Below are 247,346 nucleotides of genomic sequence, written 5' to 3'. Positions count from 1 at the left end.
CAGGAAGATGTTCCATGAGCTCAGGAAGGACCCAATACATACCCTGATGCTGTATATAAGCTTGATGGTACCTATAAAAGTTTGGGAAATTTACCCCACCCGCCACAATTGTTTTTTGTAAAGATACTAAAGCAATTCTCGTAGTTTTACCTAGCCAAATAAATTTGGTAAGAATGCTATTCAACTTCTTGTAATAGAACCCCTGAAAATAAACTGGCAACATACCCATTTGGTAACAAACCACAGGCAAAATCATCATCTTAACCGTTTGAACTCTCCCCCACCAAAATAGATGTAAAGGGTTCCATTTCTCACACATTTCTGTGACCTTTAGCAATAAGGATTTTTCATTTACTTTCATCGTCTCTTCCAATGTTTTTTGAATCCAAATACCTAAATATTTTATACCCTCTTCCTTCCAACGAAAAGAGAATGTGTCAAATAATCCTTTTGGACAGTGTATGTTTAGTGGAAGAACCTCCGATTTACTCCAATTTATTTTATATCCAGAAAATTTTCCAAATCGATCAATCAGATCCAGTAAATGCGGAATGTTAGATTCAGGATTCATAAGAACATAAGCAGTGCCTCTGCTGTGTCAGACCAGATGTTCATCGTGCCCAGCAGTCCGCTCACGCGGTGGCCCATCAGATCCAGGACCTGTTTAGTAATCCTCTGTCTATACCGTTCTATCCCCTTTTCATTCAGGAATCATCCAATCCCTTCGTGAACCCCAATACCGTACTCTGTCCTATCACACCCTCTGGAAGCGCGTTCCAGGTGTCCACCACCCTTTGGGTGAAGAAGAACATCCTAGCATTGGTTCTGAATCTGTCCCCTATTAATTTTTCTGAAAGCCCTTTCGTTCTTTTAGTTTTCGAAAGTTTGAAGAATCTGTCCCTCTCCACTTTCTCTATGCTCTTCATGATCTTGTAAGTCTCTATCATGTCCCCTCTAAGCCTCCGCTTTTCCAGGGAAAAGAGCCCCAGTTTCTCTAATCTTTCAGCATATGAAAGGTTTTCCATACCTTTTATCAATCTCGTTGCTCTTTTCTGAACCCTCTCGAGTAACGCCATATCCTTCTTAAGGTACGGCAACCAATATTGGACGCAGTACTCCAGATGCGGGCGCACCATTGCCCGATACAACGGCAGGATATCTTCTTTTGTTCTGGTTGTAATACCTTTCTTGATAATACCTAGCATTCTATTCACCTCCTTAGAGGCCGCTGCGCACTGTGCCGACGGCTTCATTGTCTTGTCCACTATTACCCCCAAGTCCTTTTCTAGGGTACTTTCACCCATTACCAGCCCTTCCATCGTTTAGCTGCACTTCGGGTTCCTGTTTCCTACATGCAAGACTTTACATTTCTCTACATTAAACTTCATCTGCCATCTCATCACCCACTCATCTAGTTTGTTCAGGTCCCTTTGTAAATCTTCACAATCCTCTCTTGTCCCAACTCCACTAAATAGTTTGGTGTCAGTTGCGAATTTTATTACTTCGCACTTCGTCCCTGCTTCTAGATTGTTTATAAATACATTGAACAGCAGCGGTCCGAGTTTTACCCCTGCGGAACACCACTCGTGACCCTCTTCCAGTCCGAGTAGTGGCCCTTCACTCCTAACCTTTGCTTTCTACCATCTATGTACATCTCCTTCCACACCATGGCTCTTCAGTTTCCGTAGTAGGTGTTCATGGGATATCTTGTCAAAGGCTTTTTGGAAATCTAAGTATACGATGTCTATGGGGTCCCCTTTGTCCATTTGTTTGTTAATTCCTTCGAAAAAGTGCAATAAGTTCGTTAGGCATGATCTTCCCTCAAATGAAGCAAAATATCATCTGCATAAACAGAAATCTTATAATCCCGACCTGCATAAGGAATACCCTGTATCTCCTCTGCCTGTTAAATAGCCATTAGCAAGGGTTCCAGAACAACATCAAATAGAAAAGGAGATAATGGACACCCTTGTCTAACTCCCCTCTCCAGACAAAAACATTCTGAAAAAGTATTATTTATATATAATCTGGCAGAAGGGGAACCATACAAGGTTTGAATCATTTGTATAAGTCTGGAACCAATACCAAACCAATCCATTGCTTGATACATCTTAAGTCATCTACTGTTCCATCTCCTGATTACTTTTTGTTTTTCTTTTGTTTTTTTTCTTTTGTCTTATATAATTTTTGTTGTTGATTTCTAATTTTTGCTTTTGTCTTTGATATTAGTTTCCTTTTCTGAGTTTCTTTCCCTTTATTCTATACTTATTTTTTCAAATTATTTACTGTTTAATGATTTGACCGTTGGATCCAGCTCGGCAGTTGAAGGGCCCTGCACTCGTAGTTCGATAGACTTTATGGTGGCAGCTGGGAGAAACCGGACAGAGACCTGTCCTGGTTGAGGTAGTGGAAGACCTGGTCTAAATCCTCTGCTCCGGTGTGCAGATGACTGCATGCTGCAATTTGCCCCTATTTAGGAGCGAAAAAGGAGGAGGCGGATCCAGGGCGGGCGGCCAGAAGCTACGATCGAGCAGGGCTCCTGAAGCGAGGGCAGCGCAAATGCCGCACTACTGTCGACAGCCTACAGTTGAAGGAGCTGAAGGGAACTTTCCGCAAGAGGAACTAGCGGTGAGCCTGGATATGATAAGGTCTGGATTGCAGGTTTGGCTTCAGGACTGGGGAGCCAAGTGGAGGAAACGGGAGAGGACTGGGGTGCAGAGTGGTGCTCCGGGTGTGTCATTACTTCCTCCACTGGGACTATGTTTGGCCATTCCTCTGAGCCCACCTCCTTTTCTGATCACTTTATGGAGGTCGGTGCCTATGTCGGCAGTGACCAAGCCTCTTGTCATCCCGGCTTTTGGCCCTGCTGTCTTAGGCCTACAAATACACCGAGAGTCACCTGCCAAGCTTCCAGCGGCATCAATACACAGACATTCAGATCCGGGCGGCTTTCCCGCAGAGGAGAAAATCCTGCAACCACCGTGAACCTCATCTGGGGCAACTTCCTTGGAGCGGCTGGGACACGGGCAGTGTGTCTGGGAAGGAATAAATGGATAGGAGACCATCGCAGGGGAGAAGACATAGAAATCTTGGTACTGTCAGCCCTTTTTTTTGGAAACGTTATCCCTCCTCCTAAACTTACTTGCTCCACTTCATCAATGATGCAGAAACCATGGATTGAAGACAAAGTTTTATTTTTATTTTTCTTTCCAGCTTATGATCTATCTTTAATCTTATCTATTGTTTTGCCTTTTGTCTTTGTTTTGTTCTATTTCTATCATTTAAATTTCTCCAGAATTCTACTGTTCAATGGTTCTCCCTTCTACATCTATTCCTTTCTCTCCTCTCCTCTACCTTCCAAAGTATCTAGATCAATGCTGTCTTGTTAAAATGTTTATTTATTTTATTTTTCCTCTATCTCTACCCTCCAGGTACTTTAGTTAGATTGTGAGCCTTCGGGACAGTAAGGGAATTTTTCAAGTACCTTTCTTATTTTAATCATAATGTATATTTTCTGTAAACCGCTTAGAACCTAACGGATGTAGCGGTATATAAGAAATAAATTACATTACATTACATACATAAAGGTCCATTCCACACAAAAGCCTTCTCTGCATCCAAGGACACAGAGAACGCTGGATCATCCATGGCTTTCGTCAAATTTAACATATGTAAAGCCAGTCTGGTGTTATTTGAAGAATGTGTTTGAGCAACAAACCCCGTTTAGTGCATACCGATGATATAAGGGAGAGCCTTGGCCAAGCGTAAAGCCAGTAATTTAGCCAGAAGTTTTCCATCAACATTAATCAAGGAAATGGGCTTATAATTTGAAACCAACAGGGGATCTTTATTTGGCTTTGGTAAAACTATAGTTAAAAATTCTGCCATAGTACCTGTAATACAACCTTTAGATAGTTGTGCCTGATATAAATTTAATAGATGAGGTAATAGGGTAATTTGGAATGATTTATAGAACTCTACAGTGACACCATCACCACCTGGAGCGGATCCTAAGACTCAAGGAATGTTAGTGCAGAGCTAAGAAATCCTGCAATACTGGAAATGATTCCAAAGATAGGAATGCTTGTCCCAGAAAGTATGTGCACACTGGCATTATTGGTCAGCCACCAGCATAGAACTGAGAGAAATGGAGGGCTGTCCAAAATGGAACTGAAAAGGATTTGGGAGACAATAAAATCAAATGCTTCTATATTGCTTCACGCTTTTTTGAATTCCATCACCGTTTTCCTCTCCACCACTTCCCTCGGGAAGACATTCCAGGCATCTACTACCCTCTCCATGAATTTCCTAATATTGCTCCTAAGTCTTCCTCCCCATAACCTTAAATTATGCCCTCTAGTTTTACCATTTTTTCTTCTCTGGAAAAGATTTGGTTCTATATTAATGCCTTTCAAGTATTTAAACATCTGTATCATATCACCCCTGTCCCTCCTCTCCTCCAGAGTATACATATTTAGGTCTCGACGCATACAACATCTATTAACCATGTATTCTCCTTGGAAATGCCCAGGCCAACTCTTGTAAACCGCCTAGAACTGAAAGATATTGGTGGGATAGAAGACACCAATGTAAAGTAATGTAATGTCTTCCAGTCTCTTCTCATATTTATTTTGGTTCAAACCTCTTACCATTTTTGTTGCCTTCCTCTGGACTGCTTCATGTCATTTTATATCCTTCGCCAGATAAGGTCTCCAAAACTGAACACAATAGTCCAAGTGCAGTCTCACCAATGACCTATACAGGAGCATCAACACGTCCCTTCTTCTGCTGGTTACTCCTCTTTCTATACAGCCTAACATGATTTTGACAACAGCCACCACCTTATCACACTGTTTAGATGCCTTTAGATCCTCACACACAATCACCCCAAAGTCCCTCTCTCCACTGGTAACATCCCTTTCCTCAGAGAGATCTCCATTGATCAGTACCTTCTGTCACCTTCCACTCAACCAGTTCTTGCCCAGCCAGTCACTATGGGACCCATCCTGAAGGCACTCAGTTTATTTATTAGGCACTCAGTTTATTTATTAGACAGCTTTTTCGCCAGTCCCCTGCGCCGAGGAGAGGAGCGTGGGAGCCCTGCTCCGCCCCCCTCCCGATCCAGCAGGAGACACCAGCCTTTAAAAACAGCCGCACCAGCAGCGTGTGGCCTTTTTCGCCGGTCCCCCGCACCAAGGAGAGGAGCGTGGGAGCCCTGCTCCGCCCCCTCCCGATCCAGCAGGAGACACCAGCCTTTAAAAACAGCCGCACCAACGGCGTGCAGCCGTTCGGCATGCCGACAAAGGCGCGTGCGCCTTAGCTCACGCCTTTGCGGAAGCGCCTGTGTGGAAGCACCGCCTCTTCATTCGTCGCCCTACACCGCAGATCTAGACCCAGCTGACCAATCAGATAAGTATCCCTATATCTCACAAATAATCTATGTGATCTTCCAACCCACAAGCAAGACATTGCCAGACAACTACTGTACAGCCGGACAAGCAATGCACAGCCTGACAAGGCCCACATAACCTGACTAGTATTGTATAGCCAGTCAATTACTGTATAACCAGAACCTGTATAACCTGTACAACCTGAACTTGTCTAACAGCACGTCAAGTCTTGCATAGCTAGACAGACCTGTTAGCCAGACAGACCTACGTGGCTATCAAGCCAGGTATTTCCAGACAAGCAGTGGGTTTTTTTCCTGTCACCCTCCCACTCCCTAATCTCACCCGCCTCCCCCTATATCCCCCTCACCCCCTGACCTCCTCCTCTTATTCAAGACAACCCCCTTTAGAGATCAGAGCCATGGCTCTACCAATCTCCCATCAATGCGCACTGTTGCTCCTACTATACCTCATCTGCATCAGAACTTGTACAGCCAACCCTCAATATCCAACACTACACCTCACACCGTGAGGCTAAGCCCAAGTTCCCTCCATTCCCACCATACAAACCATACGACCACCCAAAGCTAGGTCCACTTCCAACCACTCTTCCCTCCCCCCACACTCCCTCCAAGCCCCGCACTATAAAACAGCGGTCGCTAAAAAAACTAGCCTACTCCCACTACCTTCCAAACGAAGTCACCACCCATCAGAACCTACGAGGCTACTACCTCAACATAAGATCGATGAGGAACAAATCCATCTTGATCAAGGATTGGCTGAACGAAATTAACCCGGACCTTCTGCTACTCACTGAAACTTGGCTACTATCAGACAGCGACATCATTATCAAAGATTGTCTCCCCCCAGGCTTCAAGATTATAACTCTTGCTAGAACCTGGGGAAGGGGAGGAGGATTAGCAATAATCTACGGAGACCACCTAAATTGCGCTGTTCTTAACTCTGAATCTTCGCCCAACTTAGAGATATTATCAGTATCGCTAACCTCAAAAACCCTAACAGCCTCCCTAACAACTATTCTGTTCTATGTCCCACCAAAAAAATGGAACCTAGCCAAGGAGGACTTCACGGAATTCTTGATAACCAACTCTCTAGCAAGCCCATACAACTTACTATGTGGTGATATCAACATTCACCTAGAGCAAACAGACCAACCAGAAATATCAGACTTTTGGTCACTCATCGCTCAATTAGACTACTTCACACCACCCCCAACCAAAACCCATCAAAAAGGTCATCAGTTAGACCTGGTGACTTTCTCCTCTAAAGAACCAATCAACCCCAAACTCTACTGGAAAGAAGATAACTGGTCAGACTCCCTATGGTCTGACCACAGATTATGTTACTTCACTATAGACTGCCAGCAAAGAGCCAACATAAATAATAAAACAAGAACCAATAAAACCCACACTTCCAGAGGTAAGATCGACCCAATAGAATTCTGGTCCCACTATGAGAATATCATTACTCAGAATACAGAAACAGACCAATTCATGTCCTCATGGACTAAAGACAGCACAAACATTCTAAACAAAATTGCCCCCTTAAAAATCCGCAGAAAGAGAAGCACAAATCTAGAGGGATGGTATGACTCCGAGCTGCTACTGCTAAAGAGAGACCTAAGAAAATCAGAAAGAGTATGGTCTAAAGCTGGTACTCAAGAGCACAGGGCTGAGTGGAAATCAAAAGTAAAATACTACAAAAACCTCACCAAGGAAAAACGAAAAAATTTCTACGCCCAAAAAATAGGAAACGTCACAAACAACAGTAGAAACCTTTTCAACCTGGTCAACGACCTCTACAATCTTGAGACACTCACGAACACCCGGGAGGATTCCACCCTAACAGCCAGCACCCTAGCAGACTTCTTCAATTTCAAAATACAAAAATTAAGATCATCTATAACGCCCCCGGCCAATCCCCATGGGTACTTCCCCATCCTCAATGACACAAACACATCCAACTGTGTTCTAGGATCCAGAACCGACCTAAGTTGGAATCATTTCACACCCATAGACTGGCAATCCTTCAACAAATACTACAACAAATACAATAACTCCTACTTCAGACTAGATACTTGCCCTCCTAATGTCATGAAAACTGCTCCAGCCCACTTCAAAGCCAACATGCTGTCATGGGTCAACGCTCTACTATCCGCCGGAAACTTCCCAGCAGAACAAGGCCACATCTTGATAACCCCAATTACAAAAAACTCAAAAGAACCTCCCAACATCCCATCTAATTACAGACCCATCGCCAGCATCCCACTAGTCACCAAAATAACTGAGGGGGCAGTAAATGCTGAACTCACCACATACCTGGACAAATTCGACATCTTACACGACAACCAATCAGGCTTTCGCTCTGGCCACAGCACCGAAACCATCATTGCCTCTCTTCTCGACCACCTGCACTCGCTCTTCAGCCAGAGCTCCAGTGCCCTAATCTTGCAACTTGACCTAAGCAGTGCTTTCGATCTAGTTGACCACACCATTCTCCTAAACTGCCTTGCACACATCGGCATCTCCGGACAGGTTCTCAGCTGGTTCAACGAGTTTCTAAAAAATAGATCTTACAGAGTCATCAAGAACGACTCCTACTCCCATAGCTGGGACAACTCTTGTGGTGTCCCCCAGGGCTCGCCACTGTCCCCCACCCTATTCAATATCTACCTCGTCTCCCTGGGAAACCTCCTGCACAACTTCAAGCTCAAATTCTTCATTTACGCAGACAACATCACAATAATCATCCCTCTAACCAGTTTCACCCTAGAGCTGCTTGATTCTATATCACACTTTCTCAGGCAGATAGAACTCTGGATGCTATCCCATAGACTAAAATTAAACGCTGACAAAACTAAATTCTTCCTGGCCTCCCCCAACGACAAACTCAAAACTACCTCAATCCAAGTGAATGGATCGGACTTTCCCCTAGAACAAACCCTAAAAATACTAGGAGTCACCCTAGACAAACACCTTTCCCTTGAGAAACACACTGATCTTACCGTCAGGAAATGCTTCTCGGTGCTCTGGAAACTCCGCACCATAAAAAAATACTTTGATGACAACTCATTCCGACTGTTAGTACAATCTTCATTTACTTAGGCGCCATGAAGAAAACCACCAGGAGACTAAAACTGATTCAGAACACTGCTGTCCGCCTTATATTTGGCCTAAACAAATGGGAACATATCACCCCTTTCTACCATAAACTGCACTGCCTGCCATTTGAATCCAGAGTACTGTTCAAGTTCGCATGCCTCAGCTTCAAAACGGTGTTTGGTCTATCCCCAAGCTACCTCATCCCCCACTTTAAATTAAATCACAACAATAAGAACTCTCGCAGAATTCATCTATTCGCCTTCCCCTCCCTAAAACTATGCCCTCTCAAACGATTCGTTGACAAAACCTTCTCCTTCCAGGCGGCCAAAATAAATTCATGGCTTGCCCAAATTATACTTGACGCCTCCACTTACCTGGACTTCAGAAAAAAACTCAAAACTCACTTATTCCACAGACAGAATCCCTAACATTCCCTCTTGCGACTTCTACTCCCTTCAATACACTTGAACCCCCACCTTCCCCCCCTAGGTCCCCTCCAAACCTATTAACTTCCCGGTCACTCATGTATATTCCATGTACTATATTCCCAGTATATTCCTTGCATATTCCTTGTATTCTCCTTGTACCATACTCCTTGTATTCTCCTTGTATATTACTTGTATATTCCTACTGATGGTATTTTATATCGACTTCATCTCGTTAAATTCCTGTTAACTTCAACGACATGTACATTCCAAAAAATTGTAAACTCCAACGTTATTTTCATGTGTAATCTTATTAACTAATGTGAACCGCCTAGAACTCTCTGGGTATGGCGGTATACAAAATAAAGTTATTATTATTATTATTATCTGTGTGGAACACTGTCAAAGGCTTTGCTAAAATCTAAATACACCACATCTAGTGCACTCTATTCAATTCTCTGGTCACCCAGTCAAAGAAATTGATCAGATTTGTCTGACAACACCTACCTCTAGTGAATCCATGTTGCCTCCGTTCCTGTAATTCACTGGATTCCGGAAACTTCACCATTCTCTGTTTTAAAACAGTTTCCATTAATTTGTTTACCACAGAAGTCAGACTTACTGGCCTGTAATTTCCTACTTCTTCCTCACTTCCACTTTTGTGGAGAGAGAGCACATCCGCCCTTTTCAAGTCCTCCGGTAGCACTCCTGACAAGAGGAAGTGAAGTAGGGTAATAATTGTTGATGCCATCACCAACGAAAAACAGCACTCTCAACCCTAAGATAAGAAATTTGCTGTAGATAAGCATATATCCAGATATCAAGGAATAAGGCAAATGAAAAGGGGGACCTGTAGACTGATTCAAAAAAGGATTATATATATTTTCTTTTCTTTCTTACTAATGCGAAGGCTAGGGAAAGCAAGGAGCTCTACATGGTGGAAACCATCAGTTGAAGCCTAAATTTGTTAGGGTCACTGTCATTTTTTTTTTTTTTTGCTAGCTGGCTCCAGTGTTTTACATAAGAGAAGCAATGCAGAGTCTGACTAATGTCCAGTGAGCTTAGCATTCTCTCTCTGACAGTGGTCAGTAGGGTTACCAGATTTTCCCGAAGGAAAATCCAGACTAATGGGTATGCCCCCAGGCCTGCCCAGTTCTGCCCCATTCCACTGCAAGATGGCAACTGTGCACACGCGCATGACATCACTGCCTTGTGTCTGCGCATGCCCCTTCCTGACATAATGTTGCCCTGGTAACCCTAGTGGTCAGGACAGGTCACAACTACTCAGCAGATCCTACCTCTCTTTTATTACCCATATCCAGTGCTAGAGGATCCATGAAACATTGTTGAGTCTACAACAAGAAAAGCACTGGCAACAGACCTCCAAGGATGTTTCCAAAACTAATTCTCCAGTACCATACCTGTGACCTGCTGGAAGCATTGTGAAGTGCAAATTAGAAGGTGAAATAAGAATGCTTGGTGGTTGGTTGGGATGTAGCGACATAGTTGAAAAGCAGTTTTAGTGGAGGAATTTCCATGTGAAATCTTAAAGAAGTTAGTGGAACAATGGCGCCATCCCCTGGCCCCTTCTTATACTAATTTTTAAAACCCAATATTTCTCAGCATTGGTTCTCTTTAAAAAGAGGCAGCTCAATCAAGAAAGCTGTGCCTTCTTCTCTTAAAAGAAGAGTGGTGAATTTGATCACCTTATCATGACTACAAAAGGTAGAGTTATCTCATAAGAAAGAGACCAAAAAGTTGCAACAACAATATAGAGTGAGGCAAAAAGGTAACCTCCTAGCATTTTTTGTTCTTTTCTTAGCAACTGTTTGGAATTTCAACATAAAATTTTACAGCTTTATTATTGTTACTATCTATGTATACATGTTGAGTGAAATATTATCATTAAACACTCTGAAGTTATAGACTTTTTAGTGTGACCACCCAGCAATTTAATCGCATTCAAAAATGGTTGCTCTGTAAAGCTACAACTTCAATATCAAAGCTCTAAAAACTAATTAATAGACAAATCTAATTAATATTGTGTAAAGTGCTCAGACCCTTCAACCGAACTGTTTAGTGATAACACCAAACTGTGGCCGCTGTTGGGACCATCATTACCTTTTCAGTCCCACTGCCACCCGCTTGCTACTATAACCAAAAGAAATAAAATCACTTATCTTAGATATTAAACGGGTGGCTTGTTGATTGTACTGTCGGCTGCCACAGGTGAAAAAATAAAGTGCTAGTGCTTAAACGTGTTCAGAATAAAAGCTGCTGTACTCCATGTCTAGAACCCAGGCCCCCCACTGTAAAGCTTCCATAACTTGGAAAAAAATAGCAGGGTACCAGCTTACTGTTAATGACACCACAGTGATGGAGACTTTCGTCTGGGGAGCAAGCATTGCAGCTGATCTGACTGACAAGGCCGTTACAAACTTCTCAAAGCAATTGAAGGCCTGTGTTAAAGCTGGGGGTAGACACTTTGAACATTCACAGTGACTGTGAAATTCTGACACTGTTAATTATATCTTTAGAATGATGTTATTTTACAGCGTTTTAACTCAAACATTTCTAATGTGCAAAAATTGCCTGGTAGTAATGTCAAAATGTCTGTAACATCAACATAATGTAACCCCTCCCTCTTCAAAAACTCCCTATTTTCAGTCTCTTAAGAGGGAAAAGTTAAACATAAAATCTAAAATTACCTTTAAAAAAAATTACAAGAAGTACGAGTTTTTGTTATTTTATTATTACAATTCTAAAAGATATATATCCAAATAACTTTAATATAAAATCCCAAATAAACTTTTCATCATAGAATTTAGTCCTTTCAAAAGATTTTTCTCACAGATTTCAAATGTAAATTTTCTTATAGGACGCCGTTGTTTATTTTACACAGCCGTTGGGTACCAGCGCTTCTTTTTTTCTTCTTGTGAGATTCAGTTTTGATCAACAGCAAACCTACTTCCTAACTTAAAGACATCAAAGGGAGCAAAACCCTAACACCCTGAAAAATATGTTTGTTGCTTTAATTTTCTCTAACTACCCTGTTTCCCCGATGATAAGGCAGGGCCATCAAATAAGACAGCCCCCCCTTTTTAGAAAAAAATGTAAAATAAGGCACCCCCCCCCCGCAAATAAGCCACCCACCGATACCTGCGCTTATCCGAATCGTGGGATGACTCCGTGTGATCCCTCCGTCTACCGTATTTGCCTCCATGGCTGCGTGCCGCGCCTCGTCATGAAGTGAAGAGGAGGAAGTGACAGGACTGCAGCGCGCGCACGTGACTCCGCGCAAGGAAACACAGGCAGCTTCCCTCATCCCTCCCTAACGGAGACTGCAGGAGTTTGTTCACGGCCAGAACATCCAAAAGTGAGACATGCAGACAGGTTTCTTTTGCTGTGAGCAATACCACTTACTGTATATAAAGCCTGTTTAAAATGCATACGGTATATAAACAATGGTTTCACATTGTCAAGTCCCCTCTGATGCTGCACTACAGAATAATCTCTTTACTGTGTTTCCCTGATAGAGAACATTGGGGACATTAAATGGTACAATATATGGTATGATGGATAAAGCTGGCCATACACGGTACGATTTTTCGGCCGACCGATTCTTCAGCCGTCAAATAAGACAGCCCCCCTTTTTAGAAAAAAATGTAAATAAAGCATCCCCCCGAAAATAAGCCCTAGAGCATATTTTGGCCTTCCAAAAAAAATAAGACAGTGTCTTACCATCGGGGAAACAGGGTACCTACAGAAAAGAAAAAAATAATTGAAAGTCCCTAACTTTTCCAATCCTGATGTATTTTAAACTATTCTCAAACCAACCCCAGACCAAACTGTCTTTCAAACTGAACTCTTCCCAACTTTTTTCCTCTCTGGCAGTTTGAGAATCCTGCCCTGCTCTGCTCACTGCTACGTGGTCTCATCAGAGCTGATGCAGACACAACATTCCAGAATTCTCACTTTCAGGCAGGCAAATACAGCATTAAATTACCCAGCTAAAAACAAAACTTTTAGCTTCAAAATATAAAAAAACTTCTATCAGATCTTCTGCCCTATAAACTATAACATATTACAAACTTATTTTTGTAACCCATGGTTACAATAACTTAAGATAATTATGATTAAATAAGTACGTAACACTTCTTGCTGAAATTCAAAGGGTTTGCTGAGAAAATGGCAAAAATTCTAGGGGGTTTACTTTTTTTCACCCTGTTTTGTTTGGTTTTAAATAATTTAAATTCTGCATATCCTACAATTCTATGTGGATTACAAATTATTCAGGTACTCAAGCATTTTTCCCTAACTGTCCTGGTGGGCTCCCACTCTATCTAATGTACCTGGGGCAATGGGGATTAGGAGACTTGCCCAGCGTCACAAGGAGCAGTGCAGGATTTGAACCCACAACCTCAGGGTGCCAAGGCTGTAGCTCTAACCACTGCACCACACACTCCCTGTAGATGTACTGCCCAGAGTGATTTATTGCACCATTCTGATTCCTTCCAAACGAACCAGTTTTTAAGGGGCAACTACTTATTTTCTTTTTGAAGATGAAAAAAAAAAAAAGAAACTGAAGATATTAAACCTTATATTTACAAGTGTGAACTGTTCAGGGTCCGTGTGGGTTTGTTTACTGCATATTATACATAATGCATACTCCAGAAGCAGCAGAACATCTTTTTAGTGGGAGAGACCAAGTAAACCAATCTCGGCCCACCCCAAGCACTCTAGTTGCTGATGCTGTGTTGGGCAAAATACAGTAGTGGTCAGGCTATGGCCCTATAAGCGCACTCCATTCTGCTGCCTATGATATACACAATTAACTGTGTACCTATGTAAAGGCAGCCAGAAGGTAGCTTATTGGCACATATTCTATAAAGTAGGTGCCTGCTTTCTTATATAGCACAGTTACTTACCATAACAGGTATTATCTGGGGACATCAGGCAGATATTCTCACATGTGGGTGACATCATCTATGGAGCCCTGTATGGACAATGCTAAAAGTGTACTGTCACTTTAACTTCTTAAGAAGCTTCGAGATTGCCTCCGCCAGACATTGGCTCGTGGTTCCTCACTTCCGTAAGCAAGCTAAGAAGCCAACCAGGGGAGGTGGGAGGGATGTGAGAATATCTGCTTGCTGTCCCCGGATAACACCTGTTACGGTAAGTAACTGTGCTTTATCCTTGGACAAGAAGGCAGCATATTCTCACATGTGGGACTCCCTAGCTTACTGAATGGGCTGCTGGAAGAGTTGACCATTAGGAAGAACATAAATTCTGTAAAACCACTTAACCGAAACAACCATGTCATCTGGAATAGGATTTTAGACAGTAGTGAGATCCAAGTAACTGCTTCGCAAATATCTTCACTGGGAGTAGAACGCAAAAAAGCCACTGATGCTACAATTGCTCAGACATTGTGTGTTGTGATACATGCCTCGAGCTGCAGCCCAGCCTGAGCATGGCAGAAGGAAATGTAGATCGCTAACCATGCGGAAATAGTTCTCTTGGTTACAGGCAGACCCAAACTGTTAGGATCAAAAGAGATGAACAGTTGAGGTGAAGACCTGTGTGGCTTAGTTCTCTGTATGTAGCAAACCAAGGCACTTTTACAGTCCAATGTATGAAGAGGAGTTTCTCCAGGGTGAGAATGAGGCTTTGGAAGGTAGAGAACGAGAGGGCACTCTCTAAAGTTAAAAGGGGATAGATTCCGTACAAACGTAAGGAAGTTCTTCTTCACCCAGAGAATGGTGGAAAACTGGAATGCTCTTCCGGAGGCTGTTATAGGGGAAAACACCCTCCAGGGATTCAAGACAAAGTTAGACAAGTTCCTGCTGAATCAGAACATATGCAGGTAAGGCTAGACTCAGTTAAGGCACTGGTCTTTGACCTAAAGGCCGCCGCGGGAGCAGACTGTTGGGCACGATGGACCACTGGTCTGACCCAGCAGCGGCAATTCTTATTTCCTTATGGAAAGAACACAGGTAGCACAATAGATTTATTCAGGTGAAACTCCATGACAACTTTCAGAAGGCTGAAGGGAGATATGATTGCAGTTTACAAAATCCTGAGTGGATTAGAATGGGTACAAGTGGATCAATTTTTCACTCCATCAAAAATAACAAGGCCTTGTCAGAATTGTCTCACTGGCCTATAGAGGGTGATAGGCCCAGAACATTAAGACTTCTCTGTTTTGATTTGTTCAACGTGTAAATTTGCCTCATTTTTCTTGAAACTTAAAATTTATTGAAACATATGTACCAATGACACACATAAATGTTTAGACTTCTAGCATATGCCCACATACTGTAGGTGCACCCTCTATAAGCAGGTGAGACAATTCTGCCAAGGCCTTGTTATTTTTGATGGAGTGAAAAATCAATCCACTTGTATCCATTCTACTCCACTCAGGATTTTGTAGACTTCAATCATATCTCCCTTCAGCCTTCTGAAAGTTGTCATGGAATTTCACCTGAATAAATCCATTGTGCTACCTGTGTTCTTTACATAGGTACAAAGAAAACAAAACATCATAATATAATGGCTGAGTCATCTTTAAATCAATGACCTCCATTCAATCAAACAATAACTCTAAATAAGATATTGTCAAATAACATAATCTAGGAATTTTGCTTGAATGCTGCATCAAGAAGAGGGAATTCATATTCCATAATGTTAATTGCTTTTGTATATGTATTCTCTATGTCAAAATCTACATGCTTTCTACATCCAAACCCTGCTATTTACCAATATGTCATACAAACAGACTCATATCTCAAGTCACACCACTCAAACTCCATTTGCACCCTGCAATTCTCTCCCCATTCAAACCAACCCTTCCCCACCCCTCCCAACCTACCCACCCCTTCCCTCAGGAAGATCAGCTAACTATATTTTGAAAAGTCTGCCGCAAAGCCACATATTGTAGTTTCTCTAATGTATACACGTAGCACACAGTCTGAATCTCAAATGTTGCTATATCTGGTATCAAAGTATTCCAAATGTGATAGCAGTCTGGTTCTTCGTGTTCCCAGGATTACAGTATAGCTTTCTTGACCAAGAGAGTCACAATATAAAAGACAGCTCTGTGAGGAGAAGTTTCCAAGTTTATTATAAGATTTGATAAATCGCCTATTCCAGGTTCTAGGCGATTTACATCTATAAATTACAAAATTAGGGTAAACATACAAACTAAAAGAACTTAATATTAAACATGATAAAATATCATAAAAGTACATGACATAAAATCACATGACTAGACATAAGCAACAAGACTGATTAACATGTATGTTCAAAGAGGGGTAAAATTATGGGTAGAAATACAATTCAATATAAAAGAAACATTTAAGGTTAAAAACATTAGGAAAAGGGGAGAAATTGAATATAAAATGTAAAAAAGAAAAAATTCAATTAGTCACTAAAAGCGTGTCCTCTGATCCTCCATAAGTAAGGAAGCATAATCCCACTGAATAGTCCTACACACTACCCTTTCAAGAACTGGCAGCACCTTATGCCATATGATATTATTGGAGCATTCCAAAAAGGTAGGAACCAATGTACCCACGCTCGCAGCAGACTTAACATTTATACATTCATTACCCTTCCATAAGCTCATTCAAGCTCCCCTTGCTCTAGTAATATAGGTTCTATGCAGTATGTGAAAGTGAGTCTCCTGCAAAGGCACAGATTTGACCAGGGCATAAACATTGCTATAAAGTTTCAGAAATTGGGGACGTGTATAGTCATAAAAACATGATGGCAGATAAAGGCCAAATGGCCCATCCAGTCTACCCATCCGCAGTAAGCATTATCTCTTCCTCTCTCAAAGAGATCCCACGTGCCTGTCCCAGGCTTTCCTGAAATTAGACATAGTCTGTGTTCAAGTTTATTTTATTTTGATATACCGCCTATTGTAAAATCTAAGCGGTTTACATAAAAGTTTTACAAAATATAAGTACAAGGGGAGACTAACGCAGAATATTAAAAACGTAGAAAAGACTACACTGGATACAAAAGGGAAGTCGGTAAAAGGTATACATAATACTGAGAAAGAAAAAAAAAAAAAGGGAATGGGAAAGGAACAAACCAAGAGGAAGGGATAAAGTAAAATAAAAGAGAATACTAATGGTCATATCATGACATAGGTTTCAAAAGCATCTTTTAACAAAAAAGTTTTAAGACCTGATTTAAATTTTGAGGCGCAATTTTCTTGTCTAAGGTCAATGGGGAGGGAATTCCACAGTGTGGGTGCTATGACTGAAAAGATAGTTTTACAAGTGGATTGTAAAGAAATATTAGTTTTCAGTAGTTTATATAGGTTGACAAACTATTCATGGTTATTGGGATTTTAAAAATTTGACTATCCAGTGCCCCTAAAGTCCAACTACCCTGTTTCCATGAAAATAAGCCCCAAAAATAATCCCTAGTTAAGATCAACCCCTCCCCCGAATGTCCCCGACATACCCTGACTCCATCCCTGCCCTATTCACTGAAAAAATTGGACTTGTCGATTCAGCAACCCCCACCCCAGGTGAGACTTGACATACCTCCACTCTGAGGCCTCCTAAAGCAGCGGCGGTGGCAGCACTCTGAACGGGCTGCTTTGCGGCCTTCTCCGCCGGGGGCTTCCCTCTGCCGCGTCACTTATGACTGTGTTTGGAGACCTCGAAGGTACAGTATGTCAGTCTCACAGTGGGAAGATCGGTGGGGTTCTACCACACAGGGGATGGGTGGGATAGAAAGATGCTGCAAATGGGGAGGGTGAGTGGGGAGGAAAGATGCTGCATATGGGGGGGGGGAGAGAAGAGAAAAGAAAGAGGAAGAATTGGGGTGGAGGAGAAGAAGGGAGAAATATTGTTGTACATGAAAAAAATAAGACATCCCCCCAAAAATAAGCCCTAATGCATTTTTGAACCCAAAATTAATATAAGACACTGTCTTATTTACGAGGAAACATGGTAGTTCCCCATTGTTGCTGTATAGACTGCCAATAGTATCTAACTTGAAGGTAGCCCAGAAATGAAAGCATGGCAATTTCCACTTGTTCTGACATTGTATAAAATATGGACAGGTACCCTCCCTTGCCTCCAATAGATGAACCAAAGTGCTGCATAACTGCTGAGTCCACCATCAAAATCATGATTTACCTATTCCTGGTGGTAAATCTTCATTCCCTTCTAAATAGAAGAAAGGAGATACCTACAGTCTCTTCATTTGTTTTTTCCTCCATCACTTCCAATGCTAAATGTAGGGGTGCCAGAAACCGTTCATGGAGGAGAGTGTTTATGAGCAACTTGAAAAACTGAAGGTGGACAAAGCGATGGGACCAGACAGGATCCATCCCAGGATACTAAGGGAGCTCAGAGAGGTTCTGGAAAATCCTATTAAAGACTTGTTCAACAAATCTCTGGAGACGGGAGTGATTCCTGGGGATTGGAGGAGAGCGGATGTGGTCCCTATTCATAAAAGTGGTCACAGGGATGAAGCAGGAAACTACAGGCCGGTGAGCCTCACTTCAGTTGTTGGAAAAATAATGGAAGTGCTGCTGAAAGAAAGGATAGTGTACTTCCTTGAATCTAATGGGTTACAGGATCCAAGGCAACATGGTTTTACAAAAGGTAAATCGTTCCAAATGAACCTGATTGAATGTTTTGATTGGGTGACCAGAGAGCTGGATCGAGAACATATGCTAGATGTAATTTACTTAGATTTCAGCAAAGCCTTTGATACAGTTCCTCATAGGAGGCTATTGAACAAACTTGAAGGGCTGAAGTTAGGACCCAAAGTGTGAACTGTGTTAGAAACTGGCTGTCGGAGAGACGCCAGAGGGTGGTGGTTAATGGAAGTCACTCGGAGGAAGGAAAGGTGAGTAGTGGAGTCCCTCAGGGTTCGGTACTGGGGCTGATCCTGTTCAATATGTTTGTGAGTGACATTGCTGAAGGGTTAGAAGGAAAAGTGTGCCTTTTTGCAGATGATACCAAGAGGAATGGTCTAAAATCTGGCAACTAAAATTCAATGAAAAGAAATGCAGAGTAATGCATTTGGAGATTAATAATCGGAAGGAGCCGTATATGCTGGGAAGGGAGATAGTGATAGTGATAGTGTCCGAAGATCTAAAGAAGAAAAAACAGTGTGACAAGGCAGTGGCTGCTGCCAGAAGGATGCTGGGCTGTATAAAGAGAGGCGTAGCCAGTAGAAGGAAGAAGGTGTTGATGCCCTTGTACAGGTCATTGGTAAGGCCCCACTTGGAGTATTGTGTTCAGTTTTGGAGACCGTATCTGGCGAAGGACATAAGAAGACTTGAAGCGATCCAGAGGAGGGCGACGAAAATGATAGGAGGCTTGCGCCAGAAGATGTATGAGGAGAGACTGGAAGCCCTGAATATGTATACCTTAGAGCAGCGGTCTCAAACACGCGGCCCACGGACCACATGTGGCTCTCCAAGTTTTATTTGCGGCCCGCGGTCTGGACTGGATCATTCCCTTCCTTTTGGAGCAGCAGCGGGTCTTGCCGGTTTGTTGCGTTCAAAGCCGCAGGTTAGCGGCTCCTTGCGCTATTCACTCCTGCATCAGAAGCCTCTCTGACATCACAACATCAGAGAGGCTTCAGACATAGGCGCGGATCTCGCAAGGAGCCGCCACCCGCGGCTTTGAATGGAATGAGCCGGCCAGACATGCTGCTGCTCCAGTGGCGTACCAAGAGGGGGGCGGTCCTCACAGCTGGTCACCCTCCACTGTTCTTCCTAGAGTGCGGCTCACGGCTCGTCTAGAGCAGGGGTGCCCAACTGCTTCCCTTCCCTTCTTACCGCTGCCATCAGGGAACAGGCCGGCACCATGCTCTTTGATCTCCCTGCTTCTCTTGCCGCCCGACCTCAATTCTGACGTCAAGAGGACGTTCTGGCTAGCCAATCACTGCCTGGCTGCCCGGAACGTCCTTTCCGACATTAGAATTGACGTCGGGCGGCGAGAGTTGGTCGGCTCTGTGGAGATCTCAGCCTGTTCCCGATGGCGGCAGCAGCATCAGCAGCCTATTCCCCGGCGGCGGTGGCATGGGAGAGGGCAGGAAGGAAGAAAGAAAGAAGGGGGGGGCAGGGAGCCAGAAGGAAAAAAGAAAGAAGGGGGGGGACAGGGAGCCAGAAGGAAAAAAGAAAGAAGGAGGGGGCAAGGAGCCAGAAACAAAGCAAAAAATGGGACAAGGAATCAGAGAAAGACAGACATAGAAAAAGAAAGAAAAAGTTGGGGGAGGGAATGAGGTCTGGAGGAGAGGAAGCATACAGGAGGCTGAAAGAAGAGAAGAAATATTGGATGCACAGTCAGAAGAAGTGCAACCAGAGACTAATGAAATTATCAAACAAAGGTAGGAAAATGATTTTATTTTCAATTTAGTAATAGAAATGTGCCAGTTTTGAGAAAGAAAAGATATTAAACTGTAAATGTGAGTGCTGCAGAAAAAATAGAGTACTTGGAGGGCCGCAGAAAAAATAGTTAATGTTTTATTAAAGAAATGACAATTTTGCATAAGGTAAAACTGTTAAAGGAAAGTTTTATAAACTATAAAGAGTTTAACCTCATGCAAATTTGTCATTTCTTTAATAAGACATTAACTATTTTTTTCTGCAGCCCTCCAAGTACCTACAAATCCACAATGTGGCCCCGCAAAGGGTTTGAGTTTGAGACCACTGCCCTAGAGGAAAGGAGAGACAGGGGAGAGATGATTCAGACGTTCAAATACTTGAAGGGTATTAACGTAGAACAAACTCTTTTCCAGAGAAAGGAAAATGGTAAAACCAGAGGATATAATTTGAGGTTGAGGGGTGGTAGATTCAAAGGCAATGCTAGGAAATTCTACTTTACGGAGAGGGTGGTGAATGCCTGGAATGCGTTCCCGAGAGAGGTGGTGGAGAGTAAAACTGTGACTGAGTTCAAAGAAGTGTGGGATGAACACAGAGGATCTAGAATCAGAAAATAATAGTAAAAATTGAACTAAGGACAGTACTGGGCAGACTTGCACAGTCTCTGTCTGTATATGGCCGTTTGGTGAAGGATGGGCTGGGGAGGGCTTCAATGGCTGAGAGAGTGTAGATGGGCTGGAGTAGGTTTTAACGGAGATTTCGGCAGTTGGAACCCAAGCACAGTACCGGGTAGAGCTTTGGATTCTTGCCCAGAAATAGCTAAGAAGAAAAAATTAAAAAAAAATTTAAATTGAATCAAGTTGGGCAGACTGGATGGACCATTCGGGTCTTCATCTGCCGTCATCTACTATGTTACTATTCAGAGAGGCAAAACTGCTAGATCTCATATGGATTAAATTTATGAATGAGAGTGGTGCACTCTAACCACCCAGGCAGCCCAAAGATGAATATCTACACCTGATCTACAGGCCTCTCATATACCAAGCACATCAGAGCAGCTTCATTGTAAAGGCTGATATCAGGGAGCCCCAGCCCATCCAAGAACTTAGCCAGAAGATTTATTCCTCCATATAAAAGATCCTATAATGGTGCGAAAGATCTGCTCATCCCATCCAGTGATCCATATTAGAATGGCTTGTACGGGGTACAGCAACTTGAGTAGCATAATCATATTAACCAATGCAACTCTGCCACAAAGGGAAAGTGACATATCTTTCCACTGCAAGCATAATTTACTTAACTTTGTCCATGGGATCTAATATATTGCATTAATGCTTATCTGTAGGAGTTAGCACTAAGATAGATGCCCAGGTAGCACATTGGTTTCTGTACTAGAGTATGGGTAAAGCATCCCGTCAAGGTTCACAAAAAGGGATGCAGGTCAGAGGCTGAAAATTATAGATCGGTGAGTCTCACATCAATAGTGAGTAAACTCATGGAAAAGTTGATTAAGAACAGATTGGACATGTTTATGGACGATGAAAGTTTAAGGGATCCCCACCATCATGGCTTTACAAAGGGAAGGTCTTGTCAATCCAACCTGATAAGCTTCTTTGACTGGGTAACAAGAAAACTGGATGGGGGTGAATCCTTGGACATCGTGTATTTGGACTTTAGCAAGGCTTTTGATAGTGTTCCACACTGGAGGTTACTGAACAAGATGAAATCATTAGGACTAGGAGAAACACTGACAGCATGGGTACAAGACTGGTTAAGCGGCAGACTTCAAAGAGTAATGGTAAACGGTATTCCATCAAAAACGTTGACAGTGACCAGTGGAGTGCCACAGGGCTCGGTCTTGGGCCTGATGCTATTTAATATCTCAGAAAGAAAGGAGACGACTACAAATCATACAAAATACCGCTATTAAATTAATTTACAAAGCTAAGAAATACGATCATGTCACCCCCTTACTCATCAAATCTCACTGGCTTCCAATCTCTCACCGAATCACCTTTAAAACTTTATTCCTAGTTTATAAAACTTTAATATCAAACGAACCCCTTTTTATATCAAAAATGATAGTTCCGTATAATCCTCCGCGATCCTTAAGATCATCTTTATCTAACCAACTTTCAGTCCCTTCATTAAGAATTATTGGCACTAGACGTAAAGATATGTTCTCAGTGGTAGCCCCCTCATTATGGAACTCTCTCCCAAATTTTATTAAAAATGAAAAGGATCTTGTCTCTTTTAAAAAATTGTTAAAAACCTACTTGTTTCAAGATGCATTTGACTTATGAAATGATCTTTTTTTAAACTCATATGTTTTTAAGATTCTCTTCTCCTTTTCTTTCTTTTGTTTTTTTTCTTTTTTTTTCCCCCTATTTATACCTATTGTACTCTCCCCTCTATGTAAATTTTAACAAATAATGCAACTGTAACTTTCCCCTTCCTTCCTTCTCAATCATGTTTGTCTCAATTTGTTTTGTCAACTGTCCAAAGTAGTAAAATTGTATGTATTACCACAATCTGCTGGTTTTTAAATTGTACATCGCTTAGAAATTTGTAATAAGCGATACATCAAATGTAAATAAACTTGAAACTTGAAACTTGAAACTTTGTAAGGGATCTGACTAAGGGACTTCGAGGCAAAATTACATTATTTGCCGATGACGCTAAACTATACAACATTGTGGGAAGGGCAACAGAACCTGACAGCGCAACCAGGCCCAGCACTATGGAGCAGGACCTGCTTTTATTGGAACAATGGTCCAGTACTTGGCAATTAAACTTTAATGCCAAAAAATGCAAGATAATGCATTTTGAGAGCGGAAATCCATGCAGAACATACACCTTGAATGAGGAAAACTTAACTAGAACTACTGCAGAAAGAGATCTGGGAGTTCTTATCTGGGAAGATATGAAAGCTACCAATCAAGTGGAGAAAGCATCAGCAAAGGCTAGACAAATGCTGGGTTGCATCAGAAGAAGCTTTGTCAGCCGAAAGCCTGAAGTCATACTACCGTTATACAGAGCCATGGTTAGACCTCACCTGGAGTACTGTGTCCAGTTTTGGAGGCCACATTATCAAAAGGATGTGAAGAGAATGGAGTCAGTCCAGAGAATGGCCACTAGGATGGTCTCAGGACTGAAAGACATCCCTTATGGAGAACTTCTGACCAGACTGCGTTTATATTTTCTCGAAGAGCACAGAGAAAGGGGGGACATGTTAGAAACATTCAAATACATCACAGGTCGCATTAAAGTGGAGGAAGAAATCTTCTTTCTAAAGGATTCCACGGCGACAAGAGGGCATCCGCTGAAACTTAAGGGGGGAAGATTTCATGGTGACACCAGGAAATACTTCTTCACCGAACGGGTTATTGATCGATGGAATGATCTTCCACGCCAGATGGTCGAGGCCAGTAGCGTGCTTGACTTCAAGAGTCAATGGGACAAACAGGTGGGGGCACCACAGAACTATACCCAAAAGATGGATACCTCAGGAAGGAGGGTTCGTATTGATTAAGTGGGCAGACTTGCAGGAGGGAGGGTTCTGGAGTGGGCAGACTTGTTGGGCCGCCGACCCTTTTCTGCCGTCATATTCTATGTTTCTATGTTAAGGTTCTGGCCTTCCCGATGCCAGGGGCAACAGCTCTGATTTATCACAATTAATGCGCAGGCTGAAAAGTTGCCCTAAATCCTGCACAAGGCCACAGTTACACGATGAGGTGCATGATCGAAAAAGGATATAATCTGCAAAACGATTAATTTTGCATTACTGAGTTCCTATCCTAATACCCTGAATGTGTTGACATTGTCTAATTTTCATTGCTAGTGGCTCAGTAGCAAAGACAAATAAAAGTGGAGATAATGAGCACCCTCGTCACATCCCTCTTTCCAAATCAAAGCAAGTGGTAAGCTTTCCATTGATCAGGAGACGTGCCTGGGGTTTAAAATAAAGGCTCCGGATCCAAGAAACAAAATCCCCCTCAATGACAAATATTGCCAAGAAATACTGTCAAAAGCTTTTTCTATGTCTAATCCAAGTATGGCTGATGTTCCTTTTCCCTCTCTGTTCATAGAAGTATACCTCCCAGGAACAAATCCGGCCTGGTCTATATTTATCAGGAGGGGTAAAAATGCATTTAATCTTCTAGCCAGAATAGCTGCTAATAATTTTGCATCCTGATTTAACAGGGTGATCAGGCAATAAGATCCAACCTGAGTGGAATCTTTGCCAGGCTTGGGGATCAAGGTTATATGGACCAGATTATATTTACCTAAACCCTTACTATCTGATATGGTATTGTATGCATTAGAAAGGGGTGTAGAAATCATACCAGCCAAAAGCCGATAATATTTTGTGCCAAATCCATCTGGCCTATGTACTTTGATTAATTTGAGATTCTTGATTTCCCAAACTACCTCATCCCTGGATATTCGTGCTGTCAAGCTGTGCTTCAGACAGTCTGGGCATATTTATATCCTCAAAGTGAAGTTGCTTACCTTTAACATAGGTTCTTCTTTGTAGACAGTAGGGGAATGCAGACACACTTATTGAAGTCCTCAGTGCTCTTTTCTAGCTACAGTAAGCTTTTGGCTTACTGGGCATGTACATGGACTGCTGCCTACTGTAGCCCTTCCCCTTATCATGTCAATTTTGTCTCTAGTTGCAATAAATAAATAAATAATATATATATATATATATGGGATGGAGGGAGGGTAAGTGTAGCTGCAACCCCCTGCTATGTACAGAGAACCCCCGTTACTAGTATGCAACTTTGTTTTCTCCGAAGACAAACAGGGCATATGCAGGCACACTTATTGGTGAGTCCCTAGCTAAATGCTAGATAAGGGTGGTGGTAGAAATTATGGAGCAAACAGGTTGTTTAGGACTGACTGTCCAAACCAAATGTCCTGTGCTGAACTCTAGTCCAAACATGTTTAGTAACAGTGTGCACTGAAGACCAAGTTGCTGCTTTGTAGATATCCTGAATTGGAATGGAAAGCACAGTTACTTACCGTAACAGTTGTTATCCAGGGACAGCAGGCAGATATTCCCACATATGGGTGACGTCATCGACGGAGCCCCGCAGCGGACAGCCTCGAAAGCAAACTTGCTTGAAGATCTCGAACTTTCGAGTGCTGCACCGCGCCTGCGCGCGTGCCTTCCCGCCCGAACTAGGGGGCGCATCTCCTGAGAGGATCCTCAGTTCAGATACCTAGCCAAGAAGCCAACCAGGGGAGGTGGGAGGGTTGTGGGAATATCTGCCTGCTGTCCCTGGATAACAACTGTTACGGTAAGTAACTGTGCTTTATCCCAGGACAAGCAGGCAGCATATTCCCACATATGGGTGACCTCCAAGCTAAGTAAAAAGGGATGGAGGGAAGTTGGCAATTTACGAAAAAAGATTATGCAAAACAGATTGGCCAAAATGGCCATCCCTCCTGGTTAAAGTATCCAGACAATAATGAGAGGTGAAAGTATGAACCGAGGACCAAGTGGCAGCCTTGCAGATTTCCTCAATAGGAGTCGATCGGAGGAAAGCTACAGATGCCGCCATAGCTCTAACTTTATGGCCCGTCACTCGACCTTGTAGAGGAAGACCAGCCTGAGCATAACAAAAAGAAATGCAAGCAGCCATCCAGTTGGAGATGGTACGCTTCGATATAGGACGACCCAACCTGTTTGGATCAAAGGATATGAAAAGTTGAGGAGACGTTCTGTGAATCTGAGTGCGTTGCAGGTAGAAAGCCAAAGCACGTTTACAGTCCAAGGTATGAAGAGCCGCCTCTCCTGGGTGAGAGTGAGGCTTTGGAAAAAATACAGGTAGAACAATAGACTGATTGATGTGAAATTCTGAAACGACTTTAGGCAAGAATTTAGGATGAGTACGGAGAACAACCTTGTCATGGTGAAAAACTGTGAAAGGTGGATCAGCCACTAGCGCTTGTAACTCACTGACACGACGAGCAGAAGTGAGAGCAATCAGGAACACAGCTTTCCAAGTGAGATACTTGAGATGAGCTTTGTCAAGTGGTTCAAAAGGAGATTTCATAAGTTGAGCTAAAACAACATTGAGATCCCAAACCACAGGAGGTGGTTTAAGAGGAGGATGTAGATTGAGAAGTCCTTTCATAAAACGAGAAATCATAGGATGTGCAGAAAGGGATTTGCCCTCCAAAGGCTGATGAAAAGCAGCTATAGCACTAAGATGGACTCGGATAGATGTAGTCTGAAGTCCAGATTGTGATAAATGAAGTAAATAGTCCAGAACTGATGTCAATGAAGCAGATCTGGGTGGTAAATTATGTGTAGAACACCAAGCAGAAAATCTTGTCCACTTTTGACCATAACATTGCCTAGTGGATGGTTTTCTGGAAGCAAGTAAAATATCTTGTACAGACGGAGAGAATTGAGAAAAGTCTGTTACAGAGAAAGGTACCAAGCTGTCAAATGTAGAGACTGTAGATTGGGATGAAGCAAAGATCCTTGATTCTGCGTGAGTAGAGAAGGAAATATTGGTAGAAGTAGGGGCTCCCTGGTGCTGAGTTGAAGTAGAAGGGAGAACCAAGGTTGCCTGGGCCACCGAGGAGCTATCAGAATCATGGTGGCCCGGTCTGATTTCAACTTGACTAGAGTCTTGAGAATCAGAGGAAACGGAGGAAAAGCATAAAGGAACTGATTCCTCCAGTCCAGTAGAAACGCATCCGCTTCGAGATGTTGAGGAGTATAGATGCGGGAGCAAAATTGAGGCAGTTTGAAGTTGAGAGGTGACGCAAACAGATCTATCTGTGGAGTCCCCCAACGAGCAAAAATTTGGCGAAGAGTAGGAGAATTGAGTGTCCATTCATGAGGTTGTAGAAGACGACTCAATTTGTCCGCCAAATAGTTGTGTTGACCCTGAATGTAAACTGCTCTGAGGAAGATGTTGTGGAGAATCGCCCACTGCCACAATTTCAGAGCCTCTTGACAGAGGGAGTGAGATCCCGTCCCTCCCTGTTTGTTTACATAATACATGGCTACTTGATTGTCGGTACGTACTAGAATCACCATGTCGTGAAGAAGATGCTGAAAAGCTTTGAGAGCATAGAATATCGCTCTGAGTTCCAACAGATTTATAGGACACCTCCGGTCTGCTTGGGTCCAGAGCCCTTGAGTGCAAAGACCGTCCACATGGGCTCCCCAGGCATACATTGACGAGTCGGTTGTGAGGACCTTCTGATGAGGAAGAGGGTAAAACATTAAACCTCTTGAAAGATTCAAAGAGAGCATCCACCAACGGAGAGACTTCTTTAATGAAGGAGTGATGGAAATTAGTCGAGTTGGTGGATCCACTGATTGTTGCCATTGAGATGCCAGTGTCCATTGAGGAATGCGAAGATGAAGCCTGGCAAAAGGAACTACATGAACTGTAGAGGCCATGTGACCGAGCAGAACCATCATTTTCCTTGCTGGAACAGTGGAAAGTTGGAAGAATTGTTGAGAAATTTGAAGGAGTGCATCCTGACGTGGTTGTGGAAGGTATGCTCTCAGTTTGATAGTGTCCAGAGTTGCTCCTATGAACTGGAGAGACTGAGAAGGAATCAGTTGAGATTTGGGAAAATTGATGTGAAATCCCAGACTTTGAAGAAAGAGAATAGTCTGTTGGGTCGCTACAATAACCCCTGAAAGAGAGGGAGCCTTGATGAGCCAGTCGTCTAGGTATGGAAATACTTGGAGACCCTGGTTGCGAAGAGCTGCAGCTACAACCACAAGGCATTTTGTGAAAACTCTGGGGGAAGAAGCCAGTCCGAAGGGGAGAACTTTGTACTGAAGATGAAGATTTCCTACTTGGAATCTGAGGTACTTGCGAAAAGCTGGATGAATGGGGATATGAGTATAGGCCTCTTTGAGATCGAGGGAGCACATCCAATCCCCTTGATCCATCAAGGAATATAGAGTTGGCAGAGTGAGCATTCGAAATTTCTCTTTGACTAGAAATTTGTTGAGAGCTCTGAGATCCAAAATCGGTCGCAAATCCCCCGTCTTTTTGGGAACTAGAAAATAACGGGAGTAGAATCCCGAGTTCCTTTGGGAGAGAGGAACTTCCTCCACAGCTCGCAGGAGAAGAAGAGCCCGAGCTTCTTGAAGAAGAAGAGGAAGATGCGACTGATTTGAAAGACACTCTCTTGGATGGCGATCTGGAGGCACCTGAAGGAGTCGAAGAGAGTATCCCTCTCTGATAATGGTAAGTACCCAGAGATCTGATGTTATGAGCTCCCATTGATGATAAAAATTGGACAGGCGACCCCCTATGGGGAGGGGAGAATTTGGAAACAGAGAAATTTGAATGCTCAAGTTGAGATTGTCAAAAAGACTGAGCAGGCTTAGTGTTAGCAGGGGTCTGTGACTTTTGTTGTCGTTGTTGTGGAGGAGGCCGACGAGCAGGAGGTCTAGAAAAAGCAGGAGTTGTTTTCTGTGGATAGCGACGTGGAGTTTGTTTGAAACCTCTAGTTGGTGCAGGTTTAGGTTTTGGACGGATGAGGGAAGCAAAAGAGCGCTCATGTTCTGAAAGACGCTTTGTAGCTGCCTCAATAGAGTCATCGAATAATTCATTTCCTTGACAAGGAAGATTAGCCAATCTATCCTGAAGGTTAGGATCCATGTCCACTATCCGTAACCATGCTAATCTACGCATGGCTACTGCAAATGCCGAGACTCTAGACGAGAGTTCAAAGGCATCATAGGAAGCTTGTAGCATGAATAGTCTCAATTGAGAAAGAGTCTTAAGGATATTCTTAAATTCTGATAGACGATTGGTGGAGACATCCGGGTAAAAGGAAGACAAAATCTTTAAAAAATGATTGAAATAGGATGTAAAAATGTAATTATAATTCAGAACTCTATTTGCCATCATAGAATTCTGGTATAAACGTCGACCAAATTTATCCATGGTACGGCCTTCCCTACCAGGAGGAACTGAAGCATAAATTTTGGAGGGATGTGCTTTCTTCAATGATGACTCTACCACTAGAGATTGATGAGAAAGTTGAGACTTTTCATATCCTTTAGATGGAACCGTTCTGTAACGAGATTCCAATTTAGATGGGATGGCAGTGATAGAATAAGGAGTCTCCATATTGCGAGTGAAGGTCTGCTGGAGAACAGGAGTCATAGGCAATCTGAGTGACTCTTTAGGAGGATGGGGAAGCTCCATATCCGCCAAGTACTCAGGAGTATATTTAGAGTCTGAATGAAGGTCTAGCTTGAGAGCTTGACCCATATCAAAAATAAATTTGGCAAAAGAAACTGATTTTGGGTCAGATGATTCTTCAGGAGAGCCACTGCGAGATTTATGTTGTACTGAGTAGGATGGAGAATTTTCTCTAGAGTATGTGGAAATGTCCGATTCCATACGCACAGTAGGAGAAGAAGCTGTACTGTGAAGTGGAGTAAGAGAATGTTTCCTCTTCAGACTCCTGGATGGAGAAGTACCCGGTGTACGTGGTACAGAATGAGTCGAGGTGTGTGGAGAACTGTCTCGACGAACTGGCTTCGATGGGGTTCTGGATCGAGAAGGGCTTCGAGTGGAGGCTCGATGGTGAGAACCCTGCTTCGCCTTCGAAGAACGAGACAAAGAAGCCTCGGTATCCAACGTCGAAGACTCCCTCCGAAGCTTGGAGGCCACATGTCTGGAATGCTTCGACCGATGCTTCGGAGGAGGTGAGCCCGGAGACGACTCCGATGAAGAAATGTTTTTCGGTGTCCGGGATCGGCTTCGGGAGACTGGAAGCTCCGGTTGAGTAACAGGCTGGTCAGCCCGAGGCAAGGTCGAGGACGGGACCAGTTGAGCCACCAAAGAATTAATCTGAGTGGTGAGGATAGATTTTAACATGTCCTCCAGCATCGGCACCGAGACAGAAGGTTCTGACCTCGTATGTGCAGCAGTACGCTCCGAAGAGGGCGACCTCGAAGGTGAGTATTCCCTTATCTTGGAGGTACGCTTTGAAAGTGGTCGTGCCGAGGACTCTGGTGGCTTCTTGGATACGGCACCTGAAAGGGAACTCGGAGACTTACCCCCCGTAGAAGGCTTCGTGGAAGACGTCGTCTTCGAGGCAACCGAAGTAGAAGAGGTCGAGGCCTTCGAGACCGAAACTCCAGCCGGAGTCTGGGTCGAGGCCTTCGAGACCACAGGTGTCGAGGTCGTCGGAGTCGAGGCCTTCGAGACCGGTGCAGCCGCCACGGTCGAGGCCGGCTCCGAAGATTGCTCCATACCGAAAAGTTGAAAAAATGGAGCACAACGCCGCCGAAAAGCTCGTGGAGTGAGGGTAAAGCAGCGATGACAATCTTCTGGGGAATGAGAGGAACCCAGGCACTGTAAACAACGGCAGTGGGGATCGGTGACCGAAATCACCCGATTACACTGTCGACAACGTTTAAACCCGGTAAGAGGCCGGGACATGGAAAAAATAAAGTCCGTGTCGAACGAAGGAGCCTAGGCCTAGGCCCAAAGCTCGACGGCCGAACTGAAAAGGAAAAAAGAATATACTTTTTTTTTTTTTTTAAACACGAAAAATAAAAGAAGATAAAATGAACACAGCGACCGACTTTAAATTAAAAGAAACAGCCGCGGTGATGAGAAGGCAATGCTGCAGAGAAAGAAAACGTGTCTTCTTGTCTCCGCGGAAATAAACGAACTGAGGATCCTCTCAGGAGATGCGCCCCCTAGTTCGGGCGGGAAGGCACGCGCGCAGGCGCGGTGCAGCACTCGAAAGTTCGAGATCTTCAAGCAAGTTTGCTTTCGAGGCTGTCCGCTGCGGGGCTCCGTCGATGACGTCACCCATATGTGGGAATATGCTGCCTGCTTGTCCTGGGATAATGGAATGGAATCTAGTTATTGAAGATGCTGTCACATGTAATCTGTGTGCTCCTATTCTTCCAGGATATGGCTGATCTGCTGTAGTGTAGTAGAATTAAATGCAACTGGATATCCACATGGAGATGGTCCTTTTAGAGGCTGGATGACTCGGATTGGCTGGGTTGTAGGTGATGAAAAATTTGATTGGTATGACGCAGGCCTACAGTTGCTTTTAGATAAAAAAAATAGTAGTGCTCTCCTGCAGTCTAAGAAATGAAGGTATTGCTCCACTGGTGAGTCATGTGGCAGGGAAAGAAAGGATGGTAGAATTATGTTTTGGTTAAGATGGAAATCTGTAACCACCTTAGGAAGGAATCTTAGGTGCGTGCGCAGGTGGACATGGTTTAGGAAACATAGAAATATGATGGCAGATAAAGGCCAAATGGCCCATCTAGTCTGCCCATCCGCAGTAACCCTTATGTCTTTCTCTCTCTGAGAGATCCCACGTGCCTATCCCAGGCCCTCTTGAATTCAGACACAGTTTCTGTCTCCACCACCTCTTCCAGGAGACTGTTCCATGCATCTACCACCCTTTCTGTAAAAAAGTATTTCCTTAGATTACTCCGGAGCCTATCACCTCTTAACTTCATCCTATGTCCTCTCATTGCAGAGTTTCCTTTCAAATGAAAGAGACTTGACTCATGTGCATTTACATTACGTAGGTATTTAAATATCTCTACCATACCGTATGTCTCCTCTCCTGCCTTTCCTCCAAAGTATACAGACTGAGATCTTTAAGTCTGTCCCCATACGCCTTATGCATGTAAGAGTAGTAGGCTGACATGAAGGCTGTGAGAAAAACTGTCTTCCATGTTAGGTACCTGTGAGAGGCAGTGTACAGTGGTTGAAAACATAGAAATATGTCCAGTATAATGTTGAGATCCCAAGCTGGTGGTGGGTCCCGAATGGAAGAGCGGATATTTGTGAGGCCGTTTACAAATCATGCCACTAGGGGATGTTGTAAGATTGCTTTATTATCCCCTGGGTCATGATAAGCCAGTATCACAGATAAATGATACCGGACTAAATTTGTCTTTAGACCTGAATCAGACAGGTAAAGAAGATAAGTCAGTATCAGTGGAATTGGACATGTGATGGGAACCTGACCTTGGGTAGATGTTCAATGAGAAAAATAAGTCCATTTTGATTGGTAGGATACTGTTTGGGAGAATGGATTATTTTTGAGGATGCTCCATTTAATTTCCATGCTGTGAGGCTGAGGCTGGTTAGGTCATGGTGAAGAATCTGCCCATTACAATGGGAGATGAGGGAAGGATGGGATCCCAGAGGAATGTAACATAGTAGATAATGGCATATAAAGACCCGAATGGTCCATCTAGTCTGCCCAGCTTGATTCAATCTAAAAGTTTGTTGGGGGGGGGGAGGGGTTTCTTCTTCTCCTTAGCCATTTCTGGGCAAGAATCTAAAGCTCTGCCCGGTACTGTTCTTAGGTTCCAACTACTGAAGTCTGTGTCAAAGCTCACTCCAGTCCATCTATATTCTCCCAGCCATTGAAGCCCTCCCCAGTCCATCCTCCCCCAAACGGCCATATACAGACACAGACCGTGCAAGTATGCCCAGTACTGACCTTAGTTCGTCAATATTTACTATTATTTTCTGATTCTAGACCTTCTGTGTTCATCCCATGTTTTTTTTAACTCCGTCATCGTTTTCCTCTCCACCACCTCTCTCAGGAGCGCATTTCAGGCATCCACCACCCTCTCCGTATAGAAGAATTTCCTTACATTGCTCTTGAGTCTCCCACCCCTCAATCTCAAATTATGTCTGTATAAAGAGAGGCGTAGTCAGTAGAAGGAAGAAGATGTTGATGCCCCTGTACAGGTCATTGGTGAGGCCCCACTTGGAGTATTGTGTTCAGTTTTGGAGACCGTATCTGGCGAAAGACGTAAGAAGACTTAAGGCGGTCCAGAGGAGGGCGACGAAAATGATAGGAGGCTTGCGCCAGAAGATGTATGAGGAGAGACTGGAAGCCCTGAATATGTATACCCTAGAGGAAAGGAGAGACAGGGGAGATATGATTCAGACGTTCAAATACTTAAAGGGTATTAACGTAGAACAAAATCTTTTCCAGAGAAAGGAAAATGGTAAAACCAGAGGACATAATTTGAGGTTGAGGGGTGGTAGATTCAGGGGCAATGTTAGGAAATTCTACTTTACGGAGAGGGTGGTGGATGCCTGGAATGCGCTCCCGAGAGAGGTGGTGGAGAGTAAAACTGTGACTGAGTTCAAAGAAGCGTGGGATGAACACAGAAGATTTAGAATCAGAAAATAATATTAAAGATTGAACTAGGCCAGTTACTGGGCAGACTTGTACGGTCTGTGTCTGTGCATGGCCGTTTGGAGGAGGATGGGCTGGAGTAAGTCTTAACATAGATTTCGGCAGTTGGAACCCAAGCACAGTACCGGGTAAAGCTTTGGATTCTCGCCCAGAAATAGCTAAGAAGAAAAAAAAAAAAAAAATTTAAATTGAATCAGGTTGGGCAGACTGGATGGACCATTCGGGTCTTTATCTGTCGTCATCTACTATGTTACTATGTATGTCCTCTGGTTTTACCATTTTCCTTTCTCTGGAAAAGATTTTGTTCTACGTTAATACCTTTCAAGTATTTGAACGTCTGAATCATTTCTCCCCTGTCCCTCCTTTCCTCTAAGGTATACATATTCATGGCTTCCAGTCTCTCCTCATACGTCTTTTGGCGCAAACCTCCTATCATTTTCGTCGCCCTCCTCTAGACCGCTTCAAGCCTTTTTGTGTCATTCGCCACATACGGTCTCTAAAACTGAACACAACACTCCAAGTTTGGCCTCACCAACGACCTGTACAGGGGCATCAACACCTTCATTCTTCTACTGGCTACGCCTCTCTTTATAAAGCCCAGTATCCTTCTGGCAGCAGCCACCACCTTGTCGCACTGTCTTTTCGCTTTAGATCTTCAGACACGATCACCCCAAGGTCCCTCTCCCCATCCGTGCATATCAACCTCTCCCCTCCCAGCATATACGGCTCCTTCCTATTATTAATCTCCAAATGCATTACTCTGCATTTCTTTGCATTGAATTTTAGTTGCCAGATTTTAGACCATTCCTCTAACTTTTGTAGATCCTTTTTCATGTTTTCTACTCCCTCCTTGGTGTTTACTCTGTTACAAATCTTGGTATCAAGGCAAACATTTCCATCTAACCCTTCAGCAATGTCACTCACAAACATATTGAACATTATCGGCCCCAGCACCGAACCCTGAAGGACTCCACTACTCACCTTTCCTTCCTCCGAGCGACTTTCATTAACCACCACCCTCTGGCGTCTGTCCGTCAACCAGTTTCTAATCCATTTCTCCACTTTGGGTCCTAACTTCAGCCCTTCAAGTTTGTTCAAGAGCCTCCTATGAGGAACCGTGTCAAAGGCTTTGCTGAAATCTAAGTAAATTACATCTAGCACATGTCCTCGATCTAGTTCTCTGGTCACCCAATCAAAAAATTCTATCAGGTTTGTTTACCTTTAGTAAAGCCATGAATCGAGAGATTCATCGAGGAGGCCTATAAGAAGGTGGAAGGACAGGACCAGCAGCTGTACAGATGGATGTCGGCAGACGAGACCCAGGATCCACAAGGCAACACCGGGGAAGGACCTAGCGAAGGAACCACACAAGAGGAGGAGACCGTGACTCACCGAGACCCCGAGGGAGAGACACCGCACTACACAGAGGACACGGACCTGAGACAGAGGAGGTTGCTGAGGAAAGGGAAGTCTGCTATTGTGGTGGGAGACTCGATCTTGAGAGAGGTAGATAGTCACATAGCTGGAGGAAGGGAGGACCGGCTAGTGACTTGTCTCCCAGGGGCCAAGATACGAGACGTCACTGATAGGATCGAGAGGATCCTGGATGGAGCAGAGACAGAGGAGACTGCGGTGATAATCCACGTCGGAACGAATGATGTGAGCCGGAGGAACTTCAGCATGGCCACGCTGACTGACCAGTTCAGGGTCCTGGGACGTAAACTGAAGCGGAATACCCGGAGGATAGCATTCTCAGAGATCCTGCCTGTACCGAGAGCAGATGCAAAGAGGCAGGCAGACCTCCAGGCTGTGAATACATGGTTGAGGAGATGGTGCCAGGAGGAGGGCTTCCACTTTGTGAGGAACTGGACGTCGTTCTGGGAAAAGAGTAGGCTCTACCGGCGGGACGGCCTGCACCTGAGCACAGAGGGAACTAGACTACTGGCCACCAATGTGAGGAAGGAGATCGAGAGGGCTTTAAACTGAGGAGAGGGGGAAAGCCGACAGCTGATCTGATGTTGACGCTTCGGACAACAGTATCCAGAACAGATGCTGAACGGGCTGACTGCATAGAGGAAGTAGAGAGACCGATGGATCTTATGATCAGACAGCAAGGGAAACAACAGGTAAAGGGAGCTTGCTGGGAGGAGACTAAGGGGCATGGGGACACAGGGGGACTGGGTGGCACAAGGGCGAAAACGGAGGGCAATATAGGGGTGACACAAGGCGAGGGGGATCGAACAGAGGCCAGGGCCCAAGAGGGGGCAAGAAAACCCGGAGGAAAAGCGGGGAAGTGGGGTGACGGGAATGTGGGGAAACTGAAAGCTACGAGGGTAAAAGCTGAGGGCAAAGCAGAAATACAGGGAACAGGAGAGGCGGCCCAGGTAAATGCAGAGGTGGAGGAAAAACGACAGGACCTGCGATGCTTTTACGCAAATGCAAGAAGCCTCACGGCCAAAATGGGTGAACTAGAGGTCGTGGCCAAGGGGGAAGACCTGGATATAATTGGAATTACAGAAACATGGTGGACAGAGGAGAATCATTGGGATGTAGTGCTGCCGGGGTACAAACTCTACAGAAGGGACAGGACCCACAAGAAGGGGGGAGGCATAGCACTATATATAAAGGACTCTATCTACTCGGTCGGGATGGATATGGCAACGAAGGCAGAGGGGCTGGAATCGCTATGGGTCAAATTGCCAGGAAACAAGGGTGCAGGCATAAAACTGGGGCTGTACTATCGCCCACCTGGTACACCGGAAGGAGTCGGACACGACTTGGAAGCTGAACTGAGACAGGAGTGCAGGACTGGAAGTGTGACAGTGATGGGGGACTTCAACTACCCGGGGATAGACTGGAGTACGGGTCACTCCAACTGCACTAGGGAAACAGGATTTGTAGAAGCTGTGAGGGACTGCTTCATGGAGCAACTGGTCAGGGAACCGACGCGAGGGAGTGCTACTCTTGACCTCATCCTGAACGGATTAGGGGGGCCTGCAAGTGGGGTAGAAGTGGGAGGACCACTAGGCAACAGTGACCACAATGCGATCAGATTCACATTAGAAAGGGGGACACCCACAGTAAGGAGGACCGCAACAACTGCGCTCAACTTCAAGAAAGGGAACTATGTTGCTATGAGGGAAATGGTGGGGAGGAAGCTCAAAAACATCTTTAGGATGGAGACTGTGGAAAGCGCCTGGACCCTATTCAGGGACACCCTGCAGGAAGCACAAAGAAGGTACGTCCCCAGTTTCAGGAAAGGCTGCAAGAACAAGAGGTCAAAGGACCCAGTTTGGATCTCAACAGAAGTAAAGAGGGCAATAAATGACAAAAAAGTATCCTTCCGGAGATGGAAAAAGGACCCAACGGAGGAAAATCACCAGGCACACAGGAATTGCCAAAAGGAATGCCACCGAGAGGTTAGAAAAGCAAAAGGAAAATACGAAGAGGGGCTGGCCAGGGAGGCGAAAAACTTCAAGGCATTCTTCAGTTACATAAAGGGGAAGCGACCAGCGAGAGATGAGGTGGGGCCGTTGGACGATGGGGATAGGAAGGGAGTGATTAAGGAGGATAAAGAGATAGCTGAGAGGTTGAACACGTTCTTCTCGTCGGTTTTCACGAGAGAAGATATATCTAATATACCAGACTCAGAGGAGCTCATGAGTGGGGAACAGGCTGAAAAATTGGAGCACATAGAGGTAAGTAAGGAGGATGTCCTCAAACAGATAGACAGGTTAAAATGCGGCAAATCACCGGGTCCGGACGGGATCCACCCAAGGGTTCTGAAGGAACTAAGACAAGAAATAGCGGGCACAATCCAGTATGTTTGCAACCTATCCTTAAGAACTGGAGAGGTACCAGAGGACTGGAGATTGGCGAATGTCACACCTATCTTCAAAAAGGGATCGAGGGGTGACCCCGGGAACTACAGGCCGGTGAGCCTGACTTCAATTATAGGGAAGATGGTGGAAGCTATGATCAAGGACAGCATTTGCGAGCACATTGAGAGAAATGGCCTACTGAGAAAAAGCCAGCACGGATTCTGTAAGGGAAGGTCGTGCTTAACGAACCTTCTGTACTTCTTTGAGGGAATAAGCAGTCGGGTGGACAATGGGGAACCCGTCGACATCATTTACCTCAATTTCCAAAAGGCTTTCGACAAGGTTCCACATGAAAGGCTGCTTAGGAAGCTATGGAACCACGGGTTGGGAGGAGATATGCACAGATGGATCGAGCACTGGTTGTCGGGTAGACTGCAGAGGGTCGGAGTAAAGGGCCAATTTTCTGACTGGCGGGGAGTCACGAGCGGTGTGCCACAGGGATCGGTGCTGGGGCCGTTACTCTTCAACATATTTATCAATGACCTGGAAAAGGAGGCAAAGTGCGAGGTTATAAAATTTGCAGACGATACCAAACTGTGCGGCAGAGTTAGCTCCAGGGAGGAGTGTGAGGACCTGCAAAGGGACCTAGACAAGCTGGAAGACTGGGCAAACAAATGGCAAATGCGCTTTAACATAAAAAAATGCAAGGTCATGCATATAGGGAAAAAGAACCCGTTGTTCAACTACAAAATGGGAGAGGCATTGTTGGGAGAAAGCAGTCTTGAGAGAGACTTGGGTGTGCTGGTGGATGCATCACTGAAGCCATCTGCACAGTGCGCAGCGGCCTCGAAAAAAGCCAACAGGATGCTAGGCATCATAAAGAGGGGCATAACAACCAGGACGCGGGAAGTCATCATGCCATTGTATCGATCGATGGTGTGTCCTCATCTGGAATACTGCGTTCAATATTGGTCGCCGTACCTCAAGAAAGACATGGCGGTACTTGAGAGAGTCCAAAGGAGAGCAACGAAACTGGTAAGAGGGCTGGAACACTGCCCATACGCCGAGAGGTTGGACAGGCTGGGGCTCTTCTCTCTGGAAAAAAGGAGGCTCAGGGGTGATATGATAGAGACCTTCAAGATCATGAGGGGCATAGAGAGGGTGGATAGGGACAGATTCTTCAGGCTGAAGGGGACAACAGGTACGAGGGGGCATTCGGAGAAACTGAAGGGAGATAGGTTCAAAACAAATGCAAGGAAGTTTTTCTTCACCCAAAGGGTCGTGGACACTTGGAATGTGCTACCGGAGGAAGTGATCGGGCAGAGTACGGTACAGGGATTCAAACAGAGACTGGACAGATTCCTGGGGGATAAAGGGATCGTGGGATACTGAGAAAGTATAGTGGGATACTGGGATACTGAGAAAGTATAGAAACCCAACCAGGTCGTGCATGTGCAAGACCGGAGGGCTAGGACTTCGATGGGAAGATAGGACTCATCAGGAAACCAAGGTGGCATGGGGGCCCCTTCTGGTGATTTAGACAGGTCATGACCTGTTTGGGCCGCCGCGGGAGCGGACTACTGGGCGTGATGGACCTATGGTCTGACCCGGCGGAGGCACTGCTTATGTTCTTATGTTGTCTCGGATCCTGTAACCCAGGGATGCCCACACTTTTTGGGCTTGCGAGCTACTTTTAAAATGACCAAGTCAAAATGATCTACCAACAATACATTTTTTTAAAAAACACAAAGCACACTGAAAGACAGAGAAAATGTTGTGGATAGGATGGAAAAAAGGAAGACAGCACATTAGAGTGGTCCATGACCAAAGCCTGAGAAGTGGAATGTGGAGAATCCAATTTGAGCTCTTTCAGAACATCAGCAATGAGAATGGACAGAACCATGCTTAAAAAGACTGTGTACAGAGAGGTCATCACCCAAATCTAGATTCTCAGGGCTGCTGTGCTAACTAGTGCCGGCAAGAATATCAGCCGGATCCAAAATAGAAGCAGTGCCTGGAAACAGCAGAGGCATAATATCTGAATGGCAACTAGTGTAATCGAGGTCTGCTGCCGCAGAATGAGAAGGTTCCCGAACAGGAAACTCTGCCACCTGAGAAGGTCCTGATATACCTGCCGGCTACGTTGAATAAGCGGGGTCCACAGAACACACTTTCCAGAGAAGCCAGATAAATTCTGGTGAAAAGCACACCCTGCAACCATGGCAGGGGTCTGAGACACACTTGCCCCGCCAAAGAGTTCCCAAACTCGTAACAAAGGCGTTTTGCACCAAACTCCAAAAGGACCTCTGGGCAATATTTTTCCCCAAAGTCATGGACCCAGGTTGGCTCCCCAGCCCTAGAGTATGTGGAGGAAGTGAATTCTGAAGCTCCTGCCCCCTCCCCCTGCGCACTATGGTACGTGATACACGATCGCTGATCCGGTGCCAATATGACACAATTGATGCACACATCCAGCAGATTAGGGGATGGGGAGTCCATCCAAAATGATTTTTAGACAAACTGAGGGATATTGAGGCAGAAATAAAACTTTGAAAAAAAGATCAATAAAAATCCAAGATGGCCGCCACCAGTGATTTCGCACCAAAAACAGCAAAAATAAAACAAATCTGAAAATACAAAATAGTGATTTGGGGTCTGGGGAGGTGAAGGACATGAACCCTACCCTCAGAAACTGTGAAAAACGTTTTTTTAAGTGTTTAGCGAGCCACCTCCAAAGTTACATTACATTGATGTCTTCTATCCCACCAATACCTTTCAGTTCTAGGTGGTTTAAAACAAGAAATTAGCCTGGACATTCCCAGGGAGATTACAAGATTGATAGCTATAGTATTCGTCAGGATCTAGAAAGGGTTAATATGGTTTGGTTAGATCAGTTGACAAATTTCTTGAATAGTATGGTTGTCAGTTCTTTTCTGAATGTTTTGTAGTTGGGCATTGTAGTCAGCAGATTTGAGAGGTGGTGGTCTATTTTTGCTGCTCTGGTAGCTAGTAGACCGTCATATATTTTTTTGCTTTGCATGCCTTTAATTGGGGGGTGGGTAAAGTGTGCATGACTGTCAGTAGTTTTAAAAGCAGGTAAATGGAGGAAAAGAACTGACTTTATGCAGACCTATTTATGTGGTTACCTTGGCTGGTTAAGTGCTGAATATTGGCTTTTAACTGACCAAATGCTGACTTTATCCCCAGAACATCCAGTTTCGAGTTGGGCTCTAACCAGACATTTTCAATGGCACTAACCAGTTAAATATCACAGAATATGATTTGTTATCTCCAAACACGTGATTTAACTGTCCAGGAGCTGTTTCTGGTCAGTTAAATTGCTTTGAATATGGATGCCCCATATATTACTGTAGATCAGGGACATTCAACCTCGGCCCTCGCCAGGTCAGGTTTTCCCAAATGAATATGCATGAGACCTATTTGCATACAATACGAGCAGTGCATGCAAATAGATCTCATGCAAATTCATTGGGGAAATCCTGAAAACCCGACTGGATTGCGACCCTTGATGGCCAATGTTGGACAACCCTCCATGGGTTGTAATATGAAAATTTTGGTCAATTCTGGGGGTTCATTCACAATTGGAAGATGAACCGAAATTTGAATATTATAGGGGGCAGAATTTGGGAGAAATGTTGAAGTATCGTGGATATGTCACTCAATCTCGCCATTATGGACATTGACCCTGTGGTAATTGTATATATCAGTGGTTCCCAAACCTGTCCTGGGGGACCCCCAGCCAGTCAGGTTTTCAAGATATCCCTAATGAATATGCATGAGAGAGATTTGCATATAATGGAAGTGACAGGTATGCAAATCTCTCTTATGCATATTCATTAGGGATATCTTGAAAACCTGACTGGCTGGGGGTCTCCCAGGACAGGTTTAGGAACCACTGGTATACATTGTAAGCATATTCTGACTATAGATTCTATTTCTATGCCTCACAAGCCAGTTAAATTGTATTTTTTATGGGTGAATACTGACTGTAACTCTAGTCAAGTAGTGTATTTTGTGATTTGCCCATGTAAAAAGTATTATATTGGGCATACTAAGATGTCTATCAAGTTGATGATAGCGGACCATTTAAGTAATATAAGTATAGATCAAGTGCAGGCTCACTGGCTTGAGATGGGTCATACGGAGAAAGATTTTAAATATACGGCGTTGTTACATATTGAGACAATGGCAGGAGGTGACTGTTGAAGAAAGGACAAAAAGTTATATATTAGTGGCAAACCTTGATCCATAGGGTATTGAACTCAGAGATTGAGTAGTTTCAGACAGGTTAGTTTAAAAGTATGAGGAATTGAAGAATTGGATATTGAACTTAACTCTGGACAAAGTGGACCAATGGTCTTGCATGCTGGCTATGAAGCCAGTTATTTCATGGAGAAACCATTTTTATTGAGCAATTTAAAACAGCAGAGTGCAATAACAAGGGGGATTCCAAGATATTGCTCTTTCAAAATGAAATGCCAAACATGACATGAACCCTCCCCACTACCCATCACAGGGTCCCCAATACCAGTTTACCATAAATGAAATTAACAAAGAACACTAGAGAATAGAAACTGAAATCATCAATATTCTGCTCCGCGGGGGTCACGTGATGGTGGGAACCTGACCGGACGCCTGAACGCGGAGCTCCGTCCTCCCTACACCATTCGGCTCCCCGATCGCCTGCCGCCGGCGGTAATTTACTGAAATTTTGCAGCTCCTGCGCTTCCGGGTTCGCTCCCGTTGGGCTGAAGAGCGTTCGGCGCGTGACTCACGGTGGCGGCGCGGGGGATGCCGACGAGAGCGCCGAAGGCCCCAAGAAGCAGCGTGGCACTGACACTCAAAATGGCGGGGACCCAAACGGAGGCGACGGAGATGCCGACGGAACGTACCTCGGATGAGGTGTTACAAGTCTCCATGAGGAACTTATCCCAACTACTGGACGACAAGCTGGCTAAGCTGCATGCTTCAATGGACGAAATTAAGGATGTGCTGGCTGGACACGCGACGCAGATCCACCAGGTGGAGGAACGTGTTTCGGCGCAGGAAGACAGAGCAGTGGTCGCGGATAGTAGGATTGCTACCTTGGAGACTCGTGTCTGTCAACTACTCGAGCGAGTGGAGGACCAGGAGAACAGGGCCCGCAGAAAGAACCTCCGTCTGATAGGGCTCCCGGAGTCAGTGAAAGATTCTGACCTTCTCCACGTGGTGGAAAGATGGCTGCCGAAGGAGCTGGGTCTGGCGGAGCAGGCTGGCCCTGTAGTGGTAGAGCGGGTCCATCGTATTGGTCAACGTCGCGATGGAGACGGGCCGGGCCGCCCAAGGCCGGTGCTGGCCAGATTCCATAATTATGCAATCAAAGCGCGCCTGTTGGACCAGTTCAAGAAAACCAGATCTCTGTCCTATGAAGGGGCCAAGATTATGCTATTTCAAGATTTCTCCACCAAAGTTGCGGAGCAGCGCAGGGCCCTTACGCCATATTGCTCGCAGCTGGTCACGAGGGGCATAAGATTTGCGTTTCTTTACCCTGCTAAGGTGAGACTAACTCGTGAGAATCGGACTGTCACTCTGAGCATGGCGGACGATTTGAAAAAGTTCCTCGAGAAGCTGCCGGCACCTTAGGAGTGCTGCTGGGCGCCTGTCATGAGATTACTGGTGGTTCTTCTTCTATCAAGCTGTTATGGTCGGGGAAGCAGGGGGCATTTGATTTGCCTCCACCTGCGTGAACTGCTTGCATGGCACGACTCCAATCTATATAGTCTCTTTGAGTTCGTAGAAGCCATGCTGCCTTGACTTTCACCGAGAGAGGGAGACCTGCACTGCAAGGATTTCTGGCCTCTGGACACTTGGTTTGAGAGTATGATGAGTGCCTGTTTGAGAGTTTTGCCAGTTTGATGTTTATGCAGTTCTTTTTGCACTGTTTTAATGTTTTGCTGTGTTTTACATATACCTGGGCGTTGTAACCCTTTAGAGTTTCTGTGAGGGTCCACACTCTAGCTTTCAGATGGGAGACTGGGTGGTGGATGGGGGGACGAGAGTGTTCGTGTGAGGAGGGAGAGAGTGGGATGGAGGTAAAGCTGAGGTGTTGGATGTGTGTGTGCGGATTGATTGGTTGGAAAATGGTTGAGATGCGAGGGGAAACTGGGGGTAGGGGGGGGAGAAGAATGAAGTCGGGGACGGGGTGGGAGGAGGGTTTTGGGGGGGCGGGGTGGGAGGTGGAATGCACCTGAGATCTCTGATCGGTAAAGTAATGATAATTCAGTGGGTGGCGGGCTGGTTTGGCTGGGAGACCGGCGCTGCTGCCCCACAGGCAGGTTGTCTTTGGGGAGACTTACTTCTCACCGACTGCTCTTGTGAGTTCTGTTAAGATTGCCAGCTTCAATATTGATGGCTTGCACTCCCCGGTGAAGCGCAGTAAATTACTTCAATACTGTAAGAAATTAAAAGTAGACGTTTTAATGCTGCAGGAGACTCACCTCAGCGTATCAGAACATATTAAATTAAAGAGAGACTGGGTAGGAGAAGTCGCTTTTGCTTCCTATAATTCCAGACAGCGAGGTGTTGCTCTCCTCTTCCATAAACAGCATCCCTGCAGTATGCACAAAGTGATACAGGACCCCGAGGGGCGCTATGTGATATGGGCTGGAGTTTTCCTGGGGAAAAAGTATGTGTTTTGTTCTCTTTATGCACCTAATGTATACTCTCATAGATTTTTTTCTGTATTAGTAGCGGCTCTGATGCCTTTTTCTGAATACCAATTGGTCTTAGGTGGGGATTTTAACATTACTGCAGACCCACTTGTTGATTGCAGGCCGCCTAAGCCTCGATTGAAAGGGGGTGACCACAAGGGGGTGAACTTTGTGATGCGACAACTGGGTCTGATTGATGTATGGCGCACACTGCATCCTACTGAATCTGATTTCACTTTTCACTCTCAAGTTCATGATGTTCATAGTCGCTTGGACTATCTGCTGGTGGCTCCTTCTCTGCTGGCGGGTATTCCACGAGTGGTGATTGAAGACGGTGTTTTGTCAGATCACCACTTGGTGTGGCTGGAGCTCATTGATGGGCCGGGGTCACGGGGGTCGACTATTAGTTGGCGTATGAATCCCACGCTCTATGAAGATGCTGAGTTTAAAGATTTCCTGGAACAACAATGGGATTTCTTTATAAACGAAAACCCTGCTTCTGATGTATCTGAAGTGGTGTTTTGGGAGGCAAGCAAGGCGGTCATGCGTGGTAAGATTATTGAGTATACTACCCGCAAACGCAGAGCCCAAGATAAGACACTGTTGGACTTGGTACAACGTTTGGCCGCGCTGCGTGGGAGTTTACATGCTCCGGGTGCCACGTCAGCGCGGTTTCAATATTGTGACCTACGTAGACAAATTAATGATTTACTGGCAGATAGAGCCCTTAGAGATATCAAAATGTATAAATATCGCTTACATCGTTGGGGCAATAAAGCGGGAAAACTGCTTGCTTCTTTGGTAACCTCAAGGGCTCCGAAGCGTATTATTTCAATGATTCGGGCGCCTGATGGTAGTGAGGTAACTGCCCAAGCGGGGATACAGCAGAGTTTTGTTAATTACTATAGGGCTCTCTATGACAAGGGGACTTGTGACACTGCACAGAGGATGACTTTCTTTCAGGACCTAAAGATTCCGTCCTTGGGACATGAGCAGCGAGAGTTGTTAAATGCCCCGGTGCGAGGGTTGGAAATTCAACAAGCTATTCGGGCCCTAAAATTGGCCAAAGCCCCTGGGCCTGACGGGCTGGGTTCTGAATATTATAAGTTGTTGGGAGCACGTGTGGTGGGTCCATTTCAAGCCCTATGTGGGGCTCTTTGTGGAGGCGACCTGCCTCCACATAGACTAACTCACGCTAATATTGTGGTTCTACCGAAACCGGGTCGGGCGGAAGATCAGCTGGGATCCTATAGACCTATTTCCCTGCTCAATCAAGATATCAAGTTGTTTGCTGCTATTATGGCAGCTCGCCTGGGGCGGGTTTTGCCCAGCTTGGTTCATTCGGACCAGGCAGGTTTTGTGCCGGGCCGCTATTCATCTGCTAATGTGCTGAGGGCGCTTTCGGTGCTGCAGAATACTGGACTTGTTGGGCAACACCCGGGACAGAAAAACGCTCTTATAGTTAGCCTAGACGCGGAAAAGGCGTTCGATAAAGTGCTATGGGATTATCTTTTTTGGGTTCTTCCTCAGTTCGGCATACTGGGGAGCTTTCTGACTGGAATTCGATCATTATACGCTCATCCTACGGCCCAGATCCTGATCAACGGGGAGCTTACCTCCTCTTTTGAACTCGAGAGGGGGACGCGCCAGGGCTGTCCCCTCTCCCCGATGCTCTTTGTCTTGGTGCTTGAGCCACTTGCGGCTAAGCTACGTCAGAGTCCCGATGTGCGTGGTATTCGGTTGGGTTCCCAGGAATTTAAAATTAATTTGTTTGCGGATGATATGCTCATCTTTCTGGGAGACGCTGAAGAGGGGGTTCCTCGATTAATAGATCTTATACAGAGATTTGGAGCTTTTTCTGGGTTGCGCATTAACTTTGATAAGTCGGAGGCTCTGGCGATCCACCCCCCATGTGCTCTGTGGCATGATCCTTCCTTTCCCCTGCAATGGTCTAAGGGTACGCTCAAATATCTGGGTATATATCTGCATGCAGATCCGGGGGTGGTATATCGGAAGAACGTACTTGATAAATTAGATGCAGTCCGAGCTTTGTGTAAGCAGTGGATGGAATTTCCCCTCTCATTCCTGGGGCGCATTGCCCTTATTAAAATGGTCCTCTTGCCGAAGCTCCTGTATCCTCTACAAATGGTGCCCCTTTGGATCAAACAGAAAGATGTGCAGGCTTATAGGGGGGTTGTTTCGTCCTTTATATGGTGCTCCCGCCGGGCGAAAATTGGCTATAACAAACTAATTAGGGGGCGCGAGCAAGGTGGAGTGAACTTGCCCGATTTGCGTCTTTATAACGTTGCTGCTTTGCTGAGATGGGTGCATGAATTATGTACGGGTGAGGACAGGTTTGCTCCGGCTGGATTCTGGTACCTTTTGTCAGCTCCGGTGTCAGTTTTTAACCTCTTGTGGCATGGGGCGGGACCCTGCCCTTCTTTGCTTCGACCCTTGCGAATGGCCTGGTGCTGGTGGCGGTCTTCATTGGGGGGAGCGGCGGGACCCTCGCCTTTCACGGAATTGGTGGGCAACCCTAAGTTTCCTGCTGGATCGCTACATGCATTTTTTGCTTCGGTTCGGACGTCTGGGTGCCGTTTTGTGGGGCAGGTCGCTGAAGTTGAGTCGGGATTGGTTCCCTCTTTTCTGGCATGCCGGGACCGTTGGGGTTGGACCGCGGGGTCTCTGTTTGCATACTTGCAGCTGCGTAGCTACTGTTTGGCGCTTCGTTCACCAGAGGGCAGCTTACCCACTTTCACTTCCCTGGATCAACAGTTTATGTCCGCCCCATCTGAATACAACACGCTCTCGGAGTGGTATAAAGTGGGGAGGGAAAGACGGTCCAGTAGGCTTCTTGATGCTATGGCAACGGGTTGGACTCTAGCTTTGGGTGAGCAGGTTACTGCCGATGAATTAGTTCTGTGTTTTCAGGAATGTGCCTCTGCCTCCCCTAATGTGAGTCTCCGGGAAGTACATCTGCAGATTCTGCACCAATCTTATTTAACGAGATGTAAGGGGCGACAGATGGGGTTATGGCTTGATGACTGCTGCCCCCGTTGCCCGGCTCGCCGGGATACCTTGGTACATCACTTTTTGGAATGCTCATATGTAGGACCCTTGTGGATATTTGTGCTTCGGGAGCTGGAGAAAGTTATAGGATTATCTATAGACTGGTCTTATAAGACGTTGCTGTTGGGTGTCACAAGTCCCCTGGTGGAAGCGGGTGTTGGCGAGCCTGGAAGGTGCTTTCTTTTAGTGGCCTTGGGAATCACAAAGAAACTAATTCTTCGCTACTGGATTGGCACCACGCGGCCCACGGTCCAACAGTGGCGGGCCAATATGTCTTTAATGGCTGGTTGGGAGCGACAGCATCGCCGGGGTGTTGCGAGCTGGAATTCTAGGACCTATTTGGATTATTGGAGTTCCTTTTAGTGCTGGTTAGAGATCATGGGTGCTGGGAGTGGGGGGGGGGGGGGTTGGAAGGGGTGGGTTCCACTTAAAATTGGATCTGCATGGGAGCTGATACGTTGTGGATTTGTCTATGTTTATTTCCTTTTTACCTGTACCTTTGACTTTTGTACATGATGTTTTTCTTGGATGGTTGCATTTTGTATTTTCTCGTATGCATTGATCCTTTAATAAACACATTTTCAAAAAAAAAAATATTCTGCTCCGCGCCACCGGAGTCAAAGTATTCCAAAAAGGTTCCCATGTGGATTGAAATCTAAGTCTGAAGCCCGTTATTTTAATGAGGATGAGATGATTACAAATTGTCAATGGGGTTGATATCTTTAGAGATATCAGCGGCAGGATAGAAGTCCATGTTTTAAACTGGCTGTAATATGGAATTAGATTTAGTAAGGATTGATTGTGTTTAGTATTTTGTTTAAGGGTAATCTGATGATGTTGTAAAGTATATATTTTATAATATTTTTTGTTTTTCATAATTCTATAGAGGTCCCCCCCCCACCTGATGAAGCACGAGTTAGTAAAATTCAAGTAGAGGGGAACCTGTGGAGGGAATAGTCACATTTGTTGAGCACTATATATTGGTGTATACCAGACAGCTAAAAAGGAAATGGATACAGCTGCCTGAAACATCTTTTCAGATAAGTGATTATTTATCTTTCATTGAATTGAAATTGATGCAATGGTAGCTTGCTGGGTGGCAACAGGACTGAGTTGCTATGATGGTCCCGGGACAACCTTAAGCTAATTCCATAGCTGTCTAGTTGTGGGTCTGAACACATCACAATATAATATATTTAAGACTGATATTATATGTACTTCAAAACCAATATTTTGGTTGAAAGTATTAATTTAGAAACAATATTAATAAAATATTGGGTTTTATTGTAGTATTTTTCATGCAGTCAGTTAGCATCCATTCAAACCATGGTTGCTAGGTGAACTGATGCAGAATGGAAATTTTTTTTGTTATTCTTCCTACTACCAGTATTTATGAGGAGCTGATGATTAATATTATAGTACTAGCTTGTTCCTTTTTTGAAAAGGTGATGGAAAGCTAAATAACAAAAATAATTACAGGCTGGCAGTCAGTTGCTAGGTAAGTTGTTTGCAGAAATACCATTTTATATTTCCTTCTTATATCCCTCTATTTGAGAGTCCTAAATGCAGCAGATCCAGTTCTTTTTCTCAGTTAAGGATATTAGTCATTGTTCTATAGCTGGCTCTGCACCAGAACTTCGAAAGGCACGATTTTTTGAGGTCTGTTATTTATTTTCTATGGCTGTTCAGGAATTTGGATTAGATTAGCATTTAATTGTTGCACTGAATTGTGCTGTTTTCAATCATTATTGTACCATGCCTATAATTTCAGAGTGAGGCAGGTTATCTAATATTAATCTTTCTGAAAAAAAGTTAAACAAAAATAAAAGCACAATCCACATGGGTCTGCAGTAAAGCACAATCAAAACAAACAAAGAAAAATTGCAGACAAGGGTACAAGATGCAGGCTAGGTTTATTAAATCAAACATATATTGCGGCTAATGGCACCAGCTTTATACAAACCGGGGGACCTTGGTTTGTATAAAGGTGGTGACATTAGCCGTAATATATATTTAATTTGATAAACCTAGCCTGCATCTTGCACCCTTGTCTGCAGTTTTTCTTTGTTTGTTTTGAAAAAGAGTTAAAGCATATCTGTTTTAAAAAGCAATTGTGCCAGAATAACAGCTTTGTTTTTTCTTTCTATGTCCTTTACAAGAAAGAATAGTAGTTAGTATTAACTAGTGCAGTTTTTCAACCTTTTTACACCTATGGACCGGCAGAAATAAAAGAATTATTCTGTGGACCGGCATCAGTCCATGGACCGGCGGTTGAAGAACACTGGGCTAAGTCATAGGCCAGACCCCACCCATCTCTACCCAATCTCTACCCCAGACCCCGCCCTCATAATAGTACTAATTGCACTTTGCACGTCCCGAGCCTCATCTGGAAGCGTTCCCTCTGACGTTGCAACATCAGAGAGAAGGCTTCCGGTTCAGGCGCAGGATACCCGTAGGAGCCACTGCCCGTGGCTTTGTGCACTGAATCAGTTAGGGAGAGAGAACTGGCTTGAAAATAACGCCGCATCGATTGCACCGTGGACTGGCGTTTGAAGAACACTGTTTTGGGCCTGATGCACGTGCTGGCCCTGTGGACCGGCAGGAAATTTCTGTGGACCGGCACTGGTCCATGGACCGGTGGTTGAAGAACACTGAACTAGTGTATCGTTGACACCGTCAAATATCTAAATTGGTTCAGCCTTGATGGACACTGCAATACTGGTATATTTTTATGTTGAAAGTGCTATCCATTCAAGAGCAACCTTTTAGGATTGGCATTACACAAAACAATCCAATGTGCAATATTTTTTTCTACTGGCGAGCACACTGCAATATCTTGAACAAATTTCAGTAAGCTCCTACGATGTTGCACAGTCTCTTCCCCTACCTCCTAAAGTGTAGACTTGGCTACAGAAGCTAATCTGTCAGTTTGGTACCCATGTTAATTCTGATAGCACTGTCTCCAAGAAGGCAGTCCTTCCTACCCGTAGCATTTCTCCCGAGAAATCAGAACACTGGAGTTAGCTTACTTCAAGCACTTTTTGTGCAAAGGTGTGCTTTCCAAAATACATGCTTTCTCTATTGCTATGTTAATGACATCAACAAAACAGGATAGTACAAAATTACATCTTAGCTCGTGAAAAACATCTAGTAGTTACTATACATCATGACGTGTCTCGAGAACCGGAAATTGAGCTGGGAAACCCCGGACGTGGTTTTATTAAAAAAAAAAAAAAAAAAGGTCGTCGTGCGTGCTGACGTTCCGCGCGCGGAAGTGACGTCATCCAGGTCAGCTGTGGTTCTATGTGTTGACATTTTTTTGCGAGGCTGGGAGCTGAAAGCCTCTAAAAGGGAGGTAAAGAGGGTAAAATAAAACAAAACTCCAAGAAAGTAGAAAGGAGGAAAAAGAGGGCGTCCTTTCTTTATCGATCTGAACTGCAGGGTGACCCTTTAAACATTTTGGAAAGACAAGAAAGAAATTGGCAAGCGCTTCCTTGTCACTTCTCTTCCGTGCACTGGAGTCAGCCTTCAACGGACCTGCCTCTAGGCAACACGCGCTCCAGCTCACCCCCCCCCCTCCCCGGCAAAACACTATTTCGAGGCGATCGCCAACTGTACCGTCTCGAGGCGGCGCTCGTGACTCCTTCCCACCTGGCCGGAGAGAATTGGCTGCGGGACTTGCCCCCCCCCCCTCGAGCCGGTGCTTTTGCCTCTTCTCACCCGCCGCCTCCACCAATCACCTGCTAAGGACTGACCTCCTTTGAGACGGCGCGCGCGCCCCCTCCCCTCCCGCCCTTTTTTTCCGACCCGCTCTAAATCTGCCCCCCGGGGCGTCATGACTATCCTCCCGAAAAAGAAAGCTGGGGGGGGAGCGGTGGGGAGCGGGGGAGCGCCCGGCGACCCGGAGGAGGCGGTGGCGGAGCGGCGGGGCGGCGGCGGCGGCGTCGTCGTGGGGAGCTCGGTGGGGAGCCGGCCTCGAGCCTCGCCGCCGCCGCGCTGCTGGGCGTCGCGGGAAGAAGGAGCGGCGGCGGCCGGTGGAGCGGACGGAGGAGTGGGTGGCGGCTGCTGCACGGGGCCTGGCCACAGCAAACGGCGGAGGCAGCAACAGCAAGTCGGCATCGGGCCTGGGGGAGTGAGCGGTGGCAGCCCGCAGCGAGAAGAGGGAGCCGGGTATAACAGCGAGGACGAGTACGAGACCGCCGCCCGCATAGAGTCACTAGACCCGGCCACCGCCGAACAGGTAAAAGGGGCAAGGGACAGGTGATGCAGGTCACTCAGGGGTGTGACCTTTCTTGTGTCATGGAGCCTCTGTTAAGGAATAGAGGATGGACTCTTTCTCTCATTCCCCCCCCCCCCATCCTTGATTGGTCATTTTAAAGGGTCTGTTATTTCCCCTTTGTAAGATTCATTTGGTTAGTATTATATTCTAAGACCTACTGTTCCTCTTTTCTCTCTTTTGTTTCCATTGTAAGGATTAGGAGAGGCTCCAACCCTATTGATAGGTTTTAGAGATTTTATCAATTATTTGGGATACAACATCCCTACCCTAGGTCAGTGTTGGGTGTCTATCAGTGTTAGGGTTAGATCCCCTCCTGAAAGTTTATATTGTAGGTGCAAGCTACAATATAAACACTGTTCCTTTGTCAAGACTGAAGATGTAATTTGGCTTAAAGGATAAAATTAGAAAGATCCCATGATTATGAAGCGTTTCGCTGGTGGCATTTAAATACAAGGATTTTCACAGTTAAAAATATTTTAAGACGTCTTTCCTCTGTTGATATTAATAATCCCCTGAAAACCAGTATTATTATGGTCCCAGAGTTAATATATAAAATTGGTGAGATCCTTCTTCCTTTCTGTTGTTCCTGTAGGCTCTCTGTTGTCTGCTTTTTCATTTGTTTTTTTATTTAGTTATTTTAAAAACTGTATACCTGCCTATCCCTAGGCAGCATAATAAAACATACATAAAATTCCAAAACAAATCTTAACAAAACTTTATAATGACAGTACATTGAGAAAGCCTAGATTAATAAGCTACCATACTGAGACTCAGGAATTGGAAAAAGCCTGCATATGCAAATGTGTTTTAAGAACTTTTTTAAACTGCTGTATTTTTGAGCAAAATCGGATATGACCTAGTAATGAATTCCGTAATCTCAGTCCTGCTACTGAGTACTGTAGGCACAAGGTGATGTTTCAGCCAGGTGAAAAGTGGTCAGTGCTGGTACACAGAAAGCTTCCTCTTGGAAGCAGAATGCAATGAATGTACAGGGGTATATAATTTTATCATATCTTTTAAATATTCTGGACCTCTCTGATGACAAATGTCTGCCATCCTGTGTTTGCCATCCTGTGTTTTGTCATGCAATGCTCGTCATGCTGTGTCACACCCATGTTTGTCATGTTAATTTTAACCATGATTAGTTGTTATGTATGTAAACTTGTAACCTGTTCTGAGCTATCCTGGCAGGACAGGATATAAAACTAAATAAATCAAAACCTTATACATAATGCAGTACAATTTTTCACAGGTAACTAGTGCAAATTCTGCACAAAAGAGGATACATTCTCACATTTTTCTAGTAACATTTTATCTTGTTCTAGTACCATTTTAACCGTTATTTTTAACTCTTTTAAATTACATCTTGCTGTGGTGCATTATAAAAGGTCTTTTTTTAAAGGTGTTCTTGTGAGACTAGATGGACCCTATACTCCCTTTTGTTTTCACAATTTCTTTCCTCTCTCAATTCCACAGACTATGGTTTTCCATAACAATAGTAAATAAATAATGGCTGATAAAAATCAAAATAGTCCGTCTATTCTACCCAGTAGAAATTCATCTAATCTGGGTACAGTCCAGCCTAATATCAGGTTCTCCCCCTCTAGTTCCTTATGTTAGTCCTCTTAACCATCTCCCCATTACTGTCCTATATATATCTCCCATGTATACCCAAAATCTGCCAAAGTGGTGGCTTCCACTATTTCCACTAATAGTTTATTTCAGGCCTTGCTATCTTCACCTTTGCTTCTTTCAAAACTATAGTTAAAATGACACCCATTCTTCCTCCTTTGTTTTATTACCAAGTTTTACACCTACCAAAATTAGTGACACTAGAGTCCCTGGCCTTTCTGTGCACAGGTTGTTGGGTCTGCATTTTGAAAACCTGATGTTCTTGTACTATTTCTATTTAGGATTGCAATCACTATTCTTACAGGATCTCAGAGACAGGAAGAGCTCTGAAATTTCAAAGCATATACTGGTATGTGAAGATAGATCATGAAAGGGGCTTTAGATTTGTTAGGCGTAGGGTTCCTATTCAACCATAGTGGAATTTTGTTGTTGGCATCAACATTTTAAAAAAGAAAGAGAACAATTTTTAAACTAGAGCATTGAGGGAAAAGCAGATGCTCTCTAAGCAATACATGATTAGGAATGTGGAATCTCTGAAGGATACAAACAAACCAGGGAAGTCAAAAAATTCTGATAGAAGTTGCAGTAAAGGCAAAAATAGCTCTCTGGTGATTTAATTGAAGGGCAACCAGAGTTGAAAGCTTCTAAATTTATCTTTCAGATGCTTGGTAGGTTGTAATACAGACATTTCTAAATATGTATGCTGGAGCATACTAGATAAAGAAAACAATGGACTGATAGTCCTTCTGGACCTCAGTGCTGCCTTCGATACCGTTGATCACCCCCCGCCTCCTCACCAAATATTGGAATCGATGATCAAGCACTCCGGTGGTTCTCATCATTCCTGAGCAATAGGACCCAAACTGTCCTACTAAAATCTATTCTTTTGCAACATAAACCGATAAAATATGGAGCACTGCAGGGGGCCCTCCTGTCTCCTCTGCTTTTCAACCTCTATATTAGATTTGTGATAGACATTGTCTTAAAATACCAAATAAAGATCCACTCATTTGCTGACAACATACAACTGAACATACAACTGTACCTACCACTAGTCTCAAACCGAGATACTCAAATCTCCAAACTACATGACTGCCTCTTGGAAATAAAAAAAACTGGATGACCCGAAACAAGCTGCAATAAACTTGGTGAAAACAGTTCCTGTGGATGCGGAGAGGTGACCCCCAAACTCATCCGCCTGTCGATCTCTTAGGAATCGGCCACCCTGACGGCCAAAGACAAAATACGCCGCCTAGGGGTGATCCTTGACAGTGACCTTTCACTCTCTGACCATATCTCCCAAGTAGTTTCTACCTCGTTCTACTACCTCTGGCAACTACAGAAAATCAGACTTCTTCCAACTACTGTATGCCTTCATCCTCTCCTAAACGGGCTCACTGCAAAAAAAACCTCCATCGACTACAATGAATACAAAATACTGCCATATGACTTCCTGAAGAATCTCTGCATATGAGACCCGATCACCCCGGTGTTCCGTGCTGCCTAGTAGTGGCCTACAAAGTCTTCCATGCATTGGCACCAGCCTATATGGCCTCCAAACTCTGCCCTATGCCCTGAACTGACTGCTTCACTTTCAAGAAGAAAAGCGATAATGTGTGCCCTTGGGATGCGCCCTCTGTCTTGAGAATGCCTGAAAAAGATCTTATTTACACTACCTACCGCGTCTCTGGAACAAACTACCTACATAAGATCATTAGGTCTACTGAACTTCTGGAAGGCAATAAAAACTCACCACTTCCCTTTTCCCTCAATGAGAATGCACCAATTCAAATTCCCCAGGCCTTCTGACAAAGGGCCCGACTCTCCACTGACTCGACTCTCAAATGCTGATATGCCTCATCCTATGTCTGACCATGCCATGTTTTGTCTGTCACACTCTGTCATACTGTTAGTCATACTTGTCCTACTATACACCATATTAACCATACTATGTTTGCCATACTATGTTACACAAACTAAATAACCAAACCCAAGTGGTTTTTAACAAAAACTCATACTCATGTGTCTAATAATAACCACTTAATAATATACTCTGTATCACACTGAGGCCTCAGATTCGGAGCATACGCGAAGTCCTATCACGGACTAGACGATCAGCGTATTCCAAGCTCCACACTCCAGTCATAGGCCTCCTAACTGCACTAGTTTATTAACTTCTATTTTATCAAAACGTCTTTTTTCTTATACTTTTTTTCTTTATTTTCTTTACTTATTTTCAAAACAGCACTACTCTTATAATCTAAAAATTTTTTAAGTGCGTCCTAAAATATTTATACTATATATATCTTCAAGTGAAATACAAAGCATCTGAATTTTTAACAGGCAGACAGATCACTTATCTTAATTGAAACTTGAATATTAAAGCCTTAGCCTTCGTCTATCTGGGCCGACGCGGCCAGCGTTTCGTGGAAATCAATTACACTCCACTGCGTCAGGGCCACTAGCCACAGGCATTAAGGCATCTACGATAGAATAAAATATACGTTATTATAATGACAATACGTTATTATACAGCACAACCTAATACTTACAGCGTGCTTTTAGACCTGCCAATTTTCTCAAGCAAAGGTAAAATGGCGACAGCGTTCGTTTTATACAACTGGCAACCTTTTAAGTCACATGATTTCCTTTTACTATGTAGTCACATTTTAAAAAAGACAACACACGGTGTAACTCACAGATAACTAGTACTCGTAACTTAGACAGTAAGAACCTGATCTTTAATAGAAATGTTGCCATTCTATATTTACATTCAGGCCTTCAGGTTCTAAAATGCCTAAACGATTTATCCAGCGTTGTTCGTGCTGGGCTAGATAACGTTTAAAATCGCCCCCTCTGTAACTCTGAGTGACAACCTCAATGATGATTGCTTTTAATGAAAATAATCCATGGTTTTTTTCAATACAGTGACGAGCTAGAGGGGCGCCTATTTTTTGAATTTTAATATTACTCTTATATTCTATTAACCGAATATTAAATTTTCTGGATGTATGCCCTACATACAAAAGATTGCAAGGGCATTGAAGAATATAGACCACCCCTTGTGTTTTACAATTGGACACGTGTCTTAGTTTATAAGTTTTCATATCTTTCGGATTCGTGAATGTGTTAGTATTCAACATTATGGTACACATCTGACAACCTCCGCAACTCATATGACCCAACGAAACTCTTTCTATACTTTCATTTTGAATACTAAGATTCGAAGGGCAAAGAATCTCCTTGAGGTTGCGTTTTCTCCGGTATGCAATTCTTAACTGAAAATCTTGAAACACACCGGAGATTTTTAGGATGTCCCAATATTTTCTAAGAACACGTACAGTATGTTGACAGTTGTTAGTATATGTCAAAACACAAGTCACCATTCGTTCGTCAGTCTGTATAGATTTCTGATTTTTTGGAATTATAAGATGTTCCCGATGGTTAAAAAGTGCTCTTTTATAAGCTCTATTCACTATTTGTGAGGGATACCCACGTTGTAAAAATTTAGTCTTCAATATTTTAGATTGCTGTTTGAAATCTTCAGTGGAAGAGCAAATTCTCCTAATTCGTAAAAACTGGGAGAATGGGAGACTTTTCTTCAGAGTAGGAGGATGAGCACTTGAGAATAGGAGAGCGGAATTACATTCTACAGGTTTAAAATATACTTCAGTATGAAAATCCCCCTCTTTAATTGTAATCAGGACATCTAGAAAAGAGATCACTCTATTGCTATAAGTGTGAGTAAATTTCACTTTAGAATGACATGAGTTAACAAACTCTAAAAAAAGTACCAGATCTTGCTCACCTTCGTTCCAGATTAAAAAAACATCATCTATATACCTGATCCATAATTTAATCTTCTCAAAACATTTTGAGGGATATACCCATAGGCGTTCAAATTTGTCCATAAACAAATTCGCAACAGAGGGGGCCATCGTGATCCCCATAGCTATGCCGGTCGTCTGTTGAAATAGTACGTTCTCAAACATAAAGAAACTCTCTGTGAGAACAGTATCCGCTAGTTGAACTAAAAGTTCAGTAGGCACTTTAGGGCATATTCTTTTATCCAGGGTTTCTTTGATAACATCAATTGCTTCATTATGAGGGATTATAGTATATAGAGAACAGACATCAAGTGTGACCATAATAGATTGCATATCGGGGTTAATCTTCTCTATTTTATTGAGAAACTCGGTAGTGTCTTGGATATAGGCAGTAGTTTGTTTAACAAATGTCTGTAAAAATTTATCAATATATATTGAAGATGCTTCTAAAAGGGCACTGCGATTGGAGACTATAGGCCTGCCTGGAGGAGAAGATAACGATTTATGAATTTTAGGTAATAGATAAAAGACTGGGATTTTAGGATATATCACATTAAGGAATCTAAACTCTTTTTTCGTCAAAAATCCCTTGTCCAAAGCCTGTTTAGTCATTTTGTTGATTTTGAATTGTAACTTCTCTGTAGGGTTCTCGGTCAGTAGTCTATAGTCCTCACTATGCAGTTGTCTATAAGCTTCTTTCAAATATAGCTCTTTACTCTTTAAAACCCTACACGGAAACAGCCCATCATACTTGAACAATCGCCTCATCCAAGCACCCACTACCAGACACAGAAAAACGCACTCCCCATTCATACCCCCCCCAATCAAGGAAGTAAAAAGAACAAAACTACACAACGGCCTCCTAGCCACTCAAGCCGCAAGGCTGGACAACCAGATCTCCAACCTTCTGATGACCACCCCAGACTATAGGACGTTCAGAAAAGAAATAAAAACCACACTTTTCAAGAAATTCCTGAAGCAGCAATAACATCACGACCTCTAAGTAACTCTAAAACTGACATTTGATCTACCCATTACTGCACTAATAATAACAAATGAACCCCACTATGACCACCTATTAACTCTTTTACAAACCACCTCACCCTCAACAACCCGCTAAATGTTTAAATGATCTACAACTTACCTCTCGAGCTAATCATTGTAACTTTATTTCTAAATTAACCTTTTGTAATCCGCCTTGAACCGCAAGGTAATGGCGGAATAGAAATCCCTAATGTAATGTAATGTAATGTACTCAAAAGAACAATCTTGGCACCTTTATCAGCTCTTCTTATCACCAGTTCTTGATCACCTGTTAAAGATTTAATGGCAAGATATTCTCTTTTATTTAAATTATGATACTGTTTAGATCTATCAGAACATCTGTCTTTTTTGTCAATATCTGCCATAACTAATTTATGAAAAGTGTCCAGAATAGGGTCCGTAGGACCTGGAGGAACCCAAGTTGATTTAGGAATTACTATGGATTCATCACTATCTGTTTTCTCAGAATCTAATTTAGAGAAAAATGACTTAATTTTCAAAACCCGAAAAAATTTTTCAATGTCTACTTTAGTCTGAAACATATCCGAAGGAGTCGTAGGCACAAAAGAGAGGCCTTTCGATAGTACTGCCTTTTCATCGTCAGTAAGCACATGATTCGATAAATTCACAATTGCAGAGATTTCTGAATTTCTATCAGCTAGATTGATATTCCGCTCGAGGGGTACCGCTCTCGATGGTTCTCGCTGCTATGTATGTAATATTTTAGGACGCACTTAGAAAATTTTTAGATTATAAGAGTAGTGCTGTTTTGAAAATAAGTAAAGAAAATAAAGAAAAAAAGTATAAGAAAAAAGACATTTTGATAAAATAGAAGTTAATAAACTAGTGCAGTTAGGAGGCCTATGACTGGAGTGTGGAGCTTGGAATACGCTGATCGTCTAGTCCGTGATAGGACTTCGCGTATGCTCCGAATCTGAGGCCTCAGTGTGATACAGAGTATATTATTAAGTGGTTATTATTAGACACATGAGTATGAGTTTTTGCCATACTATGTTAACCATGCTTCGATCTCTCATGCCTTGTGTGCCACACAATCTGTTGTTCCACGTTTTCTGTGCTATGCTTTCATCATGCACGCTTGCCTAACCATTTTTTCTAGTTATGTCATACTATCTTAGCCATGTCTATAATACTGTTTTTTTTACTGTGTTATGTTTTTGCTGAACTGTGCTCGCCATGCTATGTCTCATCATATCATATCATATTATATCATATCTTATATTATATTTTTACCATGCTTTTGGTTTGCCATCTTTGTTAGACAAAATTTGCCATACTATCTTTTACCATATTATGTCTGAAAATGTGGCACTGTAGTTAGAATTGCAGGTTGTAGATTCCAACCCATGACCCTGGGCAGGTCGCCAGATCCCCCACTTTCCCAGGTACATTAGATAGTTTGTGAGCCCACCGGGACAGACAGGGAAAAATGCTTGGGTACCTGAATAAATTCATGTAAACTGTTCTGAGCTTCCTTGGAGGAACTGTATAGAAAATTGAATGAATAAATAGAGTTAGCACTGAATGAAGAGGTAGCTATGCTTGGCATCTTGGAGACCTGGTGAAAGGTGGGTAACCAATGGGACCCTAATACTAGGGCAGGGCTTGACAAATTCTCGGTTCCAGGTTGCCATGGCGCCTAGAAATTGCATCCTGGTGCCTGGGATTACTCCTGAAAGATATTTTTTTTCTTCTACAGCGCTCCCCAAGACTGCTCCTCTCAGCCCTGCATGGTGTTTTAGCTTTGCATATAGTTAACCACATGGTGCAGGGAGTTTGGGAAATCTCACAGGACTTGAAACTTTGAGATTTCTCCAACACACAACTCTAGTATATGCAGAGCCCAATCGCTGTGCAGGGCTGAAAGTAACAGTTTGAGACAGCAACAGGACAGGATTAATTCTTCAAGGGTCCCTAGACATACAAGTACACTGGGCCCCCTGGCCCATGCCCCACTCCTTCCCCCATTTATTTACCTGTCTTCTTATTTATTTTTATGCTTTTTATTAAATGATTATATATATCCTCTTTTTTATTGTAATAAATCTACAGTAAATCAATAAAAAATAGTTTGTTTCAGAATGAGCAATAATGACTTTCCATGTACATAGAACATCTGAGAACAGACAACGCTTTTTAATCCATCAAAGAAAAATCAGCCACGGCTCATTTTCTTTAAAACACATATATTAAAAATGCAATGCGCTTTCTCCTCAATGATGTGGGATTTCTGATTTTCTATGACTGATTTAAGTTGTATTAAGAAATAATATTTCTATATTTTTTGTGTAAATTCCCATATCCTATATACTTGTTTGGATACATTAATAAATTTCAATTAAAAAATATTAAAAAATACAATGCAATAAAACTTAAATATAAGTTTTTATATATATACAAACACACACACTTATATACATACACACACACAGTGCTCTCCCGCAAATTTGCAGTTGGTGGTTCGCAGTCATTTGTGGTATTTTCTGACCACGAATGACCGGGGCAGGAGAGGGCAGCTGGAGTGCCGGCGAGTGAAGGAAATCACTCGCTGTATGCTCCGACCGCCTCTTCCTGTACTAAAGTCGGGCCTTACCAATCAGGAGCTGCGTATCAAAGCAGCTCCTGATTGGTAAGGCCCGACTTTAGTACAGGAAGAGACGGTCGGAGCATACAGCGAATGATTTCCTTCACTTGCTGGCTCTCTAGCTGCCCTCTCCTGAATCCCCTTCCTAAAAACTGTATTTGCGGTTTTTCACAATTCGCGGGGGTTCCTGAAATGGAACCCCCGTGAATTTCAGGGGAGTACTCTATGTGTGTAATAGATATATATATATAATGTAGATAAATAATAAAGCAATAGGACAAATCACTAATGATTATAATTTTAATAAAATGCAAAATGCCAAAGAATTAACAGAGTGCAGGAGAGGTAAAAAGAGAGTATATGTGAAGATGTTAGCATGGATAAGATGACATAGAAGTGCAGTAGTGCATAGTGAACGAGTAGACCATGAAGATGGTGAACAATAAGCACCATAAGTGCCATATTGATTAAACTAGTGAGAAAAATGAAAAAAAAGACAATACCTTGTAGAATAACAGAGTACAGAACTTACTGCTGAAAAAACTCTGCAAGCATATAAGAAGGAAAGAAACTGGTAAATTATGTCAGTATGTAAAAAGACTAAAACTAAAAAGAAATGAATAGAGGGGAGATTAAACTAACCAAATTATAACATCAAAGAGACCCTTAAATAAAAAATGGTAGTGCTATGGGATGATGCAAAATGAAATTGAAACCTTAAAATAACAAAAAAGAAAGGGGGGAGCGTAGATAAATGAAAATGCTATATGTATTCAACCCATAGATATTATTTTTAACTAATAGACCATATGAAAAGCTTCTGGTACACCCCAAAAAAAGAACAGTAAAAACCCCGCATACCGTGTTGCACTGAAAGAGCCGACCGGCAAAAGCTAAAAATAAACACAACTCCACTGAAACAAAGCTGATCGGTTGTAAAGTGAAAATTAAAAGATACTTGTTTAAAACAAAATTACAAAAGCCAATTTAAACCGGAGGAGATTTGTGAAAAATGAAACATATTGGGGTCTTACCTTTGTTTGAAGAACGTCACCATTGTGCAGCAATGTAAAATGAAACTGGCAGGGAAAAATCCTGTGGGGTAGCACTAAAATCAGATCTGGTTTTTAATATGTCGTGTACACAGCGCATGCACCTCTTCCAAGTTTTCAGGCTGCAGTTGTCTCCATGACTTTTTCCACTTTAGAAGATGAGAGGGGGCTTAATCAAGATTGCGAGCTCAGGCGGGAGCAAGAAGCAAGTTTGGAGGGGGGCTGTGTTGCTTATCTTTCCCGGGGGCCCTCATTGCTGTTTGGTAAAAAACCCTGAGCCGTCTGTTTGTTTCTTCAACGGGCCCCCTACCCCTGACAAGTTCGGGCCCTAGGCACGTGCCTACTGGGCCTACCCGTTAATCTGGCCCTACAAATGGCCCCATTCAGACTGCCCATCCACAGCATCTCTTTTGCTTATGCTCAGGCTGTGGTGACTTGAGGATCATGTCACAGCTCACAGTGTCAGAGCTATGGCTGCATCATTAGACCACCTGAGGTCAATCTCCATTGAGATCTGCAAAGCTGCAACATGGTCCTCAGTCTCACATTCACATTTTACTATTGCCTTGAACAGAATACCCAACATGATAGTTGGTTGGCCAAACAGTACTACAAAATCTGGTATCTAGAATTCAATGCCACTCTCCCAGGCCTTTTACTTCAGTTCCAGGCTAAACCTTCACAACCAGTGTGTATATAGTTTCAAGTTGATTGGTTTCTTAGGCCTTGCTGTTGTTCTAGCATTGTTTTTATGTAGAGCCTGTTAGCTAGGGATTCCCAATTGTGAGAATATTATGGCTTGCTTGTCCTCAGAGAAAATGAAGTTACTTACCTGTTACTTGTCCTTGGAGAAAGTGAAGTTACTTAGCTGTTATGCAGTAGTCTGCCCCAGGTTCAGACCATAAGGGTGTGCTCTCAGGGTTGTCATCATGATCCGGAAACTTCACTGCTATGCTGGCATTGGGCCTTCCTCTCTGCTGGGTCCTGCCTTCACAGAAGCAAGAGGAAGGCCTGACGCTGGCAGAGCAGTGAGTTAATTCTGCCTACAATGAGAGAATGTTCTGAACAGGCTTGTGCTTCCCTCTGCTGCATCACTGATGACATCACTGATGATGCAGTAGAGAGAAGCATTGGCGGAGGAAGCTGCAAAAAATCTCATGGTGGGGCTGGGGTGTGGATGGGGGGTCGATTGGGTCCGGAGGTGTTGCACAGGGGAATGGGAGGGATGGAAAACTGCTACACAGGGGAGGGGGAGGAGAGGAAGAATTGTTGGACATGAGTTGGAGAAGAAAAAGGGAGATACCACAAAGAGGTAGAAAGGGGTGAGAGGGAGATTAAGCAAGCTGCTGTGGCTCAATGGTTACAGCTGCTGCCTTGTGTTCACCAGGTAGGGGTTTCAAAACCACATCAAATACATATATGGTCAAATATTCCTGCATAAACCATAAGCTTAACAAAGCCTATTTTTAATTTGATCATGTATTTTTAATGGGTATAACTAATGGGCAGACTGGATGGACTGGATGGTCTTTATCTGCCATTATTTACTATGTTACTATATTATGGTGGAGGGTAGGGATACATGCATGGAGAAAAGAGAAGGAGAAATGTTAAGACAAGATGGAGCGAAACAGATGAACAGAGAGAAATTCTTGCCTTAATGTAGTAGAACAAACAAAAAAGAATGCAAGAGAGATGTCCTTAAAACCGAATGGTATCAATTTATTCTTTAACAAGGTAACGTCCCAACAAGAACCCAAGTTTCGGCATAAAAGAATGCCTTCATCAGAGGACACTAAAACATAACATATAAATACATTTAAAAAAAAGTAATAATACAAATAAAAATGTTTTACTATTTATTTATTTATTTTTTTTTTTCTTTATTTATAATTTTGAATACTTTACAATATCCAACAATTCAAAAAGAAAAAGGAAATCACGTAAAACAATACATAATCGAATCATACATACAAAGCTCCTTTCAAGCCCACATTAATGGGGAGTATATCTTGCTATTTCTAATAAAATAAAGTTCAAGAAATATAAAGGATAATGATTCTTGGTTCATATTTAATGAACCCTGAGTCATTCCTTAAACTGGGATACTGTTATATTAATTCTCCTCATATTTCTCAGTAAGGTGAAACAAGTCTCATTTCTATTTCTTTTCTCTTGCAATTAAGAATTGTTGTAGTTGTATTGGATCCCAAAAAAAATATTCGGGCTTTGAAATCAACTTTCCCAAGTCGCAACTACAGCCCTCTCAGACTTTACAGTCATAGGAGCTGTACTGGACATGGTGCAACTCGGAGTATTCCTTCCTTAACAAAGTCAGGGTACTCTCATTGAATTCTGCCAAAAGGTGTCTTGCCTATCTTCGATTTCAGCACCGCACATGATGGTTCTCCTAGGTCACATGGCCTCTACAGTTCACGTGACTCCTTTTGCCACATTTCACCTCAGGACTCCTCGGTGGACCCTGTCATCTCAGTGGACACAGGCTTTAGACCAGTGGTCTCAAACTCAAACCCTTAGTGGGGCTACATTTTGGATTTGTAGGTACTTGGAGGGCTCCAGAAAAAATAGTTAATGTCTTATTAAAGAAATGACAATTTTGCATGAGGTAAAACTCTTTATAGTTTATAAATCTTTCCTTTAACAGTTAAAGGAAAGATTTATAAACTATAAAGAGTTTTACCTTATGCAAAATTGTCATTAACTATTTTTTCTGCGGCCCTCCAAGTACCCTATTTTTTCTTCAGCCCTCACATTTAATGTTTAATATCTTTCCTTTCTCAAAACTGGTACATTTCAATCACTATAGTGAAAATAAAATCATTTTCCCTACCTTTGTTGGCTGGTGACTTTATTTTTCTGTTCTTTTAACTATGTTTCCAGGGCCTTCTTGTCCTTTGACTGTTTTTCTCTCCGTTTTCACTTTCTGCCTTGCATCCATCTTTGGCATTAACTTAATATTCAATTTTTCTGCTTTCTTTTCAAAATCTACGTTTCCATGTCTTACCTTCCCTTCTATCTCTCTCTTCTTCAGTCCCTATTTCCATGGTCTGACATCTCTTTCTTTCCTTTCTCTCCCTCCCTCCCTCCCTCTTTCCTTTCTTCCTTTCCCCTGGTCTGGCATCTGTCTCCTTTCCTCCCCCAACTTTTTATTTCTTTCACCCTGCCCCTTCTTTCTTTCTCTCTCTCTCCATGCCCCCTTTCTTTCTATATGTCTGTCTTTCTCTCTCTCTCCGTGCCCCTTCCTTTCTTTTTTCTTTCTCCATGCCCACCCTTTCTTTCTGTCTTTTTCCATGCCCCTTTCTGTCTGTGTCCTGTCCAGCCAAGCAGCGATTGGCTGGTCCGGAACTTCCTCCCCGACGTTAGAATTGACATCGGGTGGCGAGAATTGGCCGGCTCCGAGCTGGGGAAGTTAAGCAGGGAGAGCTAAGACCTCGGCACTGGCCTGTTCCCCGATTGCGGTGGCTTGGGGGAGGGAAGGGAAGCAGATTGGGGACCCCTGCTTTAGGCGAGCCGCTTGCCGACATTCCCTCCAGAGAGACTTCTGCAAGTCCAATTACAGCAGTCGCGGTCTGTACGTGATTATCCACTCCACAATCGGAAAACTTGTGAAGTGGAGAGGACAGATCGCGGGCCGCAAAATAGTCCCTGGGGGGCCACATGTTTGAGACCGTTGCTATAGATCCACTCTCTCACCACTTTACAGTGACTCCTTCATTGAGACAGTCTCTCCACTAGAGGATGCTCTCTTCCATTCTCTCCAGAGCTTTACTTTTTCAACCGCCCCCTCATCAGAAGGTCCTCATGACAGATTCTTCAACCTATGTTAGGGGGCTCATCTCAATGGTCTCCGTACTCAAGACCATTGGTCCAGCATGGATCGTCAGTGTCATATCAATCTGTTGGAACTCGGAGCGATCTTCAGTGCTCTCAAAACTTTTCAGCATCTTCTACACGATCAAATAGTCCTCATTCGTACAGACAACCAAGTTGCCATGTACTAAGTCAACAAGCAGGGAGGAACAGGATCTCTCCCTCTTTGCCAGGAAGCTCAGAAGGTTTGGAATTGGGCAATCCTTTACAACACCTTTCTGAAAGTGGTATACATTCAAGGTGAGAAACTGTCTGGCAGACAAATTGAGTTGTCTTCTGCAACCTCACAAATAGACACTCAGTTCCTCACCTCTCCATCACATTTTTTCTCAGTGGGGGACTCCACAGATAGATCTCTTTGCGTCTCCCCACAACAACAAACTGCCTAAATTCTGCTCCAGGATATACTCTCCTCACTGCCTCGAGGCAGATGCTTTTCTTCTGGAATGGAGGAATCAATTTCTCTATGCATTCCTTCCATTTCCTCTCATTCTCAAGACTTTTGTCACACTCAAACGAGACCATGCCACCATGATTTTGATAGATCCTCAGTGGCCCAGACAACCGTTGTACTCCCTTCTACTTCAATTCAGCAGCAGGGAGCCACTTCTTCTACCAGTGTTTCCCTCTGCTTACACAGAGTCAGGGGTCTCTACTTCATCCCAACCTGCATGCTTTACACCTGACAGCTTGATACCTCTCAACCTAATTGCCACTCTACAGTTTTCTCAATCTGTACAGGACATTTTAGAGGCTTCCAGAAAGCCTACCACTAGACAATGTTACAATCAGAAATGGACTAGATTTTCTGCTTGGTACACCATTCAAAACAAGGAGCCTCAGTCTACCTCCTTGTCTTCAGTTTTGGAGTACCTGTTGCATTTATCTCAATCAGGTCTCAAATCCACATCCATTAGAGTCCATCTCAGTGCAATTGCTTCTTTTCATCAGCTAATCGAAGGGAAACCCCTCTCTGCTCATCCTGTGGTTTCCAGATTTATGGAAGGACTTTTCAATGTCAAGCCACCTCTCAAACTGCCTCCAGTGGTTTGGGATCTCAATGTTGTTCTTGCTCAATTGATGCAGCCTCCTTTTGAACCAATGGCTTCGGCTCATCTCAAATATCTCACTTAAAGTTGTTTTTCTCATTGCTCTCTCATCTGCTCGCAAAGTCAGTAAGCTTCAAGCTTTAGTGGTGGACCCGCCTTTCACAGTATTCCATCATGACAAGGTGGTCCTCCGTACTCATCCTAAATTCTTACCTAAAGTGGTTCCAGAATTTCATCTCAATCAATCCATTGTATTTTCAGTGTTTTTTTTCCAAAGCCTCATTCTCATCCTGGAGAAACAGCTCTTCATACTCTGGACTGTAAGCGGGCTTTGGCTTTCTACTTGCAAAGGACTAAGCCACACAGATCTGCTCCTCAACTTTTTGTCTCCTTTGATCCAAACAAGTTGGGACATCTGATTTCTAAGCGCACCATCTCCAACTGGTTAGCTGCTTGCATTTCTTCTGCTATGCTCAGGCTAGACTGCATCTAGAGGGTCGAGTCACAGCCCATAAAGTTAGAGCCATGGCGGCATCTGTAGCTTTCCTTAGATCTACTCCTATTGAGGAAATCTGCAAAGCTGCCACTTGGTCCTCGGTTCATATATTCACCTCTCATTATTGTCTGGATTCTTTTTCCAGACGGGATGGCCACTTTGGCCAGGCAGTATTACAAAATTTATTCTCCTGAATTGCCACCACTCCCACAATCCCATTCTGATTAGCTTGGAGGTCACCCATTTGTTGAGAATATGCTGCCTGCTTGTCCTGGGATAAAGCACAGTTACTTACTGTAACAGTTGTTATCCAGAGACAGCAGGCAGATATTCTCACAACCCACCCACCTTCCCTGGTTGGCTTCTTACCTAGCTATCTGAACTGAGGAGACGCTGAGGAGATGCTTTCCCTGCGTCAGGCGGGAAGGCACTCGCGCATTTGCAGTGCGGCAGTCGCAAACTTTCCAAAAGTTCTTCAAGCAAGTCTGCTTGTGAAGCTGTCCACATCGGGGCTCCGTGATTGATGTCACCCATATGTTGAGAATATCTGCCTGTTGTCCCTGGATAACACCTGTTATCCCAGGACAAGCAGGCAGGTATTCTCACTAGTGGGTGATGTCATCCGACAGAGCCCCGACACGGACATCTTGAAAGCATGTCTTGCTTGAAGAAACTTAGAAGTTTCGAGATGCCCGCACCGCGCATGCGCCAGTGCCTTCCCGCCCGATGTACCGGGCGTGTCTCCTCAGTTCTTTTCTTTCCGCGGAGCTGAGAAGTTTGTCTTCATTCTGCGCTGACTGAATTTCAGTTTTTTTGCCTTCTTAACCCGCGTTTATATTTATTTCTTTGACTTTATTTCAATTTTACTTTATTTTTCTAAAAAAAAAAAAAAAAACTTAAAATTATTTCTTCCGGCGGTTCGGCCGGGCCGGCCTCGTGGCTGCGGCCTAGCGCCTTCGACCTTGCAGCGTCGATTTTCCGGCCTATGTCCCGACCAATCACCGGTTTTAAAAAGTGCAGCAAGTGCCAGCGTGCGATTTCGCTGACGGACCCACACCGACGCTGCCTTCAGTGTCTTGGTCCGGAACACGTTCCGAAATCGTGCCGGCCTTGTTCCACGCTCACTGCGCGCTCGTTTAAGCGGCGCTGCTTGCTCTGGGAGTCGATGTTCAAGATGGAGACTGCCAAGGACATCTCTGCTGCTGCGGCTGTTGAGGTTTCGCCGGTCCATTCGAAACCTACATCTGCGACTCCTGCATCGAGCATCGTGAAGCCCGCATCGTTTGCCCCGGCTTCAGCTTCGAGTTCAGCACCGGCGCCTGCCTCCGTCTCCTCGGTTCAGGTAACGCCTTCCACTGTCCCTCCCGTGGTCATCAAAGTGCCTAAAGCTAGCAAGCAGAAGCACTTGGCCACGAAGGAACGCGAAGACCGTGCAGGAGGACCCCCTTTCGGTGCGGATCCCTCCATATCGGCTTCGCTTCGATCCCTGCTAGAAGCTCAGTTTGTCGAGCTTATGCACACTATGGGACCCCGGCTTATCGCCAACATTCAAGGTGAGATTCCGACCCCGGTTTCGGAGGGCGGTCCGCCCCCTCTCCCTCCTCCTCGTCGTTCGATCTCTCTGCTCGACGAGGGGGATCGGCGGAGGGCGGCGGAATCCTCCAGGAGGGCTTCCCTTCCTGAGATGCCACCTTTGGAGCCCATCACACCTCCACGCCAACAGGGTGCTAGGGCGGCTCCTGATAATCGTAGTCCTGGGCATACTGCATCGCAGGAGGAGTTCTTCCGCACTCCATACCAGACATGGGTGGCGCTGCGTGAATCCGCATCTCTGCCACCTCTGCGATCCACTGCATCGAGCCCTATCCATTCCTTTGAGGCTTCGAAGGATCAATCGATGCATAGAAGATCTCGTTCTCCGTCCCGTCACCGGGAGGGGCATCGATCTCGGCACTCTTCTCGGCACTCCTCACGTCATTCGGAAGTGTCTCCGCAGAAGAAGATGCAGCATTTGGGGTACTCCTCGTCGGATGTGTCCCAGCCGGAGGGGCCAGAGTATGAGGAACCATCTACCTCCTATTCTCCATGCCGATCTCAGCTCTCCCTGGACCCGGAGGCTTCCGCTTCTTCTAGTCCGTCTCGTCGGCCGGCCTTGGCAGACCAACTGTCTTTCTCATCCTTTCTCCGACAGATGGCGGATGACTTGGATGTGACTTTGGACACTGGGTCCAAATATTCTAAAGAGTATTTGGACACCATGCATTTACCTCACCCTCCGGCGGAGACACTTCGGCTTCCTCTACACAAGCTGCTGGACCAGACTTTCATGCGCTGTTTTGAGACACCGTATTCCATGCCTGCAGTTCCCAGTAAACTGGATGCTCGATACCGCATCGTTCATCACAAGGGGTTTGAGGGAGCTCAACTTTCTCATCAGTCCCTTCTAGTCGAGTCCTCTCTCAAACGTTCTCATCCCTCCCAAGTCTATGCTTCCGTGCCTCCGGGCAGAGAGGGGAGAACGATGGATAAGTTTGGTAGACGTATCTATCAGAACTCGATGATGGCGACTCGAGTGCTCAATTACAACTTTTTCTTCTCTTCATACTTGGATTTTTTCTTGCCGGTGCTCCGCAAGTTCATTCCTTTCATTGATGCCCAGGCTCGTTTCCAGTTTGAAGAGGTGGTGGCGAACCTGTCCCAGTTACGTCTTCAACTGATGCAATCCTCCTACGATGCCTTCGAGCTCTCGGCTCGAGCTGCGGCATGTTCGGTTGCCATGCGTCGCCTGGCGTGGCTTCGAACCATCGATATGGATCCGAACCTCCAAGACAGACTTGCAAACGTACCTTGTGCAGGAGCGGATCTATTTGATGAGTCTATAGAAACTGTTACTAAAAAGCTGTCGGACCATGAAAAGTCTTTTCAGTCTATTCTGCGTCCTAAACCGAAGCCTCAGCAGTCTCGTCCCTCTAGACCGCCTCAAATTTACCAGCGGCGTTATCAACCGAGGCAGACGCCTCCTGCGAGACAGCCTGCGAAGAGACAGCCTCCGCAGAAGACTCAGCAGAAGCCTCAGATGCCGGCTGCACCCAAGGCTACTCAGCCTTTTTGACTCTCTTCCAGGGAGCATAACCAGCGTTCTGTCTTCCCCTGTTTTTCCCATAGGGGGTCGTCTCCATCATTTTTGTCATCGATGGGAGTCAATCACCACAGACCTTTGGGTCCTTACCATCGTAAGAGAGGGATACTCTCTTCATTTCCAACGGGTCCCCCCGGACCACCCTCCAAGAGAGTATCCTTCCAACTTAACGCAGACCGCTCTTCTTCTCCAGGAGGCTCAGGCTTTGCTTCGGCTTCGGGCCGTCGAGCCGGTCCCGTTAGATCAGCAGAACCAAGGGTTTTACTCCCGGTATTTCCTGGTTCTGAAGAAGACGGGCGATCTGCGGCCCATTTTGGACCTTCGAGTCCTCAACAAGTTTTTGGTCAAGGAGCGGTTCCGTATGCTGACCCTTGCCTCTCTCTATCCCCTCCTCGAGCAGAACGATTGGTTATGCTCTCTGGACCTCAAGGAGGCCTACACTCACATCCCGATTCATCCGGCCTCCCGCAAGTTCCTCAGATTTCGGGTGGGACATCTACATCTGCAGTATCGAGTGCTTCCATTTGGCCTTTCCTCTTCGCCCAGAGTCTTCACGAAGTGTCTGGTGGTGGTGGCCGCTGCACTCCGGAACATGGGTCTCCAGGTGTTTCCATACCTCGACGACTGGCTCATCAAGGCCCCGTCGGCTCCAGAGGTCATTTCGGCGACCTTGACTACGATTTGTTTTCTGCAGAACTTGGGCTTCGAGATCAACTTTCCCAAGTCACATCTTCAGCCCACCCAGACTCTCCCCTTTATCGGGGCGGTCCTGGATACCATCCAACTTCGAGCGTTCCTTCCTCCTCAGCGCATGGATGCTCTTCTTCTACTCTGCCAGTCGGTGTCTTCTCGCCCGTCCATCTCAGCGAGACACATGATGGTCCTCTTGGGTCACATGGCATCCACAGTTCATGTGACGCCTTTTGCCAGACTACATCTCAGAATTCCTCAATGGACCTTGGCATCTCAGTGGACTCAGGTGTCCGACCCGTTGTCCCGCCACATTGTAGTCACTCCTGCTCTACGGCAGTCTCTTCTCTGGTGGATGACCTCTTCGAATCTATCCAGAGGTTTGCTGTTTCACTCTCCTCCCCACCAGAAAGTTCTCACAACCGATTCATCGAACTATGCATGGGGAGCTCATCTGGATGGTCTTCGCACTCAGGGGTTCTGGACCAGTGCAGAACGACTCCATCAAATCAATCTTCTGGAGCTCAGAGCCATCTTCAATGCTCTTCAAGCTTTTCAACATCTTCTTCACGACATGGTGGTCCTAATTCGCACCGACAATCAGGTCGCCATGTATTATGTCAACAAACAAGGGGGCACGGGCTCGGCCCCTCTTTGCCAGGAAGCTCTTCGAGTCTGGGATTGGGCGGTCCGCCACAACACCTTCCTCAGGGCTGTCTACATTCAGGGGAAAGACAATGTTTTGGCAGACAAATTGAGTCGTCTTCTCCATCCTCACGAATGGACGCTCCATTCCAAGCCCCTTCATCAGGTCTTTGCACAGTGGGGGACGCCTCAGATAGACCTCTTTGCAGCCCCCCACAACTTCAAGCTGCCTCAGTTTTGCTCCAGGATCTACACTCCTCTCCGCCTCGAGGCAGACGCTTTTCTCCTGGATTGGGGGAATCGCTTCCTATATGCGTTTCCTCCTTTTCCTCTCATTCAAAAGACTCTGGTCAAGTTGAGATCAGACCATGCCACCATGATTCTAATTGCTCCTCGGTGGCCCAGACAACCTTGGTTCTCCCTTCTACTTCAACTCAACAGCAGGGAGCCAATACTTCTTCCAGTGTTTCCTTCACTACTCACTCAACATCAAGGTTCACTACTTCATCCCAATCTGCAGTCCCTCCACCTGACAGCTTGGTTCCTTTCAACATAACTCCTCACCAGTTTTCTCAAGCAGTGAGGGAGGTCTTGGAGGCTTCCAGGAAGCCTGCTACTCGACAATGCTACTCCCAAAAATGGACTAGATTCTCCTCCTGGTGTATTTCCAATGCCACGGAACCTCAGCGAGCTTCCCTTTCTTCTGTATTGGACTACCTTCTACACCTCTCTCAGTCTGGTCTCAAATCTACCTCCATACGAGTCCACCTGAGTGCTATTGCGGCTTTCCATCAGCCTCTACAGGGGAAACCTTTGTCTGCTCATCCTGTGGTTTCCAGATTTATGAAAGGTCTTTTTCATGTCAACCCTCCTATCAAACCTCCTCCTGTGGTTTGGGATCTCAATGTTGTCCTGTCTCATCTCATGAAGCCTCCGTTTGAACCTCTCAACAAGGCTCCACTTAAGTATCTCACCTGGAAGGTGGTTTTTCTGGTGGCCCTCACGTCTGCTCGCCGGGTCAGTGAGCTTCAGGCCCTAGTGGCGGATCCACCGTTCACTGTATTCCATCATGACAAGGTGGTTCTTCGTACTCATCCGAAATTCCTGCCGAAAGTGGTCTCTGAATTTCACATCAACCAATCCATCGTGCTTCCAGTGTTCTTTCCAAAGCCTCATTCTCATCCTGGGGAAGCTGCTTTGCACACTCTGGACTGTAAACGTGCTTTAGCTTTCTACTTGGATCGCACAAAGCTTCACAGAACTGCTCCTCAACTCTTCGTCTCCTTTGATCCAAACAAGTTGGGACGACCTGTATCGAAGCGCACCATCTCTAACTGGATGGCGGCTTGTATCTCTTCCTGCTATGCCCTTCCCTGTAAGGTCACAGCCCATAAGGTCAGAGCAATGGCAGCCTCTGTAGCTTTCCTCAGATCGACACCGATTGAGGAGATTTGTAAGGCTGCCACTTGGTCCTCGGTTCATACATTCACCTCTCATTATTGTCTGGATACTTTTTCCAGACGGGATGGACAGTTTGGCCAAACAGTGTTACAAAATTTGTTCTCTTGAAATTGCCAACTCTCCCACCATCCCTTTGGGGTTAGCTTGGAGGTCACCCACTAGTGAGAATACCTGCCTGCTTGTCCTGGGATAAAGCAATGTTACTTACCGTAACAGTTGTTATCCAGGGACAGCAGGCAGCTATTCTCACGTCCCACCCACCTCCCCTGGGTTGGCTTCTCAGGCTAGCTACCTGAACTGAGGAGACACGCCCGGTACATCGGGCGGGAAGGCACTGGCGCATGCGCGGTGCGGGCATCTCGAAACTTCTAAGTTTCTTCAAGCAAGACATGCTTTCAAGATGTCCGTGTCGGGGCTCTGTCGGATGACATCACCCACTAGTGAGAATAGCTGCCTGCTGTCCCTGGATAACAACTGTTACGGTAAGTAACATTGCTTTATGGTAAGTAACTGTGCTTTCTCATCCAGGAGAAATGGCACTGTACACTTTCGATTGTAAATGTGCTTTGGTCTACTACATCAATCGGACAAAGCCTCATAGAACATCTCTCCAACTCTTCATCTCATTTGATCCTAACAAGTTGGGTCATCCTGTCACCAAACGAACAATATCCAACTGGTTGGCTGTTTGTATCTCATTCTGCTATACTCAGGTCGGACTGCCTCTGGAGAGTTGTGTCACTGCTCACAAAGTGTGTGCTATGGCAGCCTCTATAGCTTTCCTCAGTTCTACTCCTATTGAAGAAATCTGCAAAGCTGCCTCCTGGTCCTCAGTTCATACCTTCACTTCACATTACTGTCTGGAAATTTTTTCCAGATGGGATGGGCACTTCGGCCAGTCAGTTTTGAAAAATTTGTTTTCTTAAAGGCCAACTCTTCCTCCATCCCTTTCTAGTTATCTTGGAGGTCACCCATTAGTGAGAATATGCTGCCTGCTTGTCCTGGGATAAAGCACAGTTACTTACTGTGAGTGTTATCCAGGGACAGCAGGCAGATATTCTCACAACCCACTCACCTCCCCTAGTTGGCTTCTTAGCTGGCATCTTAACTGAGGGACCGTGCGCCTACGTCGGGCATGAAGGCACTCGCGCATGCGTGGTGTGGGCTGATCGCAAACTTTCTAAACTTAAAGTTGCGATTCGCTTTTCAAGTGTCAATACCGGGGCTCCATCACTGACGTCACCCATTAGTGAGAATATCTGCCTGCTGTCCCTGGATAACACCTGTTATGGTAAGTAACTGTGCTATACTGTGAATTAGCTCTGAGTAGGTGTTCTCTGAGGACAGCAGGCCAATTGTTCTCACAAACCTTCCTATTCTTGGGTTGTCTTTTCCAGCTGTTATTATATTGTTGGTCCTGCACTTGCATATCAGATGAATGCTGCTGAAAGCCTCTTAAAGAGAGATTGGAGTAATATTGGATAATCTCAGCCAGATGAAAGAAAAATTGGCCTACTGTCCTAACATAGTAGATGATGGCAGATAAAGACCCGAGTGGTCCATCCAGTCTGCCCAACCTGATTCAATTTAATTTTTTAAATTTTTTTCTTCTTAGCTATTTCTGGGCAAGAATCCAAAACTCTACCCGGTACCGTGCTTGTGTTCCAACTGCTGAAGTCTCCGTCAAAGTTCACTCCAGCCCATCTACACCCTCCCAGCCTAAGAAGCCTTCCCCAGCCCATCCTCAATCAAAAGGCCATATACAGACAAGTCTGCCCAGTACTGGCCTTAGTTCAATATTTACTATTGTTTTCTGATTCTAGATCCTCTGTGTTCATCCCACACTTCTTTGAACTCCGTCACCGTTTTCCTCTCCACCACCTCTCTCGGGAGCGCATTCCAGGTATCCACCAACCACCCTCTCTGTAAAGTAGAATTTCCTAACATTGCTCTTGAATCTACCACCCCTCAGTCTCAAATTATGCCCTCTGATTTTACCATTTTCTTTTCTCTGGAAAAGATTTTCTTTTACGTTAATACCTTTCTAGTATTTGAACGTCTGAATCGTATTTCCCCTGACCTTCATTTCTTCTAGGGTATACATATTCAGGGCTTCCAGTCTCTCCTCATACGTTTTCTGGCGCAAGCCTCCTATCATTTTCGTCGCCCTCCTCTGGACTGCTTCAAGTCTTCTTACGTCCTTCGCCAGATATGTTCTGCAAAAGTGAACACAATACTCCAAGTGGGGCCTCATCAATGACCTGTACAGGGGCATCAACACTTTCTTTCTTCTACTGGCTACACCTCTCTTTATACAGCCCAGCATCTTTCTGGCAGCAGCCACTGCCTTGTCGCACTGTTTTTTCGCCTTTAGTTCTTCAGGCACTATCACCCCAAGATCCCTCTCCCTGTCTGTGCATATCAGCCTCTCATCTCCCAGCATATACGGTTCCTTCCGATTATTAATCCCCAAATGCATTACTCTGCATTTCTTTGCATTGAATTTTAGTTGTCAGATTTTAGACCATTCCTCTAACTTTTGCAGATCCTTTTTCATATTTTCTGCTCCCTCTTCGGTGTCTACTCTGTTACAAATCTTGGTATCATCTGCAAAAAGGCAAACTTTTCCTTCTAACCCTTCAGCAATGTCACTCACAAACATATTGAACAAGATCGACCCCAGCACCGAACCCTGAGGGACTCCACTACTCACCTTTCCTTCCTCCGAGCGACTTCCATTAACCACCACCCTCTGGCGTCTGTCCAACAGCCAGCTTCTAATCCAGTTCACCACTTTGGGTCCTAACTTCAGCCTTTCAAGTTTGTTCAACAGCCTCCTATGAGGAACTGTATCAAAGTCTTTGCTGAAATCTAAGTAAATTATATCTAGCATATGTCCTCGAGCCAGTTCTCCGGTCACCCAATCAAAAAATTAAATCAGGTTCGTTTGGCACGATTTACCTTTTGTAAAGCCATGTTGCCTTGAATCCTGTAACCCATTAGGTTCAAGGAAGTACACTATCCTTTCTTTCAGCAACACTTCCATTATTTTTCCAACATCCGAAGTGAGGCTCACCGGCCTGTAGTTTCCCACTTCATCCCTGTGACCACTTTTGTGAATATGGACCATATCTGCTCTCCTCCAATCCCCGGGAACCACTCCAGTCTCCAGAGATTTGTTGAACAAGTCTTTAATAGAACCCACCAGAACCTCTCTGAGCTCCCTCAGTATCCTGAGGTGGATCCGTCCAGTACCATTGCTTTGTCCACCTTCAGTTTTTCAAGTTGTTCATAAACACTTTCCTCCGTGAATAGCGCAGAATCTACTCCATTTTCTCACATTACATTGCCAGACAATCTCGGTCCTGTTCCAGGATTTTCTTCCATGAACACAGAACAGAAGTATTTGTTTAGCAAGTTTGCTTTTTCCTCATCACTTTCTACATATCGGTTCCCAGCATCTTTTAGTTTAGCAATTCCATTTTTCATCTTCCTCCTTTCACTAATATCTGAAAAAATTTTTGTCTCCCTTTTTTACATTTTTAACCATTTGTTCTTCCACCTGCGCTTTTGCCAGACGTATCTCTCTCTTGGCTTCTTTCAGTTTCACCCGGTCCTTTCTATGCTCCTCTTCTTGGGTTTTTTTATTTTCTCTGCCATTAGTTTGGAAAACTATATCGGGTTCCTTTTTCTCTTATTTTTATTTATTTTCTTCACATAAAGGTCCGTAGCCATTTTTATCACTCCTTTCAGCTTAGACCACTGTTTTTTCACTTCTCTTATGTCCTCCCATCCTAACAGCTCTTTCTTCAGGTACTCTCCCATTTTATTAAAGTCTGTAAATAATGTAACTTTATTGTGAAGGCAGTTACTCAACTTCTTCAAGCCTAGTACCCCCTAAGTCTAACAAATATCAACCAAGTACCCCGCCCAAGCTCTGCCCCTGACTCCACCCCCATAATAAAGTGATAATTGTTTATTGCAATTTCTTCCATTCATTTTTCATGTACACACAAAATAAGCTTATTAATACATAATGGTAACCACAAAATTAAAAAAAAACACAAAGCACACTGTACAAAGAGAAAATGTTAATTATTAATCTTTTTTTTTTTTTCAGAGGTCAAGGGAGATGACTTTAAAATATGCAATGTCACCTCAGTAACAACTATAGAAAAATAGACAAATATAGTGCAAAATATAGACAGAAGATATAAATTATCCCAGGACAAGCAGGCAGCATATTCTCACATGTGGGTGACGTCATCCACGGAGCCACGACGCGGACAGCTTTTCAAGCAAACTTGAAAGAAATTTCAAGCTTGCTTTGCTGCACCACGCATGTGCATGCCTTCCCGCTCCACTAGAGGGCGCATCCCCACCTCGTGGTCCTCAGTTCTGTAGTTTCCGCGGAGCCAGAAGCCCTGTCTTGTTCTCTCTCCGTGTGAATTGCCTTCTAGCACCGCGGCTTTGTTATTTTCTCGGAGTCGCTGTGCGTTGTTGTTTTCCGTTTGTTTTTTGCTCTCGTTCAAAACCAAAAAAAAAAATAATAATAATTTTTCCTTCGTGTTCGGCATCCAGGGGCTCCCGGTTTGCCGTGGCAGCTGGACCTCGATCGGTCGTGGCCTGTGGATTTTCATGTCCCAGCCCTTGTCGGGGTTTAAAAAGTGCACCAAGTGTGATCGGCTGCTGTCGATCACCGACCCCCATCGGTGGTGCCTGTTGTGTTTGGGTGCGGACCACCCTATGGATTCCTGCCCCTGTTGTGCGACCTTTCAGCCTCAGGCCCTCCGCTGCCGGCATGCGCGTATGGCGGAGCTTTTTGTGGTAGAGTCCTCGGCGGGACCGGCCTCAACGTCGGCCTCGGCCCCGACCTTGACCTCGGCCTCGGTCTCCTCGGCCCCGCCTTGGCTGTCTTCGACCTCGAAGCCCTCGTCCTCGGGCTCGAAGCCGGCTCAGGGTAAGTTCCCGCTTCCCTCCTCAGGTGCCGCTCCGGCGAAGAAGCCTTCCTCGGGGTCCTCGACGGGGGCGGGTGGGTCAACCTCGGCCCTGCCCCGGTCTTCTAAGTCATCTACTCCTCGGGAATACTCGTTACCGAGGTCACCCTCTACGGAGTATCCAGCTGTGTCCGACATGCCGTCCATGATGGCGGTCCCGGTTTTCCAGGACATGCTCCGGGCGCTTATTTCCTCGGAGCTGTCCTCGGCCTTAGCCCATTTGCAGCCTTCCTCGGCCCCGGCTTCGGTCCCGGCATCGGCCCCGGCCCAGCCTGAGCGTAGCTTCCGAGTGCCCCGGGACAAGGTGCGCCGGACTCGCCGTATTTCTTCCTCGGACTCCTCCTCAAAGGCCTCGGGGGATTCCTCGCCCTCGGGTCGGCCTCAGGCGAAGTGCCATTCCAGGAGGCCGAAGCGTTCTTGAGGTTCGCCTCCGAGGCGTGGTTGCTCCCCGCCAGCCCGGGACGTCGAGGTGCTCCGGGTTTCGGAGCTTACCCTTTCTAATCCGAGATTACTTCGAACTCCTCCTCGGAAGGGTTCGCTCCGGGGCTCCCGGGATTCCTCTCTGAGGCGTCGGAAGGTTTCTGTGCCCCATACCCCGAGGTCTTCCCCGAGGGGTTCCTCGGGACCTCGGAGGTCCCCGACCCCGGCGCATTCCCTGGGCGCTGTTTCTTGGGGGTCGGATGTGGGAGCTAGCCGTGAGCCCCGCTATTCCCGCGAGGCCTCGCCTTCCTTTTCGGCGGCTCGTGGTTCTCGCTCGCCTTCCCCGGAGGATGACCGGTCTGGTCTGCGTCCCTCCTCGTTTTCGAGGTTTGCTCAGGACATGGGAAGAGCATTGGATTTGGACCTCTTGGCGGAGTCCCAGTATTCCAAGGAATTCTTGGTGGAACAGGATTTGCCTTCCCCGCCTAGGGAGTCTCCCCGCCTCCCGTTGAACCCAGTTCTGCAGCAGGCTTTTTTGCGGAATCTGGAATCCCCGTATGCGGTGACGGCTGTCCCCTCTAAAATGGAATCCAAATACCGCACAGTACCTTGTAAGGGATTTGAAAGGGCTCAGTTATCACACCAGTCCTTGATGGTGGAGTCCTCTCTCAAGAAGTCTCAGCCTTCTCGGGTTTCCGCTGAGGTTCCGCCGGGGTGTGTGGGGCGCACCCTTGATAAATTTGGGCGGAGACTAAATCAGAACTCCATGATGGCGAATCGGGTTCTGAATTATGCCTTTACATTCACTTCTTACCTCCGTCACATGGTGAAGTCTATGCCTAACTTTCACGGGGTCTTGCTGGCATCTCACCGAGACGAGTTTGGGAGGCTGATTGTCTCTCTCCCAACTTCGTCTGTATTTGTTTCATGCGACTTATGACGCCTTTGAGCTGACCTCCAGGGTCTCTGCGTTTGTGGTCGCTATGTGCCGACTGGCGTGGCTCAGGATCGTTGATATGGATCCTAACCTGCAGGAGCGCCTGGCCAATCTGCCCTGTGTGGACTCAGAGCTCTTTGACGAGTCCCTCGAGGCGGCCACGAAACGCCTCTCGGAGCACGAACGGTCTTTTGCTTCTCTGGTGCGCCCCAAGGCGAAACCGTCGGCTCCTAAGACCTACCTGGCTCCACCTAGGCGCTACCCGCAGAAGACCACGCCTGCTTTCTCCAGGCCGCCGCCTAGGAGACCTCAGCAGTCTCGGGCGCAGCAGCAGAAGCCTCAGGCGCAAGGGGCGTCTAAGCACGCCCCGTCTTTTTGACGCCTTGGGCGGTTGGGGCGGGCCCCCTCCGCACTGTCATCGACCCCGCTGCCTATCAGGGGTCGTCTTCGCGCATTCTATCATTCTTGGACCCATCTCACCTCGGATGCGTGGGTCCTCCGGGTCGTGTCCGAGGGTTATTCCCTCAACTTCCGGGAACTTCCTCCGGACAGTCCGCCCGGCGCGTGTCCTTCCAACAGGTCGCAGCTCCCCCTTCTCCTGTTAGAGGCCAAGGCTTTGTTGCGCCTCCGGGAGGTGGAGCGTGTTCCCCCCTGTCAGCGGGGCAAGGGGTTTTACTCCCGCTACTTTTTGGTCCCGAAAAAGACCGGGGACCTGCGCCCCATTTTAGACCTCCGGCGGCTCAACAAGTACCTTGTCAGGGAGAAGTTCCGTATGCTCTCCCTTCCAGTTCTGTACCCGCTGCTGGACGAGGGGGACTGGATGTGCTCCCTCGACCTGAAGGAGGCTTATACCCATGTTCCGGTGCATCCCGCCTTCCGCAAATTCCTGCGTTTTCAGGTGGGGGAGTTGCACCTTCAATATCGGGTCCTCCCCTTCGGATTAGCTTCGTCCCCTCGAGTCTTCACAAAGTGCTTGGTGGTGGTCGCAGCTGCCCTGCGGTCCCGAGGGCTGCAGGTCTTTCCTTACCTGGACGATTGGCTGATCAAAGCCCCGTCCAGGGAGGGGGTTATCTTAGCGACCCAACAGACTATCATCTTTCTTCAGCGTCTGGGGTTGGAGGTGAATTTTCCCAAATCACAGTTGTGCCTCTCTCAATCCCTACAGTTTATTGGGGCCGTGCTGGACACGGTTCGTCTCCGTTCGTTTCTTCCTCCTCCACGGTTGGAGACCCTGGTCCGCCTGAGTCGGCAGGTTTCGCTCCTGCCATCGGTGTCGGCGAACCGTCTGATGATTCTACTGGGTCATATGGCGTCGACAGTCCATGTCATGCCGTTTGCCCACTTACATCTTCGAATCCCTCAGTGGATGTTGGCCTCTCAGTGGCGTCAGGATCGGGACCCGATTTCCACTCATGTGACGGTGACTCCCTCTTTGAGACGCTCGCTCCGTTGCTGGACCAACTCTTCAAATCTTTCCAGGGGTTTGCTCTTTCTCGCTCCTCGGCACCGCAAGGTCCTAACCACGGACTCCTCGGAGTACGCTTGGGGGGCCCATCTCGACGGTCTGCGCACTCAGGGAATGTGGTCGGCAGAGGACCGTCGTTGTCACATCAACGTTTTGGAGCTTCGAGCCATTTATCTGGCTGCTTGGGCCTTCCGCCACCTGCTTCACGATCAGGTAGTTCTAGTCCGGACGGACAATCAGGTGGCGATGTATTATGTGAACAAGCAAGGGGGGACAGGCTCTTGGTCCCTGTGCCAGGAGGCTCTTCGTCTATGGGAGTGGGCGATTTCCCAAAACATCTTCCTTCGAGCGGTTTACATTCAAGGGGAGCGGAACTGTCTGGCGGACAAACTCAGCCGCCTTCTCCAGCCGCACGAGTGGTCGCTGCATTCCCGAGTCCTGCGACAAGTGTTCGACCGGTGGGGGACTCCTCAGATAGATCTGTTCACCTCCCCTGTGAATCACAAACTGGCTCTCTATTGTTCACGGATGTACTCCCTGGATCGTCTCGAGGCCGACGCCTTCCTTCTCGATTGGGGAGGGAAGTTCCTCTATGCGTTTCCGCCTTTTCCTCTGATCCTGAGGACACTTGTGCATCTCAAGTCGGTGCGGGCCACTCTGGTTCTAATTGCGCCTCGTTGACCTCGCCAGCTGTGGTTTTCCCTGCTTCTTCAACTCAGTGTCAGGGAGCCTCTACTTCTGCCTGTTTTTCCCTCTCTGCTGTCTCAGAGTCGGGGTTCTCTTTTGCATCCCAATCTTCAGTCCTTACATCTGACAGCTTGGTTCCTTTCCCCCTGACTTATGTTCCTTTATCTCAGTCAGTCCGGGGGATTTTGGAAACCTCTCGCAAGGTCTCGACTCGGCTTTGCTATTCCCAAAAATGGACCAGATTCTCATCTTGGTGTTCCTCTCATCATCTGGACCCTGTATCGGTTCCTGTGGCTTCGGTCTTGGGGTATTTGCTTCATTTGTCTCATTCTGGTCTGAAGACGTCTTCTATTTGGGTGCATTTTAGTGCGATTGCTGCTTTCCATTGGCATCTTGAGGGAAAGTCCCTGTCACTTCATCCTTTGGTTTCGCATTTCATGAGGGGTCTCGTGCATGTCCATCCTCCTCTCAAACCTCCCCTTGTGGTTTGGGATTTGAATGTGGTCCTGGCTCAACTTATGAAACCTCCTTTTGAGCCTATAGATAAATCGCATCTCAAGTTCCTCACTTGGAAAGTGATCTTTCTGCTTGCGCTCACTTCTGCTCGTCGGATTAGTGAACTGCAGGCTTTGGTAGCGGACCCACCCTTTACTGTATTTCATCATGACAAGGTGGTTCTCCGCACTCATCCTAAATTTTTGCCTAAGGTTGTGTCTGATTTCCACCTCAATCAGTCCATTGTTCTTCCGGTGTTTTTTCCGAAGCCCCACTCTCATCCCGGTGAAGTGGCGCTTCATACGCTTGACTGTAAGAGGGCGTTGGCTTTTTATCTTCAACGCACCCAGTCTCATCGGAAAGTTCCTCAATTGTTTTTGTCCTTTGATCCTAATTGGTTGGGATGTCCTGTTTCCAAGCGTACCTTGTCCAACTGGTTGGCTGCTTGTATTTCCTTTTGCTACGCTCAGGCTGGTCTCGCGCTGCATGGTCGGGTTACGGGGCATAAGGTCCGAACGATGGCGGCTTCTGTGGCTTTCCTCCGGTCTACACCTGTTGAGGATATCTGTAAAGCTGCCACTTGGTCTTCGGTTCATACTTTCACCTCCCATTACTACCTGGATACTCTGTCCAGGAGCGACGGCCGGTTTGGCCAGTCGGTTTTGCGTAATCTGTTTTCCTAAATTGCCATCCTCCCACCTGCCCTTTTTTGATTGGCTTGGAGGTCATCCACATGTGAGAATATGCTGCCTGCTTGTCCTGGGATAAAGCACAGTTACTTACCGTAACAGGTGTTATCCAGGGACAGCAGGCAGATATTCTCACAACCCGCCCTCCTCCCCGGGGATGGCTTCTTTGCTGGCTATGGAACTGAGGACCACGAGGTGGGGATGCGCCCTCTAGTGGAGCGGGAAGGCATGCACATGCATGGTGCAGCACAGCAAGCTTGAAATTTCTTTCAAGTTTGCTTGAAAAGCTGTCCGCGTCGGGGCTCCGTGGATGAAGTCACCCACATGTGAGAATATCTGCCTGCTGTCCCTGGATAACACCTGTTACGGTAAGTAACTGTGCTTTCTCAAAACTGAAACATTTCGATCACTAAATTGAAAATAAAATCATTTTTTCTACCTTTATAGTCTGGTGATTTCATGAGTCTCTGTGCATCCAATATTTCTTTCTGCCTCCTGCATGCTTCCTCTCCTCCAGACCTCATTCCCTTCCCCAACCAACATCTCTCTCTGTGTCTCCATGAGTCCAACTTTTATTCCTCTCTCCTCCATCCCTATTTGCAACAAGTCTCCCTCTGTCTCTCTCACTGTTCATATATCTTTCTCTCATTCCCTCCCTTGCTGCAAAGGGAATGGATAAAGAGAGAGAGATCCACGATGCATCTCTTCCACCCCCTCTAATGCCACATCCAACATTTCTCCCTCTCTCATCCCCCAGATCATGTGCAGCATTTTTCACCACTGCCCACCATGCCCATTTCTCCTTCTATCACCCCCCTCCATCACTATGTCCAACATTCTATCCCCTTCTGTCTCTTCCTCTGTTCTCTCTCCACCACCATATCCAACATTTCTCCCTCTCATCCTTTTCTTCCCCATGCATCTCTCTTTCTGCCCAATTTTCCTCTTTCTTCCTTTCCCCATGTGCACTGTCTCTTTCCCTCTCACTTACACACTTATGCCCAACAATTCTTCCATTAGTGCTTCCTTCTGTGTCCCGAGTTTCTTCCCCCTCCCTGCCTTCCAGCCTTTCTCCCAAATCCCCCCCCCTTTCTCCCTTTGTCCCACGAATGTCCCCTCTCTCCCTTACTTGCTACAATGTGCTTTCTCCCTTCAGGGCCATCCAGCTGGGCTGCTCCTGCCTTCAGCTGCACAGAGATGCGCCGTGAGCAGCAGATCTTACACTCTGCATGTGGCTGACCAACAAACCTTCCCTCTGACCTCAACTTTGACATTGGAGAAAAGGCTTCCGGGTCAGCCAAATGTACCATACAAAAACCAGTGCCCGCGATGCTTCCTGTGTGGCTGAAGGCTGGAAGGAACATCACTGAAGGAGGTAACTGGAATCTTCCACTGACCTGGAAGGCTTCCCTCTGACATTGGAGGGAAGCCTTTTCGGTTCAGCTTCAGTGGAGTGGGGCAGGCAGGAAGGAGGGCATGGGATCCCCGGTGGCGGTGGTGATTAAGGAGGAAGGGGGGCGGGAGACCCGCGCAGTGCCCTCAAGAATTGGCTCGTGTGAGAAACTCTGAACTAAGGTCCTGGAAATTGGTGCTACTTGTTGGAGGGGGGGGGTTCAGTTCTCTTATAGGTATTTTGGTTAACTTTCAAGGTAATCCATATGTGTATGCCAATCTATTGAAATTTCTCAAATTATTTTAGGAAATAAAATCTAGATCCATGCCATTTTCGGGGGTAGGGATGGGAGTAAGTGTAAATTATTTTAAGTGTGTTGATTTCAGTCTTGTTACTCAAATTTCTTTGAGGCTGCTTTTGATAGTGTTTGATGTTGCTTGTAAAGTGAGTTAGGGGTAGATTCACTAAACTTACCTTTCCAATCCGATCTGTGGGTGATCCATGGCCAAGTCTTCCTGGGTGACCGATTCACTATACCTCCTCTTGCAAATTAATGCGATCGGAGGCACGCCCTACACCGACCCCCCCAGAGCGATTCTGCAGGGATCCTGATGCATGCGCAGACCATCTTCTTTGCCTGTAGTTGGTCTGCGCATGCACGTGCTCTCCGCACAAGCGAGGAAGGAAGGGAGGGGGGGCCTTTGGAACAGAACACGCTTCTGCCCTTGTGAGTCACAGTACAGTACAAAAAGGAAACAATCTAGCCCAAAATAACAGGAAAGGAGGGAAGGGCTGAAGGTCGGGATGGGGGGGGAGGGAATGTAACTTGCTCTTCCTAAACCTTTTCGGTTGCTGGTTACTCACAAGCAGTGTTCCCTCTAAGCGGGCGGGTGTTGTGAGCAAACTTTTTTCACCGTGAGCCAAAAATATCGGGCGCCAGCAAGTTATGAGCCAACTCGCCCGATTCTCCTCTCGCCGCCCTGCCATCTGCCGTACGCCTCTTCCGATCGTGCGCTGTGACGAGAAACGTGTGCGCTGCGATGTAATATTTTGTGCGCCAGCGCACGCCAGCGCAGCTTAGCGGGAACACTGGTTCAAATGGTTTTATTTATTTCCCCAAATTTATTTTTGTTATACGCATTGAAAATATTTGATATTGCGTTTAAATCAAAATCTCAATAAACTTGAAACGAGTGCCCGTGAGATTGTGGGAGGGTTAAATACTCAAAACTTAGAAGTTTTTGCTACGCCAGCTTTCTGGTATCTTTACATACAGTGGCGTACCTAGCATATGTAACATCCGGGGCCCATCTTTTTTTGGCACCCCCCCCCCCCATCTGTAAGAAAAACATGATTTTTAGTAACAAACCACACGTCACACATGAGTACCTAGGAAAAGGCAGCATCTTACATATTGCAGTGAGCAGTACATCAATACACCCATTGTAAAACTAAACAAGCCAGACCAGCACAGATCAATCCTACACCGTCAATCCTAACAGAAAACCATGTCTTTCGAACACACAGAACACAGAAAACACCTTCGCCTAGTAAGGAATATGTAATCACAAACTAACCCCTCCCTCTTTTACAAAACTGTAGTGTGGATTTTAGCTACGGAGGTAACAGCTCTGATGCTCATAAAATTCTGAGCATCAGAGCTGCTACCACCAAGGCTGGTGCTAAAAACGCTTCACAGTTTTGTAAAAGGGGGGATAAAATAAAAATACATAGACAAAGGTTAAATTGAACCAGCAAGAAGCTGGACTCTGCATACAATGCTTCACAGAAACAGTGACACATGTCTCCTAAAGCAATAAATAAATAGAAATTTTTTTCTACCTTTGTCTTCTGTGGTTTCTCCTTTCCTCATCTTCTTGTAACTCTCTTCCTTCCATTCACTGTCTGCCGTCTCTCTTCCCCTATATGGCATCTTCTCTCCTTCTATGCCCCTTCCAGAAACTGTATGCCTCCCCCTTCCATCTCTCCTTTCACCCCATTGGTCTGGCATCTCTCTCCTCGCCTTCCCTCTCCCACACCTCTCCTCATAGTCTGGTATCTCCCCTTCCCTGATTCTCTGGCATCTCTCTCCTTTCCTTTTCTTCCATCTTTCGCTCCCCCTCCATGCTCTCACATCTCCCCCTTCCTTTTCCCTTAGACTGGCATACCTTCCTCCTATGCTCCAAGCCCTGGCATCTCCTTTAATTCCCTCCCTCATCTTCCTTCTCCCTCCAGCTGGGTACCGCAACCCTCTTCCCTGCAGCTCTGCACTTCCCCACAATTGCCATGCTTCGGTTCCTCTTCTTCCTTCCTTCCTCCCCCCCCCCCCGCGGGACCCTGCGGCACCATCAACTCTTACTCCCTCTAATGTCGGCCCTGCAGCTCCAGACTTCCTCGCACCTTCTCCCCTCCCCCTTTGGATCGCTATTATTTTAAATGTTATAGCCGCGGAGCTGTATCCATCAGTGGAGATGTCTAACCTCGGCCTGCCCCGGAACTCTTACTGCAGCAGCCGCCCGTCTAGGCAGGAACAGGAAGTCACTGTTGCAGTAAGAGTTCCGGGGCAGGCCGAGGTTAGACATCTCCACTGATGGATACAGCTCCGCGGCTATAACATTTAAAATAATAGCGATCCAAAGGGGGAGGGGAGAAGGTGCGAGGAAGTCTGGAGCTGCAGGGCCGACATTAGAGGGAGTAAGAGTTGATGGTGCCGCAGGGTCCCGCGGGGGGGGGGGGAGGAAGGAAGGAAGAAGAGGAACCGAAGCATGGCAATTGTGGGGAAGTGCAATCCCCCCAATGCGTCCCCTTACCTTACCTCCCCTTACCTTTGCGACGCGTGTGTGCGCTGTGAAGAGAAACTTTGCGCTGCGATGTAATATTTTGTGCGCGAGCGCAGGCCAACGCACCTTAGCGGGAACACTGCTCACAAGCCCATGGTTTTAACCCACGGGTTTAAAGCGGGGCTGCACTACGGCATGTTCTGCAGCCCCGCTTTAAACCCATGGGTTAAAACAATGGGCTTGCACTGCAGGGAAGGGTGGCAGAGAGCAGGAGAGTCCGAGCTCTATACATTAAAGAGGACATCAAAACCACCAGGATCACAGATGTCAAGTACACCGGGGAGTCCCTCTGGGTAAACCTGGCAAGAGGCAGAGAAAAATGCCTGTATCTAGGTGTAGTTTAGAGACCCCCAAGACAACTGGAAGACATGGACGCAGAATTAATTGAAGACATAGAGAATATCACTTTACGAGGAGAAGTTGTACTGCTAGGGGACTTCAATATGCCTGATGCAGACTGGAACTCATTTTCAGCGACAACCAGCGGTAGCAGGAGGCTCTTAACCTCCATAAAGGGAGCACGTCTCAAACAAATGGTAACGGAGCCCACTAGGGCCCAGGCGATCCTCGACCTGGTACTCACCAACGGGGAAAGCGTTTCAGAGGTCTCAGTAGGAGATACGCTAGCCTCCAGCGACCACAATATAGTATGGTTCAACCTTAGGAAAGGCTTCCCTAGATCAAACACGAAAACAAAGGTACTCAATTTCCGGGGCACAGACTTCGCACGCAGGGGAGATTTCGTCCATCAGACGCTGCAGGACCAAGCGGAGACCGATGATGTAGAAGCTAAGTGGTTAACACTGAAATCAACCATACATGAAGCAACTAGCCGCTTCATAAAATCAGTAAATAAACGACAAAGAAACAATAAACCCCAATGGCTCACCGCGGAGATCTCGCACCTCATTAAGGAGAAGAAAAAAGCGTTTCTCTCCTACAAGCGCACGGAGAAAAGAGAGGCAAAAGTAGAATATAGGACCAGGTCTACAGCGGTCAAAATGGCAGTTAGGGAGGCAAAACTTTGAGTGGAAGAAATTCTGGCAAAAAACATTAAAAAGGGGGACAAATCCTTCTTCAGGTATATTAGTGACAGAAAAAGGAACACAGGCGGGATAGTATGCCTTAGAAGACCGGACGGAAGTTACGTGGAAGCAGATTTCGATAAAGCCGAACTACAGAATGAATACTTCTGCTCAGTCTTCACCTGTGAGGCACCGGGACACGGTCCCCAGTTGAAGGCAACACAAAGCACAGAAGACCCGTTTCAGAATTTTGAGTTCACACCAGGTGAAGTTTACAGTGAACTGGCAAGACTCAAGGTGAACAAAGCCATGGGACCAGACAATTTGCACCCAAGAATGCTCAGAGAATTGAGCGATGTCCTGGCGAAACCGTTGGCTGAGCTATTCAATCTCTCCCTAAGTAAGGAGAAAGTTCCCCTGGACTGGAAATTAGCTAATGTCGTTCCTCTGCATAAAAAGGGTTGCAGGGCAGATGCTGCGAATTATAGACCGGTGAGTCTCACATCAATAGTGTGCAAACTCATGGAAACACTAATTAAAAGCAAATTGGACACGATCTTGAATGAAGGGAATCTTCGGGATCCCAGTCAGCATGGATTCACCAAGGGTAGGTCCTGCCAATCCAATCTCATCAGCTTCTTTGACTGGGTAACAAGAAAGTTGGACTTGGGAGAGTCTTTGGACGTCGTGTACCTGGACTTCAGGAAAGCTTTTGACAGTGTCCCACACCGCAGGCTGCTAAGCAAGATGGAATCGATGGGGTTAGGAGAGACACTAACTGCATGGGTCAATGATTGGCTGAGTGGCAGACTTCAGAGGGTGATGGTTAATGGTACCCTCTCTAAAACATCGGAGGTGACCAGTGGAATGCCGCAGGGCTCGGTCCTGGGTCCACTCCTTTTCAACATATTCATAGGGGATCTGACTCAAGGGCTTCAAGGTAAAATAACACTATTCGCCGATGACGCCAAACTATGTAATATAGTAAGTGAATGCAGTTTACAGAATTATATGGCGCAGGACCTGCTTACATTGGAAAGTTGGTCCTCAACCTGGCAGTTAGGCTTCAATGCTAAGAAATGTAAGGTCATGCACCTCGGAAGTGGAAATCCATGCAGGACGTACTTCTTGAACGGAGAAACTTTAACTAGGACTTCAGCAGAACGAGATTTAGGAGTAATCATCAGTGCAGACATGAAAACTGCCAATCAAGTGGAGAAGGCTTCATCTAAGGCAAGGCAGATATTGGGTTGTATCAATAGAAGTTTCGTCAGCCGAAAGCCTGAAGTCATAATGCCGTTGTACAGGGCCATGGTGAGACCTCATCTGGAGTACTGTGTGCAATTCTGGAGGCCACATTACAGTAAAGATGTGCGCAGAATTGAATCGGTTCAACGGACAGCCACCAGGATGATCTCGGGGCTCAAGGGTCTCTCGTACGAAGAGAGACTGAACAAATTGCAGCTCTACACTCTTGAGGAACGTAGGAAGAGGGGAGACATGATCGAAACATTTAAGTACCTCACGGGACGTGTCGAAGTGGAAGATGATATTTTCTTTCTCAAGGGACCCTCGGCCACAAGAGGGCACCCGCTCAAACTCAGGGGCGGAAAATTTCATGGCGACACCAGAAAGTATTTCTTCACAGAGAGAGTGGTTGATCATTGGAACAAGCTTCCAGTGCAGGTGATCGAGGCAGACAGCGTGCCAGACTTTAAGAATAAATGGGATACCCATGTGGGATCCCTACGAGGGTCAAGATAAGGAAATTGGGTCATTACGGCATAGACAGGGGGTGGGTAAGCAGAGTGGGCAGACTTGATGGGCTGTAGCCCTTTTCTGCCGTCATCTTCTATGTTTCTATGAGTCGGGGAAACAGAGAGCAGGAGAGTTGAACAGTTGTCAAAGCGTTGAAGCTGAGTGAAAAAAAAAAAAAATTTGTTTTTATGAGTGACTTGGATTGCTGGCAGGACACCATAGACATATTTAGCTGCTGGGAACTACTGTTTCTCTCTTTTTTTTTTTTTTTTTTTTTGCTCATATGTGTAGGCAGTTTGGAATTTTTTCAGCTTTGGAAACTACTGTAGAGTCGGGGCGGCAGAGAGCAGGAGAGTCGGCAGGGACGTGAGCGACTGGTCCTCAGCAGTTGGTTCTTTTTGGATCGGCCAGCCCAATCAGTGTTCCTTCTTGAGTTTAGTGAATTGCTGCCTTCCTACTTTGCATGCCGTTTCCCTTATTTGTGACTAATCATACCATACCCCACAGACAACCTGAGTCAGTGTTAATGGAAACACCACAGGACACAATTCCATACTGGCTAAACATGTTCAGAATAAACCAAAAAGTGGAAGGAACTTACTAGGAGGACCAGCTGCTCTTAGCCCACTGACACCCAGTTTTGGAATTTTGCCACTAGAAACCCCAAGCCCCGGAGATGGCTCTTATTTACAGAACTATACCAATTCTGCAATCATTGATGTGCCACCCACAGAAACCCCCTCAAAAAAGCTGACATGCCAGGAGTGGGACTACAGAAAACAAAAGCAAATAGGGTTGGAGGTGTGGCAGACCCTGATAGATTTTCAGAGGATTGTGTTCATGAGGAGTTCAGTAAAATAAAGTTGGATAAAGCAATGGGGCCGGATGGTGTACATCCGAGGGTACTGAGGGAATTTAAGAGAATCACTGAAAATATCAGCCAGCGGAACCACCAGAACTTCCTTGAGTTGGGAGTGGTACCAACTCAACAGACATAGGATAAGTTCACATCCGAACTTTGTTTCTCCACCGGTTAGAGTTTGTAAATTTAAAAGTCATCACCAACATCTTTTCTCATATCAAGCAGCATTATGGGATAAAGACCTGGAACAACTGCTCGTGTCTACTACTTATAGGGAATTCAGGAAACGCCTAAAAACATATCTGTTCCTGAAGTACTTAGGTAACTGACCTATACAATCTTAGTCCTCAACAAATGATCTTTAGAACTGTTATTCATTAACTCTAAACTTTGTTTATTCCACTCAATCTGTAATACCTTTTAATCATTGTAAACCGCATAGAACTTCACTGTCCTGCAGTATATAAACTGTTGTCATTGTCATTGTTATTTGCATGTACAGATCGGATCGGGTGCGGATTGGGCAGGAGGTTAGTGAATCGGGTCGGAGAACGCTCGCAAACTGGTCGAGATACGATCGATGGGCTTAGTGAATCTAGCCCTTAGTTTGTTATGTTAGCTTGAAAATGGATGTATATATTTTGGGAGGGGGTTTCCCCTGGAATGTATTGTTAAAACTTTCAATAAAAATAAATCCAAATTAACTTGTTTCCTGAAGAAGATGTGAATCTGTCAAATTATCCTAAGATGCAAAAAAGCACTCAACTTTTCATAGTGGCTGATATTTTTTCCTTATCAAGGTTGTTTTTCTAACTATATCTTGAAAAAAGAAGCTTGCTCTTTAAGATGCTACCCCTTGTAGTAATAGGATGCTAATATAGATAGAAAGGGAAAAATGTTTTGAGTACTTGAATACATTCATGTAAACTGTTCTGAGCATCTTTGGGAGAACAGTATAGAAATATAAATAAATATAGCTTTTGATTTTGTTCATGTTCCCTTAAAGTTCAGACTTGGGTGGGCTCAACTTAAATTTGTCTCACATCCACTGCTTTTTAAATAAAGGGCATCTTAACATAAAACAGGTGGTCCATGGAGTCTTTCTAATGTGGAAGGATACACAATTGTATCTTTATAACTGAAAAATAAAAGAGATGTTTCTTGGTAATGTTTATACATAAAAACAACCAGCAGAGAGCATCCTATGAGTAAAAATTAGTTCAGTGCTTAATCCCTTTAGGTTGTGTGATTGCTGTATTTCTTCCTTTCTCACAGGACTGTAAAAAGATTGAAATGTGTTTTGTTCTGCTTTTCTCACTATTTGTTTTTTCTTGTTTGAACAGTAAAGGTGCTTGTAATGCTTATTTGAAATGAGTACATTACAGGAGGCACATTTAGTTACATGAAAAATTAACCTATATAACCCACTACTTTAGTGTTTGGATTTTGGTGTTTGTAATGCTTATGCCAGTGCAATAGGGATGGTATGCTGAACGATAGGGTTGTCCATGGCTGCTCATGAATATTCTGTAGATGCCAATCATAGCTTTTCAGCTCTTTCTCTTCTCCCTGGTCTCTGTTGCCCCCTTCAGTTTTTCCTTTCGCAGGTGAGCGTGCGCTGATCTGTTCCCTTTATTTCTTTATTTTAAAGTGTTTTTCGGGGGTTTATTTTTCAGTTTTTTTGTGGGTTTTTTTGTGACTCAAGGAACTGCTGTGCCTATTTGGAGAGGAGCAGACTTTAGTCTGTAGCTGACAGGTAAATAAATCCTTTGCTCCTTATGCAAACGTTTTGAGAATTCTGCACACAATATTTCAGATTTCTGCAAAAATTTTTTGTAGTGTTTTGCATACAATTCTCCTGTCCTGAAGCTTGAAATTCCTTCCTGCCTTTTCTTCCTTTCTCAGGTTCCAGGCTCCTCAGTGCCCTCTCACTTCAACTGCAGTTCTGTCCCCCTCTAAATCTCCACACAAACAGGGAAGTAAAAATCTATAATCTGTCAGCTTCAAAGGGGCTAAACTAGAACACATACAAGAAGCGGCACATTAAATACTTATAATACTTGAACTAGCTTTCATTGTATACCAAAAACTATGCTCAGAGTTAGTATACTTGTCAGGCCAAACATTGGGACAAGCCCGAATGTTGAAATGCTGTGGCTTCACTCTTTAATCATTGCACAGAGTTTATATTGTTGTAATAAGGCTTGAAAACTTATCTGATGCTTGTAAAGACTGCAAAAGACTTTGGGTCCTGACGCGTTTGGCGACTGCTGCTTCAGAAGACCTGTAGTGATTATTTCAAGAGTACCAAGGTCTACAAAAAAAAGGGGGAGGGGGTTACAATCTAACAAACTGAACAACAAAAATCAAAAGTGCAAAACAATAAATAACACTCATGGCAATGAAAGGAAGTACCTGTCTATCTCTTCCCCTAAATCTTCAACTTGCAGACACGCTCATGATGCGGTATATAAACTTAAGGTTTAGATTAGATTAGATTAGATCTTTTCAAAACTGCAGACCGGAAATGACATCACCCGCTCTACGCGGGACACTTGAAACAACCAACTACCAACAAGAGTCCAGTTAAAGGGGCTTACGGATGATGTAAAAAAGCCCACCACACCACTTTTTTATTAAGGCCCAATGGAACCACTGTCTCCCACCTATAAATACACTTTTGTTCTTTTCTTCACAAAAACTCCATGAAATTACCACCCCTTGGCAACGTGGATGCTTCCAAAACTGTATATCTGAGATCAGCGTTATATACACATATTCCTCAGCAAACTCTTCATGTCATTCATCATCACCTTAGTGGATTGTCTTTGACTGAGGGTCGAGTTGCTTTTTTGATGTCTATAGCCCAGATAGCCTTGAGCAAAAATTATTTTTTATTTGCAGATACTTTTTTTTATGCAGATTAAAGGTAAGGTAATGGGGACCACTATGGCCCCCACTATTGCCTGCCTTTATTTATTTCTAAAATTTCTAGACCGCCTATAACTAAGCAGTTAACAAATAAAACATTCACAAAGGCTCAGAGACAGTACAATTACAACATACTTTCAATTACAGTACTTCATGGAGTTTTTGGGAGAAAAGAACAAAAGTGGATTTATAGGTGGGAGACAGTGGTTCCATTGGGCCTTAATAAAGTGGAGTGGTGGGCTTTTTTACATCCTCAGTAAGCCCCTTTAACTGGGCACTTGTTGGTGATTGGTTATTTCAAGTATCACATGTGGAGTGGGTGATGTCATTTCCGGTCTGCAGTTTTGAAAAGATGAGCGTGTCTGAAGAATATCGTATGCAAGTTGAAGATTTAGAAGGAGAGATAGGTACTTCCTGTCATTGCCATGAGTGTTATTTATTGTTTTGCATTTTTTTATTTTTGTTGTTCGGTTTGTTAGATTGTAACTCCTTTAAAAAAAAAAAATAGTCACTACAGATCTTCTGCAGCAGCAGTCGCCAAATGCATCAGGAGCCAAAGTCTTTTGCAGTCTTCACAAGCATCGGATAAGTTTTTGAGCCTTGTTACAACAATATAAAACCTGTGCAATGATTAAGAGTGAAGCCACAGCATTTCAACATTTGGGCTTACCAATGTTTGGTCTGACAAGTACACTAACTCTGAGCATGGTTTTTGGTATACAATGAAAGCTAGTTCAAGTATTATAAGTATTTAATGTGCTGCTTCATGTATGTGTTCTAGTTTTGCCTTTCTAAATCTCACCTCTCTCACCTGCACCCTGAATCTCCTCCTTAGCTCCTATAGTCTGGCGTCTCTCTCCCTCTCTCTCCACTGGCTAAGAATCTCTTCCTCCCTTCCCATCCCATTTCTATTCTTAGTCATTCTCTTTTCCTCTCTCTACTATCCCCCACCCCCATTTGCAAGTCCAGCATTCAGGTCCTCTCACCCTACCCCATTCTGTCCAAATTCTGTGCTGCACATTTGCACAGAATTCTGCCAGGAGTAATCCTTTAGGGACCTGTGCAGCCAGCCTGCTGAAAATTTGTGGAGCTCAGGTTTTCGGGCTCTCAGCATTTGCTCGCTTTCTTGATTTGGCCAGGATCTTGAGCACAGGCTGTTAGGCACCAATAGTGTCCTTCAGGGTGCTCAAGGTGACAGCTTCAGCTTCACCTCCACCTCCTCCTTTAGGCATTCATCACAGCTTGAGGGGGCGGAGGCTTGGCATGGCCTGACAGCTTGAGGCAGAAAATCCTTCCAGATCCATCTACTCTTTCATGGAGCTGAAGTAGGCCGCAACACTTTTGCCCCTGATACATGGTCTGTGAATACAGGCTATGACAGCCTATGGGAAAATCGGTGGAGGCAGGGAGTCTGAAAAGTTGTTTTGACTGCATCTAGAGCTTTGTTCTCCTCCCCTAAAAATTTTTTTTTTTTTTATTTTGGTCAGCCCTGAAGCATTTTTAAGCTATTTTTTGGCACTAAAATATTGCCGCCACGGCCATCTTAGATTTCTCTATTTTTTTTTTCTAAGTTCTCAAACTTTTTAAAAACATCTCATTTTGCTTCAAAGTTATTAGAGATGGAGTCCTCAGACCAAATACCCCTATATTATGCCCTATTTGCACTGGATGGACAACTGATGAGCGCCCACGTGCTGCACAGTATGGAATAGAAGGGGGTGGGAGCTTTGGGTCTAGCCCCTCCACAAGCCTCTAGGGCTGGAGAAAGGCAGATGGTCCTATTGGGAGGAATAAAACGCCTTCTAGAACCCTGGAACAACAACTCTGCACACCATAGATGCTTCATTGACCAAGAAAAGGTATTTGCTCCACCCTAAGGGACAAGGAGACTTGCCCTCTCAGGCCTTTACCCCAGAGTTCATTAATCTCCTCTGGCAAGCTTATGCACAAGGTAGAAATCTGCTGGTCAGGTCCACAGGTGAGCAGACCAGCACCCAGACCAGACCTCTTTGGAGACTCAGAACGCTTCCTTCCTGAACGTGGAAGCTATTAAACACAAAAAAAGGAGATGTAAAGAAATGGAGAAAGACATGGGAGAAGCCATTGCTTGCCTTGGATCGGTAGCATGGAATGTTGCTACTCCTTGGGTTTTGGCCAGGTACTAGGGATCTGGATTGGCCACCGTGAGAACAGACTGCTGAGCTTGATGGACCATTGGTCTGACCCAGTAAGGCTATTTTTATGTTCTTATGATGGTCCATCGGACAGAGAGGACGAGGGGTCAGATCTGATCCCTTTACTGTCCCAAAGTGAGGCTTCTCTGATGGGAGAAACAGCCTTCCCATTCAAAGGACCAGGAGGTATTGACTATAGAGCAAGGAGATGATAGTTCTGTTCACTGACTTTTTAAGTCCTTTGCTTTACTGGAGATCATTACTAAGTCCTTTCGAGAACTGAAGTTAGACATTTCTCAAACCCTGTCTGCTCAGTGCTCTCTTCTGAGTGGGGTCCAAGCTCAACCTATGTCTTTTCCATGGTTCCTGGACTTGAGGATCCTAGTCACAGAGCCCTGAGAGGCTACTAAGGGTAGCTAAACCATGGCTAAACTGTATCAGATGGATCAGGAATTCCAGCAAATGTTTGCTGTGCCAAAGGTGGACTCCCTGTGATATCCTAGATGACCAAATGTACTTCCCTACCAAGTGAAGTAGGAGTGGTTTTAAAGAATTTGCAGGACCATGAAATGGATATGGTCCTCCAGAGGCAGTTTGAGGCTTTAGCCTTTGGGGTTAATGCTGCAGCCGTGGCCTCTTTCATGCCACATGTCTGTCATTCAAGGCTCAGAAATCGGAGCCTGACTGACTCTGAGCCTCAGCTTGTGCTGGCAGGAATATATTATGTAGCCAATGCTCTGTATAACATTATCAGAGTCATAGGGAAAGTCTCAGCATTTTCAATTGCCGCCTGTCGTATGCTTTGGATCAGGCAATGGGTGGGTGATCTGACCTCTGAAGCAGTGCTGAGCAGGCTCCCTTTCGGAGAGCAGATACTGTTTGGCAGGGACCTAGATGATCTCATGGCCATTGTGCAAGTTTGCTAGCCAAGATCTTAGCCAGACAACAGACCCTGAGCAGCTAGAGACCAGAGCTGAGGGTCCTTTCATGACTCCTGGCACTCTCGCCAGTATTCCTCAGGAACCTCTACCCAGAAAGCCTTTCAGGGTTCCAGACAGATATTCTCTGAGAACCGTAGAAATCAAGGTTCAAGTTCCCATTCTGCTGTTCCAGCCAAAAAGCCACAATGACACCAGCCCTTAAGCCACTCCTCTGAAGATTGGATGTTGGCTTTTTGGACTTTCTGGAGGCCTGAGAATAGATAATGTCCAACTGCTGCGTCCTGGAGATTATCAGAGAGGGATACGAAATAGAGAGTTCACATATTCTTTCTCCGACTGGTTTGTGGGTTCGCCACCAGGTTGGCTAGAGAAAGCAAAATGGATCCAAGCTACACTATAGAGGTTATTAGATATCCAGGCCATAGAATCAGTTCCTCCAGATGACTTGGGCACTGGCAGATACTCCATATGCTTTGTCATGCCAAAGAAAGGCTCAGAAGAGTGAAGACCCATCCTAAAATCTCATACATGTCAACATGGCCCTGAGAGTACCTCGGTTTCGATTGGAGACCTTTTGGTCCATCATCACAGTAGTGGAACCAGATGAGTAAATTACACCGCAAGAGTTTCAGAAGACGGAGGACATTCTGTATTTGATCTCAAGACTGGTTCAATATCGGTTAAAGTATTAACCAATTTGCTGTTAATTTTAGATGTACCTATTTTTGGCAAATAGCATTTAGAACGTTTCTCTTTGGTTAAGTTTCTATAATCCTTTAATTTAAGTCTCCAATTTACCTTATCCTCCTCTTTACCTGATTTTAACCAAATCCTTTCCATTTTTTCTTAATTCCTGTTTAAATGCTAACAATTCAGCATCAAACCATTCATTAGAAGGTCTGTGTCTCTTTTTGCGTGACTTTAAAGGTGCTAATATATCTAAGTCTTGATTGCTAAAATTTTTCCACATCGTTGGAAAAATTGAATCTACTTCAACTTTAGTGCTTAACTCATAGTGAGCCCAAAATTCTACTGGATTTATAATTCTTCTACTAGTAATGATCTTCTCTTTTCTTTTTTTGGCCGATCTTGGTTGAAACTGTCTCTTTTGCCAACTTAGTTCAAAATTGCACAAGCAGTGGTCTGATCAAATGGAATCTTTCCACCACCTCTGTTTGAAATAAATTTTTGGACTAACCAATTCTTTTGCTGAAAAGATGACCAGATCCAGCTGGTGACCATATTGATGAGTTTTTACTGGCGGGGGTTTAAAAAAAATTCCAAGGAGATTAAAACAGAAAATAAATCAATTACTTCTGAATTATCAGTTTGTTCCCGATAAATATTAATATCTCCCATCAGAAGATTATACGACCCTCCCAATCAATGTATTAGCTAATAGGAATTCATAGAATTCTTCTTTAATACTATTCCATTTTTTGGAAGGAATATCAAATAATGTTGTTATTAACGAATCTTCAAACTGGTTTTTTGAGATTCTACAAGTCAGGATTTCGAAATCCTCCGTGGATTTTGAATCTAACCTGGTAAAATCAAAGGAATCTTTCAAAATTATCACCAGTCCATCCCCCTTTTTCTAACTTCTAGATAATGGTAGAATTCTAAATCCTTGGGGGAGACATTCTTTTAAAAATAGTTCCTTTATCAGAGACCGTCTAAGTTTCCGTCAAAAATAAAAAGTTGGGATTTATCTCCTCTAATCAATCTTTTAAAATCTGAGTATTATTCCTTATAGATCGAATATTTAAGTAATAGCCATGAAGTTTATAAAAAACTAGAGTGACCGGCAGACCTGAGTGACCAAGATTTTTTTAAAATTCTATATCTTCTTCCATAAGATTTACAAGGTCTAAGAGTAAAAGTCACTACAGGAATTTGTAAAGAACCTAAATCTAAACAGTTGTACAGAAACTGGTGGGAACTAGATGATTTAATATTCTTGATTGAGCAATACCAGAAATAGTATACTGGAATAGATTCTGAGCACCAGCTTTTGTAACAAATCAAATACAGCATATTTGTTAGAAAGTGCCGTTGTGCTAATAGAATTTCTATCAAAAAACAAAATTATTTATAGAGAACACTAGTACTTATCGCTTTAACTATAAGGAATATTTAATACTTATTAGTCTTCCTCAGTCCTTCACACAGCTGCTACGCAAAGGCGCGCGCCTTTGACATGTGCCTTAGACGGCACACCGAACGGCAGCATGCTGTTAGGCGCTAGGGCATTTAAATGTCCCAGCGCTCACGTCACCCAGGCAGGAAGGCGGAGCAAGCTTGCACGCCTTGAACAGCTTGCCGTTCTGAACTGAGCTGGCAGATGGAAGTCCAAAAGTTAAAAGGAATTATTCCCGCTAGAATTTTTAAATGTCCCAGCGCTCACGTCACCTAGGCAGGAAGGCGGAGCAAGCTCGCATGCCTCGAACAGCTTGCAACTCTGAACAGAGCTGGCAGATGGAAGTCCAAATAAATAAGAATAAATACAAAATAAATAAGTTATGTTCATTGCTGCTATCATGTTGTAAAAGCAGCACTATAACCAGTAGGACTGGCCTTTACCAATATTTCATATTGGCAATTGGAATACTGTCTTCCCGCTTGTATATTTTCTGCTGTGAAGTCTCTTGTCTGGACATTGCTGCTTCTTTGACTATGGTGGGGAATATAACATGGATATAGAGTCTATAAAGTTAGATTCCTCCACCTATTTTTACCGAACTACCTTATCTAGCAGATGACTGACTACCTCTGCTTCTCAAAGGTCTATGCTGGGGAATCTAACATAGGTGTAGAGTCTGTAAGTTAGATTCCCCAATATCTTTGTCACTACAGATTTTCAGCACACAGATGACAGTCCATACTTTGGTCTGCTTACAATGCTTTTGAGTTGACGTCCAGAGCTTCTTCTATGTCTGTGACCATGAGATGACTAGCCATGAGATGCCTTGCTCCAGATTCTCGACTTGAGCCTGGGAATACATGTTTCCTTTGATAGGACAACTTCTTTGCCGCACCTTTATCATTCATCACTTTGACGACTTCAAGATTCCACCATGGGGTATCGAGCCTGTAAGGTGGCTCTTTTCTGTTGCTTTGCTACCATTCTATCACACTATGGTAGAACTAACAGGGGTGTAGAGCCTGTAAGTTAGCTTTTCCCTCCACTTCAAACCCTTCTGCTTTTTCTGCAATGCAGGATCAACCGGGTGTTTTCTTCACATGTGCCTTCCACTTTACCATCAATGTTAGTACCTTCCAACAGGCATCCATTGCCCTCAAGTTTTTTCTCCTACACCCCCTTCTCCTCATTTTCACATGCTGGAGGTTTGGGAGTGGCTGTAGGGGAGGAGGAGGCCACTACATCCTTTTTAGGATGTTTTTTTCCCTATTGGACATCAGGGGCCATCCCCCTTTTTTAGTCCACTGATAGATCATGTTACCCTGCATAACTTTCTTCCCTCTTTGATCGCAACGCCTGCTTATGCTCTCTCGATCTCATGGAGTATTCTCTTTGACTTCTAGTGCACTCTCTATATAGAACATTCCTCAGTTTCTATTTGCGTGGTATCATCATCATCAAACACTTCTATTGCTCAGCCTTGCTTCCCTTTTCAGGGTATCAAGTGCTTGATTGTCATACCTATCTAACTGATTGGCTACTTAATGCTTCTTCCTCGCAAGGGTTAAGCACTAATGATTCAGAAATAATTTTTCTTTCACAGTTGGACTGGCTCATCAAGAATCCTTTATCTCATGCTGTGCTCTTAGCAACACATCAGATCATACTGTTTCTCAGAATTTGGGGTTCGAGATCAACTTCCCCAAATCATAACTTCAACCATTTCAGAAGCTCCAGTTTATAGAAGCTCTGCTCAACATAGAGAATGACACAGTGTCAGTTACCCATGGGTAACCTGCCAAAACGGTGGGGGGGGGGGGAGGAGGGAAAAGTGCTCACTGCGGGCATGGGGACAATTCCATCCACCGCCCCGTGGAGTGAGTGGTGAATGGCCTTGTCCCCGCAGTTAAGGGAGGGAAGGTGTGCGGTCACCGATCGCATGCGGCCCCCTCCCTCCCTACGGCCAAATCTATCTCCCTTCCTCCCTCTTACCTTCATGGCGCTTTCGTAAAAAACTTACTGAAGCCAGCGAAGCCTGCCTGCAGTCGTGCATGTGTGGGCGAAGCCTGCCTGCAGTCGTGCATGTGTGGGTGGAAGCTTCTCCTCTCGTTTTTCTGCCTGGTGCATACTTCACCACCAGGATCCAAAATCCACCACTATTTCTTCAGTTTTGGATTATTTCCTGCATTTATCGCACTCTGGCCTTAAATCCACTTTCAATAGAGTCCATCTCAGTGCAATTGCTGCTTTTCACCAACCATTGGATGGAAAACATCTCGCTGCTCATCTTGTGGTTTACGGATTCATGGAAGGACTTTTTAATGTCAAACTACCTCCAGTAGTTTGGGATCTTGATGTGGTACTTGCTAGACTGATGAAGCCTACTTTTGAACCAATGACTTCGGCTCATCTCAAATATCTCACTTGGAAAGTAGTTTCCCTCATTTCTCTAACTTCTGCTCACAGAGTGGGTGAACTTTAAGCTTAAGTGGTGGATCCACCATTTACAGTGGTGGTGACAAGGTGGTGCTGCATACTCATCCAAAGTTCTTACCAAAGGTCGTCACTGAATTTTATCTCAATCGATTGTTCTTCCAGTATTTTTTCTTAAGCCTCATTCTCATCCTGGCAAAACGGCTCTTCATACTCTGGACTGCAAACGAGCATTGGCTTACTATTTGCAAAGGACTAAATCACATAGATCATCTCCCCAGCTTTTTGTCTCTTTTGATCCTAAGAAGTTGGGGCATCCTGTCTTCAAGAGAACGATTTCCAATTGGTTGAATTCTTACATCTTATTCTGTTATGCTCAGGCTGGGCTGCAATTGGAGAGTCAGGTAACAGCCCATAAAGTTCGAACTATGGCAGCTTCTGTAGCTTTTCTTTGTTCTACTCCTATTGATGAAATCTGCAAAACTGCTACTTGGTCCTCGGTTCATATTATTGACTGAAATCTTATTCCAGATGGGATGGTCATTTCGGCCAAGCAGTGTTACAAAATTTTATTTTCCTAAAAGGTCAGCTCTCCCACCATCCCATTCTGGTTAGCTTGTAGGTCACCCACATGTGAGAATATGCTGCCTGCTTGTCCTGGGATAAAGCACAGTTTCTTACTGTAACAGGTGTTATTCAGGGACAGCAGGCAGATATTCTCACAACACACCCACCTCCCATGGTTGGTTTCTTAGCTTGCTAACTGAACTGAGGAGCCACGCACCCATGACGGGCGGGAAGGCACTTGGCGCAGGCTTGATGTGGTCAGTCGCAAACTTTCTAAAATTCTTAAAATGGTGATGCCCTTGGGACCTTCTGTACCAGGGCTCCATGGATGAAATCACCCACATGTGAGAATATCTTCCTGCTGTCCCTGGATAATGCCTGTTACGGTAAGTAACTGCTTTACGGTAAGTAACTGTGCTATAGATACTGTTCGCCTCAAGTCCTGGAGGGAGCAAGTACTGACATCAATTCATCAGCAGAAGAAAACAATCTAGAATTATTTTATTACAAAGAAGGATGTGCTTGGCAGTCAGTGTGCTCCTTTATGCACTTTAATTTTTTTTCTTTTAGCTATAAAGATAGAGATGCATGGTCACTAAACTGATTTGTAGAAGAATGGTGCAGACCTGCTTCTTTCACTGATAACGTTAATCCACTTGTTTCCAGCAGGAACACTGGTTCGAGAAGGCTTTGCAGGAGAAGAAAGGCTTTATCATCAAACAAATGAAAGAGGATGGGGCATGTTTGTTCAGAGCTGTGGGTAAGTCCTTTTAACACCCATTTGCCGCAATGAGGCAGCAAAGCAGAACTCTGCCCCAGTTGTTTTTGTAACTTGCCCAGACAATGATGGAAATCAGGAATGTGCATGTACAGTATTTCTAAACAGGAATATTTTGAGGGCTGCCCTTTAGTTCCTAAATAGTAACTTTATGTATAACATTTCTTTGTGCTGCTAGTTTACCACACAGAAGCCTCTTGAAGCTTGAAAATAGTTTACTTCTGCCATGTGTTGGCTGCTAGAGGGCACCCTGGGCTTGGTAGTCTGCTTATGCTCTTGAGGTTAGGGGTAGGAGGTTTTATAATGGCTCGTATCTGAATCTTCTCTTGTGACTCTTAGAAGTAGAGCTCCTCGGAAAGGTGACTCAGCAAAAAGTTGCAGTAAGAAACTAGCTGCCTTAGAAGGTGACTCAGCAAAAGGCTATATGTGTTTAGCTTGGATAGGAGAGAGGTAGGTGATACAGTGGTGAACTGGTCCTCATCTTCTTATGCACTAGAACTCTGCACCTAGATTTCTCACTGAGTTTCCAACAAAGTTCTCTTCTGTTGGTTTCTGTTGTCCATCAGTAAGTGTTGTACATCACCATGCCAGCCATCTTTTTTTGTGGTTCTTTCAGCAAGCAGAATGCAAAGGTACATGCTTTGAAAAAAGCAAAGTTATGTAGTGGGATGCGTTTTTTCCCCTTAGCCCTTTTCTGGGTTTTGTATTCTTCCCCATGTTAACCTGCTCTCTCCAGCCTGCTCATCCATCATCTCCTCTTTTACCTCTAGCAAACTTCTCACTCAAATAATAGGGCTAAGGGTTGATTCCAGGGTTGGATACACAAACAAATTTTTATAATGTCTCTTGTTAAAACACACAAAACTCATTATCCCAGGACAAGCAGGCAGGTATTCTCACATATGGGTGACGTCACCAACGGAGCCCGGATGCGGATGCATCGTAAGCAGACTTGCTTGAAGAAACTCGAAGTTTCGAGTCGCCCGCACCGCACATGCGCGAGTGCCTTCCCACCCAGCGCAGGGTGCGTCTCCTCAGTTCTCAGTTTTCCACAGAGCCGAGAAGTCCGTTTTTGACTCTCTGCGTTTAACTTCGTTCACTTTGTGCCTTCTCTACAACCGCGGTTTGTGTGTTTTTCTTCACGAATCGCTGTTTTATTTTATTTTTTATTTTAGTTAAAAAAAAACCAACATTTTCTTCTTCCGTTTGTTTTCCAGGACGGGCCTCTCGGCCGCAGCCCAAGGGCTTCGACTTTGCGGTGGCTATTTTTCCGTCTATGTCCCGGCCTGCTAAGGGCTTCAAGAGGTGTAGCAAGTGTCAGCGCGCGATCTCTCTTACGGACCCTCATGGACGCTGCCTCAAGTGCCTTGGGCCGAAATATCATCCTAGGTCATGCCTACCTTGCCAAACACTTCAGCCTCATGCTTTTAAGCGTTGTTGCATTCTTGTGGACAAGCTTTTCGAGATGGAGTCTCCTACTGATCCCTGGACTTCGAAGGCGTCTTTGGCCTCGACTTCCACTGAGGTTCCTTCTGCGCCTACTGCTTCCACCTCGAGCCTCATCAGACCTTTGTTGTTTGCAGCGGCTCTTGCTTCGATGTCATCTGCTGTATCTTCCCCTGTTTCCTCAGGTCAGATAGCTCAGCAGTCGGTTCCGCCGGTGGTGATTAAAGTGTCCAAGACTCCTAAGTCAAAACACTCACACTACCTCGAAGGAACCTCCAGCCAAAGCAGCTGGTGCGGTTTCAGATGTGGATCCATCCTTGCCGGCTTCTTTCTAGACCATATTAGAGAAGCAGTTTATTCAGTTCCTTACTAACATGGGACCCAAACTGCTTCCTCTTATCCAGCCTGGGCATTCAGCAGACTCTCGCGAGGTCGAGCCGCTTCCTTTGCCTCAGTCTGAACTTACACACTCTTTGCAGGGAGCAGAGTCTCTGCGGGTGTCTGGTTTGCCATACAAGCACGAAAAGCAAGGAGCAGATTCTTTGCGAGTGCCTCAACGAGAATCCTCACACTCTAAACAAGGAGCAGAATCTTTGAGAGTGCATCGAGGTTCCTCCACCAAGCCTCTGGAGCTTCGATCTACAGCCTCTAGTCCTATTCATAAATCGGCATCGGCTGTCTACGTCTCCGAGGCGAAATCTCCTCGATCCTTGAGATCTGGTTCCAGACACAGTTCTCACCGACATTCGAGGCCTTCATCGAGGCATCCTTCCAGGCATCATTCTTCTTCTCATGACAGACCATCTTCCTCGAAGCCTTAATCTACTCCAACTTTGACCAGACCACCGACTCCTCGTTCGAGGTCTCCGATGCCGGACCTCGAGGATGTTCCGGTCTCGATTGCCTCATCCAAGTCACCAGGTTCCTTTGATGCCTTTTTCCCTGCCGAAGCTTCTTCTTCGACACAGGCAGCTTCGACATCTTCGAGTCCTTCTCGAGGCAAAGCATTGGCAGATCAGCTATCTTTCTCGTCTTTCCTGTGACAGATGGCTGTAGACTTGGATATTCAATTGGATACTGGCTCCAAGTATTCTAAGGAGTATCTAGAAGTCATGCACCTTCCTCAATCTCTGGCAGAGTGTCTTAAGCTTCCACTTCATAAGCTTTTGAATCAGACTTTTGGTCGATGCATGGAAACACCTTTTTCCATATCAGCTGTTCCAGGAAAATTGGACTCTAGGTATAAAACTGTGCATCGCAAAGGGTTTGACAACTCACAGTTATCTCATCAATCCCTGCTTGTTGAATCCTCCTTGAAGAGGTCCTATCCTTCCAAGGTTTATGCCACAGTTCCTCCTGGAAGGGAGGGGAAAACTATGGACAAATTTGGACGTCGCATCTATCAGAATGCTATGATGTTCTCTAAAGTCCTCAATTATAATTTTTATTTCATCACTTACTTTGAATTTCTTCTTTCTCTTCTACCAAAGTTTTTGGATCATTTGGATAACCAAATGCATTTTGAGTTTCAGGAAGTCATTGCTTCTTTCTCTCAATTACGTCTGCATCTCCTCCAATCATCTTATGATGCCTTCGAGTTATCTGCCCGAGCGGCTGCTTGCTCTGTAACTATGCGTCGTCTTGCCTGGCTTCGTACCATTGACATGGACTCTAACCTTCAAGACCACTTGGCTAACATTCCTTGTGAGGGTAACTACCTCTTTGATGAATCCATCGAGGCAGCCACCAAGAAATTATCTGACCATGAGAAATCATTTGTTTCTATAGTCAGACCTAAGCCAAAGCCAGCTCCTGCCAAGCCTGCACGCCCTGCTCTTATCTATCAAAGGTGTTTTGCTCCGAAGCCAGCTCCTTATACTCGCCCTCCTCTGAAAAAACAGTAACCTCAGAAGCAACAGAAACCCCAACCTTCTGCTGCACCTAAGGCTTCTCAGCCTTTTTGACTGTTTATAACAGAGCATAACCTCCACCGTTCTGTCTCTGTCTCCTTTTCCCCCTATAAGAGATCGTCTCCATCATTTTTAAAACCGATGGACGATAATTACATCCGACCTCTGGGTGCTGACTATCATCAGAGAAGGATACTCTTCATTTCACTCAGGTTCCACCAGAGCTTCCTCCAAGAGAGTATCCTTCCAATCCATCCCAGACCGCCCTTCTTCTTCAGGAAGCTCAAGCTCTGCTTTCTCTCCATGCCATCGAACCAGTTCCCTTGGAACAGCAGAACAGGGGTTTTTACTCCCGTTACTTCCTTGTTCCGAAGAAGACTGGCGATCTGCGGCCCATTCTAGATCTCAGGGCTCTCAACAAATTTTTAGTCAAAGAAAAGTTTTGAATGTTGTCCCTGGCATCTCTTTATCCCCTTCTCAAGCAGAACGACTGGTTATGCTCTCTGGATCTCAAGGAGGCCTACACTCATATCCCCATTCATCCAGTCTCCCGTCAATATTTCGGGTGGGGAATCTGCATTATCAATACAGAGTGCTGCCCTTTGGCCTGGCTTCATCTCCCAGAGTGTTCACTAAGTGCCTAGTAGAGGTAGCAGCAGCTCTAAGGAACCATGGTCTTCAGGTATTTCCCTACCTCGACGATTGGCTCATCAAAGATTCCATATCTCAAGGGGTTATTGTAGCGACCTAACGGACTACCTCCTTCTTGGCACATTTCAGTCACTCCTTCCTTGAAGAAGTCTCTCCGTTGGTGGATGCTCTCTTCCAATCTTTCCAGAGGCTTGCTTTTTCAAACGCCCCCTCATCAGTAGGTCCTCACGACAGACTCTTCGACCTACGCTTGGGGCGCTCATCTTGATGGTCTCTGTACTCAAGGCCACTGGACCAGTACGGATCGTCAATGTCACATCAATCTGTTGGAACTCAGAGCGATTTTCAAGGCTCTCAACGCTTTTCAACATCTTCTTCGCGACCAGGTAGTCCTCATCCGAATGGACAACCAGGTAGTCCAGGTAGTCCTCATCCGGATGGACAACCAAGTCTGAAGCTCTGAAGGTTTGGGACTGGGCAATCCGCCACAACACCTTCCTCAAAGCTGTCTACATTCAAGGGGCGAAGAATTGCTTGGCAGACAACTTGAGTCGTCTTCTGCAACCTCACGAATGGACTCTCCATTCCTCGCTTCTTCATCACATTTTTTCACAGTGGGGAACCCCTCAGATAGACATCTTTGCGGCTCCCCACAACTTCAAACTGCCTCAGTTCTGCTCCAGGATATACTCTCCTCACCACCTCGAGGCAGATGCTTTTCTTCTGGAATGGACAAATCTCTTCCTCTACGCATTCCCTCCTTTTCCTCTCATTCTCAAGACTCTGGTCAAGTTGAAGAATGATCATGCCACCATGATTCTAATCGCTCCTCGGTGGCCAAGACAACCTTAGTACTCCCTTCTACTTCAACTCAGCACCAGGGAGCCATACCTTCTACCAGTTTTTCTTTCTCTGCTTACACAGAGTCAAGAATCTCTGCTTCATCCCAAACTGCAGTCTCTACACCTGACAGCTTGGTACCTTTCAACATAACTCCTCTTCAGTTTTCTCAATCTGTAAGAGATGTTTTAGAAGCTTCTAGGAAGCCTACCACTAGACAATGCTATCATCAAAAGTGGACTAGATTTTCTACGTGGTGTTTTTCTCATCATAAGGAGCCTCAGCATTCCTCCTTATCTTCTGTTTTAGACTACCTGTTGCACTTATCCAATTCTGGCCTCAAGTCTACATCTATCCGAGTCCATCTCAGTGCAATTGCAGCTTTCCATCAGCCTATTGAAGGGAAACCCCTCTCTGCTCATCCAGTGGTTTCCAAATTCATGAAAGGACTCTTCAATGTTAAACCTCCTCTCAAACCACCTCCTGTGGTTTGGGACCTCAATGTTGTCCTTACTCAACTCATGAAGCCTCCATTTGAATCAATTGATAAGGCTCATCTGAAGTATCTCACTTGGAAAGTGGTGTTTCTCATAGCCCTCACTTCCGCTCATAGAGTCAGTGAACTGCAAGCTTTAGTTACTGACCCACATTCAGTTGTTCCATCATGACAAGGCGGTTCTTTGTACTCATCCTAAATTCCTACCTAAGGTGGTCTCGGAATTTCATCTCAACCAATCCATTGTACTTCCAGTGTTTTTTCCAAAGCCTCATTCTCATCCTGGAGAATCAGCTCTTCATACTCTGGACTGTAAACATGCTTTGGCTTTCTACTTGGAACGCACCAAACCACACAGAACTGCTCCTCAACTTTTTGTTTCCTTTGATCCAAATAAGTTGGGCCATCCTATTTCTAAGTGTACCATCTCCAACTGGATGGCGGCTTGTGTCTCTTTCTGCTATGCCCAGGCTGGATTACCCCTTCACAGTAAAGTCACAGCCCATAAAGTCAGAGCAATGGCAGCTTCAGTAGCTTTCCTCAGATCTACACCTATTGAGGAAATTTGTAGAGCTGCTACACTTCTCACTATTGTCTGGATACTTTCTCCAGACGGGATGGACAGTTTGGCCAAACAGTATTACGAAATTTATCCTCCTAAATTGCTAACACTCCTACCATCCCATTCTGGTTAGCTTGGAGGTCACCCATATGCGAGAATACCTGCGCCTGCTTGTCCTGGGATAAAGCACAGTTACTTACAGTAACAGGTGTTATCCAGGGACAGCAGGCAGCTATTCTCACAACCCACCCACCTCCCCTGGTTGGCTTCTCTGCTAGCTATCTGAACTGAGGAGACACGCCCTGCGCTGGGCAGGAAGGTACTCGCGCATGTGCGGTGTGGGCGACTCGAAACTTCGAGTTTCTTCAAGCAAGTCTGCTTGCGAGGCGTCCGCATCTGGGCTCCGTAGGTGACATCACCCATATGTGAGAATAGCTGCCTGCTGTCCCTGGATAACACCTGTTAACGGTAAGTAACTGTGCTTTAATGTCTTCCCAAGCTCACAGACTGGTCAAAGAGCTCCCTGAAAATTGTTTATTAACTTAGCCCAAGTTTTGTATTCAGATGCTAAATAATATCCCCCCAAAAAGAGGTAAATGCTACAATGTATTACTAAAAATCTCAATTTAGTTCTTCCCAAGTGCCAAATGTATTTGTTAACAAAGATAAGAAAAAGGTAAGACAAATGGTCCATAAATATAAAGTAAAATAGTTTAAAAAATAGAGGTTCACAATATTAGAAAATATTATTCATCTCTGAGTTGAACTCTTTCCTAGACTCTTAGACAACTGTATCCCTTCTGTTTCTCTGTAAGTGCCTTATGTCTCTATCAGGATGGTTAGCAACTGCTTGCACCAGATCTCATTTGTAACCCAATAGGGCAGTGTTTCTCAACATGGGTATGCGGGCCACTTGTTGGGGGCTTGTTGCAGAGAATATTCCCTGCCTGTCCATTGATGTCGCCGTCGGGGATCCCTCCTAGCTGCCCGCCCCACCCACTGAAGTGCCCACCCCCTCTCCTAAGAACATAAGAATAGACTTACTCGGTCAAACCAATGGTCCATCAATCCCAGTACCTGTACCAGATCCAGATCACTAGTACCTGGCCAAAACCCAAGGAGTAGCAACATTCCATGCTACAGATCCAGAGCAAGCAGTGGCTTTCCCCATGTCTTTCTCAATAACAAGTCTATACACTTTTCCTCCAGGAAATTTTCAAAACCTTTCTTAAAATCAGCTGCGCTATCCGCTCTTACTACAATCTCTGGCAATGCTTTTCAGAGCTTAACTATTCTCTGAGTGAAACATTTTTTCCTCCTATTGGTTTTAAAAGTATTTCCCCTCATCGAGTGTCCCCCAGTCTTTGTAATTTTTGACAGAATGAAAAATCGATCTACTTGCACCCATTCTACTCCACTCAATCATATCTCCCCTCAGCCGTCTCTTTTCCAAGCTGAAGAGCCCAAACCTTTTTAGTCTTTCCTCATATGAGAGGAGTTCCATCCCTTTTATCATCTCGGTTGCTCTTCTTTGAACCTTTTCTAGCACCACTATATTTTTATTGAGATAAGGAGACCAGAACTGAATGCAACACTCCAGATGAGGTCATACCATGGAGCGATACAGGGGCATTATAACATTCTTAGTCTTGTTAACCATCCCTTTTTTAATAATTCCTAGCATCCTGTCTACTTTCTTGTCCACTGCTGCACATTGGGCGGTAGGTTTCATTGTATTGTCTACGATGACACCGAGATCCTGTTCTTGGGCATTAACCACCGAAGTTGGACCCTAGCATCCGGTAATTGTGATTCGGGTTATTCTTCCCAATGTGCATCACTTTGCATTTGTCCACATTAAATTTCATCTGCCACTTGGACGCCCAGTCATCCAATTTCCTACGGTCTGCCTGCAAATTTTCACAATCTGCATGCGTTTTAACAACTTTGAACAGTTTAGTGTCATTTGCAAATTTAATCACCTCACTCGTCGTTCCAATTTCCAGATAATTTACTCTTAATTTGTAGTTCTCCCCATTTTCCTATCATTTCTAGTTGGTCATGTATTATTTTGTGAGTATTTATTCATTTCTGTCTCTTCTTTTTAATTATAAATTGTGAAAACTTAGAAGTTTTGATTTGTGTTTTATCAAAATTTTAATAAACTTGAAATAGCACCGGTCCCAGTAGAGACCCCTGTGGCACTCCACTGTTTACTCTCCTCCTTTGAAAAAAATTACCATTTAACCCTACCCTCTGTTTTCTATCCAATAATCAATTCCTAATCCACATCTGAATTTTGCCACTTATCCCTCTGTCCCGAAGCCGACCCACAGGGCTTCCCTCTGATGTCAGAGCTAAAGTCAAAGGAAAGCCTTTTGGGTCAGCAGGGGAGGGGGCAGAGGTTCCCAGTTTCCTCCTTGCATTCGCTCCTTCTGCCTTCAGCGGCTTGTTGGGGGGGAAACGCAGCCAGTAGCGGATCACATGCTGCACGTAGCTGACCCAGAAACCTTCTCTCCAACGTCAGAGCTGACGATGGATGGAAGGCTTGTGGGTCAGTCACATGCAGCATGGCTTGAAGAAGTTGAGAAACATTGCTATAGGGTATAGGCTAAGCTCAGAGTTCCTGACCAAGCACAAGATCTATTACTCCCTAGCTTCTAGCCCTTTCCTGTTGAGACTATGGTCTCAGCAGCTTTACTCCTTACCTTTGTTCTCTGCTGGATGGGACCAAATTTGCCACTGATCTATCCTCTGTCCTCTTTATGACATTGTGTGCCTCAGAAGACAGTTCTAGACCAAATTGGCAATCCCTGACTCTTGTGGGATTGTGGGAACTGGCTTTTTTTTTTTTAATTTCTGTGAGCTCTAGGGAACAGACTGGCAAATCTGTACTTTCTCCTCTTTTCTTAACTCCTAGAGCAGGAAGTTAAGTTTCCTGATGAGCACCAAGTGGAGATCCCATCTTGTGCAGTTACATCTTCTTTACTGGACTCCTCTTTGGGGGGGGGGGGGATGATGGAGAGGAGGTGGCTAAACCCCTCCCGTAACTTTTAAATTTTCTACTTCCCTTCAAAAGCTAGAGCTTTTGTTCTGTTGGGCTACTTCTCCAGAATAGCTCAACCTTTAATTATACTGGAATGGCACAAAACTGGCTAAAGCAGGGATCCAGAATGGTCCTCCTGCAACTGCATAGAAAAGCATATTTGGCATTATACATACCTTATACCTAGAGGCCGACCAAGACTGCATTTTTTTTTCATTTTCAGCCTAAACTGCAGCTGAAACTCATCACCTGGTTTCAGTCAAAGACAGAACTGAAACTGAAAACTCAAGTTTGGTTGTATGAACGTGAACCAGTGAGAGCTGCTGGGGATTGTCAGAGCTTGAGTCTGCATTCCTTTGCAAAACCCACACCAGGTGATATTCAGCTGGCTGCGGTTAGCATTTTTTAAAATGCTGACCTTGGCCGGCTAAATTAGTACTGGGCCATATGTGGGTCCTGGCACTGAAATATATGGGGCTAAATGATGCTGCGCTGGCTTCCTGAGCTTATGCGAGTTCTGGCTGATATTCAGCCAAGCCTGCATAAGACAGTTATCAGTCCCTGTCTAAAGATCGGCTGGGACCCCTCCATAACTCCTTCCTTTCTTTTTAAATCCTCCCCAGAGCAATCTCCCAACCCCCATCCTGATAAGCCCCCTGGTGGTCTAAGTAGAGGCGATGGGGCAGAGTGAAGCCCATTTGCTCTTGCCCCTTGCTGTTACTTTAAGAAACTGCAGTGCTTGTGAGCTTTTGAGCTGTACTAACTTGGCTAGGTAGGTATGCAGGTCCTGGCACTGAAAATTGTTAGCATCTGCATAACCACTAGCTCTTCTCCAGTTCAACCCATTTACCAGCACCTATCTGCTCACTTTTAGTAGGCAATTGGAGGGAATATTCAGTGGCACTGCTCAGTTTAGTGCCCCTGAATGTTGGTGATGAGTATTTATAGCCTAACAAATTCCTAAAGTTTCAAGCTTTCAAGTTTTTATTAAACTTTGATTCTGTTGCTTTGATGTGGGTCTGCATATCAAGAAACTGATTCATTATTCAGGAAATTGAACAAAATTAAACAGTCATATACAAAATTAAAAGATCATAAAATAAAATAAAAAGTTATCACATACAAGGGTTATAATAACATTTTAGAATATGTTTCAATATCTTGTGAATTGATAATTTATTCCAACTTTTGACCAGCTGATATTTAAAAAACTTTTAATATAAAGATAACTTCTTTACCTCCTTAAGAGCAGAATATTGCAAAGCAGAATAGTTGCAAGCATGCTTATGAGTTCCTAACAATTGTACAGTAAATATTGGACCAGCTGGGCCAATGACCTTCAGATTCTTAAAAGTTAAACAGCATAATTTAAAACTTATTCATGCTTTAACAGGAAGCCAATGAAGATGAACAAGCAGAGAGGTCATATGATCAAACTTTGACCTATTGAAGATCATCCTAGCAGTTGTTTTTTGAATAAACTGCATCCTAGTAAGCTGTATTTGGGTAATACCCAAATACTGAATAACAAATTGCAATAGTCTAAGACATAATTATTAACTGCATCAGAATCTTAAAATGACTAGGAGGGAAATATTTGTATATTAATTGCAATTATTTAAAAAAATATTCTGAATAAGATATTTAATCTGAAATTTCATCTTCAGGGCCGAATATATTTCCAAATATCCTAAAAGATCTTTCAATAAGTGGATTTGGACTCCGCAATCTTCGGTTGCTGTCTCGGGCGTGTCAGATGAGACATTTGAATGACTGGTTTAGGGGCACTGGACATTTCTCGACCTCCAATCACGAACTTCTACTTTGTGCCCCTTACCATTTTAGTTATTTGCTTCATGTCCCTCATTTGCCAAGGAAAACTTCTTCTGCACGGGATCTCTTCCTACTGCCTTTGCGGCGTCTCTGGAAATTACTGTGTCATCAGCTTCGGATCCCGTACCAGGTGACTCCTTACTTACCTTTGAGGGGCAACGGTGCATTCACAGCGGGACTGGACCCGGTGTCTACTGGGGTGTGGAATTTGTGATCCAATCAATATATTTTTCAACTAGTCCATTCATCAGGATCTTTAAAAACGTTTGAGGAACTTCAACGCGATAATGGATGGAGGCCCACTGACTGGCTTTCTTACCTTCAACTCTCCTCATATGTGAACACTTTGCCGAAAGTGTACCTCACTGATCGCTGCATGGAATCCCTCTCTGAGGCGTTGAGCTTATCGGCTCAGGTACAAATTCCCTTGTGATTTCATCATCGCCACCTTCAGGAACATTTAGGTGAACCATCTTATGAATCTATTGCTTTACGATGGACTCAGGATCTTCCTTGCGAGGTGACTGCTTCCATGATCCGCAGGGGGACTTTTCGGACAGCCCGGGTGACTCATAATGTTATTTTGTTTGAACTTAATTACAAATTTTTGCACAGGCTCTATAGGTCTACCTCATATCAATTTCGAGCTAAAATGTGTATGTCTGACCAATGTCTCAAATGTCTTCACTCACCATCTACTTTGGGTCACCAGTTCTGGTCTTGTGCTCGGATCACTGCCTTTTGGCATCAGATCAATGTACATATTCAAACTATGTGGAATTACAAGTGGTGTTGCTGTTTACGTTGGATCATGTTCCCCTGTCTGCACCGAAGGGATTTCGCAGCTTTCTGTCTAGAGCGGTGTTACTGGGGAAGAAAGCGATTTTGCTCTGCTGGATTTCAACAGATTCTCCGACACTTTCACGCTGGAGAACATTGATGATTCACCAAGTTTCTATGGAGAGGCTCTGTTTTCCTTCCTTGGACTCTGCTCAGGGACGGTTATTTTGCCTTTGCTGGACACCTTTTTGGGATACTTTAACGCCTAGGGCACGTAGCCATTTATTGAATGTTTGAGTTTGTTATGATGGGACTGCACAGGATTGGATTTTGTGTTTTCTGTTGTATAGATTGGGGACTGGGGGTGGGAAGGGGGGGAGGGGGGCAGACCTGATACAAGGTGAAGATGGGCTGTGTTTGGGTACTCACTTTACTTTGTTGTACACCTTGCATTCTTGTATGTTTAACTTTTTCAAAAATGCAATAAAATATATTTGAAAAAAAAAAAAAGAAAAGATCTTTCAATAAGAAGTTGAGTTATCCCAGGACAAGCAGGCAGCATATTCTCACATGTGGGTGATATTATCCACAGAGCCCTGGTACAGACACTTTAAAAGTGTTGCCACTTTAAGAAATTTAGAAAATTTGCAATAGCCCACACCACGCATGTACGAGTGGCTTTCCACCTGACGTAGTTCAGTTTTTTTCCGCAGAGCATTGAAGTCGCGTTTCTAACAGTCTTTGTTATTGTGGTAAACTTGCATTCCCGCTCTCGTGATTTTCTTATATTTTTTTCTTTATATTTTCTTTCTCGTAAAAAAAACCTGAGAGTTTACATTTTTTTCTTTATCATCCATCCGCTGGATTTTTTCCGGCAGGGTCTATAGTCACACCTCAGCCATCGAGTTCAATTTAGCTGAGGCGGTGTTCCCGTTGATGTCATCACACCCACTGATTAGTTTCAGAAAGTGCAGTCGGTGTTTTCTCACTATTTTTTTGATGGACCCTCATAACTGGTGCCTGCAATGTTTAGGTCCAGAGCACTGAATTCAATCTTGCATGCGCTGTATGCTTCAGAAGTACACCATAAGGAATCGCATTCTTCAGCAAGAGAAACTCTTCGATGTCAACATGGAGAGGGATGCGCCAGCGACACTGTCTACATCGAAGTCTCTGATGTCGAAGTCTCTGATGTCTGATGTGCCAGAGGCACCAATATTGACTCAGGTGTTACAACACATCGCTCCCTCGAGTAAGCCAGCTAAGAAGCCACCACTCTCCCAGACAGGGTTGCAGGTCATGAAGGCATCAAGTCAATTCATGCTGACCAAGCGTAAATCCCTGCAGCGACCAGTTCCACCATCGAGGGGTGCTTCGTCATCGGAGTCATCCTCTCTGGAACATGTTGCAGCACCTGTGGTACCAGCGACGAAGCTCTGCTTCGAGAGGAGCTCAGGGACCAGTTTCAGTTACTTCTCCCAATGCTGACTCCTTCTGTACTGGCCCAGCCTGAGCTTAACATTGCCAGGACCTCCAGTGCTGTCGATGCTCCCCAAGGACTCTCAACACCGCTCCAGTCCTAGTAGCCCTGGATCGAAGCACAAAATAAGTCTTTTTCTTCAAAGAGATCTACTAAACAACCTCCTTCACATTGGAGACCCACTCTTTTGGTTTCTGAGTGGCCATTGCAATAGCAGCGAATTTGCTAGAGGCCTTGGACTGATTCAGGGGCAATTCAGCAGGAGAAGTTGTTCGACTATTCCCAGTTCTACCTGCTCAATTGGAGCTTGCTGTCACTATATCATCAATGTTGGTCTCTCATATCAACTGACCTATAACTTTTCACAGTCTTTATGAAAGGTTTATCTTTTTATTTATAGCATGCCTGCCTACTAAAATGAAAAACCTCAGTTGTTCGCGACACAGACTCCATTACGAGTTTGATTTTCAGCAGTATTTATACTTCATATTTCCTATGAACTTCAGTGTGCAGGCTTGCATTGTGGAAAATCCGCCATGGATGCAGAGCTTATAAGGTGGGCTTTTTTTTTTTCTCCTACTGCCTAGATTCCATTCCACTAATAGGGGAATCTAATGTTGAGTGTGTAAAGTTGGATTCCTCCAAATCTATTTCAGCATGCATCGCTCAGGCTGCAATTGATTCAGGATTCCACCATGGAATGTAGAACTTGTATGGTGATTTTTTTTTTCCTGTTGCTTGGATACTTTGATTTAAGGACAATGATGGGGTGTAAAGCCTGTAAGTTAGATACCCGCCATAACAGATTTTTGCACTGTTTTCATTTCACAGCAGGATCAACCAGTTTTTCTCTTGCAACATGCCTTCCACTGTACCATCAATATTTCCAGAAGGCATCCATTTACTTCAACTATAATCCCCAAAACCTGTTTTCTATGGAACATTCTCCACAGAACATTTTACTCCATCTCCTTTCTTTTTTTGCAATTTTTCCAATATTACAACCTTACATTTGTTAAAGAAAATAGAGTTGATTTGAAAATTATCCAAGGAAAATATATTAAATTACTCGACCAATAACATGTCTGAATTTAAACCCCAATCTAAAGAAATATGGAGAAAGAAGAGGCAAGATTACAGAAAATCATGGGGGATCAAAAATATAAAGCAAAAATACAAGAAAATTATTCCCGGACTAGACAGGATTTCACTTTTCTACTGTGACATTCATATCACCATTTGAAAGGGTAGATATAGCTATAGGAACTGGAGGTTGCATTACTTCCAGTAAATTCTTTAAATGTTCTGGGTCTAAAAATATATATGTTCTCTAAAATATCTTAACAATACATTTACATTGAAATTGCAGGGATAAAAAATCCTTTGAGATCCAAAACCTGAGATTTAAAAGCTAAAGCCTTTCTTTTCAATTGCATGGCCCTAAAAAGGTCAGAAAAATCATTACCGAATGTCCCAGAAACTGAACATCTTTAAAGCGAAAATACAAACGAAGAATCCAATGTCTATCAAATTCCAACGCAAAAGTTGCAGTGAGAGTAGCCTTAGTCACTACCAACCTCAAATCTTCTAGGAAACCAGTAAAGTCAAAACTGGCTCCTTCCTTCTGATCTTGTATTGGTTTTATCTTTGGACTTCCTGAATTCATATAAAAGACTTTGGTATTTGTAGGTTTTCCTTCAAATGTTTCTTCAACATCTCAGCAGGTGACAACATAAGAGATTGCAGGAAATTCAACCCAGGCTCATAGTTTTCCAACCTTTCCAATTTTTGATGGATACTCACATTATCTTTAACGAAAGCCAATTGAGTAGATTGCACATTCTCAATAGATTCCTTTATATGTTGAGCTCAGGTGACTAAATTAGTGACTAAAGTCACCACACTGCTTTACATGATTTTGTATCAATTCTGGAATTTGCAACACACTATCTAAATGTACAGTCAATTCAGCCTCCAGTACATTTACAGCATCCCATACCTCCTCTAGCGTTATCTTCTCTGATCTTTTCTTCAGCCTGAGGACAATCTTAACTCTAGCATTGGGGCTCCTGGAGTTCACAGGCCCCGCTGCAAGGGAAAAACTAACCTTGGAGCTTCTCCAGCACATTACTCCACCGCTGGGTGTCTCATCCCTTTGTGTGGAGAAACATTCAGCGTCCCAGCTTTAGACTTGGCAACCCCTTCGGTATCCAAAGTCTCGCACCTCAATCGAATCCGTATTCCACCTCCAGGCTGGGAAGGAGTCTTGCATTGTTTGGGGCTCAGCGTGATGTCAGAGACGCTGAGAGCGAAATCCTACATTGCTTGTTCACGTTCCCGAACCCCTTCTTTCTCCATCTGTGGCACAAGGAAGCCCTGCAGCGTACACTGTACCGTTACCAGGGAGGAAGCCGATTCAGCTGGATAAGAGTGTGGCTTCCCTTTCCTCTTAACCATTGTTGTAAACTGGCGGTATTGTAGACTAGCCGGAGCTTCCTTCTACACGTCCGTCCAAGTAGCCATCTTGCCTACTCCATCTCCTTTTGATTCTAAAAGGCCCGGAGGTTTGGGAGTGGCTATAGGATGTTTTTTCTTTTTCCTCCAGTTTATCTCAGTCATAGTTTCTGGACTGACGGCTTCTTCTATATAGACGCTTCTATATAGACGCAATTAGACGCTTATGCATTTTCGAGTCAGTATGCACATTACAGCCTGTTCCTACTGGATTTTCCATAAAGGTCTCTTACATTTTTTTCAGTTTTGCTTTATGCACACAGATAATTTCTGTGCTCGGGCGCACTATGTCTCAACTTCTCCTTGTTGCTGAGTCACTCAAGTTGCACGGTACTATATATCTTGGCTGGAGATTCTAGTTCTCTATCAACGGACCTAGAATATTTGGCCTTAGGAAAGTACTCAACCCACATATTTCACTAACAAATTACCATTTTGTTCTAGATAATCTTCTCGTTGTCTAGTAGTGGCAGCCTTTTTCCTGGATGGAATGGACCAATCTGTCCGTTTCCTGTAATTCCTCTCTCGCTCAATTCACTAGTTCAGCTTCGGCAGGAATTGGCGTCCAGGCTTCTTATAGCCCCTGGTGGTCCAGACAACCATGATACTTCTTTTTATTATAGCCATGAACAAAAGTTTTCTCTCAGGAGTCGGAAGTTTGTTTTCACCGTTTACTGCCTTTGAGGTAACATCAGCAGATACTGGGTTTTTCTCATCCTTCCAGACTCTTTAGCTGCATCCAGACAACCTTCTTGCAGAAGCCCTATGAGGAGTGGAGGAGATGGTTTTCACTGTTCTAGTCTCTTTATATTATCAAGCCTGTAATCTACTTCATATCTGACTTCCAGGAATATTTCCTACCCCTCTCCTATTCAGCTCTTGGCTTCACTTTAGTCAGTTTGTCTTTGGGTTATGAGTAATTTCCACGGTCAGGTCAACAAACTGTTCATCCTTTGATATCCAACTTTGCACAGATCTTGTCGGCCTCCATTGGTCTCTAGTGGTTTGGGACCCTCAACTTGTTCTCTCTACACTGTTGCTCCCTTCTTTTAAGTCGTGTGCAGTTTTGTACCATGATACAGTAGTTTCTCTTCTTTTTTGTCTGGACAACAGAGGTCAGGAGATGTCATCTACATCTCATCATTGTGCTTCTATTTTTCTCTTTTAAGCCTCATTCTCACCATGGAGAAATGGCTCATCATACCTTGGACTGCAAAAGAATCTTGGTTTTCTCTTACAAACAACTAAGCTCTACAGAACCTCTTCTCACTGTTTCATCCCCTTTGTTTCTCATGGGTTAGTTTTGCCTATCCCTGGAGATCTACTTCCTCATATCTTACAATCTGTATCTCTTTTGCCATGTTTGGGCTATACTGCAACTTGAGGCATCTCTGTTAGCACGTAAGCTATCACCCATTCTGGCCTCAGTTGCATTCTTACATTCTTTTCCTATATGTACATTCTGCAATGCAGCTACTTGGTCCTCAGTCTACTCATTCATGTACCTTTCCTGTATGGAATCTTTTCCTGAAGGTGTTATCTGGAGACAGGCAGATATTCTCACAACCCACCCACCTCCCTTGATTGGCTTCTTAGCTTGCTTACGGAACTGAGGTACCATGAGCGGGCGTCAGATGGGAAGACACATGCGCAGTGCAGACAGTCGCAGAGTTTCTTAAAATTTAGTGACAGTACACATTTCATGCTGTCTGTACCAGGCTTCGTTGATGATATTACCCATATGTGAGAATATATGCCTGCTGTCTCCGGATAACACAAGTAACTGTGCTGTCTCAACCTTCTAAGACTTACAGTTGCCCATCTTATACACCCAAGAGATGTTCTCTGATGCTTGCTTCTACTTCTTCAAAAGAGAAACAAATCTCAGCAACCTCAAAAATCTCAGCCACCTCAGTCATCAACTTACTCTTTCTGATATGTTTCTGGTGAGAACCTCAATGTTCTCCTGTTTACCTCTCTGCAAACAGAGATCATTTTCAGTGATCCACTTAAGGACTCTGGTCCACTCAAGAGCTGACTCTCCTCATCCATCTTACCTGCTCTTCGGGTGATTGGAAACCTTCTCAGATGCTTGATTCTTACAAGTAATACGGGAGGGTTATTTGCTTCATTTTCATCATAATTCTCCCAAACAACCCTCCAAGTGAGTCCTCTTTCAATTTTCAACAGACTTCCTTTCTTTTTTAGGAAATTCAACTCTTCTTAGTCTTAACGCTACAGGGGCAGTACCCCCTTCTCAGAGAAATCAGGGGTTCTACGTGAAATACTAACTACTTCCAGAGAAGATGGGAGGTCTTCGTCCCATTCTTGATCTGAGCCCTCAACAATTTAGTCAAGGAGACGATTCACACAGAATATTTCTTCACTTTCGTGTGCAACATCATCATCTTCAGTACCAGCTGCCACCTTTTGTACTGACTTTATCTCCAAGAATGTTCACTACATGCCTAGTTGTAGTAGTGGCATCTTTTTATGCACCCGTCTTCCCAGTCTTTCCTTATCTAGACCAGTGATTCCCAACCCTGTCCTGGAGGACCACCAGGCCAATCGGGTTTTCAGGCTAGCCCTAATGAATATGCATGAGAGAGATTTGCATATGATGGAAGTGATAGGCATGCAAATTTGCTTCATGCATATTTATTAGGGCTAGCCTGAAAACCCAATTGGCCTGGTGTTCCTCCAGGACAGGGTTGGGAACCACTGATCTAGACGACTTCTTATTCAAGGCTACATTATCTCAGACAGTCCAGTCAGCTGTTCCAGCTAACATAAAACTTCTTGAGCTCCTAGAGCTTGCAGTAAACTCCACAAAGTTTCTTCTTCAACCAATTCAACTTTTACAGTTCATAGGAACAATTCTCTATGCCATAGATCTTCCATCTTGCCCAATCAAATTGTCCTCAAATCTGTATGTTCAAATATATTTTATTGAGCTCAACAAGAAAAATAATCAAATGCACACGGTAAAGCAGAGACAAGCTCAAGTTATAGCAAAGAACCCACAACACCATACCCCCCCCCTTCTAACCACCCAACCCCCAAACCATCCCCCCACCCCCGGTCTTCCTTCCAGTTACAACCCGTAGAATAAACTACAGTACAAAATATCCGGCACCGCCAGAGTGAGTAATCTGGCGCCTCTCCGTCAAGCCATTTAAGTAAGATATATTTCAAGGCAAGAAGGACTGTCCACTTCAGGAAAGGAGCAGCCTCCTGCTTACGGGGGGAATAATGGGGGACAGCTCTAAATAAAAACAAAGGAGAACGTTGGATAGTGATGTTCCAAATGCGCTTCACAAAAAGAATTATGGTATCCCAGAAGGAACGAATGATGGGGCAGGTCCAGAACATATGTCCCAAGCCCGCCTCAGAGGCCCAACATCTAAGAAAGGCAGCTGACTCACGAAACCCAGAAAGATAAGCCCTCTTAGGAGAAATATACAAACGGAGGACTAACTTATAATGTTCCCAAAAAGTAGTATATTTACGAAAAGCAGGCAACCTGCGAACAGCTTGTAAAATCACATCATCAGATAATTCCACAGCAAGGTCCCGAGCCCAGGCATCATTTAATCTAGAGTGATCAAACAAGGGGGACTTGTCCTTCAAATGACGATGATGGAATTTAAGAGGAACAGGGAGCTGGGAGCCAATGGTAAAGGCCGTGGATAACAACTCCTGACAAGAAGCTATTAAAGAGCCAGAGGGTAGAGAATTAAGGTAGTGTTGAATTTGCATATAAGCAAAATAATCAGTGAGCGGAAGATCAAATTCTTCCCACAACTGACAAAGGACTTATTCTTCCCATCATCATCTACCAATTGAAACACATAATGAATGCCCCTTGCTTCCCACCGAACAAAACTAACTCCATACACCCCAGGGAGAAAATAGCCATTAAAACGAATAGGCAGAAACGGAGTAATGGTAGAACATAAGAATTGCCGCTGCTGGGTCAGACCAGTGGTCCATCGCACCCAGCAGTCTGCTCACGCGGCTGCCCCCAGGTCAAAGACCTGTGCCTTAACCAAGACCTGCCCTACCTGCATTCATTCTGGTTCAGCAGGAACTTGTCCAACCTTGTCTTGAATCCCTGGAGGGTGTTTTCCTCTATAACAGACTCCGGAAGAGCATTCCAGTTCTCTACCTCTTTCTGGGTGAAGAAGAACTTCCTTACATTTGTACGGAATCTATCCCCTTTTAACTTTAGAGAGTGCCCTCTCGTTCTTTCTACCTTGGAGAGGGTGAACAACCTGTCTTTATCTACCGAGTCTATTCCCTTCATTAACTAACATAATGAAATTTACAGACCCAGTGCCAAACCTTCCGCAGTGGACGGTGCAGCACCCTACGTGAGAGAGGCTCAGGTGAGGTAGAGGGAACAGAATGAAGGTATGCACTAAAATGAGTAGTCCGAAAACAAGAAAATTCCAAAGAGGTATTGGTGAAAGCAGAAGTACCCCGAAAAAGATCATTAATATGACGCATACTGCAACCAATAGTCAAAAAGCGAAGATTCAACAAATCCAAGCCGCCCTTTTACCATGGATCTGCCGCCAACTTATAAGACAGTCGAGCCCTCTTGCCAGCCCAAAGAAACCGTTGGACCAAGCGCTCCAGTCGCCGCTCATCCCGAGAAGTCAAATACAAAGGGAGCACTTGAAAGACATATAACCAACACATTACAATAAGCAAATAAGCATATATAAATGTACCCGACCCAGAAGCGAAAACAGAAGGCCTCTCCAGAGCTGCAGTTTATTCTGAAGGGCCTGGAACAACAGTTCCACATTCAGACAGTACAAGCGGGATAAGTCAAGCGGGATAAACACCCCTAAATATTTCAACAAAGAGTCAGCCCATTTCAATGGAAATGTACCCCTGCATGCCACATGTACCACAATAGTGGAAGGTAAAGCAATTGACTTATCCAAATTGAGAGAAAGACCAGAATAAAATCCAAATTCAGAAATAAGGTCTAAAGCCGTCGGCAAGGAATCCTCAAGCCTAGGAAGAATCAAAAACATGTTGTCAGCAAAGGCCAAAGTCTTCAATTCTACCCCTTCGACACTAAGGCCCTGCCCTCGCCAAACCCACAAGTGCAAAGCAAAGGTTCCAACGAAATAAGAAAAAGCAAGGGCGAGAGGGGGTAACCCTGTCGAGTGCCCCTAAGAATAGGAAAGGAATCCGTTCGCGTCCCATTAACCAACAGAGAGGCCCTCGGATTAGATTACAGAAAATACACTGCATTCAAATAAAAGCCTCCCAGCCCAACATATTCAAGGGTATGAAACAAAAAAGACCAATGGACACTATCAAAGGCCTTAGAGGCATCTAAACTGACAAACAGAGCAGGAATACGGTGATATTGACAGTGAGCTAGAGCAAAGAGGACCTTACGGACATTACAAACCGATTGGCGACCACGAACGAATCCTACTTGATCCTCGTGAATAAGCGTGGGAAGATGAGGAGTAAGATGGTCAGCTAGCATACGAGAAAAAAGCTTAAGATCCACATTAATCAAAGAGATGGGAACATCAGCCTCTTTGCCAGGTTTCAGCAATAAAATAATAAGCGCCTCATTAGCATAACGAGGAAAGGAGCTTCGAGCAATAGCTGTGTTGAAATAAGCCAGCAAAGGACCACAAAGATGGGAGGAAAGAATGCGGTAAAATTCTCCAGAAAAACCATCTGGGCCCAGGGCCTTACTGGAGCGGAGAGCCTTAATAGCAGATTCTAATTCCACCGCCCGGAAGGGACTATTGAGAGAAGACACAATGTCCTCTGGGAGGCGAGGGAGTCTTGAGGTCTGAAGATAGTCCACCAACAATTCTGGAGAAGCATCCTCAGGAGCTCTATACAACTGCTGAAAGAAATCAAATAAGACCCCAGAAACGTCTGACGTACGAGTCACCTTGCCCACACCCGGGGTCCGAAGAGTCAAAATCGGTTTCCTACTAGTCTCAGCGTTCACTAAGTGCGTCATAAGGTGCCCCCCGGCTTATTATCAAATCGGTGGAAGCGATGTTTATGAAAGGCCACCCATTTCTGAGAACTCAAGTGAATGAGAGAATTGAGAGCCTCTTGGGTGGACAAATAACGTTCCCGAGTTTCCCTCGATGGAGCCGAGTGGATAGACCGCTTAGCAATACGTAAGGCCCGTTCTAAGGTGATAATTCCCCTATGGATATGTTTATTTCTTGCACACAAAAAAGAAATATGACCCCGAATCACCATCTTAGCAGCTTCCCAGAACAACACTGAATCATCCATATGGGGAGCGTTATTGGTGGAATAATCATCCCACTGGATCTGCAAAAAAGTTTGAAACTCCACATCCTGTGCAAGATAAAACGGAAAGCGCCAAGAAGGCGAGCGGAGATAGGTGGCATCCAAATGAACACCTACCCATATCTCCTCAAATCTGTATTAATGGAGCTGCACTATGGAGGGGTGGCCATGAAACTTCAATGCTAATTGGCATCGATACTCTTCCCATCTACATCGGTACCGGCTCAGCTTATATATAGCTTATTGAGGCCTTATAATAATAATAATAATAACAGCTTATATACCGCAATACCGTGAAGTTCTATGCGGTTTACAAAAGATTAAGCAAAGGTACAAATTGACTGACTTCAAGAGGGGAAGAAGAAAGAGAAGTAATTAGACAGGAAATTATGGTACCAAATCTCACTCTCTCCACTGGTGGTTGCAACCAGCCACTCTGTCCAGAGATTTATTGCACCATATACCTTTACACCAGCAAGTGCTAATGAAAGATGCTTCATAGTATGCATGAAGAGCTCACCTCAACAGTCTGAGAATCAGATTGTCTTCTCCACCAAGTCGTCCTTGTCTGAATTGATATTCTAGTAGTGCTGTACTATCTCAACAAACAAGGGTATACGATGTTTCTTCTTCTCTGTCAAGAAGCCCTTTACATCTGGACATGGGAAATTCGATGCACATTTTTTCCTTAAAGCAGTATGCGTGTAAGGGAAATGTACTGCTATCCCAACAAACTCATCAGATTTCTTCAGCTGCATGAGTTGGACTCTCAATTTCAAAATTTCTCTCTTTGGGGGATTCCTCAGATACACCTTTTTCCGTCTCCCACCAATCACAAGTTTCCTCAATTCTGATTCAGACTGTTCTTCAACACATCGCTGGAAAGCAGATACATTTCTTCCGGATTGGTCACACAAGTTCCTGTGTGCATTCCCATCAATTCCTTTGATTCCCAAAGCCTTATTCACGCTCAAGCAAGAACCGGCCACTATGATTATCATATCTCCTTGGTGGCCTGGAAAACCGTGCTTTTCTTTTCTGCTTCAGTTGACGGTCACAGATCCCATTCCACTACAAATCTTTCAGTCTCTTCAGATTCAATTACCTTCTACATCTAACAGCTTGGTACTTTTCAACTTCAGTGTAGACGATATTGATCTCACTCCTCCACTTCATGCTATTTTAGCTGCTTCCAGAAAACCTACTCAGCAGTGTTATCATCTTCAATGGACTCATCTCACCTCATGATACACTCTCCATGCCCTGAGCCCTATAGCTTCCTCAATTCCTCCAGTATTGGACTACCTTCTGTATCTTTCTGACTCTGGGCCTAAAACTACTTTGTCAGAGGACACTTCAGTTCTATTTGCACCTTTCATGTTCTTTTTAATATTAACCTTCTTTCTACACATCTACTGATCTCCAGGTTCACAAAAGGGCATTTGAGCTCCAAACCCCAGCTCAAACTGACTCCAGCTGTTTTGAGACCTATATGTCAGCCTCACTATTCTAATGAAGCCTCCATTTGCACCTCTTAGAACTACTACTCTTCAGTTTCTAACTCCAAAAGTAGTTCACTTACCTTGCGTCACTTCTGTTCGATGAGTCAGTGACCTCCAAATACTAGTTGGAGGCCCTCCTTACACCATGACACAGTTGTTATCCCAGGACAAGCAGGCCGCATATTCTCACACATGGGTGATGTCACTGACGAAGCCCTGGCACGGACACTTGAAAAGTGAATTGCAACTTTAAAGTTTAGAAAGTTCGCGATCAGCCCGCACCGTGCATGCGCGAGTGCCTTCCTGCCCGACATAGGCACGTGGTCCCTCAGTTTCTTAGTTTCCGCGAAGTTAAGAAGATGTGTTTCAACGGCTGTTGAAAATTTTTCGTTGCCTTCCCACTCTCGCATCAGTGACTTTTCAGTCATTTTGTGTTCTTTTAATTTTATTTCTGTTTAGTTTACCTTCGATTTTAAAAAAAAATCTTTTTTTCTCTCTCGCCGGTTCTGCCCAGCAGGGCCTGTTGTACCACCTTGGCCTCCAACATTGATTTTGCCGAGGCGGTCTTTCCATTGATGTCACGCCCACAGACAGGATTTAAGAAGTGTGGTCACTGTGCTCGGCCCATATCTGTGACTGATCCACATCGCTGGTGTCTCCAGTGTTTGGGACCGGAGCAACGCCCGGAAACCTGTACCCAGTGTTCTTCTCTTCAGAAGAGGACTTTGAAAAACCGCCTTCTTCAACAGAAACTACTGTTCAGTGTTGCTATGGAGGGGGAATTGACATCATCGGTGCCGACCAAGACGACACTGCATACATCAACACCGGCAGAAGCATCTCCATTGTCGCAACCACTTGTGGGTAAGCTGGCTAAGACGCCTTCCCCTACCCCTTCTGGGACTCAGGTCAAAATGGCATTGAGTTGAGTCATGCCAACCTCGAAAAAGTCCCGTAAGCATCCAGTTCTGATCTCAGTGAGTGCTTCGACATCGGCTTCTTCATCATTGGACTGGACTGCACCAGAGATACCGGCGAAAAAGCCAGTGGTACCGGTGCTATCCCTTAAGCAGAGAATTGATAATTTGCTTAGGGAGGAATTGGGTGAGCATTTTCAAATGCTCATACCGACCCAATTTATGGCCACGTCAATACCGATTGTCCAAGCGGGGTCGACACTGGCTCTCCAGGTGATGGTTCAGTCTGAGCAGATAGCGACACAGTCCGTACCACATGTAGATTATCCACCTGTGCGGGGACCATTGACACGGGAGTTGATTGATCCCACTCCAAGGCACCAGTCATCCTCGACACAAACATCTAGAGAGGCGACACCGGTGCGGTCCCAGAAGGCCTCTCATAAGATGAAACATATTGAGCCTTCAGCACCGATTCTTTGACACCATCCTTATTCCATTCAGGACTCAAGACTTATTGGGAGACTTGGAGCAGGAACCACTCTTGTCTGAAGATGAGGACTCTGATAGTTCAGATTCACCTCAGCATTTTTCTCAACCTGCTGCTTTTTTTGAGAGGTCTTCTTTTGCAAGGTTTCTTCGGCAAATGTCTGTGGACTTTTCCATTCCACTGGATGCAGACTCCAAGTATAGTAAGCATTTCTTGGATGCTCTAGACCAGCGGTCTCAAACACGTGGCCCGTGGGCTGCATGTGGCTCTCCAGGTGTTATTTGCGGCCCGCGGTCTGGACGCGATCAACAGCATTTCTCTTCCCCTTTCCCTTCATTTTGGAGCAGCAGTGTGTCTGGCCGGCTTGTTCCGTTCAAAGCCACGGGTTGGCGGCCCCTCGCGCTATCCACTCCTGCATCGGAAGCCTCTCTGACGTCACAACATCAGAGAGGCTTCAGACGCAGGCGTGGATTTCGCAAGGAGCCGCCACCTGCAGCTTTGAACGGAACGAGCCGGCCAGACACGCTGCTGCTCCACAAGGAAGAGAACGGAAGGGGAGGGGAAAGAGAAATGCTTCTGCTACATAGGAAAGGGGGACCCTAGGGAAATACTGCTGCTGCTGCTGCTGCTGCTGCTGTACAGGGAAAGGGAGAGGGAGGGAAAGGGGCAGAGAAATGCCTCTCCTGCACAGGAAAGGGGGAAGGGAAATGCTGCTTCTGTTGCTGCTGCACCCAATTGGGGAAAGAGAGGGAAGGGAGAGGAGAGGAACAAGAGAAGAAGCTAAGTTCATGGGAGGGAGGGAAGGAAAGGAGATATCAGACCATGGAGGGGGAGGGAGAGATGCCAGGGCATGGGAGAAGGGAAGGAGACAGATGCCAGACCAGGGGAAAGGAAGGAAGGAGGGAGGGAGAGGAAGGAAGGAAAAATGCCAGACCATGGAAATAGGATGGAAGAAGAGAGAGATAGGAAGGGAAGATAAGACATGGAAACGTAGATTTTGAAAAGAAAGCAGAAAAATTGAACATTAAGTTAATGCCAAAGATGGATGCAAGGCAGAAAGTGAAGATGGAGAGAAAAACAGTCAAAGGACAAGAAGGCCCTAGAAACATAGTTGAAAGCACAGAAAAATAAAGTCACCAGACAACAAAGGTAGGGAAAATGATTTTATTTTCAATATAGTGATTGATATGTGCCATTTTTGAGAAAGAAAAGATATTAAACTTTAAATGTGAGGGCTGCAGAAAAAATAGAGTACTTGGAGGGCCGCAGAAAAAATAGTTAATGTCTTATTAAAGAAATGACAATTTTGCATGAGGTAAAACTCTTTATAGTTTATATATCTTTCCTTTTAACTGTTAAAGGAAAGTTTTATAAACTATGAAGAGTTTTACCTCATGCAAAATTGTCATTTTTTTAAATAAGACATTAATTATTTTTTCTGCGGCCCTCCAAGTACCTACAAATCCAAAATGTGGCCCCGCAAAGGGTTTGAGTTTGAGACCACTGCTCTAGACTATGACCAACCACCAAAGGAACTGCTGAAGCTTCCTCTTCATGACATTTTGCATGAGACTTTCTACAAAAATTTGGAAACTCCACTTTCTGTTCTTGTGGCTCCTAGAAAGCTTGGCTCATTATTTAGAGTAGTTCCTATTCCTATCATTGATAAACCTCATCTTCTTCATGAGTCTCTTGTGGTGGAATCGACCTTGAAGAAGTCTTCAGGGGTTAGTGTCTACGCTTCTGTACCACCTGGCAAAGAAGGTAAAACATTGGACAAATTCGGTAAACGCCTTTACCAAAATGCAATGTTGGCGAACCGAGCTGGAAACTATAATTTCCACTTTTCATTCTACTTGAAACATCTGGTTAAGCAGTTTTCAACTATTCAAAAATACATTCCTTCACGTAAAACTCAGGCTTTTCAAAATCTTATTGCTACAGTTTTCCAATTGAGGAAGTTTATGGTTCGTTCTACCTATGACACATTCAAGCTTACCTCATGAGCGGCAGCTATGACTGTGGCTATGAGAAGCCTTGCCTGGCTCCGTGTCTCCGAACTTGATGTCAACCACCAAGATCATTTAGCTAAAGCTCCGTGTCTTGGGGATGAACTTTTTGGACCATCCATGGACACAGCTACTCAAAAATTGTCTGCCCATGAGAACAGGTGGGACACATTGGTCAAACCAAAGAAAAAGCCTCAACCACCTCATGCTTTCAGGCCTACTTCTTACCAATGCAGATTTTCTGCTAAGTCTACTCCTCCTCAACATAGGAAGCAAAAGCAGCAACCACATCGACAACCTAAACAGGCTGCTCAACCAAAGCCTACATAGCCTTTTTGATGTGTTCCTCAAGAGCATAGCTACAGTTCCCCATTCTCAAATCTCTGCCTCAACCGATTGGAGGACGGCTTCAATATTACATCAACCGGTGGGAGCTCATCACTACATATCTCTGGGTTCTAGACATCATTCATCAGGGGTATGCTTTCCACTTTCATATGCTGCCTCCGGATCATCCTCCAAGAGAGTCTATTTAGGACACAGCACAGTCTTCTCTTCTCATTCAAGAGATTCAGTCTATCCTTTTTCTAAATGTCATTGAAGAAGTTTCTGGGATGATGTTATCTCCTCCACTTCCAGGGCTTTCCCAATACCCTTCATGTTCCCCCCGCCTTTGATCTCTGTTATTATTGTAACCATTCCTTTTTATTTTCTCCTTGTGCTCCAGTTGCATTTTGTGACATTTTTATTGGGGTTTTTCCTCCCTGCATACTTTTTATTGTAAACTGCTTAGACTTTAACTATGTATCTTACATAAATTGAACTGCACTGGCTGCATTCTTGGAGAAAGCTTAGCACACAGTTTTCTTATACAAATGTAATGCAAAACTCTTGATCCCCAATGAAATAACCAAATACAAAAACTGTGCGTTAACATGGGAGAGCACAATGGACACTTGTGCTGCACGCAGGCATGCTAGTCTCATGTAGAAGCCTTGCACATCTGATCCTTCTGACTTTCCCTAATGTACCTTTCCCCAACTTCCCGATCCCTCACCAGATACTCCTGATACCTCCAACTATACAGACCCTACCCCCATTAATTTCCCTGGTGGCCCATAGACCCTCTCACCCTCTTATCACATTCCATCCACCCTGAAGATTTGTCTGGTGCCCAAAATCACTTTTCACCCCCTTTTTTCTTGCACAAAAATATACAATAGGAACCCAGCTGGAACCCCTCCCCTCTGACAGTAGAACCCCATTGTGCATCTGCAGTGTTGGGAGCAGGAGTAATACCCGCTCACCCATGCTTATGCACCTCCATCTTGTAAGATGGTAGCATCTAACCTTACACAGTACATCCTAACACATATACTTAGGGTCAAATCTGTCAATAAGGGTGGCAGCAGTTATCTGCCTATTCCCATAGGGCTTATTATTATCTAAGTTTGTATCTAAATTGTTTATTAAGAGCTTCTATACCGCTACTAATGACTGGGTAGTCAATTCAGAGCAGTGGAATGTGAAGTGACTTGCCTTTTGTCCAGCATTCTGTGCTCTATTAGACCTTTAATAAGTTTCAATTACTTTGTCTATCATGATTTTTGCTGAACTCTGGTTCTGCTGTCACCTAACTGATCTCAAGTGTATGGCTGCTGCTGATCTCAAGAGTTTTCTAGGAATCTAAAGCTGTTGATAGTAATTTTTTAACCAGTATGACATATATCACACCCTACAAGCCCTGCCTGCTTCTGATAGTCATTATCTTTCCCACCGTTGCTGTGCTGAAAGAAGAGTATCAAAGGAATGACGTGAAGCAGAAGACTGGGTATTGTGCCAGACCTCAGTTTCATAAATTCACAGCCAGACTCTGATTGACATCTCTGCTCACATTTAGAAGAAGTGCCACTTGCTATTGCAGTGCACTTGCTATTGCAGTGCACTTGCTATTGCAGACAGTGGTTGGTTTATCCTGCAAATGCTTAGGAAAGGTTAAATTCTACTTGCATTTTTATTGTGTTGGAAGTAACAATCAAAAATATTATTTCATGAGGAATCTATTAGAATTTCTGCATTAAAATATATCAGTAGTTGTCTAGTGCAGGGGTCCCCATACTCTTCAAGTGAAAGGATCCTATAAGACTTTTTAAATCACTGAAAGGGTTTGGGATTGGAGTTTGTCGTCGTGCTATAGTTCCACCATCATCATCTGGTGGAGCCTGGGAAGACTGATAACCTTACTGCTTTTGCCATTACTGCATACATTGGTATCAGCTCTGTGGATGCTAGAGTACCCCTAATATTCTTTCCAGCATTGCCCGGACATCAAAGCTGAAATCTTCCAGATGTGGAACTTCAGGAAGTTGGCAAAAAATTTTCCAGCCAAACTCATGGCAAAAAGTAGCCCAACATGCTTGTAGTAGCCCAATAAGTGGCCCAAATAATTACTGCTGGAAACCTCTCTAATTTATCAAACAAAAGTTCAAGTTCAAGTTTATTAATATTTGATGAATCGCTTAATCGGTTTGCTAAGCGATGTACAAAATTATAAAAAAAGAATAGAAATACAAAACAAAACTAATCAAATGACAAATATCTAACAACAAGACAAATGACAAATATTTAACGACAAGACAAACTTGAATTGAGAGGAGAGGGGGGAAAGTTACAACTTTTTCATTGCGGAGAAAGAACAAAAAAGGGGAAGAACAAAAGGGGACGGGGGAGTTAAAAATCTAAGTATAAAAAATGAAGCTAAAATTTAAATGTTAAAAGCTTATTTATACACTGTACATATCCTAAACAGTCTACAATGGTGTACAAAAGACCAAATCTCAAATACAAAACATTCAGGAAATACAGAATTAAAAGCTCTTCAAACTTTTGGATATAACGAGTCCAAAACAGCAGCAGACTTATTTTACCAATGTTAAGTTTTAACCTGAAAATAGTAGCCCACAACTCTATCTTCAGAAAATAGTGGTCCAAAAGCCCAGCAGATGCAGTGTGATCTCGTCAAAAGCAAGCACAACTGTACATCATTGGCAGGAAGATGATACAAAATAAACAGGAAGATGATACAAAATAAGCAGCCAAGGTGGGCATCATCACATTAAAAAGAATGTACTATAACTTGTTTAGTAAGGGTCTTAATACTTTGATTATGCAGTTTGATATGAGTTCTACTTTTGACTTGGTTGACCATGACAAACTATTGGAATGCTTGGATGCAATTGGCATTGGAGGAGAGGTGTTGAAGTGGTTTTGGGGCTTTCTTATGTTTCGTACCTACCAGGTTCATTTCAATGATGATCTTTCAGGAATTTGGAATAATCCATTTGGTATTCCTCAGGACTCACCACTGTCCCCACTGCTTTTCAATGATAATATGTCCTATGTCAATAAAAATTATTTAAAAAAATATGTCCTCTCTGGGTTCTCGATTATCTCACTTGGGGATAAAATTGTTTAGTTATGCAGATGATATTATGATCATCATCCCTTTACTGATTCCCTCTCAGAAGTTTACATTAAAGCTGAACTCAGAAAAAACAAAGTTCTTTATTGCTTCTCCACGTCCATGTAATAGTGATACATCTTTGATCATAAATAAACATAGCTATCCTATTCCATCAACCATTAAGATACTGGGTGTGATATTGGATCAGGGCCTGACCATGAGGAATCAGGTAGACTCTAGCTAGGAAGGGATTTTTTACCCTTTGGAAGCTTCGATCTATTAGGGCTTACTTTGATGTTTCATTGTTCAGACTTTTAGTGCAATCCCTTGTACGTAGTCAACTTGATTACTGCAGTATTGCTTATCTGGCAGTATCTCAGAAAAATATGCAGCGACTAAGCATAATTCAAAATGCCGCCCTTAGATTGATTTTTGGACTGAAGTAGTATAACCATATAACACCTTTTTTCCAGGAATTGCACTGGTTGCCGGTGGAGGTTCGGGTGAAGTTTAAGTTTGGTTGTTTTTGTTACAGGGTTTTGTTTGGTCTTACCCCTAAATATTTAACTGATCTTTTTTCTTTTGCCACTAATAAACACAGGAGAAGTTCGCATCTGAATTTTGTCTTTCCGCCCGTAAAAGGTTATAAACTTTAAAAAAATCACCAACATCTTTTGCCTTACCAGGCAGCTTTATGGGGTAAGGATTTGGATCGATTGATTATCCTCCAGTTCTCACTTGGAACTTAGGAGGCATTTAAAAACATACCTATTTGTTAAATATGTGGAAGGACATAATCGAAAGGAATGTCTAAGTCCGTCTTCGTCTAAGTAGCAAGTCGTCCAAAGTAAAAAAAAACAAAAACAGCGTAGGACACATTTTTGAAAAATACATTCAATTTTTTTTTTCGTTTCAAAAATCGTCTTACCTATACGTCCTGCCGATCTGATCATCCAAGCCACTAAATTGTCCATCTTTATACCACATTTTCGTCCAACTTTTCATCCAAGTCAAAAACTCCTAGAACAAGCCTTGTTGGATGTGGGAGGGGTCTGCAAAGCGATGGACTGAACATCCAGACATGGCACCTAAATAGTGGGGTACTTTACACGGCATTGCTGTGAACTTCACAAAAAGCGTGCCATGTCATCATCTCGCTACAGCTTCCTTATAGGTCATGGTGAGCTCCCCCAAACTACCTCCAGAATCCTCTAGACCACAATTCTTGCCTAAAGACTCTTGGGCCGCTGAAGGAGGGCAAAGAGCAGCTTCCTGGAGGTCTCCCTTCCTCTCACCTTTGCAGGTCCCTTTTTTTTTTTCTTCAAACGGCAACGGGCCCCAGCATGACATCAAGTAAGTTCCACTGTTCCTTGCAAGCGGTTCTGCTCGGCCAAAGCTTCCCCTCTGACATGAGCCACCATCAGGGGAAAGAAAGTGACCCGCAAAGGTGAGGGGAAGGGGGGCAGATGATGGAAGTTGGGGGGGGGGGAAGAGAGAGAAGGGGGCAGATGATGGAATGGAGGAGATGAGAGAGAGAAGGAGACAGATGATGGAAGTGAGAAGAAGGGAGAGAGAGCAGAAGGCAGATGGATGTCAGTTGAGAGGGGAGAGCAGATGCTGAATGGAAGTGGGGAAAGAACACATACTGGATGGAAGGAGGAGATAAATAAAGGGGGAAGAAAATAGTAAGATAATGGAGGGGTGAGGGAAAGAGGTGACAAGTTGTGGGTAGACACAGTGAAAAGAGGGAAACAGGACTAAATAGTAAGAAATAATTTAATTTAGATGGAGGCAGAAAATAGAGAAGGAAGACCAGAGAAGAAAAGGGAAGAGAGAGCAGAGAACGATATCAGATCTGAGTGGAGGAAATGAGAAGAGAGAGATGCTGAAAACCACAGGGGGGAGGAAAGGACAGAAATGCCAGACCATGAGGGAAACAGAAGGAAGATGATGGATGCCAGACCAAATTGGGGGGGGGGCAGGAGGAGAGATGGCAGGGAAAGACAGACAGTGAATGGAAGGGGCAGATGCTGGACTGAAGAGACAGAGAAGGTTATCATGCCGCTGTACCGGGCCATGGTACGCCCTCACCTGGAGTACTGCGTCCAGCACTGGTCACTGTACATGAAGAAGGACATGGTACTACTCGAAAGGGTCCAGAGAAGAGCGACTAAGATGGTTAAGGGGTTGGAGGAGCTGCCGTACAGCGAAAGATTAGATAAACTGGGCCTCTTCTCCCTCGAACAGAGGAGATTAAGAGGGGACATGATCGAAACATTCAAGATACTGAAGGGAATAGACTTGGTAGATAAAGACAGGTTATTCACCCTCTCCAAGGTAGGGAGAACTAGAGGGCGCTCTCTAAAGTTAAAAAGAGATAGATTCCATACAAACGTAAGGAAGTTCTTCTTCACCCAGAGAGTGGTAGAAAGCTGGAACGCTCTTCCAGAGGCTGTTATAGGGGAAAACACCCTCCAAGGATTCAAGACAAAGTTAGACAAGTTCCTGCTGAACAAGAACGTGCGCTGGTAGGGCTAGTCTCAGTTAGGGTGCTGGTCTTAGACCAGAGGGCCGCCGCGTGAGCAGACTGCTGGGCATGATGGACCACTGGTCTGACCCAGCATTGTCAATTCTTATGTTCTTAGGGCAGACACTGGATTGGAAGAGAGTGAAAAGGCAATGAAAGCAGAAACCAGAGACGACAAAAGGTAGAAAAAAATAATTTTATTTCTATCTTGTGATTCAAATATATCAGATTTGAAATATGTATCTTGCTAGACATAACTGGGGAGTGCAAAGCCCAGGCAGTGCTTCTTTAGCTTCCAGCTGGCTTAGGGCTTTCTCTGACCAGGGGGAAGTTGCCCTAGTTCCACTCCCCTAACACCATTCCTGTCATGTGTGACTGTGGTATTCTGTTACATGATATTTTTTTTTTTTTTTTTTTTTTTTTATTTATCATTTTATATATAAATACATATACATTACTTGTATAAGAAAATAAAGAGAGAACTTCCACAAGTTTTAAAGGAAAAATATATCTGGATAATGTCCATTTTCATAATTGAACCAAAAATTCACTCTTAATTAGTCCACATTCTGGAGGAGAAAAATTCACATTTGTGAGAGATATTTATAATAAGATATTATCAGTAAACCATATTTGTAGAGTACATCTTCCTACTTTACTTTGGGAGTAATCCTACATTCCCTTCAGAGATATTTGAAGTTGTTATTCCCTTTCCTTCAAGAAAAAATTGTAATTGTGAGGGCTCAAAGAATATATATGAATGTTGATCCAAAAGGATCTTACATTTACAAGGATATCTCAATTGGTATTTGGCCCCCAATTGTATTACAAACTGTTTCAGTTCAAGGAACCTCTTCCGTCTGGTCTGAGTTGTTTTTGAGACGTCTGGAAACATACTGATCTTACTATCCAGAAAGGTCACTTCTTTCAGCCTGAAAAACAGTCTAAGAAGTGCCTCTTTGTCTTGTTGAAAGACAAACGCCACCACAAGAGTAGAACGACAGATTACTTCATCCACTGAAGTTTCAAGAACTTCTGTTAAATTCAATGGATTAGGAAATTCAGGAGAAACTTCTGTACCTGAAGTTTTCTGTTTTGATACAGGCAAGTAATATATCCTATGTAAAGGAGGTAGTCCGACATCAGGATATTTGAATATTTCTTTTAAGAACTTGTAAAACATTTCCTTAGGAGGTGTTGTTAACACCTTAGGAAAATTAAGGATTCTTAAATTCAACATTTTCATATAATTTTCAAAGTTTTCCATTTTCCTAGTAAACAGTAATCTGTCCTGCAAAATAACAGACTGAGAAGCTTGTAAACTTTGAAATTTCTGATCCAAATTTTTAACCTTTTCTTCCTGATCCTTCAACTCCTCCTGTAATTTGTCCAATCTCCTTTCTTGAAGAGTCACCTGAGGTAGGGTTCCTGCACATAGTTTATACAAAGAGTCTAACGCCGTCCAAATAGACTCTAAAGTTATCTCAGCAGGTCTTACCAAAGGAAGGACTGTAGAGACCTGTCCTTCACTCGCTGAAATCTTAGCCACCTCCTCTGATGTAGTTATTCCTGCCGAGAGCACTTGAGGATTAGGCAAGCCCTCCAGCTCCATCGGCGACGCCATCCGTCCCTGTGGAACTGCCACTATTCCCCAGTCTCGCGGCTGCAGAGGAGATGGAGGTCCCGCGGGGCTGAGCGAGACTTCGCTCCCGAGAGCCGAAATCTCTCTCCGATTCGGCTCAGCCGGAACGCCCTGTGGCGAAGATGTGAAGAAACGAGTTATTCCCTCCTGCCTCGTTGAAGCGGATCCCGGCTGCCGGGCTGAAGCAGCCGCTCTGCCTCGTCTTTTTGGCATGTCGCCAGCACGATTAAACCCGATACCAGGTAGGAATTTAATTTCGCAGGAGAGCTCAACTCAGCGTCCTCTCTACGACGCGGCCATCTTGTTTCTCCTGTTACATGATATTTGTGTAGCATTCTGTAATAATTTGGCTTATTCAGTTTTCTTGATAGTAGAGGGGATATATGTGAAGGGGAGGGGAGACGGGTTTTCTTGATCTTTGCCATGTATTATTTGTATTTATAAAATGACAATTGTATATTATATTGTTTCTTTTTATACTTTAATAAAATATGTTCAATATAAAATCATAACTATTTGAGGCTTGTGCGGATGGGATCAGATGGTTTGTGGGACCGAGCTCGTGCGGACGGGGCAGCGATGGTTTTTAAAAAAAATTTCAGTCTTAGTAGTTTGCCGGTCCATGAAATAATTATTTTATTTCCGCCGGTCCATAGGTATAAAAAGGTTGAAGAACACTCTAGACCCTCTTATCTACCACCCCAATAGCCCTTATGGCTGCAGGAGCCACTTATATGTCAGTACAAAAGGGTTTTGGGGGTGTATAGGGGAGTGCATATGTTTCAATATCAATGCAGTGATTACAGGGGCTTTTGGGCATGGGTCCTCCTCTCCATGGGTCCCTAACCCACCCCCAAGACCCCTTAAGCCGCCTCTGTGCAGGTCGACTAGGCTTTCCTATGCCAGGCTGCCAGGTGATGATGGTCAGGAGGCTGAATTTTAAAGGTGTGATAACAATTTTTATGGGGTTGGGGGGTTCGGTGATCACTGAGGTAGTGTGTGAGGGCCTGTAGTTTGTGTCTGCAGTGCTTATCTGGTGACTTTAGGTGGGTTTTTTTTACTTAGACCATGTTTTAAATGGTCTAAGTCACAACATCCAAGTTCCATCTATGCTGTGCTGTATAACTTTCGGTTATACATGCAGTACGACTAAGTCTAAGCCTGCCCACGTCCCGCCCAAATCCCACCCTCGACACTCCTCCTGAAACGCCCTGTTTAGCTATGGTCGTTCAGTGGCACTGTGATGGCCTAGGTCATTTTTAAATACGTCCAAAACCTAGTTTAATTATCGACGCTTGGACGTTTCTGACTGATGATCGTCCAAGTGCCGACTTAGATCAGTTTTTGGACGTTTTTCTCTTTCGATTATGAGCCCTTTGGGTAACTAATTTTTCCATTCAATTGTATATCTTGTATATCAATTATAATCCGTATAGAACTTCATGGTCCTGCGGTATATAAATTGATTGTTATGTTATGTTTCTTCAGCCGGTAGCCATTCTGAATAATAGTGGAACACTATATCAAACCCAGGCTTAAAGAAACCTCAATGAATAGACATTCAAAACAATATAACAGGTTTCTAAACCAACTTAAAAGTTGTTGCTTTAGTTGAGAGAAAGGGTCTCAGTGATCCTGCAACGTTCAATTATTGAACTCCAAGGAGGTAATGCAGGTAGGATTTTCTTTCATCGACCCTATACTCTCACTCATTATTTAAAGCATGTAAATTGAAATTTAAATCAACATTCAATGAATGAGTGAATGAATGAAGCACTTAACTTTAGCTCTGTATAGAAAAGTGCCTCTATGCGACTGGTATTAGGAGCGATGCCATCAATTACAGTTTGTTTTTCCATTGGTTGAATTTGTGCAATGATAACATACAGTTCACTATGAACAATTCTCATGACTCTATTTCCTTCTTGGATCTCAATATTCGTCAGGTCTGTGACCATTTTGAAACTGAAACGTATACCAAACCTACGGATTGCAACACTTTTTTGAATTATCATAATTACCATCCGTCAAGATTGAAGGATCGTCTTCCGTATTCCCAGTTCCTGCATTTAAAGAGGAATTGTTCTTCTCGAAGATCTTTCAAAGTCCAATCTAAAGTATTAATGCAGAAATTAACCAGTCGAGGATACCCCCATTCAGTTATAAACCGGGCCTTTAAGCGAGCTAAGTACATAAATCGTGACCTACTATTGTACAATACTACGAAGAACAAGGTTGATGGGAACAAAATCCTCACTTTCATCATGAGACATACGGCTGATTCCCAGGTTCCAGCTGTGATTGTGAGGAGAAATTGGAAGATTTTACAGACGAATCCTGTGTTTCAAGATGTGGCTTTCAGACTGGCTTTCACAAGAGAAAGAAATTTAAAAGATATCTTGTGCCCGCAATCTTTAGCATGCAAGAAGTAGAGAAACGCAACATCTTACCAAATGTTTTCTACAAATGCGGAAAATGTAGTATGTGCAAGTCAACTAGACAAATTAAGGAATTTTTGAATCCATCAGATAATAAAACATATGTCATTAAACATTTTTTGACATGCGATTCAAGCTTCATTATTTATGTCATTCTTTGCCCCTGTTCAAAATTGTACGTGGGCAAATCAATTCGACCATTCCGTATCAGAATTTGTGAGCACCGATCAAACCTCAAATGTGGCATCACCAATGCTCCTATTGTTGAACATTGTCAGCTTTTTCAACATGCTTTTTGTCAACTTCAGTATTGGTGCATAGATAAAGAACCACTAAACATCAGAGGTGGTGATCGCCAGAAAAAACTGCTTCAGAGAGCGGCCAGATGGATCCATAAACTCAATACCCTGACACCACATGGATTAAATATGAATATCAGTTGGAAAACGTTTTGCTGATATGTTTGATACATATTTCCCTGACACACATTTTTTATTGTTTATGTTTTTAGCACATTAGTGTGGGAGGGCTCGGCTCCATTTGGTTGTATTTTCCTCCAATGGGATAGGATAACAGCTTTCTCAGCTGACTGCATATTTAACATGCATGTGTCGGCGTCTTCAATCTTTCATTTTTTACGATATCAGTGTAGGAGAGCTAGGTTTCACATGATTGCCTCTTCCTCCAATGGGATAGCAGCTTTCTCAGCTGACTGCATATTTAATACGCATGCATTGGCGTCTTTAATGCACAAGCGCCATTTTTGAGCAAATCGTTGTTAAAACTGATAACAGTAAGTACTACATTATTTGATGATTCATACAATTTAAAAGCTGTTCGGTAATCATTTATTTATTTCTTGCAGTTTGCCTAATAAAAACCCCCGAGGAAGCCACCGATGAGTGGCGAAACGGGCCCCGTTGGGTCATCACTGCGGGTCATTACTGCATGGGCAATTGATGGCATCGCTCCTAATACCAGTCGCATTGAGGCACTTTTCTATACAGAGCTAAAGTTAAGTGCTTCATTCATTCACTCATTCATTGAATGTTGATTTAAATTTCAATTTACATGCTTTTTAAATAATGAGTGAGAGTATAGGGTCGATGAAAGAAAATCCTACCTGCATTACCTCCTTGGCGTTCAATAATTGAACGTTGCAGGATCACTGAGACCCTTTCTCTCAACTAAAACAACAACTTTTAAGTTGGTTTAGAAACCTGTTATATTGTTTTGAATGTTTCTTCTGCCGCCATCGCGAACCAGGAAGCGAACAATTGGATGCCATGGTGCAACCATAGCCACAGGATGGCTTTCTCTCTCTTTCCTCCGTGGTCCATGATAGGCCATCTTCTGAGAAGAATCAAGACACACTGGGGTCGAGTGATTCTCATGGCATCTGGTTGGCCTTGATGCCCTTGGTATGCTGGCCTGGTTTGTCTGTAGCTCGATTAGGGTCCCAAACTTCCCTGTCACTCATGCCTTCTCATGCAGGATCCAGACAACTTTGGTCTTACTGTATAGCTCTTGAGCATGCAGACTTAGTGCAAAGAGGCTACTCGGCAGAAGTGGTATACCATCTTGCGCAGAGTATGCTAAGGCTTGGCAATGTTTATATATTTGGTGCACTTGGAAGAATGAAGACCCAAGTATGACGTCAATCCTGATAGTTCAAAGAAGCGTGGGATGAACACAGAGGATCTAGAATCAGAAAATAATATTAAATATTGAAGTAAAGCCAGTACTAGGCAGACTTGCACGGTCTGTGTCTGTATATGGCCGTTTGGGGGAGGATGGGCTGGAGAGGACTTCAATGGCTGGGAGGGTTTAGATGGGCTGGAGTAGGTTTTAACAGAGATTTCGGCAGTTGGAACCCAAGCACAGTACCGGATAGAGCTTTGGATTCTTGCCCAGAAATTAAATTGAATCAGGTTGGGCAGATTGGATGGACCATTTGGGCCTTTATCTGCTGTCATCTACTATGTTACTTGCCTTTCTTCAGGAAGGCCTCTAAAAGGGCCTTGCAATTGGCTCCCTGAGAGTTCAGATAGCAAGGTTTTTCTGCTTTGGTCCTAAGCCCCTGGGGGACTCTCTGGCTGCTTATCTGGATGTGGTCAGGTTTTTAAAGAACACTTTGCGGCTCTGCCTTCTGTTGCGTCGGCCATTAACTACCTGGAATCTCAATCTGGTTCTCTAGTCACTTGCAAGTTTGCCCTATAAACCGTTAGACCGAGCTTCTTTGATGGATCTTACTGTCAAGACGGTATTCTTGGTGGCCATTACTTAGGCCTACAGAATTTCAGAACTTCAGGCTTTGTCCTGCAGAGATCCCTTTCTTTGGAAAATAAAGGACTCAAGTGTGATCCTGTGCACTGTCTCTTCCTTTCTTCTGAAGGTGGTCTCTAGTTCCCACATCAACCAGGATGTGCAGTTGCCAGCCTTTACACCCTCGGGTTCAAGCAATTGTGACAGGGTGTTGAAATCACTGGATGTGCGCAGGCTTTTGCTGAGGTACTTGGAGATCATGAACAAGTTTTGTTAGTCCGATCACCTGTTCGTGCTGGTAGGTGCAGCCTGTAAGGGAAGACTGGCTTTGAAAGCCATCATTTCCAGATGGACCTACATAGCTATTTCATCCGCCTATATTGGAACCATAAAGTGGCCTCTTTTGGTAAAGGCTCACTCCATCTGAGGTGTTGCTTCCTTATGGGCAGAATCTTCGGTGGCTTCCCCAGAAGAGATTTATAGAGCTGCCACTTGGTCTCCTTTGCTTACCTTTACAAAGTTTTACAGGTTAGATGTGGCAGCCAAGCAGGATTCTGCCTTCAGATCTTCAGTTCTGGCAGTAGGCTCATTAATCCCACCCTGACTTTGAGAGACTGCTGTGTTACATTCCATTTGTTAAGTAATAGAGTGGAATTGTACAAGAAGAAAAGATTAGGTTCTTACCTTTGCTAATCTTCTATTGCAATCCACACTCTTATTCCTGAAGCTCATCCTGGGAGTTGTTGATTTGCCGATTGTCTGCCTCAATAAGTACCAGTAAGTTGGACTTCTGATTCTTTGACCAGCTTTTCTAAGATTAACATCTGCAAATATCATTCACTTTGCCCCAGGGGGTCTCTCGCTGATGTGCCACACACTTTTAGTGCAGGCTACATCTCCTTGTTGTTAAGATTTTTTGGCTTATAATGTTTACAAACCTGTTTTGATTGTTCTTGGTTATTATACAGTTTCACAATATGAGCAGATTAGATTTGTTTCTCTAGGAGTATCCTGGTACCCCCCTCCCCCCTTTTCTGTGTGCTATACAAATATGACTGTCTGCTTTTGTACCAACTGGAAGTCAGGGCAATCCTGAGGTAAGAGAGGAGGATCAAAAATATTTAAATGAAGCTTCCTACAAGAGATCTTGTGAGATGGGATTGACTGCTCACTTGTTTAGATCCTCCAGTCTAATCTGCCTACCTTTTTGGACAGGTTACTAATCCCTTATACTCCATCCAGAACTCTGCGGTCCTCTGACCAAAACCTTTTCTCAGTACCATCTCTTAAAGTTATTGGCACGAGACGAGCAGAAATATTATCAGTAGCTGCGCCTCAACTATGGAATTCTTTGCCTGGATATATTAGATAAGTTTAAATGTTTTTTGAAAATGTCTCTTTTTAAAGATGTTTTTGATAATTAAAATTCACCAATCAAACTTATTTTTGTAGGTCTTTTGCTTTTAAATATTTTTGCTTCTGCTTTTAGCGACTCCCTATTATGTGACCCTTCATTATTATCGTTTTCTAAAATTTTTGGAGTTCCTCCACCTCTCCCATTGTTGTCTGTAAGTTTATCTATTTTTAAAATATGTGTGAAATATTCCTGTTACCCCTTTTTACTTTTTTGTATTTGTAATTCGCTTTGAAACTGTTATAAGCATTTGTATCAAATTTTAATAAACATGAGTGATGGGGGGGGAGATCCAAGATGGCTGCTGACTAGCTTAGCTAAACGCCACGAACTGGAGCACCATAGCACAAGGTTTTCCTTTCTTACTTCAAGCTGAAATGCCCAAAAGAAGAGGAAAGAGTTCTGCTGCGACCTCGCGGAATTCTGGAGCCCCCGTTTTGGGCAATATCGAGGATCTCCTGCGACTTGGGGGGGAGGGAGAGAAGAGACATGCAGAGACCTGAGAAAGGAAGGAAGGGAGAAAAAAATATTGGATGTTGTGGTAGAGAGAGAAGGGTGGGAAAGATGGAAAAGGATGCAAGAGGGAGGAATCATGGTCATGGTGGAGGGAATGAAGGGAGAAATGTGACATGGCGATGGAGAGGGGTGATTGATAGAAGGAGAAATGTTGGGCATGGGGCTGATGGAAATGGGCAAAAAATACTGCCCAAGGGCCAGGGGATGAGAGAGGGAAAAAACTTGGACATGGCTGTAGAGGGGGTGAGAGAGATGCACCCAGGATCCCTCTCTCTCTCCTTTACCACTCCCTTTGCAGCAAGGGAGGGAATGAGAGGGAGACATGTTGCTCTTGGGGGTGGAGGAGAGAGGAAGAAATGCTGTAAAGGAGTAGGGAGGGGGAAAACGAGGGAGAATGATCCTGGATAGAAGGGAGTGAGAATGCTGTATAGTAGGAGGCAGGGAAGAGAAAAATGCTGGACTATGGTGGTAGGGAAAAAAGGACAGCAACCACTTGAAGTATTTGCAGAAGGCAGGACAGCACAAAAAAGGGAAACTGGATCCAACTTGATGGAAAAATAAATCTCCAGACAACAAAGGTAAAAAAAGGAATTTATTGAATGAAATACGAGTATGTTAGTTTTAGGAAATGTATATAGCAGATGTCTTTGTATTGTGTTCAGCAGAAAAGGAAATGTACTCATATTTCTGGTTTTATTTCTCCATTGTTGAAGTACTTACTGACACTTGTTGTGGCTGGTGGGGATCCCCAAGTACTGCTGGCTGAGGACCTTCTCCATAGGCGGCCAGAATTTCACTCCACCAAGTGTAGCAGTCACTGTCAGCATCCCTGAGCTACTGAGATGTGACTCAGGAATGCTGCTACTGTCTTCAAAGCTTGGCAAAAGGGACCCCCCAGCCACCTTCAGAGTAAGTCCTCAGCTGACATAGCTTGAGGGTCCTCATTAGCTAGAGTATTTATATTTACATTAGAGGCACTGGCAGAGACTCGTTTACAAAGTATGTATTTTTCCTAGTTAATATTTCCAAACTAATAAAGTGTCTTTGCTTATTTGTAAATGGGTCTACCAAAGCCTTTAATTCAGTAGCATAATTAAATGAAATAACTACTTCTGAAGTTTATGGGGACAGGCGGGGACGGAAGAAATTACTTGCAGGGATGAGCAGGGATGGATTTGATTCCAGCGGAGACGGTCTTGATGTCTGTTCCCGCACAATTCTCTAGTTACTACCTGACACTGGAATGAGCTCTGTGTTATCTATGTGAACATTATAGACAGACAGTTACGCATCTTAACAAGTGGTTTGAATGTACCCAAATATAGGGTTGGTTCTTGGAAAGTTCTTAGGAAGGGGAGGCAGTAATGGGGGAGTTTGCACTATTTCAGTATGTTTTTATATTATATCTTATTTTAGTATATTATTATACTAAAATAATTATCTGGATGACCATAACCTACTCCACCCCATGCAATATGGATTCAGAACCAACTTCAGCACAGAGACATTACTAGGCTCCCTTATGGACACAATCAGACAACACCTCAGCACAGGGAAAAAAATGCTTCTCATACAACTGGACCTGTCTGCAGCATTCGACCTAGTTGACCATAATATCCTTCTGCAAATCCTGGATGCAATAGGTATCTCAGACAAAGTATACTCTTGGTTTGAAGGCTTCCTAAAATCCAGAACCTATAGTGTAAAATCAAACAAAGAAAAATCAGAACCTTGGTCAAACCCCTGCGGAGTACCACAGGGATCCCCTCTATCCCCTACCCTCTTTAACCTATACACCACCTCCCTCGGAACACATCTGGACAATCTAGGCATAACCTCCTATAGTTATGCGGATGACATTACCATTCTCATACCATACGACCAGCCAAAGGCCACAAATATACTACATAGAACACTAGAAACAGTTACGACCTGGATGAAAGATCACAAACTTAAACTCAACCCAGACAAAACCAAATTCATCCTCCTCGAAAATGACAAAGTCCAAACCATAACCAATTTAGAACTAAACTCAATCAACTACCCCATCCAAACCACCATAAAACTACTAGGAATGACTATAGACAGATGCTGTACCATGAAACCACAAATAAATAAGACAATACAGAAATCCTTCGCAATCATGAGAAACCTGAGACTAGTCCGGAAATTCTTTGAAAGAACACATTTCCAACTTATAGTACAATCCCTAATCCTAGATATGCTGGACTACTGCAACATCCTCTTCCTTCCATGCCCTGCTACTATGATCAAACAACTACAAACAATCCAAAATACAGCTTTGAGACTCATCTACTCATTAAGAAAACATGACCATATCACAGAAGCTTACTTCAAATCACATTGGCTACCAATCCAAGAAAGAATTCAATTTAAATTCTACTGCATGTTATTTAAAACACTAAACGGAGACAGCCCATCCTATCTGAACAACCGCCTCATCCAAGCATCCACAACCAGACACAGAAAAACGCATTCCCCATTCATACCTCCCCCGATCAAAGAAGTAAAACGATCTAAACTACACAACGGCCTCCTAGCCACTCAAGCCGCAAGGCTAGACAACCAGATCTCCAACCTTCTGATGACCACCCCAGACTACAAGTCATTCAAAAAATAAATAAAAACAATACTTTTCAAGAAATTCCTGAAACAACCCTAACCTCACGTACTCTTAACAACGCAAACACTGACAAAGGATCTACTCTTTACTACCCTAGTTATGATAATTTTGCTTCCATTATAACCCCCTTTCATAAATCTCCTTTAAACCACCTCTAATCTCAACAATCCGAGAATTGTCAAAAGACCTACTCTTTACTACTCTAGTAAATCAATTGTTCTCCCTTTGTAACCCCCATTTATAAATCTTTTGTAAGCCGCCTTGAACCGCAAGGTAATGGCGGAATAGAAATCCCAAATGTAATGTAATGTAATTATTATTACATTTCAGTGTTTAATACTGAAGGGGTGAAAGAGGGAGGGTAAAGGGGGAAAAGCTTTAATATTATACTTTTGTTGGTGTTCGGATTTTATAAGTACAGCATGGGCACTGAAGGAACAGTGCCTCACCAGTTTTATCACTGTTCCATATTCTAAATAAAAACGTTTTTAAAAAAGTCATAGAGGTTTGCCATCCGTGGTAAGGGCAAGGCCCTAGATCAGTGTATCGCAAACTGTGTGCTGCAGCACATTAATGTGCCTCCTGAGATTTCAGGTGTGCCGCGAGATGCTGGGGAGGAGGAAAGGCGCTGGCTGACTGCCTACAGGACGTGCCTCTTATGGCAAGAGTCACATCCTGTAGGCAGTCAGCCGGTGCCAGTGCCTCTCTTTCTCTCCACGTGTCTTCTTTCGGCACCGCCCACTGGCGGCTCTGGGCCCATATGGAGGACGTTTGCGTGGACATCGACAAGACGATGTCATACATGTGCATGACATCATCATGTCAGCATCAACACATTTCCAGATGCCTTGAGCCATGGCCACTATGTTAGTGTGCTGCGGCTTGACAAAGTTTGTGAGACGCTGCCCTAGATCCTTTTACACAAAAACTGCTTGAGTAACTTCTATACCTCTCTGAGCCTATCTCAACCCCCCTCAAAAAAAAAACAAAAAAAACAAACTCACCTAAATATACTTGGCACTTCCCATCATCATGTGGAGGGAAAGCCAATCTTTGTACAGCCTCTGATTCATGAAAGTTTTCTTTTGACTATGCCCCCAATCAAACCTCCCTTTAGTGTCATGGGACCTCAGTGTCATTCTCACCCAGCTAATGAAACCTCCTTTTGAGCTGCTGGACACTTGTCATCTGACATTCTTGACTTGGAAGTTGTATTCCTGATGGTAGTCACTTCAACATGCAGTCAGCAAGCACCTGGCCCTAGTAACTGATCTACCTTATCCCAGATTCCATCATAATAGAGTGGTTTTCTGCAGGCATCCTAAGTTCTTTCAAAAGTAGTATTGTATCTGATATCCACCTTGATCAATCAATAGTTCTTCTATTATTTTCTCCGAAACCTCACACCCATCCTGGCAAAAGTACACTGCAAACCTGGGACTGCAAGCAAGCCTTAGCATTCTATCTGAAGCGGTCTAAAGTCCTAGACAGTCTACCCAGCTTTTTGGGTTGGTAAACATAATCTATTTCCTTTACCTGTGCCCAGGCTGGGCTGACTCTTGAGGGACATATCACATCGCACAATGTCAGAGGAATGGCTGTGTCAGTAGCCCACTTGAGATCAGCCTCCATTGAAGAGATTTGCAAAGCTTCAATGTGGTCATCAGTTCACACATTCACATCTCATTATTGCCTTGAGTAGAACATCCTACGTGACAACTGGTTCAGTGAGACAATTCTGCAGAATTTGTTTTAAGTCTAAAGTTCAATTCTCCCCTCCTAGACCCATTTTTATTCTGTTTCAGGCTGTACCCTAACAAGACTGTATGCAAGATTGATTGGTTTCTGGTTAGTCTTGCCATTGCAAATCCCTATTATCCTTGGTTTGTTTTTGGTGAGCTTGGTAGCTAAGGATGCTCATGTGAGAAATAGTGTGTGCTTTTTCTTAGAGAAAGCAAAGTAGCAGGTGTTGTTTGAGGGCAGCAGGGCATGTATTCTCAAATCTCCTCCTACCTCCCTTAGGAAATGTATTCTTTTAGCTTTGTGTGTACTACTGGGCAGGAAGGCATTCACGTGTGTGGTGCAATGCTGCCAAAGGCTTCTTAAACTTAAAGAACACTAGGTAGGTCTGTACCAAGGCTATATCAGATAGTCATTGAATGTCCTGCTGTCCTTGGAAAACACTAGAGACTAGACGCACTGAAGTCAGCGATCATCGCTAAACCTGTTTTCACAGCTTTAGCGACAATTGCTTTTAACGACCCGATGCACAAAACAGCCCACCGTTTGTTTTTCCCCTCGATCGTCCATTTTCCGATCCTGCCATGCAAATTAACTAAAACCCCATGCAAAGTAGTCTAGCAATTGCACTAACATCGCTTGACTATTCCCCCTCCCCCCAAAATTGGGTTTTAGCAATCGGAAAAACTGACAGGTTCCTGTTTTGGGGGTTTTTTTCCCAGTGGCACAGATATTTTGTGTGTGTTACACGCGCAAAATATCTGTCCCATAAAAAGAAAAAAGTCCCCCATCATTGATGACGGCCTGCCCCCCAACGACCCCCGACAAATGTGGCACTAGAGAAAATTGGCAGGAAAGGTGCCCTAATGCCATGGTCCCCCCCTTGCACCAGACCCCAAGCTACTGTCCCCCCCGAATCCCCCCTCCCTCCTGCCATCGAACCGAGTATGGAGAGAGTTGATGGTGGGGGTGGGGGGCATTTTCAACCAAAAATGCACCAGTGATTTCAAGCCAGTTTCCATGCCAAATCTGAAACATACACTTCTCCCTCCGTATTCGTGGGGGTTAGGGGATCAACATGATTGCGAATACTGGGAAACCGCAATTAACTTTTTCATATGTTATTTGTGGTTTTCTTTTAAAAACTCTCCCGCATTTGTTGAAACTGCGAATAACAATTTTTGCTTTCCGGTAGCTCAACCTTATTCCAACCTTACTTCATCCCTGCTCTCCCTCTGATGCAACCACTTTCCCTGTACCGCGTTCCCCCTCCCATCTTGACTCAACTTCCTGTTTCCGGTGGGGCGGGACTTGGCGGAGGGAAAGCTTGAGGGCCGCCGCAGGCAACCCCATGTAAACCACCGTCGCTGCTGGCAACCTCAGAGACAAGTTTGAAGGTAGAACCAGTGGGGTTTGAGAATTAGCGAGAGATGCCAGACCTCGGCCGCAGTAGGAGCGTGGAGGGAAAGATACCATATCATGGATTGGGGGGGAGGAGGCATGTTGACTGGGGAGAGCATAAATGCATGTGACTTGGACTCTTTTGACTGATTCTTGAAAAGAGGCTGGTAATCTGTGATTTTCTCTGTGCACCCTGCGAATCGGAGTTTGGAAAAACGTGACAAAATTTGTCTTTATTCGCAGCAGTTTAACAGCTCACCATAATGTTCTGTTGTGATTGGTCTGGCAGTGTCATATTACTAAGTGTTCCTCAACATTTTGCCAGTTTGTCATAAGTCAGTAACAGGGTAGACATTGTTGTAAAATGACTGCATGATCACAAAATTTCAAATAAGAAAAAAGCCCAACATGTTGGTGTTTTCTTTTCCTTGTCTCTCCCGTATACCAAGTTCATATTCTGAAAGTTTCAGTTTCAATAAAAACACCATCTGAGTTTCCCCTCCTCCTCATCTCTGCACTTATTTGACCCTGATTTCCACCTTCTATTTATCATCTTAAGTGGAAGTTCTTGATAGTTTTTTCCCTTGTTTCTTTTTTTAATTGCATTCAGAAGTCTTATATCAAAGAAATTTTGAATTAGAAAAAACATTGTGGTAGAGATACAAGTTAATAAGGAAAACAACAATAACAGAAGCCAATGACAGAAATATCAGAAGGAACAGGCATGTCTAAAGAAAAAAATAAGGAAATTCTTAATAGCTTTAGAAATTAGTCTGTCAATACACTCATCATTTTCCTGTATAGAACTACCATCTGGATGCAGAGTCCCTTTTAATTCAAGAAAAAATTGTAATTGTGCAGGTTCATAAAAATATATTGTAGGTAGGCCCAGTGGTTGGGACATCTTTGGATGGCATGCATGTGGGGATGATTAGGTCCAAGAGGGGTTTTAGAATCTCTGAAAAAAGGATTGAGGGGGCATCATTGTAGGTAAGCCTCATAGGGCAAAATTATAGCTTACTATGGTTCTGGTGCATGGGTTTTGGCCAGAGACTGATAACCATAATGAGTGGAGTAAGGTTAGGAGAGGATATAATACAGAGGAAATAAACCAGGGATAGTTGTAAAAGAAAACTTATACAGCAAACCCTCTCTGTTATGCCTGAGTACTAGTCACCTTTCCTTATCAAGAGCTAGATTCACTAAACAGGATTGGTAAGATTGCTTGGGTCCACTCCGATCTGATTTTTGGCTGATTCTAAAAGAGCGATTGATGCATTAAAAATTTTGCAAGCAAATGATCCATGCGAAAGTTCATAGTAATCCCTGTCTCTCCCATTCGATTGATCGTTGTGAGAGCGACTCTCACAAATGCGCAAAGCCAACAGGGGAAGCCCAAACACCTTAGAGGCAGGGGAAAAGCCTCCTGCCAGTCAGCTGTTCAGGGCAGAAAACCCTTTTTTTCTTATGGGCACAGATGATGTGTTACACATGCACAATATCTGCCCCATTAAAAAAGACCCCCCCAATAACAGCCATCCCTGTCATCCCCCTGAAAACCCGGCACCAGGGACACCCCCCTCCCCTGTGCCAGCGAAAATCAGCAGGAGGGATGCCCACTCTCTCCAGCCATGCTGACTCCAGTCCCCCCAACCAGTGAGAAAAAATTTGCAGGAGGGATGCCCACTCCCTCCTGCCAATAAGGGCCCACCACACCAGATGCCAACCCCCCTAACTTCTCCCTTCCCCCCAAAAAAGGCAGGAAGGATGCCCGCTCCCTCCTACCACCAGATGCTCCTCTGAACCTACCCCCCAGTACCTTTGTCTGAAGTGTGCAGGAGGGAGGTAGCTCCGAGGCTTGCCAATCCAAAATGGCGGGCCTCCCCTTCCTTGGTGCATCATGTGATGCATGGGGAGGGGCTTAAGGTCCTGATTGGCTCAGACACCTAAGGCCTTAAGGAGAGGCCTTAGGCATCTGAACCAATCAAGGCCTTAGGCTCCTCCCTCTGTATCCCTGAAGGGGCCTTGGCTTCTGAGAGCCATTCAGGGCCTTAGGCCCCTCCCCGTGCATCATATGATGCACCGAGGAGAGGAAGGCCTGCCATTTTGGATCAGCGGGCCTCAGAGCTGCCTCCCTCCTGCTCTCTCCAGACAAAGGTACTGGGAGGGGAGGTTCGGAGGAGCATCTGATGGCAGGAAGAAGTAGGCATCCCTCCTGCTTTTGGGGGGGGGAATGGAGGGAAGGGAGAGGGTAGGGGATGGTATGAGGGACCTCCATTGGCAGGAGGGAGTGGGCATCCCTCCTGTAGATTTTTTTTTCATGCCGGGGGTGGGGGGGGGGGCGGTGGTGTGTCAGCATGGCCGGAAGGAGTGAGCATCCATCCTGATGATTTTTGCTGGGGGAGGGGGGAGGGGGTTGGTCCCCAGTGCCGGTTCATCAGAGGGATGTTGGGAGGGAGGGTGGCATTTTCTTTTTTCTTTTTTTAATAGGGCAGATATTATGCTGTGTGTAACACACCCACAACATCTGTGCCCATTTAAAAAAAAAAAAGAAAGTTTAGCATGCTCTAAATATTTTTGTATTGGTGGGACAGATAAGCGACTGGTCTTGACCAGTTGCTTTTTTCAGATTGCTAAAAGCAATCACTTTTTATTGTGCATTGGGAAGCCATGTTAGAACATCAATTACTCTGCTAGTTTACATGACATTTCAATATTTGCAAGGCCAAATCAGAGAATGAGCGATTCTGCAGAAAACCACACAGCCGTTTTCTGCATCGGGTTGGCAAATCTGATCATTGCTAAAAGTCAAAAACGGTTTAGCGACGATCGTTTGAGGATAACTGACTTTAGTTCATCTAGGCCCAAGTTCAAATATTTTTTTGAGCTGAAAACCCAAAGGAGCAAGATGAAACTGCTGAATCAACCCTCGCACACGAAAGAAATCATCTAGTTCAAATACTGTTTTGATGTCCTCCCAAGTTGTTCATAAAACAAGATTACCATGCAAACAAATTTAATGTTTAGTTTGACTGCTATGCATTTTTCACAGGTTGTTTATAGCCCTGTAAATGCAGCAAGCATATTTGCAGAGTGCAACTTCAAAACGAAAAACTAACCCTCAACTAGATATGTTTTTCAGAAGTATCATATCTTGCAGCCACGTAACTGTCACTAAACCACAGCTCTGAAATGTGGGTAAAAATTCTAAGAATCCTGCTGGGGATGCCTCACGTGACATATCGGAATAGTTGCAAAATTTAGTTTTATTTGCATATTCAGACTACAAGGGGGAAGGGTCTGGTGAAGAAACCACATCCGTATTTACATAGGTAGTGTGTATAAATATGTTACATGGTCTGCCTATACTCTTTGGTGATGCTGTTTCCTTTCCATTTGAGGAAAGAGGGTGTTACCAGGCATCAAAATTGATTGATGGGGTTAGCTTGGTAGCCTTTTTCCACATATCCCTCTGCTTTCTTCTCCCAATGTATTTAGGTTTGTATTTTCTTATGCCTGATTAGCAATCACCCTTCCTCATGTATTTTGAAATATATTGTCTTCTGAGATTTTTCACTTAGCTGATTCAAGTACTGCCAAACTGTTCATTTTACTCGAGGAAGGAAAAGATTTGAATAATTAATCCTTTTCTCCTAGCATCTTACCAAGTAGAAATAGTGACCAGTCGGAATAGCTGAGGCACAGTTTTTGCATAGGTTATCCCAGGTCATATCTGCTTTCCACTCTTTAAATTTACAGCTATAGAACAAGATATACTGTAATTTTATCATGCTACAAAACTGTAAATCTGAATTGTATCTCTCTATACGTGCATCAACTCCCTTCTTACTACAATTTCAGGAAAATTATAGACATATTTCCTCTTAAAATCTCTCTTGACCTCTACCCATCTGTGTTCTAGGAGTTCTTTCCAACTATATATATATTTCGGAATCTTATTGTAAACCGCAATGAATCCTTGCTGAAATTTGTGAGGTATAAGAAACTATGGTATGGTTATTTAAAAAAAAAAAAATAATAATAATTTGTGTATGAAAGACAGGAATGTTGGTTTTATTCTAAAAGCGCCTCTCAAAAATGTGAGAGTAGTTTTTCAAAGAGCATAAGCACTTAACTGCAGAAGTTAAGGCATGTACATAGGCATCGGAACAGGAGGCGGGGGGCACACAGGGGCCATAGCCCCCCCCCCAAATTGGCGGTAGGACAGGACCTCTTGTGTAACTCACAGCTCCTGGCTGGGTTCCAAGGCCCCCCTCACCTCAAAAACTGCAAGGAGGGCACTGATGCAGCTCCAGTTCTCCAGCGCTGCTAAGGTGTTCTTCTGCCGTGGTCCTGTTTCCAGTTGGGTGAACTTGCAGCAAAGGAACTGTGCAGAGGAGACCGTGAGTAGTGCAAGAGAATCGCTCCCACATCAGCGATCTCATTCTAGTTTTCGAGGTGAGGAGGAGCTTAGGAACCCAGTGGGAAGGTTATTTGGTGGAACGGGTGAGGGAGGGAGGGAGGAAGAAGGGGTAGATACTGAATTTAAGGAGCAGAAAGGAGAGGAATAGGGGAAGGCAAGAAGTGAGGAAAAGGAGATGGTGCACATGGATGGAGGGAAGGGGAAGCAATGGAAAGGTAGATAGATTTGAGTTGGAGGCAGAAAAATGGAAGAAAACTAAATATGAAAATAAGTGGCAAAGATGGATGTAGTGCAAAAGGTGAAGAGGGAGAGGAAAGAAACAGCAAATGCATAAGGAGACCTTGGAAACAGAATTAAGAGCACCAAAAGGCCTTTCTTCTCAGTTGCGTGGCCCTACAAAGGTCAGGAAAAATCATCACTGAATGACCCAGAATCTGAATATTCTTAAATCGAAAATACAAACGAAGAATCCAATTCCTATCATATTCCAATGCAAAGGATGCAATAAGGGTAGTTGTAGTCACTACTAATTTGGAATCCTCCAGGAAGCCGGTGAAATCAAAATCGGCTCCCGGCTTCTGTTCTTGAATAAAACAAAATTCACAAATTTATATCCAACAGTTACAAAAATCAAAACAAACAATGTTCTTCAAATGTAAGACTGAATAAATACATCAATTTTCTGGCATAATCCCAAAAAGGTAATCGGTGGCAAAGAGGAAAGGCCTCAGACCATATGTCTGTTTTCACATACCAGCCCAATGGCTGTTCAGCCAATACGGACAACAATTTCAATCACTGGCCTTCCTCCACCACCCCTAATTAAAGTGCCAAAATCATACTGTGTAAAATTACGCTTATAATGTACCGTATTTTTACGCATATAACGCGCGCGTTATACACGATTTTACAAACCGTGCATAACCATGCGCGTTATACGCGTGAGCGTGTTTTACAACTTTTTTTTTACATAGTTCCCCCCCCGACGTCTGATTCACCCTGCAGGACCGCTCGCACCCCCTCCCCGAAGGACCGCTCACACCCGCACCCCCTCCCCGAAGGACCCCTCACACCCCCACAGCCTCCCCCCCCCATCATAGAGAAGCTCTTACCGTTGTCCTGCTGCTTCCTCTGCCGGCAGTCCCGGCCCTTCTGTGAGCCCTGCGTCTGCGCTGCTTCCTCTTCTGGCGGTCCCGCCCTTTCTCTGACGTCAGAGAAAGGGCGGGACCGCCGGAAGAGGAAGCAGCGCCGACGCAGGGCTCACAGAAGGGGCGGGACCGCCGGCAGAGGAAGCAGCAGGACAACGGTAGGAGCTTCTCCATGATGGGGGGAAGGGGGAGGCTGTGGGGGTGCGAGCGGTCCTTTGGGGTGGAGGTGGGGGGTGCGAGTGCGAGCGGTCCTGCGGGGGGGGGTGAATCGTACGTCGGGGGGCATCAGGCTTTCAGGGTGGGGACAGGACTTCAAGGGGGAGAGGAGAGTCGGGGCGAGCGAAAAGAGAATCGGGGTGGCCAAAGGAGAGTCGGGGCGGGCGAAAGGAGAGTCGGGGCGGCCAGAGGAGAGTCGGGGTGGCCAGAGGAGAGTCGGGGCGGGCGAAAGGAGAGTCGGGCGGCGATGGGAGAGACGGGGCGGCATGCGTGGTATACGGGTGTGCGCGGTATATTAAACTTTTTTTACATAAATTTTTGTTCCCCGCGCGCTATACCCGTGTGCGCGGTATATGGGTGAAATTACGGTATAAATAGTATCAAAATATAAAAATCCACTTATCTTAGTGGTATCAAACAACTTGTTCTAAAAACTGATTCTGACGGGCCCATTTTGCAATATCTTCTTCAGAGAATCAGAACACACATAAGTACTTGCAACTACAGAGTAGAATCTCAAAAGGCTCACATGGCCCGTGTCATCTTACCGAGATGCTTGTGTAATGGCATCTGCCTGTCAGAATCAGAATGAGTTTCTAAAACAAGTTGCTTGATACCACTAAGATAAGTGGATTTTTATATTTTGATACTGTTTATACATTATAAGCGTAATTTTACACAGTATGATTTTGGCACTTTAATTAGGAGTGGTGGAGGAAAGCCAGTGATTGAAATTGTCGTCCTTATTGGCTGAACGGCCATTGGGCTGGTATGTGAAAATGGACATATGGTCTGAGGCCTTTCCTATTTGCCACCAATTACCTAACCTTTTTGGGATTATGCCAGAAGTATTTATTCAGTCTTATATTTGAAGAACATTTTTTGATTTGATTATTGAACTAAATCAACCAGCTGACTATTTGAGTTCACATAAAGGCTTTGGTAATTGGAGGAATTGACTCAGATGTTATTTGTAAAATTTATTTTAGATATTTGTTTAACATTTCAATAGGTGATAACATAGGAGATTGTGGAAAATTCAACAACCCAAGCTCCAATTTTTTTTGAATATTCATAATGTCTTTAACCAAAGCCAATTGAGTAGATTGTACTTTCTCAAATGCTCCTTCCATATGTCGAACTCAAGTCGCTATATTAGTGACCTAGTCCCCAGATTGCTTTACCTGATTTTTTTTTTTTTACCAATTCAGGAATTTGTAGAACATTATCTAACCAAGCAGTCAGTTCATCTTCCAACAAACTTCATCCCACACCTGCTCTAGTGGGTTCACAGTCATAAGCGCGCGGGACAAAGTCGCGCTGACATTTGAGAGCAGACAATTGAGCGCAAGACTCAAGCACGCCGCCAGGCTCCAACGGGGGGTGTGAGGGAGAACCTCCAGTTTAATTAATAGTGTTTGCGCTGCTGTTGGGGGTGGTTTTGGGGGGTTGTAACCCCCATTATAGAGGAAACTTAACTTTTTCCCTATTTTTCCCCCACACACCCCCAATGGCAGCGCGAATGGCAGCACAAACACTATTAAGTAAAGTGGGGGGGTTCCCCCCACACCCCCCATCAGAGCCCTTTAAAATAAACTTTTATGGCGGCGCTGGAGTTTTGCGCGCAATTGTCTGCTCTCAAATGTCGGCACGCCTTTGTCTATCGCACTTTTGTCCCGTCACCGCTCTAGTGTGATCTTCTCAGGTTTCTTCTTCAGCCTTAGGGTAGCTCCAATTCCGGCACCCGGATCTCCAGAGCTTCCGGATCTCCAGAGCTTCCAGATCCCACTCCAAGGGGAAAACTCTCCTCTGTCCTTCCTCCTTCTTGTCCTACACAAAGCCCCATTGCTGGGTGTCCCATTGATCTGGATAGGAGAGCAGTCAGCATCCCAGCATTGGAGGAAGTCACAGCAACCACTTCGGTATCCGAGACTTCAGTCCCCAACTGATACTGCACTCCCCCGCAAGGCTGATAGGGAGTCTCGCGTTGTTCATGGCTAAGCGTGGTGTCGATGCCATGAGCAAATTCCTCCACTGTTTGCTCATGCTCCCGAAACTTTTGTTCCTTGGGCAGGAGCAAACCCTCTAGCATACGTTGTCCCAAAGGTGCTCAGCTGGGTAAGTATGCGGCTTTCCCTTCCTCTTCACCATTGCTGCGAACCAGTGATGCTGCTGCTCATCTGGAGCTTCCTCCTGCGCATTTGATGAGGTCACCATCTTGCTAAGATATCCGGCTTCTTAGCTTTTTTATTGAATTGATGGACCCGTGAGTCGACATTGGGCAGGAAGGAACCAGTGCCTAAGCGGTACAGGCAGTCTTGAGACCTTCAAAAACTTTAAAGTGACAGTAAATTTTTGCACTGTCCATACCGGGCTCCTTGGATGATGTCACCCATATGTGGAATTCCTTTCGTATGATGAAAGACTAAAGAGGTTAGGGCTCTTCAGCTTGGAAAAGAGATGATTGAGGGGAGATATGATCGAAGTCTACAAAATTCTGAGTAGTGTAGAACGGGTACAAGTGAATCGATATTTTTACTGCATCAAGATTTACAAAAACTAGGGGGACACTCAATGAAGTTACAGAATAATACTTTTAAAACCAATAGGAGGAAATATTTGTTCGCTCAGAGAATAGTTAAGCTCTGGAATACATTGCCAGAGGATGTGGTAAGAGTGGTTAATGTAGCTAGTTAAGCTCCTGGAGGAAAAGTCCATAATGCTGTTGAGACATACATGGGAGAAGCCACTGCTTACCCTGGATTGGTGACATGAAATGTTGCTACTATTTGAATTTTTGCCAGGTACTTGAGACCTGGATTGGCCTCCATGAAGACAGGATACTGGGTTAGATGGATCACTGGTCTAATCCAGTAAGGCTATTCTTATGTTCTTATGTCTGCCTGCTGTCCCTGGATAACATCTGTTACAGGTAAGTAACTATGCTATGCTGTGGTAGCCTAGTGGTCAGAATTCTGTTATATATTGTTATGTGATTATTTATTACACTAGTTTTTCAGCCCGTTACATTAACGGGTGCTAGAATAGATGTATGTGTCTTTCTTTCTTTCTCTCTCTCCTTAGCCTGTTTCTGTATTTCTGTCTTTCTTTCTTTCTTTCTTTTTCCTCGGCTGTCCAGCATCACCCCTTGTCTGCTTCCCCTGTCCATTCTCCCTTCCTTTTACCTCCCCTGTGTCCACCACTACCCCTTCACTGCTCCCCTTATCCAGCAGCAGCCCTTTTTCCTTTGTTTTACCTCCCCCCTGTCCAGCAGCAGTAGGCCTCCCTTCCTTTTTATTCCTCGCCCTCCCCAGTTCAGGAGCAGCTTCCACTAAATCACATGAGCTCCCTTAGCTCTCCTCTGCTTCCTCCTCCCACCCTATGCACCTGTGACAGCCTGGCCGCTCTCTCCCCTCTACAATCCCAGCTGGAGCTGGCCAGGATTAGGGAAGGCTGGACCCGCTGATCTCCACCGGGTGAGAACAAACTGGAAAGAGAGCAAAAGAGGAATTTAAAAAAAAAACCAAAACAAAAAACCCGTCACTTTCTTTACTGATGGACAGCTGGACATAACTTGATTTTGAATTTCTCTCTGGGTTGTTGTTTTTTTAATCTCTTTGCCAGTTTGTCTGCGTATGGGGCTTTTTTTTTTACCCCCCCCTTCCCTTCCCGCGGTGTAGTTGGCTCCCTTAGTCCCTTTCCGCCCACCCCCTTCCCTTCCCGCGGTCCCGACAAACCTGCTACACCAGCAGCGTCTGCAGCACTGTACAAACGCTGCTTCGGGGCTTTCTACTGCCCTGATTTGCTCTGCTGCTGTGCCAGAGTAAATCAGGGCAGTAGAAGGCCCCGAAGCAGCGTGTGTACAGTGCTGCTGGAGTCGGGACCGCAGGAAGGGTTCGAGAGAGTAGCTGAACAGATCACCGGGGCGGAGCGGCGGCAGGAGTTTGAATTCACAGTTTGCAGGCGGGTGGCTGTCCTCGCGCTCCGTCCACCGTGCGCGCGGGCTGCCTCTGCCCTCGGGTGCGCTTGGCGGTGATGCTTGTGGCATCCGTTGTGAAGGGGCGGCGTGGTGCGATGTGCTCCAAGGGAAGGGGGGAAGTCTGCTCGTTTCGCTGTGCCTGTGGTGACTTACGCATGCGCACTCACGCAGCAGTTCCCGACAGAGCGGCAGCGATGGGTGCATGAGAGAAGCCTGCTGCCCGAAGAGGAGGAGCGGCGGGGTCTGAAGAGGCTGAGCTGCGGCTCCCCGAGCTGAGATTTCTGTCTTTGGCTCCTTCGGTCCCGGCTTAGAAACTTTGGCCGGTAGGGCCGTATTGTGATGTGGAGAGCAGGGAAGGGCGCGCATGCGCACTTGTCTTGCCACATCCCGACAGAAAAGGGATCAGGGAACACGCTTGAGGCAAGTGCGCATGCGCGGCTAGCATTTTATTATTTAAGATGTACCACACTTGGAAAAAATTATTTTAAATAAATAAGCAGCAGGCTGAGAACCAGGGGAGACAAAGTTCAGATCTTGCTGACATTCCATGCGACTTGGGCAAGTCACTTAACCTTCCATTGTCTCATATACAAACTTAGAATCTAAATCCTCTGGAGACAGGAAAATACCTAGTGTACCGCTGCTTGAGCTATTGCTGAAAAAGCACAAGTCAGATCCAAATAACATACTGTAACTATGCAGACAAACTATAGCTCTCTTATTGTCAAGATTTTTTGTAAGTCTTAAACATACATGTTCTCTCACTTTAGTATTTACTCAAAGAAAGCAATATTTTTATATCATTATTGCTCATCCTGAACTACAGATGAGTTGCAAACATGCATAATAGAAAGGAATGCCAGTAGTTATTGAGGTGTGTGTTGCAGTCCTCATCTCTGCTGCTGTGTGCATGTGTGTGAGATTTCAGACAAGCCATTTATTGCTCTCTCTGTCAGTTGATCTTGTATGTCAGCCATTTGAAATATTAACAATGTCGCACACTCCCTTCTCCTTCCTTTACAGCTGACCAAATTTATGGAGACCAAGATATGCATGAGGTGGTTCGAAAGCACTGCATGGATTACCTGGTGAGCTCTTATGTTCAAATGAGATACAATGAAATAACATGTATACCTCCGGTACTTTGAGGCTGTGACATGATCAAAAGGGAATCTGTGAAAGAGCAACACAAGGCTGTTACTACCATCTTTTCCCCCTTGTCAAAATAAAAAATGATTTTCTTCCAGATTTTATATCTGCCCATATGTGGGTGGTGATATCTGATAGCAATGATAAAGAACATTTTACTAGCTAGAGCTAGAATGACTTTCTTAAACCTTTCTACTCATACACATCTGGCACTACAGAACCCCATATGTTAGTATTTTTCTGTGAAATGAGATGGGATGTGTACATTTTCATGAAAAAAAGAGCTGTTTGTCACAATGCTCCCTCGACCTTCTTTTTTTTTTCTTCTTCCATTTTTATTTTTTTCAATACCTCAATCTTGTCTAAAAGAGGTCCAGGGTCTTTTATTTTGAAATATGAAATGATTTTAACCTTTAATATGGCTAACTCAATTTTTCCCATGATAATGAACAAAATGCCCTCTGGGTTTAAGTGATTCCCAACATACAACAGAAAAATGTATACCACATTTTTCTCTCCATAAGACACACCTGACCATAAGACACACCTGACCATAAGACGCACCCTAGATTTAGAGGAGGAAAATGAGAAAAATAACAAAATTCTCCCTGCCAGGCTCTGCACCCAACCCCACATTCCTTGCCAAGCTCTGCAACCTATCCCCCCTCCCTGCCAGGCTCCGTACCCTGTCCCCCCTCTGGTGGTCTAGTGGTAGGCCAGCACAAGGCAGGCCTATTGGCTGGCAGGCAGGTAGGGACAGTGCACGCAGGCAGGCATGCATCCCCCCTCCCAGGCTGGCAGGCAGGCATCTACCCCAAGCAGGAAGACAGGCCTCCCCCTCTCCCAGGTATCCCCCCCTAGGCAGGCAGGCCTCTCCCCTCCCAGGCAGGCAACCCCTCCTTCCAGGCAGGTAGGCCTCCCCCTCCCAGGCAGCCCCCCCCAGGCCTCCCCGCAGGCAGGCCCGGCCTCTTCCTGCTCCCTCCCTATTTTTAATTCGGCAGAGCAGGCCTCTCCCCCCGTACCTATTTTTAATTCTGCAGGGCAGGCCCTGGCCAGCCTCCCTCTCCTCCCCCCCATTACCTTTTTTTTCATTCTGGCGCCCTCCCTCGCTGGACACGGATGCCTGCCTGGTCCCCATGAGTAGTGACGGCTAACGTGGCTGTCTCCAAGTCCTCTTCTTTTCCTTGTGGCAGAGCAGCGCACAAGGCTGCCTGCCCGGTCTTGCGCTGCTTCCCACAAGGGAAAAAAAGAAGACTCGGAGGCAGCCATGCCAGCCGTCACTGCTCGCGGTGACCAGGCAGGCAGCCGCATCCAGCAAGGGAGAGCACCAGAATGAAAAAAAAGGTAACCGGGAGAGGGTGGTGGTGGTTGGGTATTCACTCCATAAGACACCGTGTCATTCCTATTGCAAATTAGACTGTTGCCCACCAAATGTGATGAAAAGTCACCTTGGTCACCTTCAAAACCAAGCTAAACACTTGGCTTTCTTCCCTTCTACGGTCAGGTACTTTTCCAGAGGCCCTAGGCCAGATCCTGATCACTCCGATAGTAAAAAAAATCCCAAAGAATCTGTTAAACTGTCTTCTAATTACAGACCCATTGCAAGCATTCCCTTCTTTGTAAAATTGATAGAAGACCTGGTCAACCAGGATTTAGTAATCTACCTAGACGAATTCAGTATACTAAATGACAACCAGTCAGGTTTTCGTTCCGGGCACATTACTGAAATGGTTATTGCCTCACTGCTAGAGTCCCTCCACAGCTTATTTAGCCAGGGCACAAGTGCACTGGTCCTGCAATTTGACTTAAGTAGTGCCTTCAACTTAATTGATCATGCTATTCTTATGGACTGTTGGGAATCAATCGGTCTCTCTGATAACGTGTTAAAATGGTTCCAGGGTTTTCTGAGTAAATGTTCTTACCAAGTTTACTGCGACAACACTCATTCCTTCAACTGGGTAAACTCGTGTGGAGTCCCACAGGGCTCACCCCTATCCCCCACACTGTTCAACATTTACCTGGCCGCACTGGGGAACCTCTTGCAAAGTTTAAAAATTAAATTTTACATCTACGCCAACGACATCACCATTATCTTTCCCCTAACATATCTAACACCTGAGACGAAGAATTACCTGGCATCCATCTTAAAGCAAATCGAACTAAGGATGGCCAAATTCAAATTAAAACTCAATTCATAAAAAAACAAATTCTTCCTGGCTAGTCCGAACGACAAAATCAAAGATTCATCAATTTCCTTGAATGGTCAAGTCTTTCCGATTATGGATTCCATAAAAATTCTGGGAGCTACCCTGGACCGCTACATTACCCTTGAAGCTCACACAGACTCGCTGGTCAGAAGAGGCTTCTCTACATTGTGGAAATTGAGAACCATCAGAAAGTACTTCGATACTATCTCATTCCGCTTACTGGTACAGTCCTCCATTCTAACTGCACTCGACTACTGTAACATCATTTATCTGGGGTCTTTCAAAAAAATCACCCAAAGACTCCGAATCATCCAAAACTCGACAATCCGATTGATTTTTAGGTTAAAAAATGGAAACACCTAACTCCCTACTACCAAAAGCTCCACTGGCTGCCCCTCGAAGCGAGAGTAGTGTTCAAATTTGCCTACCTCTGTTTCAAATCCATTCTAGGCTCATTCCCCATATACTTGGTTCCCCACTTCAACTTAGAACATCCAGACCCGCACGCAGACTACATCTATTTAACCACCCAACACTAAAGGCCTGCCGTTACAAAAGATACTGAACAAAACACTTGCCTTCCAAGCAGGTCAACTGAACGATGGGCTGGGTAACATTATCACGCACTCCTCATCCTACCAACATTTCAGAAAACTTGTAAAAACAAACTTGTTTAACCGATTTGTAACCAAGTCCTCTCAAGCCTTTCCTCTCCAACCCTAACCGAATTGTTCCCCAAATTCTCTTATGCCTCACCTCTGTATCATGCTCTTCTATATTTTTTGATGATCTTACATTGTACCTGTATTCGCTGTTTGTCCAGCTCTTCTTTGTAAACCGCCTCGAACTACCACGGCTTTGGCGGTATATAAGAATAAAATTATTATTATTATTAATAAAAGGACCTCATAGTATGGTAAAAGACAGCAGGGCAAAACATTGTCAGAGAAAAATGGTAAAACATACCCCTCCTTAATAACACGTAGCGTGGGTTTTAGTGATGTGGCAGAGGGAAAGCCCCGGCGGGAAAGCTGTGATGCAGCCTATTCAGAGTGCTGCCACTGGTTTTGAGGCTTTGGAGGTAAGGTGGGAAGGTCAGTGGGATTCCGGTGCACAAAGGAATGTGAGGAGGGGATAGGTATAACAAGGCAAGTGTCAAGGGTAGATACCGTGTTTATCCGAAAATAAGCCCTAGTGCGATTTTTGGAGCACAAATTAATATAAGACCCTGTCTTATTTTAGGGGAAACACGGTTCTCTCCTGAAGAGATTTGCAGAGTGGCAACATGTCTTCTCTTCACACGTTTGCCAAGTTCTACAGAGTGGACGTGGCGGCAAGACAGGACTCTGCCTTTGGGTCTTTGGTCTTAAGGGTCAGTGCAACAAGCCTGCCCTAGCTCTTTGGGGAACTGCTTTTGTATGTCCCTGCTGTCTAGAACAGGGGTGGGCAAACTTTTTGACGCGGCCACAATGGGTTCTTAAATTTGACAGAGGGGCTGGACCGAGAGCAGATGGATGAAGTGTTTGTGTTAACTAATATAAATTAAATGTAAATGTCATAACATAAAAGATTTTGATCTTTAAAAGATAGCAAAGCATGAAAACGTAAGGCTTATTGTACAAAATGAATGTACATGATCATCTCTTCCTTCCTCTTCTTCACCCCAATTCTTCCTCTTTCCTTTCTCTCCTCCACATGTGCAGCATCTTTCCTCCCTTCTCTTACCCATCCCCTTGTGCCTTCCCTCTGCAGCATCTTTCTGTCCCTCCCATCCCCCTGTGCAGCAGAACCCTTGCCCAACTTCTATCCTTCCTTCCCTCCCTCCCTCCCATCCCTCGTGCAGCAGAACCCTTGCCCAGCTTCCATCCTTCCCTCCCATCCCTCGTGCAGCAGAACCCTTGCCCAGCTTCCATCCTTCCCTCCCTCCCACAGCAGAACCCTTGCCCAGCTACACTCCCTCCCATTCCTTGTGTAGCAGAACCCTTGAGCACCCGCCCCCGCCGTGCAGCCAAACCCCCGCTGACCCTCCAACCACAAGCCCTACATACCTCCCTCCAGAGCAGCGTTGGGCCAGCAACACTCTAAATAGGCTGCTTCGTGGCCCTCTCTCGTCAAAGCCTTTTGTGTGCCGTGTTACTGATGACATCATCAGTGATGCGGCAGAGGGAATTCTCCGACGAGAGAAGGTTGCGAAGCAGCCTATTTAGAGTGCTGCCGGCCCAATGCTTCTCTGGAGGGATGTATGTGGTGCTTGTAGTCGGTGGGGTTTGGATGGTTGGCGGGCTGGATTAAAAAACTAAACAGGCCGGATATGGCTCATATCTGGTCTAGAATGTCTCACCTATTGTACTGGAAAAAAAGATTATAATAATAATTGATTTTTGTATACCGCTATACCTAAACAAGGTTCAAAGCGGTTCACAACAAGATAAAAATACATACAATCAATAAAAATGAAATGACATAATAAAAACAATCAATTAAAATTAAAATACATCAATTAAGAATCAATTAAAATTGAAATACAACAGTTAAGAACAAAAGTGAATTAAACAGTTGTAGTACTAGGATATAGACATGTCGAACAGACGGATCTTTAATGTTTTCCTAAAATCAAAATAGGAAGTGGCCTCTAATATAGGTTTTCCTAGCCACATATTCAGTAGCGAATTAAGGTATCCCGGTAAAATCTATATCCGCTGTGTGCAATATCCCGTGTGTATTTGTCTTGTGTGTAGATGTCTTAGCGTATTTGTCCTGTGCGCGAATGTCCTGCACTCAATTGTCTGCGCGTATTTGACTGCGCGCATTTGTCTTGTGCACATATGGCGATGAACCCAGTTTTCAGTCTGTTTATGCTTCTCCAAGCTGATTCTTGGATGCCTGTCAGAGGTTGAGATCTGGAAAGAATTTGTATATACGTTTCAATTTATTGGGGAGTAGTTTCTGAGCTCCTTTGAAGCCTATGTGGGTGGTTAATGGTACTGTTTAGATACTTTTTAAGCAGAACAATTTGTTTGAGCCTACTTCACGTGTGTTGGGTGGCTCTAGGTGCTTAGGTACTAACTGAAGGTGAAACTAGAGAGCCAAATGAAGTATAACAGAGGCAGAGTGAAAAATCCAGAGTGGATTCCTTCTGTAGTAGCACACAGCTATTGGGAATTAACCCTACTGTCTAGAATGTCTCACCTATCTACTGGAAAAGAGCTTACCAGGGATGTACATAATCTCTTTTTACTGTTAAGCAATTTTGCTTTCTTTGTTTCTATTGCTACATCAGGATCACAGCACCCATGTTCTATCTAATTGTTTCATCTTTATTTAACATTTACTTATATCTAATTGTGTTTTCTTTCCAAACAGATGAAAAATGCTGACTATTTTTCCAGCTATGTGACAGAAGATTTTACTACATATATTAACAGGAAGCGGAAAAACAACTGCCATGGCAATCACATTGAGATGCAGGCCATGGCTGAAATGTATAACCGACCTGTAGAGGTGTACCAGTATGGCACAGGTGAGAGCACTGTATGTGAATTAGCTGCTCACTTTGACACAGACAAGCAACTAGACCTGGGTTTTGTTCCCTTTTCAGGTACCCCCCTATATCCATAAGTATGTGAGACTGCTTTCAGCATCCTCTATAAAAAGCATATATCCTATCCAGCCACTTTGTTTTTCAGAGCCCATCAACACATTTCATGGTATCCAACAGAATGAGGATGAACCCATTCGGGTCAGCTACCATCGGAACATCCATTATAACTCTGTGGTGAACCCAAACAAAGCCACAATTGGCGTGGGCCTTGGACTGCCATCTTTCAAACCTGGGGTGAGTTACTAGTGTTGTGTGTGAACCATAGATTGAGCCCTCTGTTGTGAGCGCTGTTTGTAAACATGGAGGCTAGCTTTATAAAAAGACTTGTGTGTCAAAGTTGCAGAAAGGCACCATTTCATAAAGATAACATAGGTGCCAATTTGGTTTTATTATGTTTCATTGAAATTTCATATACCACCCTTCCTGATCACAGAACAGAGCAGTTTACAATTTAAAATATGTAACACATAAGAAAAGGAACTCCATTAGTTAAAAGAAAAGTATTTATTTATTTAAAAGATTTATAAACAAGTTTCAAGTTTATTAGGAATTTATATACCGCCTATCAAGGTTATCTAAGCGGTTTTTACAATCAGGTACTCAAGCATTTTCCTTATCTGTCCTGGTGGGCTCACAATCTATCTAACGTACCTGGGGCTATGGAGGACTGAGTGACTTGCCCAGGGTCACAAGGAGCAGCACGGGGTTTGAACCCACAACCCCAGGGTGCTGAGGCTGTAGATCCAACCACTGCACCACACACTCCTCCGCACTCCACTTACAAGCAAAGCGATGTACAAAGTAACATATATAATATAATGGCAAACCATAAATACATCAAAATAAAATAACATCTACTTAGCAGAACAGTGAAACTAAAACTCTTATCTCTCAACATCCCTTCATTAACCTATTGAGGCAATATGATGCTAAATTATAACAACATACAGTCAATCCATGTTATATACAAGCATCAACGAACAATTGAGTTTTTATTTTTTTCCTGAAACATAGTACACAAAATAAAAAAAAAACAGTACTATACAGATCAAATTACAAAAGCTAGACATTCAGCAACTCTTTACACCATTTTAAAACAGTATCTCCTCAACAAATTCCTAATGCAAACTTTCTGGGGCACCAGGTCGCACAGTGGTATAAATTAATATCTGGATATATGATTAAAAAATCAAAAACTGGTCTTCGGGACATTTGGAACATTGCGATTAAGCATCAAATTACTGCATCTCAATGGTCACGAATTTGGTCTTGGAGGATGAGATGTACAGTATCTGCATCTATGAGACAAACTTGGTTTTTTCTGTTACATAGAGCTTTCTGGACCCCTGTTCGTTTACAAAAATTAGATAGCTCTAAGTCTAATAGATGTTGGCATTGTCATCTCGAAGCTGGGACTTTAGATCATTTATTATTCTATTGCCCATGTGTTTTGGCTTTTTGGAAATCAATTTGGGGCCAAATAAATAGGTTGTTAGAAAATCCGGTAGCCTTGACATATGATACTATTTTATTTGGCATGTCAATGAGAGCGAAAAGTCAGATTTCTTCAAAAAAACAATAAGCTTCTACTTATTCTGACTGGAATTGCCATTCAACATATTATATTCAATTGGAAAAATCAGAGTAGATTAAATTACAGTTTTTGGTAGAGTTCTGTATGTCATATTTATAAAATGGAAAGAACGTTAGCCACACAGAGAGGATATTTTGGTAAATTTTGAGATGTTTGGGGACCATTAACAGACTTTTGTAATGAGTAGTAAACATTTTCCCTTCATAAGATAATTGAAATGAGGGGATAGGGATGGGTGGGAGGGATGATTTTTTTGATATATTAATAGAATGTATATTGTATAATATAATAGAAATGAATATTTTTGATGTGATAGGGATGGGAGGGGAGGTTAACTTTCATGAATGCAGTTGATGATGATAATAGTAATACAAGTGATGTTTTTTCAGTTCAGATGTTATTTCTTGATACACTTGATGTAAGTTGTAAAATGAATAAAAATTATAAAATGTAAAAAAAGAAATTAACCAAAAATTTAATTTGATCTCATGGTTATATACAAATCATCTGTCATTGAATCCTCAAAAATCATCTGTCATTGAATCCTCAAAAATCAAAAGCTCTGCTTTTTATTACAAAGGATAATCAGTCACTCTCTTCTCCACTGATACTTTCTGATACTCCAATTCAATTTTCATCATCATTGAAGATTCTTGGTGATACTTTTGATCCAAAACTATTTTTTTGATCATAAATCTCTAGCGTGATACAAAGTACTTAATATAAACTGTCTTATTCGTTCAATATCATCTCTTACTTTCTTCTGCTATTAACATTCTCATCCATTCCTTAGTAATCAGTTTACTTGTTGCAATTCTTTATATTATGGCACTAGACAAAAGGTTTTAAACCGTCTTCAATTAGAATAAAATACTTCAATGAAAATTATTACAGGAAAAAGAAATTCGACCATGTTACTCCATTATTGAAGAGAGATAAACACAGGAGAACCAAATCCACAAACTCAAAGTCATAAGGCAAAGAGTGGATATGTCCAAATAAGATTGGTGAACCTATTTATTACACAAAAGTCCTTTATTCATCAAATAACTGAACAGTTCAAACTCAGTGACTCGACATGTACATGTTTCAACATCAACCGGCCTGCCTCAGGAGTCTTAAGAGTCCATTATTGAAGTCAGCTCATTGGTTGTTGATTAGAGATCAACGGAAAAATATTTGTCCCCTTCTCCACCCTGTCCCCGTGGGCTCTGTCTCCATCCCTGCCCCATCCCCGCAGGCTCTGTCTCCATCCCTGCCCCGCCCCTGCGGTCTCTGTCTCCATCCCCGCCCTGTCCCCATGGGCTCTGTCCCTGCCCCTGCCCCATCCCCACAGGCTCTGTCTCCGTCCCTGCGGGCTCTGTCTCCATCCCTGCCCTGTCCTCGCAGGCTCTGTCTCTGTCCTCGCGGGCTCTGTCTGATCCCATCTACACAAGGTTTGAATAGCTATTTTATATTGAAATCATTTTATTAAAGTATGAAAAAGAACAATATGCTGGACAACTGTCATTTTATAAATCACAAATACTGAAAAGGAATCAACAAAACTCATCTCCCCTCACAATATCCCTTCCACTATCAGAAAACTGAATGCTACATAGAAAATTCATCCTAACAGAATACCTCAGTCACACACACAGAACACAAATGCCAAATACATAATAACTGACCAAAAATGATAAACATAAATTAAACCACCTTCCATATAGTACACCAAAGAAATAAAGATTCATTTCTTCCTGTACTGTGCAAAATATAAAGATCACACATGTCAGGGATGGTGTTAGGCCAAGGAGTGCAATTAGGGCAACTGCCTCCTGGCTAGAGAAAGCCCTATGCCTGCTAGAAGCTGAAGGTGGCACAGGTTAGTAGAGGGCTTTGGGGACTCTTCCCAGATTTCTGGCCTGAGCTCTACCCATGTCTAACATCAGCAGGATAAACATTTCAGTTCTTGTATATTCTAATCACAAAATAGAAAAAATAAAATTATTTTTCTACTTTTTGTTGTTTGGTCATTATTCAAATCATGTTGGTCCCAGGCTCTGGATTCTGTTTGTCTTCTGTTAACTTGCTTGCCAGAGTCTCCTGCCCATTTGACGTTTTCTTCTTTCTCCATGCTCACCATCCATCTTTCATCTCTTGTCTTCCCCTTCCGTTTCCCTTCCCTCCCCCGGAGGTCTGGCGTCTTTCCTTTTTTTTTGTCTCCAACCTCGCAGTCCAGCATTTCTCTAATGTCCACTCCTCCCCCCACCCACCTGCAATCCTCCAGCGACCCACCCCCACCCCCACACACACTACCCATTCATCCAGCATCTCTTCCTCCTTCCCCACCACCCCAGGATCTATCATCTCTCCCTTTCTCTTTCCAACTGCTCTCCTATCCAGTATCTCTATCCCCCCTCTCTACCCCTTGGGTCCATCTTCTCTCCTTTTCTTTTCCCTCCCTCCATCCCATTGTCCACCATCTCTCTCCCTCTCCTCTGTTCAGACCCATTATTTCTTCCTCTTCACCTCCCCCCTCAGTCCAGCATATGCCCCTCCCTTTGGACCCCCCCCCCTCCCTCCATGTTCTTCTAATAGCTACTACAACAGGGAGCCCCCCAAAGGCCAGCATGCCTCCCCCTTCTCTCCACCATCATCCAGCATCCTCCTGGTTTCTCTTTAAAAACTAATTGCAACCTGTGGAGGATCACTGGTGCACTTCCCTCTGCCAAGTCTGCCCCAGACCAAAATAGGACGTTAGGTCAGAGGAGGAGCGGGACCACAGGAGAGGGAGTAAATTGAATTATAATAGTCTAAACATGATGTGAGAAACGTAAAGAAAGATTTTGTTGTGAAGAAATATCAAGAAAAGGTTGAACAACATAAAATTGATTCAAAAATTAAAATGGTTTGACTAGTTTCAAAATTTGTTCTTTGAATTTTAGTTCTTCCCTTGATACTTAAATGAAGGGACTATATTGCTATTTGGTTACCTATCTTGGGAGCCAGAGAAGGAGTGATAGATTTACTCCTGTTCCATAATAAATTGATTGCCACTGAACCAAGAAGAATTTTTTGATAAAGCAGTGTCTAAAATAATAAGATCTGGATTGAGTGAATAGTACAAAACATAAGAAAAATAATATCTGCCTAATAAAATTCATGAAGTTCTAAATCTTGAATAATCATTGCAAGAGGGATAAGAAACAAATTAAATAATAGAGGAGACAAGACAGAACTTTTTGAAACTCTGGAAATTAAGGATAATTTATGGATTATGACCTGACATTAGAAATAAAGAAGGCTCGATCCGATAAGAAAGAAGAGAATCATTGCAGTACCTTTCCAATAATTCCCACATGGGATAATTGTGTGAGAAGCAGCCATTAAATCCAAGACTAGAATGGTATAATCTTCTTTATCCCAGGACAAGCAGGCAGCATATTCTCACATGTGAGTGACATTATCCATGGAGCCTGGTATAGACAGTGTTAGAGTACTGCCACTTTAAAAAATTTTGAAGTCTTGAGGCTGCCCATGCCACCCCGCATGCACCAGTGCTTTCTTGCCTGATGTTTGCTCGCAGGACCATCAGTTCTTAGTCTTCCACAGAGCTAAGTCTGTTCTTAGAGACTCTCCAAGTGCGTTGTGTTCTTCGACTCGTTTTTGTCTTCCCATTCATTTTTCCATCATACTTCGACTTTTCCTTTGGTTTTGTGTCATCCCAGAAAATTTTGTTTATTTTGACCAAAATTTTTGTTTTCGGTTCTTCTGGCTGGGCCCCTCATGCTTGTTTTCAGGCTGGGTGTGTCAACCATTTTTCAGGTTCCTTTCCATGCAACCTCCCTGGGACCATTGAGTCCTTCAATCTAGCTGCGGTGGTATTCCCCTCCATGTCCAGGGCTCCAAGTGGTTTTAAGCAGTGCACTCTGTGTATCTGGACCATATCTATCACTGACTCGCATGTCTTACATATCCAGTGTCTTGGTCCTCAACACCATCCATATTCCTGCACATGCTGCTCTACTCTTCAGAAGAAGTCCCTTTGAGCCTGCCAGATTCAGTTCGAAAAACTGTTTGGATCAGCATCAGGAACATCAGCTATGAATGATTTATATATATATATATATATATATATATATATATATATATATTTATTTATATATATATATATATATATATACAGTCAAACCTCGGTTTGCGAGTAACCCGGTTTGCGAGTGTTTTGCAAGACGAGCAAAACATTCTCGCAAAACGTGTCTCGCAAACCGAGTGTTGACTCGATTTATGAGCACCCCCCGATAACCGGCATCGCTCCCCCCCACTCGCAAAGGGCCCCCTCCCGCTTGAATCGGCACCCCCTCCCCCCCCCCCCGCGAGAACAGGAACCCCCCGCCCGACCAACTTTAACTCACCCCCCCTTTGGCACCGGCACGCAGCCCACAAGTGCCGGTGCCGCTTGAAGATCTTCTTCCTTGTCTCTGCCGGCTTTGAGCATGCATCTGCGCATGCTCAAGCCCTTCTAATTCTCCCTCTCGCCAAGAATCTTACAATCTAAACAGGCAAGACAGACAAATATGCCTTTCAATACACTTTTTGAAGTAACAGGTAGAGTTTTTTTTATTGCCAGTGACCGTTACAGATTTGCTTACTTGGCTTGTACTATTAGCATTCCCTAGTCCTGTTGGGCTTTAACTGAGGCTTTTCTCTATACCTGTTTTATTTGTTAATGCTGTGTATTTGGAGTGTTGTCATCTCACAGTTTCCAGAAGAGTGTGGACTATTGGAAAACAAGTATTAAAAACAATATAGGTAGGATCTATGCAGTTGCAAATGTTATATAGATTAAAGCCTATGCTACCAAATTATGACTTTCAAAGTGTAGTGTAGGCATTGATCCTGAGCAGGGTGGATTATTGTAATGCACTATACCTGGAAATTGCTAAAGTGAAAATGAGGGCCCTGCAAATGTTGATTAATTCTGCAGCTAGGTACTTCTAGAGCAGTGGTCTCAAACTCAATCCCTTTGCAGGACCACATTTTGGATTTGTAGTTACTTGGAGGGCCTCAGAAAAAATAGTTAATGTCTTATTAAAGAAATGACAATTTTGCATGAGGTAAAACTCTTCATAGTTTATAAATCTTTCTTTTTGGCTAAGTCTTGATAATAATATTGTCATTTATAGCTAAAGAGACATATGATCAAGAAACTGTTTTATTTTACTTTTGTGATTATGATAAACATGCTGAGGGCCTCAAAATAGTATTTGGCGGGCCGCGATTTTGAGACCACTGTTCTAGAGTGATTCATATAACACCAGTTTTGAAGCAACTCATTGGTTGCCGATGCAGTAAAGAGTCCAATTCAGAATTCTTTCCATAATGCAACAGATTTTGTACCATATCTCTCCTTCTGTTGTTCAAGGTTTATAAAAAAATCTATCCGCCTAAAAGAAGTTTGTGATCAGAAAATAGTATGAGATTATGTTCAGATGTAGGCTGTCAATCTCCCATATTAAGATTGGTGCAGCCATGTTGCTGGTAGCGGGGGAGGGGTGTGCTGAGGGCAGACAGCTTTGCTCGGGGGGGGGGGGAGACAGAAGGACACAGACAGCGGCCAAGGAGAGAGAGAGAAAGAAAGAAACACAGACAGACAGACATCTATTCTAGCACCCGTTAATATAACGGGCTTAAAAACGTAATGAAAATAAGTGCCATTATCATATATTGGTCTCGTTTTATTCTGTTTTGGATTGTACATATGTATGATTCTATTTTGGTTATTTATAATTGTTTTTGAAGGCATTTTATTTTTACAGCTGCTTTGTTTTTACTGTATCTCTGTGTAGATATCAAGTTATTTGATAGGTCACGGACCATTATTAGATATTATTAATTTTCTTATCCTGATACTCTCTTTAGACTTTGTTTTATGATAACCAGCATGGTTCCACATGTTTTTATAATATTTCCCACCTAATTGGCATTACTTTTCTTTCTATCAGCGTGTATTCACAATCACTTGTGATCTTAATAAGCACATATCTTTACTTAAAAATAGTTATTGTTTCTTCATTTTGTACCCTTTACTATGGGTTCACATTTCCTTCCACTATATAGTTTTTCTTCATAATCACACGTCACTTTTAGCACTCTTTCTAGAAATTGAATATTTCTTCTTTTTTTCAGTTTAATTCATTAGCATTTTGAGACCTTACTTATGTTATTTCTTTTAAAGATTCCTGAGGAAGTCACACTAAATTTGACAGTGCAGGTGGCCGCCTTTTCCCATTTCCTCTGCCTTCTAGCACATCCCTTATTTTAAAGTGAAAAGAAATTAATATTGTGAGCTGTGAAAAAATAGTCATGGGCTTTGTTTGGGCTTCTGGTGTCCTGTATTGGTGATTTCCTGCTTTTAATGCAAGTGCAAAATGACTTGATATTTATCAAATATGTTAAGCTTCTTCAGACACCCAATGGCTGCGCTTAATGGGTTAGAAACATTATTAATATCTTTTTCTCTGCAGCAGGGGGTTTGATACCTTACCTTTTCTTTGTTCTTTTACAGCTGATAATTTCAGGGCCTAGCCTTAGACCAATAAGCAGCTCAGCAGGCTATGAAAGAAACCCCCCTTTCTACAGTGCTCGAAAACTTGTCTCTTCTATCCACTTTACATGTTTACTTGACAGGTCACAGTGCAGGAGTTTCATTATTACCCAGCAATGCTTGCCCTTTTTTTCAGTTTAAAAAAGTGTGCCCCCCTTTGAAAATTTTGTTTCAAGATATGCCTTCTGTAATGAGTCACTATGCAAACTGAGACATTTGGGAACTGCCTGTTTCTCTGCTTTTGACTCATAATTCACATCTGCCTTAGTTAATTATTGCTTATCCTAGGACAAACAGGCAGCATATTCTCACATGTGGGTGACGTCATCCAAGGAGCCCTGGTATGGACAGTGTAAAAGTGTACTGTCTCTTTAAGCTTTAGAAAGCTTTAAAACTGCCCACACCGTGCATGCACGAGGGCCTGCTCCTGCCTGACACCAGCTCGCGAGGTCATCAGTTGTGGTTTTTTTTATTATTGCATTTTATATTTACATCCAAGAATAATAAAATTTGAAAAAAGAAATACAAATTTCTTTGAAGAAAAGAAAAAGGGAAATTAACCTAATGATAGATAGTCCACAATTACAAGAGAGAGAGAGGGAACCAATCACTTTCCAAAGGAATTTGGATTTGTAAGAAAATATAAAAAAGAAATACAGAGACTGTTCAAAATTACAAATAACCTGATTATTAGACATTGATATTAGCATCGAGGGTCATTGAGGTTGCTTTCCAGAAAAAATTGTAGTTGCTCAGGTTAAAAAAAAACATGGTCACGTGATGCAGCCTACCTAACTGGACAGGAGTGTGTTTTTGGACACAAGGCATGAACTTGGGAAAGAGGATGGAGGAAGGGAGGGAAAGAGATGCTGAGGTGGGGGAAGGAGTGCATTTTTGGACACAAAGCATGAACTTGGGAGAGAGGATGGAGGAAGGGAGGGAATGAGACTCAGATACTTCAATTTATTGGAGCGATCCTGGACACAGTCCTCATGAGGGCATTCCTGCCGTCCAACCGTCTTCAGACTCTTCAGTCTCTATGTCAGCAGGTACTTCCACAACGTTCCATCTCTGCCAAGCAAATAATGATACTCTTGGGTCACATGGCCTCCACAGTTCATGTCACACCCTTCGCACGTCTTCACCTGCGCACTCCTCAATGGACCCTAGCTACCCAGTGGTCCCAAGCAACAGATCCCTGCTCTCGACACATATCTGTGACATCGTCTCTTCGTCAGTCTCTACAATGGTGGTTGATATCCTCAAATCTCTCCAGAGGTCTTCTGTTCCATCTGCCTCCTCATCACCTTATCATCACCACCGACGCCTCCCCTTACGCCTAGGGAGCTCATTTGAACGAATTCCAAACTCAAGGTCTTTGGACAGCCCAGGAAATGAAACATCACATCAATTTCTTGGAACTCAGAGCGATGTTTTATGCCCTCAAGGCCTTCCAACATCTTCTCTTTCCTCAAGTCCTTCTGCTCTGCACAGACAATCAAGTTGCAATGTACTACATCAACAAGCAGGGCGGGACAGGCTCTCGCCTCTTGTGTCAGGAAGCCCAGAAGATTTGGGCTTGGGCCACAGATCACCAACTATTCTTAAAAGCGATCTACATTCAGGGAGAACAGAATTCCTTGGCGGACAAACTCAGCAGAATTCTCCAACCTCACGAGTGGACTCTCGATCCTTTAACTCTACAGTCCATCTTCGCTCAGTGGGGCACTCCTCAGATAGACCTATTTGCAGCTCCTCACAATCACCAGCTGCCCCTCTTCTGCTCCAGACTCTACTCTCCTCACCGTCTGACAGCGGATGCATTTCTCCTGGATTGGTCCAATCTGTTCCTGTATGCTTTCCCTCCGCTGCCTCTCATGTTGCGAACTTTGTTCAAGCTCCAGAGGGAACAGGCCACCATGATTCTCATCGCTCCACGATGGCCCAGGCAACATTGGTTCTCCCTTCTACTTCAACTCAGTTCCAGGGAGCCTATTCTTCTTCCATTGTTTCCCTCTCTGCTTACACAGCATCAGGAGACCCTGCTGCATCCCAACCTCCAGTCTCTGCACCTGACAACTTGGTATCTCTCGGGCTGACTTCGAATGATACTCTGTTGTCTCAGCCCGTTCGTTCTATTTTGGATGCTTCCAGGAAACCTGCAACTCTGCAATGTTACCATCAGAAGTGGACAAGATTTTCTTCCTGGTGTCTTCATCATCATAATCCTACGTCCCTTGCAGTGGAGACTTTGTTGGATTACCTTCTTTCTTTGTCCGACTCTGGTCTCAAGTCTACTTCCATCAGAGTCCACCTCAGTGCTATTGCTGCTTTTCATGAACCAGTTCATGGGAAACTCCTTTCAGCTCATCCCTTGGTTTCCAGATTCATGCGGGGCTTTTCAATGTGAAACCACCTCTTAAAGCTCCTCCTGTAGTCTGGGATCTCAATGTGGTTCTCTCCGCCTTAATGAAGCCTCCGTTTGAACCTTTGGCAACGACTCCTTTCAAGTTTCTCACTTGGAAAGTGGTCTTCCTCATCGCTCTAACCTCTGCCAGGAGGGTCAGTGAGCTACATGCACTGGTTGCGGATCCACCTTTTACAGTCTTTCATCATGACAAGGTGGTTCTGCGTACACATCCAAAGTTTCTCCCTAAAGTTGTCTCTGAATTCCATCTCAACCAATCTATTGTTCTGCCTGTCTTCTTTCCGAAACCTCATTCTCATTCTGGAGAACAGGCTCTGCACACTTTGGACTGTAAGCAGGCTCTAGCTTACTATTTAGAGCGTACTAAGCCCCACAGATCATCTCCTCAACTCTTTCTGTCCTTTGATCCGAACAAATTGGGACGTCCTGTTTCTAAACGTACGTTGTCTAATTGGCTTGCAGCGTGCATTACATTTTGTTATGCTCCGTCCGGACTGACACTGGAAGGTTCTGTCACGGCCCATAGAGTTAGAGCTATGGCGGCATCTGTAGCTTTCCTCCGTTCCACTCCTATTGAGGAAATCTGCAAAGCTGCTACTTGGTCCTCAGTTCATACTTTTACATCTCATTATTGTCTGGATGCATTCTCCAGACGGGATGGACACTTCGGCCAATCTGTTTTGCAAAATTTGTTTTCCTAATGGCCAACCTTCCCTCCATCCCTCTTTTTGTTAGCTTGGAGGTCACCCATCAGTCAAGAATATGCTGCCTGCTTGTCCTGGGATAAAGCACAGTTACTTACCATAACAGGTGTTATCCAGGGACAGCAGGCAGATATTCTTGCGTCCCACCCACCTCCCCGGGTTGGCTTCTTAGCTGGCTTATCCTAATTGGGGACCGCGCGCCTCTGTCGGGCGGGAAGGCACTCGCGCGTGCGTGGTGCGGCCTACTAGAACTTTCCAAGTTCTTAGAGTGCAATCACTCTAAAATTGTCCGTACCGGGGCTCCGTCGGTGCCGTCACCCATCAGTCAAGAATATCTGCCTGCTGTCCCTGGATAACACCTGTTACGGTAAGTAACTGTGCTTTTTCAACATTGAGTCAGTCGATGCATGCCTATCTTCGATGCCATTAATCATCAATGCAGGCTGCCATTTCTGAAGTGCTTTGCCCATTGGGGTTTTCAACACTTTGACACCTGTGCACTTACAATACTGGCTTCAAAGCCCTTAGTATGGGTGCAGTCTCTCACCGTATGCAGAGTATCTGTAGAGTAAACGGCTGGCCATCGGCTTGCAATAATTTTTACCTTGATGCCCCTTTTTTACATTTGGTACTGACACAGCTTTAATATCAGACTCTGCTCGGTACCGATCCAGACTCTGATCTCTACCTGCATTGAGATCCGGTACCGACACTATGTTTCCCTTGGTAGCATTGCTGCTTCTTGTATGTTCAACATTTGGTACCGGTGTTACCTTTGTCTCCCTCAGTACTGGCCTAACCTAAGCATAATATAATCTTGTCCTGGACTTCATAAACTGCAATGGTCACATTAGTGTTGCTGGTTAAATCCACTTGAAAGACTCCAGCTTCAGAGTCTATGTCACTGCACCATCAGGACGGGACGGCCGGACTATGGATAAGTTTGGATGCCGTCTTTACCAGACCTTTATGTTGGCTAACAGAGTTCTCAATTTTAACTACTCTGTTATTTTATCTCAGACAGCTCATACAAAACTTGGCTGGTTTCGAACAGTATATTGCATTTCACCGCCTGCCAAAATTTCCAGACTTCAGTCAACTGAGAGGGATCCACTATGGCAATAGACTTTTTCGTAGTTGAACAATCCTGTATATCAGAGGTGTTCCTTCATGGGTGTAGAGCCTATAATCATGGAACACCTCTGCTCCTTCTTGCTGTGTTTCTACTTCCAATGGGAATCTGTCAGAGGTGTAGAACTTGTAAAGATGGATCTCCTATTCTACCTATCATAACAACTTGGTTTCTCACCATGCCAAGCTTCTGAACAGAGGGATCCATTCGGGGTGTAGAGCATGTTAAACTTGGATCTCCTCATCCATTTGGAAACGGTCTCAATTCTAGGTGTAGCACCTTTAAGTGGATTTATTTGTTTTTCGCAATTCTTCTCTGCTACGACAGCTCACACTCCAAATGTTCCACATTGCAGATTTTTTCATTGAAGTATTCTATTGTACCTCATTCAGCCATTGAATTTCGATGAACCTTCCCAGGAGATTCTTACATCGGCTCTTCACAATCTGTCAAAGACATTATGTTTTACAGATGGAAGATAACTCTCCCCATCACTATGCCTCCACCAGTGATTTCCTCTCTCTTCAGAATTGGTCTACCAATGTACCATCAATGAATGTTACTATCCTTATCAAATAGATCAATGAGATGTTCTCCTTACTTTATTGCAGTTTCTATATTTCCCTAAAAAAAAAAAAAGCAATATTTATTTTTAAAAATTTCTATACCATTTAAAACCTAAACGGTTTACATAGTTTTACATACATAAGTTTATAAAATAAAATAAAAATAGGCAAACATAAACAAACAATCTTCAGGAAAATCAGCAATAGGAAGACAACTCCAATTCCTGTGTTATTCTAATGACCTTGGAGGTCTGGGAGTAGCTGTAGGGAGGAGAAGGCCACTAAAACATCCTATTAAGGATGATATTATACCTTTCAAGCTTCATTTGTATTCATATCTGGTCTAACTGCAAAATTTCTAGACCTTACATAATCCTCTGATTATTCCTTAGTACCTTGCTATGGGTCTATGCATCTCTTGTAACTAGTGCACAAGGGCATAAGTTTGAATCCCTTCAAGGGTACATCCCTGTATTTCCAAGGAAGGAATTTCATCTGTTTAATGTAGTTACTTGCATCTATTACATAGCATGTCATAATGCTATCTTCACAGATTCTCCAGTCCTCTTCTATTTTCTGTCAGGAATGACTTCTCCGTTATTTCCAATTCAGACCTTTTTCTCTATTAAAAGTCTCACCTTATTTCTCTCTATATGTCTGTCTGCTCCATGGCTCACTAATATTACATATAGACAGCACTTTTCACAATTTTTTTACTACTCTCTAACAAAAAAAAACTGACCCCCCCCCCCCTCTAGAAGGATGGTGCCTCACTGGTGGAGATGCTGCCCCTATGCCCTAAGGTTGTTAACTGGGGTCCTACTACTGCTCCTTGTGACTCTACGCAGATCTCACATAACATCATGCCCTCAATGGCAACCTTTTTTTCTTTATTCCCTTTGGGTTAGTGGAGTTTCTTTTTCATTGCATTTCTTCCTGCACTGCATTTTATTCTTTCTTCCTTGTTGACCTCTTCATTATTTTCGCTATGGCACTCCATTCTATGGAGACTTCAGCAAACCCAATACTTGGTACTGTTTTTTTGACACTTTAGGATACTGGAGTTCTTTTTCCCTGTTGTGGCTCTTTGGGCCTCTGGCTTTTTTTCTGATTTATGTATATCCTCCTTCATGCTTACAACCAATGTGCATTCAGTGGAAGAATGGTCTAGTGCTTAAACCAGCTACCTTCACACCCTAAGGTTCCGAGTTCAATTCCCAGTGCAGCTCTTTGTAATTCTGGGAAAGTCACTTAACATTTCACTGCCCAGATACTTATTCCTAGGCATTAATTTTTCCAAATTTCCAACGACTGAATATGTTGGATTTTAATTTCCATGGCGCTGTTTTCTATTCTTCAAACACACAACATACTTTCTTTCAACTAGTGGCCTTTGTGTTCCACCACCACAATTCTATCTTCTTTGTTTGGGTATGCCTACATTCTCCCTTCACCACAACTATTTGGATGGCACAGTGGTTTAAGTGTTCAACTTATCATTTCCTGGAAATGTGCTCCCATGGGTTCAAGTCTCACTCCTAGTAGCATTTTAGATTTCCCTTAAGATTGTCAGGTTTTTCAAAGTTTTTTTTTTAAATTCTTTATTCATTTTCAAATCAAAACAACAAGTGCACAAAAATACATCATACAAGTAATCCCCATATAGCACTATAATATCTAACACATAAAATCTAATAGTGTAATAACCCCACCCACCCATCCACCCTTCATCACATTTTCAACTAAAATAAAATATACACGTTATAAACCATATTATAACATATCTTGTAAAATTACCCCCCAACTCCACCCGCTCCCTTGAGTGTACTAAATACAGTTAAGAAAAAAAAAATAATAATTTCTAACTTTTCTAATTCTTCATAGCCCCTACATTCTTTGGTGGTCTTGACCTCCTCTCTCGCTTCTCCATAACCATTTGCGAAGCACCTCTAATGCACAAGCACATAACAACAGTATAGTTAATTACTGTGGACTCCAACCTTGGCGCCTTGGGTTATGAGTTCTGACCCTGAGCATCCCATGTGACCATGCACAATTCGCATAGGATTTATTGTGCCTCTTTCCATTTCTAAAACTTCACTCAGACATTCAGTTCTGGTATTGGGACCAAACCTTCAAGTCTCAGGGTCCAGGTCACTTCTGGTACATACCTAATTTTTTCCCATCCTAAAGGCTATGCTTTTTTCTGTCTGATTATCTTCATAACTATTTTTCCCAGCTATTCGGTCACTGCTTCCATTGGACTACTTTTTTCTGGTTTTATGCCTCTTCTGATTGTATCCACATTCTTGGTTGTTCTCTTCGTTACACCTTTCCTATCAATTCTTTGAATGGGAAAAGGTCCTATTTCTCCTCATTTGCATTCCTATGTCTGAACTGTACTCTGTTTCTCTCAGTAAGGTCTGTAGCCCAATTTTTCACGGCAGAGAGGTATCCTGGGGGTTAACAGAACTGCCCGAGAGTATATAGACCTGGGTTCAAATCCAACTTGAACTTTCACATATATTTACAAAAATGTGCATATTCTGCTCTCTTAATTTTCGAGCCTTACTGCTTCACTGTTTATTTAGTCCCTTCTCAACTGGTTCCTCTTTGTTTTCTTTTCAGCATATATTGTGAGAAAGAACTGCTTCTCCTCTGTTTTCTTCCATTGACTCTGTTCTCCTTACAAGACATTCTAGAGCTCTCATATAGCCTCCTGACAGAACTATTCATATATGACTTAATCCTCAGATAGTCTTTCTTTTCAGTTCTCTATTAACGCCCATAGTACAGAATTTCTCTCCTTTCTATGCTTTTGTTCCCAGTTTCATCCTATATTAGTCTATTAAACACGAATCATCCTTTCTTTTCTTTTTCCACTTTCTGGTTTTTCCCTCTCATTTCCTATCTTCTCAAGAGGAGACAACTGGCTTTCTGGAACTTTTTCATCTGGCACTTCTATATGTGCAATTTTTTTCTATTTCCCTTTCTACTTTTCTCTTTGAATCCTTCTGGCATCTTCCTCGCCTATACTCAGACTCACCTACCATTCTGAGGTTGTCTCCTTTTTTAGAGCCTCCCTACACATTGCTGTTCTTACTTTCTTACCCTTTCCTCTTTCGGAGGATGGGTTGTATACCTCTTATAATAATACTAATAACTTTATTTTTATATACCGCAATACCACAAACAGTTCAGAGCGGTTTACAGAGGAAGAGACTGTATACAGTCAGCGATATTATAAAAAAACTTTCAAAATTACATTAACATGGTAAGATTAATCAATTTTTCCTGGAAGTGTTTTAGAAATACAACATGGTAGAAATGTCTCTTTCTTTTCTTCCATTGCTCTACCTGCTCGACTAGGACAGTATATATGTCTTTTGAGCAGAGACCTTCCTATTTATGTTTTATTTAGAGGCCAACTCTCTCCCTCCTTCCTATTTCATAAGCTAGGGAGTCCCACATGTGAGAATATGCTGCCTGTTTGTCCTGGAATAAACAGTTACTTACCGTAACAGGTTTTAACTGGGAACAACAGGCAGATATTCTCACACCCATCTCCCCTGGTTGACTTCTTCACTTGGGCATAGAACCGATGACCTCACGAGCCAGCGTCAGGTAGGAAGGCACTCGTGCATGCGCAGTGTGGACAGTTTTAAAGCTTAAAGTGACAGTATACTTTACACTGTCCGTACTGGGGCTCCGATGATGACCTCACCCACATGGGAGAATATCTGCCTGCTATGGGACGTAACTGTATTTTATCACTTATTTACTCAATTATATCTTAGTAGTAGTGAAAGAGGAAGCTCCAAATGTGTTCTGTGTTGCTAATGTCAACTAGTTGACATCAGCTCAAAAAGCCACACATTGTGGGCTTCAAGGAGCCCTTGGCATTAACTCTATAACATGTTTCTAAAAATATTAATTCCATCAGCGAGCTTCAGTATGTTGAGATGAATAGACTTCAGTGGATTCCTATCATTTCATTACTGAGCAGTCTGTTTCTTGAGGTACTTTGGACTGATTGTTTTCTTCTTCCTCCTGTTGCACTGCAGTATGCAGACCAATCATTGATGAAGAATGCCATCAAAACCTCAGAGGAATCCTGGATTGAACAGCAAATGCTAGAAGATAAGAAGCGGGCCACAGACTGGGAGGCGACCAATGAAGCCATTGAGGAACAGGTGGCTCGTGAGTCATATCTTCAATGGCTGCGGGACCAGGAAAAGCAAGCTAGACAGGTAATATCCACAGGGGAGTATTGCACATGACCTGCAGTCCGTTTCCATTTATTACCAGAGCTCTCTCATAGAGAAGAGCTCCCCCCTGTACATTGAAGATGATCAGAGCTGGTAAGCACAGTACAATCATGCAGCCTATCTATGGGGATATTAGACACACGTTTTAGGAGGACAAGAAGGAGAAGTAGCCTCTCATACTCTTTTGGGCTTCCAGCTCAATCAGAACTGTGTGTGGACTCCAGCATCACAAGCTTTTATTTACAGTTACCATAGCGGGGAGGGGGTTCTTCCTTTTACTATTCACTACCCCAGTAGTCATATTGACACTTGTCAGCCAGATGCCATGCATCAGAGTTCCTTACAGAACCTTCTAATCATTGGCCTTAAATCTAGCCATTTAGTGTCACTGATCTGTGAATGCTGCCTGTGCCTTGTCTGGCCCAGGGAACAAGCTCTGGTTCTTCATATGACATACACAGCACTATCACTGTATTGATCCTCTGAGACTCTAGGCGCTGACATACTTTCTTTACTGCATTGTAAATTGTAAGGAGGAAAATGGGCACAATCTGAAATTTCTAGTATGACAAGAAACACTATTCCTGAACCTAGAAGTTGACCTCTTCTCACGAGAATTCTTTTAGGGAGCTTCATTTGTATTCTTTTTACTCATCCTCCTCCCTTACCTTTGGGCTGTCCTTCAACTCCTCAGTTGTCTTCCTACAAGCAAGAAAGTAGGAGCTTGTCTTTTCTAGTCGTGTTTCTTTTCATTTTAAATTCAGTCTTTTTTTTTCACTAACCATTTGCAAGGCTTTTTGGTGCTGCAGAGGATCTCCTTAGTGGGACAGTTCTGGCTGCAGGAGAGCAAAGACTCTGAAGTTGAGGGTCTGCTTCCAAGGAGCAGACAGCTTTGCAGCACACCTACTTGGACAGCCTGCACTAACAGTTCAGGGGCTCAGGGACCATTCCCTTGTGAGCAAGGCTCACCCTGGGTTCATCTGCAGTGGGCTTGAGCATAGGCTAAGTGGATCTGTGGTAGTTTTTCCAGGATTGAGGCCAACTGTGTTCCTCTCCCCTGTTTGCATACATATGATCCAGTGAGGGTTGAGGTTTCCGGCCGGTTCATTGTGTCCAAGAGGCAGAGAGAAAATGCAAGCAGTCCGGATTCCAGATTTCTTGAGGCAGAGGTTCGCCCTGTAAGCTGACTGCAGCTTCCTTTTGAGCTGCTGCCAGCACACAGCATGACACAATGAGTAACAGACTGACGGCCTGGCAAAACAAATTGGAGGGTTCCTTAAAAAAAATTTTTGGGGAGGGGGGTTTCTAGAGTTAGAGATATGTTCAAACAAAACCAATTCAAAGAAGTTGGACAAAATAGTAGTAATAGAATAAAGGTCTTGGAGGAAAAAAACCTCAGAACCCCGTCGCAGAGCAAACCCTCCAACTGGAAAAAGTGATTACTTCAGGGGCAAAAAATTCTCCAAATTTCTAATAGTGACTGTTCATTTTAAAGATTCTTTTTATAGTACTGAATGATGCATGTGTAGCGTATTAAATGCCACATCTTATAGTGCAATCTGGGACGTGGCCCCTCTACCCAACGATGGCCAAGCGTTTCGCCTCTTGGCCAATGAGCATGAATCTGTGCTGTTGCAAATTGGTCCTGTCAACCCCTTGAAGCAGTCACGAGATGAAACACTTGACCATCGTCTGGTGGAGGGGCCACATCCAGGATTGTTCACGATTGCACTATAAGAAGACGAATTGGACAATAATTTTATTTTGCCTTTGCTCTCCCAGTCAGGGTCCTCTATAGCAGGAGATGCTGCTGCATCCCTGGGAGGGCAGGATCCAGATTTGGGGGAGGCTCCGAACCTTGGGGAGGTCCCAACTGTGCACAGGCTGTTTTAATTTTCTGTGCTTATGGGAATGATCACAGAATCCCTCCAAAAATTGAAGCTAGAGGCTTCTCAGTCCTCTGCCATGTAGTACTCACTTATGAGCAGCAGCAAGGCACAGACTTGGTTTTCCTCACGTCAAGCCATTACAAAAATGCTTATGAATCATTGTGAGGTACTGAAGGGGCCCCTTCAGGTGGCCAAAGCTATGTCAAAGCTCTGTGTGATGGATGCTGCATTTAACCGGCATTTTGTTCCCCCAAAGGTGAATTCACTGGTGGAGCAAGTCACCAAACTTACCTCTCTACCCAGTGAAGGAGGCGTGGTATTGAAGAATGCCCTGGACCACAGATTAGATTTTGTGCACAAAAGGCTCTTTGAAGCTGTGGCCTCAGGTTTAAAAGCAGCCACAGTGGCTTCCTTTGTCTCCCAGGCTTGCCATTCTAAGTCGTGCCATAATCTGGACACTATCATGGAAAGAGATCTCCAGTATTTATTGACTGCGGTGGATTACCTGGCTGATGCTCTGTATAACTTTTTCAGAGTCGTGAGCAAAATGTCTGCTTACTTTATTTCCACCCGCAGGATGCTACGGATCAGATATTCTTCCCTGAAGGCAACCCTGAGTAAACTGCCATTCAAGGGACAGTTACCTTTTGGGGAAAGGCCTTTTAAAATCTTATGGCCTGTGAGCAAGACCATAAGCCAAAATCCTTGCCTTTCAGCAGACTTTGAGCCCCTAGGGGGTCTGATTGGGGTAATTTTCGGACCTACAGGTGCTACCACCATTTCTCAAGGGGGCTTTCAGGCCAGAGATTGTTTCAGAATTCTAGACAAAGATTTGGAGAGGCTAGGTGCCCCCAATTTTTAGGATCCCGCTCTGCCACAGCTCCCAAGAAGCAGTTATGACGCCATGATGTCAGCCAAGTCTCCACTCCTTGGAGGGAGGTTGTCGGCCTCTTTGGGGGCATGGGTGGAGATCACCACAGATCACTGGGTGCTAGCAATTATACAGAAGGCTCAAGTTCTATCGTTTCCTTCCGGATATTTTTCCAGACTTCCCGGTAACCAAAGTCAGAGCGACAGTGCAAGGATTGCTAGCTCTGAAACTCAAAGAGCCCATCCCAGAGGAAGACTCGGGCTCTGGCAGATACATGATATACTTCAATGTGCCCAAGAGAGGCTCTAAAAACTAAAGACCAATTCTAGACCTTAAAGCTGTGAATGCAACCTTCAAGATACCACATTTCCAAATGGAGACGGTAAGGTCGGTGTTGCATTGGTAGCAATAGGGAATTTCTTGCCTCCCTGGATTTGATGGAGGCCTATCTGTACAATCCTATTTTTTCAGACCACAGGAAGTATTTGCGGTTCCATGTGTTGGAGCAACACTTCCAGTTCACAGCTTTGTCCTTCAGGCTGGCCATGGCACCACAGACCTTCACCAAGGTGATGATGGTAGTTGCAGCTCACCTACACAGGATGGGCATACAAGTCCATCCGTACCTAAGTGATTGGCTAATCAGAGCCCACTCCAAATCAGAGGGCAGCCTAATGGTTCACCGGATGATCCGGTTGCTGCAGAAGCTCGGATGAGTGGTCAACTTCCAGAAGAGCCACCTAGAACTGATGCAGAGCCTGGAATACCTGGGAGTCTGGTTTAAGATTGGGGGATAGAGTAAACAAAGTATTTCTCCCAGAAGCCTACAGAGAAAAGCTGCAGCATAAGATATGGGAATTTCGGAGCACACCCATTCCAATGGCCTGGCAGTACTTGCAGGTTCTGGGATCAGTGGTTGCGACCATGGATGTAGTCCCCTGGGCAAGAGCGCACTTTCATCCACTCTAAGAGGCACTCCTTTACTGAAAGTGTCCACACAAGTGTCTACATCAATAGCTTCCTTGGACAATGGAAGCCCGTCGCAGTCTTAACTGTTGGTTGAATCCTCTCTCTCTCTCACTAGAGGGGTTTTCCTCTGCACTTCTTCATAAGTGATTCTAAGGGCCTTTATGGCTGGGGGGTACTTTGCGAGGGACATCCAGTTCAGGGACACCTGTCCCCTTCCCAGAGGAAGTGGTCAAACAAAGCAGCTTCAGTTTTCTCTGACAACGCAATGGCGGTGGCCTATGTCAATTGCCAAGGAGACACAAAGAGAGCCTCTTTATGCTTGGAAGCCCAAATGCTATTTCGATGGGTGGAGGCCCATCTTCTGGCATTCTCGGTTGCACATGTGGCAGGAGTGGACAAATGTGCAAGTGGATTTCCTCAGCCAGAAGACCCTGGATCCCAGGGAATGGTCTTTGTTCCAGGAAGCCTTCACCTGCATAGTGAATCAATGGGGGTGACCAACATTCAACCTGATGGCGTCGGCTACAGACAAGAAGGTGGAACGAGCCTTCAGTCGAACACATGAGCCGTGAAGCAAAGGTCTGCACACCCTGGTTGAACCCTGGCCAAAAGCAGATCTTCTATATGCCTTCCCTTCATGGCCCATGATAGGCCATCTTCTGTGCAAGATCATGGCGCACCAGGGAAGAGTGATTCTAGTGGCACCAGACTGGCCAAGATGCTTGTGGTATACAAACCTGGACCATCTGCAGCAGGATCAAAGTCTCAGACTTCCCTGTCATCCAAGGCTACTCATGCAGGCCTAACTGCTCTTCAGGATCTGGAATGCTTTGGTCTAACGACATGGCTTTTGAGCATGCAGCGCTAACATGCAAAGGCTACTCAGGTGGAATGGTCTCCATCATTCTAAGGTGTAGGAAAAAGTCGACTGTTGCAGCGTACGTGAAGGCAAGGAAGTGTTTCCAAACTTGGTGCGCTCAGAGGAACGAGGTCCTGAGCTTGGCTTTGATCTCGGTGATACTTGCCTTTCTCCAGGAAGGTCTAGAAAAGGGCCTAGCATTTGACTCCCTAAGAGTTCAGATAGCTGGGCTTTCTTGCTTTGGACCCAGGATAATACAAGCACCCTTGCTGCACATCTTGATATAGCCAGATTTCTGAAGGGCGCGTTACAGCTCCACCCTCCATTGCGACAGCCTTTTCTGATGTGGAATCTTAATATGGTTCTCCAGGTGCTTGCAAGTAGGCCTTATCATCAAGACGGTGTTTTTCATGACAAACATCTCTTCCCAGAGATTGTCGGAACTTCAGGCTTTGTCCTACAGAGATCTTTTTCTTAGAATTACGGATTCAGATGTGACTTTGCACACAGTCCTATCTTTCTTGCCAAAAGTGATTTTCAGCTTCCACACCAACCAGGAAGTACGCTTGTCAGCCTTCACACCCTCTGGTTTGAAAAAACAGGATCGGGTGTTAAAATCATTGGATGTGCACAGACTCTTGCTGCAGTATCTAAAAGTTACAAACAAATTTTGATTATCAGATCATCTGTTTATTCTGCCTGGAGCAGCCTGTAAAGGTCGGCTAGCACTGAAAGCAACGATTTCAAAGTGGATCTGTATGGCCTTTTCTTCTGCCTATTTTGGAAGTAGAAAATGTCCACCCATTCTGTAAAGATGCATTCTACGAGAGTGTTGCCTTCTCATGGATGGAATCCTCTGCTGTTTTTCCAGAAGAGATATGTACAGCTGCAACTTGGTCTTCTCTGCATAAGTTCATGAATTTTTACAGAGTGGGCAATGCAGCCAAACAGGACTCCATATTTGGATCTTCGATTCTGGTGGCAGGCTCATCTGTCCCACCCCAAGCTTGAGGGGCTTCTCTGTTACATCGCAGAGGTTAAAAAATAAGAGTGTCTGTTGTACTAGAAAGAAAGATTAGGTTCGTACTTCAATAATCTTCTTTCTAGTACACATATACCGGTACTCTATTCCTGAAGCCCGCCCTGTCAGCTGTGTATTCGCTTGCTTCCTGCCTCAATAAGACCTAACAATTCAAATATCTTGTTTCTTCCGTCCAGCCTTGACGAAAATAGAGACAGAAGCTACTGCATTGTAATATCCAGGAGATATCTATAAAAGTCTTCCACATTCTTAGTGCAGGTTGCACTTAAGTTGATGGCTTGTTTGTTTTTCACCTTATGTATTGCAAATATTGAATTTGCTGATATATTTGATGATATGGAAAGTCTCTGTACCCCTCCCTTTTCTGTTTCCTCTCCAGGGCTGGCTGACTGCTTTGTTACTAGCTGAGGAGTTGAAGGACAGTCCAGAGTTAAGAGATGAGGAGCAAAATGAATGCAAATGAAGCTCCTTACAAGAGTTCTTGCGAAGAGGTTGACTACCCACAGGTTCAGGAATAGAGTGTATATGTCTACTAGAAAGATTATCAAGATAAAAACCTAATCTTTTCTTACCCACAATTATTGCCATTTTAAATCCCCATTGTTGGGCTTGTGATAATGCTCTCTTGGCCATGAGATCTTCTAACATGAGCAATGGTTCCCAACCCTTTTCTGGAGGATCACCAGCCAGTCAGGTTTTCAGGATAGCCCTAATGAATATGCATGGGGCAGATTTGCATGCCTGTCATCTCCATTATATGCAAATATCTCTCATGCATATTCATTAGGGCTATCCCAAAAACTTGACTGGCTGGTGATCCTCCAGGGCTGGGTTTGGAACCACTGGACTAGAATAAAATGGACTAGAAAAAAAAAAGTGGTTATGTATATAGGAAGGTTTGGCTTGATATCTCCATCTTCTTGCATTTTCTTTGATTATTTGTGGGCCTCTGTTATGGTTCAATATCCAGCAAGATCCTTATCACCATCACAAATGAAAGCACAAAACACTTAAAAGATAATTTCTTTTTTTTTTCTGTTGCTCACACAGCCACGGAAAGCCAGTGCCACATGCAGCTCAGCCACAGCAGCGTCAGCCAGTGGCCCTGAGGAATGGAGTGGCCGTTCCCCACGGCAGAGGAGTTTAGCTGCTTCCCCAGAGCACCCTGACCTACATAGTGAACTTAGTATCAAGCCCCCATCCCCAGGGATGGCAGCTGCTCTTGTACTTACCAAACCACCTTCCCCATGTGCCCCAGGTAAGTCCCAGCTCTGTCTAGTGACACACAGTACTGACATAGATACTATTTTAGTTCCTCCTCTATAAATCGCTAATGAGCCTCTATCCAAACCCTCAGTTCTCATGTGTGGGAAATTCATTTGGCAGAAAATGCGTAGGGGAAGCTTCTAACTGAGCTTTTCTGCTTTGACAGGGACAAGCAGTCAGTCGTCAGCTGGGGGTGACCGAGCTACCTCCCCTTTAGTCTCATTGTACCCTACCCTGGAGTGCCGGGCAATCATGCAACAAATGTCTCCCACCGCCTTTGGTGAGTGCTTCCCATCCCTCATGGCCACACAAAAGTTTGCTGCAGTGGAAAACAGAGTTCTTAGAGACACTTCCATTGGAACAGGATTAGTGAAAGCATGGCTAAACTATGCATTCTGTTCTCACTCTGCAGGGAAACCACCATAAACATTAAGCTAAGCAGTTGAGCAAAAAATGTATTTAAACTCCTATTCTTCCAATGTGTATGTGTTTGAGATCCCACAAGATTAGCAATAATAACTATGTTGAAATATTTCAACATCTCCTTATAGCCAAGGTGGTCAACAGGGAGCACATTATAAAATTTAACAGCAAAGCTGGTGGATTGCTGTGTATAACATTTTTCTCCCCAAGTTTTGCTGCGTACCATCTCATGGTGACTCCATAGTATAAAATCTATAACAAATCTAATCAACAGTAAAATAGAAGTATGATAAGAAGAAAAAATGATACATACTTGTTGCATGTCACCCAGGATGAAAAGTTGCCCACCCATAGCTTATGCACTAGGGCTAAAGATGATGGTAGTAATTAATGCAATACTTTAGGGGAAAATAACATCCCTGGTGCAGCAATAGACCACAATAAACCACGAGATAAACTACAGAAATGAATAGAAAAGTTAGAAGTATTAAAAACTGCTAAGTGGACTCCTGAGAAGAGAGAATGCACTGCTATTGTTAAGCCAGAAATCCTGTGTTTGATTACACTGGTCAACAACAAAAAAAAAGTTTTTCTTTGCTACTGAGAACTTAAGAAGTGTTCTTAGTTAATTTAATGACGTTGATTTCAGATCTATAATTGAAATTCAGCTAGTACATCAGATTTCTGAGATACACATTACTGATTTTTTTTTTTTTAGACAGTTTGCCATATCGGCACAATATTGCGAGTATGAACTGTGTCCCACCAAACTTGTGTGAAGGAAAACAAACATGAAGACAATAAGGAGACCTGTTACAGCATATGTTTACGCCTCTCTTAACTCACACAAAAGTGATGTCAGCATGCTCAGAAATGTTTGAGACACTTGCTTTTATGCTTGTACTGTACATTTGTCTCTGTTTACAAGAACCAAACTGGGATTGAACTTTCCCTGATATCTACTTTCCATCACCTTGTTAGCTTGATGAACTCTTTCCCCATTCTCATCACTGACATCACCAAGATTGGGTGGGAAGAAGTCAAGGTGAGAATGTAAGAAATGCATTTTAAATGACATTCTGGCACCCATTAGATGTTATGCTGTCAGCATGTGCTCCACAAACTCAGCATAATTCTCTGATCTGTGATTAGCAAGAAAATTCTGAACAGCCAGCACAAATGCTTCCCATGCTGCTGATTCAGCTGGGTTCAGCTTCTTTTTGAAAGCATCATCAAGGATCAGTTTACGGATTTCGGGTCCAACAAAAACACCTTCTTTGATTTTGGCTTCACTTTTCTCAAAACCAAACATACTTCTTAGGTGCTGATTGTGCAGTAAATTGTCCGCAGACATAACAGAAATTATCAGGATGGTTAACACAACCTTGTCTGTTCATAATTATAATATCTTAGACAAAAACAAATAAAATATAAAAATTCACAGGTAGAAAAAAGCAGCACAATCACTTTTTAATATAAGCTTTCAAATTACTGGTATATATGATCGATGAGCTGTCCTAAAATGCAATATTGTGTTACAGAAAAAGTAAAATACCGACGCTTCATGGAAGAGTTATTGACGAAAATGATATAAACACAAATTGACACATAACTTAAAAGCAGGAAGTGATAGACGAAAACTGTTTTCAGATTTAGAGTCAGCATATTGCCCTTGTTAAGGTACAAGTGACAGAACTCCAGTAGCAAAATACTTGTTGCCCAGTGTTATAGAGGGTGTACAAGGAGTTCATCAGAAAAAAGAGGAAAAAGAAATATCAAAAGAAAAAAAAGAAAAAGCAAATGTTGCAATATAAGATCTCCACATCTGAAAAAGAGAAAAGACTCAAGAAAAGTGAAAAATAGAAGTGCCACAACAGTCAGAGCACTTTGATGGGGTGGCAAGGGAGATACATATGATAGTTAAGAATATAGAGCAAGATATAAGAGAGTGGAATGGAAGAGAATAGGAAGCAGAATGAGGATGAAATGTGGGATGTGTCATTCAATTATGAAGGCGTTATACAATTAATGTGGAAAAAGCCAGGGAGGCAGGAAAAAAGGAGATGACATTGGACTGGCCTACACGGAAACTGATGTGTGCAGGGGTGAAAGAAAGAAAGACTACATGTTGAACCATCTATCATCTAAAGTAAAAAATCATAAGTCAACAATCCACATAAAAGAGTTATCTATTCATATCATATAGATACATTTTGATGCACAATATTGTATTTGATTTATTTCCAAAAGAATCCTATTAACAAGAATGTAAGGCAAGAAAGAGAGCAAACATTTGTTGGAAAAAAATGCATTGAAGGAAAAATATAATTGCTGTATGCTGAGAGGTGTTACTGATAAGTACACCAGAGAATCGCTCATCAAAAGTTGAAAAAGATCCAAGACATCAAGCTTAAACTTCTACATTAAGAAAAGAAAACTTCCATTATGCTCCAATAAAGCACAAAATCTGTAGGGATATAAAGAAACCAGAAAACAGAGAGAAAATATTTAGAGGGAACCCAAAACTGCTGTACAAAGAGCTGGAAAGAGATTTAGGACAATGAAAATACCACTATTAAAAGCTTAAAACAGAAATGTTCTGGAGAAATTTATATGAGAACTCTGTAAAGCAGAATTGCTACTCAGCATTTGGGAGAATTTGGAAAAGGCAAACATCAAAACAATGAATAGCCAGAAGAAGCATCAAAAGAGTTGGACAGCAGGTTAAAAAGAGTCCCAAACTGTCAGATCCCTGGCCCAAATGGAGGGACCAATTTTGGCTCAAGCAGTAACACTTCTTCCAAAGGGAGACCCAATTAATAATAATAATAAATTGTCTACCTACAGCCTATAAATTGGTTGCTGCAATGGATGCCAACTGAATAAATGATCATATCAGTTCCAATATCAATATAGTAATAAGAGAGGAACATATGGAACCAAAAACCAGTTAATGTTTAATAAAGCCATTATGGTTACTGATAAGAACATAAGAACATAAGCAGTGCCTCCGCCGGGTCAGACCATAGGTCCATCCCGCCCAGCAGTCCGCTCCCGCGGCGGCCCGAACAGGTCACGGCCTGCCTGAGTCACCAGAAGGGGCCCCCTTGCCACCTTGGTTTCCCATTGAGTCCTATCTTCCCATCGAAGTCCTAACCCTCCGGTCTTGCACATCCACGACCTGGTTGGATTTCTATACTTATTTCCTGGTTAGCTTTCTATACCTGTGTTACATCCCAGAACCTCTCTCAGTATCCCACTATCCCCCTATCCCTCAGGAATCCGTCCAATCCCTGTTTGAACCCTTGTACCGTACTCTGCCTTATCACTTCCTCCGGTAGCGCATTCCAAGTGTCCACGACCCTTTGGGTGAAAAAAAACTTCCTTGCATTTGTTCTGAACCTATCTCCCTTCAGTTTCTCCGAATGCCCCCTCGTGCCTGTTGACCCCTTCAGCCTGAAGAATCTGTCCCTATCCACCCTCTCTATGCCCCTCATGATCTTGAAGGTCTCTATCATATCTCCCCTGAGCCTCCTCTTTTCCAGAGAGAAGAGCCCCAGCCTATCCAACCTCTCGGCGTATGGGCAGTGTTCCAGCCCTCTTACCAGTTTCGTTGCTCTCCTTTGGACTCTCTCAAGTACCGCCATGTCCTTCTTGAGGTACGGCGACCAATATTGAACGCAGTATTCCAGATGCGGACGCACCATCGCTCGATACAATGGCATGATGACTTCCCGCGTCCTGGTTGTTATGCCCCTCTTTATGATGCCCAGCATCCTGTTGGCTTTTTTCGAGGCTGCTGCGCACTGTGCAGATGGCTTCAGTGATGCATCCACCAGCACACCCAAGTCTCTCTCAAGACTGCTGTCTCCCAACGATGCCCCCCCCAATTTGTAGTCGAACAACGGGTTCTTTTTCCCTATATGCATGACCTTGCATTTTTCCATGTTAAATCGCATTTGCCATTTGTTTGCCCAGTCTTCCAGCTTGTCCAGGTCCCTTTGTAGGTCCTCACACTCCTCCCTGGACCTAACTCTGCCTCACAGTTTGGTATCGTCTGCAAATTTTATAACCTCGCACTTTGCCTCCTTTTCCAGGTCATTGATAAATATGTTGAAGAGTAACGGCCCCAGCACCGATCCCTGTGGCACACCGCTCGTGACTCCCCGCCAGTCAGAGTATTGTCCCTTTACTCCAACCCTCTGCAGTCTACCCGACAACCAGTGCTCGATCCATCTGTGCACATCCCCTCCCACCCCACAGCTTCCTAAGCAGCCTTTCATGTGGCACCTTGTTGAAAGCCTTTTGAAAATCAAGGTAAATGATGTCTATAGGTTCCCCATTGTCCACTATAAGAAAACCACATGTTTCCCCACTTCTGTCAAAACTTCCAGTGATTTCTAGGGTTCACTTTAAATGTACCTGCCTAACATTCAAGATCCTACAAGGCATTCTTCCTCCCATAATTCCACTATCCTGAATTCTTTGAGACCTGACATTACCAGATCCACCCAAAAGCTTAAACTATCTTTCCCCTCATTAAAAGGCGTCATCTATGCAGGAAAATTAGGGAAATCTCTTTTCTTCAAAATCTCTGAGCTTTGGAATAACCTTCCTGCCCTGCTGCGGAATCTGGGCTCCTTCCAATTATTCTGAAAGCATCTGAAAACCTAGCTTTTCTCAAAAATGTAAAGCTCACTACCCTCTTTATAACCACTAATTCTTATTATGTTTTTCCTTCATTTATTAAAGTACCTGTAAACCGTGCCGAGCTCTATCTTTATGGAGAGGATGCGGTATATAAACTTAAGGTTTAGTTTAGTTTACTACTGGATAATAAATTACCTTGAAATGTACAAAATACATTGTGAATTGATCAAGTGCATCAAGTTCATCATGAAAATGACAAACCAGACTCAATGTATTTTCCTTCTGTCTTACATATATGATGTATGCACTTATTTGAGTCCTCCTTTGCATACTGAGATCCCGAGATTTGGAATAGCTTGCCTTTTCAATTAAGACAGCTTGATTCTTATTACTGTTTTCATAAAATGTTAAAAACATATCTTTTTGATTAGATTGATTTTATGTTTTTTGATTTTAATATCTATAACTCCCTAATATGAGGGTTAATTGTTTTTGTAAACCATATAGAATCCTAGTTGAAATTTGTGGGTTATAAGATATTGAATACAATACATTAAACTTTATAAAGACTCCACTTTTTAAGCTGAGAGCACTAACCCCCGGAAGAAAAAAGCTGGACACTGGTGAGAAGAGACAAGTAACTCAAAACATATTGGAATGTGAAAGTTTATATGCCCTGAAGAAATGATTTTTACCGTGAAACGTCGGCTTCTATTTAAATATCACTTAAATTCCTTATGACTTAGAGACATTAGCTGTTTCAGTCCTGCACTAACTACGGCACTTGCACACCCCTCCAGAAGTTTTTTAAGCCAATGATGTGGGTGGAGGAGGTTTGAGCTTTTAAGCTCTACCTGAAAGAAAACCTGAGGCTTTTTTCTTCCAGGGGTTAGTGCTCTCAACTTAAAAAGTGGATTTTTTATAAAGTATAAAGTAATATTTATTACTCACTTTCACTACATTAATTATTATAGTTATACAATACATTAAACCATTTTGAATGAATATGATTCAGTAAAATGGTATATAAAATCTGATAAACCTGATATATGAAGTTTCTTTCCTGTATCTATATTTGTTTGTTGACATTTGATATACTGCCCTATCTTGGAGAAGTTCAGGTCAATGAACAATTTTTTATATCAGTTACTCAAAATATGTTTCCGAACTTTCCCAGCAGGCTCACAGTCTAACTATGGTTTTTGGAGCAATGAAGATTAAGTGACTTGCCCAGAGTCACAGGGGAGCAGTGCTGGTATCAAGCAGCTCTAACCACTAGGCCTCTCCTCCACTCTAGGTCCAACAGGAAATATTTAAGAGAAACCACCTATCATCATTCTTGTTTTGTGTGGCACTTGATCGACTGAGTACTCTTGCTAACTTCTTAGACAATGGATTCTTACCTTAATCATAAATATGCTAATGATCCACAAGTACATCCCACTTACTGTTTGTAAATGACTCAAAGCTATATCGTTCCAATGATAATCACTTAATGCAGGGGTGTCAAAGTCCCTCCTCGAGGGCCGCAATCCAGTCAGGTTTTCAGGATTTCCCCAATGAATATGCATGAGATCTATTTGCATGCACTGCTTTCATTGTATGCTAATAGATCTCATGCATATTCATTGGGGAAATCCTGAAAACCCGACTGGATTGCGGCCCTCGAGGAGGGACATTGACACCCCTGACTTAATGGAACAACTCTGTAATAAAAGCTTTAGAGGAAAATTTGGCAAAGCTGAATCCTCTCTGACCAATACTTGGAACAGGAAGGTAGGTATTAAACATCTTGTAGCAGAGGAAGGAACTACAATCTAGCATAAATTAATGAGAGAAAATATTAGTAAAGATTAGACATTAAAAATTCATATCAAAAGTATTTTAACAGCACAGAGTAAATATAGAAAAATTGGATGTGTGAACAAGAATACTCCAAGAATTGCATATTCCTGGAGCTGAAGAAAGAATGGGTCTTATAAAAATAATTATACATATAGGACTATTTTTAAAGGCCTCTGGGCTTCTTAACAGCATCAAGAGACCCAAACATACAAACAGTGTTGAAATAGGAAAGTAAACATTCTGAATCAGTCTTTTACCTCAGACTTGGCCAAACATTCCAATAAATTGAAGGAAAATATAAGAGTCTACAAGTACAGAAGCAACAAAATGTGTAAATATAGAGAGAAAATTAAAGATTTATATCAGTAAGCAAGAAAAAAACAATTGTAAGTGCCTAAATACAATATGAAATACAGAGTTTACTCCAGGAGTCATATATCAATTAAAACCTGACACATGATTAAGGAGGGGTGAACTGAAACCTAAGGATGAATAATTCATAATTTTGTCTCAGGACAATGAATTAGGGACACCAGAGTTTATAACAAATATTAAAAAAAACGAATGCAGATTCTGTAAGGAAAATCTGGAAATGGTTACTCATTGCATAGCTGACTATGAAGCTCTAATGAAACCACAGGTCTATGCAAAAAGACACAAAGTGACACTTCTCACTCATTGGAAACTTTAACATCGCTATATTAGAAGAGTACTGAGAATCATGAAGAGATGATCACCTAGGATATTCTCATCCAGCTATTAAACTCAGTACAAGAGCACTGGACATAAGAGGTAATAGAGAAAACATGAGAACAACATTGTTAATGATGTGTCAGTGCTAAATGATTAAACTGTACATCATGTGGAGATAAGAGAAAATCTTCAAATGCCAAGAAATGGAGTCAGACCCAGAAAATGTGGCAGAAAATATAGAAATATTTCCTATGATATTGGGTACTACAGTCTTCAATAAGAGTAATTTACAAGCATAACTTGATAAGCTGACTATATTACATCTAACAATATATTTTAGATCTCTAGATTATATTCCGCTTATCCCATCCAAGGAATGAGGTTCATTATTCTCATGGTATGCACCAAACTAACCAATTGAAGACATTGCATCCAATATTGTTGTAGGTAAATTGGAATGCTACTGTGCAGCCGAGCAGTGAACTCGGGCAAGGAGACAGCACTTTGAGATACCCAAAGTATGAATCCAGTATGAGTACCTAAGAAAGATGTCTAGAGAAGACACAGCAACACCAAAAATACGTAAAAGCATGAATTGGCATATAGAACCAGCATATGGATAGTACGGTAGCTGCTGATTGAACTTAATGTTTTTTGTAGGAATGGGCCTCATCAACAGAAGAGAATAAGATATATAGTAATCATTACTTCTTTCAGGAATTTGTGTAGAGCAAATCTCAAAATAGCTAGACTGGTGACTAGCATATAGCTGGACTGATCATAGAACAATCATACTGTGATCAGTAATTCATAAAATGATATTGTTCTGTTGTTCCTACTAAGTGCATGACATCCAATAAGTGTTACTCTTATGATTTCTGTGCCTCATTTCCAGGATCCCACCTAAGTATTTTCCCAAACTTCGAGGAAGAAGGACTCTTTTTCTTAGCATTAATACTGACATACCTTAATGTGGTACAGCTTTGGTATTTAGAATTAGGAAATGATTATTGGGGCTGGAGGGGGGCTTTTCTGTGTGTGATTAATATGTTATAGCCACAGAAGTTGAAAGTATTGGAATGGGTTATGATGTGTCTGGTATAGTTGCAAAGGCAAGCCAAAGATATGTGATTTCCTAGTGATGAACAACAGGAGAATCAGCCACAGCAAATCTTGACTACTTATTAAAGCATATTGCCATTAATTCCAACTTTCTTTTGAACTCCCTAGGAGCAGAGGCAGTCCCTGCTTGTCTGAAAGAGTATAGCAGTCACCTAATATGGTACTTTGTGTGTCTAGTGTCTAGGTGCTTTGAAAATGAGCCCTATAATGAAGTGTGTGTATATGTATGTATATATTTATACTATATATACAGTGTGTGTCTGTGTGTGTGTATATATATATTTATTTTTTATAGGTGTGGTCAGGTATGAACCCATTTCTATGTTAACAGTAAATTATGGACTTTTCTTCCAGGAACTTGCCCAAACTTTTTTTTTAATTCTGATATGCTAACTCCTGTTACCACCACATCCTCTGGCAATATTTCCAGAGCTTAACTATTCATTGAGTGAAAACATATTTCCTCCTATCTTAACTTACAAGCACTATCATTGAATTTAAAACAATTTTTAAACTATATTTAAAGGAGGACAATGATTTCAGAATGAAAATGCAATTCTAAAGAGGGACCTTTTAAGCAGAAATAGTCATCTATATATTTGGGGCTCCTTTTACGAAGGTGCGTTAGCGGTTTAACACGCGTAATAGCACGCGCTAGCCACTACCGCCTCCTCTTGAGCAGGTGGTAGATTTTGGCCAGCGCGGGGGTTAGCGCATGATGAAAAGTCACGTGCGTTAACCCCGCTAGCGCAGCTTTGTAAAAGGAGCCCTTAATCACTAATTCAAAAAAAAATCCTCCTCCTTTCTCTCATTAATAGGCTATAATAAATTGCAAAGTTCATCCCTCACATAAATAAATCTGAATTGGCTTCCAAAAACTATTCACTTATCTTTTTAAAATTCCAGCTATAGGAGTTCATTCACATTGGCCTATTAACCATTACTAAGCTGCAGTAAAAAAATAAATGGCCTTAGCTCATGCTTACTTATGTCATTCCTGCATGCCAAGTCAAGTTTTACCATGTGGGTAAAATGGCTGATTTTTTTCTTTTTACAGCATTAATGGCCATGCCCTAGTTTTCCCATTAGCACATAAGCACTTACCTATTTTTATAGGCAGTAAGTGCTTACTTGCTAACCATGGACTAATCGGTTAGCACACAGCGATGGAGCTGCACTAATCGATTAGCACAGATCACAGCACTCTCCACCCCCCTCCCCAGTGGGAAACGCGTGCACATATAAAAAGTACTGCAAGATGCCTGAGTGCATCCCATAGTAAACACTTTTTTTTGCTGTGGTAAGCAAGCACTCAGGTACTTACTGCAGCTTAGTAAAAGGGCCCCTTAATGGTGGCCAAAATTTACATTCAAGCTGTCAGTGTTTACAGGTTTTGGGTTCTGTTTTTTTAATTTGTGCAATTTTACAATCAACAATCCAAGAAAGTCTTATTATAGAAACAAATCTTAAGCAATAAATATAGAAAAGGGAAAAAAAAATAGAGGAATCATATTATATCAAGTGTTCCACTAACCAGTCCACAATAGTGTGAGGGTGCAAGGTACTATTGAAGGTAATTTTTTTAACAATGTATAAATGACTGAAAAGGAATTCGGTTTCCAGATTAGCTATATTCATGGAATAGGTATAGATAGAAAATCCCCAGGGGAACTAATGTACCTACAATTCTAGAATTCAGAAATGGAATCAAATGCCAATGATCATTAAAAAATATACTTAATAGAATTTAATTTAATTACCTTTTTATGTGGAAAATTTAGCCAAAAAAAGCCATGTTGGAGCACTTGTAGTTTTAATCTTAAAAACTGAAATTGCTGATGCCTTTTTTGAGTGGCTCTGGATACTTGAAATTCAATAATCAAAACAATTCGATGACCAAAAAAAAACCTTTAAAGATCCAATCTAAATCCAAGACAAACTAACAATCAGTATAAACAGAGTAAACCTTCCTTAGTGCCATCTTCCCAGTTCTGAGTGAGATTCAGTGTATCAAAATAAATGTCTGTTGCGGGTGCTAGTAATTGACCAATGCCATTTTAACAAATGGAGGCAAATAGATTCTAGAAACACGAGGATAAGATTGTTAATGGAGCTACAGATGGAACTTTATGAGAATTTATAATATGTAACGTTTACATCTCAAGATGTTCAAGCTCTCATCTTATGTAGAAGTAGAGCTTCTTAAACTCTCCTTCTGTTAATTCATCCTGTTCAAGAGCATTAACCTGTAAATCAGAATGTTGTATCTGAAAGGATAAAGCCAAAAGCTCTGACTTGGATATCTCAAGTTTCACCAGAGCATCCCACAAATTGTAATAGTGACAAACTTATCCAACTACATCAACTTACTCAAATTGGTTCAAGGATCTGACATTCCTTTCTGTAGGTGAGAGATTCCTTCCAGAATGCCTGCTGTTATGATACCATCAGTTACCTGGATACCATTGCTGCCCTCAGGAGACATTGGCGTCAAACTGGGCCTCCCAGGCCTTGCTTCAGGAGTCTCAAAAACAATTCCAGTAGCAAAGAAGCTTTCCTGTAAATGGTCTTGCATCACTGGAACTAATGGAGAATTCTATAGCTCCAGGCTGAATTTAGTGTTAGCCTCATATGGGGGAGGGGCAATTTGCCTCCCATTGCTCCTCCTGTAATCGAAGCAGTGTTTAATTTTTGAGTTTTAATCAGTTATCTTTTAACCAAACATCACATTAGACAAAATTATGTGGACAAATTTTCTGTTAACTTGACACCAGGGTGAAAAATTTAACTACTGAAGATAACTAGACAAATCGTTTGGTCCTCCAAGGTCAAGCAGGCACTATATTCTCACATGTGGGTGATATCCACGGAACCTGGTACGGACAATACCAGGCGCATTTTCACTTTAAATGTTTTAAGACAGTGCCCTTACCATGCGTGTCGGAACCTTCCCACCCAACATCTGCTTGTGGGTCCACAGTTCTTCATTTTCCCTAGAGCTGAGAAGTTGTGACTTCTGTGTTCTCTCCAGCATATCAAATTCTCTCTTGTTTTTGTGTCTTCTCGTCTTTCTTTTTAGTACTTTTGGTCATTATTCTTTGGAGGGTGTTCTGTGTTTCTATATTTGTACTGGTTTTGGGTAATTTTGTCAACTTTTTCATTTTTAGTCTTCAAGCCACCATGGGTCTTTTTTTCTTTCTGGGAGCACCGATTGTTTTGGGGATATTTTTTACTTGAGCTCCCTGGACCATTGAGCCCTTTGATTTTGTATCCGCCGTTTTTCCCTCCATGTCAAAGACAATACTGAGAGGTTTTAAAAAAATGCTTGTGATGTAATAAGACCATTTCAGGCTCTGATCTGCATCCAGTGTGTCCCATTGTCTGAGTCTTGATCATTGGGACATTAACTGTGTTCTCTGTATCCATGTGCAAAAAGGTTACTCAAAGCCTGAAAACTTCAATTTGAAAAACATTTTGGTACCACATTGACATCAAGCATGACAGGGGACTCAAAACCTGACACTCGGCCTCTTACAACTCAGGCATCAACACCGCATCGAGAGCATCTGACAGCGCCTTCCAGTGCATAGTCTTCATTGATACTTCTAGTATAGCACATAAGAAAGCTAAGAAGCACAGACACTCTTCCCCTTCTAGGCATACCACTGCGTCCTCCCAAGAATCAACTTCATCAGCACATAATGAACGTTGACACCCCGATGACCATTCTCCTTCCACCCAGATGATGTCTACTATGCCTCACCAGCCAGTATACCAAACTGCTTCCATTCCAATGTCTTTAGGTACTGGCACTGACTCTTCCAGGAGGAGATCCAGGCTATGTTCAAAGAGGTTTTGGGGCTGCTTGCAGAGTCATCACAGGCATTAAAGGTTTCTATGCCTGCCTCAGGCCAGCCTGAGGATACATTGGCATGTCAATCGAGGACGAGATCATGGACACCTGCTCAATGTCGAGCAACTGAGTCTACACAGACCCACCACACATACATGGTCATCAATGGAGGAGTTTTTTTCCTGCCTCAGAACATTGACCTCCACCTTATCTTTGATGCACAGTCGGCACTCTTCTCAGACACACTCTCCCTTATTCATCTAGTAGGGAGTACTTTGAGGAGTCTGACTCATATTTCCATCCACTCAGGTGAGGAGTTGCCAGAATATTCAGCAGAAGAATCTTATGGCATACTTTCTGATCCTTCGCCTTTCCTCAGCAAAGCTCATTTCCACCAGAAAGTATGTCTTTTATTGGCTTTTTAAGACAGATAGGGCAGGCTTTGCCCATCAAAATGGAAACAGAGGAGGAATCTTGCTCTGAACTTTTCAAACTCCTTAATTTTGAAACACCACCAAATGAATGCATTAAAGTACCCTTACACAAAGTTGTGAAAGATAATTTGTTTATGAACTGGGAGACTCCCCTATCAGTTCAAGTAGCTCCTAGAAAAATAAATGTACAGAATTTAAAAATGTCAAGGATTTGACAGAATTCAACTACAACACTTTACTAGTTGTGATCTGCCTTTAAGCATTCGCGCAGCTCATGATCTACCACTTCTGTTCCTCCAAGCAGAGAAGCCAGAACATTAGACTCTTTTTGGCAAGTGCATATTCCAGTCATCTATGCTTCTTAACAGAATTTTGAACTACTAGTTTTACATATCCATTTCTGGTGCAATAGGTATTTCATTCTTGAATATAGAGTATTCTCCCCATGCTCGTGAGCCATGCAGAAGGATCTACTTCAGGCTTTCAGCTCCTCCTCCTTCTATCGAAGACTCTGCTGCCTCCTTCAGTTTTTCCTTATTCACGTGAGCCGGAAGGTGGCTTTCTGATGTGCTCTGTATATTTTATTATCATTGGTATTTTTTGCGGCTATTGGTGCATCACAGTTCCCCAGTGCAGGGGAGAATTCTGCCTTCATGGAAAAGAAAAAGACTTGGATCTCATCTGGCTAGTTAATCCCTTGGGGTCCTGTATGGCCAGCTTGCAGAAAACTTAGTGGAACTCAGGATCCGTATCCTTAGTAGCTTAGCTTATCTACTGAATCACAGGGGCTTGATCACAGGTATCCACAGGGGGCTTAGCAGGGCTCTTCAGGGTACCAGCTGCAATTTTGACTTCCCCCTTTTGCATGCGCTGTTCCTCGGGGAAGGGGGGGGGAGTTTGAGGATCAGTCCAACCTCAGTCTAACTGGCAGCCCAGCGTTTCAGTACTAGCTGATTGAGTCAGGGATTCTTCTACCAGATCCAGCTGCTGCTTAGGGCTGAGGAAGGCTGCAACACCTACAGAGCATGTGCCTATGGGCAAAATCAGGAGGGGTCTGAACATCCCGTTTTTAAAGGTGTCTGCCACTTCCTATAGGATCCCCACCTCTAAAATCCTGTTTTCTGGATGTTTTACTTTTAAGTTGTTTTTGAGCCTTTTTTTGCATTACAATGCTGCCACAGTGGCCATCTTGGATTTTCTAGGGTTTTTTTTCAAAGTTCTCCAGAACCTTTGAATCACCTCATTTTGCCTCAAAACTAGCAGGAATGGAATCCTTGGGCTCTTTCACCTACCCCTAATTCATGCCAGATTTGCGCTGGATGGTCACTTGAGTGCCCTTGCACCACGTGCTGTGCAGCATATGAAGGGGGGATAAGAAACCATTGGTGGGCCTATCTGCTGAGAGAGAATCCCTTCCAGAGCCCCAGAGCAGTGGCATACCTAAGCGCAAGAGCATGGAAGCTACGGAGCCCAAGTGACGTACAGTGGAATTACCTAGATGAGACTCACTGCTGCCTAGTAAAACCTTTTCTCCTGAATTCATTAATTTGATGTGGAGAGTTTATTTGGATAGCCGAGATACTCATATGAAGTTTGGCAGCAAGCTAAGGGTTCTGCAGAGTGGTTTGGGCTCCCAGAGCACATCGGCGGCATTACTAGAAGCTGACTAGGATCCTCCAGACCTTTCTGCCAAGTATTCGGAAGGCGAGGGATCAGTCTGTATGCCTTTGCTCTCACAGAGCAAGTCTTCCCTGCTGGAAGATATAGGGTCGTATACAGGAGTGAGTATGTAGGATGCAGTGGGAGCTCTCAACCAAGGGGAGAATCCCACTGTACGTCGGCTTTTCAAGTCTTTGGCATTATTAGCAATCATTACTGACTCCCTGTGAGAGTTACAGTTAGACTCCCAGCAGGCTCTTACCACTCAGTGGTCTATTCTCATCTGAGTGAGAGCGCAGTCCACATCTTTTCCCTGGCATCCTGATATGAGTGTTTTAGTCCCGGAGCACTGGGATTCTCCTGATGGCTCTTTAAAGGTAGCCAAAACAATGTTTAGGCTGTGTCCTGTGGCACAGGAGTGTCAACAGATGTTTGCTCAGTCTAAGGTGGATTCCTTGGAAGCTGAGGTAACTAAGCACACGTCCCTTCCAAGTGAAGGAGAATAAGGATCACAGAGTGGGTGTGGTACTAAAAAGGCAGTTTGAAGCTTTGGCTTTAGGAATCAAAGGAGCTTCAGCAGCCTCATTTGTGGCATGCACTTGTCATACCAAGATGCGTGGGCTTACCCTGGCAGAGGGCAAGCCTTTGCCCCAGCTTATGCTAGCAGGGGTGGATTATATGGCCAATGTGCTCTACAATATCGGAGTCATGAGCAAAGTCTTGGCTTATTACAGTTCAGCTTGCAGAATGATCAGGATCAAGCAGTGGGTGGGAAATTCCACCTCCAAGGCTACTCTCTCAGCAGACTCCCTTTTAAAGGACAGATGTTCAAAAAAGGTCTGGACGATCTGATGGCCAAAGTTGCATATCACCAGCCTAAATCTCTTCCTGACAGCAGACCGAGTGCCTCTGGAGGTTCTGTGCAGACTAATGTTTGTGATTCCAGGTGCTTTCGACAGTACTCAGGAGGAGCTTCAGCTCAGAGTTCCTATCGGAGATCACAACAGAGATTCACAGGATCTAGGCAAAGCCAGGCCTCCAGTTCTCATCCTGCTTCAACCTCCAAGTAAGCACAATGACGCCAGGGCCGAAGCCTTCCCTCTGAAGATAGAAGGCTTTCGGGGTATGCAGATGTCTGGGTGCAGATCTCATTAGACCCGCTGGGTGCTGAAGATCATTCGAGGAGGGCAAAAGTTTGAATTTGCCCATCCCTTAACATACTGGTTTGTGGACACCCAGTGGGATGTCCAGTAAAGGCATGCAGAGTCTTAGCAACAGTAAGGAGACTTGTAGAAATTCAGGCCATAGAACCAGTGCCACCAGAAGAATTGGGCTTGAGCAGACACTCCATATACTTCATAGTGCCCAAGAAAGGCTCAGAAGATTGGAGACCCATCCTAGATCTCACACACACCAGTGAGGCCCTGAAGGTTCCATTCTTTTGCATGGAGACAGTGAGGTCAGTCATTGCAGCTGCAGCACCGGGGAAACTTCTAGCTTCCCTAGACTTGACGGAAGCCTACCTGCACATTCCCATGTTTCAGGAACACAGGAGGATCCTAAGATTCCAGACATTATCAGTTGTTGGCGCACCCTTTTGGTCTGGCAACAGTACCCCATATGTTCACCAAGGTGATGGTGGTGGTAGCAGCACATCTCTGCAGGGCAGGATTGCAAGTGCATCCATGGATGGCTGGTTGATCAGAGCTCCGACGTACTCGGAAGGAGAACAGGCAGTGACTCAAGTGGTCTAGGTCTTTCAGAGCCTGGACTGGATTGCAAATTTTCAAAAGAGCCTACTGGTTCTGTCCCAATCGCTGGACTACCTGGTAGTTCTATTCAACATGACGGAAGGCCATTTCTATCTCCTAAAGGTATGCAGACAGAAGTTTTGCACTCATTTTGGACATGATAGCCAAGCCAGCTCTGTCAGCATGGCACTACTTCCAAGTTCTAGTCTCCATGGCAAACACTATAGATGTGGTTCCTTTGGCAAAGGCTCACCTACGTCCTCTCCAGAGTGCACTGCTGTCTTGATGGTCCCCACAACTGGACGCCCTTCAAATGACACTCCAGTGGACTCTGGATTTCCACAGCAGTATGAGTTGGTGGCTTCATGCATAGTTGTTATTGTGGGGCATGCCCCTCAGAATAGCTTTGTTGGCAATTCTCGCAATGGATGCCAGCTTGTTTGGCTAGGAAGGCAACTGCAATAGTCACCCAGTCCAGGGGAAATGGTCCCATCAACAGACTGAAGCTTCAGGTCATTTGGTTGGCATTACAGAAGCTGGAGAAGATTCTGGAAGGACAGGCCATCTAAGTTTTCTCAGACAATGCTAATGTGCAGCTGAGTCTGGAATGCCCATTTATTTTTCAGGTAGGCAGAGATACACCTGCTAGCAATTTCCACGATGCATGTAGCAGGAATGGACAATATCCAGGCCGATCTTAGACCTGGGAGAATGGACATTGTCTGCAGCAGTGTTCCAATCCATCGTTCTTCGCTGGGGCCACCCAGCCTTTGATCTAATGGAACAAGAAGGTGCACCATTTCTTTAATCAAAGATCTAAACCCAGAAGTGCAGGTCTGGACTCCCTAATCCAATCTTGGCCAAAGAACAAGCTCTTTTTAGTATTTCTTCCATGGCCCATGATAGGACATATTCTCCACAGAATAGCAAATCACCCAGGGAGAGTAGTTCTTGTGGCTCCAGATTGGCCATGGTACGCATCTTCAGAGGAATAAATGTCTCAGACTGCAGATTCAGCCCGATCTTCTTTCTCAGGGGCAGTGGTCATAGAAGATTTGGATAGCTTTTGTCTTGTGGCATGGCTTTTGAGCACATGGCATTAAAACGCAAAGAACATTGCTACTCTCCTCGGAGCCAGAAGCTTGCAACGGTTTCTGCTTACGCTAATGCATGGAAGACTTTTCAGAACTGGTGCACAGCAGAAAAGGTAGAGCCAAGCAGATCTCAATGAAGGACTTGTGGTGGCATTGCTCAGAGTCAAGTGACGGGCCTCCCATGTCTCGGAGCCTGAGAATTCAAAGCTTCCCTGGCTTCTTATCCAGATATAGCCAGGTTCCTAAAATGGGTGCAAAGGCTTAAACCACTAGTAAAGCAGCTGTTCCCATCGTGGAACCTTAATGTGGTTCTGCAGTCAGGCTTCATTATGTATCTTACCTTCAAGACCGTTTAACTCCTGGCTGTTAATGTCAGCGAGAAGAGTCTCAGAACTGCAGGTGCTGTCAAGCAGGGAGTCCTTCTTCAAGAGGCAGGAGTTTCCCTATGCATGTTCCCATCCTTTTTGCTGAAGGTCATTTCGGCATTTCATGTCAACCAAGAAATAAGATTACCAGTGTTCCAGACCACAGGGTCAAAGAAAAAAGATCAGACTCTGAGAAAGCTGGATGTGAGAAGAGTCCTCTTACAGTATCTAGAGCAGGGGTGCCCACACTTTTTGGGCTTGCGAGCTACTTTTTAAATGACCAAGTCACAATGATCTACCAACAATAAAATTTTAAAAAAACACAACGCACACTGTATGCATAGAAAATGTTAATCATCATTCCTATTCCAGGGTTTTCAAAGAGGTCAAAGCAGATGACTCTATGCACTGTCACCTCAGTAACAACCATACAAAAGTAGACAAATACCCACCCCCTCCCTTTTTACTAAACCACGTTAGCAGTTTTTAGTGCAGGGAGCTGCGCTGAATGCCCAGCGCTGCTCTCGACACTCCTAGGCTCCCTGCGCTAAAAACCTCTATTGTGGTTTAGTAAAAGGGGACCATAGTGTAAAATATAGACAGCAGATATAAATTCAGACACATTTTGATCACAAAATTTAAAATAAAATCATTTTCCCTACCTTGTCTGGTGATTTCATGAGTCTCTGGTTGCACTTTCTTCTTCTGACTGTGCATACAATCTTTCTTCCCTTCTTTTAGCCTGTATGCTTCTTCTCCTCCAGACCTCATTTCTTCCCCCCAACTTTTCCTTCCTCTTCCCTGCCCTTTCTTTCTCTCTGCCTCCCTTTCTTTTTTTTCTGTTTCTCTTCTTTCCTTCTGTCTCCCTGCCTGCCCTTTTTCTTTCTTTCTCCCTGCCCTCCCCCAAGCCACTGCCACTGCCATTGCCATCGGGGACCAGGACCCAAACGCCACCAATAACAGGCCCCAAGCTCTCCCTGCTTCGGCCAACCAGCATTCCTCTCCCTGACGTCAATTCTGCCATCGGGAAGAGGAAGGCTGATCAGCCCAAGATCGCGATCGACCTATTAGGGGAAATGCTGCCGGGTCCTGCCTTCGCGGAAACAGAAAGTAGGCAGGACCCGGCAGGAAGAAGAACAAATGCTTGTCTCCCGCATTAGCCCGTAGCGAACGCTTGCTTCAGGGCTCTCAACATGTGCGCGCCGGCTTCCCTTCTCCCCTCCCCCCCCCCCGGACATAACTTCCGGTTTCGGAGGGAAGAGAAGAGAAGCCGGCACGCACATGTTGAGAGCCCTGAAGCAAGCGTTCGCTACGGGCTAATGCGGGAGACAAGCATTTGTTCTTCTTCCTGCCGGGTCCTGCCTACTTTCTGTTTCCGCGAAGGCAGGACCCGGTTTTTTGTTCAGCAGCGGCAGATGACAGCTGGGCGGATCGCCCAGCTAAAAGGCCCTAGGGAGAAAGAAAACTGGAGAGGAAGGCTGATCGGCCCGTAGATCAGGACGGCAACACGAGTCTATCACAGAGCCCGGGATAGGCTCCGCGATCGACTCGCGTTGCCTTCCTGAGCTACTGGTCGATCGCGATCGACGCGTTGGGCACCCCTGATCTAGAGGTTACTAATGAGTTCCAACTGTCTGACCGTCTGTTTGTGCTCACCAGTCAGGCTAGACGTGGTAGACTGGTGTCTAAGGCTACCATTTCAAGATGGATTCACATGGCCATCACATCATCATATATTGTCTGTGGCAAGCAATGGCTGGTCTCCTGGGAAGCACATTCAACAGGAAGCATGGCTTCTTTATGGGCAGAAGCTCGGGTGATTTCACCCGAGGGGATTTGTAGGGCAGCGACCTAGTCCACACTGCATACATTTTCCAAGTTCTATAGAATGGACGTGGTAGCATGGAATGACAGTGTATTTGGGTCCTCAGTCTTAGGAGCAGATGCAGAAGGCCCACCCTAGATTTTGGGGACTGCTTTTCTATGTCCCTACTGTTCAGAGTGATACACCTATTGCTCTAGAAAAAGAGATTAGGTTCTTACCTTGCTAATATCTTTTCTATTAGATATGTGTGTCATTCTGGAGCCCTGCCCTGTCAGTTATTTCTCTGCCTGCCTACTCTCTCAATTAAACAGTTCAAGTCAAAGCTGAGATTTTGATGTCAATCAGCCCTCAAGGGCTATAGAACATTGGGGAATGTTTGAACTCCATAAATGTTTCTGATTGACATGATTATTTTGAATTTTGGATTGTTCCATTGCAACGTTTAACATGTTTGTTATAATTTCAGTGCAGAACAGCACTGTATTTCTTCTTATTTGTCTCTATATAGGGCTATCGCCTGCTTTGGTACAAACTGAAGTGGGTAGCAGAGCCCTTGGTAGAAGAAAGAAGAGTTGAAAACCTAGAGTGGATTCCTTCTGCATGGCTCATGTGCATGGGGAGAATACCCTATTGTCAAGAATGACATACCTATCTACTAGAAAAGATATTAGCAAGGTAAGACCTAATCTCTTTATTTTAAATCTTTGCTAAAACAATTGTTGGACTTTGAAGAATTCCTTCTCCCAGACAATTTAAAACTGTTTCAATAATTATCTAGGTAATATATAGAAATAAAGGAAATCTTTTTTATTGGACTAACTCAATGCATTTTATGATGAGCTTTTCTTTCTGTTTACATCCCTTCCAGATTCAGTACACTAGGTGTTCAGTCCTTTCTCACAATCCGCGAGTTCCCTTTTTTGAGCACATGCTCCTTCCACCTTAGAGAAAGAGTTAGAGCCCCCTGCAGTTTTCATTTTCTGCAAGAAATCCGTGCAGAAGTCTTTTGGATATGCTCTGCATCTTTTCTTATTTTTTCACTTAAAGTTCTTTTTTTTAGTGGCTTAAGTGCTGTGTGTGTCCTCTGCCGGAAGAAAGGATGCAGTTCTGAGTAGCCAGCCTGTTGCTTCACAGAGAAGCTTTGGTGGATCTGTGGAGCCAGCCTGCTTATGCCACCTTTCTCAGACTCTGGGTCCATTCCCCTGGGAGTTCACTTGCCCTCTGACCCAGTCAGGAGTTTAAATGCAGTCTGTTTGCATCATAAGTAAAATTTCCCTCCAGGTTTCAGGATGTGGGCTGCGTTTCCCACCCTTGGTCGCATGGAGAGTTTCCATGAGGGTGGAGGTTACATTCAGTGTCCGTTCAACTGGCAGTCCAAAGATCTTCCAGTTTGGTCATTTGATGTAGATTCGGAGGCAGAAAATAATTTTCCTCCATTCAGCTGCAGTCTAACAGTGCTGGCAATAAAGCACTTCATGGACTGTAAGTACACCTCCATTATTTCCTATGGAGGTGGTCTGTGGGACTCTGTAAAATGCATTTTTCTGAGTTTATAAAGGTAGGGTTCAGGTCTCCCACTTCCCCAAATCGCTATTTTTATTTTTTGAAGTTCTTTATTTTTGTCACAAATTCGCTGGTAGCAGCCATATTGGATTTTTTTCATTCTTTTTATTTCTGCCTTAAAACCCCTCCATTTGAATAAAAATCATTTGGGATGGACTCCCCATCCCCTAATCTGTCAAATGTGTGCATTGATTTTGCCAGTTTGGCACCAGATCAGCGACTGTGTACCGCATGGCGCAGTATGCTGGGGGAGAGGGTGGAGCTTCAGACTTCACCTCCTTCAAGTCCTCCAGGGTTGGGGAGCTGGCCTGGTTTTGTGATTTCGGAAAAAGTCTAGCCCAGAAGCCATTCTGGAGTTTGCACCAAACGCCTACATTCCGAGTCTGGGGACTCTCTTGGCACAGTGTGAGCGCCTCAGCAGGGCCCTACAGTGGATAAAGTATGAATTTTCACCGGATTTTTTTTCCGGCTCCTCTGGAAAGTGTATTCTTCGGACCCAGCTCATTGGACGCAGCTGGCGGTCACGTCGGTGAGTGTGAGTGTTCTCAGATAATGCCATGGTGGAGGCGTATGAAATTCGTCAAGTGGGCACAAGAAGCGCTCCTTTGGGCCAGGAGGCTTGCATGCTGTTTGGCTGGGCAGAGCTACATTTTCTGTCTCTCTCGGTAACGCACATGTCCAGAGTCGATAATGTACAGACTAGTTCTGCCTGATTTAGGGAAAAAAATTTTTGATTCGATTCAACCTATTGAATTAACTTTTCCTGTCTAATCGGGAATTTTTTTTTTTTTTTTAAACATCCTGGCAGGTTTATTTTGTAGTCTTTCCACCCACCCCCACCTCCCATTGCCTTCTCCAACCCCATGATGGTGCTATGGTATAAATACATTAAAAAATACTTTTCCACTCTCTGTTAGGTCCTAGCTCATGCTCGCTGCCTAACACCAGCTCTGGCAGGATACACATTTCAAATCTGACAATTTGTAATCACAAAATAGAAAATAAAATTATTTTTTTCTGCCTTCCACTGTCATATCCAACATTTGTTTCTTTCCCACTGTCTACCATCTCTCTCGCTCTCTTTCTCCTCCTGCCTTGTGCCCTGGGTCAAACCTCTCTATTCCCGCCCATGCAGCATCTCTCCTCCCCTCCATTATCATTTCTCTCTCCCCCATGCACCATTTCTCCCTGCCCTCAACCCTTTGTCCAACATTTCTCCGTCGCTCTCTTCTTCATGCATGTCTCACTTCCCTCCACCATATGAAGGATTTCTCCCTATCACCCCTTTCTACCTCTGTTTCATCTCTCCTTTCCTCTCCTCCACCCCAACAATTCATCCTCTCTCCTTTCTCCCCCCCATGTGCAGCATCTTTCCTTCCCTCCCATCCTCCTAAGTAGCAGCTTACCTCTTCTCCCATCCATCCTCCTGTGCAGCAGCTTTCCATCCCATCTCTCTGTGCAACAGCACCCCACTAATCCTCTCACCTTGAAATCTGACATACCTCCAAGGACTCTTAAAGCAGCGGCAGTGCTCTGAACAGGCTGCTTCACGACCTGCCCCGTTAGGGCTTCCCTCTGCCGCAACACTGATAACGTTGTCAGTGACTCGGCAAGGAAAGACCACGAAGCATCCTGTTTAGAGCACCTCCGCTGCTGATGTTTTAGTAGGCCTCATAGGTATGTTAGGTCTCGCCAGGGTAGGGCATTCACTGAATCGGTGAATCCAATTTTCTTGGACATTGAATCCGATTTTCTTGGACAATGAATCAATTCAAATCGATTCACTGAAATGAATCAGTGAATCGGGCAGCACTAGTACAGACAGACTTCCTCAGTCAATAAGTCCTGGACCCTCTCATCACTTGGGTCAGCCCCAGGTAGACTTGATGGCTTCAGCAGAGAACTCGAAGGTCAGGCCCTTCTTCAGTTGAAGAATAGAGCACATAAGCTTAGGGCTGAACACCTTGATTCAGCCCTGGCCAGCTCACAAGCTCCTTTATGTGTTCCCTTTGTGGTCTCTGGTTTGTTGGGTCATCATGATTCTAATTGCTCCGTACTGCTCCGAATTTTAATTGCTCATCATCCAAGGTTTGCAGATCTCGTCCATCTTCAGTGGGACAGGAAGCTCAAACTCCCTCTTCCTTGCAACCTTCTTGGTCAGGGTCGCATGGACCCACAGCGTTTTGGTCTTACAGCATGGCTCTTGAGCGCTCAGCCTTAATGAGGTGCAGTTATTCAGAGGAAGTCCTCTTGACGCTCTGGAAGTCCAAGAAACCCTAAATTATGGCATCTTATGCCTCAGCCTGGAAGGCTTCCAAACAGTTGTGTGCTAAGGACTGGATGGAGCCTAAGTGGGCTCCCATTTCGGTGGTCCTGGATTTTTTTCAGGCAGGATTAGATAAGGGTTTAGCGATGGCCTGCTTTACAGTTCAGATTGCAGGCTTTTCATTCTTCAGTGCATGCAGGGGTTCTAGTTTGCTTCCTGCTTATCTGGATGTGACCAGGTTTCTGAGCGGGGCGCTTCATTTGTGGCCTCCCTTGCATCATCCTTTCCCTTCGTGGAATCTTACCATCATTCTACAGGGCCCTGTGGAAGCCCCATTCGAGCCACTGAAGGCTGCTGCTCCTCTGAATCTTTTTTTTTTTTAATTCTTTATTCATTTTCAAACTTACAATAAGTGTGATAAAATGTCCAAACAAATTAACAATATCTATATCTCTTAATAATCATCAATGGTAACAGTGATAAATACTTAACTCCCACCCTTCCCCCCTTACCTATCAAATAATCAATACTTATACAATACATAACTATAAAATTCTCCCCCTTCCCTCACAATTGAACTTGTAAATTTAAGGGAAAAGAAAATTTCATCTAATCAGTACAATACTTTGTTAATGGCTCCCAAACATCTTGAAATTTCTTGAAACTACCCCGCTGTATTGCCAGAAATCTCTCCATTTTATATGTATGACATAAGAAATTCCACCAAAAATTATAATTTAATCTACTCCAGTTTTTCCAATTATACATAATTTGTTGAATTGCAACACCAGTCATTATGAGGAATAATTTGCTATTGTTTGTAGAAATCTGACTTTTTGCTCTCATTGCCATATCAAATAGCACAGTATCATATGATAATAAACAATTTGGTCCCAAATTAATTTCCAGAAATTCATAATAAATGGACAATAGAATAATAAATGATCTAAAATCCCTGCTTCGAGATGACAGTGCCAACATCTATTAGACTTAGAGCTAATCAATTTTTGTAACCGAACAGGGGTCCATAATGCTCTATGTAACAGAAAAAAACAAGTAATATGCTTGAATTTTCACAGTTGCAACATAAATATGGACTTAATAGATCTGAAAGTTTTAGATGGTTGCAGCTAAAGCATGCCATTCAGGTGGGGTTCCCTGACTGGAAAAACCTTAATAATCATTATAGTATGGAGTTCCTATGTTTTCAGGCAGACTTCTTGGGTCACCAGGCCGCCCAGTGGTATAAATTATTAAATGGACTTATTAAAAAGAAATTAAACACTGGTCTTAGAGACATTTGGAGCATTACTGCATCTCAATGGCCACAAATTTGGTCTTGGAGGATGAGATGTACAGTGTCAGCATCTATGAGACAAACTTGTTTTTTTCTGTTACTCCTCTGAATCTGACGCTTTGACCGTCTTTCTGGTCGCTTTTGTCTCGGCTCGGCATATTTCGGAGTTTCATTTCTTTCGAGTGCAGAATCCTTTCTCTGTATTAAAAGCCGGAGTTGTTCTCCATACTGTACCTTCCTTTTTACAGACGGTAGTTTATGCTTGCTTTCCATGTCACCCAAGAGGTTCTTTTGCCTACGTTTCATTCCACAGGCTTGGAGCACAAGGATCAGATCTTATGCAAGTTGTACGTCAAGAGAGTCTGTCTTTTGGAGAGGACTAATGATTTTTGGCTTTCTGATCTCTTTGTCATGACTGCTTTGCCTCAGCGTAGTCGGCTGGCGTCTATGACCTTGATCACACGATGGATTCATATGGCCATTTCTGTTGCATATGTCATCTGCAGAAAGCTGCCACAGATTTCCCTTCAGGCCCACTCTAGTAGAAGTGTTGCTGCTTCATGGGCAGAGTTTTGCACATTTTCTCTAGATGAAATTTGCAGGGTGGCTCCTTGGTCCTCTTTTCATACTTTTACCTGTTTTTTTTTTCAAGGTAGATATGATACCTCGCTTTGATGCCACTTTTGGGACCTCAGTATTGCGGGCAGGCTCTTCTGTCCCTCCCTAGATGCTGCCATTGCTTTGGTATGTCACCTAGCATACTGATGTAACAGAATGCAAGATTAGGTTTTCACCTTTAATAATCTTCTTTCTGTTAGTTCCTGGAGGATTCAGTATGGTTCACCCTCTCACTTGTTCTGAATCGCCTGCTTTCTGCCTTGCTCATTCACCTTCCAGGCTTCAGGATCTTCCAGCCAGTTGACAGATCCTGTGGAAAGTTTTCCCACTTCTGTGAGTATGCATTACTGAAGGCTATATCATGTGGGTGCTCGTTGCACACATCAGGTTAGTTGTACATTGTTCTTCAATGTTTTTCTGTGTTGCCTTTTATGCCTGTTTAATGTTAGTTTTCATGTTTTGCAGAATAGACCAGGTCACAAATTGTTTATGTTGCTGGGGAGCTTCCCCAGTACCCCCTCATCATGGATTTGTTCAGGTATGTTGCTTGGCTTTGGGACTGAACTGCAGGGGGTAGGAGCATGCGGGAAAGGATTGAACACCTAGCATACTGAATTCTCCAGATGCTAACAGAAAGAAGATTATCAAAGTGGAAGATTACAAAGGGTAATGGTAAACGGTACCCTCTCTAAAACATTGGAGGTGACCAGCAGAGTACCGCAGGGTTCAGTCCTGGGCCCACTCCTTTTCAACATATTCATAGGGGATCTGACTCAGGGGCTTCATGGTAAAATAACATTATTCGCCGACGACGCTAAACTATGCAATATAGTAAGGGAATGTACTTTACAGGATAGTATGGCACAGGACCTGCTTACATTGGAAAGATGGTCCTCGACCTGGCAGTTGGGCTTTAACGCTGGGAAATGTAAGGTTATGCACCTCGGTAGCGGTAATCCATGCAGAAATTACACCTTGAATGGAGAAACTTTAACTTGTACTTCGGTGGAACGAGACCTAGGAGTAATCATCAGTGCAGACATGAAAACTGCCAATCAAGTGGAGAAGGCTTCATCTAAAGCAAGGCAGATGATGGGATGTATCAGTAGAAGCTTTGTCAGCAGGAAGCCTGAAGTCATAATGCCATTGTACAGAACCATGGTGAGACCTCATCTGGAATACTGTGTACAATTCTGGAGGCCACATTACCGTAAAGATGTGCTTAGAATCGAATCGGTTCAACGGATGGCCACCAGGAGGATCTCGGGGCTAAAGGGTCTCTCGTACGAGGAGAGACTAAACAAACTACAGCTCTACACTCTAGAAGAACATAGGGAGAGAGGAGACATGATTGAGACATTTAAATACATCACGGGACGTATCGAGGTGGAAGATGATATCTTCTTTCTCAGGGGACCCTCTGCCACTAGAGGGCATGCGCTCAAACTCAGAGGCGGGAAATTTCATGGCGACATCAGGAAGTATTTCTTCACAGAAAGAGTGGTTGACCGTTGGAATGAGCTTCCAGCGCAGGTGATCGAGGCCAGCAGCGTGCTGGACTTTAAGAATAAATGGGATACCTATGTGGGATCCCAAGAGGGTCGAACTGGAATATCGGTCGCTAGGTATAGACTTAAGAGGATGGGTCAGTAGGGTGGGCAGACTTGATGGACTATAGCCCTTTTCTGCCGTCATCTTCTATGTTTCTATGTTTCTATATGTAAAGGTGCCTAATCTTCCATTTTCAGATCAGAAATAAGCAAATGTTGGCAAATATCAGTATATATAAGGGAAACATGAAAGCATTTCAGTGATAGTTTCACAGGAAGAGGGAGAGGTGGGTGGTTAAGTAGGAGATAGAGGTGACAAAGGGCTAGATTCACTAAGCCACTGATCAAGTCCCGGCCACTTAGTGACCCCAACCCAATTCACTAACCTTCCTCCCCATCTGATTCCGATCCACACATGCAAATGAGGGGAAGGGCATCCAAAAGTAGGAAGGCAGCGATTCACAAAAATAATTAAGGAACATCAACTGGGCTGGCCGATCAAAAAAGAAACGACTACTGAGGACCAGTCGCTCACGTCCCTGCCAACTCTCCTGAGCATTCTCTCCTATGGGTCCCCTGAATTTCAACCAGCTGAGGCATATCTCCTGCTCTCTACTGCCCTTCCCCGCAGTGCGAACCCGTAGTTTTAAAACGGGGCTGCACTGCGGGGAAGGGCGGCAGAGAGCAGGAGAGTAAGGACGGCATGGACTTCATTTCGGTTACATTCTTCTTTTAGGCAGGGGGCTGTACTGTGAGGAAGGGTGGGAGAGAGCAGGATAGTCGGGGAGGCACAGTCAAATCAGTCTTCTTATTTTGGTCTCTGCATAACAGGCAACTTGCATTAACCACGGGCTCGCAAAAGTTTCTTCCTTGCGCAGAGAGCAAAACTCGAAGGAGCGCACGCGCAGACCATCTACAGGCAAAGAAGATGGTCTGCACATGTGTCGGGATCGCTCAGCAGCGATCCATGCAGTTGGTGGGGGGCTTTTCTCAGATCCCCCCCATTTGAATTGGTCGGCCTGCCACGGATCACACACGGATCAGACACGATCAGGCAGGTTAGTGAATCTAGCCCAAAGTAGTTTTAAATTTCTTTGTTAGAAAGAAGCCCAGATCTTTAAGTCCTGTCTGATAGATGTCAAAAAACTTCATTATTTTAATTTCAGAGGTCTTACGTTCTTAGATTGTCTTAAAATTTCCTTTTAGTATTCTCACCATAAAATCATTGATGCAGTGGTCAGTTTTTCCAAAGCGCTGTCCGACAGAAGTGACATTCTGGTTGGTAGTGCAATTTTTAATATGATATCTATGTAAGTTGATCCTAGTCTTTAGCATCTGGCCTGTTTCACCAATGTAACATCCTTCTTTGCACTTCTTGCATTGAATGATATACGCCACGTTAGAAGATGAACATGTGAAGGATCAACTTAGGTTGAATGTTTTTCCTATATGAGTGACAGGGATCCTTTGAGATATGCTCGCAGTTTGCAGCTTGCCACACCACAAGGATGTGTGCCATTCTTTTCATTGTGGGGTTTGGGGAGTTTGCTTTTACCAATTTCTGTTTCAGATTAGGTGGCTGACGAAGACCAGCACAGGTGGAGCTGAGAATATTTCTTTTAGTAATTCATCTTCCTGGAGCAGTGGTTGTAGATCTCATATAATTTTTCTTAGTTTTTCCAGCTCTGGATTGTATGCCATTGCCAAGGGGGTCCTGTCTGTAGTTTTCTTGTCCTTGTAGTGAAATAAGTTTTCTCTGGGTATTTTAAGGGATGAAGCAATATTCTTGGAGACTATTTTAGAGTTGTATCCTTTTTGTTTGAAGGATTCAGTCAGGTGTTTATTTCGGTCTCTTGGGTCAGATACATTGGTATTGTGTGACTTGGCATTGTATAATGGATTTTTTTTTTTATATATGTGAATGGTGGAAGCTGAAATTATGGAGGTAGCTGTATCTGTCTGTAGGTTTCTTATATTTAGATGTTTATATATAATCATTGTTGATAGAGACTGTGCTGGACTAACATGGCCATCACACTGTTTTACTCAAGATGGAAGATACCACATGAAAAAGCATATGAACTAACTTATGGAAAAAGAAATCATACTGAACAGTCACCTTTATTTTCTAGCAATCTGCAAGAAGAATGACATCATCCCGAAAGGATTCAAGATCAAAAATCCTTTGGCAACCACTTACAATTCTTACTATGCAAAAAGCTCTGCAAACGTACTTAGGCCTAGATTCACTAAGGGCATGGATCAGATCAGATCCTTGTCCAGGGAGCTGATTCACAAATTGCTCTCATGCAAATGAGGGCGATCAGAATCACATCCCCAACTGACTGCCCGGATTACTCTGTAGCGATCCCGACGCATGCGTAGATGGTCTGCGAATACTTAAAGAGCAGCCAGCCCAGCGAGCCTGTGGTTTTAACCCACTTTAAACCTGTGGGTTAAAACCATGGGCTCACACTGTGGGGGAAGGCCAGGACAGAAAGCAGGAGAGTCTGGGGCACAGAGATGCAAAGTCGGGGCAGTGCTCCCTGCCTTGGAGTCATGGTCCGGTAACGTCCCCTTCTGATGACCCCAAGGTTCTGGGTGGTCCCCGTGGCTCAGCATGTCTTCCCTCTTCTCTCCGCACCAGTCCGATGTCACCCTCAGCTTCTGTCATGCTGAAAAATCTGTCGGCCTCAGCAGTGATTTTGCAATATTGCCCACAGCTCCCCTTCCTGCTTTCCGTCTGCCGTGGTCCACCTGGGCAGAAACAGGAAGTTGTGTCATTGGAGACAGACCACGACAGACAGAAAGCGGGAAGGAGAGCTGCGGGCAACATTGCTGAATCACTGCCAAGGCCAGCAGATTTTTCAGAGTAACAGAAGGGTGAGGGTGACATCGGACTGGTGCAGAGAGAAAAGGGGAGGACATGCTGGGATGAGGAAGCCTCCTGGATTAACTGGGTTTGTTTGGGTTTTTTTAAGTACGAAGGGGGAGGGTATTAAAAGCAGTGCCAGATTGGGCAGGGGGAAAGAGCTTTTGGGGCCAGAAACAGGACAGAGAGAGATGGTGAGCAATGGTCTGAAGAGAGAGAAGTTGGACCTGGGTTGGCGTAGAGGAAGAGGGAAAAAAATACTTTAAGGGAGAACTGTTGGGAAGAGAGAGGGAGAGATGGGATGGGGAGCAATTGGGAAGAGAAAGGGAGAGAAGTTGGATCTGGGGATGGAAGGAAAGGAGAAATGTTAGGCCTGGTGGTGGAAGGGAGAGCGGGATGCAACATCTCTGTTTTTCCTTCCATCTCATTGCTCAGCATCAAGGGGGGGAAAGGAAGAAGAGCAATAGAAAAGCGAGAGAGCAAAATGTTGGACCATGGGGAGAGAGGAGGAGAGATGTAGTAATGGGAAGTAGATAGAATGAAATAGGAGGCTGGGAAAGGAGGGAAATGGGAGAGCTAGGGACTGAGAGAAGATGGAGAATTGAAAGGTAGCTGGAAATTTAAAAAGAAGAAGGGTGAGAAACAGGGTAAGATTTGAGTGGACAGAGGCAAAAAAGAAAAGAAAAAGTTAAAAAAGCTAAATGGGAAAAATCAATACATTAGAGACAGGCATAAGGAGGGAATGGAACAAGAGAGATTGGACTAGAGAAGGGTCACGAGTGGTGTTCCGCAGGGCTCAGTGCTCGGGCCGCTGCTATTTAATATATTTATAAATGATCTAGAAACAGGGACGAAGTGTGAGATAATAAAATTTGCGGACGACACCAAACTATTTAGTGGAGCTCGTACTAAAGAGGACTACGAAGAATTGCAAAGGTACTTGAACAAACTAGAGGAATGGGCGACGAGATGGCAGATGAAGTTCAACGCTGAGAAATGTAAAGTATTGCAAGTGGGAAGCAGAAACCCGAGGTACATCTATACAATGGGAGGGATGTTATTGAATGAGAGTACCCAAGAAAGGGACTTGGGGGTAATGGTGGACATGACAATGAAGCCAACGGCACAGTGCGCAGCGGCCGCTAAGAGAGCGAATAGAATGCTAGGTATAATCAAGAAGGGTATTACTACCAGAACGAAAGAGGTTATCCTGCCATTGTTTCGGGCGATGGTGCGCCCGCATCTGGAATACTGCGTTCAATATTGGTCGCCAAACCTTAAGAAGGACATGGTGTTACTCAAGAGGGTTCAGAGGAGAGCGATATGTCTGACCCAGCAGAGGCATTGCTTATGTTCTTATGAGAGAAGAGGAAAAATGGACAGCAGACACTGGAAAGAGAATTAGTAGAAGATAGACAAAAAGTAGAAAAAGAAACTGGGACCAAGATGATGGAAAAACAAAATGACCAGACAACAAAAGGTAGAAAAAATAATTTTATTTTATTTTGCGATTACAATATGTCAGATTTGAAATATGTATCCTGACAGCTGGTGTTAAGACAGCAAGCGTGAACTAGGACCTAAAAGAGAGAGGAAAAGTGTTTTTTATTTTGTTTACACCACAGAGCTGGCATGGAATTGGAGAGGTTGTAATCCTATACTTCTACTAAGACTAAGTATCTTAATTAAAAAATTTGGTCCCTGACTTAGCCTGTGTTTTAGATTTCAGCCCCTTATGTGATTGAGTTTGACACCCCTGCTCAGGCTTTAATAGGCTTTCACAGACCATAGTTAAAGCACCAGTCATTGGTGCCTTGAAGAAAGCAAACAGTATTAGAACTTACACAAGTACTCCGTACTAGAGAGCATTATCAGCATTTCTCAACCTTTACCTCAGACTCTCACCATAGCCGGTCAACTCACCCACTATTTTCATCGATAGTCCCTGATACCATCAGATCACTGGGTCCTTCAAGTGGTGAGTCAGGGTTATGCCTTTTGTTTACAGAAAATGTCAAAATAACTGAACTAGTGCATAACCGCTTCAATAACAATGCTTTCAGTTTTTCATGAGTATGCCTCAGCCCCACCACTCCACCGCTGTGCTATCTTATGACTGCGTGGAGATTTATATGGCGCTTCATCATCGGCTGCTCATATCTTTTTGATTTTATAGTTTACAGAAAACACCTCCAAACCATTCTCCAAGACAGTCCTATTTTAGCTCCCATCAAGACCCTCCATCAGGACCTCTCAGCCCTCCTTCATCTCAGTGCTATAGAACAGTGGTTCTTAAACCTATCCTGGGGGACCCCCAGCCAATCAGGTTTTCAGGATATCACTATTAAATATGCATGATTGAGCTTTGCTTATAAAGTAGGTAGTAGGCATGCAAATCTCTCATACATATTCATCAGGGGTATCTTTAAAACCTGACTGGCTGGGGGTTCCCCAGGATAGGTTTAAAACCATTGCTATAGAACAAGTATCTCTGCAGGCAAGAGGCCAAGGATTCTACTCAAATATTTCCTCATATCAAAGATCTGGTACCTTTGATCAATTCTGGACTTCTGTGCTCTCAACAAATACTTGGTGAAGGAGAAATTTTGCATGTTCTGTTTGACAACTCTGCTACCAGTATTGGAGAAGAATGACTGGCTGTGCTCTCTAGACTCAAAGAAGCCTACACACACATTTCCATCCTCCCAGTCCACAGGAAATATCTTTGCTTTCGTGTAGTAACACTCCACTTCCAATACTATCAGCAACCAGGATATTCATGAAATGCTTAGTGGTGGTGGCTGCAATCCTCCACTCATTCAGCCTTCTTGTGTTCCCTTATCTAGACAACTGGTTAATCAAGGCCCCATTGCCTCAACAGGCCATGAATTCAACATTACATCTCCTAGAACTGCTCAGATTTGCAATCAGATATGAAAAATCCCATCTATAACCCATGCAAACTCTAAAGTTCATTGATGTGGTTCTAGACACCAGTCAAGCTTGTGCATTTCTACCAGAACAGAGGCTCAACACTCTCTAACCAGATCTGCCAGAAAGTCTCCTCTCCAACACATCACTGCACGCCAAATGATGTGTCTCCTTGGCCACATGGCATCTACAGTTTGTATAATTCCATTTGCCCATCTACATCTCAGAAAACCTCAGTGGACACACTTGACCCAATGATCTCAAGCCATCAAATCACTATTCAAGTAAATGCAAGTGACGTCAGACCTTTGTCAATCACTTCAATAGTGGTTGTCACTGGCAAATTTTTCCAAGGGCCTTCTTTTCCATACTCTACCATACCAACAAACTTTAACAACAGAGGCTTCCATGCTTTGTTGGGAAGCCCATCTTGACAGCCTCCATACTCAAGGCTGCTCTTCCCCTGAAGAGAAAACACTCCACACCATTCTCCTGGAACTCTGAGCAATCCGCAGTGCTCTCTACACATTTCAAGATCGCCTCCTCAATCGTAGTACTCATTCAAATGGATAACCAGATAGCCATGTACTATGTGAACAAACAGGGAGGCACAGGGTCTCGACCACTTTGCTAAGAAGTGATTCAGGTCTGGTCCTGAGCGATTCCTCAGAACATATCCGTGTTTTCCCAAAAATAAGACACTGTCATATTAATTTTGGGTCCAAAAAAACTCATTAGGGCTTATTTTGGGGGAATGTCTTTTTTTGTATGTACAACAATCATCTCTCATCTATCCCTTTGTGCAGCATCTTTCTAGTTCCCCCCTGCCCCCCCCCCCCCCCCGGTGCAGCAGTACTGCAAAAACAATTTTGTTGTGTTAGATCTAATCTAAGCATTGTTCTTGTATGCTATATCTTCCCTATAAAATAGAGCTTTAAATGGTTAACAAAAAGTACAGGTCATCCTTAAACAAACTGAATTTCAGATGTCATAACATTTCTGAAATTAAAAAGTCTTGAGATCTTTGTGGAACAGATAATTAATGGGCTTTTCTGAGGTAACTACAATACCAAACAGCTCCAAAGGATAAGCCACTTGCCTGTTTGCTATAATGGAAGCTTGTGCTGAAGTATGTCTGGCACCATTTTGACAACTTTTAAAAAACTGTTACACTCAGTATTTGGGGTTTCACAGCCCAACTCAAACTAGCATTTGGGGTTAGAAATCCCAGGAGTGCTGTAGTGGGTGATATTCACTAATTTTGGGGTGTTATACAGATAATACAAAGTCATTCCCCCTGTACAGCAGAACCCCAACAACCCCGCCAACCCATCCCCCTGTGCAGCATCTTTCCATCTCTCCCTCCCATCCCCTCATGCAGCAGAACCTCACCGACCCATTGCAAGGCCAGCATACCTCCATTCCAAACAGCGATGGCGGCAGCACTTAACAGGCTGCTTCGCGGCCTTCCCTATGCCGCATCACTGTTTGGAATGGAGGTATGTCGGCCTCACGGTGGGAGGGTCGGCAGGGTTTTGCTGCATGGGATGGGAAGGATGGAAAGATACTGTGCAAGGAGATGGGTGAAAGGGGAGGAAAAATGCTACACATGGTGGTGGGGGGGGGAAAGAAAGCGCTGCCGCCGGCAAATCGGGGAGTGTCAGGGACATTTGGGAGGGGCTTATTTTTGGGGTAGGGTTTATATTAGGACCTACCCCGAAAAGCATGCTAGGACTTATTTATGGGGTAGGTCTTATTTTCAGGGAAACACTGTATTTCTTAAAGCAGTATACCTCACAGGAAAGCAAAATATCTTAACGGACAAGTTGAGCAGACTCCTACAACCTCACAAATGGTTCCTCAATTTGACCATATTATGTCGGATATTCTTTGAAAGGAGGACCTCCCCCCTCCCCCCCCCCACACACACTCACACAACCTTAATCTGTTTTGTTCCAGAATCTACACACTTGATCGTCTGGCGTCAGATGCATTCTTCCTTGGCTGACAAAACAAGTTTCTTTATGCTTTCCCTCCAATTCCTCTGCTTAGGAAGACTCGGACTTCGCCAAGAACAAGCCACTATAATTCTCTTAGCGCCTTGGTGGCCCTCTCCTACAACTCAGTGTATAGGAACCAATCACACTTCCAATCTTTCCAACACTGCTAACACAGAATGAAGGCTGTCTTCTCCATCACAATCTTTGTTCATTAGCTCTCACAGCATGGTATCTCTGTCCCATCGAGTAAATGCTTTTGAGCTCTCTGCACCATTGTCAGCCATCATCTAAGCCATCGTTTCAACTGGATCACTTCACAATCTGGTGCAATCTCAACTCACTAGACCTGATCACTTGTCCTCTTTCTTTGGTTTTAGATATCTCCACCACTTTGTCTCAAGACTACTTCAATTAGAGTTCAACTTGGTGCTATTAGTGCACACATCAATGGAAAAAAGCCATTGTCTGTACATACTTTGGTTTCCAGATTCATGAAAGGCCTTTATCATACTAAACCACCAATCAAGCCTCCTCCTGTCCCTTGGAATCTTAATGTTATCTTTCCAGTCTCATGAAGCCTCTGTTTCAGCCACTCTCAACTTCAATTCTCAAACATCTCACTTGGAAAGTGGTGTTCCTCATATCTCTCACATCTGTACACTAGGTCAGTGAACTTCAAGCACTTGTCTTAGATGCATCTTATACAATGTTCTACCAGGGAAAGCCACGTGATGCAGTGAGGAGAGCAGATGCGTGTTGCTGCAGCTCCCGGGGTCCTGCACTGCATTAATCATTAATCGGCACATTTCTTGCTCCACAACACCTGGTTTGCATCAGGTTATGGAAATTGCTCTATGGACAAATATTTAACTCCCACTTGTGGTGCGATGGCCAGGAAAGCCATGAAAAAAGACAAAGATAAGGCTCGCCAGGCTGAGGACAATATGGCGGCCTCCTCATCAGTCTTGTCATTGGAGTTTACCGATGGACAATTGCAACAACTCACCTCAGCGGGCACGAGAGCTTTACAACCCCAGATGGAGAAATTGTCGGGCTAATTGATGCACTTAGAGTCTTTGGGAGACACAGTCTGTCATACTGGTGAGTTGGTAACTCGCATGGCCTCCGTGGAAGATTTGACATGTGCGGCAGAGGAACGGTTTGAGCATTTGGACATACTGATCTGAGAGCATACTAATAAATTAGAAGATCTTGAAAACAGATCACGAAGGGACAATCTTCGCTTTGTTGGTTTGCCGGAACACCTCCCTGAACAAAAATTGAGAACAGTATTACAGGAGTGGCTGGCTAAAGAACTTCCCCTCCTGGGTGACATGAGTAAACTCTGTTTTGAATGGGCGTATCAAGTGGGCAGATCAGGGGGTGATCGGCAACATCCCAGGGTGATGGTGGCAAAGATCCACAATTATCTCCATAAAGTGGAACTCTTGCGCGCACCCCACCGTGCCCCATTCTCTCTCCTATGATGACTCTTCTGTGCACATTTTCCAACTTTACTCGCAGGCCTTACAAGACCGGCATCATCATTATCAGCTTCTTTGTTCATCTCTTGCAGAAAAGAAGATCCATTTTCTTTTCCTCTGCCCAGCGGTCCTTAAGGTATAGCTTAATAGAGTCTGGAAGGTGTTGGAGTCCGTGGAAGCAGCTCAAAAATATTTACAGCAGTTAACTTGACTTTCTTGATTTCATGGACTTTTGTACATTGTTTTGAACAATAGGAATTACCACTTAGCTTTGTTCGCTGATGCAGGTTTGTGCCATTTCATGTTCACACTTGCTCAGATGGTGTGGATGCAGGACCCCTTGCATATAAGCGTGACCCTCTCCTCAGGCACTGATGTGTTTGGGGCTTCTTGGATGGTTCATTGTATATTTGGGGATGGGTATTGTGGTGGGGAGGGTATTGTTTCACAGTGGTTTGTGAGGGAGCGAGTGGAATGTTTAGTATGTGAGTGGTTGGGTAAGTTTATTACGTTTGGTTTTTTTGATGGTGGAAGTAAGGGCTAGGCACTCTTGCTTTGGTTTGTGGGGCATATGTATCTGTTACATGGCTCTTGCTGTCCTGAGTACTAGTCGGGAACGTCTCCTTTCATGGAATGTTGGTGGCATTACATCTCCTGTCAAGCGTATTAAGATTCTACAGGCCCTCAACAGAGACAAGGCCACAGTGGCTTGTTTGCAGGAGACCCGTTTGAGCGATGAGGAGCACTTAAAGCTCAAACAGGGCTGGGTTGGGGAAGTCTTTTACTCATCTTCGGGAGGCCACCAGTGGGGGGAGTGACTGTCCTTATTCATAAATCGACTCAATGTAAGGCAGGGCTTTTGCAGAAGGATGTTGAAGGTCGATATCTCTTATTACATCTCCAATTTCTAGGACAAGAAGTCATTTTATTAGTTGTTTATGGCCCTAATCAGAACTCTTCACTATTTTTTCATCATCTCTCTCTCTATGTTCTTCTTATCTGTCACAGAACTTAATAATGGTAGGGGATATGAATTCTGTGATGGATCCAGCTCAAGATAAATCTGCAGACTCGGGATCTGCTTCTGCAGCAGGCCTTTTATTCACTTTCGTATCTACTTTACACTTGATCGATGTTTGGCAGGTCTTGTACCCTTCAGAACGTGATTATACGAATCTCTCTAGGGCCCATGATTCTTATGCTTGCTTAGATTATATCCTTCTTAGTGTTCTTACTTTCCTTTGATTTCTGAGGCTACCATTGGCCCTGAAGAGATTGCCGATCACTGTATGATCTGGATTGATATTGATCTTTCTCAGTTCTATCAGCAGTCTCAGTGGTGGCGTTTCCCAGCCTATTTGTATGTGGACCCGGATTTTCGGCATTATCTCCATCGTAAATGGGAACAGTTTGTTTTCTTTAACGGCTGCCACAAAAATCAGCTAAAGTTTAAGAAGAGACATCATAGCTTATGTAAATGCCCAGAATAAGCGCCTGGCTAGTAATATTCTGCAGATAGAATCCTGGCTCCAGGTTGTAAAACAATATATATGCCATCCCCCCAGGCCCATAAAGAAGCTTTGCATGTGGTACAAATTAGAGAATGACACGGTGACAAAATTCATCACCGTTCCTGTCCCCGCGGATAACCGCGGGAAATAATCCCATGTCATTTTCTAGTGTCTATTTCAACCTCAGTCCTTCTACACCAGCATTCTTCAAAGCAAAGCTTGCGGGTCAGTGGTTGTGCCCAATTATACTCTGATTCTTCCCTCTCTCCTTAAAGAATGACATGAAGATGGTTATCCGCGGGGACGGGGACAGTGATGAATTTTTTCACCGTGTCATTCTCTAGTACAAATGGCTTTAGATTCTCTTAATCATGAACGTACCACCTGTCACCTATATAGGAAAGGCCGCTTTCAAAAGTTTGGTAGCAAGGCAGGTCGCCCCCCTGGTTCGGGTGGTTCGCAGTAGTGAGGGGACCCATAATATTGCAGCTTTACGTACTCTACAGGGTGGCCTTATTAACCATCTGAAAGCCATAGTGAAGCTTTTTATAGCATTCTTTCGTTTCTTATGTTCTACTGGGGGCACTCAGGTGGATGCCAATATCTTCTACCTAGAGCGTTGTGGTCTTCCTACATTGCTCCTTGAGGTGGTTTCTTCCTTAAATCAACCTTTTACTAGGAAGGAACTCCCAACATGCCATTGACAAACTGAAATTGCATTCGGCACCTAGTCCAGATGACTTTTCTGGAGAGTTTTATAAGATCCTTCATACAGCAGTGGTGGAACCCCACTTAGCTTATTATGCTACTCTTTTGAAGAGGGGGCCTTCATAAGGGACTTGACACGAGGGCTGCAGGGTAAGGTAACATTATTTGCCGATGACGCCAAACTATGTAACATAGTAAGTGAAGGATGTTTGCAGGATAATATGACACAGGACCTTCTTGCGTTGGAAAACTGGTTCTCAACATGGCAGCTGGGTTTCAATGCTAAGAAATGTAAGGTCATGCACCTCGGTAGCGGAAATCCATGCAGAACTTACACCTTAAATGGAGAAACATTGGCTAAGACCTCAGCAGAACGAGATTTGGGAGTGATCATCAGTGCAGACATGAAGGCCGCCAAACAGGTAGAAAAGGCCTCATCCAAGGCAAGACAAATGATAGGATGTATCAATAGAAGTTTCGTCAGCCGGAAATCAGAAGTCATAATGCCACTGTACAGGACCATGGTGAGACCTCATCTGGAGTACTGTGTGCAATTCTGGAGGCCACATTACCGTAAAGACGTGCTTAGAGTCGAGTCGGTTCAGCGGATGGCCACAAGGATGATCTCGGGGCTCAAGGGTCTCTCGTACGAAGAGAGACTGAACAGATTGCAGCTTTACACTCTAGAGGAACGCAGGGAGAGGGGAGACATGATTGAGACATTTAAATACATCACAGGACGTGTCAAGGTGGAAGATGACATCCTTTTTTTCCCAAAGACCCTCGGCCACAAGAGGGCATCCACTTAAACTTAGAGGGGGGAAATTTAGTAGTGACACCAGGAAGTATTTCTTCACGGAAAGAGTGGTGGATCACTGGAACAAGCTTCCGGTGCAGGTGGTCGATGCCACCAGCGTGCTTGACTTCAAGAATAAATGGGACATCTACGTGGGATCCCTACGAAGGTCGAGTTAAGGAACTGGGTCATTAGCATTCAGACTTATTGGGGTGGGTCAGTTGAGTGGGCAGTCTTGATGGGCTATAGCCCTTTTCTGCCGTCATCTTTCTATGTTTCTATGTTTCCAACATGAGAATGTAGCTCTCATTAGTTTGTTGCTGAAACCAGAGCTCCCTGCTGAGCTGGTTACCTCATATCGATTAATTTCCCTATTTAATGTAGATCTCAAGCTTTTTTCGGGTATTTTATCATCCCGGCTTGCTTTGGCTCTTCCGAATTTGGTTGGCCCAGAGCACACGAGCTTTGTGAGGGGCCAAAAGTCTATCTTAAATGTATAAAAATTGTTATTGGCAATGGCATACTGTCAACATCACAGACTTTCATCTTTGGTGGTAAGCCTAGATGTGGAAAAAGCTTTTGACCAGGTCAGCTGGCAATTCCTATTTACAACTTTATCCTATCTAGGCCTTCAGGGGCACTTCTAACAGGCATTACATGCCCTTTACTCTAATCCCCAGGCTTGTGTGGTAGTGAATGGGGTCCAAACGGAGCCGTTTTCTATTGCCAGGGTTGTCCCCTTTCTCCTTTGTTATTTTTACTCTCCTTGGAACCCCTGTTGTATGTTCTTGTGGCTCAGCACAATATCTCCAGGATATCCATCTCTTCCACTCAGATCAAGATCTTGGCATATGCTGATGACCTCTTGGTGGTATTATTCATTAATAGCACCAAGAGGTCATCAGCATGTGCCTGGTCTTTTCCCCCACTGCTTTCGGCTATACAGGAATATGGGGAGCTATTTGGTTTTTCTTTAAATCTTTCCAAGTTTCAAGCCCTTCCATTACTTCCAGAGGTGCGGGACCAATGGATGGGCTCCTTTCCTTTTCAGTGTGTGACTCACTCCCTCAAATATCTTGGGGTTGTCATTCCAGTCAAATTAAAGAGCCTGTATACTGTAAATGTTCATTCTTTATCTGACACGGCTGTAAAGCTGAATTTGTGGAGAGCTTACCCTTTGTCTTTACTGGATTGCATACATTTGTTCAACATGATATTAGTGCCCAAATGGTTAACTGTATTTCAAATGTTTCCACTGTTTCTGAAAACTTGAGATGAGCAGAAACTGCATGGGTTTTTACAATGTTACCTTTGGCGGAGAAAGAGAGCTCGCCTCTCTGTTACCACAATTCAGATTCCCAAGCTCTGTGGAGGACTTGGCTTATTAAATATGCGCTATCTCATGGTGTCGTGTACCATGTGTCATATTAATGACTGATCACAGGAGACACAGGATTTTTCAGCTAGCTCCTTGGAGTTATCATTGTTAGGGCCCTAGCACTGCATCTGCTATCTCCATCAACTGGGACAGGCAATAACCTCTGTCCTCAAATTGTCACAACTCCTGCCCACAGGCGAAGTTAACAGTATGTGGGTGAGATGGTGGTCTAGTTTCGCTGCCTGAGTTGCTAGTAATCTGTTGTACAGTCTCTTGCGCTGTATGCCTTTGATTGAGGGGTGAATAAATAGAGTCTGAGTTCTCCTTGGACTGGTTGACAATTATTCAGGTAGGTGGGAGTAAGCCATTCAGGGATTTGAATAGTAGACAGTAGAATTTGAATAATATTCGTGCTTGCATTGGGAGCCAGTGCATGTCTAGGTATGCTGATGTGATCGTATTTGCTGAGTGAGTAGATCAGTCTGAGGGTCATGTTTTGTACAGCCAGCAATTGTTTTATCATGCTTGCAGGGAAGGGTAGGTAAAGGACATTGCAGTAGTCTAGTAGTTCGAGAAATAAGGCCTGAACCAGGAGTCAGAATTGTTCTCCGTCAAAGAATTTTCATATTTGTCGTAAGTATCGCATGACTGCAAAGGATTTCTGAATTGTCTTGTTGATTTGCAGTTGCATGGTGCAGCATCTGTCTATCATCATCCCAAGAAGTTTTAGGGCAGGTTGTATGGGGTATTCAGTGGATTTTATTTCTATATCTGTTATGGATGGAGTTTTTTTTTTTCAAGCAGTAGGAACTTTGTTTTATTGGTGTTCAGCTTTAGCTTGTGGTCTGTCATCCATTTTTCAACTGTTTCTATTGTTTTATGAAATTTTATTTTTGAGGTGGAAGTTGGTTGGTCGAAGGGAAGGAGTATGGTGATGTTGTCTGCGTAGCTGTATGATGTTATCCCTAATTTGTCTAAGTGGGTGCCAAGGGAGGCGATGTAGTGGTTAAAGAACATTGGTGATAGTGGTGATCCTTGGGGTATGCCGCAGGGGTTGGACTCTGTTTGATTTGAATTTGTAGGTTCTGGATTGCAGGAATCCTTGGAACCATGAGTATACTTTGCCAGTGATTCCTGTTACTTCCAGTATTTGCAAAAGGATATTGTCTTTGACCTAGGGGCCACCGTGTGAGCGGACTACTGGGTACGATGGACCACTGGTCTGACCCAGCAGCAGTAATTCTTATGTTCTTATGTCTACTAGGTTAAATGTGGGCGAAAGATCAAGTTGTATGACCAGCATCTTTTTTCCTTTGGTGCTGTTGGGCTGTGTCCAGGAGAGACCCTAGTAGTGTCTCTGTGCTGTAGTTGGTTCTGAATCCAGATTGAGAGGGTCTTCTAGATAGTTTATGAGGTATTGTGCCACTAGGCCCTCCATTAGTTTTGGCTAGATTGGTATTGAAATTATGGGTCTATAGTTGGAGAGGAGATCAGTTACACTCTTTGGGTCTTTGGTGTTTGGGATGATGATAATCTTGCTGAGCTCCTGTGGGAATTGGCCCTCTCGGAACAGTGATTGTATCCAGTGCATGAGGTGAGTTCGGAATTTTGGAGAGGAGGTTTTTAGCAGGTATGGGGGGCAGTTGTTAAAGTCACATGTTCTGCATGGCTATATTTTTTTATAGTCAGTTCAGGTCAGACCGTTGTATAGTTGGAAAGTCGGACCATGTTCTATCTGCTGCGACTAACTCTTCTTCTGTGGGTTGTAGTGAGACCTCATCTAGGAGGCTTGAGGTGTTTTCAAAGGTGGTGCTGATGACTGTGATTTTAGTTTTGAAGTAATTTGCCAGTTGGGTAGCTGATGGGGGTAGGTTTCCATAGGTGGCTAGGTAGAGTTTGGTGTCTGTGAGCTCTTACAAGCTGGAGTAGTTTTTTTGTGTCTTGAATTTCTGTGCCTATCTGGTGTAGAACGCTTTCCATTTTTTCTTCAATTTGGCCTTGTATTGTTTGATCAGGTTTCTCCATTTTGTTTTTGTGTGCTCCTGGTTTCTTTTTCTCCAGTCTCTTTCAAGTTCCCTACATTGTCTTTTGAGTAGAAGATGGCCCTGTGTTTTATTAGTGGAGCTGTAAAGGTTTTCAATATTTGTTTTATGCAATCACAGAGGAAGGCAGGTGAAACTTTTTGCAGATCTTCAAAAAGAGTATGGTTTGCTTCCCCAGGATATGTTCCACTATTTTCAGCTTCGTCACTATATACACAGCCTTCCTTGGCAGGATTTAACTGAGGATGTGTTGGTGGCTTTGTATACCCTGGGGGCCCAGACAAAATTACCTCTCCAATTTCATCACCGATGTCTTCGGGACTCTTGCACTGAATTGCACTATTCTAAGTATGCAACAGCCTGGAATGCGGACTTCTCTTCATTTTCAGTATCAGGATTTTAAAGCTTATATTCTTGACTTTCGTTATTTGACGGATAATGTGCTACACAGGGAACTTCATAAATTTGCTTTGCGTTTATACATAGCTTCTAACCAGGCCCGTTATCTTGGTCTCTCCACAACCTGAGCCTGCCCTAAGTGTCATCAAGCAGGGGCTACACTTGGACATATATTTTGGCTGTACCCCCAAATTCAGCATTTCTGCAGGTCCTTACTCTCCTATATCTCAATCTTGGGGACTTGTGAAGTAAAATTGGATGTTCTGATTCTTTCTGACTCTCATTGCAGTCGCCTCTCTTAAAGGTTATCGCTCCTTTCTGAGGAAAGCTGTTTTATTGGGGAAGAAAGTGATTTTGCTACATTGGTTAGATTCCCAGCCTCCCTCCTTGCAACAATGGCGCTTGCAGATGTTGACCTTGCTAAAGCTGGAACAGATACAAATACGACCTCTTGATACAATTAAATGGAGGACTTTTAGGTCAACTTGGAGACTTTTTTGGGATTCTCTTCCCTCACGCATGAAACACAACTTGTTGCATTTGTAACTAGGCTATTGAGTTAGTTTCTGTTCATCTCCGCTCTTGTTATTGGTTAATTTTGACGGTGGGAGGGGTTGGGGTTGAAAAGGGATGTAAATTATATTCCCCATCTTTGTTTGTTTTCATTGCCAATAAAAATGATTCTACCATACAATGTTCTATCACGATAGGGTGGTTCTTCACACTCATCCCAAGTTCCTCCCTAAGGTTGTCTCAGAATTTCATCTCAACCAGTCTGTAGTTCTCCCTGTGTTCTTTCCCAGACCGCATTCCCACCCTGGGAAAGTGGCACACCACACATTGGACTGTAAATGTGCTCTTATTTATTACTTGAATCGCACCAAAACTCACATAACATCCACTCAACTGTTTGTGTTTCGCTCCGAACAAGCTTGGAGCTCCTGTCACCAAGAGAACCATCTCCATAAGTTTGAGCAATGGTGACTTCAGTAACTCATCTATGTACTTCCACTACCATTGAGGGCATCTGTAAAGCAGCCTCCTGGTCCTCAATTCATACCTTCATATCCCATATCCCACTCTGTAATTCGCTGTCTGTACAGTTTCACCTCATTGTAAATCACCTAGAAGTCGCAAGATTGTTGGCGGTATATAAGAATAAAGTTATTATTATTATTATTACTATTGTTGGAAAATCATTCCAGGCATGATAGTTGGTTTGGCAAGGCAATTCTACAAAATTTATTCTCCACTTTGATGCCAACTTCCCTCCAACCCTTTTGGTTTTGCAAGGCTCATGACAGTTGTCATTAACCCTCTTTCAGATGCATGATCCTAGCAGCTAGGTGGTTCCACATGTGAGAATATGCTTGCGCGTCCTTAGATTAAGCATAGTTGCTCACCTGTAGTGGGTGTTATCCAAGGACAGCAGGCAGATATTCTCATAACTCCCCCACCTCCCTAGTTGGCTTCTTAGTTTTGCTACTGAACTAATGGGCCCGCGAACTGATGTTGGGCAGATGGGCACTGACACGCGCGTGGTGCAGGCGGTCTTAAGATTTTTTAAGTGAAAGTACACTTTTAGACTGTCCGTGCCAGGTCCCGTGAATAGCATGTAAGATTATCTACCTGCTATCCTTTGATAACACCTGCTAAAGGTGAGTAACTGCTTTGTGATGTACTAGCAACATACAATTTGATCCTTTTGTGGTGGTTCAGGCTGTATAAATGTAGATTGGTCATTTGCAGCTACCCCATACCAACCCTGAATCTTCAACCTGAACACAAGGAAAATGGCAGTTGGTGGTACTTTTAATTATATTAATATACAATTTCTTTCAAATCAGTGCTGTTAGCTCCTGGACTATACCCTAGCACATAGTTTGTCTCATCACATGGTAATCACATTATAATATGAATGGTCTGTGTGCCAGACACAATCCAGTATCATTACTGAAGGGCATGGTACAAGATGAGAAGCATTGGCAGAATTGTGTGCATGAGGCTCAGTAGGAGAATGGAAGGGGAATTCTGCAGGGTAGGATTGAGGTGCTTTGACAAAACTGTGCTTAGCGAGTTGAGGAAACTGCACATCAAATAGCTTACCTCTATATAGAAGCATCATTTCTTCTGCACTACTATATCACAGTATTTAGATATCTCATTCTACACATCAGTTTAGCATGGCTGGTAAAACTCATGACAGACAGAAAAGAAAGAAAAATCCCAAATAAGAACTTGTACATAAGATGGTCTTTATTTTTGAGCCTTAATAACCATTTTTTTTGTTGGTTTTTTTTAGGTCTAAATGACTGGGATGATGATGAAATCCTGGCTTCTGTGTTAGCTGTATCCCAGCAGGAATATCTAGACACAGTGAAGAAGAGCTTCATGCGCAGAGATCCCTCCCCAGACAAGAGTTGATATCATGTCAATTGCAGAAGGAATGTTCTTGGTCCTGTCACTCGATCTCCTCACATCCCTCCAGTTATCATGGCAATACTTTGATTGCTGGCCCTGTCTCATCCTTCTCTGCACACCACTAAATGATCCGTATCCCATTTCCCTAGCCAGCAGTGGACTGATTTAGGTGCATGTATCAAAAGAAGAAAACAAGCCCCCCTCCAAAATTATGTCATTACTTAAAACTTCTTTGCTGATTCTTGATTAATATATATATATATAAATATATATTAATTATTTGGGGGGCTTTTTTGTGGTGGGGGTGTTTACTTCCCATCATTTTTATTTCTCCATTTTGGAGACAAAATAGCCTTTTGTTTTTTGGTGATTTTCCCCCTCTTTGAAAGAGAATGAATGACTATATAACCCCTGGCAGTATTGTGGATTAAAGAAGAAGGGAGCATGATAAAATTAACTTTTTCTTTGTTTTTGGTATAGACAGGATGTGAAGGGGGAATCTCTCTATTTCTATTTTAAAGAATATGTGATGTGCATTGAGAAAAGGAAAAATGTTTCCTCCCTATATGCCTACCTATTGCCTCCCCCCCCACACCCAAATATAAAACATATGCTTGGCCTGTCTTTTGTTTGGGGGGGGGAGAGGGGGGTTTGGTCATTTGTTTAAAAAATTTCTTACAAAATGGGCATGTCATAGAATTTACTTTTCTCTTTCTTATTAAAAAAAATCTTATAGAAAAATGAGATGGATTGCTTGCCTGCTTTTCTTGAAAATAAATTGGGGTTAGACTTTTATGCTGCTGTTTTATGCTACTAAGCAATGTACCCAGGTTCCAATCCTAGCTTCTGGTTCCTGCTTATTATACTGTAGCACAGATGATTTTTGATTGCAGGCAAGTAATAATAATAATAATAACTTTATTTTTGTATACCGCAATACCACAAACAGTTCAGAGCGGTTTACAGAAGAAGAGACTGTACATATACAGTGATGTTACAGAAAGTATTATCAAGTACATTGGTAACAAATTTCAAAGTATATTGGTGAGCCAAGAGAGGTTAGATATAACCGGAAATATGTCAGAGGTACAGCAGGTAATTTCAGTGGTATTGCAGGGTGGGGAGGGTTCAGAGAAATTTATCAAAGAGATAGGTTTTAATAGATTTCCTGAAGGATTGGTAAGAGGGAGCACTTGAAATGAGGGTGGTTAGACATTTATTCCATTTGCCAGCTTGGAATGACAGTGTTCTATCAAGGAATCTCTTGTAGACACAGCCTTTCAGGGAGGGGAAGGCAAATAGGTAGGCGCTACTTGTGCAGGTGGTGCCTGGAAACACAAAATGGTGCGACAGATAGATCGGGGATGAACCCGTTAAGGTTTTGAAGCAAAGACAGGCGAACTTGAAGATGATCCTTGCCTCCATTGGTAACCAGTGAAGTTTTCTGTAGGACGGACTTACATGTTCCGACCTTTTGAGACCGAAAATGAGGCGGACGGCAGTATTCTGGATGATTCTCCGGCGTTTGATGGTTTTCTTGAAGGATCCTAGATATATGATATTGCAGTAGTCTAAGGTACTTAAGCTTAGAGACTGGACCAGCAATCAGAAGGAGAGGAAGTCGAAGTAGTGTTTGATGGTACGGAGTTTCCAGAGGGAGCAGAAGCATTTTTTAACCTGAGCATTGGTATGGTCTTCAAAAGTCAGGCATCGATCCAGGATGACTCCAAGGATTTTAGTGGTGGCATTGATTTGGGTAGGTTAGCCCGTTTAATTTCAGAGAGGTCTTCATTGGTTTGTGGTTGGGACTTGCGAGGAAAAGTTTATTAAACAATTTTCAAAACATTTCAACCAAGTGCAAAGTCCTTTTAAAAATTGTTGAGGAAAAAATACCTGCAGAGAGAGTACCTGCTTTCTTTTTTTAGAGTTCTTTTTCCTTGAAAAATAGAAATATAGAAACATGATGATAGATTAAGGTCAAATGGCCCATCTGCAGTAACCATTATCTCTTCCTCTCTCTAAGAAATCCCACATGCTTATCCCAGGCTTTATTGAATTCAGACACAGTCTCTGTCTCCACTACCTTTTCCAGGAGACTGTTCCACACATCTGCCACCCTTTCTGTAAAGAGTATTTCCTTAGATTATTCCTGAGCCTATCACCTCTTAACTTCATCCTATGCCTTCTCATTCAAATGAAAAAGACTTGACTCATGCACATTTACATCACATAGGTATTTAAACGTCTCTATCATATCTCCCCCTCTCCTGCCTTCCCTCCAAAGTACACATATTGAGATCTTTAAGTCTTTATGACTTATGACGAAGACCACACACCATTTTAGTAGCCTTCCTCTTATTGAAGGTGCGGCCTCCAGAATTGTACACAATATTCTAAATGAGGTCCCACCAAAGTCTTATACAGGGGTATCAATACCTCCTTTTTCCTACTGACCATACCTCTTCCTATGTACCTTAGCATCCATCTAGTTTTCGCCGTCACCTTTTCAACCTGTTTGGCCACCTTAAGATCATCACATACAATCAAACACAAGTCCTGTTCTTCACCCCGTAAACTGTACCTTTTGCTCTGGTTTTTGCAGCCCAAAAGCATGACCTTGCATTTCTTAGCATTAAAGTTTAGCTGCCAAATTTCAGACCATTCTTCAAGCTTCCCCAGGTCTTTCTTCATGTTATTCACACCATCTGTGGTGTCTAAGCTTGCAGATTTTGGTGGTATCTGCAAAGAGGAAAATCTTACCCAACAGTTCTTCAGCAATATCGTTTATAAAAATGTTAAAAAGAACAGGCCCAAGAACAGAACCTTGAGGTACACCATTGGTAACATCCCTTTCCTCAGAGCGATCTCCATTGACCACTACCCTCTGTTGCCTTCCACTCAATCAGTTCCTGACCCAGCTTGTCACTTTGGGACCTATTCCGAGGGCACTCAGTTTATTTATTAGATGTCTGTGTGAAACACTGTCAAAGGCTTTGTTAAAATCTAAATACACCGCATCTACTGCACTCCCTTTATCCAATTCTCTGGTCACTCAGTCAAAGAAATTGATCAGATTTGTCTGACAATATTTACCTCCATTGAATCGATGTTGCCTCTGATCCTGTACTCCGCTGTTTTTAAAGCGTTTCCATTTATTTGCTTACCACAGAAGTCAGATGGCCTGTAATTTCCTACTTCTTCCTTACTTCCACTTTTGTGGAGAGGGACCACATCTGCCCTTCTCTAGTCCTCTGGTACCACTCCCGACTCTAGAGAAGCATTGAAAAGGTCAGTCAGCAAAGCCACCAGAACTTCCCTAAGTTCCTTCAGCACCCTTGGATGTACACCATCTGGCCCTATTTCTTTGTCTACCTTTAATTTAACTAGCTTCTCATGAATACAAACCCTTTGAAAATTGATCAGGGTCTACCACTCCTCCATCCCTATTCACATTTGTCTTCTGTGGTCCCGCTCCCAGCGCTTCAGCTGTGAACACAGAACAGAAATATTTGTTAAGCAATTCAGCCTTTTCTTTATCAGTTTCTACATTTGAGTGTCACAATGCCACTTTTGCACTTCTTCCTATCACTGATATATCTAAAAAATGTCTTGTCTCTGTTTTACTGTGTCAGCTATTTTTTCTTCCATTTACATCTTTGCTTTCCTGATTACATGACCAGCCTCTCTTAACTTTTCCAGATATTTTTGCCTGTCTTCCTCTTTCTGTGATCTTTTGTAGTTTATGAAAGCTAACCTCTTACACCTTATCTTCTCAGCTATTACTTTTCAGAACCAGAGCAGCCTTCTTTTCCTCTTACTTTTACTTACTTGCTTCACAAAAAGGTTTGTCGCCCTTATAATCGCTCCTGTCAGTTTTGCCCACTGCATTTCCACTCCTTCCAGACGTTCCCATCCATACAATTCCTTGACATAATCTCCCATATGAACAAAGTTTTTTTTTAACGTCTAGAACCTTTGCTTTTGAATGAGCTCTCTATACCCATCTTAATATTAAACCGTACCATGCAGTGATCACTGGATGCCAGATGATCACCCACTATAACATCAGAAACATTTTCCCCGTTTGTAAGCACTTAGTCCAGTATGACCCCATCCCGCATAGGTTCCATTACCGACTTCTGGAACAGTTCTCCTTGTAGAGAACCCAGGATCTCTCCCTACTTCTAGAAGACCCCACAAAAGGGATACCCCAATCAATATCCGGCATGTTAAAATCACCTATTAGTAAAACTTCCGCTTTTTTTATATATTCTGAATGTCTACTATTAAATCTCTGACAACTACTTCCATCTGTGAAGGAGGCCTGTATATCACGCAAATGTAAATATATTCACCATTCACTCTTCCCAAATTGATCCATGGTGCCTCTTCCTTGCCCTGCAGATCCTGCAATTGTGTGGCTTTAATATGATCTTTAACATATAATGCTACTCCCCCTCCTTTTCTTCTTACCCTGTCTTTCCTGAACAGATTATATCCCAGTATAACTACCTCCCAATCATAGTTCTCCGTGAACCACGTCTCCATGATCGCCACTATATCCACAGCTTCTAGATCCAGAATCTTATTTCCCATACTTCGAGCATTAGTATATACTGCTTTCCAGACATTGCCCCTTTTTCCCATCCATGTAGAGTATCTAGTGATTTACTTACCTGAGGGCTTATACTCACTGGGGCTTTGATCACCCTGCCTCATTGCTTCTAATTTAAAGCCCTCTTCAGAAATTTAGCCAACGTGTTGCCAAAGACACTTCTTCCCTTCTTTGATAGATGCACCCTGTTCCTGCTCAGCAGCCCTTGGAAAATCATCCCATGGTCCAGGAAGCTAGAACATGCTCGATGACACTATCCAAGTAGCCATGCATTCTTCTCCAGGATGCAAGCTTCTCTGCCCTAGCCTTTACCCTGGACAGGGAGGATGGACAAGAATACCACCTGTGTACCAGACTGCTTCACCTTCTCTCCCAGAGCCACAAAGTCACTTTTGATATATTTGCAGTGGTACCTGGCAGTATCGTTAGTGTCATCGTGGATGAGCAGCATCGGATAATAGTCAATAGGCTTGATGAGTCTCAGCAAGCTCTCTGTAACATCTTGGATTTTGGCACCAGGCAAACAGCATACCTGTCATGACATCATGTCTGGTCTGCAGGTGGATGCTTCAGTACCTCTCAGAAGAGAATCGCCAACTACCACTACCTTACGCCTCCTAGTGGTCACAGATCCAGTAATTTTGGGGATTTCAAGCTTTGGTCCTTCCTCTCCTTGGGATGCCCTCATCTCCTCCACTTCTAGGGCAGCATACTGGTCCTTCAGTTTAAGGGTGGGGGAGTCATAGTGCCAGTCTTGCAGTGTTCCGTAATCTGAGTCCAGCTTTCTTCTGTCAGCACAGCCTTTTCTTCCCCACTGCTGGAAATCTTTGATGCCTCATGAACTATTTCATCTCAGTCTTAAGCCACCTCTTCTCTCAGTTCCTTTACTTCCTTCATGAGGGATTCAAGCTGAAGGCAGTTTGCACATGCCTGGGTAGCATTTTCTGTCTGCACAGAGGCAGAAGTTGTAACCTGAGCAGCAGCTTTGGTGATACGATGTTTCCCAGCCATACTATGGTGCAGAAGTACTTAGACCTCAAGAATAAAGAAAGGGCAGTAATGCCCTGTTCCTGGTTAGCTGAACAGCCTATAAATCAGAAAGCTCTGCCTTAGAGTTGGTAGGAGGGAATTAAATTAACACCAAACAGAGACTTTGTGTCCTAATCTGATATTATGCCCTGAAATGCAACCTAAAATACTAATCTAGGCCAAGCGTAGGTAATTCCATTCAAGAGCTTCGGGCAGGTCAGGTTTTCAGGATATTCACCATGAATAAATATGAGATGAATTTGCATGCACTGCCTCCATGAGATGCAAATCTATCTCATGCATATTTATTGTGGATATCCTGAAAACCTGACCTGCCTGTAGCTCTCGGCTAAAACACTGTTTTGTATGAAACCCTAACAGAGACTCTAAAGGCTACACTATTGCCTAACTGATTTTGCTGAGCTAAAAAAGAGAACAACAATGAAATAACCTACTGAAACCCAAGTTTACCTTTCCCAAGTTTCAATGCCAGCAAGCAAGATATTCCAATGGATTTTTTCTCCTTAACAGAGCAGATTCTCCCTCAGTACCTCTGCAGGTGTAGAGAAAAGGGTGAGTTTCCAGATCTGGTGAGGGTTTGGGGGTTAGGTGTTTCAGGTTTGTGGAGATTGTCCTTGTTAAGATCAGCTGGAGAAATGTGAAGGGTAATTTAAGAGTAGTATAAGGGTAATTAGAGACTAGAGGTAGGTGGGTGGGCTGTAGGGAGGGTGGGCAGAGGCAGACAGTACTTTACAAGTTGCTGTGAAAAACTATCTTTAATGTTGAGTAAATGTTCTGCATATTTTTGCCTCTTCTGATTAACCTCAGCCTGAGCTCACCTTTTTTTTTTTTTTCCTACAGGTAAAAGCACACATAATAATAATTTTATTTTTATATACCGCTATACCACAAACAATCAAAGCGGTTTACAGAGGAAGAGACTGTAAACAAACAGTGATATAACAGAAATCTTTTCGAGATTAGTGCAGGGGTGCCCACACTTTTTGGGTTTGCGAGCTACTTTTAAAATGACCAAGTCAAAATGATCTATCAACAATAACATTTTAAAAAACACAAAGCACACTGTGCACAGAGAAAATGTTAATTATCATTTATATTCTGGGGGGTTTTCAAAGAGGTCAAGGTAGATGACTTTATGCAATGTCACCTCAGTAACATCTATACAAAAATAGACAAATATACCCCCTCCCTTTTTACTAAACCGCAATAACGGTTTTTAGCGCAGGGAGCTACGCTGAATGCCCTGTGCTGCTCTTGACGCTCATAGGCTCCCTGTGCTAAAAAACGCTATTGCGGTTTAGTAAAAGGGGGCCATAGTGCAAAATATAGACAGCAGATATAAATTCTCAAAGCAGACACATTTGGATCACTAAATTGAAAATAAAATAATTTTTCCTACCTTTGTTGTCTGGTGATTTCATGAGTCTCTGGTTGCACTTTCTTCTGACTGTTCATCCAATATTTCTTCCCTTTTTTCAGCCTCCTGTATGCTTCCTCTCCTCCAGACCTCATTCCCTCTCCCAACTTTTTCTTCCTCTCTCCCTGCCCCCTCTCCTTTCTTTCTCCCTGCCCACCTTTATTTCTGTCTTTCTCTCTCCATGCCCCTTTCTTTCTTCCTGTCCCCCCTTTTTTTCTTTCTTTCTGTTTCCCATCTTTCTTTCTCCCTGCCTGTCCCCTTTCTTTTTTGTCTTTCTTTCTCCCTGCCCTCCCCCAAGCCACCGCCGCCACCATCAGGGAACAGGCCCCCAAGCCACCGCCACCGAGTTCTGAGCTCTCCCTGCTTCCCGATGCAGAAGTGCCGGGCCGACCAGTCTTCCCCTCCCCCCCATCAATTCTAACGTTGGAGAGGAAGTTCCAGGCCAGCCAGGCATCAATTGGCTGGCCCCAAATTTCCTCTCTGACGTCAGAATTGACGGGGAGAAGGCTGGTCAGTCCAGCGCTTCTGCGTTCTGTTTACGGCATCGGGAAGCAGGTAGAACGCAAAGGCAATGCAAGTCTATCATGGAGCCCAAGATAGGCACCCCTGCATTAGTGTGTTAAGATACATTAGGGGTGGCAATTTGCAGACAGTATAATATCTCTTGAAAAAAGTGGTCCTCCAAGTTATTCCAGTAGTGGAATATTGTCAAAATGGCAAAAAGAAAATTTGATTTGTCTTAGCTATTTCTAATCTAATCCAAGCTTGTTAATTGCCTGTTCCATTAAGCATCAGGGAATGCTAGAGTGGTAAAATTTCTAGACGTCATAAATGACTGCTTCAAGTTTCAAGTTTAATAAATTTTTGATTAAACGCAAATCATGATTTCTAAGCATTTTACAATTGGTCCAGAAACTGACAGGGGGAAACTACTTTAGATTTATTCCTTGGTGAAATTCAGGCCATTGTATGAGAGGTAATGTGTTGAGTCCACTGGGAAACATTGATCAAAACACAGGTCAACACATCATTTTCATCAGTTAGTTGTGTGGTTTTTGTGGTATTTTTCATGCTGATTTCAAATGTGTGTTTAGTTTTTCACTAGCATATCACATTTTTGTAATGAGACTCATTATATATAATTATAAACGTTAATGGATGATATATCATGTGTTTATAGGATAAACGTATAAGGAGGGTTAACGACAGTTGTCTTTGTATTTTTATTCTATAGAGGGTGATTAATATCAGTCTTTATCATGCCAAGACATTGTACTAATCATCCAGATAATTTGTATTACATCTGTGGTTCATTCACGACAAAAGCACAATGTCGCCCAATTACCGTAGATCTGAAGAAGGTATACAAATTGTACTTTGGCTGTCCACTGGGTAACCAGGATAAGTCTTGGACTCCACACATCATCTATACCAGTTATTCCAATGGACTTCTTGACTGGCTCAATCGATGAAAGGCAGCAATGCCATTTGCAATCCCAATGATATGGAGGGAACTGCGAGACCATATTAAAGATTGCTACTTTTGCTTTGTGAACACAAGTGGATTTTAAGCTAAAACTAAACACAAAATTATATATCCTACTCTGGATTCTTTTATTAGGCCTGTTCTTCATGACTCACTGCCTGTCCCTGTACCTCCATAAGATGGATTTGCTTCTGTGGAACATGATGAAGAATGTGATGATGATGCAGCTAGTCACAATCCATTATCTGATCCTGATTATTTGAATGATGATTCAGAACTAGAGACCTTAACACAAGCTGAGCTCAATGATCTTATTCGTGATCTGAATCTTTCAAAAGAAAAAGCAGAACTTGCATATATACTAATGCAAGAAGCCTAAGAAACAAAATGGGGGAATTAGAAGCCATGGCCAATGCAGAGGACATAGACATCATTGGAGTCTCTGAAACGTGGTGGAATGAAGAAAACAAATGGGATACAGCACTGCCAGGGTACAAGCTCTTATCGCCAGGACAGGTCAGGACAGAAAGGAGGTGGAATAGCCCTATACATAAAAGAAAGCATACAATTGACAAAAATGGACACAGCAGAGACGACCAACAAGCTGGAATCGCTATGGGTTAAAATACCGGGAAGGAAAGGGCCCGAAATAAAGATGGGCCTATACTATCGTCCACCTGGGCAAACCGGAGATATCGATGATGAAGTGAGAATGCAAAAGCAGTAACACGGTTATTATGGGAGACTTCAACTACCCCAGAATAGACTGGAGTCTTGGAAGCTCAAAATGCACTAGGGAGACAGAATTCCTGGAGGCTATACAAGATTGTTTCATGTAGCAGCTTGTTACAGAACCAATGAGAGGAAATGCCACTCTGAATCTAATCCTAAATGGGTTAAGGGGACCTGCAAAGGAAGTAGAGGTAGTGGGACCGTTGGGAAACAGCGATCATAACATGATCAAGTTCAAGGTTGAGGTAGGAATACCGAAAGGACAGAGAACCATAGCGACAACTTCCAAATTCAGGAAAGGAAACTATGAAGCAATGAGGGAAATGGTAAGGAAGAAACTTAGGAACACTTCCAAAAAATGGCAAACAGTAGAACATGCCTGGTCTTTTCTCAAGAACATGGTGAGCGAGGCGCAAAATCTGTATATCCCCAGATTCAGAAAGGGGTGCAAAAAGAGTTGAATAAAAGACCCGGCATGGATAACTAAAATAGTGAAGAAAGCGATAGGCAATAAGAAAAATTCATTCAGGAAATGGAAAAAGGACAAAACTGAGGGGAAATGGAAAGAGCACAGGAAGTATCAAAAAGAATGTCACCGAGTAGTTCGAAAAGCCAAAAGAGAGTATGAAGTGAGGCTAGCCAGGGAAGCATGAAATTTCAAACCGTTCTTTAGATATGTTAAAGGGAAGCAACCGGCTAGGGAGGAGATGGGACCGCTGGATGATGGAGACAGGAAGGGAGTGGTGAAGGAGGAGAAAGAAGTGGCAGAAAGACTTAACATGTTCTTTTCGTCTGTATTTACAAACGAAGACACATCCAACATACCAGAACCTGAGCAATTCTTCAATGGAAATCAAGCAGAAAAATTAACATCCATGGAAGTGAGCCTTGAAGATGTACGCACGCAGATAGAAAAACTAAAAACTGACAAATCCCCGGGTCCGGATGGAATCCATCCAAGGGTTCTGAAGGAATTAAAGGAGGAGATAGCGGAACTACTGCAGCAAATTTGCAATCTATCCCTGAAAACAGGCATGATCCCGGAGGACTGGAAGGTAGCCATCTTTAAAAAGGGATCAAGAGGTGACCCGGGAAACTACAGACTGGTGAGTCTGACCTCGGTTCCGGGGAAAATGGCAGAAGCACTGATAAAACATCGATGAACATTTTGAAAGAAACGAACTTCTGATAACCAGCCAACATGGTTTCTGCAAGGGGAGATCGTGCCTAACGAACTTATTGCACTTCTTCGAAGGAATTAACAAACGGATGGACAAAGGAGACCCCATAGACATCATATATCTAGATTTCCAAAAGGCCTTTGACAAGGTGCCCCATGAACGCCTACTCCGGAAACTAAAGAACCATGAGGTGGAAGGAGACATACATAGATGGATCAGAAACTGGTTGGCTGGTAGGAAACAGAGGGTAGGAGTGAAGGGCCATTACTCAGACTGGAGGAGGGTCACGAGTGGGGTCCCGCAGGGCTTGGTGCTCGGGCCGCTGCTATTTATTATATTCATAAATGATCTAGAAACAGGGACGAAGTGTGAGATAATAAAATTTGTGGACGACACCAAACTATTTAGTGGAGCTCGGACTAAAGAGGCCTGCAAATAATTGCAAAGGGACTTGAACAACCTAGGGGAATGGGCGACGAGATGGCAGATGAAGTTCAACGCTGAGAAATGTAAAGCATTACATGTGGGAAACAGAAACCCAAGGTACAACTATACGATGGGAGAGATGTTATTGAATGAGAGTAGCCAAGAAAGGGACTTGGGGGTAATGGACATGACAATGAAGCCGACAGCACAGTGCGCAGCGGCCGCTAAGAGAGCGAATAGAATGCTAGGTATAATCAAGAAGGGTATTACAACCAGAATGAAATAAGTTATCCTGCCATTGTATCGGGCGATGGTGCGTCTACATCTGGAGTACTGCGTCCAATATTGGTCGCTGTACCTTAAGAAGGATATGGCGATACTCGAGAGGGTTCAGAGGAGAGCGACACGTCTGATAAAAGGTTTGGAAAACCTTTCATACTCTGAGAGATTGGGGAAACTGGGACTCTTTTCCCTGGAGAAGAGGAGACTTAGAGGGGATATGATAGAGACTTACAAGATCATGAAGGGCATAGAGAGAGTAGAGAGGGACAGTTTCTTCAAACTTTCAAAAAATAAAAGAACAAGAGGGCATTCGGAAAAGTTAAAAGGGGACAGATTCAAAACGAATGCTAGAAAGTTCTTCTTTACCCAACGTGAGGTGGGCACCTGGAATGCGCTTCCAGAGGGCATAATAGGGCAGA

The 247,346-nt window shown here is 43.9% G+C and overlaps 1 protein-coding gene across 4 annotated transcripts; it reads left to right on the top strand.

Annotated features, from left to right (window-relative positions):
• The first annotated feature begins 50,378 nt into the window (after positions 1-50,378).
• Positions 50,379-236,482, top strand: OTUD5 (OTU deubiquitinase 5). 4 transcript variants are annotated; one of them, XM_033922908.1, is made up of 10 exons: positions 50,379-51,342; positions 102,336-102,429; positions 160,078-160,142; positions 165,774-165,930; positions 166,097-166,245; positions 183,089-183,274; positions 189,973-190,180; positions 190,355-190,468; positions 199,030-199,081; positions 235,620-236,482. In XM_033922908.1, exons 1-10 carry the CDS (start codon positions 50,938-50,940, stop codon positions 235,627-235,629), a joined length of 1,440 nt encoding a protein of 479 aa, XP_033778799.1. In that variant the 5' UTR covers positions 50,379-50,937; the 3' UTR covers positions 235,630-236,482. The 4 variants fall into 4 exon arrangements, with proteins under 4 accessions (XP_033778799.1, XP_033778792.1, XP_033778782.1 ...); XM_033922901.1 differs by lacking the exon at positions 199,030-199,081 and having other exon boundaries at positions 102,339-102,429; XM_033922891.1 differs by lacking the exon at positions 199,030-199,081 and having other exon boundaries at positions 50,380-51,342.
• Positions 236,483-247,346: the final 10,864 nt, after the last annotated feature.

This window comes from Geotrypetes seraphini, chromosome 1 (genome assembly GCF_902459505.1).
Source record: "Geotrypetes seraphini chromosome 1, aGeoSer1.1, whole genome shotgun sequence".
NCBI classification, from domain to species: domain Eukaryota; kingdom Metazoa; phylum Chordata; class Amphibia; order Gymnophiona; family Dermophiidae; genus Geotrypetes; species Geotrypetes seraphini.
Note: the sequence above shows the minus strand (reverse complement) of the source record. Positions and strands in the feature narration are given on the sequence as shown.

What these genes read in the sequence shown, in the direction of transcription:
- OTUD5 (XM_033922891.1), top strand. Translation starts at nt 50,938, where the DNA reads ATGACTATCCTCCCGAAAAAGAAAGCTGGGGGGGGAGCGGTGGGGAGC. An exon ending in ACCCGGCCACCGCCGAACAG is followed by an intron (nt 51,343 to 102,335) that starts GTAAAAGGGGCA and finishes ACTTGTTTCCAG; the next exon opens with CAGGAACACTGGTTCGAGAA. An exon ending in ATGTTTGTTCAGAGCTGTGG is followed by an intron (nt 102,430 to 160,077) that starts GTAAGTCCTTTT and finishes CTTCCTTTACAG; the next exon opens with CTGACCAAATTTATGGAGAC.